We start from the raw sequence: 214,837 nt of genomic DNA, 5'->3' as shown, positions 1-214,837 counted from the left end.
GAGTTACCGCTCATTCTCACGTATGTCCTGGGCACAGAGTTATGATGACAGATACATGGTTACAAATACATAGTTACATTAAATGAACAGAGGGTATACATTATGTATAAAGACATGGCATGCACAGTTAGAGATAATATATATTATGGGCGCATGAAACAGTTACAGACCAGATTAAAATGTGAGACAGCCTTAGTTTGGAAAGAACTTAGACTGCTGGTGGCTGTGAGAGTCTCCGGCAGACTGTTCCAGTTTTGGGGTGCACGGTAAGAGAAGGAGGAGCGGCCGGATACTTTGTTGAACCTTGGGACCATGAACAGTCTTTGGAGTCAGATCTTAGATGATAAGTGCTGCATGGGGTAGGGGTGAGGAGCTTGTTCAGGTAGACGGGTAGCTTGCCCAGAAAGGCGGGTAGCTTGCCCAGAAAGGCGGGTAGCTTGCCAGAAAGTATTTTAAGGCAAGACAAGAAGAATGAATTTGCGCCTAGACTCGAGTGATGACCAATCTAGTTCTTTGAACATTTCGCAGTGATGTGTGTTGTAGTTGCATTGTAGGGCAAAGCGGCATATTGAGTTGTGGAGGGTATCACATTTGCTAAGGTTTGCTAGGGTGAGTTTGGGGTGTTATACCATATACTATGTCCCCATAGTCTATAATTAGCATTAGCATCTGCTGTGCGATGTGATTTCTGACCAACAGACGTAGGGAGGATTTGTTCCTATAAAGTACACCTAGTTTGTCATAGGTTTTGGATGTCAGGGTATCACTGTGCAACCCAAATGTTAGATGGGAGTCAAACCATATGCCCAGGTATTTGAAACTAATGACAGGAGCTAGAACAGTGTTAGATTTGTTTCTGATCTGGAGCTCAGTCACTGGAAGCTTTAGAAATGTAATCTTGGTCCCAAATACCATTGTTACAGTCTTGTCAGTGTTTAAAACAGTTTGTTTTGGGAAATCCCGTTTTCAAGTCTTAAAAAGTCAGACTGAAGTATGTGTTCAAGGTCGGAAAGGCTATGGCTGTGTGCATATAGGATTGTGTCACCTGCATACATGTGTATTGAAGCTTCCTTACAATCTGTGGGAAGATCATTAATTAACACTGAGAAGAGTAGGGGCCCCAGAACAGAGCCTTGCGGGACACCACAGGTGATATCCAAGGGGTTGGAGTTAGAGCCCAAGATAGACAAATGTTGGGATCTACCTTTATATGTGTAGCCGAGTCCCCTACCCTGCCCCGGTCGGACCCCGCACGATCGGGAAGAGGCGGCCATTGCGGAGTTCGGCGCACCTGTGCAGTGGCTGCCGAAGCGGGGGCTGCCGATGCGGTGGCCATCTTGGATTGTCTGAAAGGGGCTTTACAGGACTACAAGTAACAGAAGGACTTGCGAGAAAGCGCACGAGCGGCCATTTTGAATTAAGGATATCTTCTGGGGGACTAACGGAGTATAGGCAGTCTGATGGAGGCATCCAAGGAAGAAGGTAGTGTCCATGGAATAGTAGTTTCCTTGAATAGGCCTAGTCCTTGCCCCGAAGACCAGCGTTTGTCTGCCCCATTGGGTTTTATCAGTTTACTTGGATGCCTCAAGGCATCTGTGGGGCACCCGCCACCTTCCAGAGACTAATCGGAGATATGAATCTCTGTGAGATTCTGGTCTACCTAGATGATATCATAGTCTTCGGACGGACACTAGAAGAACATGAGGGATGCCTTCTGAAGGTCCTGGATGGACTAGGGAAAGAAGTTCTGAAGTTGTCCCTGGACAAATGCAGATTCTGCCGCACTTCAGTTACTTATGTGGGCCACATCGTGTCGGCAGAAGGAGTGGCTACCGACCCAGCCAAGTTCGAAGCAGTAGTAAACTGGCCCAGGCCAGAAAACGTAATGGAAATTCGATCCTTTCTGGGATTTTGCGGATACTACCGTAGATTCATGGAGGGGTACTCCAGAAAGGTCAAAGTTCTCAACAACCTATTGAAGATCTATCCGGAAGATTTTCGGCAAAAAGCAGCAACCCCGCGAACGCCATTCGGGGAGAAGTGGAATTCCGCCTGTGAGAAGGCTTTCATTGAGCTTAAGAAGAGTCTCACTGAAGCTCCTGTCTTGGCCTATGCAGACCCGTAGCAACCATACGCCCTGCACATGGACGCCAGCTTCAATGGGTTGGGAGCGGTATTACACCAGAAATACCCTGCAGGACTTCGACTTGTAGCCTATGTGAGCCGCAGCCTGACGCCAAATGAACAGAACTACCCAGTTCATAAATTGGAATTCTTAGCACCCAAGTGGGCGGTGGTAGATAAATGACACGATTTAATTGTAAGGTGTCTGCAATATAAAATAACACCCCTCCTCCTCTCTTTGTCTTTCTAGAAATGGAGTTTCCCTGAATGGCGATAGTTGCATCAAGGGTTTTAGGAGTTAGCCATGTTTCTGTGATAATGATGGCTTTGGGTTTATGCAAAAGGCACCATGCCCTTAGTTCATCCAGTTTGGGCAACAGGCTACGGATATTTATATGGGCGACAGATAGTCCTTTTTGGAACTTGAAAGGGATATTGTCAGGGGTACTGAACAGAGTTGACAAGGCAGGGCCTGGGTTCAGTTCAATATCCCCTACTAAAGAGAGTAACAGTATAAATAATAATAACAGCATGTTCTTGTATAGCGCTGCCAGTTTTACACAGCGCTTCACAGAGACATTTTGCAGGCACAGGTTCCTGCCCCGTGGAGCTTACAATCTATGTTTTTGGTGCCTGAGGCACAGGGAGATAAAGTGACTTGCCCAAGGTCACAAGAAGCCGACACCTGGAATTGAACCAGGTTCCCGTGCTCCAAACTCAGTGCCAGTCAGTGTCTTTACTTACTCCTTCTCTTTCTCCTGATTAATCACACCTGTCCTACATACACAGACCTGTCCCACAGACTGAAGGGGGCCCATATACACACCGTGTTATAGAGCGAGAACAGTTCATATAGACAGGCCCGTCCTATAAGAACGGGAGGTAATCTATAATGATCGACATACACAGGCTTATTCTATAGGGTGAAGCCCGTACAGAGCTCACCCTGACCCTTGACCTAAGTCTCGCAGGACACAGTGTCACTCAGTGACCATTCACATGAGGTGAGGAACACCCTCCAGAAAGCACTTATAGGTCAGCACTGAGACTCCCAATCACAGCTCACTCTATCCAAACTTACCGGTCGCACAGAGACCCCCAATTACAGCTCACTCGATCCTAACTTACCAGTCAGCACTGAGACCCCTAATCACAGCTTACTCCATCCTAACTTACCGGTCAGCACCAAGACCCCCAATCACAGCTCAGTCCATTCTAACTTACCGGTCAGCACCGAGACCCCAAATCACAGCCCACTTTATCCTAACTTACCGGTCAGCACCGAGACCCCCAATCACAGCTCAGTCCATCCTAACTTACCGGTCAGCACTGAGACCCCCAATCACAGCTCACTCCATCCTAACTTACCGGTCAGCACCGAGACCCACAATCACAGCTCAGTCCATCCTAACTTACCGGTCAGCACCGAGACCCCCAATCACAGCTCAGTCAATACCAGCCACCGCTCTGCAAACAGAAAAGAAAACATTTCATTTGTATGGAAAGTAATTACAAATTGCATTTCCTCAGGGCTTCTCTATGGGGAGCGTTCGTCAATCAAGTGTTTTCTTTCCTCTTCCCCCCCCCCCCCCCCGACTCCCCCCCTTATCAATGAACCAAGAAATATAAGGAGAGGGGAGAAACTGGGGGGGGGGGGGGGTTTTCCCTGCGTAAACTCTTGTTGAACGCACAGTGACATCAGGCAAGAGGGAGCAGCCTGAGCCAATCTCCCCCCTCCCAATGCTCCGCTCATCGTGCTTATATATTAACTTTAATCGGGAAGGAAGGATCCAACGCTCCACGTTTTTAAATAAAGCTAAGTTATTGTGCCACACAATGTTTCGACCAATAGGTCTTTCTCAAGTCACTTGACCGTGCTGATCGTGATGATCGTGGAGCGTTGAATCCTTCCTTCCTGAGTATTGCCTTGGAATATACCTGACAGGTACCTCCTTGAACCAGCAGCACCGGTAATCTGTATGTATTTATCTATTCATTGTGGAGTGCAGCACACCCCTTTTAGTTTATATACGAACTTTAACACGTTGTTTTAGATTTGGGTAAAAAAGCTGTAAATTACCCAGATGTGATCCCCAAACACTGCATTAGTACACTTTTGCCCCATAGGAGGGACTGGCCCCTTAACCCTGTCACTGCCATTAGTACACTTTGGCCCTAGGAGGGACTGACCCCTTAACCCTGTCACTGCCATTAGTACACTTCACCCCATAGGAGGGACTGACCCCTTAACCCCGTCACTGCCATTAGTACACTTCTGCCCCATAGGAGGGACTGACCCCTTAACCCTGTCACTGCCATTAGTACACTTTGCCACTAGAAGGGATTGACCCCTTAACCCTGTCACTGCCATTAGTACACTTTGCCACTAGAAGGGACTGATCCCTTAACCCTGTCACTGCCATTAGTACACTTTGCCACAAGAAGGGATTGACCCCTTAACCCTGTCACTGCCATTAGTACACTTTGCCACTAGAAGGGACTGACCCGTTAAAGAGATGGCATCAGGCTTTAATCTCTCCTAGAACTAATTCCAGTGACAATAAGTATTTTGTAATGATTTGTTAAAGTGACATTTGGGAGGGGTTCATTTCCTCTGGCTGCTCCCTTCTGTGGGATCAGTGAGCACTTGTACAGGCAGAGTCCCCCCTCCTCTTATCTGTATTGGTTCCCTGATAAGGACAGGGGGGGGATTGACAAACACTACCCCATTCTGAAACCCCCCGAGGAAATTCAACTTTCAACTTATTTCCAAAAATATGAAAGCAAGCACAACCTTTGCTATACTGTGCACGCAATGTCTTGTATATAATGTATACCCTGCTCATTTATGTAACTGTATTTATAAACATGTATTTGTCATCATAACTCTGTGCCCAGGACATACTTGAAAACGAGAGGTAACTCTCAATGTATTACTTCCTGGTAAAATATTTTATAAATAAATAAATAAATTAGCCTTGTTAGATGTATTTAGGAAAATTAGGAATTTCCTTTCCCCCAGGCGGGGGAGGAGGGGTTGGGGGAGCTTTCAAGGACACTGACAAAGGGGGGGATTGGGGGAGCTCTCAGGGACACTGACAGGGGGAGCGGGGGGGTTGGGGTCGAGCTCTCAGGGACACTGATGGAGGGGGGTTGGGGGAGCTCTCAGGGACACTGACAGGGGGAGCGAGGGGGTTGGGGTCGAGCTCTTAGGGACACTGACAGAGGGAGGGTGGGGATTGGGGGAGCTCTCAGGGGGTGGGAGCTCTCAGTGACACTGATGGGGGGAACTGTCCAAGGAAGGGGACAACTTTCTAACAACGATTTCCCCATCTGTGCTGATTGAATAGACCCAGTATGTCAGGAACCTGTTCCCCACTCACTCAGGAACCGTTCCCCATTCAGGAACCCGTTCCCCACTCACTCAGGAACCGTTCCCCACTCACTCAGGAAGCCGTTCCCCACTCACTCGGGAACCCGCCCCCCACTCACTTGGGAACCCATCCCCCACTCACTTGGGAACCCATCCCCCACTCACTCGGGAACCCGCCCCCCACTCACTCGGTAACCCATTCCCCACTCACTCAGGAACCCGTCCCCCACTCACTCGGGAACCCGTCCCCCACTCACTCGGGAACCCGTCCCCCACTCACTCGGGAACCTGTCCCCCACTCACTCGGGAACCGTTCCCCACTCAGGAACCCATCCCCCACTCACTCGGGAACCTGTCCCCCACTCACTCGGGAACCTGTCCCCCACTCACTCGGGAACCCGTCCCCCTCTCACTCGGGAACCCGTCCCCCTCTCACTCGGGAACCCGTCCCCCACTCACTCGGGAACCCGTCCCCCACTCACTCGGGAACCCTTCCCCCACTCACTCGGGAACCCTTCCCCCATTCACTTGGGAACCCGTCCCCCACTCACTCAGGAACCCGTTCCCCACTCACACAGGAACTCATTCCCCACTCACTCAACAACTTTGCCATTGGGGCTCAGCTACAGTCCTTAAGACCCCCCAACAGATCAGGTTTTAGGGATATCCCACCTTCAGCACAGGTGGGTCAATCAGTCTTTGCTTCAGCACTGGTGACTCAATCAGTTCCTGCTTCAGCACAGCTGGCTGAGTCGAAGATTGAGCCATTGATTGAGCCACCTGTGGTGAAGCAGAGACTGATTGAGCCACCTGTACTGAAGCAGGGATATCCTTAAAACCTGACCTGTTGGTGGCCCTTGAGGACTGGAGTTAGCCACCCCTGATCTTATCAAAATAATTCAAGACAAAAGTCGTCAGCGCTATAATTAGGAAAAGAATGTAATCATAATAAGTTATTAAAATGGCTAATATTGCTAATAACATGCTAATATGTATTAGCTATACATATAGAGATAGCGTGCGGCAGGTTACTGGACATGGAAGGGATAGGAGGGTTTGCACTGAGCTCAGCCTCTTGTGAATCCGCTGACATGGTGAGTGAGGTCCGACAGCAGCAGGACAGGGGGAAACTAAGAGGCCCTGATACAAATCAAGGGGTAGGGGCGGGAGAGAAGGGAGCTCACGAAAACAGACACGTGACACTGAATCTGACATGTACCTGCAATCAGACTCTTGCGTAAAAGAGCCGGGATATTGCAGGAAGATGTTACCGTGTGACTGCAGGGTACAAGCAATAAGGCACTCAGGGTCTGGTCCCTGTAATAATCTTACAGTGTCACTGCCGAGAGTTTGTGTCGTCGTTACAATTACACATGGTAGAAGATTCACTGACTGAGCAATAAGGCACTCGGGTATTAGGTTGCTGTGATATGCTGTTACAGAATCGCTGAAGGGGCAATAAGGCACCTGAAAATGAGTTTACTGTCACTGCCAGGGCAATATGGCACTTAGGAGCCAGGCTAGTACAGTAATATGTCAATTTATTTTATTTATAAAATGTGTTACCAGGAAGTAATACATTGAGAGTTACCTCTAGTTTACAAGTGTGTCCTGGGCACAGAGTAAAACAAATAATACAGGGTTACAAATACAGTTACATAAGTGAGCAGGGTATACATTATATGCATCAATGTATCGGCAATAAGGCACTCAGGCATTGGGTCACTGCAAGAACATGTTACAGTGTCAGTGTATCGGCAATAAGGCACTTCGGAGTTGGGTTAATACAATGAGCTGACACTTTAGGCGCAATAAGGCACTCAGGAGGTTGGTTACAGAAGTATAAAGTTACACAGTCCTGAACATGTCACTCACAGAGCAATAAGGCACTCAGGAGGTTGGTTACAGAAGTATAAAGTTACACAGTCCTGAACATGTCACTGACAGAGCAATAAGGCACTCAGGAGGTTGGGTTATTGAAGGGGTGAATCTCTCACCTTCCTGAGAGAGGAGTTAGACACAGGTTCTGGTCAGCGCGCTTGACTCCTCAATCCCATCAAACAGTTCCCTGGAAGAGATGAGAGGCAGAGTGAGGGCTGCTGCGGTTGGACTTTGTGGGGTCGGACACCCTGTGTGATCCCCAGTGGCTGGAGGGATCTCTTGTTTGGGAGGTTCTGGCCAGCAGAGGGTCTCTCCCTCACGCTCAGTGGGGTGCTAATGGCCGGACAAGCCAGTGATGTGCTCTCCACTGCAGGAATTCTCTGCTCAGGTTACGGGCAGGATAAATATAGCTGCTGACTCCCTACTCACTATCTCAGATTCCAGCGTCAGGACAATTAACCCCTCGGCTGCCAGACATGCCATGTGTATGTGATCCAAGTGTGAAATGTTGTATACCTCTTCCTAAAATGCACTTTAAAGAGCTTTGCCCCAATGTTAATAATCTGACTAATCATTTGAAATCGGTCACAATACGACGCCGTTTCCTCCATGTACGAGCTGCAAGTAAATCTGGCGCAGAGTGATACATGCCCCACGCGTTTCAATGCACTATATCCCTGATTGGTGTATGCTGTTACAGAGTACCACTGCTTTATTTATGCACATACATCAACCACTACTTTTTAAAGGTCAGTCCCTCCTACCAGCAAAATGAGTCAATAGCAATGGCATGTTTCAAGGGGCAGTGGCATGATTCAGGGGGCAGTGGCATGATTAAAGGGGCAGTGGCAAGATTAAAGGGGCAGTGGCAAGATTAAAGGGGCAGTGGCATGTTTAAAGGGGCAGTGGCATGATTAAAGGGGCAGTGGCATGATTAAAGGGGCAGTGGCAAGATTAAAGGGGCAGTGGCATGTTTAAAGGGGCAGTGGCATGATTAAAGGGGCAGTGGCATGTTTAAAGGGGCAGTGGCATGTTTAAAGGGGCAGTGGCATGTTTAAAGGGGCAGTGGCATGTTTAAAGGGGCAATGACCATTGTAAAGGAGCCATTACATGTTTAAAAGAGCAATGCCATGTTTAATGCGGCATTGACATGTTTAAAGGGGCAGTTCCGCCAAAAAACAAGAGCGCCAATCGGTGCCATCGGCTCCTTGGAAAGATTCAACCTCCCTTAACCCTTTGAGAACCACCGATCTTCCGGATCTCAACCACGCGATCACTTGGAGTAACGATCACCTCGATCTCCCCCTAGGAAATCAGAATTTCTATCATGACATAGCACAGGGGGTGGTCAAATTCCTGTCCTCAAGGTCCACCAACAGGTCAAGTTTTCAAGATATCTCTGCTTCAGCACAGGTGGCTCAGTCTTCGACTGCACCACCTGTGCTGAAGCAGAGATATCCCTAATACCTGGTCTGTTGGTGGCCCTTCAGGACTGGAGCTGCCCACCCCTGACACTAAACCCTGTATGTCATTCAACCCTACAGTGCGGGGCCTACATGACGGTCTGGCTAGAGTATTCAAAGGGTCAAAGCAACTGTTTACTTATTTGTACCTGTCGGTCAAGCAAACGTACTCACCCACCTGCCTGACTCATCCCGGCTCCTAAATTACTTTGCAAACAGAGAACAATTTCCTTGAGTCATTGAAGACTGACAAACAGTTGGATCAAGAAAAACGGTGGTAAATCCTGGCAAAGCTCTTGTTTACCGTGAAAAAAATGTCAATCAATGATTTAGAAGTACTTATATTTGTCCCATGCTTGAAGGATGGGGTCACGTAGCTGCGTTAAACCTGTGGGACACGTCACCCCTATTAGTTCTCTTTGGCCCTAAGAGTATCCTAGAAATGATTTTACGGATGCTCTCGCTTCCTCTGTTCTTACAGCACCGTATTGTTTCAATCCAATCTACAAATAGGCCTACAGCAGGGGTGGCCAACTCCCGTCCTCAAGTGACACCAACAGGTCAGATTGGAAGGGTATCCCTGCTTCAGCACAGGTGGCTCAATCAGTGGTTCAGTCGAAGACTGAGCCACCTGTGCTGAAGCAGGGGTATCCTTAAACCATGAACTGTTGGTGGCCCTTGAGGACTGGAGTTGGCCAGTCGTTGACTGAGCCACCTGTGCTGAAGCAGGGATATCCTGAAAACCTGACCTGTTGGTGGCACTTGAGGACTGGAGTTGGCCAGTCCTGGTATACAGCGTATAATAAATTTACAGAAAAACAAAAATAGAAAGCACAGATGTGCTCTCAAAGTAGTCCGCTTTGTTGCACACCACCAGAGTGGAATAAAATGTAACGTTTATTAATATTAAAGGTGGAGGATTACATAAAACATGTATCACTGTATAAATGTGAACAGTGATTACAAATATATAAAGTGTAAGGACGGCGTTGCTACCAAAACCTCTTACTTTAACTGGTGTAAATAATGGTAGTATAGGAAGCCGCAGATTAAGTGGACGGTAATAGGGTAAATACCATCACAATAAGAGATGGTGTGGCATAGGCGGCCTATATTGATGATAATAGATCAATGGTAATAATATTATATATCGGTCGCATGAGTCCCTAAGGTGATGCACATAGATGAGGTCACCTGATAAAGGGGTCAAGCCACTGACAATGGAATTGTAGAGCAAGCTATGAGGATGAGCCCCATGTATTACAGGGGAACCCACATAAGCATGTATAAATACTCCCAATAAAGTCAGCAGCAATGCCAAAGAGGATCTAGCAGCGTTACCCAGAGAGTAAAGTAACTCTCATATTAGAGTCACTCATAATAAGTGTACCATGTAGCAGATATACGGTATATATTATAACAAAATGCGTTACAATGTAACACAATGGTACACTGATGACTAACAGTGTCCTATGGTACAGAGTAACATGAAAGCTAAACTAGACCTGAGTGAAGAATGCTCAAAAGCGCGCCGTATTACACTAAAACAGACCCATAGCGGTGTCTGATCAGACGCCGGCCGCAATGAGTCTGATCAGACGCCGGCCGCAATGAGTCTGATCAGACGCCGGCCGCAATGAGTCTGATCAGACGCCGGCCGCAATGAGTCTGATCAGACGCCGGCCGCAATGAGTCTGATCAGACGCCGGCCGCAATGGGACTGATCAGACACCGGCCGCAATGGGTCTGGTTTAGTGTAATACGGCGAGCTACTTTCTATGAATGGAGATATTTTTAGGGTTATTCATGAATATTACATTTTATTCCACTGTGGTGGTGTCTCCCACATCTGCTTCATTCAAACCATTCTCATACGGTGGTTAAGCAGCAGACAAGGACTCTGGGTAGTGACATTACACATGAGCACCCATTGGGAGTGTCCCTTCGCTGTCATTAAGCTCTGGGATCATGCTCTCCTGCTGCTACTGACGTCAACATCAACATCTCACGAGTCGTATTTCCAGGGGGAGCGGCTGGACGCGGCAAGGAATTCCCTTGTATAAAGGACAGGTCGCTGGCCGTAGCAGCGCAGTGACGGCACTCGGAGCTTCCAGGCGTAGCCCAGCTAGTCCAAAAACTGACATCAACCCCCCAGCGTAACCCACTTTATTGCAAGACACGCACTCTGTTTGCAAACGGTGTATCCTTGGAAATATAGGATCCTTTACCCCAATACCCAGCGCCACGATGCTAGGGGCGGCCAACTCCGGTCCTCAAGGGCCACCAACAGGTCAGGGTTTCAGGATATCCCTGCTTCAGCTAGGTGGCTGCACCCTTGAGGATCGGAGTTGGCTCCCCCTGTACTATAGGGTACCACTGCTTTTTTTTTTACTGTTCCCCTATCCATTGAAAGAGCAATAGATGTATTTCTCCCCGTTTCTGATATTGTATTATGATGCTAAAATACAGACTTCTGTACAATGTTAAATACATATTTCTTGAAGCCGGGGTCCTGTATCTCGGAGATTTCGAAGCCACTTTGACCACCGCTGACACATACCCTTGGTGCAGCTGTGATATGTGAGTCTGTATAGCACACACACTTGTGTCTCACGGCTGTATTATCTATTGCATGTGTCTCCCGGTTGTGTTATATCTGAGCTGTTTGTCTCTCCTGGTTGTGTTATATCTGAGCTCTGTGTGTGTCTCCTGGTTGTGTTATATATGAGCGGTGTGTGTGTCCTGGTTGTGTTATATCTGAGCTGTGTGTGTGTCCTGGTTGTGTTATATCTGAGCTCTGTGTGTGTCTCCTGGTTGTGTTATATATGAGCGGTGTGTGTGTCCTGGTTGTGTTATATCTGAGCTGTGTGTGTGTCCTGGTTGTGTTATATCTGAGCTCTGTGTGTGTCTCCTGGTTGTGTTATATATGAGCTGTGTGTCTCCTGGTTGTGTTATATATGAGCTGTGTGTTTCCTGGTTGTGTTATATCTGAGCTCTGTGTGTGTCTCCTGGTTGTGTTATATATGAGCTGTGTGTCTCCTGGTTGTGTTATATATGAGCTGTGTGTTTCCTGGTTGTGTTATATCTGAGCTGTGTGTGTCTCCTGGTTGTGATATATCTGGCTGTGTGTCCTGGTTGAGGTGAGGTGTGAAGTCACGTGGTTGACACGCGAAACTCACGTGACTCAGACACTCAAGCTTCTTCCCGGGAACTGTAGAGGAACGCCGCGTATAGTGAGTGACGTCATTCGGGGGTTGCGCTTACCACGAATCCCCGCCCCCCGGGAGCTCCGCCCACCACTGACGCCTTGCTCTGCGGTTGGTTGGTGGGCTTTGTGACGTCACCACTCCGTTTATAATCTATGTTGACAGCAGTGGCAACCGGTGTGCAGGCGCAGAGACACGTGGGCGTGACGTAATGCCTTACGTATATGTATGTACACTCCAACTTGATATATACACATATATGACGTAATTTAAGTGAGGTGTGAGGAAAACATACATGCGTGTATTACATCATGTAACCTTAGTATGATGCTATGTCCACGTGTATGGCATCATGTAACTTTAGTATGATGCTATGTCCATGTGTATGACTTCATGTAACCTTAGTATAATGCTATGTCCATTTGTATGGCATCATGTAACCTTAGTATGATGCTATGTCCATGTGTATGACATCATGTAACCTTAGTATGATGCTATGTCCATGTCCATGACATCATGTAACCTTAGTATGATGCTATGTCCATGTGTGTGGCATCATGTAACCTTAGTATGATGCTATGTCCACGTGTATGGCATCATGTAACTTTAGTATGATGCTATGTCCATGTGTATGACTTCATGTAACCTTAGTATGACGCTATGTCCATGTGTATAACATCGTATAACCTTAGTATGATGCTATGACATTGTGTAACCTTAGTATGATGCTATGTCCGTGTGTATGACATTGTGTAACCTTAGTATGATGCTACAGTATGTCAATGTGTATGACATCATGTAACCTTAATATTATGCTATGTCCATGTGTATGACATAGTGTAACCGTAGTATGATGCTATGTATTGGTGCCCCAGCCCATGGGCGTCCGCAGAAATTTTTTCAGGGGGGGGCATAATTTTAACGGCCAGTGCCCGGCATAAAAGTGGTGGTGAGTGCACCGTGGCGAGCGAGCCCGACCAGCATGAGGTTTTTTTTTCCATCTCTCCCCCCCCTGCATCTCCCATCTCTCTCCCCCCCTCTGCATCTCCCATCTCTCTCCCCCCCTCTGCATCTCCCATCTCTCTCCCCCCCCTCTGCATCTCCCATCTCTCTCCCCCCATGCATCTCCCATCTCTCTCCCCCCCTCTGCATCTCCCATCTCTCTCCCCCCATGCATCTCCCATCTCTCTCCCCCCCCTGCATCTCCCATCTCTCTCCCCCCTCTGCATCTCCCATCTCTCCCCCCCCCTGCATCTCCCATCTCTCTCCCCCCCTCTGCATCTCCCATCTCTCCCCCCTCTGCATCTCCCATCTCTCCCCCCCTGCATCTCCCATCTCTCTCCCCCCTCTGCATCTCCCATCTCTCCCCCCTCTGCATCTCCCATCTCTCCCCCCCTGCATCTCCCATCTCTCTCCCCCCCTGCATCTCCCATCTCTCTCCCCCCCCCTGCATCTCCCATCTCTCTCCCCCCCTGCATCTCCCATCTCTCTCCCCCCCCTGCATCTCCCATCTCTCTCCCCCCCCCTGCATCTCCCATCTCTCTCCCCCCCCCTGCATCTCCCATCTCTCTCCCCCCCCCTGCATCTCCCATCTCTCTCCCCCCCCTGCATCTCCCATCTCTCTCCCCCCCCCTGCATCTCCCATCTCTCTCCCCCCCTGCATCTCCCATCTCTCTCCCCCCCTGCATCTCCCATCTCTCTCCCCCCCTCTGCATCTCCCATCTCTCTCCCCCCCCTCTGCATCTCCCATCTCTCCCCCCCCCTGCATCTCCCATCTCACGGTGAGAGTGATTAGGGGTGCCGGGGTGCAGGAGGGAGGGCCAGAGGGAGAGTCTGGGTGCCGGATGGGGAGTTAAAGCGCGGGAGAGCGGGAGGGCACGTGGCGGCCCCCACCCCTGCCCCCCCAACCTCCCCCCACCCCCAATCTCCCTCCCCAATCTCCTTTACCCGCCCAATCTCCCTCTCTCCCCCCGCATCTCCATCTCTCCTTGGTCCCACGGGTCCCTCCCGTATGCGGCTGCCTACCTCAGGCCGGCGAGCGGCGGCCACGGGTTCAGCAGACGGACGGTGAGGGACCGTGAGGCTGGAACTGCAGATGGTTCGAGGTGCCAGGGTGCAGGATGGGGAGTTAAAGCGCGGGAGAGCGTGGCGGCCCCCACCCCTGCGTGACTGCTGCAGTCCCCGCCCCCGGCCTCCCATCCAATCCTGGGCCGCGGCCCAGCATATTTTATTACGTTAATGCGAGGATCCAGGGAGGGGCAAGCGCCCCCCCTTCTCCCCCCTGCGGACGCCCATGCCCCAGCCGTTGCCAAACCTCTTGCTTCCCTAATTAACTATCCTGTCTGCAGGCCATATCCCTAAGACCTGGAAAACTGCCAGAGTTGTCCCAATCTTCAAAAGTGGGGACAAAAACACTGTCTCAAACTACAGACCAATCTCCCTTTTCCCAATCCTATCCTGTCATGGGAAAATGTGTCCACTCCCAATTAAGCGATTACTATACCAAGACAAATTTCCCTAACCAATTCCAATCTGGCTTCCGCCCCAAACACTCCACGGTAACTACCCTGCTAAAAGTTTGCAATGAAATCCAGTGTGGAATGGAACGGGGACAACTCACTGGTGCAATATTCCTAGATTTTGCAAAGGCTTTTGATACTGTTGATCATGCTATCCTGCTTAACAAACTCCAGAGCTCTGGAATAGGGAAGCATGCTTTAAACTGTTTTCAGTCCTACCTATCAGGTAGATTCCAACATGTGTCCATCTCGGGCTCTAACTCCAACACCCTGGATATCACCTGTGGTGTCCCGCAAGGCTCTCTTCTGGGGCCCCTACTCTTCTCAGTCTTCAACAATGATCTTCCCACAGCTTGTCAGGAAGCTTCAATACACATGTATGCAGATGACACAATCCTATATGCACACAGCCATAGCCTCTCCGACCTTGAATACATACTTCAGTCTGACTTTTTGAGACTCGAAAACTGGATTTCCCAAAACAAACTGTTTTTAAACACTGACAAGACTGTAACAATGGTAATTGGGACAAAGACATTTTTAAAGCTTCCAGTGACTGAGCTCCAGATCAGACCCAATGCTAACACCACCCTAACCCCTGTCACTAGTTTTAAATACCTGGGCATATGGTTTGACTCCCACTTAACATTTGGGATGCACATTGATACTCTGACATCCAAAACCTATGCCAAACTAGGGGTGCTTTACAGGAACAAATCATACCTAAGCCTGCTGGTCAGAAAGCGTATCGCACAGCAGATGCTAATGCCAATTATCGACAAAGGAGACATAGTATATGGCTCAGCACCCCAAACCCACCTTAGCAAACTTGACACCCTCTACAATTCAATATGCAGTTTTGTTCACCAATGCAACTACAACACACATCACTGCGAAATGCTCAAAGAATTAGATTGGCCATCACTTGAGTCTAAGCACAAAGTTCACCTTTCCTGTCTTGTTTTCAAATACTTTTTGGGCAAGCTACCCGTCTATCTGAACAAGCTCCTCACCCCTACCTCATGCAGCACTTATATCTGAGATCTGACCCCAAAAGACTGTTCATGGTCCCAAGGCTCAACAAAGTATCCGGCCGCTCTTCCTCTTACCGTGAACCCCAAAACTGGAACAATCTACCGGAGACTCTCACAACCACCAGTCTAAGTTCTTTCAAAACTAAAGCGGTCTCACATTTTAATCTGGTCTGTAACTTACATATGCCTATAATATATATTTTCTTTTACTGTGCATGCTATGTCTTGTATATAATGTATTTCCTGTTCACATATGTAACTGTATTTGTAACCATGTATTATTTGTCTTAACTCTATACCCAGGACATACAGTACTTGAAAACGAGAGGTAACTCTGAATGTATTACTTCCTGTTAAAACATTTTATGAATAAATAAATGTCCATGTGTATTACATCATGTAACCGTAGTATGATGCTCTGTCCATGTGTATGACATCGTGTAACCTTAGTATGATGCTATGTCCATGTGTATGACATTGTGTAACCGTAGTATGATGCTCTGTCCATGTGTATGACATTGTGTAACCTTAGTATGATGCTATGTCCATCTCCTACGTCATGGCACCCCTGCTGTCCCAGGTGCTGACAGGTGGGTATGTGATGGGACTCCCAAATGGTTAAAGGTTCAACCTGAAGCTCAATTTTTTAGGGAAATACCTTATAGTTACATAGTGACATAGTTACATAGTCACTTAGTTACATAGTAGATGAGGTTGAAAAAAGACGTATGTCCATCAAGTTCAACCTATGCTAAATTTAGACAACAGATACTTTATCCTATATCTATACTGTACTTTCTTATTGAACCAGAGGAAACAAACAAAAAAAACCCAGAGAAATATCATCCAATGATATCTCATAAGGGGAAAATAAATTCCTTCCTGACTCCAAGAATTGGCAATAAGATTACTCCCTGGATCAACATCCCTCCCATGTTTACTTATTTGGTATATCTTTCCTTTCTAAAAAGATATCCAACCTTTTTTTTTAACAAATCTATTGTATCTGCCGTCACAGTCTCCATGGGTAATGAATTCCACATTTTAACTGCCCTTCTGTATCAGTATCTTCTTTAGGAAGATTAATTCGCCCTTAAAGTACAGGTCTTATTTCTCGCTTCTGAGACGCGTTTCTTGTCGGGAACACGGCATCCAATCTCACCAGCTACCTGCGCCAGTCTTTATGATTAATCATGTCACCAGAAGTACCATGTAAACAAAAGAACAAAGCTAAGCCAGCCATGTAACTGACCATACAAGGTCAATTAGTGATAAGATTATGTGCTCACCGTTTATTTACCTTGGGAACGTAGGCGTAAAGATCACTGTAAAATACTTATTAGACTTGGCCCGTTTTTAATAAGCTGCCCACTCTTGGCCTGGCGTTTTGCTGCCACCTGGTGGATGACATGGGGAGACACCCCTCTCCCTGTCCCCTCTGCAGAGGGGGAATGCAGAAATATTAGGAATAAACAGGTGGGGTTCATCCAAGAAGGAAATGCGAGACTTGTTGGGGGAGAAGGTGTGCTCGCCTGCCGGTAACATGGATAGTTCATGTAGTATTATGAACGCACTGTATACTGTCAAATATATACAGCCGTGCGGGAGCTCATGGGAACTATTTTTTAAGGAAACAAGAACCTCTCAATATTGATGATGAAATTAGGTATAAATCTTGGTTGACTTACTGACGGAGAAATGTGTTTTCTCATCTCTTAATGGAAAGCTTTATTATCAGTTGATTAATCCTGTAACGTTTATGAACGTTGCAGACAGAATCGTGTCCACATTGAGTGAATGTAAAATCGCATCATCACTTTAAAGCTGCAGACCCAGCAATATCCTACGTGTGTGTCTTTTACTAAATCAGTTCTGTACCAGGAGAAAATACTGGTAGCATTATTAAAAATTTTTTTTAAACAATGCTGACATTTTTAATGTATTATAATGTAACCAGCATGTTTTGTTTCTATAGCAACCATTTACAAAGTCACAGATACTGAGTCAACACTCCTCTGCAGCCATTTAGTGAACCCCCATTTAGTGAACAATTTGCCTGTATATACAAGATCATGCACACGTTATCTTCATCGCAACAGAAGAGGCTTGTACACACACGTAGTGTGTATTCACGTTACCTCTTGATTACCGCCTGTGTGTGTCTTTGGGGCAATCCGTGGGGCATTATTTCAGACTTGGAGCGCGTGTGTGTGTGTGTGTGTGTGTGTGTGTGTGTGTGTGTGTGTGTGTGTGTGCGCGCGCGCGCTGTACACCCAGCTACATGGTATATACCTGCAAATATACCACAGTCGTTCTGGAGATGAACAAGACATTTATTTGTCACACACGCTTATCAGTCTTTTCACACATAAATATGTAAAGGTTTATCGTCTGTAACAGTCTCCGGCCACGTCACTAACATCTATAAGCTCATCGTAGTGCTGTGCCACACCCCTCCACCAGCCCTGCCCTCATTGTCACCCACGTGCAGCCACCCCTGGGGTGCCAGGCTGGACCGCTGCAGGAGAGTCCAGCGCCCACGTCAAACGGAGAAGCAGTGACCGCGTCACCAGGGTAGTGCAGCGCTCGGCATGTAAACATAAGACTATAACGGTTGTTAAAGGAATGAACCCTTTCATGGCAGGACCACCTGGCCCCAGGGCTGAAGCTGCCGTTCCCATCCTGTTCTGTACCATTGTCCTTGTGGTATTTTCTTTTAATTCCTTTGGCTGCTCCGCGCGGCGTACAGAAAACGTCCTTTTGGTCCAGAAACGGGCTTTTTCATTAAAGCAATACCATGTTTAAAAAACCAGCCGCCCTTAAGATGCGCACGCGGTGCCCCCCCCCCCCCGCCATCCTCCATGAATCCCGCGGGGAGCGCGTCGGAACTCCTAAAGACAAGGTTTCCTGCATTTTAAAGATGGATGCCTTTAGGCGTCGCGAAGCGCTCCACACGAGATTCCCTTATCCAAACGCTGAGACTTGCTTTGTGAAACATTTTATTTTTTTAAGATTAGCTGGTTCTGTCCAATAAAGTGGCGTAGCCGCCCGATTACTCGCGGTTTTGGCCGCCGTGGGAAGGCTTTGGGTTATTGATGCAATTCTCCAAAGGCTGAGCCGGAAGTTGGGAGGTGGCAGGCGGCCATGCTGTTCTCTCCCGGCGATTTAGAAGACCTCCTTTTCTCAGTCTTGGCAGGCTTGCACATTTTAAGGCCTGCCTTACAATGCTCACCGTAAGGCAGGGGCTCTCAAGAACCCCCCCCCCCCTAACAGGGCAGGTTTTAAGGCTATCGCAGCTTCAGCACAGGTGGCTCAATCAGTGGCTCAGTTGAAGACTGAGCCACTGATTGAGCCACCTGTGCTGAAGCTGGGACTGATTGAGCCACCCGTGCTTAAGCAGGGTCTCATTGAGCCACCTGTGCTGAAGCAGGGATATCTGTAAACCCTGACCTGTTGGTGGCCCTTGAGGACTGGAGTTGAGAACCCCTGCCATAAAGCGATGGGGCTTTGCAGCAGTGTTCTGCTAGCCGCGGCAGTGTTGGCGAACGCTGGGTATTTTGCAGGTTTGATTCCTTTCATTGGATCAACGTAAATGTTAGCGAGTCTTGCAGGTCACGAGCTTGCCTAATAAACCGCGATGACATTTGCAATTAAGAAGTGCAGCGATTAGACTGCAAGCCCTTTGGGTCAGGCGGGGGGGAGACACCTTTTCATATCAGCATGTGCAAACTAGGCAATAGTTTGCATGTCATTATCTCCACAGCCGCACTGCAGGATACGTCGCAGCTTTATATATCAATGATAATATTAGCGGTACGTTTAAAATCCTCTGAAATAAGGAGGAAAAGGCTTTTTGTACACAAGGGTCAAAATGTTTTACCCTGTATGAACAGGGAAGAGAAATACAGGTGATTTATTGCTGGGTGGCCAACTCCAGTCCTCAAGGGCCACCAACAGGTCAGGTTTTCAGGATATCCCTGCTTCAGCGCAGGTGGCTCAGTCTGATTGAGCCCCCTGTGCTGAAGCAGGGATATCCTGAAAACCTGACCTGTTGGTGGCTCTTGAGGACTGGAGTTGGCCACTCCTGGGTTATTGAATAAAAGAGTCAATGAACATGTTAGTATATATATATATATATAAAACTAGTGGTACTCGGTACCATCCTGTACTGTTACACTTTGACCAATGCAAAGCAACGTGTGAAGAAGAGATGATGAAGGTGCCTGGAGTTTATCTACGGCAAGGTGTATTAAGGTCTTGCATGTTGGTCCAGTAAAAGGAATGAAAACCTGTCAGGGGAGAGTGTAGAAGACATGCAGGGATACAGGGCCAGGTCCCATCGGGTCTGTGGCAGGGCTGGCTGGGTCGCCCCCCTCACAGGAAGCCCCCGAACTGGAGCAGAGGCAGTGATAGGAGCATGATGAGAGGCCAGGAGGTGCTCATGGTGAGGGTGCTGGCTCCTCCGCATCTCAGCAGCTTATCTGTGTGAGAGACCCAAAGCATGCAACAGTCAGAGCCTGCCCTGTGCACACACCCAGAGATATACAGTACTGTATGCACACATTCATATATGCACACAAACATCCTCACTGACCTTTGTATGTACATTAGGCTAGGATATCAAAGCATGTGTGTGTGTGTGTGTGTGTGTGTGTGTACACACACACACACACACACACACACACACACACACACACGCTTCCCTGTGTACACAGCGACACACTCTGTGATACAGAATTGATAGGGGCGCTAATGTATAGTGCCACTTAAACAGTGATTCCCTGTGGCATATACCTAAAGCATTAAGCAGTGGGGTATTATTATTAATTATTATACAATCAATCAATCAAAGACTTTCAGTTTTGCAGCCGGAGATAAGAGAGCGTCCCAATCCCCCTTGTGCAGAGTATGAGAAAAATACAAATCTCTGGCGCATTATCTGATGTCTGTGACCGGGATATACAATTATATTGAGGCCAAGATCTTCAAAACCAGAACATTTGAATAAAAAAAAGAACAATGCATTACATGATTACAATAAACATAATAAAATACATATATGAGGCACCTGAACCTTACTGCAATTTTTTGCCTATATAGTACTGGCCAGAATACCTTCTAGACCTCGAGTTGTAATCCCAGAGAGGAAAGGGTTTATAAAGAACAGAATCGGGTTCTTTCTGATCCTGCCCGTGTTCCGCAGGTTCAGTCCTAATCCTGAATATGAGCTTTATTCATCACAGATTTCCATGTTGGGTATTGTGAATTTCCAATTTCATATGAAAATTGCTGTGTTGTTATATAGAAAAAACCCACAATGTCCTTGGAAGTGTTTCCACACTGGAATTAACCCTTTGTGATCAGTTGGGGTTATTGTTGGTATTCCTTACAGGTGGATCTATCTATACACGTGTATAAAGAATTCCTCACGAGGGGCACCCCACAGCATGTTGCATACAGTATATATAGCACCTTCAGGGTGGGGGTTAGCAGAGTTTGATATAGGTTAATCTTTTCCTCTCTGGAATAATCTGGATTTACAATTCTAGGTCTAGAAGGTGTTTTGGCACACACATATCCAAGCTTCCTGTGTATACAGACACACTGCTCTGTGTATACACACACACACATATCCAAGCTTCCCCGTGTACACAGACACACTGCTTTTTGTATACACACACATATCCAAGCTACCCTGTGTACACAGACACACTGCTCTTTGTATACACACACATATCCAAGCTTCCTGTGTATACAGACACACTGCTCTGTGTATACACACACACACATATCCAAGCTTCCCCGTGTACACAGACACACTGCTTTTTGTATACACACACATATCCAAGCTACCCTGTGTACACAGACACACTGCTCTTTGTATACACACACATATCCAAGCTACCCTGTGTACACAGACACACTGCTCTTTGTATACACACACATATCCAAGCTTCCCCGTGTATACAGACACACTGCTCTGTGTATACACACACACACACACACACATATCCAAGCTTCCCCGTGTACACAGACACACTGCTCTTTGTATACACACACATATCCAAGCTTCCCTGTGTACACAGACACACTGCTCTGTGTACACACACATATCCAAGCTTCCCCGTGTACATACAGACACACTGCTCTGTGTACACACACACACACACACACATATCCAAGCTTCCCTGTGTACACACAGACACACTGCTCTGATTGGGCACGCTCTGATTGGCCTGCGGCTCGGCAGCAGTGCGAAAATATAATTTTCATTATATTTTCTCCTGTCTGCCGCGCCACCGCTTACGGTCGTGTGCGCACGAGCGTCCCATCTATACAAACGGATGCCAAACACAGCCAACTATGATTGACGCGCGCGCACAGTGGAGGAATCGCGAGCACTATAGAACCAGCCTAAGGTGGTAGCATAGAGAAGACATTGGTTTAAGGATCAGCAACAGAGTTGTGGTAAAGGGAGAACATTCAGAGTAGGGTAAGGTAACCAGTGGAGTGCCTCGGGGATCTGTACTGGGACCGGGGCTCTTTAATACCTCGTATTCGGGACATTACACAGGGTTTGATGGGGAAAGTATGAGTTTTTGCAGATGACACGAAGACCTGTAGCTGGGTTGACACCCACGAGGGATAAACAGAACAACTCCTGATTTAGGTGGATTAGACTCGGAATTGTAACTACAAGTTAATGCCAAAGGGGCACAAATATGCACATGGGTCACAGGAAACCAAGGCTGACAATACAGGATTAATGGCACTATAATGTCACCTACTATAGACTGAAAAGACCTGGAAGTGACATAGTTACATAGTAGACGAGGTTGAAAAAAGACATCCGTCCATCAAGTTTAACCTGTGCTAAATGTAGACGACAGATACTTTATCCTATATCCGTACAGGTAGTCCTCGCTATATCCAACGTTTCACTTTACAACGAATGGCATATCCAACGCTTTACAATGCAACCCTATGGGCCGTTATCCGACGCCTGAATGCGTTATCCAACGCTCACCGCCACTGAGTAACATGGGACTCGCTTTACAACGGTTTCACTATCCAACGCAAATTCCAGCACGGATCCCGTTGGATAACCGAGGATTGCCTGTACTTGCAGTATATTGATCCAGAGGACGACAAAGAAAAACCCCAGTCTCATATCATCCATTGACATCTAATAAGGGGAAAAATTATTTCCTTCCTGACTCCAATAATGGCAATCAGATTACTCCCTGGATCAACATTCTTCCCATGTATACTTATTTGGTATATCCCTGTACAGTCTCTATGGGTAATGAATTCCACACTGTAACTGCCCTTACTGTAAAGAAACCTTTCCTTTGTTGCTGGTGAAATCTCCTTTCCTTCAACTTTAAGGGATGCCCCCGAGTCCTTTGTACTGCCCTTGGGATGAATAGTTCTTTTGAAAGCTCCTTGTGCTGTCCCCGAATATATTTGAATATAGTTATCATATCCCCTCTTAGTGGCCTCTTTTCTAATGTAAATAAATCTAATTTAGCTAGACTCTCCTCATAAGGTAGATTGTCCATCCCCTTTATTAATTGGTGGCTCTTCTCTGCACTGCCTCAATAATTTGTGTCATGTAATTGTCTTTAAGCACCCCAAAAAACCTGTTTCCTTTTGTTGTAACGCTAATCTCATTGCCCCAGACTATGTCTGGATAATTAAAATCCCCCATTATGCAAACATGACCTAGTTTTGATACCTTCTCCATTTACAAAATAAATAAATCTAAATTAGCTATCCTCTCCTCATAAATCAGATTATCCATCCCCTTTATTAATTTGGTGGCTCTTCTCTGCTCTCTCTCTAGTTCCATAATGTCTTTTCTGAGGCGTAGTGCCCCAAATTGTACTCCATATTCAAGGTGTGGTCTTACTACTGCATTATAAAGAGGCATAATTATGTTTACTTCCCTTCCATCCATTGTCCGTTTAATGCAAGATAAGATATTGTTTGCCTTTGCAGCTACTGCATGACTTTGGGCACTATTGCTAAGCCTGCTGTCTACAAGCACTCCTAAATCCTTCTCCATCAAGGATTCCCCCAATTTATCCCCATTTAATTTGTAATTCGCCTTTTTATTCTTGCATCCCAAATGCATAACCTTACATTTATCTGTATTAAACCTCATCTGCCATTTACCTGCCCAAGTTTCCAGTCTCTCCAAGTCCTTCAGGAGAGAAATTACATCCTGCTCTGATTCTACTACTGTACCTTACACAATTTAGTGTCATCAGCAAAGATGGAGACGTTGCTCTCGATGCCAACCTCAAGGTCATTAATAAACAAGTTAAAAGCAGCTTTAAAAGTAGGGAAGCAAAATAACAATGAAATGTGAAAAGATGGGGGGGGGGGAAGGGCGCGGAGGGAGGAGCTTCCCATCACCCCCAGGCACTTTCCAGTCCCCTCCCCACATGGCTTCAGTTCCCTCACCTTTGTGGACGTTGATAGTGGCGGTCTGATTAATGGTCAGGTCGCCCGGGATGGACAGAGCGCAGGTGTACTGCCCCACGTCCGAGGCATTGAAACGTTCCAGGTGCAGCTGGACCAGCCCACGGCCAATCAGGGTGCTGGCCCGGTTATGGTACTTCTCGCTGAAGAGGTTGACGTTCATGGTGCTGAGGATGACCTGCGGCTCCCGCTCACGCTTCACCTTGAACTCGTAGCGCAGCTTGTTGTCGGTGATGTTCTGGTACCGACAGTCCAGCCGCAGCTTCGGACCGGGACCACTCAGGCAGGCTGTCCAACTGGTAATTTTCTGACCAGAGGCTTCCTGCAGCACTAACCAAGTGTAAAGAGAGTGTGGCACTGAGGGAGCGGCTCGTGTGTGTGTGTGTGACACTGACAGACAGAGAGCCCCTCTCCTGTGTGTGTTTGTGTGACACTCACAGACTGAGGGAGCCCCTCCTGTGTGTGTGTGTTACACTGACAGACTGAGGGAGCCACTCTCGTGTGTGTGTGTGTGAACTCGCAGAGTGGGAGCCCCTCTCCTGTGTGTGTGTGGGGGGGGAGACTGACAGACTGAGGGAGCCCCGTGTGTGTGTGTGTGTGTGTGTGTGTGGGGGAGACTGAGGGAGCCCCTCTTGTGTGTGTGTGTGTGTGTGTGTGTGTGTGTGTGTGTGTGTGAGACACACGGACTGACAGACTGAGGGAGACCCTCTCTCGTGTGTGTGTGTGTGTGTGTGTGACACTGACAGACTGAGGGAGACCCTCTCTCCTGTGTGTGTGTGTGTGTGTGTGTGTGTGACACACAGACTGACAGACTGAGGGAGACCCTCTCTCCTGTGTGTGTGTGTGTGTGTGTATGTGACACACAGACTGACAGACTGAGGGAGACCCTCTCTCGTGTGTGTGTGTGTGACACTGACGGGCTAAGGCCAGCCAGGGAGCAAGCGCGCTGGCGCTCGAACACCGGGACGTCATGCACTCTGCTCGGCCGGCAATTTCTGGCCAGCTAGTTGCGCGCGCATGGGGGGGGGGGGGGGGGTCGTGTCAGGAGACGCGGCCTTGACATCACCAAGCTGGTTCGCCCTCATTGGGCGAACCGCTCACGTGACGCATCAGCGAGCAGCCAAAATAAATTTGGTTGTCTCGCTAAGCAGCAAGCACACGTGCACGCACCCTCACCCTGGACAAGGGCATTCAAAGTTATCACTCTGATCGCGCCGAGCGTGAGTGTGCGGTTCGCTCCACCCAAATTATGCAGGACATCCTGCGCTCATGCTTGGAGAGTTGGTGACGTCACCGCTCTCAAGCATGAGCGCGCTCAGCAGCAGCGGGGCCGCAGCCTAAGGCCTCGGCCAAGCTTCCCGCTGGCGTGCTGAGGCGCGCTGAGGCTCAGGGAAAGCGGGTGCTTTCCCTGGCCTTGCAGGTGCTTTCCCTGTGCGCCGTCAGGGGGCGAACCGCTCACGTGACCGGCCCTGCGTGCCGGCAAGCGGGAAAATTTTAAATTTCCCTAAGACCTAGAAGCGTAGGTGAGCCCCTACTAAAGCCACTCTAATTGCGGCTGTAGGGGCTCAGTGATGAGCGGGAGCGCGCGTCAGCAAGCAAGTAACATGGCCGAGGCCTAAGGGAGCCCCTCTCGTTACGGAGCCATGTATGTGTGCGCGTGTGTGTGACATTGACAGACTGATGGAGCCCTGTGTGTGTGTGTGTGTGACACTGACATTATTCCCTGTGTGTGTTTGTGACACTGACATTATTCCGTGTGTGTGTGTGTGTGTGTGTGTGTGTGTGTGTGTGTGTGTGTGTGTGTGTGTGTGTGTGTGTGTGTGTGTGTGTGTGTGTGTGTGTGTGACACTGACATTATTCCCTGTGTTGATACATACCAACCAGAATAGCTGTAAATGACAGTAGGTAATTCATTTTGCTTCTCTTGTATTGGCACCTGGGGGTAAAATGAGAATATAAAGCAGGAAATAACTTCTCTTGTACAATTCATATACAGCAGGAATAGCAGGGCAGGCGGGCATCATTACTAGAGTTACTAGAGTTACATGGAGGGTGCTGGCACCTGAAGTGGGTTCTCCAGTGGCAAACGTATTTCTCTGTGCTTCAGGTACTGTTAATTGGATTCAACAAAACAAACACAGAAGCCCAAAGCTACTTCCAATGTGACAAAAATACACATACACTTTTTCAAGAGATATATAGGTATTGCACTGTGTATTTTTGTCACATTGGAAGTAGCTTTGGGCATCTTTGTCTGTTTTTTGTTGTATACATTTGGCCATGCCCACTAGCACTCCTTTTGACACTTATATACATATATATTATGTGGTAATGGTAGGGGTTTGTCAGAGATTGTTGGGTATCTGTGTGTTTATTAACTGTGTGCAGCTGTTTTCAGCTGCTTTTGGGAGGGGTGGCCCCTCCCCCCCAAGGTTTAAGCACACCCCTCCCCACTTTCCAAGTTGGCAGGTCAGTTTCATTTTGCCAGGTTACGACAGACCCAATGTGATCATTCTTCCTGTAATTATACAGGTTAATAAGAATTTTAACCCAGGGAGTGTTAGGACCTGCTACGGTCATGAATTGAAAGTGGCAACAGGCTTAAGACGCTTTGGCCAAATGGTTAAACTAAATGACCTTTTTTACAAGAGAACATATAGGTATTGCTCTGTGTATTTTTGTCACATTGGAAGTAGCTTTGGGCTTCTTTGTTTGTTTTTTGTTGTATACATTTAGCCACGCCCACTAGCACTCCTTTTGACACTTACTGTATATACGTATATATATTATGTGGTAATGTTTGGGGTTTCTCAGAGATTGTTGGGTATGTAACGGTGTTTCCCCCACCTAAGGGGCCATTACAGGGTGTGTGGTGCATATGCCCGCTGGCAACAGGAGGGCTGAGTCGTCCGCCGATGGTAGTGGGGACACAGGAACAGGCTTCTGGGGTTCATATCCCACATATCTCATTAGAAGTGCAATGCCTCCATCTGCCGTGGACTCTAGAAACTGAAGGTGATCTTCCCCAGTAGAACTATTACCTCTCCCCCCAGTAAGGTCACGCACCGGGCAGGAGGTATATTGCAAACAGGAATGGGTTTATTACTACACTTCTGCAGTAACAGTTACTCAGCACTCTTCTGCCGGATACAGTCAGCTAGCTCAGCTTTCACTGAAGATGGTCCCTGGACCGTCACTACAGGCCAAGGGCACCTGCAGCCATCCTAGCTCTTCCCCATCTCCCTAGCGGAGGCAGAGGTATGGTCCACACTCACTCTCCCCAGAGGGAAGAGCACATGGGAAGGCCCCCAATCTCAGGCTCCCAGTTGTGTGACCTTCCTCAGAGGAAAAGGAACAACTCCTAACTTTTGGGCGGTCCTGCCCTTAAGTATAGAAAGAAGGCGGGCACCTCGTTGTCCCAACTACAACAGGATGTGCCACCCTCTGCTGTCACTCAAGTGCACTACCAAAAGGTCAAGGGGAAAACTCCATACCAACTACTGCCAACCTGATAGTACCAGGGTTTACTGCCAGCCCATTGGGTAGAATAGTAACCATGGGGTACCCCGCTACAATCTCCCTCTGGGGGATTCCCAACGACCTCGGTGGGGTCCTAAATTATAGGTTCCTCCAACATGGAGAACCTTCTCATCAGTAATAGTGCTCAGGATCAGGCTCTCACACCAACGCTCCTGACTCGTCAGTGACTGTGATGGAGAACACCCTCTTAGGATTTCTGAGATGTACTCCACCCTATCCATATACACTGATCGCCCTACCTTCCAAACTTGCAATAGATACGCTATCTTCTCATGTATGTTGTGAAAGGTACTTCTGTTGTGCACGAGCACGTATGCTTTTACAGCTTCCACTAACCACTGTTCCCGATTGGCGTCAATTTCCCGCATCAATGGCTCAGGGACATATGGATACTCGAACCCATGAGAGCTCCGGAACTTCTGTAATATATGCCGCTCCGCACGGCTAATTTTAGTAAGCCGGACGATCTTCAGCTTTACCTGGCAATACCCAGTACAATGGTTCTTGAACTGGAGGTACATCATTTACAGCAACATTACCCGTAGGCTGTATATGACTTGCTATAATGTCTGCTTCTATTCTCCTAATTTCTTGTGCAGCCTTGTCAGGACTAAACACTCCTTCTGCCCACCAGTCATGCATTATAGTTTTGGTTTAGAGTAAGAGCCTTGTGCGGTCCATAAAGGGTACATATCCCTGAAACCCATAATGCCACCATGGTAAGGAACTAGCGGACTTTACTAAAGCAAACCCTGTCTGTGAGGTAGTGTCGGTGGAAGTAGAAATATCAGATGTGACAGACATAGCATAATGACTAAATCCACTATTTACACTGCATACATCTACATCATCGGCAATATTACTATCATCGGTCAACATCGTATTCCCGCAAGACCAGTCCTTCCAGTCTGAAGAGGGAATACGAGTCTTAGAGGCCCGCAGACTCCTCTTTTTCGAGTAACGTTCTCTCACGGCTCTATCAGCTTCCCCAGGCGGTAACCCACCCTGAGACAATCGGGTAGAAAGGGTTACCTGGTCAGAAGAGTGGTAAGAGACCCGAAAACCAGCCATACTGGTCGAGGGCAACGGGGCCTTGATCGTATCCAAGTCCTGGACAGTTACATCCCCAGGACCCGACACTAAAGTTATGCTCAATATTTGTTGAACTATTTCAGACAGTCCAGGAGGAGCATATATGGGAAAAAAGGAAACAAAAACAGTGCAAATTTAAGTGCAGACGTTGAGATTAAGTAATTAGGCTGAATGATGAAATCTTGGCTCTATTGGTCTATCTACTCACAAGATGTTAGTGGTATATGCGCAATTGGCAGATATGGCTGCCACCCCAAGTGGATGCTGTATATTGTGGGATTCCCCCTATCTGCCAATTGCGCATATACCACTAACATCTTGTGAGTAGATAGACCAATAGAGCCAAGATTTCATCATTCAGCCTAATTACTTAATCTCAACGTCTGCACTTAAATTTGCACTGTTTTTGTTTCCTTTTTTCCCATATATGCTCCTCCTGGACTGTCTGAAATATATCATTCTACTTGGGACCCGGGAAACAGGTTCCACCAGAGGGTTTGAGCAGGGATACATTATTTTGAGCACACATTGTATATTGTATATTGCACTATTAACTTGCACTTAAGGACACTTATATTTTAAGTTGTTAGCGCCTTTATTCACTATTATCCACAATACAATATTTGTTGAACAGCAATAGGTTTTGGCCTTGGTGTGGAACTGTGCAAATAGTCGAGGTACTGGGCCAGGGAAGCAGGGGTAGGCACATCCTGACACACCGGAGGTGGACTTCTTTCTTCTGGGCCACTTTCAGGCTAGTAGAGAAGAAGCAGGCACACGGTCTTAATCAGCAACGAATAGGTTTAATGTGCCAAGAAATCTATCCAACGTTTCGGCAGTACAATACTGCCTTTCTCAAGGTTTAGGCCTACACCTTGAGAAAGGCAGTATTGTACTGCCGAAACGTGGGAAGGATTTCTTGGCACATTAAACCTATTCGTTGCTGATTAAGACCGTGTGCCTGCTTCTTCTCTATTGGACTATTTTGGGACGTCAGGAGCTCCCCAGAACCAGCGCACCGGCAGCTAAGTACCCCACTATCACCTGTGTGTCTGAGTGCGTGCACAACCCTCTATCCACTTTCAGGCTAGCCCAGCGTTCACTCATGGAACGAATGAATGCCATCGGAGCAACAGAAGGCATAGCAGTACTCACCGGAGCGGGAATCGGAGTATCCTCATCCGCCCCAGCAGTCGCTGTCAGCAGGACATCATCTCCGGCAAGGGACACAGTATCCAGGTTCTGGTTCAGATCCTTCACCGGAAGCATAGAGGTGGAGTCTTGGTCTTTATTGACTTCCGCCACGTGGACGTCGGCACCGGAAAGCACCTCCATCGGTACCGGAGAATCGCTGACTATACCTCTGGTCACCTCCACTACGGATAGGCTCATCCGCCTCTCAGGTCTCACGGTCGCAGTCATCGTTAAAGGGCTCCGCTCTCGTACAGAGTCGTTGGCACAGTTCAGTCCATATTCTGTCTCGGTCGGCATAGCGGTCAATGGCCAGAATACCGACGAAGACCGACGGCTACTAGTGCAGGAAAAGGGTAGGGACACATCCGCAAGGGAAAGACACCGGATCATTTCCGAGTTCAAAGTGCCAATCAGCAAGGCCGGTCCCGGCTCATGCGCCTCTGAGAACAATGGTGCCTCATCACTCCAGGCGGTCACCTTACCCGACATCTCATGGGCTGGCTGTGGTTCACCGACCGTCTCTGGTTCCTCTGCAAGGACTGGGTCTCGAACTGTCTCAGCTTGCTCTGTGGTTGTCGTCAGGATACTCGAATCCCCTTGGGCCTCATCTCGGGCACACGGGCCCTCCGAAGCCTCCATGGTTGAGACAGATTTTTACATATCGGCAACAGGCTCGACCACCCAAGTATTGGGGTCGGTCACGTCTCTTGGTGAACTCCATAGGCCTCATTAGCGTGGGCCTCAGGAACGGTGCTCCGCAGCGGCCACACTGGGCTCCTCAGACCAGGTCGCCACCTGGAAAGTCGCACTTGGGACAGAGGCATCGCAGGTACTTCTTCCCTTCCACGGCTATCACCAGGAGTCCTCCCGGTAGGTGGTAGTGGGTGAACTCCATGTCGCTGGACATACTCAGTATTTGCTGCACACAAGGGCACAAAAGCAAAGGGTAGCTCACTCCTTTCACTCGCCAGGCTCTGAAGAACTGAGGGTGCTGTCCGCTACATCCAGTACCTCCCTTATTCTCCAAAGTATTCAGGCATTGGCTGTCACCCTGTCCCCTCCCTCTGGTGGAGATTAGAGGAGGGACACTCAGTGACGAAGACGGGGCGTGACTCTGGCTATGGGCTTTCGCGCCAAACCCATGCAGAACTTTGCAGCAAGGCGTACAGTTCTTTTGCATACAGCACGTGCGCTCTCCAGCTTTGGCGAGAGATGCCATTTTAGCTCATGTAACTCACTTGGCGGATTCCTGGGCAAGTGAACCTCCATTTTGGGTGCAGTTCCTTCACAGACCACACCGTGACCGTGATTCCGTCAGGAATCCGTTCCTTGTGGTCCCTCACAGCACATAGATTAGCAGTCTACCAAGAGTAGGTTGTACCCCAGGCTAGCAAAGCTCCATCTCAATACGCTGTACACGATCTTAGTCCATTACAAGCACTCTGTGACTCCCGTAACAGGTACTCAGCAGTCTTCTGCCGGATACAGTCAGTCAGTATTCACTGCATGGTGGTCCCTGGACCGCCACTACAGGCCAAGGGCACCCGCAGCCGTCCTAGCTCTTCCCCACCTCCCTAGTATAGGTAGCGGTATGGTCCACACTCACTCTCCCCCGGAGGGAAGAGCACATGGGAAGGCCCCAATCTCAGGCTCCCAGTCGTGTGACCTACCTTCCTCAGAGGGGAAGGAACAACCACTAACTTTAGGGCGGTCCTGCCCTTAAGTACAGTCAGAAGGCGGCACCCCATTGTCCCAGCTACAACAGGATGTACCACCCACCGCTGTCACTCAAGTGCAGTACCAAAGGTGAGTGGGAAAACCCCATACCAACTACTGGCAAGCCTGTGAATACAAGGGTTTATTACCAGCCCATGGGGCAGAATAGTAGTCAGGGGGTACCCCGCTACAGGTATGTGTGTTTATTAACTGTTAATTGGATTGCAAGCTCTTCATACAACAAAAGACGGGTGCCCTATGCTACATCCAATTGACAAAACATATAGAGCATTAAGTATAAAGCTCAAATACTTCAATAATAATAATAATTACTTGGTTATTTAGTTTAACCCTTTGGCCAAAGCGTTAGAAGCCTGCATACCAAACGTCAAGGTATAACCAAAAATGCAGGTCCTACACTACACTGTGAACCCTTCCTTTTACCTCTGTATGAGGGGAAAGAACCATAGTAGGTCCTCTTCTTGCAGCAAAGTGAAAAGACCTCCCAAGTTAAAAAGGTGAGGAGCTCTTTGCCTGAAAGTTTAATTGGCTACAGGTTATTTGCAGGCCAGGAATGCATCTCCCTGCTTATTATTAAGAACTTCCCGTCCCACGTTCTCTTTAATAAAGAAGTCGGTTATTTATTTACAGGTCTTCCCGCTTCTCTGACTTTAGATCACTTCCAGTCCTCAAGGTCCACCAACAGGTCAGGTTTTCAGGATATCCCTGCTTCAGCAATCGACTGAGCCACCTGTACTGAAGCAGGGACTGATTGAGCTACCAGTCCTAAAGCAGGGACTGATTGAGCCACCTGTGCTGACGCAGGGATATCCTGAAAACCTGACCTGTTGGTGGCCCTTGGGGACTGGAGTATGCCCCCCCCCTGCTTTAGAGCAACTATATTATATAGATTGAATGGGTTAAATCGTATTCACAAACGACAATCAGACCTGTATAAGTATTTCTGATCGTGTCTTGTTTTGATAGTTTGGGGGTTGGGGGAAGAAGTGTGACGGTGAGGGGGTAGCCAGGCTCACAATAAAGGTTTCAGCCCATTTGGTTACCTCTGATCCATGTATTGGGGTTCGGGAGTGTCAGCTCTTGTGACAGTGTGTGTGTGGCGATGTGACACCCTCAGCCTGCACCCCTCTGTGTATGTGTGCAGATATGACACCCCCAGCCGGCACCCCTCTGTGTATGTGTGCAGATGTGACACCCCCAGCCTGCACCCCTCTGTGTGTATGTGTGCAGATGTGACACCCCCAGCCTGCACCCCTCTGTGTGTATGTGTGCAGATGTGACACCCCCAGCCTGCACCCCTCTGTGTGTATGTGTGCAGATGTGACACCCCCACCCTGCACCCCTCTGTGTGTGTGTGTGTGCAGAGATGTGACACCCCACCCTGCACCCCTCTGTGTGTGTGTGTGTGTGTGCAGAGATGTGACACCCCCACCCTGCACCCCTCTGTGTGTGTGTGCAGAGATGTGACACCCCACCCTGCACGTGTGTGTGTGTGTGTGTGTGTGTGTGTGTGTGTGTGTGTGTGTGTGTGTGTGTGTGTGTGTGTGTGTGTGTGTGTGTGTGTGTGTGTGGAGAGATGTGACACCACCAGCCTGCACCCCTCTGTGTGTGCAGATATGTGATACCCAGCCTACACCCCTCTGTGTGTGTGTGTGTGTGTGTGTGTGCAGAGATGTGACACCCCTACCCTGCACCCCTCTGTGTGTGTGTGTGTGTGTGCAGAGATGTGACACCCCCACCCTGCACCCCTCTGTGTGTGTATGTGTGCAGAGATGTGACACCCCCAACCTGCACCCCTCTGTGTGTGAGTGCAGAGATGTGACACCCCCACCCTGCACCCCTCTGTGTGTGTGTGTGTGTGTGTGTGTGTGTGTGTGTGTGTGTGTGTGTGTGTGTGTGTGGAGATGTGACACCCCCACCCTGCACCCCTCTGTGTGTGTATGTGTGCAGAGATGTGACACCCCCAACCTGCACCCCTCTGTGTGTGAGTGCAGAGATGTGACACCCCCACCCTGCACCCCTCTGTTTGTGTGTGCGCAGAGATGTGACACCCCCAGCCTGCACCCCTCTGTGTGTGAGTGCAGAGATGTGACACCCCCACCCTGCACCCCTCTGTGTGTTTCTTTGTGTGTGCGCAGAGATGTGACACCCCCACCCTGCACCCCTCTGTGTGTGTGTGCAGAGATGTGACACCCCCACCCTGCACCCCTCTGTGTGTGAGTGCAGAGATGTGACACCCCCACGCTGCACCCCTCTGTGTGTGTGTGCAGAGATGTGACACCCCACCCTGCACCCCTCTGTGTGTGTGTGCAGAGATGTGACACCCCCACCCTGCACCCCTCTGTGTGTGTGTGTGTGTAGAGATGTGACACGCCCACCCTGCACCCCTCTGTGTGTGTGTGTGTGTGTGTAGAGATGTGACACCCCCCACCCTGCACCCCTCTGTGTGTGTGTGTGTGTGTAGAGATGTGACACCCCCACCCTGCACCCCTCTGTGTGTGTGTGTGTGTGTAGAGATGTGACACCCCCACCCTGCACCCCTCTGTGTGTGTGTGTGTAGAGATGTGACACCCCCACCCTGCACCCCTCTGTGTGTGTGTGTGTGTGTAGAGATGTGACACCCCCACCCTGCACCCCTCTGTGTGTGTGTGTGTGTAGAGATGTGACACGCCCACCCTGCACCCCTCTGTGTGTGTGTGTGTAGAGATGTGACACCCCCCACCCTGCACCCCTCTGTGTGTGTGTGTGTGTGTAGAGATGTGACACCCCCACCCTGCACCCCTCTGTGTGTGTGTGTGTAGAGATGTGACACCCCCACCCTGCACCCCTCTGTGTGTGTGTGTGTGTGTAGAGATGTGACACCCCCAGCCTGCACCCTCCGGTAATGATGTGTTACCTGCTCCCTGAGCCTCTGTCCCCTGCAGTACTGCAGCCGGCTGTCTCTCTCTCTGCCGCAGTGCCCAGCCCGTGCTCAGAGGGGAGGGCGCCGGCTCCTTCCACACAGCATATCCCACTGACTAGCAGTCCCACCTGAGTGGGAGGGACACGCGGAGAGAGGGCGAGAGGGCGAGAGAGGGTCACATGCAGATCTGCCCTTTAACTCTTCCCATGCACACTGACATCATACACATGTAAATCCAGTATGTACACACGTATGTAATGTTACATACACTGTCATCATCCAGATGTAAATCCAGTATGTACACACGTATGTAATGTTACATACACAGACACCATGCAGCACCGCATGTACACACGTATGTAATGTTACATACACTGACACCATGCAGCACCGCACGTATACACACATGTAATGTTACATACACTGACACCATGCAGCACCGCACGTATACACACATGTAATGTTACATACACTGACACCATGCAGCACCGCACGTATACACACATGTAATGTTACATACACTGTCATCATCCAGATGTAAATCCAGTATGTACACACGTATGTAATGTTACATACACAGACACCATGCAGCACCGCATGTACACACGTATGTAATGTTACATACACTGACACCATGCAGCACCGCACGTATACACACATGTAATGTTACATACACTGACACCATGCAGCACCGCACGTATACACACATGTAATGTTACATACACTGACACCATGCAGCACCGCATGTATACACACATGTAATGTTACATACACTGACACCATGCAGCACCGCACGTATACACACATGTAATGTTACATACACTGACACCATGCAGCACCGTACGTATACACACATGTAATGTTACATACACTGACACCATGCAGCACCGCACGTATACACACATGTAATGTTACATACACTGACACCATGCAGCACCGCATGTATACACACATGTAATGTTACATACACTGACACCATGCAGCACCGCACGTATACACACATGTAATGTTACATACACTGACACCATGCAGCACCGCATGTATACACACATGTAATGATACATACACTGACACCATGCAGCACCGCATGTATACATACATGTAATGTTACATACACAGACACCATGCAGCACCGCACGTACACACACATGTAATGTTACATACACTAACACCATGCAGCACCGCACGTATACACACATGTAATGTTACATACACTGACACCATGCAGCACCGCACGTATACACACATGTAATGTTACATACACAGACACCATGCAGCACCGCATGTATACATACATGTAATGATACATACACAGAGACCATGCAGCACCGCATGTATACACACATGTAATGTTACATACACAGACACCATGCAGCACCGCACGTACACACACATGTAATGTTACATACACAGACACCATGCAGCACCGCACGTATACACACATGTAATGTTACATACACTGACACCATGCAGCACCGCATGTATACACACATGTAATGTTACATACACAGACACCATGCAGCACCGCACGTATACACACATGTAATGTTACATACACAGACACCATGCAGCACCGCATGTATACATACATGTAATGTTACATACACAGACACCATGCAGCACCGCATGTATACATACATGTAATGTTACATACACAGACACCATGCAGCACCGCACGTATACACACATGTAATGTTACATGCACAGACACCATGCAGCACCGCACGTATACACACATGTAATGTTACATACACAGACACCATGCAGCACCGCACGTATACACACATGTAATGTTACATACACAGACACCATGCAGCACCGCACGTATACACACATGTAATGTTACATACACTGACACCATGCAGCACCGCACGTATACACACATGTAATGTTACATACACTGACACCATGCAGCACCGCACGTATACACACATGTAATGTTACATACACAGACACCATGCAGCACCGCACGTATACACACATGTAATGTTACATACACTGACACCATGCAGCACCGCATGTATACACACATGTAATGTTACATACACAGACACCATGCAGCACCGCACGTATACACACATGTAATGTTACATACACAGACACCATGCAGCACCGCATGTATACACACATGTAATGTTACATACACCGACACCATGCAGCACCGCATGTATACATACATGTAATGTTACATACACAGACACCATGCAGCACCGCATGTATACATACATGTAATGTTACATACGCAGACACCATGCAGCACCGCACGTACACACACATGTAATGTTACATACACTGACACCATGCAGCACCGCACGTATACACACATGTAATGTTACATACACTGACACCATGCAGCACCGCATGTATACATACATGTAATGATACATACACAGACACCATGCAGCACCGCATGTATACACACATGTAATGTTACATACACAGACACCATGCAGCACCGCACGTATACACACATGTAATGTTACATACACTGACACCATGCAGCACCGCACGTATACACACATGTAATGTTACTTACACTGACACCATGCAGCACCGCATGTATACATACATGTAATGTTACATACACTGACACCATGCAGCACCGCACGTATACACACATGTAATGTTACATACGCAGACACCATGCAGCACCGCATGTATACATACATGTAATGATACATACACTGACACCATGCAGCACCGCACGTACACACACATGTAATGTTACATACACTGACACCATGCAGCACCGCACGTATACACACATGTAATGTTACATACACTGACACCATGCAGCACCGCACGTATACACACATGTAATGTTACATACACTGACACCATGCAGCACCGCACGTATACACACATGTAATGTTACATACACAGACACCATGCAGCACCGCACGTATACACACATGTAATGTTACATACACAGACACCATGCAGCACCGCACGTATACACACATGTAATGTTACATACACTGACACCATGCAGCACCGCATGTATACACACATGTAACGTTACATACACTGACACCATGCAGCACCGCATGTATACACACATGTAATGTTACATACACAGACACCATGCAGCACCGCACGTATACACACATGTAGTGTTACATACACTGACACCATGCAGCACCGCACGTATACACACATGTAATGTTACATACACTGACACCATGCAGCACCGCACGTACACACACATGTAATGTTACATACACTGACACCATGCAGCACCGCATGTATACATACATGTAATGTTACATACACAGACACCATGCAGCACCGCACGTATACACACATGTAATGTTACATACACAGACACCATGCAGCACCGCACGTATACACACATGTAATGTTACATACACAGACACCATGCAGCACCGCACGTACACACACATGTAATGTTACATACACAGACACCATGCAGCACCGTACGTATACACACATGTAATGTTACATACACTGACACCATGCAGCACCGCACGTATACACACATGTAATGTTACATACACTGACACCATGCAGCACCGCATGTATACATACATGTAATGTTACATACACAGACACCATGCAGCACCGCACGTATACACACATGTAATGTTACATACACAGACACCATGCAGCACCGCACGTACACACACATGTAATGTTACATACACTGACACCATGCAGCACCGCACGTATACACACATGTAATGTTACATACACTGACACCATGCAGCACCGCACGTATACACACATGTAATGTTACATACACTGACACCATGCAGCACCGCATGTATACACACATGTAATGTTACATACACTGACACCATGCAGCACCGCACGTATACACACATGTAATGTTACATACACTGACACCATGCAGCACCGCATGTATACACACATGTAATGTTACATACACAGACACCATGCAGCACCGCACGTACACACACATGTAATGTTACATACACTGACACCATGCAGCACCGCACGTATACACACATGTAATGTTACATACACTGACACCATGCAGCACCGCACGTATACACACATGTAATGTTACATACACAGACACCATGCAGCACCGCATGTATACACACATGTAATGTTACATACACAGACACCATGCAGCACCGCACGTATACACACATGTAATGTTACATACACTGACACCATGCAGCACCGCACGTATACATACATGTAATGTTACATACACAGACACCATGCAGCACCGCACGTATACACACATGTAATGTTACATACACAGACACCATGCAGCACCGCACGTATACACACATGTAATGTTACATACACTGACACCATGCAGCACCGCACGTATACACACATGTAATGTTACATACACAGACACCATGCAGCACCGCACGTATACACACATGTAATGATACATACACAGACACCATGCAGCACCGCATGTATACATACATGTAATGTTACATACACAGACACCATGCAGCACCGCACGTACACACACATGTAATGTTACATACACAGACACCATGCAGCACCGCACGTATACACACATGTAATGTTACATACACAGAGACCATGCAGCACCGCACGTATACACACATGTAATGTTACATACACTGACACCATGCAGCACTGCACGTATACACACATGTAATGTTACATACACTGACACCATGCAGCACCGCACGTATACACACATGTAATGTTACATACACAGACACCATGCAGCACCGCACGTATACACACATGTAATGTTACATACACTGACACCATGCAGCACCGCACGTATACACACATGTAATGTTACATACACTGACACCATGCAGCACCGCACGTATACACACATGTAATGTTACATACACTGACACCATGCAGCACCGCACGTATACACACATGTAATGATACATACACAGACACCATGCAGCACCGCATGTATACATACATGTAATGTTACATACACAGACACCATGCAGCACCGCACGTACACACACATGTAATGTTACATACACAGACACCATGCAGCACCGCACGTATACACACATGTAATGTTACATACACAGACACCATGCAGCACCGCACGTACACACACATGTAATGTTACATACACAGAGACCATGCAGCACCGCACGTATACACACATGTAATGTTACATACACAGACACCATGCAGCACCGCATGTATACATACATGTAATGATACATACACAGAGACCATGCAGCACCGCACGTATACACACATGTAATGTTACATACACAGACACCATGCAGCACCGCATGTATACACACATGTAATTTTACATACACAGACACCATGCAGCACCGCACGTATACACACATGTAATGTTACATACACTGACACCATGCAGCACCGCACGTATACACACATGTAATGTTACATACACTGACACCATGCAGCACCGCACGTATACACACATGTAATGATACATACACAGACACCATGCAGCACCGCATGTATACATACATGTAATGATACATACACAGAGACCATGCAGCACCGCACGTATACACACATGTAATGTTACATACACTGACACCATGCAGCACCGCACGTATACACACATGTAATGTTACATACACAGACACCATGCAGCACCGCATGTATACATACATGTAATGATACATACACAGAGACCATGCAGCACCGCACGTATACACACATGTAATGTTACATACACAGACACCATGCAGCACCGCACGTATACACACATGTAATGTTACATACACTGACACCATGCAGCACCGCACGTATACACACATGTAATGTTACATACACTGACACCATGCAGCACCGCACGTACACACACATGTAATGTTACATACACAGACACCATGCAGCACCGCACGTATACACACATGTAATGTTACATACACAGACACCATGCAGCACCGCACGTATACACACATGTAATGTTACATACACTGACACCATGCAGCACCGCACGTATACACACATGTAATGATACATACACAGACACCATGCAGCACCGCATGTATACATACATGTAATGATACATACACAGAGACCATGCAGCACCGCACGTATACACACATGTAATGTTACATACACAGACACCATGCAGCACCGCATGTATACATACATGTAATGATACATACAGAGACCATGCAGCACCGCACGTATACACACATGTAATGTTACATACACAGACACCATGCAGCACCGCACGTATACACACATGTAATGTTACATACACTGACACCATGCAGCACCGCACGTATACACACATGTAATGTTACATACACTGACACCATGCAGCACCGCACGTATACACACATGTAATGATACATACACAGACACCATGCAGCACCGCATGTATACATACATGTAATGATACATACACAGAGACCATGCAGCACCGCACGTATACACACATGTAATGTTACATACACTGACACCATGCAGCACCGCATGTATACACACATGTAATGTTACATACACAGACACCATGCAGCACCGCACGTATACATACATGTAATGATACATACACAGAGACCATGCAGCACCGCACGTATACACACATGTAATGTTACATACACAGACACCATGCAGCACCGCACGTATACACACATGTAATGTTACATACACAGACACCATGCAGCACCGCACGTATACACACATGTAATGTTACATACACTGACACCATGCAGCACCGCATGTATACACACATGTAATGTTACATACACAGACACCATGCAGCACCGCACGTATACACACATGTAATGTTACATACACAGAGACCATGCAGCACCGCACGTATACACACATGTAATGTTACATACACAGACACCATGCAGCACCGCACGTATACACACATGTAATGTTACATACACCGACACCATGCAGCACCGCACGTATACACACATGTAATGTTACATACACTGACACCATGCAGCACCGCATGTATACACACATGTAATGTTACATATACAGACACCATGCAGCACCGCATGTATACACACATGTAACGTTACATACACAGACACCATGCAGCACCGTACGTATACACACATGTAATGTTACATACACAGACACCATGCAGCACCGCATGTATACACACATGTAATTTTACATACACAGACACCATGCAGCACCGCACGTATACACACGTATGTAATGTTACATACACTGACACCATGCAGCACCGCACGTATACACACATGTAATGTTACATACACAGACACCATGCAGCACCGCATGTATACACACATGTAATGTTACATACACAGACACCATGCAGCACCGCACGTATACACACATGTAATGTTACATACACAGACACCATGCAGCACCGCATGTATACACACATGTAATTTTACATACACAGACACCATGCAGCACCGCACGTATACACACATGTAATGTTACATACACTGACACCATGCAGCACCGCACGTATACACACATGTAATGTTACATACACAGACACCATGCAGCACCGCACGTATACATACATGTAATGATACATACACAGAGACCATGCAGCACCGCACGTATACACACATGTAATGTTACATACACAGACACCATGCAGCACCGCACGTATACACACATGTAATGTTACATACACAGACACCATGCAGCACCGCACGTATACACACATGTAATGTTACATACACTGACACCATGCAGCACCGCATGTATACACACATGTAATGTTACATACACAGACACCATGCAGCACCGCACGTATACACACATGTAATGTTACATACACAGAGACCATGCAGCACCGCACGTATACACACATGTAATGTTACATACACAGACACCATGCAGCACCGCACGTATACACACATGTAATGTTACATACACAGACACCATGCAGCACCGCACGTATACACACATGTAATGTTACATACACCGACACCATGCAGCACCGCACGTATACACACATGTAATGTTACATACACTGACACCATGCAGCACCGCATGTATACACACATGTAATGTTACATATACAGACACCATGCAGCACCGCATGTATACACACATGTAACGTTACATACACAGACACCATGCAGCACCGTACGTATACACACATGTAATGTTACATACACAGACACCATGCAGCACCGCATGTATACACACATGTAATTTTACATACACAGACACCATGCAGCACCGCACGTATACACACGTATGTAATGTTACATACACTGACACCATGCAGCACCGCACGTATACACACATGTAATGTTACATACACAGACACCATGCAGCACCGCATGTATACACACATGTAATGTTACATACACAGACACCATGCAGCACCGCACGTATACACACATGTAATGTTACATACACAGACACCATGCAGCACCGCATGTATACACACATGTAATTTTACATACACAGACACCATGCAGCACCGCACGTATACACACATGTAATGTTACATACACTGACACCATGCAGCACCGCACGTATACACACATGTAATGTTACATACACAGACACCATGCAGCACCGCACGTATACACACATGTAATGTTACATACACTGACACCATGCAGCACCGCACGTATACACACATGTAATGTTACATACACTGACATCATACAGATGTAAATCCAGTATGTACACACGTATGTAATGTTACATACACTGACATCATCCAGATGTAAATCCAGCAGGTACACACGTATGTAATGTTACATACACTGACACCATGCAGCACGGCACGTATACACACATGTAATGTTACATACACTGACACCATGCAGCACGGCACGTATACACACATGTAATGTTACATACACAGACACCATGCAGCACCGCACGTATACACACATGTAATGTTACATACACTGACACCATGCAGCACCGCATGTATACATACATTTAATGTTACATACACAGACACCATGCAGCACCGCATGTATACACACATGTAATGTTACATACACTGACACCATGCAGCACCACATGTATACATACATGTAATGTTACATACACAGACACCATGCAGCACCGCACGTATACATACATGTAATGTTACATACACAGACACCATGCAGCACCGCACGTACACACACATGTAATGTTACATACACTGACACCATGCAGCACCGCACGTATACACACATGTAATGTTACATACACTGACACCATGCAGCACCGCACGTATACACACGTATGTAATGTTACATACACTGACACCATGCAGCACCGCATGTATACACACATGTAATGTTACATACACAGACACCATGCAGCACCGCACGTATACACACATGTAATGTTACATACACAGACACCATGCAGCACCGCATGTATACACACATGTAATGTTACATACACTGACACCATGCAGCACCGCACGTATACACACATGTAATGTTACATACACAGACACCATGCAGCACCGCACGTATACACACATGTAATGTTACATACACTGACACCATGCAGCACCGCATGTATACACACATGTAATGTTACATACACAGACACCATGCAGCACCGCACGTACACACACATGTAATGTTACATACACAGACACCATGCAGCACCGCATGTATACACACATGTAATGTTACATACACAGACACCATGCAGCACCGCACGTACACACACATGTAATGTTACATACACTGACACCATGCAGCACCGCACGTACACACACATGTAATGTTACATACACTGACACCATGCAGCACCGCATGTATACACACATGTAATGTTACATACACTGACACCATGCAGCACCGCACGTACACACACATGTAATGTTACATACACAGACACCATGCAGCACCGCACGTATACACACATGTAATGTTACATACACTGACACCATGCAGCACCGCATGTATACACACATGTAATGTTACATACACTGACACCATGCAGCACCGCATGTATACACACATGTAATGTTACATACACTGACACCATGCAGCACCGCACGTACACACACATGTAATGTTACATACACTGACACCATGCAGCACCGCACGTACACACACATGTAATGTTACATACACTGACACCATGCAGCACCGCATGTATACACACATGTAATGTTACATACACAGACACCATGCAGCACCGCACGTATACACACATGTAATGTTACAGACACCATGCAGCACCGCATGTATACACACATGTAATTTTACATACACAGACACCATGCAGCACCGCACGTATACACACATGTAATGTTACATACACTGACACCATGCAGCACCGCACGTATACACACATGTAATGTTACATACACAGACACCATGCAGCACCGCACGTATACATAAATGTAATGATACATACACAGAGACCATGCAGCACCGCACGTATACACACATGTAATGTTACATACACAGACACCATGCAGCACCGCACGTATACACACATGTAATGTTACATACACAGACACCATGCAGCACCGCACGTATACACACATGTAATGTTACATACACTGACACCATGCAGCACCGCATGTATACACACATGTAATGTTACATACACAGACACCATGCAGCACCGCACGTATACACACATGTAATGTTACATACACAGAGACCATGCAGCACCGCACGTATACACACATGTAATGTTACATACACAGACACCATGCAGCACCGCACGTATACACACATGTAATGTTACATACACAGACACCATGCAGCACCGCACGTATACACACATGTAACGTTACATACACAGACACCATGCAGCACCGTACGTATACACACATGTAATGTTACATACACAGACACCATGCAGCACCGCATGTATACACACATGTAATTTTACATACACAGACACCATGCAGCACCGCACGTATACACACGTATGTAATGTTACATACACTGACACCATGCAGCACCGCACGTATACACACATGTAATGTTACATACACAGACACCATGCAGCACCGCATGTATACACACATGTAATGTTACATACACAGACACCATGCAGCACCGCACGTATACACACATGTAATGTTACATACACAGACACCATGCAGCACCGCATGTATACACACATGTAATTTTACATACACAGACACCATGCAGCACCGCACGTATACACACATGTAATGTTACATACACTGACACCATGCAGCACCGCACGTATACACACATGTAATGTTACATACACAGACACCATGCAGCACCGCACGTATACACACATGTAATGTTACATACACTGACACCATGCAGCACCGCACGTATACACACATGTAATGTTACATACACTGACATCATACAGATGTAAATCCAGTATGTACACACGTATGTAATGTTACATACACTGACATCATCCAGATGTAAATCCAGCAGGTACACACGTATGTAATGTTACATACACTGACACCATGCAGCACGGCACGTATACACACATGTAATGTTACATACACTGACACCATGCAGCACGGCACGTATACACACATGTAATGTTACATACACAGACACCATGCAGCACCGCACGTATACACACATGTAATGTTACATACACTGACACCATGCAGCACCGCATGTATACATACATTTAATGTTACATACACAGACACCATGCAGCACCGCATGTATACACACATGTAATGTTACATACACTGACACCATGCAGCACCACATGTATACATACATGTAATGTTACATACACAGACACCATGCAGCACCGCACGTATACATACATGTAATGTTACATACACAGACACCATGCAGCACCGCACGTACACACACATGTAATGTTACATACACTGACACCATGCAGCACCGCACGTATACACACATGTAATGTTACATACACTGACACCATGCAGCACCGCACGTATACACACGTATGTAATGTTACATACACTGACACCATGCAGCACCGCATGTATACACACATGTAATGTTACATACACAGACACCATGCAGCACCGCACGTATACACACATGTAATGTTACATACACAGACACCATGCAGCACCGCATGTATACACACATGTAATGTTACATACACTGACACCATGCAGCACCGCACGTATACACACATGTAATGTTACATACACAGACACCATGCAGCACCGCACGTATACACACATGTAATGTTACATACACTGACACCATGCAGCACCGCATGTATACACACATGTAATGTTACATACACAGACACCATGCAGCACCGCACGTACACACACATGTAATGTTACATACACTGACACCATGCAGCACCGCACGTATACACACATGTAATGTTACATACACAGACACCATGCAGCACCGCATGTATACATACATGTAATGTTACATACACTGACACCATGCAGCACCGCACGTATACACACATGTAATGTTACATACACAGACACCATGCAGCACCGCATGTATACACACATGTAATGTTACATACACAGACACCATGCAGCACCGCACGTACACACACATGTAATGTTACATACACAGACACCATGCAGCACCGCATGTATACACACATGTAATGTTACATACACAGACACCATGCAGCACCGCACGTACACACACATGTAATGTTACATACACTGACACCATGCAGCACCGCACGTACACACACATGTAATGTTACATACACTGACACCATGCAGCACCGCATGTATACACACATGTAATGTTACATACACTGACACCATGCAGCACCGCACGTACACACACATGTAATGTTACATACACAGACACCATGCAGCACCGCACGTATACACACATGTAATGTTACATACACTGACACCATGCAGCACCGCATGTATACACACATGTAATGTTACATACACTGACACCATGCAGCACCGCATGTATACACACATGTAATGTTACATACACTGACACCATGCAGCACCGCACGTACACACACATGTAATGTTACATACACTGACACCATGCAGCACCGCACGTACACACACATGTAATGTTACATACACTGACACCATGCAGCACCGCATGTATACACACATGTAATGTTACATACACAGACACCATGCAGCACCGCACGTACACACACATGTAATGTTACATACACTGACACCATGCAGCACCGCACGTACACACACATGTAATGTTACATACACTGACACCATGCAGCACCGCATGTATACACACATGTAATGTTACATACACTGACACCATGCAGCACCGCATGTATACACACATGTAATGTTACATACACAGACACCATGCAGCACCGCACGTATACACACATGTAATGTTACATACACTGACACCATGCAGCACCGCATGTATACACACATGTAATGTTACATACACAGACACCATGCAGCACCGCCCGTATACACACATGTAATGTTACATACACAGAGACCATGCAGCACCGCACGTATACACACATGTAATGTTACATACACAGACACCATGCAGCACCGCACGTATACACACATGTAATGTTACATACACAGACACCATGCAGCACCGCACGTATACACACATGTAATGTTACATACACCGACACCATGCAGCACCGCACGTATACACACATGTAATGTTACATACACTGACACCATGCAGCACCGCATGTATACACACATGTAATGTTACATATACAGACACCATGCAGCACCGCATGTATACACACATGTAACGTTACATACACAGACACCATGCAGCACCGTACGTATACACACATGTAATGTTACATACACAGACACCATGCAGCACCGCATGTATACACACATGTAATTTTACATACACAGACACCATGCAGCACCGCACGTATACACACGTATGTAATGTTACATACACTGACACCATGCAGCACCGCACGTATACACACATGTAATGTTACATACACAGACACCATGCAGCACCGCATGTATACACACATGTAATGTTACATACACAGACACCATGCAGCACCGCACGTATACACACATGTAATGTTACATACACAGACACCATGCAGCACCGCAAGTATACACACATGTAATTTTACATACACAGACACCATGCAGCACCGCACGTATACACACATGTAATGTTACATACACTGACACCATGCAGCACCGCACGTATACACACATGTAATGTTACATACACAGACACCATGCAGCACCGCACGTATACATACATGTAATGATACATACACAGAGACCATGCAGCACCGCACGTATACACACATGTAATGTTACATACACAGACACCATGCAGCACCGCACGTATACACACATGTAATGTTACATACACAGACACCATGCAGCACCGCACGTATACACACATGTAATGTTACATACACTGACACCATGCAGCACCGCATGTATACACACATGTAATGTTACATACACAGACACCATGCAGCACCGCACGTATACACACATGTAATGTTACATACACAGAGACCATGCAGCACCGCACGTATACACACATGTAATGTTACATACACAGACACCATGCAGCACCGCACGTATACACACATGTAATGTTACATACACAGACACCATGCAGCACCGCACGTATACACACATGTAATGTTACATACACCGACACCATGCAGCACCGCACGTATACACACATGTAATGTTACATACACTGACACCATGCAGCACCGCATGTATACACACATGTAATGTTACATATACAGACACCATGCAGCACCGCATGTATACACACATGTAACGTTACATACACAGACACCATGCAGCACCGTACGTATACACACATGTAATGTTACATACACAGACACCATGCAGCACCGCATGTATACACACATGTAATTTTACATACACAGACACCATGCAGCACCGCACGTATACACACGTATGTAATGTTACATACACTGACACCATGCAGCACCGCACGTATACACACATGTAATGTTACATACACAGACACCATGCAGCACCGCATGTATACACACATGTAATGTTACATACACAGACACCATGCAGCACCGCACGTATACACACATGTAATGTTACATACACAGACACCATGCAGCACCGCATGTATACACACATGTAATTTTACATACACAGACACCATGCAGCACCGCACGTATACACACATGTAATGTTACATACACTGACACCATGCAGCACCGCACGTATACACACATGTAATGTTACATACACAGACACCATGCAGCACCGCACGTATACACACATGTAATGTTACATACACTGACACCATGCAGCACCGCACGTATACACACATGTAATGTTACATACACTGACATCATACAGATGTAAATCCAGTATGTACACACGTATGTAATGTTACATACACTGACATCATCCAGATGTAAATCCAGCAGGTACACACGTATGTAATGTTACATACACTGACACCATGCAGCACGGCACGTATACACACATGTAATGTTACATACACTGACACCATGCAGCACGGCACGTATACACACATGTAATGTTACATACACAGACACCATGCAGCACCGCACGTATACACACATGTAATGTTACATACACTGACACCATGCAGCACCGCATGTATACATACATTTAATGTTACATACACAGACACCATGCAGCACCGCATGTATACACACATGTAATGTTACATACACTGACACCATGCAGCACCACATGTATACATACATGTAATGTTACATACACAGACACCATGCAGCACCGCACGTATACATACATGTAATGTTACATACACAGACACCATGCAGCACCGCACGTACACACACATGTAATGTTACATACACTGACACCATGCAGCACCGCACGTATACACACATGTAATGTTACATACACTGACACCATGCAGCACCGCACGTATACACACGTATGTAATGTTACATACACTGACACCATGCAGCACCGCATGTATACACACATGTAATGTTACATACACAGACACCATGCAGCACCGCACGTATACACACATGTAATGTTACATACACAGACACCATGCAGCACCGCATGTATACACACATGTAATGTTACATACACTGACACCATGCAGCACCGCACGTATACACACATGTAATGTTACATACACAGACACCATGCAGCACCGCACGTATACACACATGTAATGTTACATACACTGACACCATGCAGCACCGCATGTATACACACATGTAATGTTACATACACAGACACCATGCAGCACCGCACGTACACACACATGTAATGTTACATACACTGACACCATGCAGCACCGCACGTATACACACATGTAATGTTACATACACAGACACCATGCAGCACCGCATGTATACATACATGTAATGTTACATACACTGACACCATGCAGCACCGCACGTATACACACATGTAATGTTACATACACAGACACCATGCAGCACCGCATGTATACACACATGTAATGTTACATACACAGACACCATGCAGCACCGCACGTACACACACATGTAATGTTACATACACAGACACCATGCAGCACCGCATGTATACACACATGTAATGTTACATACACAGACACCATGCAGCACCGCACGTACACACACATGTAATGTTACATACACTGACACCATGCAGCACCGCACGTACACACACATGTAATGTTACATACACTGACACCATGCAGCACCGCATGTATACACACATGTAATGTTACATACACTGACACCATGCAGCACCGCACGTACACACACATGTAATGTTACATACACAGACACCATGCAGCACCGCACGTATACACACATGTAATGTTACATACACTGACACCATGCAGCACCGCATGTATACACACATGTAATGTTACATACACTGACACCATGCAGCACCGCATGTATACACACATGTAATGTTACATACACTGACACCATGCAGCACCGCACGTATACACACATGTAATGTTACATACACAGACACCATGCAGCACCGCACGTACACACACATGTAATGTTACATACACTGACACCATGCAGCACCGCACGTATACACACATGTAATGTTACATACACTGACACCATGCAGCACCGCACGTATACACACATGTAATGTTACATACACTGACACCATGCAGCACCGCATGTATACACACATGTAATGTTACATACACAGACACCATGCAGCACCGCACGTATACACACATGTAATGTTACATACACTGACACCATGCAGCACCGCACGTACACACACATGTAATGTTACATACACAGACACCATGCAGCACCGCACGTATACACACATGTAATGTTACATACACTGACACCATGCAGCACCGCATGTATACACACATGTAATGTTACATACACTGACACCATGCAGCACCGCATGTATACACACATGTAATGTTACATACACTGACACCATGCAGCACCGCACGTACACACACATGTAATGTTACATACACTGACACCATGCAGCACCGCACGTACACACACATGTAATGTTACATACACTGACACCATGCAGCACCGCATGTATACACACATGTAATGTTACATACACTGACACCATGCAGCACCGCATGTATACACACATGTAATGTTACATACACAGACACCATGCAGCACCGCACGTACACACACATGTAATGTTACATACACTGACACCATGCAGCACCGCACGTACACACACATGTAATGTTACATACACTGACACCATGCAGCACCGCACGTACACACACATGTAATGTTACATACACTGACACCATGCAGCACCGCACGTATACACACATGTAATGTTACATACACTGACACCATGCAGCACCGCATGTATACACACATGTAATGTTACATACATTGACACCATGCAGCACCGCATGTATGTAACGGGTGTTCCCTCTAGTCTGACCCACCCAATCTCATATTGACCCGTGTGGTCTAACCAGCCCCCATTACATGGTCGTGTCTGGTGGTGCACCTGTAGGCAACAGGACTCCTGAGTCTCCCGCATGATGGTATTCGGGGATTGTCAATCCAGACAGGCAGCTGAGGTAGTGTGTGCGAGTCCTACCTATATCACGTGCAGCGCCTCCACCTCATCAGGGTCTATGCGTCCGCAGGGAGATGGTCCTGATGAAGAACTCCTTCTTGATGGTGCCGTCCACTGGAGAGTAACTTCACACTCACACAGTGGGGGTATCTTTGAACAGGGCATCTTTATTGATCTCGTATGGGCAAGCTGCCCTTCACAGCCAGCTGTCTCAGCCGCACATATTGCTTTGCTGTCCCTTTGATAGGTACGCCCTCCCAATGGAGTGGGATCCCCTCTCCCCATAGGGAGATCACCCCTGTGCCAGGTCCCTGGACACAGTGTGGCTCTTATAAAGTCTGATGTAGAAATGGACCACTAGTTACTGCACTAGTGGATCCTTCCTTCCCAACGCACTCCAACAACTCAGCAACCCTCATCAACAACCTAACTTTGGGCAGTCCTGTGCCTTATATACTTCAGGAACTGTCACAGCTCTGATGTCACTAACTGTGGACTCAGAGCATGTAGCCACTCCCACCCATACATAGGGCACCTCACCAGGGCGTGAGGGCAAACCTCCATGATTACTGCTGGCATTCCTGTAACTTACCAGGTTTACTGCCAGCAGGGGAGACAACTGCAGACCATTTTACATGCATGGCTACATGTATACACACATGTAATGTTACATACACTGACACCATGCAGCACCGCATGTATACACACATGTAACGTTACATACACAGACACCATGCAGCACCGTACGTATACACACATGTAATGTTACATACACTGACACCATGCAGCACCGCATGTGTACACACATGTAATGTTACATACACTGACACCATGCAGCACCGCATGTATACACACATGTAATGTTACATACACAGACACCATGCAGCACCGCACGTATACACACATGTAATGTTACATACACAGACACCATGCAGCACCGCATGTATACACACATGTAATGTTACATACACCGACACCATGCAGCACCGCATGTATACACACATGTAATGTTACATACAGCGACACCATGCAGCACCGCATGTATACACACATGTAATGTTACATACACAGACACCATGCAGCACCGCACGTATACACACATGTAATGTTACATACATCGACACCATGCAGCACCGCATGTATACACACATGTAATGTTACATACATCGACACCATGCAGCACCGCATGTATACACACATGTAATGTTACATACATCGACACCATGCAGCACCACATGTATACATACATGTAATGTTACATACACCGACACCATGCAGCACCGCATGTATACACACATGTAATGTTAACCACCGCCGAAAATCCAGGAAGAAAAGTGTCGCCTAGGAGATCTGGCCCGGATGAGACCAGCGCGGCACAGCATCACCTACCGGTCTCCGTTCTGTATCAGAATGCGCAATGGGCGGGGATTACTGGGTTATCCTATTACATACCATATATATCACTGCTTTATAATGCTCAGTCCCAGGGAGCGGGTCCAAAGAGTTTGTTTTAAGCAATCTGCGTAATGAACTTTCTGACAGAGACTCCGTCCCTCTGAGAGAAAGATACTAAAGGCAGCATATTACCAGCATATACCATCATATCACCAGCATATACCAGCATATCACCAGCATATACCATCATATCACCAGCATATACCATCATATCACCAGCATATACCAGCATATCACCAGCATATCACCAGCATATACCAGCATATCACCAGCATATACCAGCATATCACAGCATATCACCAGCATATACCAGCATATCACCAGCATATACCAGCATATCACCAGCATATCACCAGCATATACCAGCATATCACCAGCATATTCCAGCATATACCAGCATATCACCAGCATATCACCAGCATATACCAGCATATACCATCATATCACCAGCATATACCAGCATATCACCAGCATATACCAGCATATCACCAGCATATACCAGCATATCACCAGCATATCACCAGCATATTACCAGCATATACCAGCATATTACCAGCATATCACCAGCATATCACCAGCATATTACCAGCATATCACCAGCATATCACCAGCATATTACCAGCATATCACCAGCATATTACCAGCATATCACCAGCATATTACCAGCATATCACCAGCATATTACCAGCATATCACCAGCATATTACCAGCATATCACCAGCATATTACCAGCATATCACCAGCATATTACCAGCTGCTGCTTATCTGTCCGATAATGCCGGCTTCAAAGTTACTTTGCCACCACTGCACAGAGAGAACCGTTTTTCTGGGGCTGTGCGGGCTGACACACCGTCTGATCTCCAAAACATATTAGATAAAGATTGTAAAAAAACCACCAAAGCTTTTGTTTAGCGGATAAACTTTATAAGTAATACATATTTCAAATGCAGAATGTCTAATTTTTTTTAAATGTGCCACTCTGCAGTGAACACCCGCTCTCACCCACGCCTCCCTGCCACCCGCTCTCACCCACGCCTCCCTGCCACCCGCTCTCACCCACGCCTCCCTGCCACCCGCTCTCACCCACGCCTCCCTGCCACCCGCTCTCACCCACGCCTCCCTGCCACCCGCTCTCACCCACGCCTCCCTGTCACCCGCTCTCACCCACGCCTCCCTGCCACCCGCTCTCACCCACGCCTCCCTGCCACCCGCTCTCACCCACGCCTCCCTGCCACCCGCTCTCACCCACGCCTCCCTGCCACCCGCTCTCACCCACGCCTCCCTGCCACCCGCTCTCACCCACGCCTCCCTGCCACCCGCTCTCACCCACACCTCCCTACCACGCGCTCTCACCCACGCCTCCCTGCCACCCGCTCTCACCCACGCCTCCCTGCCACCCGCTCTCACCCACGCCTCCCTGCCACCCGCTCTCACCCACACCTCCCTACCACGCGCTCTCACCCACGCCTCCCTGCCACCCGCTCTCACCCACACCTCCCTACCACGCGCTCTCACCCACGCCTCCCTGCCACCCGCTCTCACCCACACCTCCCTACCACGCGCTCTCACCCACGCCTCCCTGCCACCCGCTCTCACCCACACCTCCCTACCACGCGCTCTCACCCACGCCTCCCTGCCACCCGCTCTCACCCACACCTCCCTACCACGCGCTCTCACCCACACCTCCCTGCCATCTCTTCCCCTGTAAATGGTGTTAACCTTCTGATTTAATACTGACCAACCTTAAAACTCGCCCCACAAATCAAGCATCCCAACAGCCTGCACTCATGGCTACTGTCCCATAGTCACTCCTACCCACCCATTGTGGCCAAGCACTGCCATCTACTGCACCTACCCACCATCAAGACCAGGCACAGCCATCTACCGCACTTACCCACCATCAAGGCCAGGCACTGACATCTACTATACTTACCCACCATCAAGACCAGGCACAGCCATCTACCGCACTTACCCACCATCAAGGCCAGGCACTGACATCTACTATACTTACCCACCATCAAGACCAGGCACAGCCATCTACCGCACTTACCCACCATCAAGGCCAGGCACTGACATCTACTATACTTACCCACCATCAAGGCCAGGCACTGCCATCTACTATACTTACCCACCATCAAGGCCAGGGACTGCCATCTACTGCACTTATTCCCTCACCTGCTGTCTCTGTAACACTCCCATCTTACCACTTAGAGTGTAAGCTCTTCGGGGCAGGGATTTCCTTTCCTATTGTCTGACTTTGCTGCGCTTATTGTATTATTATAATTCCCTGTACTGTATTGTGTGTGTGAAGTGCTGAGTGTCACGCTGCGCTCACCACAAACAGGACGGAAGACCGCGGGGCTGAGGTGGGGATAGAAAGACACCGACCCACAACCACGCAGTCCTGTCCGGAATGCGTAGTCCAAGTCGTACTGCGTCGTAGGGTTGGAGAGGTCAGGGTAGTCAGGGTACTTGCCGTGTTTCAGGGTTGGAGAGTCCGGGTAGGTAGAGTTTCGTAGCCAAGGTCCTGGGTAATAGAAGGTAGAGTAGTCGAGTAACGAAGCCGGGGTCAAAGTGCTGGAGAGTGTAGAAATCCAAGTAACAGGCAGGGTCAAACAGGACAGACAAGTTCAAGACAAAACTAGACAGCAGCGGTGAGCACAATGCATAAACAGGAGTTTATGCTCAGCAAGGAATGCCAGACAGGAGCAGGTATATATGCAGGGAGGATCCAATTACCATGCAAGGGTGTGGTCCGGTCCTCCAATGGTGTCCGAGCAGCAGCAATTAGAAACAGCCTGCAGGTCATGCTTTCCTGGTGATTGCCTTGGTTGCCGAGCAACCCGCGCGCGTGCGCGATGCGCGTAGCGGAGCGCTGACGTCACGCGGGTGTACGGCCGAGTTCCCTCCCAGTGGGAGGTGTTGGCAGCTTCTCACTGAGCGTGCGTGTACTGCCCTAGCCGTGCGTGTGCGCATAGGAACGCCGTGTGACGCGTCAGCGAGGCGGTCCGTGACTGGAGTAGCTGCGGATGTGACACTGAGTACACTTTCGGCGCTATATAAATAAAGACATACATACATAACATGGCACTGGATTTATACCATTGTCCCACGGGGTGCCCCGGCCCACAAGCCGTGTGCCGCTTGTACCGATCTGTATGGGTCGACGCATCCTGGCTACATGGCCAGCCAATGAGAAGGCGGGATTCAGGCGAGGCGCTCACTCAGACTGTGTCGCACGGTGTCACCTTTACTTAGTGAGTGGGGAGGAGCTTGCGGATGCGTGGGGGGACGGGGACGCGTGGAGGGGACCAGTCAGTCTGCCTGCTCGGGGGGTGAGGTCTCTATCTGAGCGGGTGTCACTCACTGGAATCAGTGGCACTCAGTTACAGCGAGTGGCACTCAGTTACAGCGAGTGGCACTCAGTTACAGCGAGCGCACTCAGTACAGCGAGCGCACTCAGTTACAGCGAGTGCACTTAGTTACAGGAGCGCACTCAGTTACAGCGAGTCACACTCAGTTACAGTGAGTCGCACTCAGTTACAGCAAGTCACACTCAGTTACAGCGAGTCGCACTCAGTTACAGCGAGCACACTCAGTTACAGCGAGCACACTCAGTTACAGCGAGTCGCACTCAGTGAGAAGGTCCTCGCCCTGCGTACCACAATATCCAGGTGTTATTGTTTGTATCCTTCTCATTCCCTGTGTGACACATTTAATATTATTTAAATTACATTTTATAACTATGTATTTATTCCGCTGCTACATTACCGTATATATACACTTAATAGACGTGTGTGCCTATTTGTAGCTGTGCAATGTTAGGGGGTATGCTGTCCTGATTGATGGGGAGAAATTGACCCCCTGCCTGATTGGTGGGGAGAGTTACGCCCCCTTCCTGATTGGTGGGGAGAGTTACGCCCCCTTCCTGATTGGTGGGGAGAGTTACGCCCTGTTCCAGCTGCTGCAGTGCGGTGTTTGCCAGGCTAGAGCTGGGTGTGATGGTCTTACACTGCCATCTAGGGGCCGCTGCATGGGTCCGCACCCTTATATTTTCAGACCTGTCTGAGACATGCAAATGCCCCACAAGTTTCTTATTTACCCTAATGGTGTAATATCAGGGGAGAGAGGGGGGAGGGTTACCTAGGGGACTGAGCAAACATGCTCACGTATAATCATTTTTCAGATCTGGACTATTTGTACATGTACTATTAGAACGGCTTTAGAATGTGTGTGTGCCCCTGCTGTTATGCAGACTGATCCCTGTACACACACACACACACACACACACACACACACACACACACACACACACACACACACACACACACACACACACACACACACTCCCCTTCTCAGTTACACACACACACAGAGACACACACATGAGAATGGTCCATGTACATGTAGCCAGGTCCCCCAGACTGACCCTCACCTCCGTTGTGGTGAGAGAGTCAGGGAAGGTTGCAGGGAGCGCTCCGGTGCACCGGAGGCTCCGCGGCAGCCCGAGCGTCCAGGGCGCCGCCATGTCTATTCGCGCATGTGCAGTAGTCCCATAGGCGATGGCGACACCAGAGAGCTCGCGCATGCGCAGCAAGTGGTTGCGCGAGCGCGCAAAGCACTGACCAACCAGAGGAGGTTTAGAGTAGGGGACTACAAGTCCCAGGAGCCTCAGCAGGACCAGGTGACGGCCGGGAGCCAATAGGGTGAGGAGACTGAGCAGGGAGAGGTTAGGAGGTTGCGCAGGGGAGCACGTTGGGCAGAGAAGACCGGGAAGGGGAAGAGGTAGGAGCTCAGTGTGTAGAGAGGCAAGTAGCCTCTACACTAGGCCCGAATACCCCCAGGCCCAGATAGGCCCTGAGTCCCAGTCAAGTCTCGTAAATATAGGGACAGGCCGTAGAATAGGAACCTGTCACGTTAGTGTGTGTGGAGCTAGGGACACAGAGACTGTCACAGCTGCATCCCAGAGGTTTGGGACCAGACCTCTCCAGGAGTACCATCAATCGCCGGGTGGGATCGGCCCGGAGGACATCACAGACTGCCCCACGTCGTCAGATCCTTTGTGAAGACCGTTTGTGGGCCCGAGCGCAGGAGCGCTCGGCAGGTAACATCCAATAAAGTGCACCAACTATAACACTGCCCATATTAGTGGCTGTGCAGTCACACACATACATTCACCTTGGGGGTTTATGGTGTGGGGTATTGGACACGGTGTGGGAACACGGTGAAGGGTCGCGTCCTGCGAGACGCGTTAGTTATTGTGTCTCCTTGAAGAGTAATATTAACTGGAATGATATATGCATGGTTATGGGTACCGCTAGTAAAGCTACTGTTTCTTTTATATGCTGTGTGAGTAGTATTGTGTTATTGTCCTGTGAGGAGCAACTCCCGCTCTGCTGGGAGCCATCGCAGGTGGAGGCGCTGCACCTGGTAAGAGATAATCCATACATGTACATTGCCCAGGCTCTCCGTGGCAGAGGCTTAGGCCCTGCGAGCCAACAGGTTAGACAGCATTGGTAGTATACTGTATTCAGAAGGAAACAGGGCTACATACAGTATACACACACACACACACACATGGAAGAGACTGGTCAATGTATACACACACACACACACACACACACACGAGAATGGTCCATGTATACACACACACACACATACACACACACACATGGAAGAGACTGGTCCTTGTACACACACACACACACACACACACACACACAAGAGAATGGTCCATGTATATACACACACACACACACACACACACGGAAGAGACTGGTCCATGTATACACACACACACATACAGAAGAGACTAGTCTATGTACACACACATACGGAAGAGAATGGTCCATGTATACGCACACACACACATACGGAAGAGACTGGTCCATGTATACACACACACATACACACATACGGAAGAGACTAGTCTATGTATACACACACACACACATACGAAAGAGACTGGTCCATGTATACACACACACACACACATGGAAGAGACTGGTCCATGTATACACACACAACCACACACACGTGGAAGAGACTGGTCCGTGTATACACACACACATACAGTTGTGTAAAAAAGAAAGTACACCCTCTTTGAATTCTATGGTTTTACATATCAGGACATAATAACAATCATCTGTTCCTTAGCAGGTCTTAAAATTAGGTAAATACAACCTCAGATGAAGAACAACACATGACACATTACACCGTGTCATGATGTATTTAACAAAAATAAAGCCAAATGGAGAAGCTATGTTTAAAAAACTAAGTATACCCTTACTGCTTTCATAGGAATTAAGATGCTAAGTAGCAGACAGGTGCTGCTAATCAAATGCCCTTGATTAATTGATCATCAGCAAGTGTGACCACATCTATAAAAGCCAAAGTTTTAGCAGATTGCTGTTCTGGAGTATTCAGGTGTGTGTTAACACAATGCCAAGGAGGAAAGACATCAGCAATGATCTTAGAGAAGCAATCGTTGCTGCCCATCAATCTGGGAAGGTTTATAAGGCCATTTTCAAACAATTTAAAGTCCATTATTCTACAGTGAGAAAGATTATTCAAAAGTGGAAAACATTCAAAAAAGTTGCCAAACTTCCCAGGAGTGGATGTCCCAGCAAATTCATCCCAAGGTCAGACCGTGCAATGCTCAGAGAAATTGCAAAAAAACCAAGAGTTACATCTCAGACTCTACAGGCATCAGTGAGCATGTTAAATGTTAAAGTTCATGACCGTACAATTAGAAAAAGACTGAAAAAGTATGGTTTGTTTGGAAGTGTTGCCAGGAGAAAGCATCTTCTCTCTAAAAAGAACATGGCAGCATGGCTTAGGTTTGCAAAGTTGCATCTGAACAAACCACAAGACTTCTGGAACAATGTCCTTTGGACAGACGAGACCAAAGTGGAGATGTTTGGCCATAATGCACAGCGCCACGTTTGGCGAAAAACAAACACAGCATATCAGCACAAACACCTCATACCAACTGTCAAGCACGGTGGTGGAGGGGTGATGGTTTGGCCTTATTTTGCAGCCACAGGACCTGGGAACCTTGCAGTCATTGAGTCGACCATGAACTCCTCTGTATACCAAAGTTTTCTAGAGTCAAATGTGAGGCCATCTGTCCGACAGCTAAAGCGTGGCCGAAATTGGGTCATGCAACAGGACAATAATTCCAAGCACACCAGCAAATCTACAACAGAATGGCTGAAAAAGAAAAGAATCAAGATGTTGCAATGGTCCAGTCAAAGCCCAGACCTCAATCCGATAGAAATGCTGTGGCTGGACCTTAAGAGAGCTGTGCATAAACAAATGTCCACAAACCTCAATGAACTGAAGCAACGTTGTAAAGAAGACTGGGCCAAAATTCCTCCACAATGATGTGAGAGACTGATAAAGTCATACAGAAAACGATTACTTCAAGTTATTGCTGCTAAAGGTGGTTCTGCAAGCTATTGAATCATAAGATATACTTTTTTTTTCACACATGGTTTCTCCATTTTGGCTTTATTTTTGTTAAATAAATCATGACACGGTGTAATATGTCATGTGTTGTTGTTCATCTGAGGTTGTATTTACCTAATTTTAAGACCTGCTAAGGAACAGATGATTGTTATTATGTCCTGATATGTAAAACCATAGAATTCAAAGAGGGTGTACTTTCTTTTTCACCACTATATACGGAAGAGACTGGTCCATGTATACACACACACACACACACACACACACACACACACACACATACATACACACATACACACACACACACACACACACACACACACGGAAGAGACTAGTCTATGTATACTGTGATGCCCACACCACGTTACAGTCTCTTTTATCCCAATTTAAGGCCGGAAACACTGTATTTTCAATGCAGGAGTTTATTTACAGGGATTAAATCATATACCAACAGGCCCATCGTCCCTTTAAGAAAACTAAATAATAAAATTAACTCCTATTCCCTTTAGGGAAAGCTAACTACATTGTAGCTTTCGCCCTCACTAACTGCATGGCCAGCTAAGCTGGTTCCCAAGCCAAAACATGCCCTGGCATATGCAACAATGTAACACAGTCTCTGCATACAATAGTAAGGGTTTTGCTTATCTTAGTACTTATGGAGAAGATGTCTCTGCTTCAGCATGGTCTTGTGTCCTTTCCTTCTTAGAGGAACTTGGCCCCACCTGAGCCCAGAGAAATTCTCCTCTGTAGGTCCTCTTTTACTAGCTTACGCAGCTGGGGAGAACATCTATCCCCCCTTCTCTGGGGAAAACAGTCTCTCTCAGCATATCAACTTCAGTCTGTCTTTTAAACGACTTCCTTGTTCACTCAAGGAGTCTGATTAACTTCATTAGTTAGCAGCTGTTGCTTGCTTCTCTTTGAGGAATTAACTCTCTGTGGACTGGAAAACACACTTACTGCACTGTTCCAGCGTCTAGAAGACAGTGATGGTATCACAATACACACACATACAGAAGAGACTGGTCCATGCATACACACACACAGGGAAGAGACTGGTCCATGTATATACACACACACACACACACACACACACACACACACACACACATGGAAGAGACTGGTCCATGTATACACACACACACACACACACACACACACACTCACATGGAAGAGACTGATCCATGTACACACACACACACACACACACACACACACACACACACACATGGAAGAGACTGGCCTATGTATATATACACACACACACACACACACACATTTACACACAAATGGAAGGGACTGGTCCATGTATACACCCCGCCCCCCCCCCCCCCCACGAGGCATAGAGAGAGGCGGCTATCCCAGGGTCTGTCTCTATCTGTGGAGTGTCCACGACAAATAGATGTGGCCGTTTCACTGCTGGGACAGTTCATTGACGCAGTTAATGTATCCCCTAACTCAGAGGCTCCTACTCCAGTCCTCAAGACCCCCCAACAGAGCCAGTCCTTAAGACCCTTCAGCGGGTCAAATTTTAAGGATATCCCTGCTTCAGCACAGGTGGCTCAATCTGGTTCAGTTTTCGACTGAGCCACTGATTGAGCCACCTGTGCTAAAGCTGCGAAAGCCTTAAAACTTGACCTGTTGCGGGGTCTTGAGGCCTTGGTCTGTTGGGGGGTCTTGAGGACTGGAGTTGAGCCCCCCTGGCCCTTTGTGATAAGACCGCGTGTAGACTGGTGTATATGTGCAGATATATTCTCGTCCCAAACCTTATTTTCCTTATTTGTTATTTCTTGTAAACTAATTATGCCAAACTCATTAGCGACAAAGGAGATGACAACAATGGCCAGATACGGTGAGAATGACATGGGCCTGAAGAAAAGAGAAACTGAGTCATCTTTGCACAGGAAGCAAGTAAAAGCACCATTTATCTATTTCGTGATGGCTGTTTGTGAGCTCCCTTTGCCGCTCTCTGTGCCGTACCTTTGTTCCTGTTGGGAAGATTGCCATAATGATACCAGCGTTTGCCGAGGGGGGTGAGTAGAGATCGGCGATATTCTTCTGTTTGTTTTTCAACTGCTCATAAGAATATAACATTTGCACGTCCGTTTGTCCTGATTCTCTGGGCTGGGAAATTTTTATTATGGATTTGCACCGTTGGAACATAAGCAGCACTGACGAATTTCACCTGGAGAGGGGGTCTCAACTCCAGCTCTCAAGACCCCCCAACAGGTCAGGTTGTAAGGATGCTTCAGCACAGGTGACTCAATCAGTGGCTCAGTCTTCGACTTTGACTTGAGCCACTGATAGAGCCACCTGTGCTGAAGCAGGGCTATCCTGAAAATCTGACCTGGTGGGGGGGGGGGGGGGGGGGGGCTCTGAAAACTGGAGTTACATTTTTAATGGGTTAAATGTAGGTGATTTACCCCCATTTTAATTTTTAAGTCACCTTTTAAATAGAGAATTACGAATCTCCGAAAACCAACACGTTCAGCAAAACAATGGCAAAAACCATGACACAGTGCTGAAATGTGGTTGCTGGGTAATATATTGGCTCTTGCCACGGTTTGCCACCATTGGCCATTTTGGCACATGTATTCGGTTGTATTTGAGAAAGATTTTTTACAACATCTATATAATAGAAAGTGTGTGTGTGTCTCTGTGTGTGTGTCTGTGTGTCGTTTGTGTGTTGTCTGTGTGTCTGTGTTAATGTTTCTAAAATAAATCTCTTTGTCTTTGAAAATGGAGTGGTGCTCAACCATCATATCTTGAACCACAGGGAAAGGTATACACATTTTGTAACATTTCAGTGGCACCTGTTCAGTAAAACGTGGCTAGATCCACCGTTGGCTTTAGCCAGAAAAGGCTGGAGGTTTAGATTAGTCATCCCGGGTTTCACCTGATATGCATGGAGATCTCGAAGGGGGCACAAGCCTGGGGTCATTACGAAATACACCCGACGTGATCAAGTGGATTGGTGGTATAAGAGGGTTTCACTCTTGCCAACAGCTGTTAAAATCATTGCTGATAACAACAAGGCAGGCGGTGTACTCGGCTCTGAATATCATGGAGTTTGTAGGTATCCCTGCCCTATAGATCTTAAACGCCAAGCCACGGATCAAACCGGGTCTGAGGTGTTACAGCGGATAGGATAATGAGCAGATTAGGGGCCGCTGCCGGCAAATGCTGTGTTTCTACGTCTCTCTCTTATTTTTTGGAACCAGAGACCCGATGAAATAAAGGGACTTGCTAAAGGCCCCAGTGATCCGGGATTTGTTCAGCCATATCCCACTTCAGAGATCAGTGACGTAATCATAAGCCTCCTTTTATAAATGAGTTATTTCTGCGGTTGTAAACAACACATATTTGTTCCAATCTGCTCATTTTCCGTGTGTGCTGCTCCCCGTCGGTATGTAGGTGCCCTCACACACGGCTGCCTGTGTCCCGGACCCCAGCATATATTCTGCGGGGACACTGGGAGAGGGACTCGGTGAGTAAAGACACTGACGGGCACTGAGTGTGAGGCAGGGGAGCCTGGTTCAATTCCCGGTGTCGGCTCCTTATGACCTTGGGCAAGTCACTTTATCTCCCTGTGCCTCAGGCACCAAAAACATAGATTGTAAGCTCTATGGGGCAGGGACCTGTGCCTGCAAAATGTCTCTGTAAAGTGATACGTTAAACTAGCAGCGCTATACAAGAACATGCTGTTATTATAATTATTATTTAGGGACGTCTGATCTGCAAATTCCAGGGAAAACAATGGTGTTCTCTCGTTCATTTGAATGGAGCAATGATATTTCTCTGACACGAGTAAGGTCCTTTTACAAGTATGTACTGGAGTCTGCAAAACATGGCCGAAACCAGCGCAGAAGAACGGCACCAGGAAGAATTTCCCCCCTCACTCTGCCCCCTGCATCTCCCCCCTCACTCTGCCCCCTGCATCTCCCCCTCACTCCGCCCCCTGCACATCCCCCTCACTCTGCCCCCTGCATCTCCCCCTCACTCTGCCCCTGCATATCCCCCCTCACTCTGCCCCCTGCATCTCCCCCCTCACTCTGCCCCCTGCATCTCCCCCCTCACTCTGCCCCCTGCATCTCCCCCCTCACTCTGCCCCCTGCATCTCCCCCTCACTCTGCCCCCTGCATCTCCCCCTCACTCTGCCCCCTGCATCTCCCCCTCACTCTGCCCCCTGCATCTCCCCCTCACTCTGCCCCCTGCATCTCCCCCCTCACTCTGCCCCCTGCATCTCCCCCCTCACTCTGCCCCCTGCATCTCCCTCCTCACTCTGCCCCCTGCATCTCCCCCCTCACTCTGCCCCCTGCATCTCCCCCTCACTCTGCCCCCTGCATCTCCCCCCTCACTCTGCCCCCTGCATCTCCCCCTCACTCTTCCCCCTGCATCTCCCCCCTCACTCTGCCCCCTGCATCTCCCCCCTGCATCTCCCCCCTCACTCTGCTGCCTGCATCTCCCCCTCACTCTGCCCCCTGCACCTCCCTCCCCACTCTGCCCCTGCACCTCCCCCTCACTCTGCCTCCTGCATCTCCCCCTCACTCTGCTCCCTGCATCTCCCCCTCACTCTGCCCCCTGCATCTCCCCCTCACTCTGCCCCCTGCATCTCTCCTCTCACTCTGCCCCCTGCATCTCCCCCTCACTCTGCTCCCTGCATATCCCACCTCACTCTCCCCCCTGCATCTCCCCCTCACTCTGCCCCCTGCATCTCCCCCATCACTCTGCCCCCTGCATCTCCCCCCTCACTCTGCCCCCTGCATATCCCCCTTACTCTGCCCCCTGCATCTCCCCCTCACTCTGCCCCCTGCATATCCCCCCTCACTCCGTCCCCTGCATATCCCCCTCACTCTGCCCCCTGCATCTCCCCCCTCACTCTGCCCCCTGCATCTCCCCCTCACTCTGCCCCCTGCATCTCCCCCCTCACTCTGCCCCCTGCATCTCCCCCTCACTCTTCCCCCTGCATCTCCCCCCTCACTCTGCCCCCTGCATCTCCCCCCTGCATCTCCCCCCTCACTCTGCTGCCTGCATCTCCCCCTCACTCTGCCCCCTGCACCTCCCTCCCCACTCTGCCCCTGCACCTCCCCCTCACTCTGCCTCCTGCATCTCCCCCTCACTCTGCTCCCTGCATCTCCCCCTCACTCTGCCCCCTTCATCTCCCCCCTCACTCTGCCCCCTGCATATCCCCCTTACTCTGCCCCCTGCATCTCCCCCTCACTCTGCCCCCTGCATCTCCCCCCTCACTCTGCCCCCTGCATCTCCCCCCTGCACCTCCCCCCTCACTCTGCCCCCTGCATCTCCCCCTCACTCTGCCCCCTACATCTCCCCCCCCACTCTGCCCCCTGCATCTCCCCCTCACTCTGCCCCCTGCATCTCCCCCTCACTCTCCCCCCTGCATCTCCCCCTCACTCTGCTCCCTGCATCTCCCACCTCACTCTGCCCCCTGCATCTCCCCCTCACTCTGCCCCCTGCATCTCCCCCCTCACTCTGCCCCCTGCATCTCCCCCTCACTCTGCCCCCTGCATCTCCCCCTCACTCTGCCCCCTGCATCTCCCCCCTCACTCTGCCCCCTGCATCTCCCTCCTTACTCTGCCCCCTGCATCTCCCCCTCACTCTCCCCCCTGCATCTCCCCCTCACTCTGCCCCCTGCATCTCCCCCTCACTCTGCCCCCTGCATTTCCCCCTCACTCTGCCCCCTGCATCTCCCCCTCACTCTGCCCCCTGCATCTCCCCCTGACTCTCCCCCCTGCATCTCCCCCTCACTCTCCCCCCTCACTCTGCCCCTGCATCTCCCCCTCACTCTGCCCCCTGCATCTCTCCCTCACTCTGCCCCCTGCATCTCCCCCTCACTCTGCCCCCTGCATCTCCCCCTCACTCTGCCCCCTGCATCTCCCCCCTGCATCTCCCCCTCACTCTGCCCCCTGCATCTCCCCCTCACTCTGTCCCCTGCATCTCCCCCTCACTCTGCCCCCTGCATCTCCCCCTCACTCTGCCCCCTGCATCTCCCCCTCACTCTGTCCCCTGCATCTCCCCCTCACTCTGCCCCCTGCATCTACCCCTCACTCTGCCCCCTGCATCTCCCCCCTCACTCTGCCCCCTGCATATCCCCCTTACTCTGCCCCCTGCATCTCCCCCTCACTCTGCCCCCTGCATCTCCCCCTCTCTCTGCCCCTCACTCTGCCCCCTGCACCTCCCCTATCACTCTCCCCCCTCACTCTGCCCCCTGCATCTCCCCCTCACTCTGCCCCCTGCATCTCCCCCTCACTCTGCCCCCTGCATCTCCCCCTCACTCTGCCCCCTGCATTTCCCCCTCACTCTGCCCCCTGCATCTCCCCCTCACTCTGCCCCCTGCATCTCCCCCTGACTCTCCCCCCTGCATCTCCCCCTCACTCTCCCCCCTCACTCTGCCCCTGCATCTCCCCCTCACTCTGCCCCCTGCATCTCTCCCTCACTCTGCCCCCTGCATCTCCCCCTCACTCTGCCCCCTGCATCTCCCCCTCACTCTGCCCCCTGCATCTCCCCCCTGCATCTCCCCCTCACTCTGCCCCCTGCATCTCCCCCTCACTCTGTCCCCTGCATCTCCCCCTCACTCTGCCCCCTGCATCTCCCCCTCACTCTGCCCCCTGCATCTCCCCCTCACTCTGTCCCCTGCATCTCCCCCTCACTCTGCCCCCTGCATCTACCCCTCACTCTGCCCCCTGCATCTCCCCCCTCACTCTGCCCCCTGCATATCCCCCTTACTCTGCCCCCTGCATCTCCCCCTCACTCTGCCCCCTGCATCTCCCCCTCTCTCTGCCCCTCACTCTGCCCCCTGCACCTCCCCTATCACTCTCCCCCCTCACTCTGCCCCCTGCATCTCCCCCTCACTCTGCCCCCTGCATCTCCCCCTCACTCTGCCCCGTGCATTTCCCCCCTGCACCGCTGTCTGCCTCTCTCATCTGCACTCTTCATTGTGCTGTCCCTTCCTTTCCCTTAGTTAATTGGGTATGGCACAGTCACAATTTCGAGCAGTCTGCCTCTTTTAGCGCCTATTTTCTGCATGAGACACTATCCTCTCTCTCTTGTTCTCTCGCTCTCTCTTTCTCTCATGCTCTCTCTCTTTCTCACGCTCTCTTTCTCTCTCGTGCTCTTTCTCTCGTGCTCTCTCTTTCTCTCATGCTCTTTCTCTCACGCTCTCTCTCTTTCTCTCACACTCTCTCTTTCTCTCATGCTCTCTCTCTTTCTCGCATGCTCTCTCTTTTTCTCACGCACTCTCTTTCTCTCTCTTTCTCTCACGCTCGCTCTCTCATGCGCTCTCTTTCTCTCACGCTCGCTCTCACGCTCGCTCTCTCTGTCTCTCTTTCTCTCACACTCGCTCTCTTTCTCACATGCTCTCTTTCTCTCTTGCTCGCTCTCTCACGCTCTCTTTCTCTCACGCTCTCTTTTTCTCTCACACTCGCTCTCTTTCTCACGTGCTCTCTTTCTCTCACGCTCGCTGTTTCTCTCACGCTCTCTCTTTCTCTCACGCTCTCTTTTTCTCTCACGCTCTCTCTGTCTCTCATGCTGTCTCTGTCTCTCATGCTCTCTCTGTCTCTCACGCTCTCTGTTTCTCATGCTCTCTCTGTTTCTCACGCTCTCTGTCTCTCACGCTCTCTCTGTCTCTCACGCTCTCTCTGTCTCTCATGCTCTCTCTGTCTCTCACGCTCTCTCTGTTTCTCATGCTCGCTCTGTCTCTCATGCTCTCTCTCTCACTTTCCATCGTCCCTTCTTCCTCTGTACATATTACAGTATCTGTCCTGCAGTATACACTGGCTGTCTGTGTGCGCTCTACCCCGGCACTATGAATAACACTCTTATCACATCATCTCACATATAATAATCCCCTTTACGTGTTGGCTGCTATCAGTAGCTGATCATGTAACCTGCGTGTGTTCTGCGACAGGAAGCGGCTGGCATGGCTGTGCTTGGACATGTGTTAGAGGTGATAAGACACCCCCTTGTGAGACTGCCAGCTTCATCCAGCCCCGGCCCGGTCATCGGGCACTTAAGACATGGCCCTAATCACGCTGGCTGTGATTAATATGGGGACATGTGACGGGAGGCCCCCATTCAGTATGGGTGAAGCAGGCATCCCCATGCCACAAAAGCCACGAGCAGAATTCATTTGGAGCGGCCTTCACAGTATACTTAGTAGGGGCACGAGACCCCCGACCCGGTCCCCCTGTTTGAACGATTTCAGATCACATCATCTAATATTTTGTGGACTTCACCAACATAAAATGCTAAAACCGTGTAGATATGAAAGTGTTGGGGGTACCCGACCTCATCACTCTACTTCATGGGACTTAAGTGGGAGACCCAAAACATTTTGAGATTGGTACCAATTGGATTACTTTCTCCTCATTGGCAGAAGTTCTGTATGGAAGTAAAAAAAAAACAGAACCATTTTTGCTGCTCCTTTTAAATTGTAGCTTCTTGAAACCTTGATTTACAACTCAACCGCGATCACTGCGCTTTTGGGTCTGGTTCTGCCGTCTGAACCCACGTGTGAATGGGACCCCCGAGGGTTTAACAAAGGGAGTTGATACTGTCCACTATTGTGCTTATTCGAGCCAGGTTTGGGAAGCTATTGAACAACACTCGCAGATCATTAAACAATAACTCATGGTAAAGAAGGAGTGACATGGCTACATCCACTTTAACCCTGGACCCGAAAAGAGGCTTCAGATTCTGCTTCAATACTGTACCTTGTGCTCTAGATCTACTGGCCGAAGGGGTCCTGTCCTGTGTCGGATTGTCTACACTCTATACCAGAGTGGCCAACTCAAGTCATCAATGGCCACCAACACGCAAAATTTTCAGGATATCCCTGTTTCAGCACAGGTCAATGACTGGCTCAGTCAATGACTGGCCAACTCCAGTCCTCAAGGGCCACCAACAAGCAAAGTTTTCAGGATAACCCTGCTTCAGCGCAGGTGGCTCAATCAGTGGCCCAGCCATTGAGTCACCAGCGCTGAAGCAGGGATATCCTTAAAAGCTAACTTGTTGGCGGCCCTTGAGCACTGGAGTTGGCAACGCCTGCTGTATACTATTTAAGTTGACAGAAGGTGGACCTCTGAAAATAATTGAGTAGCCCTGATGTAGACCCTAAATTTAATCACACTCACACATCAGAAAGGTTTTTCAACTCAGGTTAGAACTTCACGTCAGTCCATTCACAGACCCCCCCCAAAAAAGAAAAAGGCAAGCCGGCCACTTGAAGTTCAACCCCCCCCCGCCCCCCAGAACATGACGGGATGGGGTACGAGGCTGTGAGAAGGGGCTGAATGTAAGGTGCGGGGTGGTGGTGGAAACAGTACGGGGTGAGTGGGTTAGGCGTGCGGGGTCCGGCGCAGGAGCGGCATCACACGTACTGCTCTTTCGGACACACATAGGGCGCCCGTGAGCCGGCCGGGGGATAGCAGAAGGTGGATTCTGGTGCCTGCCGGGGAAGGGAATCCTGCAGGAGAAATGACAGGGGCACGTAGCCGGGATGTAACTGGTCCAGATAGTCCTCCTCGTGGGCGCATCGAGCGCTCAGGAACTGGCGGGCTTCAGATATTTCCGGGCAACGTTCTCCAAACATCTGCAGGAGAGAGCAAAAGGGGGTCAGTGGCTCAGGTCCTTCTGTCCGTGTCACAGCCACCCTGCAGTTGGAGGAGCAGAGTCGATCAGTCACGCTACCCTTCTGCTAATGTCCGTGTGTTGTTCTGCGGGGGGAAGGGCAGGCACTTTGAGATACAAGTCCCTTCTTTGTCAATGTCAGGGGTGGCCAACACCAGTCCTCAAGGGCCACCAACAGGTGGCTCGGTCGACGAGTGTTCAACTCCAGTCCTTAAGGGCCACCAACAGTTCAGGGTTTAAGGATATCCCTGCTTCAGCACAGGTGGCTCAATCAGTGGCTCAGTCTTCGACTGAGCCACTGATTGAGCCACCTGTGCTGAAGCAGGGATATCCTTAAACCCTGAACTGTTGGTGACCCTTGAGGACTGAAGTTGGAACTGGTCTACTGTACATCACGGGGTCACTCTGCAGTGGAAAGAGTACCTGCAAACAAGGCCATTTATCTTAGTATAGTCTTTTTATATTCTGCCTTATTTAAAGCCCCGTAACCTCCGCCCTCTTCCCGTCACCCACATGAGCCCCCTGGTGAGGAGCCGAGGCACGGCATAATACCTGCCCCTAGAAAAGCAGTGACAGCCCCCACTTCTAAGCCAACACGGGCAGCAGCTGTGCAGGAACCCTCCACCCGAGACTACCACCCCAATAACACCCCCCCCACCACCATGTGTGACGCCCACATTCCCTTACACATATATCACATGTACAAACATATATCACATGTAGGACACATACTGGCACCTATATTGTACACTCGTGTATGTTACATTTAATTTGAACACGTATATCACGTTGACCAACCACCACGGATGTCGGCATCACTTACTCACATGGATGGGCCACAGATATGACACACATTTCACGTACTCACGTGTCATGCCCCCACTTGTATGGTGCATGCTAATCACAGAGGCATGTAACAGGCATACACGGCTATATCACGGGCACGGCGCATTCACGCACACGCAACATGTGTGTGTGAAAAACCACAGATGCCAATCCCAAATCCTATATCTCACAATGAAATGAATGTATCTCTAACGTGCATGGAATCCACCACACACACACACACACACACACACACACACACACACACACACACACACACACACACACACAATGGAGTTTATTCAATAAAATGTGACTTATGGATTAAACGGGACTTTGCGTGCAGTACTGCCACACTGGTGTTATCACACGCTATTGAATAAGCCCCAACCAACGCCTTGTATTCATGTACGTGCTAACGGACACAGGGCTAATAACAGGGAGAGAGGCGGAGGGAGAAGAGTCATTTGGAGGAGCTGAGGGATGAGTGCATATTACTTCAACGCAAGAGAGTACGTTTTCCAGTCAATTGGTTTATGGCATGTTTACAGCACGCCGGGGTTAATCTGCGCTGGAGGCTCTCACCTACACAACCTTTCTTATTATTTAACAGCACAGATACTTCTGAACAGCTTGTACCATTGCAAATTGTGGATTGTCGTTACTCGGAGCTCAAGCAGAAATGACAAGAGGGTTGAATGCCGGGAGTAATAATACAGCGTTGTGAATCCAGACTTCGAAATTCACATTAGTGGCAATCTTTAATGAATCTGAAAACTATCTCCTAAAATAGATAACTACTGGTACTGGAGGAAGATGATGAAAAAGTGTGTGTTTGTATGTGTGTATATATATATATATCATACACATTTGAAGTTATGGTGGGTGAGAAAGGCGTAAAGAAACCTCCACCATAAAGCATATAGCAAATAAGAATATTACTTGTGAGCACATTCACATGTCTTAGACAGGTCTGCAACCCTGAAAAGGTTGAAAGACAGGGTTGCAGACCTGTCCAAGACATGTGAATGTGTTCACAAGTGATATATATATATATGTATGTGCGTGTGTGTCTGTGTCCAGAATAGCACGGTGGTTGTCGAAGTTGTCGGTGTAATCTTTTATAAGCCATGAAACGTTTCTGTGTTGACAGTGAGACGATAGGTGACTCATTTCTGTCCGGGGTGGCGGAGACCCCTCCGTGATGGTGCGCTGGGAGGTACAACACGAAGCTGAAACCAAATGTCAAAAAATAAGGAAGAGACACTGAAACCAAAAAAACTGGTAACAGGCACCGTAAACAAATAAAAAAAAAGGCAAAAAGTCATCAGAAACTGGTGATCATAGAGATTCCCCAAAGAAAGAAAACAGGAGGGTCGCCAAAACAGTACCGAGGGACTGGGAACAGAAAAGATACTTTCCATATATACTGTAAAACAAAAAAGAGGAAGCGTGTTTTCACTCCGCACATACTCAACCTCGGAACGCTTTGCCACTAGAGGTCTGATCATGGAGAGAAAGTCCATACATGGACGGACACGGCTGGAGGCCTGGGGTGGGCGGGGCTCTATTCTGCGGGAGACAGGATACTGGGCATGATGGACCATTTGGTATTTCTTATGTTGCCCTGGAAACAGAGCCTACAGATGCCTGAGAACCCAGAGGGAAATTCCTTGAATAATTCCCTTAAACAGTGACCATTACGGCCTCTACTCGGGTAGCAGGGAAGTACAGGGGGATGCTTTCATCATCAGAGCAAAGTCTAGTGACAATGGGGGCCAGAGCAGTGACATTAGAGACCCATCATCTTTGTTGGCAGTGGAGGGAAGAGTGGCGACAGGCTGGATAGTTTCGGGGCATCAAGAAAGAGTGGTTGACCACTGTTCAAAAGTTTACTAGTGTGGATCTGTGCTGCAGACCCTCGAAAACAAGGTCTGGACACTCTGGGAAACAGCACCCTACGGTGACTAGGAAGGTACCCGAATGCTGAGACAAAGGATGACTCCAAGTACTAAATGCTGAGGCTGGGTAGAGACTCCCAAATTCCGAGATGAGGAGACACTCCAAAAAAACATTGGTGGAAGAGAGCCAGGGGGATATTCGGAAGCTGGCGGGTTATCAGAGCTCTGGCCAGTGATAAGCGGGTAGTGCAGGGAAGAGGAAGAAGGAAATATTGCATAGGACAAGGGGTGGGTGCTGGGTTCAGTGGGAGGTCACAGGAAGCCAGGACCAGAGGAAAGGGGGTGCAACGCATGCAGAAAGGGGGGTATTCTCTGTAGTTGACCATAAAGAGGGGGATTCACCAAACTTCGGCACAGCGTTAACTGCCACTCGAGTCAATGGCAGTTAACACTGAAGTGGTGGGTGTCATGCCCCCTATCAGTGCTTGCTTGGTGAATCCTGGTGATAGACAGACTCACGTATGCATCTCTATAAGTCCCTCCTGTACTCCCAATTCTCTGACAGACAAATTCCCATCTCTAGGAGTCACCCTCACGTATATCCTCAGATTGACATCTGAAAATATTTGAGAGGCTCATCTCTCAGTCCCTTTTGCTGCTAGGGTTCTCAGATTCGAGAGACACCTTCCCCTCTCTAAAACAGCCTCAACGATGATGTCCTGACATCTTTCAGACAAACGGCCCCTTTTCGGAGCTGGGACCCCTTAACTCTAAGAGATACAGCCTAACCTACTGCGAAACCTCCTTATTTAGTGAGGTGGGAAGGTTTTTTGGGATCCAAGTAACTGCATTGCAGTACAGTAGCTGGACTTCTAGTTTAGGTGGCACTGAGGAGTGGTCCCATGTTCTCAGGCCTTTTATTTCCACATTTCTAACACCCCCTAATAATGATATGAATAGTTACAGCTACTTCATGTAGAGACTGGTGGGGTCTCGGTGGCTCTGATATAGACATACCGTAGTTGGTATTTATTTGCTCAACACAAACAGTAGCAGCAGTACCTGTGAGTGTAACCAGGTACTACTTCTGTAACCTGGACTTAAGACCCTGGAAGGGGCATTTTACAGGAAGGTATTCGTAGATGTGATGCCACAAACGTAACATGGTGTAACACATTATTATTATTATTAGAGGGTGATGCTCTGGGGTGGGCACACTACAGCATGCTATTTCTATAGGTAGTGACCTAGATTTGCCACTCTGTAACGGTATTTCTACGGGTGATACAATTGGTTTGGCAACACTAAAACATGATACTCCTAAAATGGTGCTACAGTACACTGGATTTGCAAAAGGCACAGGTTAGAGCAGGGGGGCTCAAGTCCAGTCTTCAAGACCACCCCAACAGGTCAGCTGTTCAGGATATCCCAGCTTCAGCACAGGTGGCTCAATCAGCCCCAGCTTCAACACTGGTGGCTCAATCAGCCCCAGCGTCAGCACAGGTGGCTCAATCAGTGCCTGCTTCAGCACAGGTGGCTCAATCAGAGGCTCAGTCTCCGACTGAGCCTCTGATTAAGCCACCTGTGCTGAAGCTGGGATCTCCTGAAAACCTGACCTGTTGATGGGGGCTTGAGGACTGGAGTTGAGCCCCCCATGGCTAGAGAAACGCTCTGGGCTTGGCTCCATCTTCATTGGAATTTAAAGGGGTTCCTCAGCATTCTTGCAACCCACTTCCGATGGTACGAGGTGAGCACACGCATACCGCAGAGCGTTACTCAGAGCGTCACGCAGAGCATCACTCCATGCAGAGAGAGCACCATGCATGTTGATGGGAGCATGCAGGACATAACCAGGGAATGTGGGGTCATAACTGGGACCAGGGAGCAGAGTGGTGGCATAACAAGGAGGCACCCCCAAGCTATCATGAGTTGGGGGGCGGAGGGAGCAGAGTACCTTGAGGCCAGGCTGAGGGGAAGGGCCTAGGTTGCATGCGTTAGCGTAAGTGAGGCTGGATTGTTGCATACTCGACAAGGTCTCCGCTGGCGTGGATGGGGCCCCCGATGCCGGGAGGGGACGCCAGGGCTGAGGTGTCCAGCTCAGCGTACTGAACATCTAGGTCCGTGTAACCAGAACTCTGCAGATCAGAGCACCAGAGTGAGAGAGAGATAGGAGGGGGGGGGGGGGGGAAGGGGGAGCAGAGGGAGAAGGTTATACAGAGGGAGGGGAGAAGGTAATACAGAGGGAAGGGAGAAGGGTATACAGAGGGAGGGAGAAAGGTTACACAGAGGGAGGGGAGAAGGTAATACAGAGGGAGGGGAGAAGGTAATGCAGAGGGAGGGAGAAGGGTATACAGAGGGAGGGGAGAAGGGTATACAGAGGGAGGGAGAAGGGTATACAGAGGGAGGGGAGAAGGTTATACAGAGGGAGGGGAGAAGGTTATACAGAGGGAGGGGAGAAGGGTATACAGAGGGAGGGAGAAGGTTATACAGAGGGAGGGAGAAGGGTATACAGAGGAAAGGGAGAAGGTTATACAGAGGGAGGGAGAAGGGTATACAGAGGGAGGGAGAAGGTTATACAGAGGGAGGGAGAAGGTTATACAGAGGGAGGGAGAAGGGTATACAGAGGGCAGGGAGAAGGTTATACAGACGGAGGGAGAAATGTATACAGAGGGAGGGAGAATGTTACACAGAGGGAGGGAGAAGGGTATACAGAGGGAGGGAGAAGGTTATACAGAGGGAGGGAGAAGGTTATACAGAGGGAGAGAAAAAAGAGCACAAAACAAAGGGAAAATAATACAAAAAACACACACACTGAGCTGCTATCAATACTATCATTGTGTGTGTGTGTGTGTGTGTGTGTGTGTGTGTACATTTGTATTGGAGTCTAGGGCCATATTTACTAAGTGTGTGTAAGCTGTTATTGTGTGTGTGTGTGTGTGCGCGTCATAAGTTTTAACACTACTTAGTAAGTGTATGTGTGAGTCTGCTGTGTGTGTATGTGTGTGTGTGTGTGTCAGTGGGACAGTGTGTGTGTGTGTGTGTGTATGTCAGTGGGACAGTGTATGTGTGTGCGTCTGCAGTGTGTGTGTACATGCGTGTATGTCAGTGGGACAGTGTGTGTGCGTGTGTGTGTGTGTATGGCAGTGGGACAGTGTGTGTGTATGTCAGTGGGACAGTGTGTGTGTGTGTGTGTCAGTGGGGCAGTGTGTGTGTGTCTGTGTGTGTGTATATGTCAGTGGGACAGTGTGTGTGTGAGTGTGTGTGTGAGTGTGTGTGTGAGTGTGTGTGTGAGTGTGTGTGTGTGTGTGTGTGTGTGTGTGTGTCAGTGGGACAGTGTGTGTTTGTTAGTGGATGTGAGTGTGCATGTATGTGAGTTTCCTAATGTGTATGAATGTGTCAGTAATGTGTGTGACACAATGTATGGAGGGTGTGTTACATTATATCTACACTATATTTATCACTTCGTGTAACTACTTGTTTGAAAATGTACAATCTTTACCACAGTTCGCAGTGTTCTTTACAGTGTGTATGTATATATTATATATATATATACACACACACACACACACACCCACCTTATCTTCACACTGTGTGTTACAATACACTAAATATACCCAATCTTTAACACTGTGCATGTTTATAATATACTGTAATATACTGTATATACACAATATTTACCACTGTGTGTATGTTACAATATACTGTATATATACAATCTGTAACAATGTGCGTGACAATATACTGTATATATACAATCTGTAACAATGTGCGTGACAATATACTGTATATATACAATCTGTAACAATGTGCGTGACAATATACTGTATATATACAATCTGTAACAATGTGCGTGACAATATACTGTATATATACAATCTGTAACAATGTGCGTGACAATATACTGTATATATACAATCTGTAACAATGTGCGTGACAATATACTGTATATATACAATCTGTAACAATGTGCGTGACAATATACTGTATATATACAATCTGTAACAATGTGCGTGACAATATACTGTATCTTGATCTCTCTGTTTGTGGGAAGTGTGGAGAAATGATTACACGTATGTGAGGGACAGCGTGTGAGAGGAGCAGCAGCGTGGGAGAGGAGCAGCAGCGTGGGAGAGGAGCAGCAGCGTGAGAGAGGAGCAGCAGCAGCGTGGGAGAGGAGCAGCAGCGTGAGAGAGGAGCAGCAGCAGCGTGGGAGAGGAGCAGCAGCGTGAGAGAGGAGCAGCAGCAGCGTGGGAGAGGAGCAGCAGCGTGAGAGAGGAGCAGCAGCAGCGTGGGAGAGGAGCAGCAGCGTGAGAGAGGAGCAGCAGCGTGAGAGAGGAGCAGCAGCAGCGTGGGAGAGGAGCAGCAGCGTGGGAGAGGAGCAGCAGCGTGAGAGAGGAGCAGCAGCAGCGTGAGAGAGGAGCAGCAGCAGCGTGGGAGAGGAGCAGCAGCAGCGTGGGAGAGGAGCAGCAGCAGCGTGGGAGAGGAGCAGCAGCGTGGGAGAGGAGCAGCAGCAGCAGCGTGGGAGAGGAGCAGCAGCAGCAGCGTGGGAGAGGAGCAGCAGCGTGGGAGAGGAGCAGCAGCAGAGGGGCGTGTGAGAAGAGCAGCTGCGTGGGAGATGAGCAGCGTAGGAGAGCTTCAGTATACAGTAGAAAGGTGTGTGTTTGGTCAGTGTGTGAATAAGGTGTGGAAGTGTGTGCTGTTCACACCTCCCCTCCTGTGTTGATGTAATTAGTGATACTGAGGATCGCACAATAAGAGCTATGTCTGCTTAGGTCAGATCTCAACCTGGGACAAAAATATACACACTGACGCACACTAACACAAAGTGTTACACTGCATAACACTCATTTACACACACTGACAAACACACATAGCACAAAGCCACACGCCTAAGCACTGGGACATTAATACATGTTTAGCCTCAATGTTTCACATGCATCTCATTACTCACACATTCCCTTACACAAAGAGTGTGTTGTACAGGTAACACTGAAGAACACAACGTGCATGTTACGTGTGTCTGTATATACAATTATATTTATTTTCTTATATAAGGCTGACAGTGTACACAGCGCTGTATACATATGTATGTGGTGTGGTGAGCATTAAGAGTATGTTGGTAGTGTGTGTAGAAAAAAGAAGTGATGTAGAATAGCGCTAATGATGGAGTGATAGTATGTACACTCTATATAAGAGCAACCCCCATGGGGTCTGAGGCAGCCTGGTGGGACGCTGATAGTACAATCAGAAAAAAACCAGAAACAAAAGAAAAGAGATACCGGCACCTAATTAGTCCAATTAGGAGTTTATCCTGGATATCCAGATGAAATAGTTCAAGTCCCAGTGATGACAACTTGTAATCAAGGCTTGTATTGATGTAGATTCCTCCGTGTGTTGGGGAACATGAAATGAAAAGAACACAGAATTTAGTGCAACACAGCTAACAAAAAATCTTAACAGACATAGACTCACAAACCAGCACAGACAAGACACACAAACGCAAAGCTGAAAAATAAAAATTGTTTAATACAACTATAAAATAATAAAATGTGGAACGATGAGGCACTGATGGAGCCTGTCCGGCGGAGTAAAACTAGAACGCTACTCACAGGACGGCTCTAGAACACAAGCAGTGAGGCCCAACAGTAATGTTGGACGATTTGATGCTGAGAGAACTGAGTGCAGAGAGCTGATCCTTTGGAGCTGAATCAAGAAGAATCTCCGCTTGAAAATCCCGCCGAGAGTCCCGCCTGCCTGTGACGGAGCATCCGGTATTCAGTATCCGGCGACGTCACTTCCGGTTTCGAGGAGCACGGTGTTTGGAGGAAAGTTGCGGCTACTTCAATTTCTCAGCCCAGGGAGGACAGATTACATCGGTCTATTCGGCCTCACTGCTTGTGTTCTAGAGCCGTCCTGTGAGTAGCTTTCTAGTTTTACTCCGCCGGACAGGCTCCATCAGTGCCTCATCGTTCCACATTTTATTATTTTATAGTTGTATTAAACAATTTTTATTTTTCAGCTTTGCGTTTGTGTGTCTTGTCTGTGCTGGTTTGTGAGTCTATGTCTGTTAAGATTTTTTGTTAGCTGTGTTGCACTAAATTCTGTGTTCTTTTCATTTCATGTTCCCCAACACACGGAGGAATCTACATCAATACAACCCTGGATTACAAGTTGTCATCACTGGGACTTGAACTATTTCCTCTGGATATCCAGGATAAACTCCTAATTGGACTAATTACGCCGGTATCTTTTCTTTTGTTTTTGGTAGTGTGTGTAGGTGACTGTATGTATATGAGACTTCTTGAGGAGCGGTAAGTGCATAGTGGGTGTATATAGTGATGCAAAGCAGTGTATAGTGTTTTGGAGTATGTGTATATACATAAACTCATGGACATTGTATGTATGTACATATATATAATGTATATGTGTAATATATATATATATATATATATATATATATATATATATATATATATATAAAATCACTGAAGAGCAGCGTGTACAGTACATTCCTTGTGCACAGCTCCAGGGAGCTGTCGTATGAGGTGTATACAGTATACAGTACATGTCTTGGGATGAGGGTGTTGAGTATATATTGGGTGCCTTACCCTCTGCTCGCAGTAGGGGGCCCTGTCTGACGCTGACATATCATAATACGAAGTCTGTATGGGCAGCGTGATTATCTCTTCCTCTGCTTTCACAGGGTCCAGGTGTACAACCTGGGGAGGCAGTGACACACACACACGCGCACACACACACACACACACACATATATATATATGTGTTACTATAGGACAGGGGGTCAAACTCCTACCATCAGGAGCCACAAACCTACAGGATTTGAGCATACTTAAAGGGGCAATTAAAGTGCTTTGTTATTATATATATATATATATATATATATATATATATATATACACTGGCATGAAGCAGGACGTCTCCGGAGCTGAACCCCATTAATTTCAGCTCCGGGGACCCCCTGCTTCCCGAGATACAGACCTCCGAAGGGGGTGCTGGTATCTCCCACATCACGTAGGCCAATAGGAAGCTGAACCGGATGACATCACGGCTTCCTATTGGTCCGCAGGGCGCGGGAGCTTAGAAACGACGCCATTATTTGAACCCTGGTAGCCGAGCGGAGTGGCGACTGTCACCCCTGACGGAGGTCTGTATCTCCGGAAGCAGGGGGTCCTCAGAACGGAAATTATTGGGGTTCAGCGCCGGAGACCCCCTGCTTCAATCCTACGTTAAAAAAGTAACAACAAAATCGCAAAAACAATCGCCCGCTCGTACTGCGCTTTCAGGGCCAATTACAGTATATTTGGGATGAGATTCCTAAAGCTTTTAGGCTTGGAATAACCGGGCCTGTTCCAGACAATAAATAGTGATTGGGGAGTTCTGGATTTCCTGCAGTATCAGGGTGATTGGGGTGGGATTGGGGATCAGTATCTGGATGTCCTGCAGTATCCGGGTGATTGGGGTGGGATTGGGGATCAGTACCTGGATTTCCTGCAGTATTAGGGTGATTGGGGTGGGATTGAGGATCAGTACCTGGATTTCCTGCAATATCAGGGTGATTGGGGTGGGATTGGGGATCAGTACCTGGATTTCCTGCAGTATTAGGGTGATTGGGGTGAGATTGGGGATCAGTACCTGGATGTCCTGCAGCATCAGGGTGATTGGGGTGGGATTGGGGATCAGTACCTGGATGTCCTGCAGTATTAGGGTGATTGGGGTGGGATTGGGGATCAGTACCTGGATGTCCTGCAGTATTAGGGTGATTGGGGTGGGATTGGGGATCAGTACCTGGCTGTCCTGCAGTATCAGGGTGATTGGGGTGGGATTGGTGATCAGTACCTGGATTTCCTGCAGTATTAGGGTGATTGGGGTGGGATTGGGGATCAGTACCTTGCTGTCCTGCAGTATCACGATGATTGGGGTGGGATTGGGGATCAGTACCTGGATTTCCTGCAGTATTATGGTGATTGGGGTGGGATTGGTGATCAGTACCTGGATTTCCTGCAGTATTAGGGTGATTGGGGTGGGATTGGAGATCAGTACCTGGATTTCCTGCAGTATCACGATGATTGGGGTGGGATTGGGGATCAGTACCTGGATGTCCTGCAGTATCACGATGATTGGGGTGGGATTGGGGATCAGTACCTGGATTTCCTGCAGTATTATGGTGATTGGGGTGGGATTGGGGATCAGTACCTGGATTTCCTGCAGTATCAGGGTGATTGGGGTGGGATTGGGGATCAGTACCTGGCTGTCCTGCAGTTTCCGGGTGATTGGGGTGGGATTGGAGATCAGTACCTGGATTTCCTGCAGTATCAGGGTGATTGGGGTGGGATGGGGATCAGTACCTGGATGTCCTGCAGTATCAGGGGGATTGGGGTGGGATTGGGGATCAGTACCTGGATTTCCTGCAGTATTAGGGTGATTGCGGTGGGATTGGAGATCAGTACCTGGATTTCCTGCAGTATCAGGGTGATTGGGGTGGGATTGGGGATCAGTACCTGGATGTCCTGCAGTATCAGGGGGATTGGGGTGGGATTGGGGATCAGTACCTGGATTTCCTGCAGTATTAGGGTGATTGCGGTGGGATTGGGGATCAGTACCTGGCTGTCCTGCAGTATCAGGGTGATTGGGGTGGGATTGGTGATCAGTACCCGGATTTCCTGCAGTATTATGGTGATTGGGGTGGGATTGGAGATCAGTACCTGGATTTCCTGCAGTATTAGGGTGATTGGGGTGGGATTGGGGATCAGTACCTGGATTTCCTGCAGCATCAGGGTGATTGGGGTGGGATTGGGGATCAGTACCTGGATGTCCTGCAGTATTAGGGTGATTGGGGTGGGATTGGGGATCAGTACCTGGATTTCCTGCAGTATTAGGGTGATTGGGGATTAGTACCTGGATGTCCTGCAGTATCAGGGTGATTGGGGTGGGATTGGGGATCAGTACCTGGATGTCCTGCAGTATCAGGGTGATTGGGGATCAGTACCTGGATGTCCTGCAGTATCAGGGTGACTGGGGTGGGATTGGGTATCAGTACCTGGATGTCCTGCAGTATCAGGGTGATTTGGGTGGGATTGGGGATCAGTACCTGGATGTCCTGCAGTATTAGGGTGATTGGGGTGGGATTGGGGATCAGTACCTGGATGTCCTGCAGTATTAGGGTGATTGGGGTGGGATTGGGGATCAGTACCTGAATTTCCTGCAGTATCAGGGTGATTGGGGTGGGATTGGGGATCAGTACCTGGATGTCCTGCAGTATCAGGGTGATTGGGGTGGGATTGGGGATCAGTACCTGGATGTCCTGCAGTATTAGGGTGATTGGGGTGGGATTGGGGATCAGTACCTGGATTTCCTGCAGTATTAGGGTGATTGGGGTGGGATTGGGGATCAGTACCTGGATTTCCTGCAGTATCAGGGTGATTGGGGTGGGATTGGGGATCAGTACCTGGATGTCCTGCAGTATCAGGGTGATTGGGGTGGGATTGGGGATCAGTACCTGGATTTCCTGCAGTATCAGGGTGATTGGGGTGGGATTGGGGATCAGTACCTGGATGTCCTGCAGTATCAGGGTGATTGGGGTAGGATTGGGGTGGGATTGGGGATCAGTACCTGGATGTCGTGAGCTGTGAGATGGGTCTTCATGTCGGGTTTTTTCTTCGGCGGTGGGACTGGTTTGTGAGCCGGGGGCAGATCCGCCCTAAAGGGAAAGACGGGCATTATATCCGTATGTCTCCGACGCCAAAGGGAATTTTTATTAGGGGCAACAAAAAAAGGCGCCGTTGTTAATTAGTTGTCAGTGACAGTGCTATTAATAGAACGAGATGGTGCAGGTGTGTGTTGGTCTGTAGCTGTGTGTGTTGGTCTGTAGCTGTGTGTGTTGGTGTGTAGCTGTGTCCTTGCGTTGGTATGTAGCTGTGTGTTGGTGTGTTGCTGTGTGCTGGTGTATAGCTGTGTGTTGGTGTGTAGCTGTGCGTTGGTGTGTAGCTGTGCGTTGGTGTGTAGCTGTGTAGCTGTGCGTTGTTGTGTAGCTGTGTGTTGATGTGTAGCTGTGCGTTGGTGTGTAGCTGTGTCTATGTGTTGGTGTGTAGCTGTACGTTGGTGTGTAGCTGTGCGTTGGTGCGTAGGTGTGTAGCGGTGTGTTGGTGTGTAGCTGTGCGTTGGTGTGTATCAGTGTCTGTGTGTTGGTGTGTAGCTGTGTGTTGATGTGTATCTGTGTCTGTGCGTTGGTGTTTAGCAGTGTGTTGGTGTGTAGCTGTGCGTTGGTGTGTATCAGTGTCTGTGTGTTGGTGTGTAGCTGTGTGTTGGTGTGTATCTGTGTCTGTGCGTTGGTGTGTAGCTGTCTGTTGGTGTGTAGCTGTGCGTTGGTGTGTAGCTGTGCCTGTGTGTTGGTGTGTAGCTGTGTGTTGGTGTGTATCTGTGTCTGTGCGTTGGTGTGTAGCTGTCTGTTGGTGTGTAGCTGTGCGTTGGTGTGTAGCTGTGCCTGTGTGTTGGTGTGTAGCTGTGTGTTGGTGTGTAGCTGTGTCTGTACGTTGGTGTGTAGCTGTGCGTTGGTGTGTGTCTGTATGTTGGTGTGTAGCTGTACGTTGGTGTGCAGCGGTGTGTTGGTGTGTAGCGGTGTGTTGGTGTGTAGCTGTGCGTTGGTGTGTAGCTGTGTGTTGGTGTGTATCAGTGTCTGTGCGTTGGTGTGTAGCTGTGTGTTGGTGTGTAGCTGTGCGTTGGTGTGTATCAGTGTCTGTGCGTTGGTGTGTATCTGTGTCTGTGTGTTGGTGTGTAGCTGTGTGTTGGTGTGTAGCTGTGCGTTGGTGTGTATCTGTGCGTTGGTGTGTATCAGTGTCTGTGTGTTGGTGTGTAGCTGTGTGTTGGTGTGTAGCTGTGCGTTGGTGTGTATCAGTGTCTGTGTGTTGGTGTGTAGCTGTGTGTTGGTGTGTAGCTGTGCGTTGGTGTGTATCAGTGTCTGTGTGTTGGTGTGTAGCTGTGTGTTGGTGTGTATCTGTGCGTTGGTGTGTAGCTGTGTGTTGGTGTGTAGCTGTGCGTTGGTGTGTATCAGTGTCTGTGTGTTGGTGTGTAGCTGTGTGTTGGTGTGCAGCTGTGAGTTGGTGTGTAGCTGTGCGTTGGTGTGTATCAGTGTCTGTGTGTTGGTGTGTAGCTGTGTGTTGGTGTGTATCTGTGTCTGTGTGTATCTGTGTGTTGGTGTGTATCTGTGTCTGTGCGTTGGTGTGTAGCTGTGTGTTGGTGTGTAGCTGTGCGTTGGTGCATGTGTGTGAGCAGCTGTGTGAGCTTTGCATTAGTGCCCGCTGTGTTCGCGTGCTGCCACAAACACACTCACATATCACTGTCCGTGTCGGAGCGCTGCTTCTGCTTCCTCCTGCGCACGAGGAACGCGCTCACTACCGCCGTGATAATGAGCAGAGCAGCGACGACACCGCCCAGGATCCCCAACAGGCCCCCGGGGGTCCCCTGGGGCAGCGGCTTGTCTGAAACAAGTAATACAGAGAGAGCATCACTTAGCATCTTACCCCCTTACTGCAACATCGCGGCATCACGCCGCCCTTATAGCGAGGCCACAGGCGGGTTCTGTGATAATCGCGCCTCGGGTCCATGTGTCCGTGCAAAGGAAAGTACGTTAAGATGCACAGATAATGCAATTGGCAAAAATAAAGAGTTTGTTAGGCAACTTGTTTTTAACAGAGATCGTTTCTGACAGAATATTTACAAAAATGACGCAGAAAAGCAGGAATGGCTCCAACTCATATGTTTCTTGTAAATAATCCTATAGCCCTAAACAACCCCTCCTATTACCCCATATACCCCTCCCTATAACTCCTCCTATTACCCCATATAATCTCTCCCTATAACTCCTCCTATTACCCCATATAATCTCTCCCTATAACTCCTCCTATTACCCCATATAACTGCTCCCTATAACTCCTCCTATTACCCCATATAACCGCTCCCTATAACTCCTCCTATTACCCCATATAACCACTCCCTATAACTCCTCCTATTACCCCATATAACCGCTCCCTATAACTCCTCCTATTACTCCATATAACCTCTCCATATAACTCCTCCTATTACCCTATATAACTCCTCCTATTACCCCATATACCCCCTCCCCATAACTCCTCCTATTACCCCATATACCCCCTCCCTTTAACTCCTCCAGGATGGGCTGCAGGTGAGCTCCTGCAGGGGAGCCAGGGTGGCCTTAGACCCAGGGGTTGGTGGCTGTGTGTTGGAGATGGAAGTAGGAGAGGCCGCAGGCTGCAGCAGTGGTGTAGGCCTTGGTGAGGCTGAATGCAAGGTACAGGAGAGTTTGGAGAGAAAGGAAGGGGCAGAACAGAATCTGCTTAAAAAAAGAAGAGAAACGAGCTTTATTGAAGAAGTATAACAGGAAGGTAGAAGAATTGGAAATAGAAAATATTAAGTTAAAGAGATGTCGTGGTCGTGAGGTAGACACGCGCAAGAAGCAAATAAATCATCTGCATGTTGAATTAACCCGGTTGGGGGGTGAGATTGCTAAAATAACAGGGGTTCCAGTCAGACAGAAACGTTCCCTTTTAAAAACTATTGAAATGCTAACCCACAGTGCTGAACAGGGTGCAGAGCAAAGTGCCAAGCAGGGTGCAGAGCGGGACGCAGAGCAAAATGCTGAGCAGGGTGCAGAGCAAAGTGCAGAACAAGGTGCAGATTCATATTGTGGAAACGGTAGCCAAAACCCCATTAAATGCTCACAAGAAAAGATAAGTTTGGAGACGCCTACAAGAAGTGGGAGAGAAACTAGATCCCAGAACAAGTCTGCAAAGTCTAAAGATAAAACAGAGAACTTATCCCAGGAAAATTCTGATTCAGATCCTGACAGTTTAATTCAATCAACTGCCAAGAAAACCCCAAAGGGTAAAGCTGCTAAAAAAAAGAAAGCAAAGGACCGGAAGCTAAAGGTTTCCACAAGAGAAGGTAACAGCCCTGTAATAGGGTCCAAAGACTTCAGGGAAGGGGACTCACCTCAGGGTGTATCAGACTGTGAGCAAGGATCTGTTCCAGAGCTTCCAGCATCCCAGGGGTTAATAGCAGAAGATCTGATTAAAAGACCATTGCATGCAAAGAAAGCAGCAGACACCGGTGATGTTGGGTTATCTCAGACTCCCACGCTGGGAGAAGTTAAAGAAATTACAAAGAAATCTGGAGAGCAGCAAAGCAAGAACCTAGAAACTCTGAGAGGAGTTCAGCTGGAAATGGAGTTTGTGCCTGAGAGCAGTGAGCCAGAGAACCCATGCTCACCTGGACTTACAGAACCACACCCATGCTTATTAGCTGGTCCTGGGATTCAGAACTCTGAGAGATGGTAATTAGCAGCAATGGAGACTGCATTAACCCTGTAGTGCCAGGGAGTGAAGTTAAGGTTGTAGAGACTGAAAGTGCTGCTCCTATCCAAACAGTTCCTGATAGAGTGGCCCAATCAGAAGGTGGGGTAAGGCAAAGTAATTGCATCAAGGTAACCCCAGTTCACACAGCACCCCCTTCAGCCTGGAGTGGGAGATCCCTTTGTGAGCGCTGTGACCAGAAATGCACAACCTTTAAAAAGAAGGAACGTGGTAAAGTTGAGATATAAGGGCGCAGAGGAGATGAAGCCTGACAGGATTTTTGTAGGAAAACATCTATTGAAAGAATCTTTGGGCTTCAGTGCAGATGACATTTATGCCCTTATCCATGTTCCAGGTTCATGCGAATACGATGTCAGCTTTAAGAGACCTCAGGCTCTGGACTATTTCTGGACAAAATATGAGTCTTAAAAATTCAGAATTATGGAAGTCCTTTGCTGCTATTCCTGTGTCCAAACCGGAAACAAAGTCGGTGACAATTCTCTTCCGACACGAATCAGTCCCAATATCAGATATTTTGATATGGCTTGGCAGACAATGTGAAGTACTAGCTCCACCTACTAGGATTATGGACTCGGAAGAAATTTGGGTTGGAGGTTGGAAGGTGCAAGTCAGACTTTGGCGACATGGCAATGTTACAAAGCATTTGCCCAACTCCTTCTTCATAGGAAGAGAAAAAGGAAATTGTTTTTACTATGGGCAGCCAACCTTGTGCCATAGATGTGGTTCAGCCAGACATTTAAGCATGTCTTGTGATGTTCTAAAATGCAATTTGTGCCACTCCTTGGGCCACGAGAGGGCAAGTTGTACAAACATCAGATGTAATTTATGCGATAAATTTGGACATTCATACACGAATTGCGCAGAAGCCTGGCATAATATTTCAAAAGTATGGGAGCAGGATGTGGACTTCGAAGACAATGAAGCACTTTACGACCGGGCCCTGAAAGTTGCAGACAGAATATGTCCGGATCCGCCTGCTGATGGGGTTGGTCTGGTTCAGCCTAGGGATGGCGCTTGCTTAGATCCTCCTGGGGACGGAGCTAGTCCTGGACCACCTGTGGATGCAGTTTGCCCAGATACTCTTACAGAAAAAACAATTATTGTGAGTGTAAACAAGGCCCAGGAAATGTCAGAAGACCCCTTAGAAGGAATCTCCTCAAATCTACTCCCAGCAGGGGAACAATCTGGGGAATCAGATGATCCTACTATGGAAACCCAAGTGAGGGAAAATAATAATAAAGAAAAAGAAAGTGAGCAGCTTTGGGCACAGGGAAAAAAGAAAAGGAAGAAGAGCATGGTGAAAAAACTTGGAGGGACTTTTCGACGTCCTCCTGCAGGTCCCGCTGGTAAAGTTCCTCAGGTAGCTATGAAAAACCGTTTTTCTGCTCTCAGAAAGGATTGGGGGTCAAAAGCTGAGGACTCTGATGATGTACAGGAACTTTCCTTATCCGAAGAGGAACATACTATGGATGTTTCCAGAGAGACAGACTCGGACATGATCCCACCTTCAGTGACCGTCAAGAGGTTTGGGTCATTGGGTGATAATGTGGGGAAAAAGAAAAAGTAATACCGTGTGTTTTTTTTTGGTTTTTTTGGGGGGGGGGGGGCTTAATGTTTGTTCATTAATCCTTTAAAGGTTGCAGCTAATAATATCATAGTTAAGGCTTTTATTTAGTTTAAATTAAAATGTGTATAAAAGGAATGTGAAGTTGCTGTTGAGGAGTAAGGTGGAACAAATGCTGAGTTAATATTTATATAATATAAGTTTGTACATAATGTGCAGGTTTTGTTTTTGTTTGAAATGTTTTTCTATGGAATGTAATGTTGGAATTTTTTTTCAATAAAAAGCGTTCCTCCTATTACCCCATATAATCTCTCCATATAACTCCTCCTATTACCCCATATAACCTCTCCCTATAACTCCTCCTATTACCCCATATAATCTCTCCCTATAACTCCTCCTATTACCCCATATAATCTCTCCCTATAACTGCTCCTATTACCCCATATAATCTCTCCCTATAACTCCTCCTATTACCCCATATAACCCCTCCCTATATAACTCCTCCTATTACCCCATATACCCCCTCCCCATAACTCCTCCTATTACCCCATATACCCCCTCCCTATAACTCCTCCTATTACTCCATATAACCTCTCTCTATAACTCCTCATATTACCCCATATAATCTCTCCATATAACTCCTCCTATTACCCCATACACCTGCTCCCTATAACTCCTCCTATTACCCCATATAACATCTCCATATAACTCCTCATATTACCCCATATAATCTCTCCCTATAACTCCTCCTATTACCCTATACAACCTCTCCATATAACTCCTCCTATTTACACATAGCATGTTAATATAGGTACCTTGGTGCATTAATGAATTGGCCTCTAGCAGTGAAAGGGTTATACAATACTCTGCTCTTCCCTTTTCTCTCACACCTCCCATGCTAATGGAAACACCTGGACTTGCTGCTATTGTGCCTTTATTCCAGGGACAGGTGGCAACCCTTCTGAGCTGGTAAGATACACACCTGCCCGCTCTCTGTGCCCTGTGCATGCAAATGTCTCATCCATATCCTCTGCCTGGCACTGCTGCTGGCTGCGCCCTCTGCTGGACATAATGGGTGAGGCGGAAGAAGTTCAGCAATACGAGGGACACTGAACCCAATTCAAATGTCAACTCTCCTTGTGACCTTGGGCAAGTCAATCCACCCCCCTGTGCCTCAAAAATAGATTGTAAGCTCTTCAGGGCAGGGACTCGGTGCCTGAAATAAATATTTGTGCAGCGTGGCGTACTCTGTAAGAAGCACATTATTATTACTGAAGCAGAATTACCTACTTAGACTCAAATCCTCGGCAGTGACAGGGTTAAGGAGAGGATTCTGGGAAATTGCAACCTTTTCCTGTAAGAATCAGACACATAGAACTATTTTTAAATGATTTGTCATGTGTTACAGTCCGTGTGTAGCCCGGGGAGCCGGAGACTTGTGAGGTTTCATTTCCTCTGTCTGGTATCACTGGCTGTTCTGCGGGAGTTTGCACAGGCAGAGCTTCTGCTCGGTTCTAGCAGGGTGCGGCTGGAAGAGGAGTTCATACTTTATTGACAAGCACGTCTGTCAACAAACCGCCATCCTCCATTCAACGCACCCCCTGTCCCCCATTCAACGCACCCCCTGTCCCCATTCAACGCACCCCCTGTCCCCCATTCAATAACCCCCCGTCAAAATTCAACAAACCCCTGTCCCTCATTCAACGGTTCTGATGAATATAAAGAAACTTCTTAATTTCCCAAAACACCCAAATGTTTAAGTCTGATTCCATCTGTTTTATGGAACTGTTTAAAACCAGGGGTGGGCAACTCCAGTCCTCAACCCCCCCCCCCCCGCCCCCAACAGGTCAGGTTTTCAGGATATCCCTGCTTCAGCACAGGTGAGCCTCTGAGCCACCTGTGCTGAAGCAGGGACTGATTGAGCCACCTATGCTGAAGCAGGGATATCCTGAAAACCTGACCTGTTGTGGGGGGGGGTGGACTGGCAGGGAGTGGGAGGGGGGGGGGGGGGCTGGCGTTGAATCCCCCTGCCATAGCTAATAAAAGGAGTCCCCTCAGAACATGTGTTTATGACAGGCTGCCTTTGGGTAAGAGTGACGGAGCGTGTAACGCAGAACAGGACAGGCGGAGAACGGATTAGGGACCAAGTCAGTCACCGTGCAAACTCCAAACAGACATGCCCAAGATTTAGGACATTCCCTTCTTATAACACCATGGGGATTGATAGAGCCTTTAGATTATAAGTTTTTGGGGGCTTTGCCTCAGGTGGTACTTTACCTGTGGCACCTCTGCCCATTGTTTGTCATGTATTTACCTTGTATTGTCATAAATAACATTATACAAAGAGACTCTGTATAGAGGAGCCTCAGATCAGTGCACTCCCTCCATATAACACCCATGGGGGTTGATATGGTAGTCCCTCTGCATAAAGGGAGCTGTGTGTTGGGCTATATGAAGGCTGCATACCATCATCCAACAGCTGGCACACATCCCACTGTCAGCGTTAGGCCACATGTGGCTGTGGGTCTCCTTCCTAATAGCAGGGTATCTCTGTATAATAAACATGCTGCTAAAGTGAGAGCCTCTTGTTAACCCCCTCTCCTAATAGCATTAGCATTGTTCTCTGGGGGGCTCGTTCAGCGCACAATGTTCCATGCCCTCCTGGCAGAGAAGGGTTACACAGGGAAAGGATACGCAGAATTCATTAGGAATTTTACAGTCATCCGTATAATCGAGTACAGCTGTGCCTGGGGGGGACGGGGAGCCTGGGGGAGGGGGGGGGGGTCTCAGGGCTCTGTGAAGGGTGGGTGTATTCTGTCAGCTTTTATACTTTCAACGGTCCCTTCAAATTTAGTGGGTTCTTCATCACAATCTCTAGCACAAGGGGGAGCTCAACTCCAGTCCTCAAGGGCCATCAACAGGTCAGGTTTTCAGGATATCCCTGCTTCAGCAGAGGTGGCTCAATCAGTCCCTGCTTCAGCACAGGTGGCTCAATCAGAGGCTCAATTTACGACTGAGCCTCTGATTGAGCCATCTGTGCTGAAGCTGAGATATCCTGAAAACCTGACCTGTTGGGTGTGGCTTGAGGACTGTAGTCGAGTCCCCCTGGGCTACGCTAGCCACGTATAAGCCGTGTTGGGAAGGGGGAGGTACCGATGCACATGGGGGCGCTGTTCCGGGTGTCGGTGCGCTCCTGTATCCGGGCAGAGTATGCCCGTGCCACGTGCACTGGGACGGGGTCAGAGTTTGCCTCTCAGTGGGTGCCAGGCGGGGTGCTCTGTACAGCGGCGCCCCCCAGGGATAATTTGACCTTCGCCTCCCTGATTTAGTGCACTTTATCTTCTTCTGCGACACCCTATACCTCGACCTCAGCTGGCATTAGCTGCATCGGCTGCTCTTTTGGGCCATTAGCGGGAACCATGGGCCGGTTATTTCTGCGAGTGGCTGGCGGGGAATAGGCCTCCCCAGCGTGGAAGCAAAATGTGGCTCGTGGCTGTATCAGAGTATCGAGCTCCTTATAATGTTCATTTTATTCCTTAAGTTTATGCAAGATGGTTTAACGCTGCAAAGCACAGGAGAATAAACCGTTTTGTTGCACGGCATAGGAAGAGATTGCTCCTTGCGCGGTGATATAGAAAGTCTTTCCGAACAATCTGCAATACTATAAAGCAGGATCTCCAGTCCTCAAGGGCCACCAACAGGCCAGGTGTTCAGGATATCCCTGCTTCAGCACAGGTGTCTAAATCAGTGGCTCAGAGAGCCTGCTTCAGCATAGGTGGCTCAATCAGTGGCTCAGTCGAGCCACTGATTGAGCCACCTGTGTTGAAGCAGGGATATTCTGAAAACCTGGCCTGTTGGTGGCCCTTGAGGACTGGAGATGGCCGCCCCTGCTTTATAGTATTGCAGATTATTCAGAAAGACTTTCTATATCACCGCGCAAAGAGCGGGGTGCTCAGAGCTATCTCTCGCAGGGATGCAGGCGAGTGACAGGGAACCCTTTGCACTGTATTTGCACTTGTGTGTTAGCAAAGTCAACCACAGTGCAAAAGGAAGCTGTTCTGCAGGCCCTGTTATGTGCGGTATAATGGCCGGAGTTTTAAATCAAAAAGCACTCTCCTAGTCTTTCTAATCAAGCAAGATAGAGGAGACTATAGAAAGAGGAGGGGAAGGTAGGGTGGGGAAGGTAGGAATAGAAGGGGAAGGTAGGGAGGGCAAGGTAGGAAGAGGAAGGTAGGAAGAGAAGGGGAAGGTAGGAAGAGAAGGGGAAGGTAGGAAGAGAAGGGGAAGGTAGGAAGAGAAGGGGAAGGTAGGAAGAGGAGGGGAAGGTAGGGAGAGGAAGGGAAGGTAGGAAGAGGAGGGGAAGGTAGGAAGAGGTGGGGAAGGTAGGAAGAGGAAGGGAAGGTGGGAAGGTAGGAAGAGGAAGGGAAGGTAGGAAGAGGAAGGGAAGGTAGGAAGAGGTGGGGAAGGTAGGAAGAGGAAGGGAAGGTAGGAAGAGGAAGGGAAGGTAGGAAGAGGAGGGGACGGTAGGAAGATGAGGAATGTAGGAAGAGGAGGGGACGGTAGGAAGATGAGGAATGTAGGAAGAGGAAGGGGCGGTAGGAAGAGGAAGGGGAGGTAGGGAGAGGAGGGGAAGGTAGGAAGAGGAGGGGAAGGTAGGGAGAGGAGGGTATGGCAGGAAGAGGAGGGGAAGGTAGGGAGAGGAGGGGAAGGTAGGGAGAGGAGGGGAAGGTAGGGAGAGGAGGGGAAGGTAGGGAGAGGAGGGGAAGGTAGGGAGAGGAGGGGAAGGTAGGAAGAGGAGGGGAAGGTAGGGAGAGGAGGGTATGGCAGGAAGAGGAGGGGAATGTACGGAGAGGAGGGGAAGGTAGGGAGAGGAGGGGAAGGTAGGAAGAGGAGGGGAAGGTAGGAAGAGGAGGGGAAGGTAGGAAGAGCAGGGGAAGGTAGGAAGAAAAGGGGATGGCAGGAAGAGGAGGGGACAGTAAGAAGAGGAGGGGAACGTAGGAAGAGGAGAGGATACAGGTTTTGTGGATCAACCAAAGCGTTTGTTTGTGGCAATGAGATTTGGATCAGTCCATTTGTGCCCCCGTTACATCGCAAAGAACATCCCATAATCCTTAGAGACGCCATTTGTGACCCAATAAGAGACCAAAAAAGGCCTGAGCAATCCATCATTCTTAACCCCTTTGCTGCCAGAGGTTCCTGCAGCGCTGTGTAGCGGGGGTTAAAAGCTTTCCCCCAGCAGGCAGGGGTAGCTAACCTCCTGCCGCCCACTCCCCATAAACTCAGCTCACTTATCCCATGTCACCGGTGTAGGAGGAAGAAGGCAGAGGGTGAATGAGGGACCCCACACTTTCAGGACCATAATTGGCCATTTCCTCTGAATCTTCCAGCTTTGTAGTATGATGTCACGTCTCGTGCAGTTTGCGTGTAATTGTAAGCGTGTACCTGTCTGTCACTCACACACAGTGCTGAGAAGACCGGATTTTCCGGTAGGAATGCGCTGGGTGCTCTCGCGGTCCCGCCGCCATCTTCCTTAATGTGTCTGGAAGTTTCCCCGTGCTTTGAACATCGCGCTAATTACCTGACTTTATTCTGCATTTCTGTTGTGTCTATAAAACAGAAAGGACCTTGCTGCAGCTTTCCTTTAATCCCGGGGAGTTTGTGCGCAGATTACAGACGTCCTGTTATGGAACCGACCCAGGACAGGCTTTTCAAGGAGGGGGGGGGGGGGTGTAGGAGAAGGCGGTAGATCTTAAACCATTGCTTTCAGGGCACTGTACGGGGGGGGGGGGGAGAGGGGGCATGGCACTCTGGTGGGGGGGAGCAGGACACTGGGAGAGAGGGGGGTGGCAGGGCCACTTATGGGAGGGGGGGATAGCAGCAGCTGCTGACATTCACTGGAGGAGATGCAGCTGTTGACATCTGGACCCAACCATTGATGGCAGGGCACTGTAGGGGGGGGGGGGGGGGCACATGGCACACTATGGGGGGCAGGGCACTATGTGGGGGATAGGGGTTAGATGGCACTATGTGGGGGCAGGGCACTGTAAGGGGGGAGAGGAGGCATGGCACTCTATGGGGGGCAGGACACTATGGGGGGAGAGGGGGGGCATGGCACTCTATGTGGGGGCAGGGCACTGTATGGGGGAAGAGGGGGGCATGGTACTCTATGGGGGGAAAGGGGAGTGACAGGGCACCTAACGGGAGGGGGGGATAGCAGCAGCTGCTGACATTCACTGGAGGAGATGCAGCTGTTGACATCTGGGCCCAGACGTGAGAGAGCAGAAAGTCTCCCTCTCCCCCCACTGCAGGGATAGAGGGAGCTTGTAACTGCACAGGGCACCCAGAGCCCCGCTCACCCGTGTATCGTGGGCTAAGGTGGGTGTCACTGCACAGGGCACCCAGAGCCCCGCTCACCCGTGTATCGTGGGTAAGGTGGGGTGTCACTGCACAGGGCAACCCAGAGCCCCGCTCACCCGTGTATCGTGGGTAAGGTGGGTGTCACTGCACAGGGCAACCCAGAGCCCCGCTCACCCGTGTATCGTGGGTAAGGTGGGTGTAACTGCACAGGGCAACCCAGAGCCCCGCTCACCCGTGTATCGTGGGTAAGGTGGGTGTAACTGCACAGGGCACCCAGAGCCCCGCTCACCCGTGTATCGTGGGTAAGGTGGGTGTCACTGCACAGGGCACCCAGAGCCCAGCGCACCCGTGTATCGTGGGTAAGGTGGGTGTAACTGCACAGGGCAACCCAGAGCCCCGCTCACCCGTGTATCGTGGGTAAGGTGGGTGTCACTGCACAGGGCAACCCAGAGCCCCGCTCACCCGTGTATCGTGGGCTAAGGTGGGTGTAACTGCACAGGGCAACCCAGAGCCCCGCTCACCCGTGTATCGTGGGCTAAGGTGGGTGTAACTGCACAGGGCAACCCAGAGCCCCGCTCACCCGTGTATCGTGGGCTAAGGTGGGTGTCACTGCACAGGGCAACCCAGAGCCCCGCTCACCCGTGTATCGTGGGCTAAGGTGGGTGTCACTGCACAGGGCACCCAGAGCCCCGCTCACCCGTGTATCGTGGGTAAGGTGGGGTGTAACTGCACAGGGCAACCCAGAGCCCCGCTCACCCGTGTATCGTGGGTAAGGTGGGTGTAACTGCACAGGGCACCCAGAGCCCCGCTCACCCGTGTATCGTGGGTAAGGTGGGTGTAACTGCACAGGGCACCCAGAGCCCCGCTCACCCGTGTATCGTGGGTAAGGTGGGGTGTAACTGCACAGGGCACACAGAGCCCCGCTCACCCGTGTATCGTGGGTAAGGTGGGTGTAACTGCACAGGGCACCCAGAGCCCCGCTCACCCGTGTATCGTGGGTAAGGTGGGGTGTAACTGCACAGGGCACCCAGAGCCCCGCTCACCCGTGTATCGTGGGTAAGGTGGGTGTCACTGCACAGGGCACCCAGAGCCCCGCTCACCCGTGTATCGTGGGTAAGGTGGGTGTCACTGCACAGGGCACCCAGAGCCCCGCTCACCCGTGTATCGTGGGTAAGGTGGGGTGTAACTGCACAGGGCACCCAGAGCCCCGCTCACCCGTGTATCGTGGGTAAGGTGGGTGTAACTGCACAGGGCACCCAGAGCCCCGCTCACCCGTGTATCGTGGGTAAGGTGGGTGTCACTGCACAGGGCAACCCAGAGCCCCGCTCACCCGTGTATCGTGGGCTAAGGTGGGGTGTAACTGACCCTCTTGACTGTTAAGGTCTCAGAACCCACACAAGTGAGATTTCATGTTCTGATCTCTTAAATAAGCGGCTGTACATCACATGCACACGGACACTGAGCATGTATGTATGGGGCTTACACCGTTTCTAAGCTTCTTTCGAGTTCCTATTCATCTCACCCCCAGTATCTCGGAAGAAACGCTCCATAAAAATAAATGTGATCACTTCTTCTACAAATGTAAGTGAACTTCCTCTCTCATCAGTCATCGGAAACAATCCTAATACACAATGCACACTAATCTGAGATCTGACTCCAAAAGACTGGTCATGGTCCCAAGGCTCAGCAAAGTATCCGGCCGCTCCTCCTTCTCTTACCGTGCCCCCCAAAACTGGAACAGTCTACCGGAGACTCTCACAGCCGCCATCAGTCTAAGGCTGCGGCTACACTGCTGCTGAGCGCGCTCATGCTCGAGAGCGGTGACGTCACCAACTCTATAAGCATGAGCGCGGGCTGGGGGGGGGGGAGGCATGGCCGGGGGTGCCAAGTGCGCTTAGCGGCAACGTGCAAGCATGGCCAGCCAGGGAACTGGCGCTCGTGCGCTGCGCCTTGCTAGGCAGGGCGATTTGTGGCCGGCTAGGTGCGCGCTCGCCGGGGGGCGCGGCCACGACATCACGGAGCTGTTCGCCCTCATTGGGGCGAGCCGCTCACGTGACGCGCTTGCAAGCGGCACATTCAGATTTGCTTGCTCTGAGCGGGCGCAGGCGCTTGCTCACGTTGGCCACACACATTGCCGCAATGTGTTTCATCGCGGCCAGCGTGAGCGCCCCCGACCGCTCAGCGCCACCCTGGACGAGGCCTAAGTTCTTTCTTAACTCAAGCTGTCTCACACTTTAATCTGGTCTGTAACTGTTACATACGCCTATAATATATATTATCTCTAACTGTGCGTGCAATGTGCTGTATATAATGCACCGCGCATTTACTTCTGACTTGTCGTGAGTAGGATTTTGGTTTTAGAATAACCCGGACCAGCTGCCTGCTGTTGTGTTCTCAACTGTATTTTAAAATGACCTGTTGTATTAAAATTAGCTCTTCTATTTAGTCAGCCTTGCCTGTATCTGTCTCTGTTGTTTGTTTAGTGTTTGTACTGTATGTCCCTAATAGTAGCAGTTTGCACTATGTTTTATCTGTTGTTGGTTTAGTGTTTGTACTGTATGTCCCTCTGGGTAGCAGTTTGCACTATGATTTAGTTTTCTGCTTGACTCCACATATCACGTCACATCCGGTCGTGGTCACAACTCTGGAAGCACAAGACTAGAAGTGGATCTGTGTGTCCCGGTCCAATTGGATCCCCGATAGACTATCTTTGGACAATTTTAGGTGCTGGTTTGTATTTGTTTTTTGTGTGTATTATGACTGACTTTGTTCTTGGGTCAGCATCTCTTGGCAGCCTTGCCTTATTATTTTAAGGTATTCAGGTGTTTATATTATTGTACACCAATAAGTATTGTTTAGTTCTTAGCGCTAATATCACCATTTTGTTTCCCCTTTGTGCCACACACTCTGCACAGCTTCCTTTCCCTTTTATCCCGTGGCTCCTTGTGACCTCTCCGGTCGGCGAGCCCTGCGGTGAAATCTGGAGCCGTGCGGCGGCCTGCGTTCCTGGCCGTGACAGCGTTACAACCGAGAGCCCGTGGAGGCTAAACCTGCGTGACAGCCGGCCGGTGAGACGGGACAGACCTGGCCATCGCTCTGCTTTCTAACTACAATGTGTTTGGCCTCATGGGGAGTGACGCTCTGCGGCTGTTACTGCCCGTAATGCTCTGCACAATGTGGCCAACTCCAGTCCCGAAGGGCCCCCAACAGCTCAGGTTTTTAGGATATCCCTGCTTCAGCACAGGGGGTGCAGTCAAAGACTGAGCCACCTGTACTGAAGCAGGGATATTGCGACAACCTGACCTGTTGGCGGCCCTTCAGAACTGGAGTCATCCAGTCGAAGACTGAGCCACCTGTGCTGAAGCAGTGATATACTGGAAACCTGACCTGTTGGTGGCCCTTGAGGACTGGAGAGGGCCGCCCCTGGCACAAGCGAACAGGCAGTAGAAATGAGTTCCACATTTACAGAACTCCTTCCCAAATTATGTGGGTACAAAGGGGGGAGAGGAGAGTGCGTCACCCCCTCATTAACAGAGCTCTGCAATGCAAATGAAAGGGTTCTGGCGTTACGGGGTTACAGAACAGAGCGGAGTCTCCCGCAATTACCAGTAAGCTCATGTCATAGTTACAGTTGCAGCCGCCATTACCGCGTGTTGTAGCGGGACGCACCAGCCTTCATTGTCAAAAGGGTCGGCGGGGAAATGCTGTTGATTCGGAGCCTTTGGGGCAAAACGTTGTTCCCTTCCCAACTTGGAATTGGGTGCTAGGAGAATCGTGTCCCGGGCAGCAGGAGAACGTGGAAGAACGTTGAAGAACGTTCAGGATCACACAAAGATTGGGGATTTGTCTGAGCGGGAGACTGCGGTAACGGGCTCAGTATGGCTGGATATTCCAGCGCAGAATAAAAAAGGTTCCCAGAACTCGGACGCTGGCAAAAATGGTCTAATAAGAAATAGGTGGGGAGAGGGAGGAATAGAGAGAAGAGGGGGAGAGAGGGAGAGATGGGGAGGGATATGAGAAAGAAGGGGGAGAGATGTGTGAAAGAGAATTAGAGATGAGGAGAGATGAGCGATGAAGAGGGAGGAGAGAAGAGGAGGAGAGAATGAAAGAAGGTGAGGGATATGAGTGAGAGAAGCAGGGAGAGAGAAAGAAAGATGGGGGAATATGAGAGAGAAGGGGGGGAAAGAATGAAATGGGGAGGGACATGAGTGAGAAAAGGGGGGATGAGAGAGAGAGAATGGGAGATGGGGAGGAATATGAGGGAGAACGGGAGGGGGAGAGAAAGGGAGAAGGAGGAGATGGGGAGGAGAATGGGAGATGGGGAGGAATATGAGGGAGAATGCGGATAGAGAGAGGGGGAAGAAGGAGATGGGGAGGGATGATAGAGAGAGAAGGGAGGAGAGAATGAGAGGGGGAGAAGGGGGAAAGAATGAGGGATATGAGAGAGAGAGAATGGGGGAGGGAGAATGAGAGATGGGAGGGATAGGATTGAGAGAAGGGGGGATAGGAGGGTGACATGAATTGTTAAAAACAGCAGGGTATAAGGAAGAAATAGGGGAGAGCGTCACAGGAAGTATGTGGGGGGTATATGAGTGAAGGAGAGGGGGAGGGATAGAAGAGAGGGGGTATAAAAGATGTACGTGAGAGCGGGGGTTACAAGACGAGGCGGGGAGAGCAGGTAACATTTGTATAATCAAAATAAAAAGAATATTTTTAGAATTCTTTATTTATAAAAGGTACATCACTTTTTTGCACAGTTGTAGCCATTAAATTTGTACAAGACCAAAATACAACCCTCCCACCCCCCAACTCACACCCCACAGTGGGGCTCCGACTCCCCCAACATAAGAAACATCACAGAGGAACATGAGAAATCAGAAACACAGCGTTCAGGGCGAGGGAGCTGGCTTTTCTTTTACAAAAATGGAAATTACAGCACAAAATTCAGAAGAAGATTCAGTAACTCCTCTGACGCAGGAGACAGAAAGGTAACCCATCCCCTAGGGAGCAGAGAATAAGGCTGCGTAGACGCTAGCACTGAGTGCGCGGCGATTACCGAGTTTACTTATTGGAATCTTAATACTCGTGTCCCCGCTCACAAAAAAAGAGAGTTTGAAGCGCACTCAACATGCCCCCCCCCGCAAAATAGACAGGACTCCCGGCGCTCATGCTTAGAGAATTGGTGACATCACCGCTCTCAAGCATGAGCGCGGTCAGCTCCAGCGGAGATGCAGTCTAAGCCCGAGAGATACTCACGGTCACTGTACAGATATGTATGTAGGGGGTGTCTGCGCACAAACAGACTGTGCTATCTGTACAAACCGTATGGACACACAGATGTATACTGTATGTAGAGCGGTATACACACAGGGCTACGTAATTGGCTAATTGTATCAGTTAAATGTCTATACACCTCCCCTCCCAAAACATTGGCAGGACTGGCGCAGAGAGAGGCATGTGGAGGCGCAGAGAGAGGCATGTGGAGGCACGGAGAGAGGCATGTGGAGGCGCAGAGAGAGGCATGTGGAGGTGCAGAGAGAGAGGCGTGTGGAGGCACAGAGAGAGGCGCGTGGAGGTGCAGAGAGAGGCGTGTGGAAGCACAGAGATGTGTGGAGGTGCAGAGAGGGGCGTGAGGAGGCGCAGAGAGAGGCATGTGGAGGCGCAGAGAGAGAGGTGGATGGAAGCACAGAGACGTGTGGAGGTGCAGAGAGGGGCGTGTGGAGGCGCAGAGAGGCATGTGGAGGCACAGAGAGAGGCGGATGGAAGCACAGAGACGTGTGGAGGTGCAGAGAGGGGCGTGTGGAAGCGCAGAGAGAAGCGTGTGGAGGCACAGAGAGAGGCGGATGGAAGCACAGAGGCGTGTGGAGGTGCAGAGAGAGGCATGTGGAGGCGCAGAGAGAGGCGTATGGAGGGGCGTGTGGAGGCGCAGAGAGAGGCGTGTGGAGGCGCAGAGAGAGAGGTGTGTGGAAGCACAGAGGCGTGTGGAGGTGCAGAGAGGGGCGTGTGGAGGCACAGAGAGGCATGTGGAGGCGCAGAGAGAGGCGTATGGAGGCGCAGAGAGGGGCGTGTGGAGGCGCAGAGAGGGGCATGTGGAGGCGCAGAGAGAGGCGTGTGGAGGCGCAGAGAGAGGCATGTGGAGGCAAAGAGAGGGACGTGTGGAGGCTCAGAGAGAGGCGTGTAGAGGTGCAGAGTGGGGCATGTGGAGGCGCAGAGAGAGGCGTGTGGAGGCGCAGAGAGAGGCGTGTGGAGGCTCAGAGAGAGGCGTGTAGAGGTGCAGAGAGAGGCGTGTGGAGGCACAGAGAGAGGCGTGTGGAGGCGCAGAGAGGCGTGTGGAGGTGCAGAGAGGTGTGTGGAGGCTCAGAGAGGGGCTTGTGGAGGCGCAGAGAGAGGTGTGTGGAGGCGCAGAGAGAGCGCCGTGTGGATGCGCAGAGAGGCGCGTGGAGGCGCAGAGAGGTGTGTGGAGGCGCAGAGAGAGTGGCGTGTGGAGGATCAGAGAGGCGTGTGGAGGATCAGAGAGAGGCGTGTGGAGGCGCAGAGAGAGAGAGGCGTGTGGAGGATCAGAGAGAGAGGCGTGTTGAGGCGCAGAGAGAGAGGCGTGTGGAGGCGCAGAGAGAGAGAGGCGTGTGGAGGATCAGAGAGAGAGGCGTGTGGAGGATCAGAGAGAGAGGCGTGTGGAGGCGCAGAGAGAGAGGCGTGTGGAGGTGCAGAGAGAGCGGCGTGTGGAAGCGCAGAGAGGTGTATGGAGGCGCAGAGAGGCGTGTGGAGTTGTGTATCAAAGAACTTAACTAATCAGATTATGATTTGGGGAGTGTCAATAGGAAAAGTTATAGGGAGCTGTTATATGGGGTAATAGGAGGAGTTATAGGGAGCTGTTATATGGGGTAATAGGAGGAGTTATAGGGAGGGGTTATATGAAAAAATAATTTATAGAGAGGGGTTATATGAAAAAATAGGAAGAGTTATAGAGAGGGGTTATATGGAGAAATAGGTATTATAGGGAGGGGTTACATGGCACAACAGAAAGAGTTAAGGAGCGGTTGGCAAACATTATAATAGAAAGTGCTGCGTTCTGCGCCTGCAACACGCGCCCATGTCTCAGTGCCTGCCAGCTAGGAGTAAAATCTGCGCCAGAAGAAACTTCTTTGCCTTGTTACATAAATCACTGCGACAGTAAATATTTGATTCAGACTGTGCGGTATGATGCACAATTATTGATACTGCGTCCCGCTCATTTGTATCAGCCAGCAATATGGAACAATAGGAGGAGTTAGATGTGTCACTTGGCACAAGCACATTGTAGTGGAATGTATCCCTTTTACACTTCTTGGCATCATTTGTGTCTCCTTTTAAAGGCACCAGCTGTAAGCTTGAGACCTTTACTTAATGTTTCTGCCTACCTGCTACCCACAGTAACACAGAACTATCAATATTCAACATGGATTTCCCACATGTTAGAAACAGTCTGCAAGATACATATCCCCAGGACATATACAGAAAGATATGCAGTTACATGTGTACATAGGGTATGCACATTGCACATTTGTGTGCATTGATGCACGGTACACACACATAGATACACGTGCAGCAGTGCATGATATTCATACACAAGTATACATGCAGCAATGCACGGTGTCTGTACTGATGTGTACATATGGCGTGCAAACAGATATGTGCAGTGATAGATGAATGTGCCGTGCTCAGTACACACAATATGCACACAGATGTATGTGCTGGGAATGTAGGACAAGCTGCATCTCATATATGCAATATCTTGTAAACTGAACGGTTAGATAAAGTGCCTCAGGAATGCGCAATCTCCCGTATACAGCGAGTGCTTATATACAGAGCCCCTTGCAGGAGATACTGCATGTCACCTCTATGTGCGCATGCGCAGTGCTGAGGGAGCACTGGAACTGCATGTCCCCTCTATGTGCTCATGCGCAGTGCTGAGGGAGCCCTGGAACTGCATGTCCCCTCTATGTGCGCATGCGCAGTGCTCAGGGAGCCCTGGAACTGCATGCCACCTCTATGTGCGCATGCGCAGCACTGAGGGAGAGAGCGCTGGAACTGCATGTCCCCTCTATGTGCGCATGCGCAGTGCTGAGGGAGCCCTGGAACTGCATGCCACCTCTATGTGCGCATGCGCAGCACTGAGGGAGAGAGCGCTGGAACTGCATGTCCCCTCTATGTGCGCATGCGCAGTGCTGAGGGAGCCCTGGAACTGCATGCCACCTCTATGTGCGCATGCGCAGCACTGAGGGAGAGAGCGCTGGAATTGCATGCCCCCTCTATGTGCGCATGCGCAGCACTGAGGGAGGGAGCGCTGGAACTGCATGTCCCCTCTATGTGCGCATGCGCAGCGCTGAGGGAGCCCTGGAACTGCATGTCCCCTCTATGTGCGCATGCGCAGCGCTGAGGGAGCCCTGGAACTGCATGTCACCTCTATGTGCGCATGCGCAGTGCTGAGGGAGGGAGCTCTGGAACTGCATGTCCCCTCTATGTGCGCATGGATAATATGTGTGAGCAGCACAGCCAGAGAGGATATGGGATAACAAAATGGCCACAAGCCTCATCTGGCAAGAGTCCGTGTTTTCTCCTCCCAGAGGTTCAGGGCACCAATGTTTTCCATCTCTTTTTGTCATTCAAGATGGCACAAGCGATATTGGACTCCCAGCAGGGGTGTTAAACCGTGGCCAACCCCTCCCCCCCACCCAGGGGAACTGTCCTTTAGATCAGTAGAGAGACCGCAACCTCTCAGGAGTCTATGTATAGGCAGCCAGACCTCGGCAGACAGGACTGCAGACCACAAGGTAGTTACTGGGAGAGGTTGTTCCGGCGGTCAGTCTGGTGATAGTGTGTCCAGAGCTTCTCAAGACCTTAAATGAGCTCAGCTGACCATCCAGTGGTGTCCTGCTGTCAGCTGACCTTGGCAGCATTGTCCCGTGTTATTCGTGCGTTGCAGCGCCAACTGTGCGGTCACTGAAATGCGTGAAACTCTGCCAGCCCATTGGCTCTTGATTTGCTTTCTTGTGACGTATAACATTGCTGGGTCTCCCTGTGGCTGTAAGGCAAGTCCTGTACCCCTCCTTTACAAGGGGGACCTTTGCCACATTGACGGTTTTAAGTGCATTGTCATTTGGAGGGAGGTGGGAACAGGGGACAAAGAGAGCGAGGGGCAGTTCTGTGTCCGTTTCTTCAACGCACAAACCTCGCTCAGAAAAATCCATCGTGTCCCAGACAGAACGAGAGATGCACAATATACAAAAAGACCATAAACCATTAAGAAGCCACCTGCCCCACTGTCAGTGCCTCCCCCCAAATCCTCTGGGATCAGGATGGAGGTGGGGCCGTAGTGGCCGCTTTTATCCCTGGAATGAACCAAAACGCCCCAAAAATACACAGGTTAAAAGGAAAAAAAAACACAAGTACCCAACAATATTCAGAGCAAAAGATTCCAGTGTTTGAGTAAGGGGACGGAGGCAGTGTGTGTGTGTGTGTGTGTGTGTGTAGGAGAAGGAAGAGGTGGTGTGTAGTGTGTATTTGTTGGAGGGAGGCAGTATATGTACGTGTGCCTGCTTTGGCGTTCTGATACAGTGTGTGCCGGAAGCGTGTATTTGTGTATGCCTGTGTGATATTGTTTGTTAATGTTGTGCATACATATTAGTAACGCTGAAGTCACAGTGTCAGCTCACTTAAGTGTGTGTCCATTCTGCTGTCCAAATGTGTGTGTGTGGTGCTTGTCAGTGTGTACTGTGTTGTGCTGATGTGTGGCAGTGTGAACGCCGGCATGCTGCGTTATTGTGTCAGTATGAATTGTGTTGTGTTTTACAATGCCTGCTATAAATATATGTCACAATGACATCATATTTATGGTGTTTTTACGTGTGAACGACATTGTGTGTTGGTCTTCCACGTAGCGTGTTGTGTATCAGTGTGACTGCTGGGTGTGCGTGTGCCTGCGTACACTCTCAGTCACTGCGACCGCGCCGGTGTGCGGCATATAAAAAGTTACATTATGTTTACATATATTCAGAAACGGACAAAGCTCTTATCACATGATCGTCGCTCCCCTCCCAGCTCCGGTCGTTACCCGGCACAGGGGGCGGGTGCCTATGGGTGTGTCCACTAGCGTGTCCAGGTATTCGGCACGCGCCTCTCACACGTACCACTCCTTCTTGGAGATGAAGGACCCGTCGTTTTGGGGCACCAAGTTATCGGGCAGGTCTTCTGGCTCGTACTGGAACCCCAGCGTTCTATCCTCACCGTAGCCGCGACGCTCCCCCTCCTCCACCGTGAAGTAAGGGCGCTTCGACTCGTCGTCATACTTGGGGCCCAGCTTACGTCCGTCGGGTCCCTCCTCCTCCTCCTCGTAGCTGCTGCCCAGCGGGCCCACTTTCTTCTCGTCGTCCGAGTCCTCCGGGTACTGCAGACTCTGCGCCATGGGCGGGTGCTGAGCCACGCCGGCCTTGCTGTACCCGTTCCCGTACACGTGTTTCTTGGTGCTGTAGTCCCCCTTGAACGTGTGATGCCGGCGCCGCAGCACCACAAACAGGATGATGGCCACGGTCAGGACCAGCAGGGCTCCGCCCACAGCGCCGCCGATGATCGCTGCAGAGAATATGGTGGGTGCATTCTTGTCGGACCTCTCGGGTGGAGTCGGGGTGAAAGGGAATTCTGGGTAGGAAAAGACAAGGAGAGGGACACGGTCAGGCTCTGGCTACATGCTAAAACCCAAGAGCAGAGACGCAAACTGCGAGGGCGCTGCCGCTTCCCTCCCAATAACTGTGACCCCATCGGCACTCCATTCCTGCCTCTATTCCTCCCTATGTTGGTCTTACTAGTAGTCATAGTGTTAGGGCAGGAGTGGCCAAATACAGTCATCAAGGGCCACCAACTGGTCAGGTTTTAAGGATATCCCTGCTTCAGCACAGGTGGCTCAATCAGTGGCTCAGTCTTTGACTGAGCCACTGATTGAGCCACCTGTGCTGACGCAGGGATGTCCTGAAAAGCTGACCTGTTGGTGGCCCTTGAGGAATGGAGTTGGCCAGTCGTTGACTAAGCCACCTGTGCTGAAGCAGAGATTTCCTGAAAACCTGACCTGTCAGAGGCCCTTGAGGACTGGATTTGATAACTCCTGTATTAGGGGCTTATTCAGTAATCCATGAAGCGGCAAATCGCATCAAACTCCTAGTCACTTGAATGGGAGTTTTTCAGCCATTCGAGGTGTGAATGGCCACTTCAGAGGTTACTCAGCTACTTAGAGATGTGTAGGCTCCTTGGGGGTTGTGACACACCTTTCCCCAACAAGAAAGTGCTTCATAGATGGTATTGGCTAACGAGACTCTATACAGACCTCTCTTGTTGGGTCCATCACAACCTGCAGCAGATGGACTTGGAAGCCAAACTATGACATCTCTCCTTACGCCTGAACCCCCATCTCCCCTTCCCTCTTTCCTTGGCTGTTTTGTCTTGTTCAGATGCTGGGTGGGTGATAGGCTTACCAGCAGAGATTTCTAATTAAGAACAATAGTGACTCCCCAAAATTTGCCTTGTTCCATGATTCAGAGGAACATTTAAAGACCCAAACTGCTTATTTTATATTGGTATTGCAAGAAATGTTTATTTTTTATTTATTTTTAAATAAATCTGCTGATTCAGGGGTTGGGCTACGGGCCAGTAAATTCACCCTGAGGGTCTGCAATGCTAACCCAACCAACCCGCTGCCTGTTCACACAACGTTATAATTGCCTGTCTAGCCACTGTGGTTGCGTCCCTGCTTGGGTGGAGGAGGTGGGAGAGGGAAGAGGAGGGAAAAAATGTGGGGTGAGGGGAGGGGGAGAAGGTAGATAGAGGGGTCCATCCGAATTTCTGAGACCACTGGTCAGAGAATGATAGCAAACCAATTGGAAGCTGGGAAGCAGCCCCTTCCACCAATCAGAGGGAAGAAGCTAGATAGATACCCGCCAACCAGCAGGTAGTTGGCAATCCTTCCGAAAGAGAAACAGGCTTAAACTAATCAGAAGGGATTTGCAATCATCAGGCAATCGTCAAATCACGCAAACCAATCAGAAAGGAGAACTCCAGATCCCAGCCAATCCAAGTGGAAGGAGGTAGGCAGCCCTTCACCAATTAGCAGTCAGTAAGAAAAACAGTGCTAAGCCAATCAGCAGGAAGAAACTAGCCAAGCCAAGTCCAATCAGCAAGCCACCCCAAGCCAATAAAAGATGAGAAAACCCAACCAATGAAGCCCAGACCACCGAAACCAGAACCAATCACCAAGAGAGCCACAACCAAGAGCAGAAAAAAGCCCAACGAATCACAGAGCAGGATCCCCAGTATGTTGACCAATTAGGTGTCAGTTCCCTGAGTCTTTTCCTTATTGAGTGCCGCGCGTGTCCGTGAGACCCTCACTGCACACGCTCCCCAAAGTCATGAGAGATGACGTGTACCTATTCCTCCCAAACCTTTCCCCCCGAGGCCATGCGCCCACCTCTATTATGGGCACAAGTGGTTATATTCACTCTTATATCACTGTCCCCCAAGTGCACCGTGACAGAGATTCCTATGCCAACTTAACCCCTTAGCTGCCAGCGGGGCCAGTAACGCATTGCAAAACTACGCCCCTCTGCCAGCGAAGGGTGGGAAGTGGCTTTTCCATGGCGGGGACACCCCTCTTTCACCGCCTCCTTTCCCACCTGTGCGCTTGCCTTTGTATAAAAGTATATTGTCCTTTATCCCAGCACTAACTATTGTGACTGTATGTAATGAGGAACATGTACAGCACACACATGTAACATGCAACTCACATACAGAGCATGCAGTGATCCGCTGACATTCTACGAGTACTATTTTCAACCTGCCCCCTCTGTCTTCTAATAGATGCAGCAAAAAAACGTGTCCCAAAAACTGGTTACAAGATTATTGCTAAAAATGCACCGTTTTTAATGGCATTTCCATCAGTGATACACGTATACTGCACACAACACCTCGCACATACAAAGCATGTACATGTGCAATGCTCACGGAGCCGCTTAAACACAGGGGAGCGCTGACTCTCTTCCAGACTCCCCTGGGGGGGTCACACTGATGACAGGCGGCCCCTCCCCGCCATGCAGGTTCTTTTACAAAGCGCTTTGTGTTGGACATGTGCGGGCTTGAAGCTGCGAGTGCTGCCCGGCTCAGCCTGTTCTGTCTGTATGTCCTGGGACAGGCCCCGTAATCGCCCTCGGGGGACAGAGATAAGCGATCCTATTGTTCTTCCCAACTGCAGAAGTGTGAGGCTGCTGTGACACCGCCATGTGCAGGCAACACACGCTAACAGCTGTACCGTGCACACAAACACAAAGCAACACACACACACACACACACTAGCACAAACTAACAACTTCCCAACACAAACTCACAAGTTCCCAACACACAGACACAAAGCAACACAAAAGGGTCTATGTATGAAGCGCTGCACATGGAATTGGAGATGTTAAATTGATGTAAGAAAACCACAAAATATATTGTGCGTGAACATCTGTGTACTAACATTTATACAGCTGTTCTGCTCCGTAAGGGCCAAAAATGTTTTTAGCCAGGTATATCGGCGTCAACAAGTGTGATGGGAGGGAGGTGGGTGTGAATGGTACAGAATATGTACGAAAACAATTGTATATGTGCGACAATAAATGGTTGAAACCGTCAAAATCGTACAACAAGTTGTGTAAATAATAAAATGTCTATTTATATTTTTAGACAACAAATTGTGCGTCATATGTAAGAAGGCACATAATGATCTCCCCACCGTGTGTCACATGTAAGAAGTCACATAATGACCTCCCCACCGTGTGTCACATGTAAGAAGTCACATAATGACCTCCCCACCGTGTGTCACATGTAAGAAGTCACATAACGATCTCCGCACCGTGTGTCATATGTAAGAAGTCGCATAACGATCTCCCCCCTGTGTGTCATATGTAAGAAGTCACATCACGATCTCCCCCCTGTGTGTCATACTGTATGTAAGAAGTCACATCACGATCTCACCCCTGTGTGTCATAGAAGACATGTAAGACCTTGAGAACTTTTCTTAGGACTACAATTTTGACTGAGTAAAACTATTTCTAAGATCTTGTTCATACAGACGCCAAAAACTAACACCTTCCCAACACACAGACACACAGCAACACAAACTAACACCTTCCCAAAACACAGACACACAGCAACACAAACTAACACCTTCCCAACACACAGACACACAGCAACACCATCTAACACCTTCCCAACACACAGCAACACAAACTAACACCGTCCCAAAACACAGACTCACAGCAACACAAACTAACTCCTTCCCAACACACAGAAACCCACAGCAACACAAACTAACACCTTCCCAATACACAGACACACAGCAACACAAACTAACAGCTTCCCGACACACAGCAACACAAGCTAACACCTTCCCAACACACAGACACACAGCAACACAAACTAACACCTTCCCAACACAGAGACATACAGCAACACAAACTAACACCTTCCCAACACACAGACACACAGCAACACAAACTAACACCTTCCCAACACACAGGCACACAGCAACACAAACTAACACCTTCCCAACACACAGACACACAGCAACACAAACTAACACCTTCCCAACACACACACAGCAACACAAACTAACACCTTCCCAAAACACAGACTCACAGCAACACAAACTAACTCCTTCCTAACACACAGAAACCCACAGCAACACAAATTAACACCTTCCCAATACACAGACACACAGCAACACAAACTAACACCTTCCCAACACACAGACTCACAGCAACACAAACTAACAGCTTCCTGACACACAGCAACACAAGCTAACACCTATCCAACATACGGACACACAGCAACACAAACCAACACCTTCCCAACACAGACATACAGCAACACAAACTAACACCTGCCCAACACATAGACACACAAACTAACACCTTCCCAACACACAGACACACAGCAACACAAACTAACACCTTCCCAACACACAGCAACACAAACTAACACCGTCCCAAAACACAGACTCACAGCAACACAAACTAACTCCTTCCCAACACACAGAAACCCACAGCAACACAAACTAACACCTTCCCAATAGACAGACACACAGCAACACAAACTAACAGCTTCCCGACACACAGCAACACAAGAAAACACCTTCCCAACACACAGACACACAGCAACACAAACTAACACCTTCCCAACACAGAGACATACAGCAACACACACTAACACCTTCCCAACACACAGACACACAGCAACACAAACTAACACCTTCCCAACACACAGGCACACAGCAACACAAACTAACACCTTCCCAAAACACAGACACACAGCAACACAAACTAACACCTTCCCAACACACAGACACACAGCAACACCAACTAACACCTTCCCAACACACAGCAACACAAACTAACACCGTCCCAAAACACAGACTCACAGCAACACAAACTAACTCCTTCCCAACACACAGAAACCCACAGCAACACAAACTAACACCTTCCCAATACACAGACACACAGCAACACAAACTAACAGCTTCCCGACACACAGCAACACAAACTAACACCTTCCCAACACACAGACACACAGCAACACAAACTAACACCTTCCCAACACACAGGCACACAGCAACACAAACTAACACCTTCCCAACACACAGACACACAGCAACACAAACTAATACCTTCCCAACACACACACAAAGCAACACAAACTAACACCTTCCCAAAACACAGACACACAGCAACACAAACTAACACCTTCCCAACACACAGACTCACAGCAACACAAACTAACAGCTTCCCGACACACAGCAACACAAGCTAACACCTTCCCAACATACGGACACACAGCAACACAAACCAACACCTTCCCAACACAGACATACAGCAACACAAACTAACACCTGCCCAACACACAGACACACAAACTAACACCTTCCCAACACACAGGCACACAGCAACACAAACTAATACCTTCCCAACACACAGGCACACAGCAACACAAACTAACACTGTCCCAACACACAGACACAGCAACACAAACTAACACCTTCCCAAAACACAGACACATAGCAACACAAACTAACACCTTCCCAACACACAGACACACAGCAATACAAACTAATACCTTCCCAACACACAGGCACACAGCAACACAAACTAACACTGTCCCAACACACAGACACAGCAACACAAACTAACACCTTCCCAAAACACAGACACATAGCAACACAAACTAACACCTTCCCAACACACAGACACACAGCAATACAAACTAACACCTTCCCAACACTGAGACACACAGCAACACAAACTAACACCTTCCCAACACACAGACACACAAATTAACACCTTCCCAACACACAGGCACACAGCAACACAAACTAATACCTTCCCAACACACAGACACAGCAACACAAACTAACACTGTCCCAACACACAGACACAGCAACACAAACTAACACCTTCCCAAAACACAGGCACACAGCAACACAAACTAATACCTTCCAAACACACAGGCACACAGCGACACAAACTAACACTGTCCCAACATACAGACAGAGCAACACAAACTAACACCTTCCCAACATACAGACGCACAGCAACACAAACTAACACCTTCCCAACACATAGACACACAGCAACACACATTCACACCTTTCCAACACACATACACACAGCAACACAAACTAACACCTTCCCAACACACATACACACAGCAACACAAACTAACACCTTCCCAACACACATACACAGCAACACAAACTAACAACTTCCCAGCACACAGACACACAGCAACACAAACTAACTCCTTCCCAACACACAGACACACAGCAACACAAACTAACAGCTTCCCAATACACAGACACACAGCAACACAAACTAACACCTTCCCAACACACAGACACAAAGTAACATAAGTGTATCCCCGCACCACTGCATGAGCCTCAGACTCTGTACGTCTCACTCTTATTCTGTGTCTTTCCCACTCCAATGTCTCTCTTCCTCTCCCCATACCTCACTGCTGTCTCTTCCTCTCCCCATATCTCACTGCTGTCTCTTCCTCTCCCCATATCTCACTGCTGTCTCTTCCTCTCCCCATATCTCACTGCTGTCTCTTCCTCTCCCCATATCTCACTGCTGTCTCTTCCTCTCCCCATATATCACTGCTGTCTCTTCCTCTCCCCATATCTCACTGCTGTCTCTTCCTCTCCCCATATCTCACTGCTGTCTCTTCCTCTCCCCATATCTCACTGCTGTCTCTTCCTCTCCCCATATCTCACTGCTGTCTCTTCCTCTCCCCATATCTCACTGCTGTCTCTTCCTCTCCCCATATCTCACTGCTGTCTCTTCCTCTCCCCATACCTCACTGCTGTCTCTTCCTCTCCCCATGTGTCTCTTTCCTACTCCACTCCTCCCCCATATCTCACTGCTGTCTCTCGCTCTCTCCGTGTCTCTCGCTCTCTCCCTGTGTGTGTGTCTCTCTCTCTCCCTGTGTGTCTCTCTCTCTATCTCTCCCTGTGTGTGTGTGTGTGTCTCTCTCTCTCTCCCTGTGTCTCTCTCTCTCTCTCCCTGTGTGTCCCTCTCTGTTCCTGTGTGTGTCTCTCTCTCTCCCTGTGTGTGTCTCTCTCTCCCTGTGTGTCTCTCTCTCCCTGTGTCTCTCTCTCTCTCCCTGTGTGTCTCTCTCTCTCCCTGTGTGTCTCTCTCTCTCTCCCTGTGTCTCTCTCTCTCTCCCTGTGTGTCTCTCTCTCTCCCTGTGTGTCTCTCTCTCTCCCTGTGTGTCTCTCTCTCCCTGTGTTTGTCTCTCTCTCCCTGTGTGTCTATCTCTCTCCCTGTGTGTCTATCTCTCTCCCTGTGTGTCTCTCTCTCTCTGTCCCTGTGTCTCTCTCTCTCTCTGTCCCTGTGTGTCTCTCTCTCTGTCCCTGTGTGTCTCTCTCTCTGTCCCTGTGTGTCTCTCTCTCTGTCCCTGTGTGTCTCTCTCTCTGTCCCTGTGTGTCTCTCTCTCTGTCCCTGTGTGTCTCTCTCTCTGTCCCTGTGTGTCTCTCTCTCTGTCCCTGTGTGTGTGTGTCTCTCTCTCTCTCTCTCTCTCTCTCTCTCTCTCTCTCTCTCTCTCTCTCTCTCTCTCTGTCCCTGTGTGTCTCTCTCTCTGTCCCTGTGTGTCTCTCTCTCTGTCCCTGTGTGTCTCTCTCTCTGTCCCTGTGTGTCTCTCTCTCTGTCCCTGTGTGTCTCTCTCTCTGTCCCTGTGTGTCTCTCTCTCTCTAACTGTGTGTCTCTCTCTGTCTCGCTCTCTCCGTGTCTCTCTCTCTCCCTGTGTGTGTGTCTCTCTCCCCCCTGTCTCTCTCTCTCCCTGTGTCTCTCTCTCTCTCTCTCTCTCTCTCTCTCTCTCTCGCAGAGCAGCAAACATTGGGGGGTCAGAGACGGTGTGGGAAGTGGTGACCCCCTGCCATGAGTGGACGCTGGTCGCTTCCTACCTGTCACATTCACCTCCACCTGACTGGTGCGGCTGCCGACAGCGTTTTTGGCCTCACAGATGTAAGTCCCGGAGAGGCTGTAAGTGACCGGTCCCCGGAACAGCAGAGTGTTGTTATTCACCTCTGCGCCGTCTGGGAGCGACCCGTTCACCCTGTGATAATACGGGGGGAGAGAGTTACTACATGGTGGAATTTGGGGAGCGGAGAAATATCTAGCATCGAATCAGGAGTGCTTTAATGGGGTAAAAGCTCAATATTACCGTGCAGTCACAAAGTGATCACGGGGGACTCTCATCTTACATTGCCCAACCAAAAGTGGCTCGGCTCTGCAACTGGAGCAATTGTTAACAGTCCCTCCTAGGGGCAAAGGGTACTAATGGCAGTGACAGGGTTAAGGGGTCAGTCTCTCCTAGAGGCAAAGGGTACTAATGGCAGTGACAGGGTTAAGGGGTCAGTCTCCTAGGGAGAAAAGTGTACTAATGGCAGTGACAGGGTTAAGGGGTCAGTCTCTCCTAGGGGCAAAGTGTACTAATGGCAGTGACAGGGTTAAGGGGTCAGTCTCTCCTAGGGGCAAAGGGTACTAATGGCAGTGACGGGGTTAAGGGGTCAGTCTCTCCTAGGAGCAAAGTGTACTAATGGCAGTGACAGGGTTAAGGGGTCAGTCTCTCCTAGGGGCAAAGGGTACTAATGGCAGTGACAGGGTTAAGGGGTCAGTCTCTCCTAGGGGCAAAGTGTACTAATGGCAGTGACAGGGTTAAGGGGTCTGTCTCTCCTAGGGGCAAAGTGTACTAATGGCAGTGACATGGTTAAGGGGTCAAAAAGTAATGCAATTTGTAATTACTTTACAAAATAATGAAAGCAGCCAGGTATTTGCTATTAACATGGTTAGAGTTCTTTAAGGAAGCCAAAGACACTGTTCGATTTTTTACAAAAGGTGGTGTTCTGGTTATGTGGGATTACCAGGGGGTTATGTATCCCCCAGTGTCCTGCACTTACATCCGCCACTGGTACGAGGACGGAGAAGGGTTAGCATCTGCTTTGCAAGTCAGCTTCACGTCCGTCCGCTTCACGTACCAGTTCCCATCAAACCCTTCAATGGAGACCTGAGGCTCATCTGCGGGGAGAAGGAACGAGGCACACGGGTGGCAGAGGGGGCAGGAGAAAAAGTGGCACAGAGGGGACAGGGGAGAAGGGAAGAGTCACAGAGGAGGCAGAGGGAGCAAGGGAGAAGGAAAATAAAGGCAGGGGGAGGCACAGGGGCCAGGGGAGAAAGAAGAAGATGAAGAGAAGAGGTGAAGGGGGCAGGAGATAAAAGAAGAATAAGGAAGGTGTCTATCTATTAAATGTATAACACAGACATTGAGGATACATCCCACTCAAACAATTCCAGCCCTGTCTCTATACTGTGCTCCAGGCTTCTCCTGCAACGTTATATACTACTCTGCTCTCCTATTCCCCCTGCCATGTTCTGTCTTACACTGCCCGCTCACATACCTGTGTCCCTTACACTGCCCGCTCACATACAGTACCTGTGTCCCTTACACTGCCCGCTCACATACCTGTGTCCCTTACACTGCCCACTCACATACCTGTGTCCCTTACACTGCCCACTCACATACCTGTGTCCCTTACACTGCCCACTCACATACCTGTGTCCCTTACACTGCCCGCTCACATACCTGTGTCCCTTACACTGCCCACTCACATACCTGTGTCCCTTACACTGCCCACTCACATACCTGTGTCCCTTACACTGCCCGCTCACATACCTGTGTCCCTTACACTGCCCACTCACATACCTGTGTCCCTTACACTGCCCACTCACATACCTGTGTCCCTTACACTGCCCACTCACATACCTGTGTCCCTTACACTGCCCACTCGCATACCTGTGTCCCTTACACTGCCCACTCACATACCTGTGTCCCTTACACTGCCCGCTCACATACCTGTGTCCCTTACACTGCCCGCTCACATACCTGTGTCCCTTACACTGCCCGCTCACATACCTGTGTCCCTTACACTGCCCACTCACATACCTGTGTCCCTTACACTGCCCACTCACATACCTGTGTCCCTTACACTGCCCACTCACATACCTGTGTCCCTTACACTGCCCGCTCACATACCTGTGTCCCTTACACTGCCCACTCATATACCTGTGTCCCTTACACTGCCCGCTCACATACCTGTGTCCCTTACACTGCCCACTCACATACCTGTGTCCCTTACATTGCCCACTCACATACCTGTGTCCCTTACACTGCCCGCTCACATACCTGTGTCCCTTACACTGCTCGCTCACATACCTGTGTCCCTTACACTGCCCGCTCACATACCTGTGTCCCTTACACTGCCCACTCACATACCTGTGTCCCTTACACTGCCCGCTCACATACCTGTGTCCCTTACACTGCCCGCTCACATACCTGTGTCCCTTACACTGCCCGCTCACATACCTGTGTCCCTTACACTGCCCGCTCACATACCCATGTCCCTTACACTGCCCACTCACATACCTGTGTCCCTTACACTGCCCACTCACATACCTGTGTCACTTACACTGCCCACTCACATACCTGTGTCCCTTACACTGCCCACTCACATACCTGTGTCCCTTACACTGCCCACTCACATACCTGTGTCCCTTACACTGCCCTCTCACATACCTGTGTCCCTTATACTGCACACTCACATACCTGTGTCCATTACACTGCACACTCACATACCTGTGTCCATTACACTGCACACACATACCTGTGTACACCGCACACTCACATACCTGTGACCCTTACACTGCACACTCACGTGGCTGTGTCCCCTCACAGCTCATAGAGTGAGGGGACATACTTTTTGCTCATCGCAGTGCATTCTAAACTGCACATTATCCCTTGGCCTCTCGCACACTCAGCACATTGTTCCAGGGCCTCTCACATACTCAGCACATTGTTCCAGGGCCTCTCACATACTCAGTACGTTGTCCCAGCGCCCCTTCCACACTCCGCATGTTGCACCTGGGTTTCTCGCACACTGAGCACTTTGCCCCTGGGTTCCTAGCACACTTAGCACATTGCCCCTGGGTTCCTCACACACTCAGCACGTTGCCCCTGGGTTCCTCGCACACTTAGCATGTTGCCCCTGGGTTCCTCGTACATATAGCACATGGCCCCTGGGTTCCTTGCACACTTAGCATGTTGCCCCTGGGTTCTTTGCACACTTAGCATGTTGCCCCTGGGTTCCTCGCACACTTTGCACACTGCCCCTGGTTTCTTCGCACACTCAGCACGTTGCCCCTGGGTTTCTCGCATACTCAGCACGTTGCCCCTGGTTTCTTTGCACACACAGCACGTTGCCCCTGGTTTCTTTGCACACTCAGCACGTTGCCCCTGGTTTCTTTGCACACTCAGCACGTTGCCCCTGGGCCTCTCGCACACTCCAGCTTACACTGTACGTTGAGCGTGGTGGTTTCCGTGTGTCTCTCCGTCTGGTAGTTGATGACACAGGTAAGCGTCTCTCGGTGTGCCTCACGGTTTGGGACCAGGCGGTAACGGCTAATAACGGTCACTGTCCCGTTATCGTTCTTTATCTCCTGGAACTCCGCCTCCCCCTTCAGCTTGGTCTCCCAGCTGACGCTGCTCGGGGGCTTCCCATTGGCTGACGTGCAAGTTGCCACAACGACTTTGCTGGTCGACCCGATAACTGCCACCAGCTGCTTTACTGGACCGTCCATCTGATTGCTCGGTTTGGCTACAGAGTGGGATTAATTACTATTAATAATAGGAAATTAACATGTAGCACACAAATTATAATGTAAATACATGTACACAGTGCAACACACACACACGCGCGCGCACGCACACGCACACACGAAAGAAGCAGACATTCACTCATTCTTGTATACATAAAAATAAATATATATATATATATACATACATATATGCACATACATATAAATATATATATATATATATATATATATATATATATATATATATATATAGACATGTGAATGTGCTCACAAGTAATATTTTTATATGCTATACGGTGGAGGGTTTTTAGATACCTTTTCACCCACCATAACTTAAATAATATATATATATATATATATATATATATATATATATATATATGTAGTGGGGGTACCCCCGCAGTGACTGTCCAGGGACTATCTCCGGTGATACCGGAGAGAAGAGACTGATCTGGCAGGTGACTGCTGAGTATCTGTATCTTACTGCACTAAGAGTAGTAATAAACCCATTCCTGTTTTGCAATATACCTGCTGCCTGGTATGTGATCTAACTGGGGGGGAAGAGTTACAGTTCTACCGTGGGAGATCGCCTCCATATCCCTGGAGCCTACGGCAGATGGAGGCGCGGCACTGCTAAGTATTACGTGGGGTTCCTGAGTCCCAAAGTAACCGCGGATAACTCGGCCCTCCTGTTGCCAGCAGGTATGCACCACAAACACCAAGTAATGGCCCCGATCTGCGATTGGGCGGGGGGGAGGGCGGGGGGGAAAACACCGTTACATTTGGAGGCGCTGCTGAGATTGAGACAATAATGGAACAGGCTTACAGTGAAACAATACATAATACTGCGCTCCTCCCTATAGAAGTTTGCTGCAGGTAAAAATATAGGCCTTACATATAGAAAAACAAAAAGAAGGATTCCCTGGTGTAAATATAATACAACTTACGCATATACATCTCTCTGTCAGCCTTACAGCACTGTAAGGCTGACAGAGAGATGTATATGTGTAAGTTGTATTATATTTACACCAGGGAATTTGTGCACCCTGTTTACCTTTATAGCAAAGGTAAGTATGATACTGGCTTTAGCCAGATTTTAATTGCACTACTCACATAAGCTCATGCTTTATTTAACCCCTTCAGGGCTTTATCACTTTTTTCACAAGTCCATGGGACAATCATTACATGTATATACAGTATAGTGTAGGTACCTGCATTAAACGGGTTGCCTTGACGTGGCATGCAGGCTTACAAATGCTTTGGCCAAAGGGTTTAACAAAATACCCTTTTTCATGAGAATATTATTTTATCTTAGCCTAACTGGTAGGAGCGCAGGAATCGTTCTTTTTGTTTTACAGTGAAACAAAGATGGAAGTGATGAGATACGCTTCCAGAACAAGTACTAATTGAAAGAGGGAGCTAGGTGCAGTCAGGAGGAACAGAAACCTCGCAAAGCATGACCTACACGGCCCTAAAGGGTGAATAGATTTGGAGACTATTGGCTATTGTTGTTCTAAGTCGCCCTGAAGAGGGTCCGTGAGGTCGGCAGCCATCAGGGCAGCGTGAGAGTACCAAAAAGGGAAGGACCCAGAGTACTACTAGCCAAAGATGGAGGCTTCGGGGGGCCCGTGCGACCTCGCTGAGGCCTAAGGGGATTCGAGTATCCCGAGGGCCACAGAGAACGCTGAGACGGTTCCAGACCTGGTCCCCGCAGAGGAATCAGAGACGGTCGATGAATCGGAGCTAGCCCAAAAGATGTCGGGTAAGGTGACTGCCCTGGGTGAGGAGGCACCGTTGTTCTCAGAGGCATATGAGCCGGGACCGGCCTTGCAGATTGCCGCTGATAACTCGGAAATGATCCGGTGCCTTTCCCCTGCGGACGTGTCCCTACCTTCTTCCTGCACCAGCAGCTGCCGCTCTTTGGTGGTGTTTCGGCCACTGATGATTCTGCCAGCCGAGACGAGATGAGCCGAGTGGTGCCAGCGACTTTACACAGCAGTGGAGTCCAGTACCGATGACTGTAACCGTGAAACCCGAGAGGCGGATGAGCCTACCACTCGTAGAGGTGTTCCAAGGCCTATCCAGGGATTCTGCCGATGGAGGTGTCTTCCGGTGTCGCTGTCCACGTGGCGGATATCGATCAAGACAAAGTACCCACCTCTACGCAACACCCGGAATGTCGTTCAGTGGTTGCTGTAAATCCTGTAAGTCAGGCCGTACTCAGACCACCATAATAGGATAATTTCCAGTGACAGTGTCCGGTGGTACAGCATATTAGTTAGCTATAAGAACCGGAGCACTAATAATATAACAAGGTGCTCCAGGTTAGGAGGAACCTATGTTTCACAGGGTAGTCATTTAGATGCCTTGTAAATGAACTATAATGTACTGTTTTCACTAACAATGTATATCATGCATATTAATGTGATATTCATGTGAAATGCTATTTTGTTGTTCAGGTTACATCAGAGATGGAACCCGAAAATTTAGAACCCCAAGCAGGGTCGTTGGTATTTCCACCAGAGGGAGAGTATAGCGGGGTACCTCCTGGCTACCAAATCTACCCTATAGGCTGGCATTAAACCCCGGTGTTCACAGGTTTGCCAGTAGTTATCATGGGGTTTTTCCCCTTCATCTTTGGTGCTGCACTTGAATGACAGCAGGGGGTGGCATATCCTGTTGTGGCTGGGCCAACGGGATGCCCGCCCACTGGCTGTACTTAAGGGCAGGACCGCCATAAAGTTAGTGGTTGTTCCTTCCCCATGAGGAACGCAGGTCACGTCTGGGAGCCTGAGATTGGAGCCTTCCCATGTGCTCTTCCCCTCGGGGAGGAGTAGAGTGATTATACCTCTGCCTGAGCAAGGGAGGTTGGGAAGAGCTAGGATGGCTGCGGGTGCCCTAGGCCCATAGTGACTGTCCAGGGACTATCTCCGGTGATACCTGAGAGAAGAAACTGTGATCCGGCAAGTGACTGCTGAGTACCTGTATCTTACTGCAGTAAGAGTAGTAATAAACCCGTTCCTGTTTGCAATATACCTCCGGCCTGGTGTGTGATCCTAATGGGGGGAGAGTACAAGTTCTACCATGGGAGATCGCCTGGAGCCTATGGCAGATGGAGGCGCTGCACTGCTAAGTATTATCTGGGGTATGGACCCCAGAAGCTTGTTCCTGAGTCCCAAAGTTACCGCGGACGACTCGGCCCTCCTGTTGCCAGCAGGTATGCACCACAAACACCCAGTAATGGCCCCGATCTGTGATTGGGGGTGGGGGGTGGGGGGGGAGAGAACACAGTTACATATATATGTATATAAATATATATATATATATATATATATATATATATATAGGCAATACGATACCGTGTAGAGCCGAATATCAGAGGCAGCACTCCAGAAAGTAATCAAAAGAAAATTTGTAATTCACCTTGAGAAAGGTCCCGCACGAAGGACCGAAACGTTGGATATGATGTCTTGTTAAATACAAATTTTCTTTTGACTACATTCTGGAGTGCTGCCTCTGATATTCGTCTCTACACGGTATCGTATTGCCTACTTGTTCTATACAGGATTTGCACCCACCATATTGATTTACCCGACAGAGTGCCTTTTGTTCTCATCTATTATATATATATATATATATATATATATATATATATATATATATATATATATATATATGTATATATAACATACAAAAACCCATCCCTCCTCCCACACTGACTGGTAATTAGTGACATTTCTAGTAACAAAGGAGCCATGTAGTTGCATCTTTGGATTCCTGCTGCAGTTACCTGCACTAAAGGCTGATTATTTCTTATTGTCCTGTGGGCTAAACATTGTGAAATATGTGAAATTGTCTAAAGGGTTTAAATGAATGAATCATTTATATTATATGCGATTCAGTGCAATTTAAACTGACCCAAAAAGCAGTAATAAAAGTCCGTTAGCATTACAAAAAAATAACAAATAATAATCATCATAAATATATACACACACACACGAGAAGTGTGTGTATGTTTCTCACAGACGCGCATCACCTTCTCCTGTAGTGAGTGAACTTCAGACTACCACATTCTGTTTTGTGTATAGCTGTATGTATTGGATGTGTAAAGTAGTTGCTTGGTGGTGCACTGCAGCAAAATCAGAACTGGACTGCCGGTGTTATGAACACAAAGTTTAACTGTGCATATACAGGCAAACGAAATGACCCACTCTAACGCGTTTCACACTGTGAGGAAGCGCTTTGTCAAAGAGTATGGGTAGTAAAGAGTATTATTTTCATTCATCATGGCCGCGCACGACTCGGGGGTGATATAAACCTGTGCTGGTTATTTGAGCCCATACGCGTTGACAACGGTCGGAGCACGCCGACATAGTCACGTGGACCGTCAACGGACTGAGTAATACGGCCTTTTTCATGCAATTGTACACTCTTATGGACTATCTTTATCCGCGATAATGTTAAACGGGAGTCACATTTTCATATACTCCCTGGTATAAGTGACAGACGTCAGTGTCAATAGGGGAGTTTACCTTATTCCCGAAGTAATAATAATAATAATAGCATGTTCTTGTATAGCGCTGCTAGTTTTACGTAGCGCTTTACAGAGACATTTTGCAGGCACAGGGCCCTGCCCCGTGGAGCTTACAATCTAGGTTTTGTGCCTGAAGCACAGGGAGATAAAGTGACTTGTACAAGGTCACAAGAAGCCGACACCGGGAATTGAACCAGGTTCCCCTGCTCCAAACTCGGTGCCAGTCAGTGTCTTTATTCACTGAGCCGCTCCTTCTCCCAATATATACATTCATACATAGTACACATATTGGACCAGGATGCATGACAATTATCGATGCCTGTTCCTCTGAAAGATGCTGGCAGTTATACGCTGAGTTCTCAAGGACTCATCCGCAGGAATTTTCCTCTCAGTACGGACACTTGGATACTCTTTATCAGCATTCACAGGGCAGATACATTGTAATATATTCTATATCGTCGACATTTTTTGAAAAGCAACATTTTGAATATCTTTTCTTAACCTGTTTGTCTTGGTGCATTGTTGTGGAGATTTTCTCCAACATTTTTTGTTTACTGTGTGTATGTATATATGTATATATGTACACACATATGCACACGCCTCACAAACAGAACACATGCAGTATAAGCAGGCTGGCACACACACACACCTCACGAACGTCTGTGGCTAACGAAATGCTTTTATTTGTGCGAGCTTTTGAGATACACTGATCTCTTCTTTGGTGATGGTACATTGAATAAAGCAGGCACGGTTAAACTTACAAACAGTGCATATACTGTAGGAATGTTATCTGTGACTGAAACCTACCCCCCCCTCCACTGTGTAGTATGCCCTGTGTTGATGCGATTTATGACTTGAGGTGTTAAATAGTCCCTGAATGTTAGTGATGTAAGAGTGTGTGTGTGTGTGTGTGTGTGTGTGTGTGTGTGTGTGTGTCTGTGCTGGAGGAACAGGTGGACCTTCCTCTGATTTTGATGGCCATACTCAAAGGTAATCTTAGAACACTGAAAGAGAGACGGTTGCATGAATACAAATTTATGCAACTGTTCGGGACACTTAGAGATGGCCTAAACCAAGACCGAAGTTTTATGAGTCACTACTGACATGAGAGAACTCTCTTCCCATGAGTGCTAAAGGCCATGTCCATACATACTGTGTTATATGTATATATGCACACACAGCTGCCTCTTACACATACAAATACTCTATGCAATTCCATCCCTATATACCAAAAGGGACTACATAGTATCTACACACACTCTTAGTAATGCTACAGCCTCTTACATTTCCACACCTACCCACACCATTGATATACACTCCCACTCCACACACACCTTTTGTATAGCGCTGTATACACTGTGGGCTCTTTACCAATTTTTATTTACGTACATACACACTCACACTCACATATATATATATATATATATATATATATATATATATATATATACACTAGTCCCATGCTGTGCTTAAAAGCTGTGTGAACGGCGATGCATTTGCTTAAATGGACTCCATGTGAATGGATATTCCATGCAAAAGGTGACACATTGTGTGCTCATTTGCATGTTGTTTCCCAGAATCCCTTGCTGCAGTGGGAGCACTGTAGGCCAGGTGATAATGGCAGGGTTGCAGACCTGTCTAAGACATGTGAATGTGCTCAGTGATATTCTTTATTGGCTATATGCTAACGGTGGAGGTTTTTTGTTGCCCTTTTGACGCACCATAAATATAAATATATATATATATATATATATATATATATATATATATATATTTTAACAGGACAGGCACTCCAAGATCCAACCTTTACATTTATTTCATTTCTCAATGTTTCGGCTTCCAGCGGAGCTGTTATCAAAACCGCTCTTTATGAAGGCCACATTAAGAGCCGAAACGTTGAGGAATACATTTCACCTTTGGATCTTGGAGTGCCTGTCCTGTTATATATATTATATATATCTTTAATGATCACCAAGGTGATCCCAATCCCAGCGCAGCACAGGGTCTGGGGAGCGAGACATCGGGACGTGTCTGCATGACGGACGGAATAAACACCTGCCCTTCTGTTATTCCCAGTGCTGTGCTGGGATTGTCATCACCTCGGTGATCATTACCGGCTTCTATTATTCACCTTTACATGGCACCAGCTACCCCTCTGCTGAAGCACCCTACCGAGTGCGTTTTGTTTACTATACACACACACACGCATATATATATATATATATATACACACACACACACACACACACACACACACACACACACACACACACACACACACACACACACACACACATATATATAGAAAACACATATAACACACACACACACACATACACACAACACACACATACATAACACACACATACATAACACACACACACACACACACACACACATATAACACACACAATGTTACCTTGATATACCTCCCTGTATTTCACAGCGTCCCTTACCCAGCACTGTCATTATATAACATAACACACACACATAACACACACACACATATAACACACACACATAACACACACACACACACACACACAACGTTCCCTTGATATACCTCCCTGTATTTCACAGCGTCCCTTACCCAGCACTATCAGTATATAACATAACACACACACACATAACACACACACATAACACACACACACATATAACACACACACACATATAACACACACACATAACACACACACATACACACACGTTCCCTTGAGATACCTCCCTGTATTGCACAGCGTCCCTTACCCAGCACTATCAGTATATAACATAACACACACACACATAACACACACACATAACACACACACATACACACACGTTCCCTTGAGATACCTCCCTGTATTGCACAGCGTCCCTTACCCAGCACTATCAGTATATAACATAACATACACACACACACATAACACACACACACACATAACACACACACACACACACACATAACACACACACATAACACACACACATACACACACACATACACACACGTTCCCTTGAGATACCTCCCTGTATTTCACAGCGTCCCTTACCCAGCACTGTCAGTATATAGCATAACACACACACACATAACACACACACATAACACACACACACACACACACATAACACACACACACACACAACGTTCCCTTGAGATACCTCCCTGTATTGCACAGCGTCCCTTACCCAGCACGGTCAGGTTGAGCTGGCTCTCTCGGTTGCCCGTGGGGAAAGTAGCGAACTCACAGATGTACGCTCCCTCGTCCTCCAGCTGCAGGCGGGTCAGCTGGATGGTGCCGTCCCGAAACGAGGGGTTCTGGAAGACCACCCGTTCCTTGTAGGGGGGAAGGATGGACACCCCCATGGAAGGGTTATATATAGCCACATTCTGCTTGGAGCCATTGGTAGATTTCTGCCACGTGACCTGTGTGATCTTCACGCTGGGGAGGGGGTTCACAAAGCTGCAGTGCAGGGTGACGTCTGTGCCAATGTACCCCGAAATTGTGTCATTCACCAGCACCGTCTGAGGAAGCACCCCTAAAAGAGAGAACACAACAGTGTCAGACTGCACCCCTAAATATACAGAGATATAACAGCACTGTGTCAGACTGCACCCCTAAATATACAGAGATATAACAGCACTGTGTCAGACTGCACCCCTAAATATACAGAGATATAACAGCACTGTGTCAGACTGCACCCCTAAATATACAGAGATATAACAGCACTGTGTCAGACTGCACCCCTAAATATACAGAGATATAACAGCACTGTGTCAGACTGCACCCCTAAATATACAGAGATATAACAGCACTGTGTCAGACTGCACCCCTAAATATACAGAGAGATAACACAGCACTGTGTCAGACTGCACCGCTAAATATACAGAGAGATAACACAGCACTGTGTCAGACTGCACCCCTAAATATACAGAGAGATAACACAGCACTGTGTCAGACTGCACCCCTAAATATACAGAGATATAACAGCACTGTGTCAGACTGCACCCCTAAATATACAGAGAGATAACACAGCACTGTCAGACTGCACCCCTAAATATACAGAGATATAACAGCACTGTGTGAGACTGCACCCCTAAATATACAGAGAGATAACACAGCACTGTGTCAGACTGCACCCCTAAATATACAGAGATATAACAGCACTGTGTGAGACTGCACCCCTAAATATACAGAGAGATAACACAGCACTGTGTGAGACTGCACCCCTATATATACAGAGAGATAACACAGCACTGTGTGAGACTGCACCCCTATATATACAGAGATATAACAGCACTTTGTGAGACTGCACCCCTAAATATACAGAGAGATAATACAGCACTGTGTGAGACTGCACCCCTAAATATACAGAGATAACACAGCACTGTGTGAGACTGCACCCCTATATATATACAGAGATAACACAGCACTGTGTCAGACTGCACCCCTAAATATACAGAGATAACACAGCACTATGTCAGACTGCACCCCTAAATATACAGAGATATAACACAGCACTGTGTCAGATTGCACCCCTAAATATACAGAGATATAACAGCACTGTGTCAGACTGCACCCCTATATATATATATACAGAGATATAACAGCACTGTGTCAGACTGCACCCCTAAATATACAGAGAGATAACACAGCACTGTGTCAGACTGCACCCCTAAATATATACAGAGATAACACAGCACTGTGTGAGACTGCACCCCTAAATATACAGATATAACACAGCGCTGTGTGAGACTGCACCCCTAAATATACAGAGATAACAGTACTGTGTGAGACTGCACCCCTATATATATAAAGAGAGAGATAACAGCACTGTTTGAGACTGAACCCCTAAATATACAGATAACACAGCGCTATGTGAGATTGCACCCCTAAATATACAGAGATATAACACAGCGCTGTGTGAGATTGCACCCCTAAATATACAGAGATATAACACAGCACTGTGTGAGACTGCACCCCTAAATATACAGAGATAACACAGCGCTGTGTGAGACTGCACCCCTATATATACAGAGATATAACACAGCACTGTGTGAGACTGCACCCCTATATATATACAGAGATAACAGTACTGTGTGAGACTGCACCCCTATATATATATACAGAGAGAGATAACAGCACTGTGTGAGACTGAACCCCTAAATATACAGATAACACAGCACTGTGTGAGACTGCACCCCTAAATATACAGAAATAACACAGCGCTGTGTGAGACTGCACCCTTAAATATACAGAGATAACACAGCGCTGTGTGAGACTGCACCCCTAAATATACAGAGATAACACAGCACTGTGTGAGACTGCACCCCTAATATATACTGTACAGAGATAACACAGCACTGTGTGAGACTGCACCCCTAAATATACAGAGAGATAACACAGCACTGTGTGAGACTGCACCCCTAAATATACAGATAACACAGCACTGTGTGAGACTGCACCCCTAAATATACAGAGATATAACACAGCACTGTGTGAGACTGCACCCCTAAATATACAGGGATATAACACAGCACTGTGTGAGACTGCATCCCTAATATATACTGTACAGAGATAACACAGCACTGTGTGAGACTGCACCCCTAAATATACAGAGAGATAACAGCACTGTGTGGGTCTGCACCCCTAAAACCCCTAAAGTGACAGCTCCATCTAGTGGCAGAGTTACTGAAACAATATATTGAAACCTCTATGAGGGGTTGGGGGGAGGGGCAGTTTGTATAAAAGGGAGGGTGGCAGCCGGGGTTAGGGGTGAGTCTTTGGGTGTTTCAGTATTCTGTGTTTACAGATCACACAAAATTATTCACCGTTTCATTTATGTTTTAAATATCGTTAAACAAAAGAAGACTGGAAAAGCCAGTTCTGTCTCCGAAGGCAAAACCGAGAGGTTGGGGGAGGGGGGGAGAGAAATGGAGGGGGGAGAGAAATGGAGGGGGGAGAGAAATGGAGACGGAGAGAAATGGAGACGGAGAGAAATGGAGGGGGAGATAAATGGAGGGGGGAGATAAATGGAGGGGGGAGAGAAATGGAGGAGGGAGATAAATGGAGGGGGAGAGAAATGGAGGCGGAGAAAAATGGAGGAGGAGAGAAATGGAGGGGAGAGAAATGGAGGGGAGAGAAATGGAGGGGGAGAGAAATGGAGGGGGAGAGAAATGGAGGAGAGAAATGGAGGGGGGAGAGAAATGGAGGTGGAGAGAAATGGAGGGGGGAGAGAAATGGAGGGGGGAGAGAAATGGAGGAGAGAAATTGGGAGGGGGGAGAGAAATGGAGGGGGAGAGAAATGGAGGGGGAGAGAAATGGAGGGGGAGAGAAATGGAGGGGGAGAGAAATGGAGGGGGAGAGAAATGGAGGAGAGAAATGGGGGGGAGAGAAATGGAGGAGGAGATGTGGTGCTCAGAGGAATCTGTGCAGTATCCTACATGTGTGTTTGTTTAAATAAATCAGTTCTTTAGTATTAGATTATAATTACTACCTATTTTTAATTTTAAAATTCAACTCTTAATGGCATTTGTTAATGAGTTGTAATACCCTGAGCATCCTCTGATTTCTATAGCAGGCTTTAGCCCACCTCCCCAGCAGTGCAAGATCTTTGTAACACTTTCCTGTTTGTGATAATTTGTTGCCAATATTCCCAGCAGTTTGAGCTGCAAACTGTAACAATAAATAATGTTACCTTCATAATATAAGAATACATTGTAGCTGCTGAGTTACACTGACTGAAGGATTGATTTGAAACTGAAAGCCAGCCATTTAATGCCCTTTGGAAAGCAGGATTTTGCTGATCGATTTATTTATTTATTTATAAAATGTGTTACCAGGAAGTAATACATTGAGAGTTACCTCTCGTTTTCAAGTATGTCCTGGGCACAGAGTTAGGACAAATAATACATGGTTACAAATACAGTTACATAAATGAACAGGGTATACATTATATACAAGACATTGCGTGCACAGTTAAAGAAAATATATATTATGGGCGAATGAAACAGTTACAGACCAGATTAAAGTGTGAGACAGCCTTAGTTTTGAAAGAACTTAAACTGGTGGTGGATGTGAGAGTCTCTGGTAGACTGTTCCAGTTTTGGGGTGCACGGTAAGAGAAGGAGGAGCGGCCGGATACTTTGTTGTGCCTTGGGACCATGAACAGTCTTTCGATCGCAGTAGAATTAATTGATAAGCAGATTAGGTAATTATTTTTCAATAAAAGGCAATCAAAGGCTGCATATATTAAAACCAAAAACAAGATTTAAGAAAAAACAATGTAAACTGTTTGGATTATCTCTATAATAGGATGTCCCGTGTGTCTACTATCTATGCTGTCTGTACTATCTATCTGTGCAATCTGTACTATCTGTCTGTGCTATCTGTACTATCTGTCTGTGCTATCTGTACTACCTGTCTGTGCTATATGTACTATCTATCTATGCTGTCTCTACTATCTGTGCAATCTGTACTATCTGTCTGTGCTATCTGTACTATATGTCTGTGCTATATGTGCTATCTGTACTATCTGTCTGTGCTATCTGTACTATCTGTCTGTGCTATCTGTATTATCTGTCTGTGCTATCTGTACTATCTGTCTGTACTATCTATCTATGCTGTCTCTACTATCTGTGCAATCTGTACTATCTGTCTGTGCAATCTGTACTATCTGTCTGTGCAATCTGTACTATCTGTCTGTGCTATCTGTACTATCTGTCTGTGCCATCTGTACTATCTGTCTGTGCCATCTGTACTATCTGTCTGTGCTATCTGTACTATCTGTCTGTGGTGCTATCTGTGCTATCTATGCTGTCTGTGCTATCTGTCTGTACTACCTGTCCTATCTGTCTGTGCTATCTGTACTATCTGTCTGTGCAATCTGTCTGTACTATCTGTACTATCTGTCTGTGCTATCTGTACTATCTGTCTGTGCAATCTGTACTATCTGTCTGTGCAATCTGTACTATCTGTCTGTGCAATCTGTACTATCTGTCTGTGCTATCTGTACTATCTGTCTGTGCTATGTGTACTATCTGTCTGTGCTATCTGTACTATCTGTCTGTGCTATCTGTACTATCTGTCAGTGCTATCTGTACTGTCTGTGCTATCTGTACTATCTGTCTGTGCTATCTGTACTATCTGTCTGTACTATCTATCTATGCCTGTCTCTACTATCTGTGCAATCTGTACTATCTGTCTGTGCTATCTGTACTATCTGTCTGTGCTATCTGTACTATCTGTCTGTGCTATCTGTACTATCTATCTGTGCTATCTGTCTGTACTATCTGTACTATCTGTCTGTGCTATCTGTACTATCTGTCTGTGCAATCTGTACTATCTGTCTGTGCAATCTGTACTATCTGTCTGTGCAATCTGTACTATCTGTCTGTGCTATGTGTACTATCTGTCTGTGCTATGTGTACTATCTGTCTGTGCTATCTGTACTATCTGTCTGTGCTATCTGTACTATCTGTCAGTGCTATCTGTACTGTCTGTGCTATCTGTACTATCTGTCTGTGCTATCTGTACTATCTGTCTGTACTATCTATCTATGCTGTCTCTACTATCTGTGCAATCTGTACTATCTGTCTGTGCTATCTGTACTATCTGTCTGTGCAATCTGTACTATCTGTCTGTGCTATGTGTACTATCTGTCTGTGCTATCTGTACTATCTGTCTGTGCTATCTGTACTATCTATCTGTGCTATCTGTCTGTGCTATGTGTACTATCTGTCTGTGCTATCTGTACTATCTGTCTGTGCAATCTGTACTATCTGTCTGTGCAATCTGTACTATCTGTCTGTGCAATCTGTACTATCTGTCTGTGCTATCTGTCTGTGCTATGTATACTATCTGTCTGTGCTATCTGTACTATCTGTCTGTGCTATCTGTACTATCTGTCAGTGCTATCTGTACTGTCTGTGCTATCTGTACGATCTGTCTGTGCTATCTGTACTATCTGTCTGTGCTATCTGTACTATCTGTCTGTACTATCTATCTATGCTGTCTCTACTATCTGTGCTATCTGTACTATCTATCTGTGCTATCTGTCTGTGCTATCTGTACTATCTGTCTGTGCTATCTGTACTATCTGTCTGTGCTATCTGTACTATCTGTCTGTGCTATCTGTACTATCTGTCTGTGCTATCTGGGCTATCTATGCTGTCTGTACTATCTGTCTGTGCTGCCTGTACTATCTGTCTCTACTATCTGTACTATCTGTCTGTGCTATCTGGGCTATCTATGCTGTCTGTACTATCTGTCTGTGCTGCCTGTACTATCTGTCTCTACTATCTGTGCTATCTGTCTGTGCTATCTATCTATGTTGTCTGTACTATCTGTCTGTGCTGCCTGTGCAATCTGTCCTATCTGTCTCTACTATCTGTGCAATCTGTCCTATCTGTCTACTATATGTGCAATCTGTCCTATCTGTCTGTACTGTCTCTCTATGCTGTCTGTTCTATCTGTCTGGACTATCTGTGCTGTCTGTACTATCTGTACTATCTATCTGTACTATCTGTACTAACTGTCTGTGCTGTCTGTGCTATCTGTACTAGTAGACACGAAATCCAGGGGGAGCATAGGGAGAAACACAAATAAAACAGATCTAAGTGCAGTGGAACTGGGAATATGAAAAATGAGTGTCCAAAATCTTGGCTCCTGTAGAATGGCTACTTACAAGATGTAAGAGTCAACATGGCAGTGTTGACAGTCAGTGGTGGATGTAAGTGCAGCAATCATCAGGGTGGTTTAGGTACTCAGGAAGGTATACCCAGGTAAAAGAGAGAGAACAAACTTGCATAGCGCTATCTGTGCCATCTGTACTGTGCTATCTGTCTGTGCTCTGTCTGTACTGTGCTATCTGTCTGTACTGTGCTATCTGTCTGTGCTCTGTCTGTACTGTGCTATCTGTCTGTACTGTGCTATCTGTGCTATCTGTCTGTACTGTGCTATCTGTGCTATCTGTCTGTACTGTGCTATCTGTCTGTACTGTGCTATTTGTGCTATCTGTCTGTACTGTGCTATCTGTGCTATCTGTCTGTACTGTGCTATCTGTGCTATCTGTCTGTACTGTGCTATCTGTCTGTGCTATCTGTCTGTACTGTGCTATCTGTGCTATCTGTCTGCACTGTGCTATCTGTCTGTACTGTGCTATCTGTCTGTACTGTGCTATCTGTCTGTACTGTGCTATCTGTGCAATCTGTCTGTACTGTGCTATCTGTCTGTGCTATCTGTGCTATCTGTCTGTACTGTGCTATCTGTCTGTGCTATTTGTGCTATCTGTCTGTGCTATCTGTCTGTGCTATCTGTCTGTACTGTGCTATCTGTGCGATCTGTCTGTACTGTGCTATCTGTCTGTACTGTGCTATCTGTCTGTACTGTGCTATCTGTCTGTACTGTGCTATCTGTCTGTACTGTGCTATCTGTGCTATCTGTCTGTACTGTGCTATCTGTGCTATCTGTCTGTACAGTGCTATCTGTCTATACTGTGCTATGTGTCTGTACTGTGCTATCTGTCTGTACTGTGCTATCTGTCTGTACTGTGCTATCTGTCTGTACTGTGCTATCTGTGCAATCTGTCTGTGCTATCTGTGCTATCTGTCTGTACTGCGCTATCTGTCTGTACTGCGCTATCTGTCTGTACTGCGCTATCTGTCTGTACTGCGCTATCTGTCTGTACTGCGCTGTCTGTACTGTGCTATCTGTGCTATCTGTCTGTACTGTGCTATCTGTCTGTACTGTGCTATCTGTCTGTGCTATCTGTGCTATCTGTACTATCTGTCTGTACTGTGCTATCTGTCTGTACTGTGCTATCTGTCTATACTGTGCTATCTGTCTGTGCTATCTGTACTGTGCTATCTATCTGTCTGTACTGTGCTATCTGTCTGTACTGTACTGTCTGTGCTATCTGTCTGTACTGTGCTATCTGTCTGTACTGTATTGTCTGTGCTATCTGTCTGTACTGTGCTATCTGTCTGTGCTATCAGTGCTATCTGTCTGTGCTATCTGTCTGTATTGTGCTATCTGTCTGTGCTATCTGTGCTATCTTTCTGTACTGTGCTATCTGTCTGTGCTATCTGTGCTATCTGTCTGTACTGTGCTATCTGTCTGTACTGTGCTATCTGTCTGTACTGTGCTATCTGTCTGTCTGTACTGTGCTATCTGTGCTATCTGTCTGTACTGTGCTATCTGTCTGTACTGTACTGTCTGTGCTATCTGTCTGTACTGTGCTATCTGTCTGTACTGTGCTATCTGTCTGTGCTATCTGTGCTGTCTGTCTGTGCTATCTGTCTGTACTGTGCTATCTGTCTGTACTGTACTGTCTGTGCTATCTGTCTGTACTGTGCTATCTGTCTGTGCTATCTGTCTGTACTGTGCTATCTGTCTGTGCTATCTGTGCTATCTTTCTGTACTGTGCTATCTGTCTGTGCTATCTGTGCTATCTGTCTGTACTGTGCTATCTGTGCTGTCTGTCTGTGCTATCTGTCTGTACTGTGCTATCTGTCTGTACTGTGCTATCTGTGCTGTCTGTCTGTACTGTGCTATCTGTGCTATCTGTCTGTCTGTGCTATCTGTGCTATCTGTCTGTACTGTGCTATCTGTCTGTACTGTGCTATCTGTGCTGTCTGTCTGTACTGTGCTATCTGTCTGTCTGTGCTATCTGTCTGTACTGTGCTATCTGTGCTGTCTGTCTGTACTGTGCTATCTGTCTGTACTGTGCTATCTGTCTGTACTGTGCTATCTGTCTGTCTGTGCTATCTGTGCTGTCTGTACTGTGCTATCTGTCTGTATTGTGCTATCTGTGCTGTCTGTCTGTACTGTGCTATCTGTCTGTACTGTGCTATCTGTCTGTACTGTGCTATCTGTGCTCTCTTTCTGTACTGTGCTATCTGTCTGTGCTATCTGTGCTATCTGTCTGTACTGTGCTATCTGTGCTGTCTGTCTGTGCTATCTGTCTGTACTGTGCTATCTGTCTGTACTGTGCTATCTGTGCTGTCTGTCTGTGCTATCTGTCTGTACTGTGCTTTCTGTGCTTTCTGTCTGTGCTATCTGTCTGTACTGTGCTATCTGTCTGTACTGTGCTATCTGTGCTGTCTGTCTGTCTGTACTGTGCTATCTGTGCTATCTGTCTGTCTGTGCTATCTGTCTGTACTGTGCTATGTCTGTACTGTGCTATCTGTGCTGTCTGTCTGTCTGTGCTATCTGTCTGTACTGTGCTATCTGTGCTGTCTGTCTGTGCTATCTGTCTGTACTGTGCTATCTGTCTGTACTGTGCTATCAGTCTGTACTGTGCTATCTGTCTGTACTGTGCTGTCTGTCTGTGCTATCTGTCTGTACTGTGCTATCTGTCTGTACTGTGCTATCTGTCTGTCTGTGCTATCTGTCTGTACTGTGCTATGTCTGTACTGTGCTATCTGTGCTGTCTGTCTGTCTGTGCTATCTGTCTGTACTGTGCTATCTGTGCTGTCTGTCTGTGCTATCTGTCTGTACTGTGCTATCTGTGCTGTCTGTCTGTGCTATCTGTCTGTACTGTGCTATCTGTCTGTACTGTGCTATCTGTCTGTACTGTGCTATCTGTGCTGTGTCTGTACTGTGCTATCTGTCTGTACTGTGCTATCTGTGCTTTGTCTGTACTGTGCTATCTGTGCTATCTGTCTGTACTGTGCTATCTGTCTGTACTGTGCTATCTGTGCTGTCTGTCTGTACTGTGCTATCTGTCTGTGCTATCTGTCTGTACTGTGCTATCTGTGCTGTCTGTCTGTACTGTGCTATCTGTGCTATCTGTCTGTCTGTGCTATCTCCAATCTCTGCCACACCTTACAGCAGGGATGGTCAACTCCAGTCCTCCATGGCCACCAACAGGTCAGGTTTTCAAGATATAACTGCTCTAGCACAGGTGACTCAATCTGGTCCTGCTTCAGCACAGGTGGCTCAATCAGTCCCTGCTTCTTCGACTGACCAACTGATTGACCCACCTGTGCTGAAGCAGGGATATCCTGAAAAGCTGACCTGTTGGTGGCCACTCCTGGCTACAGCGACGGTGATGGCGTGCCGCCGCAAAGCAACTCAATGTAGTCCGTAGCGACCGCCCTTAGAGGGCGCGACATCGACGTGTGACGTCACAGCGACCAAAATCGCTGAAGTCAAAAGAATGAGATTTTGAGATTTCCAGAGAGAGCCGCACCACGTGACTGGCAGCAGCCAATCACATCGCCTCTTGCCACCAGCGACAGCGCACACCAGAGTGCAGGTTCACAATAGCGACGTGACATCACGGGTCGCCGTCGCCAGTCCTATAAGCGTAGCCTTACAGCGCGCCTGCCAGCTATGTCCCACGTGTCGATGTATCACGGGAAACATGGTATAATTCGTGGGCAAAAACTGTGCATTTTGTATATCCAAGTGCCAAATACAGCAATGGGTTTCATTCCTTAGCACCGCCTTTTCCTTAATACAAGGGCGTTAAAGCGGCAGTTCCAGCAATATCCTACATGTGTGTTTTTAATAAATCAGCTTTGTACTATGAGAAAATACGTAGCATTAAAAAAATGTATTCTAATGTAACTAGCATTTTTGTTTCTATAGCAACCATTTACAAAGTCACATCCCCTTCCTCTTCTGAGACAGGCTCTGGCTCTTGAGCCCTGCCATTTTAGGCTTGGTTCCCACTGGCTACCGGGCGCTTTGGGGACAAGAGCCTCCCCTCAATGGGGCCGTGCACGCCGCGAGGGGCGGCCGCCACGCTGTGCAATGCGTTTTTCAGACTCACATTAAAATTGTGATTTGACCTAGCGACGGAGCGCTAGGCCACGCCCCTCGGCGGTTCAGCCAATGAGGGCGAACCTGCCGGGTGACGTCATGGTCGCGCCCCGTCACTCCCCCCACCCACCCACCCCCCTGTCTTTCTCCCTGCAGCTCACTGCAGCCTTGCAGGCGCGCGTGCAGCGCAGGCACTGGGACCGTAGCCTAAAGCAGTGCACCAATTGTATCTAGTGCCTGCCTGGTCACATGATCTTCCACACACAACTTTGCATCCTGGGTAATCTTCTGCAGCCCTAACAGTGAGTTAAAGAACCCCGAGCCGAATCTTCAGTGATTACAAGAGAATGGATCGATCGGCAATATAGCTAGTCACTCATCAGTGTGCAAATTGTATTAATGCACATATTGAATGGAATTCATTTATCTATTTGTTTTAAATGGCAGCTTGATCTGCAGCTTTAATCTCTGGACAATTTGGTACAGGCCTGATTTGAGGTTCTGCGTTTCTACGCACAGTACAAACGCACACCTCTGGAATGCCCTTCCCCTCAATACCCGACTAGCACCATCTCTATCCACCTTAAGACCCACCTGCTTAATGAAGCATATGAGTAGCTCTGCGGCTGACACTATACACCTCATACATAAAGCTTGGCCCCCTGCAGACACACTTCCCAGAACGCCCTCCTACTGTCTCTGTACGTTCTCCCTACCTACCAATTAGATTGTAAGCTCTTCGGAGCAGGGACTCCTCTTCCTAAATGTCACTTTTATGTCTGAAGCACTTATTCCCATGTACTGTGCTATTTGTGCTATCTGTCTGTACTGTGCTATCTGTGCTATCTGTCTGTACTGTGCTATCTGTGCTATCTGTCTGTACTGTGCTATCTGTCTGTGCTATCTGTCTGTACTGTGCTATCTGTGCTATCTGTCTGCACTGTGCTATCTGTCTGTACTGTGCTATCTGTCTGTACTGTGCTATCTGTCTGTACTGTGCTATCTGTGCAATCTGTCTGTACTGTGCTATCTGTCTGTGCTATCTGTGCTATCTGTCTGTACTGTGCTATCTGTCTGTGCTATTTGTGCTATCTGTCTGTGCTATCTGTCTGTGCTATCTGTCTGTACTGTGCTATCTGTGCGATCTGTCTGTACTGTGCTATCTGTCTGTACTGTGCTATCTGTCTGTACTGTGCTATCTGTCTGTACTGTGCTATCTGTCTGTACTGTGCTATCTGTGCTATCTGTCTGTACTGTGCTATCTGTGCTATCTGTCTGTACAGTGCTATCTGTCTATACTGTGCTATGTGTCTGTACTGTGCTATCTGTCTGTACTGTGCTATCTGTCTGTACTGTGCTATCTGTCTGTACTGTGCTATCTGTGCAATCTGTCTGTGCTATCTGTGCTATCTGTCTGTACTGCGCTATCTGTCTGTACTGCGCTATCTGTCTGTACTGCGCTATCTGTCTGTACTGCGCTATCTGTCTGTACTGCGCTATCTGTCTGTACTGCGCTGTCTGTACTGTGCTATCTGTGCTATCTGTCTGTACTGTGCTATCTGTCTGTACTGTGCTATCTGTCTGTGCTATCTGTGCTATCTGTACTATCTGTCTGTACTGTGCTATCTGTCTGTACTGTGCTATCTGTCTATACTGTGCTATCTGTCTGTGCTATCTGTACTGTGCTATCTATCTGTCTGTACTGTGCTATCTGTCTGTACTGTACTGTCTGTGCTATCTGTCTGTACTGTGCTATCTGTCTGTACTGTATTGTCTGTGCTATCTGTCTGTACTGTGCTATCTGTCTGTGCTATCAGTGCTATCTGTCTGTGCTATCTGTCTGTATTGTGCTATCTGTCTGTGCTATCTGTGCTATCTTTCTGTACTGTGCTATCTGTCTGTGCTATCTGTGCTATCTGTCTGTACTGTGCTATCTGTCTGTACTGTGCTATCTGTCTGTACTGTGCTATCTGTCTGTCTGTACTGTGCTATCTGTGCTATCTGTCTGTACTGTGCTATCTGTCTGTACTGTACTGTCTGTGCTATCTGTCTGTACTGTGCTATCTGTCTGTACTGTGCTATCTGTCTGTGCTATCTGTGCTGTCTGTCTGTGCTATCTGTCTGTACTGTACTGTCTGTACTGTGCTATCTGTCTGTACTGTGCTATCTGTCTGTACTGTACTGTCTGTGCTATCTGTCTGTACTGTGCTATCTGTCTGTGCTATCTGTCTGTACTGTGCTATCTGTCTGTGCTATCTGTGCTATCTTTCTGTACTGTGCTATCTGTCTGTGCTATCTGTGCTATCTGTCTGTACTGTGCTATCTGTGCTGTCTGTCTGTGCTATCTGTCTGTACTGTGCTATCTGTCTGTACTGTGCTATCTGTGCTGTCTGTCTGTACTGTGCTATCTGTGCTATCTGTCTGTCTGTGCTATCTGTGCTATCTGTCTGTACTGTGCTATCTGTCTGTACTGTGCTATCTGTGCTGTCTGTCTGTACTGTGCTATCTGTCTGTCTGTGCTATCTGTCTGTACTGTGCTATCTGTGCTGTCTGTCTGTACTGTGCTATCTGTCTGTACTGTGCTATCTGTCTGTACTGTGCTATCTGTCTGTCTGTGCTATCTGTGCTGTCTGTACTGTGCTATCTGTCTGTATTGTGCTATCTGTGCTGTCTGTCTGTACTGTGCTATCTGTCTGTACTGTGCTATCTGTCTGTACTGTGCTATCTGTGCTCTCTTTCTGTACTGTGCTATCTGTCTGTGCTATCTGTGCTATCTGTCTGTACTGTGCTATCTGTGCTGTCTGTCTGTGCTATCTGTCTGTACTGTGCTATCTGTCTGTACTGTGCTATCTGTGCTGTCTGTCTGTGCTATCTGTCTGTACTGTGCTTTCTGTGCTTTCTGTCTGTGCTATCTGTCTGTACTGTGCTATCTGTCTGTACTGTGCTATCTGTGCTGTCTGTCTGTCTGTACTGTGCTATCTGTGCTATCTGTCTGTCTGTGCTATCTGTCTGTACTGTGCTATGTCTGTACTGTGCTATCTGTGCTGTCTGTCTGTCTGTGCTATCTGTCTGTACTGTGCTATCTGTGCTGTCTGTCTGTGCTATCTGTCTGTACTGTGCTATCTGTCTGTACTGTGCTATCAGTCTGTACTGTGCTATCTGTCTGTACTGTGCTGTCTGTCTGTGCTATCTGTCTGTACTGTGCTATCTGTCTGTACTGTGCTATCTGTCTGTCTGTGCTATCTGTCTGTACTGTGCTATGTCTGTACTGTGCTATCTGTGCTGTCTGTCTGTCTGTGCTATCTGTCTGTACTGTGCTATCTGTGCTGTCTGTCTGTGCTATCTGTCTGTACTGTGCTATCTGTGCTGTCTGTCTGTGCTATCTGTCTGTACTGTGCTATCTGTCTGTACTGTGCTATCTGTCTGTACTGTGCTATCTGTGCTGTGTCTGTACTGTGCTATCTGTCTGTACTGTGCTATCTGTGCTTTGTCTGTACTGTGCTATCTGTGCTATCTGTCTGTACTGTGCTATCTGTCTGTACTGTGCTATCTGTCTGTACTGTGCTATCTGTGCTGTCTGTCTGTACTGTGCTATCTGTGCTATCTGTCTGTCTGTGCTATCTCCAATCTCTGCCACACCTTACAGCAGGGATGGTCAACTCCAGTCCTCCATGGCCACCAACAGGTCAGGTTTTCAAGATATAACTGCTCTAGCACAGGTGACTCAATCTGGTCCTGCTTCAGCACAGGTGGCTCAATCAGTCCCTGCTTCTTCGACTGACCAACTGATTGACCCACCTGTGCTGAAGCAGGGATATCCTGAAAAGCTGACCTGTTGGTGGCCACTCCTGGCTACAGCGACGGTGATGGCGTGCCGCCGCAAAGCAACTCAATGTAGTCCGTAGCGACCGCCCTTAGAGGGCGCGACATCGACGTGTGACGTCACAGCGACCAAAATCGCTGAAGTCAAAAGAATGAGATTTTGAGATTTCCAGAGAGAGCCGCACCACGTGACTGGCAGCAGCCAATCACATCGCCTCTTGCCACCAGCGACAGCGCACACCAGAGTGCAGGTTCACAATAGCGACGTGACATCACGGGTCGCCGTCGCCAGTCCTATAAGCGTAGCCTTACAGCGCGCCTGCCAGCTATGTCCCACGTGTCGATGTATCACGGGAAACATGGTATAATTCGTGGGCAAAAACTGTGCATTTTGTATATCCAAGTGCCAAATACAGCAATGGGTTTCATTCCTTAGCACCGCCTTTTCCTTAATACAAGGGCGTTAAAGCGGCAGTTCCAGCAATATCCTACATGTGTGTTTTTAATAAATCAGCTTTGTACTATGAGAAAATACGTAGCATTAAAAAAATGTATTCTAATGTAACTAGCATTTTTGTTTCTATAGCAACCATTTACAAAGTCACATCCCCTTCCTCTTCTGAGACAGGCTCTGGCTCTTGAGCCCTGCCATTTTAGGCTTGGTTCCCACTGGCTACCGGGCGCTTTGGGGACAAGAGCCTCCCCTCAATGGGGCCGTGCACGCCGCGAGGGGCGGCCGCCACGCTGTGCAATGCGTTTTTCAGACTCACATTAAAATTGTGATTAGACCTAGCGACGGAGCGCTAGGCCACGCCCCTCGGCGGCTCAGCCAATGAGGGCGAACCTGCCGGGTGACGTCATGGCCGCGCCCCGTCACTCCTCCCACCCACCCACCCCCCTGTCTTTCTCCCTGCAGCTCACTGCAGCCTTGCAGGCGCGCGTGCAGCGCAGGCACTGGGACCGTAGCCTAAAGCAGTGCACCAATTGTATCTAGTGCCTGCCTGGTCACATGATCTTCCACACACAACTTTGCATCCTGGGTAATCTTCTGCAGCCCTAACAGTGAGTTAAAGAACCCCGAGCCGAATCTTCAGTGATTACAAGAGAATGGATCGATCGGCAATATAGCTAGTCACTCATCAGTGTGCAAATTGTATTAATGCACATATTGAATGGAATTCATTTATCTATTTGTTTTAAATGGCAGCTTGATCTGCAGCTTTAATCTCTGGACAATTTGGTCCAGGCCTGATTTGAGGTTCTGCGTTTCTACGCACAGTACAAACGCACACCTCTGGAATACCCTTCCCCTCAATACCCGACTAGCACCCTCTCTATCCACCTTTAAGACCCACCTGCTTAAAGAAGCATATGAGTAGCTCTGCGGCTGATACTATACACCTCATACATAAACCTTGTCCCCTTGCAGACACACTTCCCAGAACGCCCTCCTACTGTCTCTGTACGTTCTGCCTACCTACCAATTAGATTGTAAGCTCTTCGGAGCAGGGACTCCTCTTCCTAAATGTTACTTTTATGTCTGAAGCACTTATTCCCATGTCCTGTTATTTGTATTATTTGTTATTTATATGGTTGTCGCGTGTGTTACTGCTGTGAAGCGCTATGTACATTAATGGCGCTATATAAATAAAGACATACATAGATACATACATACACACATACACTTACATAGATACATAGATACATACACACACACACACACACACACACACACACACACACACACACACACACACACACACACACACACACACACACATAGATAAATACATACACACATACACATACATAGATACATACATACACACATACACAGATACATACATGCATACACACATACACATACATAGATACATACATACACACATACACAGATACATAGATACACACATACACATACATAGATACATACATACACACATACATATACATAGATACATACATACAGGGAGAAGGAGTGGCTCAGTGAGTAAAGACACTGATTGACACTGAGATTGTTGCAGGGGAGCCTGGTTCAATTCCCGGTGTCGGCTCCTTGTGACCTTGGGCAAGTCACTTTATCTCCCTGCACCTCAGGCATCAAAAAAAACATAGATTGTAAGCTCTACGGGGCAGGGACCTGTGCCTGCAAAATGTCTCTGTTAAGCGCTGCGTATAACTAGCAGCGCTATACAAGAACAAGCTATTATTATTATTATACACACAGATACATAGACACACATAGATACATACATACATACACATACATACATAGATACATACACACATAGATACACACATACACACACACACATATAGATACATACATACACACATACACATACATAGATACATACATACATACACACATACACATACATAGATACATACATAAAACGGCTGCAAATTGCACAATAATAAAGGATGTCGGTTTACATTACAGACGGGACAGAACTAGTCAATCTAGGACCATTCGCCATGGCCAATCACAGTCTGCCGCCACTACAACTCCCCGCCAGGCAGGTCGCCGCTGTACAATTCGACGCACTTCGGCCGCCCGCTGCTCCTAGTCCCGTGACCGCCCCCTGCTCCTAGTTCAATGTGCGCCGCACGCGCTGTCGGAGGGGCGGCCAGGGGACTAGGATCAGCGTGCGCCAAAGGCTTCGTCCATGGTAAAGCAGACCACGCGGACGCATCCGCACGCTGAGCGAACAGACTGCCTTAAGCAGTGTTCGCGTACATGTGGCGTGCGGGCGCGTGCGCACAGAGGCAGGAGGCCGCATGCACTGGGTGTGATGGAGAGAAGGGACTCTCAGGCGTGAGATGGGACAGATGTGAAGGCTCAGGGGAAACTCTCAGTCTAATGCATAAGTCATCATTAGGGTCAGTGTCCCAAGGCGCTTACAATGTAATTGGTGTATTGGGAGAATAAGGAGTACATGAAAGTGTTAATTTTATAGGGCTAGGTCATGGTCTGTGGGTCATTTGGTTATATGTTAGTGCTATGGAAATACTTTGTTGTAAAGGTGACATGTGCAAATTGTACCTGAAATATATACTCACGCTATGCACATCCCTGTGGGGGGTATCGGTGCAATGGAAGCCCACCCATGGGGGGGGGGGTATAGACTGATGCCTCCGGGGCTGAGAGAGAAGAGCAGGGAACGCTTGCAAAGTGAGGGCAGGGCGCGGGGCGAGTTGCAGCGTGTCTGGAGAAGTTGATGTGCACACACACACAGTGCTGCGGTATGTGCTCCTCACACAGGTCTCCCACCACTGAGATGTGTGATTCACCTCGTCTCATATCCGGCCTGAGGAGGGGCTGTGTGTGCTTCTGGAATTTAGTTTCTTTTAACTACACATAGGTTACCTAACACAAAGTATCATTCGTACCCAAAAATGTACTGTACCCAAAAATCCTACTGGGGAAGGGGGGTGTCACTCACACTTTTGTGTGTGTGTCACTCACTCTGCTGTGTGTGTGTGTCACTCACTCTGCTGTGTGTGTGTGTCACTCACTCTGCTGTGTGTGTGTGTCACTCACTCTGCTGTGTGTGTGTCACTCACTCTTCTGTGTGTGTCTCTTACTCTTCCGTGTGTGTGTGTCTCTTACTCTTCTGTGTGTGTGTCACTCACTCTTCTGTGTGTGTGTCACTCACTCTTCTCTGTGTGTGTGTGTGTCACTCACACTTCTCTGTGTGTGTGTGTGTGTGTACCTCACTCTTCTGTGTGTGTGTGTCACTCACTCTTCTGTGTGTCTCTTACTCTTCCGTGTGTGTGTGTCACTCACACTTCTGTGTTTGTGTCACTCACACTTCTGTACGTGTGTGTCACTCACACTTCTGTCAGTCTCTTGTAGTGGGGGGTGATTGGCCACTTGCCATCTTTGGGTTCCATTGTGTCCACTTAATAACACAAACAGTCACAGCACTCCTCAATTAGTACATTTGAGACATTATAGCGTTATACCGCCGTTAATAACGCGCCCACCTGCGCTCTGCGGAGCGGTGTTAAAGCTCCGCGCCTAGGTATGTTACTAAGGATAGCTTTAATATGTGTCATTTTTCTAAGATAAATGTAATAAAGAAGTATAATGTTTAACATCTAATAATTGAGGGGTGCTGTGACAGCTGGGGATCCTAAAATGGCCCTAGATATATTACGGGAACACGCCAATGGCGATGAGGGGATTCCTTTTCTTTAATAAATACAGAGCTAATTCTTGCGATTATCACGCTTGTCAATAGATTGGTATGACTAAGCAATATTATATTGGGGTCTATATATAGGTTATAGATATAAATGAAATATTCCCAGTATTAAGTTGAAGAAAATCAGTATATTTCTGTACATTTGGTGCAAGAGTAAAATTCTTCACACGGCGTCAAGTGGCGAATTGCATCATCGTGATTCATATCCCCCTGCGCATATCCGAAGCGCGTTTCTGCTCGTATTTTCCCACAGACTTTCCAGTTATTTCACAGATCAACCCCCTCATTAGAAGATTATTATCTACCCCCCCCCCCCCCACACACCTCATTAGTGAACTAAGCAGCTGGGACCCCACCCCTCCATGTAACACACACTGAACACATACACCCGGAAGAATTTGGTATTTAAAAGGGTTTACCGAGTTATATTTCCAAACATCTACTTTGCCATCAAAGGTTTCATTTCTAATGGGTAAAAACGCTGAGCTGGCACAAAACGTGTGAGTCACCCGGTGACAATGCGCTGGGCAGCTACTGTCTGCTGAATGTAAACCAATGGCAAAGGGGGACAGATTCCGCAGCCAGAGCCCTGCTCCCCCCCTCCTCCCCCCCCCCCAGGGGTCACCCTGCAATGTCTCTCCAACATCAAAGGCCACCCACATGCCAGCAGCAGGAGACCTGCCGCCATAGTGCAGTAGATTCAGGAATCAAGGAACTTACTACTCAACTAGAATAATGGATCATATTTGCTTTGGGGGTAAGAAAGATGTGGGATGGATCCAGGGGTTTAACTGCCTGCTAACCCACTGCTAACTAGCTACTGTACACAGTGGCAACATACCAACAGGGTGCCTCAGATAGAAGTGAGAACAGGGTAGGAGGGCGAAGAGACTGCAGTAGGAAGAGAAAGAGAGGGGTGTCCTAGTGGAAAGAGAGATGGAGTAAGAGCGGACTACTTGTTGCCCCCTTCCCTGAGTTGCACATAGTGTACATCCAGTGTGCCACCTGGAGATGTCCATGTACATGTGCAGTCGCTGGGGCCCCTTTCTGTGTGATATGCCAGAAAATAACTAAACAATCAGGGATCTGTCACCCAGACTTCCCCTCCCCCCTCTCCCTCAGACTTCTGCAACTCTCCCTGTTCCAACCTGTCCACAGGAACCTGTCCACCCGGGGGGAGGGAGGTTACACAGCCAGAGTCAACAGAGGGAGGAACGGGAATGAGCCTGAACCTGTGAGAAAGGTAAACTCTAGCAGTGTCAGGGAGTACTCTGATCATCTATCCCTCAACTCCAAAATCAGGCAGGACTCCGAGCATCCCATCATCCCTCTGTCAGAACTCAGAGCATCCCATCATCCCTCTGTCAGAACTCCGAGCATCCCATCATCCCTCTATCAGAACTCAGAGCATCCCATCATCCCTCTGTCAGAACTCCGAGCATCCCATCATCCCTCTATCAGAACTCAGAGCATCCCATCATCCCTCTGTCAGAACTCAGAGCATCCCATCATCCCTCTGTCAGAACTCAGAGCATCCCATCATCCCTCTGTCCGAACTCCGAGCATCCCATCATCCCTCTGTCAGAACTCAGAGCATCTAACTACTTATCTACTAGAGGACCCAGAGCTTCACCTATCTTACAGTATCACTCCAGCGGTCAGACTGGACCCAGAGCCTCCATCCACCTATCTTACAGTATCACTCCAGCGGTCAGACTGGACCCAGAGCCTCCATCCACCTATCTTACAGTATCACTCCAGCGGTCAGGCAGGACCCAGAACCTCCATCCACCTATCTTACAGTATCACTCCAGCGGTCAGACAGGTCTCAGAGCCTCCATCCACTTATCTTACAGTATCACTCCAGCGGTCAGGCACGACCCAGAACCTCCATCCACCTATCTTAAAGTATCACTCCAGCGGTCAGGCAGGTCCCAGAACATCTATCGGGATTAGAGATGGGCAATCTACCGTTTGCTGTGTAAAACCCGCATACGGATTTGGTCGGTTTCAATCCACGGGGATTTATCACAAGCTGCCATTGGATACAACCATAAGAATACAAATCCGCCCGTGGGGTGCATTGGTAATAATAATAAAAAATCCGCAAAACGCGAATCGCCCTTTTTGACATTGATGCGCTGAAATCCGCGGAACAAAGGAACAGGACGATCCGCTGCGGATCAAAATCTGATTAAAAAAAAATTGTGCCCGTCTCTAATCTCTATTTTATGTCAGCAGAAGGTTAGAGCGTTCTCTGATCCCAGCATGACAGGGTTAACTTCTTCTGCCTGCAGCTTCCAGGTGCAACCAATGAACCAGCGCTGCAAGGTTTAAAAACAGGTTGAGACGCAACAATTGATCTCACGCCCACCCTCCCCTTTGTCAAAAAATGATACTTTCTGTTGGAGGCTGAACGACTCACTTTTGAACCAGCCGGAAATAGAGGACAGGGTCAGGCAGGCTCGGAGAGAATGTTTCTATATTAACAAGGACTCCGTTTCCTCCCCGGCGAGGCTTTGGGAAGCCCATAAGGCCCCAGACAGGGGTGATTTTATTTCCATTGCATCCCATAGGAAAAACGCTAAGATAGAAATATACAAGGAACTAACCGGAATTAGTTTTAATCTGGAACAATTACATAAAAACTAATCCAACCACCTATAGAAATTGAATCAACGCTCTCCTGTTATAACAAGTAGTGAACTCGGGTGCAGTGGGGTGAATACATATATATGAGACACAAGTTAAACTTAAGTTAACGCTAGAACCCCAATGCCTGCACTCAACGTATGATGTAGATAACCGTAGTGGTTGGGGTGTACAATAATCCACTATGGGAGTTAATGGATCTCCTCAAATCGACACATCAAGGTGAGTATTGTTCTCACAGATACACTAAAATAACAACATTTTATTTCAATAATTCACAACAACGTTTAAAAATATATACATATAAATGGTTAAAATTCCCCAGGTAGGCGGTTAGTGATGGGTATAGCGATGCTGGATAAAAGGCCCAGTCTATGCTATAACGCTAACTCAAAATATATTACTTTCAACAGTATCACTCTGTTCTTAATACTGCAATAGTGAGAAGAACCTCTTAGGTCTGGGTGTGATATGGAGTAATATACATATCTTGAGTAGCACCCCATCAGATAAATGCTGCTGTAAATGGTAGCACTGTTCATTAATTCAGCTTGTAATAGCTAAAAGCACACCAAGGTATTTATAATGCTCACTCTAGATAGCAACCTCATAGTTCAAGCCACATAAAATGAATGGCACTACGGAAGTGTAGCAGGACACAGTATTGGTAGTGTAAAGCCGTGTGGTGGTTAGGGAAACAGTAAATAAAGCATTCAATGTGACAGATGTAATCACCCTTGTGCCACATGCTACAATGTAGCAGAGCATATAACAACATAGATATAGTGTAGTCCTATTGCTAGTGCCATGTGTAGCAATAGAGGATTAGCATAACATATTCTAGTGTTGGTGACAAGGTAACCCGAAATTACAGCTTCTTATGCAATCCTAACCCTGCACTGCTTTATCACATACATTAGCCAGTATAAGGCTGCGTCTATACTCAGGCAGACCGAGCGGAGGGGAGGCGCACACACGCTGCAATACTCTTGCTAAAGCCGGAGCTTTTCATGGCTTTGCAGGGTATGCAGCGGGCGCGATTTGGGGGCGTGGCAATGAAAATTTGGAGGCGTGTCAATGACGTTCCGGCGGGGACGTCACTTTCCTACTGTACCTCACATCCCGATGCCATCGCGCAAAAAATCACTTGTCTCTGTCTTCTTGAATTTCACGCCGTTGTGAGCTCCGTCTGATGTGCGCGCTGGCGCCATCTATAGGCATCCTCAAAGAGGACAATAGAGGTGATCGCGCAGCGTGGGTGCACCTCCGTTCTGCTCCGTCTGAGTAAGTATAGACGCAGCCTTAGATGTATACCTGTGTGACCAAGGAGATCCATTAACTCCTATAGTGGGTTTTTGTGGGTTATTGTACACCCCAACCACTATGGTTATCTACCTCATACATTGAGTGCAAACACTGGGGTTCTTGCGTTAACTTAAGGTTAACTTTTGTCTCATATATAAAACTAATCCAACAAAGAAACTGTACATATCCCCGATGGTGGCTAGACCAGAACTAAGGCAAATTCAACAAGAGGACGTTGAGAAAGCCCTGAAATGGACCAATCAGCGATACTATGAGAAAGGAAACAAGGCTGACAAACTATTAGCTAATAAGCTGAGGGGGGTTCGGGTGAGATCACAAATAATGGCAATTAAAGATAAAAAGGGCAATATTGTATACGATGAGAAGAGAATCGTGCAAGAATTTACCAAATTCTATACTAAATTATATAACTTGAATTCTGCTAGAGGAACTTCACAGCCCCAAAACTCAGAGGCCATAACCAAGTACTTAGAAGACTGTAATCTCCCCCAACTGACCGAAGACGAATCGAAAGCTTTAAATGGAAAGATTACTCAAACCGAATTAGCTAAAGCGGTTAGAGCACGAAACATATCTAAGTCCCCTGGCCCTGATGGATTCACCAACGTCTACTATAAAAAAAATTCTAGCTATAGTCTCTCCATTCCTACTGGAGATGTATAACTCATTCTTAGAATGGAAACCAATCCCCTCAACCATGTCAACTGCGAATCTGGCCATTATTCACAAACAGGGTAAAGACCCTATGCAATGCTCTAGCTATAACCCGAACGCTCTTCTAAACAACGATCTGAAACTATACAGCAAAACCCTGGCGAACAGGCTAAATCCTATTTTGCCGAGATTGATCCACATAGATCAGGTGGGATTTGTGTCGGGTAAACAGGCTTCAGATAAATCTCGGAAAATAATAAAAATAGTGGACCATGTCCATCTCACTGGAACCAGAGCTATCCGTCTGAGCCTAGACACAGAGAAGGCGTTTCGATAGAATAGACTGGGTATTCTTAGATAAAACATTGCAGAAATTTGAATTTAAAGAAGCGTTCCTAGAAGGAATACGAGCATTATACCAAAACCCGACAGCTTGAGTTAAGTTATCAGGGAATGGGTTGGACCCAATAAAAATGAAGAATGGCACAAGACAGGGATGCCCATTGTTCCCTCTTCTATTCGCCCTAAGGATTGAACCCGTAACCGCTAATATACGAGCAAATGAAAATATACGGGGTATAGTAATTGGAAAAACAAATTACAACGTTTCTCTATTTGCAGATAATATTATTTTAACACTAACGAGTCCCCAGACTTCTCTACCCAATCTCCAAAAAATCTTGTCGGATTTTGGGAAAATCTCAGGGTATAAAATCAATAATGATAAGTCAGAGGCCCTAAACTTGAATCCCCCAGACCCTGAGGTTAAACTGTTAAAAATACATTTCAACTACAGATGGAGTTCCTCTCATATTAAATGTTTGGGAGTAAATATGACTAGGTACTACCACTCTCTATATCAAAGCAACTACCCACCCCTATTCAATAAGATCAAAAAAGACTTTGCAAGCTGGGAAGGTTTCCAGGTGTTGTGGATCAGGAGAATAATAGCAGTCAAAATGAATACTCCCAAGGTTATTATATCACTTCCAGACCCTCCCCGTCCGGAAACCTGGATCTGAATGAAAAAAACTTACAACATAAAACATTCCACTATATTTGGCAGGGAAAAGGCCCAGGACAGCCAGATCAGTTACACTCATGTCAAAAATAAGAGGGGACATGGGCGTTCTGGATGTCCCAAAGTAATACCAGGCGGCCCAATTACGGCAAGTGGTGGTCTGGTATTCCGACCCAGCCCAATATTGCTGGTTAGCCATTGAATCTCAGTACGCCAGAATGTCCTCTCTGCCGATGTCCTTATGGATCCTGGAAAAAAAGGAGCTACAGGTGAAACAGTTTGAGCTGGGACCGATGAGATGTACATGGGAGGTATGGTCCAAGTCTAAGAGCAAATTTAAACTTATATCACCCACCTCACAACTTATTCCACTTTTTAACAACCCAAATTTCCCCCCAGGATGTGATACCGAACTATTCGATCAATTCAAAGCTAAAAATATTAGGACAATTACCGACTTCTTACATAACGGGAAATTCCTTCGTTTTCAGGAGCTACGAACCGGATATGAGACCCCAGACCTCTCTATGTTTAAATATTTACAGATTCTGCACTTTCTGTAAAAAAATTCCCCAAAATTAGAATTTCCCCCTGTCTCAAATTTTGAACTATTATGTAGAAAAGGTACTTACCAACCTGATCACAAAAATATATGCAGGTGCGGAGGCCGCGGGGGACACCCCTAATCACAACCATATGCTCAAATGGGCGGCCGATCTAAATCTGGAAATTGACAGGACTGGGAAGATATTTGGGGGTTCGCCGCAAAGACCTCTATTTGTACAACTACCAAAGAAAATATTTACAAAATTCTATATCACTGGTATCTCACCCCAAGTTGTCTGAAGCAGATCTGCCCAGCAACATCAGACCTGTGCTGGAGGGGGGGTGGACAAAGCTGTGACATGGTCCACATTTGGTGGTCATGTCCAACGATCCAGAAGTACTGGTCCACTATCCAAACTATTATTAAAGATGTAACAGATCTTTCGATTCCCATAGACACATTGACTTTTCTCCTGGCAGAACCAGTTGAAGATATAAGCCGGCCTATGAGGAGGCTGGTATTCATACTGACGGCAGCTAGATGCGCCATGGCGGCTTCCTGGAAGAAGTTCGCCCCCTTTCCCCCCCCCCTCTAGGCGGACTGTAGAAAATAGAATAACCGAGGTGATGCGTATGGAAAAAATGACAGCGCTCCTAAAACATTCTACAGGCGAATTTGATAAAACATGGGATCCTTGGCTGGGGTGCTAAATGTAATACAAAATGTAATATAAAGCAGTCAAACAGAAAATCGAAACGGGCGTGGGGGGGAGGAGGAGGTCTCCACTACCCCCCTCTCTCCTTCCACCTCCTCCCTCCCACCCCCATCCTTTTTGGTTTTCCTCTCTCTTCTTTCCCTCTGTGTTCTTCCTCTTTGTTCTCATTACCCCGCAATATAGTATATAAATCACCTTGTTAGAACCGGGCCTCCATCAGTATCCATATTAAAGTGGACTTAATGTCTAATCATCTGCAATTTAAGCATAACAAGAATATAAGTAAAGAGCTAAGGGTGTTTGTATGATTATTCTATAGTATTTCATTTATATTATTCCCACTCATTGTATAAGAACATTCGCTCGGGAGTAGTGTTGGAGCTCTGATGCCTGTGATTTGTACTATGCGGAAAACTAATATAACTATTTGAAATAAAAACAGGTTGAAAATACAGCCTGTGTGTCACACAGAGGCTGAGAGAAGGCTGTCACCCTGAGAATACAGCCTGTGTCTCACACACAGAGGCTGAGAGAAGGCTGTCACCCTGAGAATACAGCATGTGTCTCACACGGAGGCTGAGAGAAGGCTGTCACCCTGAGAATACAGCCTGTGTCTCACACAGAGGCCGAGAGAAGGCTGTCACCCTGAGAATACAGCCAGTGTCTCACACAGAGGCTGAGAGAAGGCTGTCACTCTGAGAATACAGCCAGTGTCTCACACACAGGCTGAGAGAAGGCTGTCACCCGGAGAATACAGCCTGTGTCTCACACAGAGGCTGAGAGAAGGCTGTCACCCTGAGAATACAGCCAGTGTCTCACACAGAGGCCGAGAGAAGGCTGTCACCCCGAGAATACAGCCTGTGTCTCACACAGAGGCTGAGAGAAGGCTGTCACCCTGAGAATACAGCATGTGTCTCACACGGAGGCTGAGAGAAGGCTGTCACCCTGAGAATACAGCCAGTGTCTCACACAGAGGCCGAGAGAAGGCTGTCAGCCTGAGAATACAGCCAGTGTCTCACACAGAGGCCGAGAGAAGGCTGTCACCCTGAGAATACAGCCTGTGTCTCACACAGAGGCTGAGAGAAGGCTGTCACCCTGAGAATACAGCCTGTGTCTCACACAGAGGCCGAGAGAAGGCTGTCACCCAGAGAAAACAGCCTGTGTCTCACACAGAGGCCGAGAGAAGGCTGTCACCCTGAGAATACAGCCAGTGTCTCACACGGAGGCCGAGAGAAGGCTGTCAGCCTGAGAATACAGCCAGTGTCTCACACAGAGGCCGAGAGAAGGCTGTCAGCCTGAGAATACAGCCAGTGTCTCACACAGAGGCCGAGAGAAGGCTGTCAGCCTGAGAATACAGCCAGTGTCTCACACAGAGGCCGAGAGAAGGCTGTCAGCCTGAGAATACAGCCAGTGTCTCACACAGAGGCCGAGAGAAGGCTGTCAGCCTGAGAATACAGCCAGTGTCTCACACACAGAGGCTGAGAGAAGGCTGTCACCCTGAGAATACAGCCAGTGTCTCACACAGAGGCCGAGAGAAGGCTGTCACCCAGAGAAAACAGCCTGTGTCTCACACAGAGGCTGAGAGAAGGCTGTCACCCTGAGAATACAGCCAGTGTCTCACACAGAGGCCGAGAGAAGGCTGTCACCCTGAGAATACAGCCAGTGTCTCACACAGAGGCTGAGAGAAGGCTGTCAGTATGAGAGTACAGCCAGTGTCTCACACAGAGGCCGAGAGAAGGCTGTCACCCTGAGAATACAGCCAGTGTCTCACACAGAGGCTGAGAGAAGGCTGTCACTCTGAGAATACAGCCTGTGTCTCACACAGAGGCCGAGAGAAGGCTGTCACTCTGAGAATACAGCCTGTGTCTCACACAGAGGCTGAGAGAAGGCTGTCACCCGGAGAATACAGCCTGTGTCTCACACAGAGGCTGAGAGAAGGCTGTCACTCTGAGAATACAGCCTGTGTCTCACACAGAGGCCGAGAGAAGGCTGTCACCCTGAGAATACAGCCTGTGTCTCACACAGAGCGCTGAGAGAAGGCTGTCACTCTGAGAATACAGCCAGTGTCTCACACAGAGCGCTGAGAGAAGGCTGTCACCCCGAGAATACAGCCTGTGTCTCACACAGAGGCCGAGAGAAGGCTGTCACCCCGAGAATACAGCCAGTGTCTCACACAGAGGCTGAGAGAAGGCTGTCACCCTGAGAATACAGCCTGTGTCTCACACAGAGGCTGAGAGAAGGCTGTCACCCCGAGAATACAGCCTGTGTGTCACACAGAGGCTGAGAGAAGGCTGTCACCCCGAGAATACAGCCAGTGTCTCACACAGAGGCTGAGAGAAGGCTTCCATGTAAAAATGGACCTGTCAGTCACTGCCACAGCCGGTCTCCGTGCGCCGATCCTTCTTTAATATTGCGATGTGACTGGCTGAGGCAGTGACTAACAGGTCACTCAGCTCTACACCGTAACACAGGCGCCAGGGACATTATATATACACTGTATATCCAACCCTGCCTTTCACCATTATCACCTAGCATACAGTGCTTCCACTGCAGCAAGGGATTCTGGGAAATTACATGCAAATGGACACACAGTGCCACTTTTTCCCTGAAATCCATTTTTAGATGTAACGCTTATAAGCAAATGCTCTGCTGTACACTTCCCTGAAGAGGGCCCCTCTTGGAGGACCGAAACATTGGGTCTCTGTGCGCAATTTTTATCTAATATACATGTTTGGATTACAACAGAGTACTGTCTCTTAATCTCCCATGAGATTTCTTTCTAGTACATGATTATGGGACAAGTTACACCAACTATCGGAGTGCCAACTGCTGCTATAATATATATATATATATGTATATATATATATATATATATATATATATATATATATATATATATATATACACATACACACACACACACACACACACACATATATACACACACACAGAGCTAGGTCTTCTCAATACTACAGGATGAATCCAGAACCCTAAACGAAAAAAAAGAAAAAAAAATGTATAACTAAACAACAATTAATAACCATAGGTTAAAAAAAAGTTATATAAAAGGCACGTTTCTTCTTCTTCTGTAGGAACTCAGATATATGTCAGATATGTACACACACACACAGGATGATTCAGATAGATATAAAGAGATTAGATAGATGATGGATAGATATATAGACAGGCAAGCAGGCATTCAAACATTTTCCATAAAATAATTACCAGCAGTATTAGATCATCTCACACCAACATACTGTATGCGTATCTGTCACTCCCTGTGCACAGCGTGTGCACAGCGTGTGCACCACATACACATGGACGTACAGACTCTGTAATGTGCTTTGTGTAGTTAAAGGGTCAGTCCCTTGTAGGAGCAAAGTCAAATAATAGCAGTGACGTATAGAAAGTTCCATATAGGTGACCGGCACCTCTTCTAAATAAATGTACAAAAGTTTAGCTATTGTGAATTTAAAAAAAGTCTTTAATGCCTCTGCTTGGGAAGGTTTTTACATTATCCACCTAATCTCATTGGTAATCTGTATTCTTCTACTAATTTATTAAACTGCCATCATTAACGAAGAGAGATAAGGGGAGCATATCAATGACCAGATAATGTTACAATCCGCAAAAAGAAGAAATGGAAACAAATAAGTTTAAAAAAATGCCTGGAAAAGGAATTACATTGAGAAAGCCAGTTCCATTCCATTAATACACACGTGCTGCCTGTCGCAGGTATATAGCAGTGCATGTTGCGACTAAGAAACAGTTTGTGCTAATCTATAGGCAGTGATGCACCCCTTAATTGTTTATTTTTTACCACTTGCTACACAAGGATTTCTCCGCACAGACCCAAAGTTTTCATTGAAACATTGCAGAGAAATAATTGTTTTCTGCCATTAATCTTGTATATGAGACTTTTACCGGAGACTCTCACATCCACCACCAGTTTAAGTTCTTTCAAATCTAAGGCTGTCTCACATTTTAACCTGGTCTGTAACTGTTTCATACGCTCATAATATATATTTTCTTTAACTGTGCATGCAATGTCTTGTATATACTGTATACCCTGTTCATTTATGTAACTGTATTTGTAACCATGTATTATTTGTTTTACTCTGTGCCCAGGACATACTTGAAAACGAGAGGTAACTCTCAATGTATTACTTCCTGGTAAAATATTTTATAAATAAATAAAATTCCTCGGTCATTCCAGTAAGTGTATACTGCATACATTTACCATTTGTGCCCCTTTTTCTGTGTACTTGTGTTGATTCTCACTGACGGGGAGACCTTTGTTTTTCCTATGCATGGGCAGCACTGAGATAATGGTGAGCAGGTACATCTCACCTGCCCCATGGATTTGGGTGGGGTGTCAGGCGCACCTCCCTTCCCTCTCCCAGCAGCTGTACAAGGTACAATTTGGCTGAGCTGGCTCTCAGCCATAGGGCTGGTGTAGGATATCTCTGTGTCACTTCAAAAGGGATTCCCAGAATCCCCCTGTGGGAAAACAGCTCTGATTAGCCCCATTAATCACAGCAGCAACATCTATCAGCATGGAGGCATCTTCAGATCAGCACACGCTCTCAGCATAACACTGGAGGGATTGATCAAGTCCCTCTCTATAAAGCAGCTTTAGATCAGGACAGTGTCTCTATATAACCTCATGGGGATTGCTAAAGTTCCCTGTATAAAGCACCCTCAGATATCCCTCCATATAACATCTGGGGGTTGTAGCAGCCCCTCTGTATAAAGTGTGCCATGGTCTTGCAGCTGCTACAAGTGAGGTCACCTGCGGCTTCGGTGAAAGGCGCTCAAAGGTCATGTGCGGAGGTCAAAAGGGCAATGACGTAAACTTCTTCAAAGGCAAAGCTCCTTCGGAAATATATATATTGGTACTTTTAAATCCCTGTTATTTTCATCACATTTCCCTGTGGGAAATCTTCTAATTGTCTTCCAACAAACAGTTATTGATTGGACCCCTCAACGTGTGCCAAGGCGACGGTATAAATGCTGCTTTATACTTACGGCCGGAGCACAGGTTTGCAGCGGCTGCTACATACAGTACCTCATTTAAGTATGTCTAGCGCCTAACAGCATGTGCTTTATATAGCGTTATATCTGTTATTAATTACTATGTAAATTAGGCTTTCTAGGCAAATTGTGCAGACTAAATAACCGCATTATAAATTGTGAAACAATCATTGAAATAGATCCAAAGCTGTTACATGGCGATGAGCCTCACTGCACTGCAACTTCTGTGTGCGGCTTTTTAGGGGGGCCCGGTGTCCAGTACGGTACCGGACTGTCCTGTATTTGGACACTCGTTCAGTAAAAAATTAGAGGTAATACTGGACATGTGTGTGTGGCGGTATTACCTCTCTGGGCGTGTATGTGTATACCGGTATTACCTCTCTGGGCGTGTACGTGTATACCGGTATTACCTCTCTGGGTGTGTATGTGTATACCGGTATTACCTCTCTGGGCGTGTACGTGTATACCGGTATTACCTCTCTGGGTGTGTATGTGTATACCGGTATTACCTCTCTGGGCGTGTATGTGTATACCGGTATTACCTCTCTGGGCGTGTACGTGTATACCGGTATTACCTCTCTGGGTGTGTATGTGTATACCGGTATTACCTCTCTGGGTGTGTATGTTTATACCGGTATTACCTCTCTGGGTGTGTATGTTTATACCGGTATTACCTCTCTGGGTGTGTATGTTTATACCGGTATTACCTCTCTGGGTGTGTATGTTTATACCGGTATTACCTCTCTGGGTGTGTATGTTTATACCGGTATTACCTCTCTGGGCGTGTATGTGTCTACCGGTATTTCCTCTCTGGGCGTGTATGTGTATACCGGTATTACCTCTCTGGGCGTGTATGTGTATACCGGTATTACCTTTCTGGGCGTGTATGTGTATACCGGTATTACCTCTCTGGGCGTGTATGTGTAGAACGGTATTACCTCTCTGGGCGTGTATGTGTATACCGGTATTACCTCTCTGGGTGTGTATGTTTATACCGGTATTACCTCTCTGGGTGTGTGTGTGTATACTGGTATTATCTCTCTGGGTGTGTGTGTGTATACCGGTATTACCTCTCTGGGCGTGTATGTGTATACCGGTATTACCTCTCTGGGCGTGTATGTGTATACCGGTATTACCTCTCTGGGCGTGTATGTGTATACCGGTATTACCTCTCTGGGCGTGTATGTGTATACCGGTATTACCTCTCTGGGTGTGTGTATACCGGTATTACCTCTCTGGGTGTGCGTGTATACTGGTATTACCTCTCTGTGCGTGTATGTGTAGAACGGTATTACCTCTCTGGGTGTGTATGTGTATACCGGTATTACCTCTATGGGTGTGTATGTGTATACCGGTATTACCTCTCTGGGCGCGTATGTGTATACCGGTATTACCTCTCTGGGCGCGTATGTATATACCGGTATTCCCTCTCTGGGCGTGTATGTGTATACTGGTATTACCTCTCTGGGCGTGTCTGTGTATACCGGTATTACCTCTCTGGGCGCGTATGTATATACCGGTATTACCTCTCTGGGCGTGTATGTGTATACCGGTATTTCCTCTCTGGGCGTGTATGTGTATACCGGTATTACCTCTCTGGGCGTGTATGTGTATACCGGTATTACCTTTCTGGGCGTGTATGTGTATACCGGTATTACCTCTCTGGGCGTGTATGTGTAGAACGGTATTACCTCTCTGGGCGTGTATGTGTATACCGGTATTACCTCTCTGGGTGTGTATGTTTATACCGGTATTACCTCTCTGGGTGTGTGTGTGTATACTGGTATTACCTCTCTGGGTGTGTGTGTGTATACCGGTATTACCTCTCTGGGCGTGTATGTGTATACCGGTATTACCTCTCTGGGCGTGTATGTGTATACCGGTATTACCTCTCTGGGCGTGTATGTGTATACCGGTATTATCTCTCTGGGCGTGTATGTGTATACCGGTATTACCTCTCTGGGCGTGTATGTGTATACCGGTATTATCTCTCTGGGCGTGTATGTGTATACCGGTATTACCTCTCTGGGCGTGTATGTGTATACCGGTATTACCTCTCTGGGCGTGTATGTGTATACCGGTATTACCTCTCTGGGTGTGCGTGTATACTGGTATTACCTCTCTGTGCGTGTATGTGTAGAACGGTATTACCTCTCTTGGAGTGTATGTGTATACCGGTATTACCTCTCTGGGTGTGTATGTGTATACCGGTATTACCTCTCTGGGCGCGTATGTGTATACCGGTATTACCTCTCTGGGCGCGTATGTATATACCGGTATTACCTCTCTGGGCGTGTATGTGTATACTGGTATTACCTCTCTGGGCGCGTATGTGTATACCGGTATTACCTCTCTGGGCGTGTATGTATATACCGGTATTACCTCTCTGGGCGTGTATGTGTAATACCGGTATTACCTCTCTGGGCGTGTATGTATATACCGGTATTACCTCTCTGGGCGTGTATGTGTATATCGGTATTACGTCTCTGGGCTTGTATGTGTATACCGGTATTACCTCTCTGGGCGCTTATGTGTATACCGGTATTACCTCTCTGGGCGTGTATGTGTATACCGGTATTACCTTCTCTGGGCTTGTACGTGTATACCGGTATTACCTCTCTGGGCGTGTATGTGTATACCGGTATTACCTTCTCTGGGCGTGTACGTGTATACCGGTATTACCTCTCTGGGTGTGTATGTGTATATCGGTATTACCTCTCTGGGCGTGTATGTGTATACCGGTATTACCTCTCTGGGAGTGTATGTATATACCGGTATTACCTCTCTGGGCGTGTATGTGTATACCGGTATTACCTCTCTGGGCATGTATGTGTATACCGGTATTACCTCTCTGGGCGTGTATGTGTATACCGGTATTACCTTCTCTGGGCGTGTACGTGTATACCGGTATTACCTCTCTGGGCGTGTATGTGTATACCGGTATTACCTTCTCTGGGCGTGTACGTGTATACCGGTATTACCTCTCTGGGTGTGTATGTGTATATCGGTATTACCTCTCTGGGTGTGTATGTGAATACCGGTATTACCTCTCTGGGAGTGTATGTATATACCGGTATTACCTCTCTGGGCGTGTATGTGTATACCGGTATTACCTCTCTGGGCATGTATGTGTATACCGGTATTACCTCTCTGGACGTGTATGTATATACCGGTATTACCTCTCTGGGAGTGTATGTGTATACCGGTATTACCTCTCTGGGCGTGTACGTGTATACCGGTATTACCTCTCTGGGCATGTATATATATACCGGTATTACCTCTCTGGGCGTGTATGTGTAACCGGTATTACCTCTCTGGGCGTGTATGTGTATAACGGTATTACCTCTCTGGGCGTGTATGTGTATACCGGTATTACCTCTCTGGGCGTGTATGTGTATACCGGTATTACCTCTCTGGGTGTGTACTGTATGTGTATACCGGTATTACCTCTCTGGGCGTGTATGTGTATACCGGTATTACCCCTCTGGGTGTGTATGTGTATACCGGTATTACCTCTCTGGGCGTGTATGTGTATACCGGTATTACCTCTCTGGGCGTGTATGTGTATACCGGTATTACCTCTCTGGGCGTGTATGTGTATACCGGTATTACCTCTCTGGGCGTGTATGTGTATACCGGTATTACCTCTCTGGGTGTGTATGTGTATACCGGTATTACCTCTCTGGGCGTGTATGTGTATACCGGTATTACCCCTCTGGGCGTGTATGTGTATACCAGTATTACCCCTCTGGGTGTGTATGTGTATACCGGTATTACATCTCTGGGCGTGTATGTGTATACCGGTATTACCTCTCTGGGCGTGTATGTGTATACCGGTATTACCTCTCTGGGCGTGTATGTGTATACCGGTATTACCTCTCTGGGTGTGTATGTGTATACCGGTATTACCTGTCTGGGCGTGTATGTGTATACCGGTATTACCTCTCTGGGCGTGTATGTATATACCGGTATTATCTCTCTGGGCGTGTATGTGTAATACCGGTATTACCTCTCTGGGCGTGTATGTATATACCGGTATTACCTCTCTGGGCGTGTATGTGTATATCGGTATTACGTCTCTGGGCTTGTATGTGTATACCGGTATTACCTCTCTGGGCGTGTATGTCTATACCGGTATTACCTCTCTGGGCGTGTATGTGTATACCGGTATTACCTCTCTGGGCGTGTATGTGTATACCGGTATTACCTCTCTGGGCGTGTATGTGTATACCGGTATTACCTCTCTGGGCGTGTATGTGTATACCGGTATTACCTCTCTGGGCGTGTATGTGTATACCGGTATTACCTCTCTGGGCGTGTATGTGTATACCGGTATTACCTCTCTGGGCGTGTATGTGTATACCGGTATTACCTCTCTGGGCGTGTATGTGTATAACGGTATTACCTCTCTGGGCGTGTATGTGTATACCGGTATTACCTCTCTGGGCGTGTGCGTGTATACCGGTATTACCTCTCTGGGCGTGTATGTGTATACCGGTATTACCTCTCTGGGCGTGTATGTGTATAACGGTATTACCTCTCTGGGCGTGTATGTATATACCGGTATTACCTCTCTGGGCGTGTATGTATATACCGGTATTACCTCTCTGGGCGTGTGCGTGTATACCGGTATTACCTCTCTGGACATAGTGACCTGGGTGCCCGCGGGATTTCCCCGAGCAGGGAGAGAGCATGGCTGCTGCTAGGGGGCTGGGAAACTTCCTCCATCCTGATTGGCTGCTGCTGGGTAATGCAGCCAATCAAGAGGTGTCAGGAGCCTGGGGGTGGGGCCAAGGAGAGGAGGAAACAGCTTGGAGCAGAGAGAGAGGTGTGTGTGTCTTGAACACGTGTTTGTGTCCTGAGTGCATCGCACCTTTCACCATTGTGTCCAGTATTTTTGGAGAAGCCGCCTGGTAACCCTACTTGCTTAGTTGGGCTGACTGCAACTCTGAGGGGGGTTGTGTTTTAAATTGCCTTTGTAGGGGTTAGGACTGAGCTAGAACGCAGAGTACGGCACCCGGTAAAAGTTGGACGAAGAGCTTCTTCAGACAAATTGCTTTGTTTTCAGCTTCTCCGTGAGATTTGGACTCGGGTTCCAGGTGGAGGACATCTGCAGCAGGACCAAGAGGTATTGGAAGAGTGGCCATGCAGTCCGATAACCCGGGCAGTGCTCAATAGCTGTGTAAGGCCGCGATTACAGTTGCGGCGTGCGCGCGGCTGAGCGCGTAACGTCAGGAGTGCGCACCAAACATGCACTAGGCTGGAAGGCGACAGGGAGGCGTGGCCGTGACATCACGTGAGCGGTTCGCCCTCATTGGCTGAGTTTGGCTGCGACATTTTGACATAAGTGCTGCATTATGAGTGATGCAGTGTTGAGCAATGGAGAGCTCAGAGATTTTCCCAGAGCGAGGATAGGGCGGATGTGTCTCGGCTATTAACAGAAAGAGACGGTATGAAGTCGGGTGCTGGATGTGATTCATCTGAATCAATGATGAAACGCCAACGGTTGTCTCTGAGCAGGTCTTCCGACTCTGTACTTCCTTGTCCCAGGATTAGCTGTGTGAGTGCCTACTGCTGCAGGCAAAAGCTTTAGAACAGGGGTAGACAACTCCAGTCCTCATGGGCTACCAACAGGTCATCGTGATATCCCTGCTTCAGCACAGGTGGCTCAATCAGCGGCCCAGTCTTCGTATTAGGATACCCCTGCTTCGACAGATTGAGCCCTGTGCTGAAGCAGGGATATCCTGAAAACCTGACCTGTTCGTAGCCCTTGAGGACTGGAGTTTTGCCGGCCCTACTTTAGGGAATCCATGACACTGTAATATCGAGTCAAGTGGGTGACAATGAGTACAACGCCCTGTAAAAGCCACGAGATTCTGCCGCCTGCCATGTGCATCTCCCGAGGGGGACCTTTTATCTTCACGCTCCGCTTACTGCCGAGGAGAAGGAACCTCTTATGAAAATAAAGGGTGTTACGGTGGATTAAGTACGCAAAACATTGCCAGGGAAATGAAGCGTGTGGCTGTAGGGAAGATGGAAGTGAAGCATTCTGGTAACTTTGTAGCACTTGAGCGTCTCGCACGGACCAGGTTACAATGGGCTGAGATGGGCGACTCTCCTGAAGCTTAAGCGCTGTTTTATGCGTACAGAATGGCTGCGTCTCGCGCTCGGTTCTGCGATTTATTTAAATCTCATGTTGTAAACCAGTCACAAGCGTCGCCTGCGCTGCGTTGTGCTTTTAATCGCAGTTGTTTTTGTTATCTCTTTGCATTTATGTCTGCTTGGGACTCCGCAGCTTGTGTGTTTAATTAACATGAACGAGACTCTGAAGTCTTGTAGGACTTCTCTGGCAATCCCTCCGTCTCCGGGATCCGGACAGGAATGTGCACTATTCATGCTCTTAACTTACTGGTGAAGTTAATTCTTCCACAAAAATAGCGATCTTTATAAACATTGTGTGTTTGTGTGTGTGTGTGTGTGTGTGTGTGTGTGTGTGTGTGTTGCATCGCCTCGCTATGGAGATTTAACATACTGTCCTTAACAACAATGCCAGAGTACAGTTCCGCAGGTTCGGATATCCACGACTTTGGGGCCTATGCAGAGAGCAGCGCTATTTCGAAATTCGCCATTTTTTGGAGAAAATCGCGCAGAAAACAGCAGAAAATGGCGAGTTCCGAAAAACGCGCCAATTTTTCTTTTCTATTTCTAAAACTCGCCTCGCGGCTGGCGAGAACCTCAATCTCGCCAGTTTTAAAAATATCCTAATGCAGAGAGGCGCGAACGGCATCTAGCGGCTGTTCGCGCCAATAAAATGGCGCGATTGTCTCCTTTTTGCCTCGCCAGAAAAAATTGGCAAGAAGCTGCCGCTCGCGGCCATTGCAAAGGGAAAAAAAAGGCGCAATTTTTTTTTTACACATTTCTGAAGCGCGCATCTCGCCAATTTAAACTCGCCAGACGCATTCATGTTAAACATAGCAGAATTCGCACATTTCTGCATATGGAGAATAAAACTCTCCAAAAAAGCTACTTTTTAATAAATTCGCCAATTTTAAAATTCGCTGCTCTCTGCATAGGCCCCAAAGTTTGTCTGGTTTTCTGGTTTTCTTTTTCAGTTCTAGCTATTGAATACCTCGTTGTGAAATATGTTCCACGTACATTTGCCCCAATGTTGATTCAATCAGACACAGTACCGCTGCTTTTTCAGGCCACTTCCACCAATGAAGAGAAGGGATCCCTGTTAGTAGATTCTCGCACTTTGGGAACACACGTGCGTGTCTCCGTGGCTCTCGCACTGCTACACAAGAGCAATGGAAGAAGTGTAATTGCGCAGAAATAACATTGTATTGAACGGAGGCAAAGCGGGGGTTTATTTTTTTCTTTCCGGGTTTGTTTTCTCTGCTTTGAATGACAAAGAGGCCTGTGGACTAATTGTTATTCCATCCCCAGCATAGAAGAGCCAGGGGAGGGGAGGTTTGCAACGCCAGCGTGAAACTCCTCTCCCCGGGGAGGAGAGAGGTGAGGAGTCAGGCTGGAGCGAGGCTGCCCATTCCCACGGCCGAGACCTGCGACATGGCGCATGCTGGGAGCGCCTAATGAAATCATCCCCACAGATGACATTTTCTGAAACCTAATAATAATAACACATTGTAACCCACGGGGTGCCACAAAGCCAGGCAAATCTGGGCCGCTGCGATTTCAACCGCGGACTACAACGAGTAGCACTGGAATATTCCCAGCAGCAGGATTTGGGCTGAATCTGGCCAGAATCCTTTGCGTGGAAACGACGCCTCGACGCGGATGAAGGAAATGCCGGCGTTGTGTGACCGGTAGAAGGAAGGAGGAAGCAAAGGACGTGGTCGAGATCCCAGTGTGAAGATGAAGGGGTCACTTGCTGACCCTGCGGTTTCTTGGCGTAATCTGGTTGCCGTTACACCACAATCCTGCCGGCAGAGAACCTCGTGAATGTCCCACAATCTGCTTCATGTAAACCCCCTTATCCCGTAGTGTTACTGGTGGTAACATGTAGCAGTGACGTGCCAATTAGCACAATGGGGGTAATTCATTAATGCACAAGAGTGCTGATTCGTCAAAGCTCGTTAACCAAGTCCTTTTAGCGCCGTGCTGTTTTACCTGGAGATCTGAGCCAACGCAAACCTGGCGGAGATGTCTGCAGCAAATGAAGAACTGTCCCAAATCCCAATATAGTATGTGCCCTATTATATAGTATGTGCCCTATTATATAGTATGTGCCCTATTATATAGTATGTGCCCTATTATATAGTATGTGCCCTATTATATAGTATGTGCCCTATTATATAGTATGTGCCCTATTATATAGTATGTGCCCTATTATATAGTATGTGCCCTATTATATAGTATGTGCCCTATTATATAGTATGTGCCCTATTATATAGTATGTGCCCTATTATATAGTATGTGCCCTATTATATAGTGTGTGCCCTATTATATAGTGTGTGCCCTATTATATAGTGTGTGCCCTATTATATAGTGTGTGCCCTATTATATAGTATGTGCCCTATTATATAGTATGTGCCCTATTATATAGTGTGTGCCCTATTATATAGTGTGTGCCCTATTATATAGTGTGTGCCCTATTATATAGTATGTGCCCTATTATATAGTATGTGCCCTATTATATAGTATGTGCCCTATTATATAGTATGTGCCCTATTATATAGTATGTGCCCTATTATATAGTATGTGCCCTATTATATAGTATGTGCCCTATTATATAGTATGTGCCCTATTATATAGTATGTGCCCTATTATATAGTATGTGCCCTATTATATAGTATGTGCCCTATTATATAGTATTTGCCCTATTATATAGTATGTGCCCTATTATATAGTATGTGCCCTATTATATAGTGTTACCAGGTGACTTCTCCGAAAATACTGGGCGCAAGGGATGAAAGGTGCCAAGCGCTCAAAGTTTCACCCCCCCCCATCCTAATCCTCTCTCGCTCACCTCCCCATCCTAATCCTCTCTCACTCACACCCCCATCCAAATCCTCTCTCATCTCCCCATCCTAATCCTCTCTCACTCATCCCCCATCCAAATCCTCTCTCACTCATCCCCATCCAAATCCTCTTACTCACCCCCCATCCTAATCCTCTCACTCACCCCCCCATCCAAATCCCCTCTCTCACCCCCATCCTAATCCTCTCTCACCCCCCACCCTAATCCTATCACCCACCCATCCTTAACCTCTCTCACCCCCCTCATCCAAATCCTCTCACTCACCCCCATCCAAATCCTCTCACCTCCCCATCCTAATCCTCTCTCACCCCCACCCTAATCCTATCACCCACCCATCCTAAACCTCTCTCACCCCCCCATCCAAATTCTCTCACTCACCCCCCCATCCAAATCCTCACTCACCCCCCATCCTAATCCTCACTCACCCCCCCATCCTCACTCACCTCCCCATCCTAATCCTCTCTCACCCCCACCCTAATCCTATCACCCACCCACCCTAAACCTCTCTCACCCCTCCATCCAAATTCTCTCACTCACCCCCCAATCCAAATCTTCTCACTCACCCCCCCATCTAAATCCTCACTCACCCCCCCATCCTAAACCTCTCTCACCCCCCCATCCAAATTCTCTCACTCACCCCCCCATCCAAATCCTCACTCACCCCCCATCCAAATCCTCACTCACCCCCCATCCTAATCCTCACTCACCCCCCCATCCTAATCCTCACTCACCCCCCCATCCTAATCCTCACTCACCCCCCATCCTAATCCTCACTCACCCCCCATCCTAATCCTCACTCACCCCACCATCCTAATCCTCACTCACCCCCCCATCCTAATGCTCACTCCCCCCCATGTCCTGTGGAGGCCCTACTAGCAGTGGCACCGGAAATTGTATATTCCGGTTACCGGCTCGGCCCCGCCACCCCCTGCTGCAGGCGTCACGCCGCCATCTTTCTCCACTCTACTAGGCAGCTGAGCCTGCTGCTCACGGCCACGGCAGACCTCAACTCGTGCCACCGCCGTTACCATCTGCCGGCCCGCTCCCTGCCCCAAGCCAGGCAGGTCTGTCAGAGAGGTAATACCGGTATACACGTACACGCCCAGAGAGGTAATACCGGTATACACATACACGCCCAGAGAAGGTAATACCGGTATACACATACACGCCCAGAGAGGTAATACCGGTATACACATACACACCCAGAGAGGTAATACCGGTATACACGTACACGCCCAGAGAGGTAATACCGGTATACACATACACGCCCAGAGAAGGTAATACCGGTATACACATACACTGGCGACACATTTAATTGCACTGCGGCCAGATCCGCAAGCCGGGAGATTTCCCGGCTTGCTAGTGGCCGCCCCTCGGCGTGCCGCGCGTCATAGACGCGCGGTCACGCGTCTTCGGGAGCGTGCGCCCCCTGCACGCGCGTCCAGGGGCTCCCCGAGGGAGCCCTGGTGTCCCGCGATCGCGGGACAGCGGCAGGGGGTTCCGGGGGACCCGGCGGACCCGGCAGCGGGAGGGAGAGCGCCCCGATCGGAGGGCGCTCTTCCACTGCTTCGGCGCGCGCCCGTCACACTCGGGCGCGCGCCAGGCTACTGCTGCGGCACAGAACGGGCAAATGCTCTAATAAACTGTGCCGCAGCAGTACACACCCAGAGAAGGTAATACCGGTATACACATACATGCCCAGAGAGGTAATACCAGTTGTAGCCCCGGTCTTATTTTGCCTCCAGAGACCCCCTCTGTAGCGTGCCGAGCGATCGCGGGTGCCGCCGGAGGCAGCGACGGACCCGCCGGCACAACGCAAAGGTGGAGGCCGGAGCAGGGAGTGCTCCGCGTCCCCGGAGTCTCTACGGCGTACCCGGCTAGCGGGGGCCGCCATGACAGGTTGCGCGAGCGTGCGCATTGGTCGTGCAGGCGCAGTAAGGGTAGCGCACGCGGTCCCAATGCTAAAGAGGTCCTGAGTGGACTACATTCCCAGCAGCCTCTGGGGATTGCCTTTCACCCACATCAGGTGCAGCCAGCCAGCAAATAGGGTTTTGCAGCTTCTCCTGTGGAGGACGGCTACAATGTTGCGGGGACCACGTTTGGCAGTTGAAGCTGGGAGCAGGAAGGGGGAGGAAGGGTGTAGGGAGCAAGTGGCTCCTACACCAGGTAAGGTAGTTCCCCAGATCCCAGGCAGGCCCCAATCCCCAACAGGGTAGGGGGTAGGTACTGAGGGAGGGCCCATAGGTTAGGGTCTCTGCCCTTAGGTGTGTGAGTGTGCAGTCTTGTCGGTGTCACGGCTGGTAGTGCTGTGAGCGCTGACAAGTAGGCACAGTGTGCGGTGCAGTGGGTTGCTGCAGGTTGAGTGTGTGTGCAGTGTGTTTGCTGCAAAGGTTAGGGAGAAGTTAGCCAGAGGGGACCGGGTGGGTACGGGAGAGGTAGTGTGGGTGCAGGGGGTCAGTGACCCACCTGCATAGGATAGGCTACCCCGCAGGCCCTAGGAGTTTCCCCTAAAGCCATCCAAGGTTGCTGTGCTGTAGGGACGCCTATAGTACAGCGGTTCACGGAGTCAGATAGGGACTCCATTGACGCTGCGCACACGTGCAGAAGGTTGGGCGCTGCTCTTCGTTGCGGCTGCAGAGGCCATCTTGGTGGGGTCTCCCCGGACGGTGGATCCTGGATGTCGGGCCGGAACTCGACGGATCCTTTGTGAAGCGGTTGCAGATCCGAGCACTCCAGGTACTATATCATCAAGTGCACCAACACCGGTCATCAGGCGCTGATCCCGCCTTAGGCTAAACCTTTGTAGGAACACTGAGCGAGTGGTTACAAGACTGAGCCTATACCATATAGTATCATACATGGACACGGTGTGTGGGGCACGCGGTGAGGGGACGGACACGTTACTCCTGATGAGTGGCTGGGCCACTAAGGTTACCTGTTGTATTATAGAGTGATAAGGTTTCTCTGCATTATCGTTAATACAGTAAAGTTGTTTGCATTACATGTGTGTGTATGTATTTCTTGCCCAGGGGAATCTCACATCACGGGGATCCTGGGTAAGTGGAGGAGTGTTACCCCAGGCTCCCAGCTAGCGGAGGCTCAGATCTCCTGGAGCCGCAGGTGTTGTACAGCGACCAGTAGTTCCTTTGGGAGGGTTCAGAAAAAGGGCTACAATAGTATACAAGTACACGCCCAGAGAATGAATACCGGTATACACACACACATACACACCCAGAGATGTAATACCGGTATACACACACACATACACACCCAGAGATGTAATACCGGTATACACACACACACACACACACCCAGAGAGGTAATACCGGTATACACGTACACGCCCAGAGAGGTAATACCGGTATACACGTACACGCCCAGAGATGTAATACCGGTATACACATACATACCGTACACGCCCAGAGAGGTAATACCGGTATACACACACATACACGCCCAGAGAGGTAATACCGGTATACACATACACGCACAGAGAGGTAATAACAGTATACACATACATGTCCAGTATTAAACCTCTCAATTTTTACTGGAGAGAGTGGCCAAATAGCGGTCAATCCCGGTTTAATACTGACCACCCTGGTCCTATAACTGCGATAACTGACCCCAACCACAAGCAGACACAGGGAGGGGTACACGTATCACCGGGTACATGTGGATTGATACACTTACACACAGGGAGACACGTATGTTCAAATGACCCCATAGAGCAGACGTGGGCCAGCTCCAGACCTCAAGGGCCACCAACAGGTCAGGTTGTCAAGATATCCCTGCTTCAGCACAGGTGCAGTCTCCAATTGAACCACTGATTAAGCAGGAATATCCTTAAAACCTGACTTGCTGGTGGCCCTTGAGGACGGGAGCTGGTCATCCCTGTCCCAGAGAGACTGGAAGAGAGAAACAGAAAACCACTGAAGCTGAAATGTGGGAGAGAAAGGAGAGAATGGGGGGGGAGAGGGGGAAGGGGGAGAAGAAGCGGGAGGGGGAAGAGGGAGGGAGAAGAGCGAAGGGGAGGGAGGAGAATGAGGAAGGGGCAGAAAGAGGAATGGGCAGAAAGGGAGGGGGAAGAGCAAAGGGGAGGGAGGAGAAAGAGGAAGGGGCAGAAAGAGGGAAGTGAAACGGGAGAGAGAAAAATAAAGAGAGAAAATGAAAGCAAGGAAACAGTGTGTGTCTGTGAGAGAGACAGGCAGAGATAGCGAGCAGGGCAGGAAACAGTGTGTGTCTGTGAGAGAGACAGGCAGAGATAGTGAGCAGGGCAGGAAACAGTGTGTGTCTGTGAGAGACAGGCAAAGATAGTGAGCAGGGCAGGAAACAGTGTGTGTCTGTGAGAGAGACAGGCAGAGATAGCGAGCAGGGCAGGAAACAGTGTGTGTCTGTGAGAGACAGGCAGAGATAGTGAGCATGGCAGGAAACAGTGTGTGTCTGTGAGAGAGACAGGCAGAGATAGCGAGCAGGGCAGGAAACAGTGTGTGTCTGTGAGAGACAGGCAGAGATAGCTAGCAGGGCAGGAAACAGTGTGTGTCTGTGAGAGAGACAGGCAGAGATAGTGAGCAGGGCAGGAAACAGTGTGTGTCTGTGAGAGACAGGCAGAGATAGTGAGCAGGGCAGGAAACAGTGTGTGTCTGTGAGAGAGACAGGCAGAGATAGTGAACAGGGCAGGAAACAGTGTGTGTCTGTGAGAGACAGGCAGAGATAGTGAGCAGGGCAGGAAACAGTGTGTGTCTGTGAGAGAGACAGGCAGAGATAGCTAGCAGGGCAGGAAACAGTGTGTCTGTGAGAGAGACAGGCAGAGATAGCGAGCAGGGCAGGAAACAGTGTGTGTCTGTGAGAGACAGGCAGAGATAGCTAGCAGGGCAGGAAACAGTGTGTGTCTGTGAGAGAGACAGGCAGAGATAGTGAGCAGGGCAGGAAACAGTGTGTGTCTGTGAGAGACAGGCAGAGATAGTGAACAGGGCAGGAAACAGTGTGTGTCTGTGAGAGACAGGCAGAGATAGTGAGCAGGGCAGGAAACAGTGTGTGTCTGTGAGAGAGACAGGCAGAGATAGTGAGCAGGGCAGGAAACAGTGTGTGTCTGTGAGAGAGACAGGCAGAGATAGCGAGCAGGGCAGGAAACAGTGTGTGTCTGTGAGAGACAGGCAGAGATAGCGAGCAGGGCAGGAAACAGTGTGTGTCTGTGAGAGAGACAGGCAGAGATAGCGAGCAGGGCAGGAAACAGTGTGTCTGTGAGAGACAGGCAGAGATAGCGAGCAGGGCAGGAAACAGTGTGTGTCTGTGAGAGACAGGCAGAGATAGCGAGCAGGGCAGGAAACAGTGTGTGTCTGTGAGAGAGACAGGCAGAGATAGCGAGCAGGGCAGGAAACAGTGTGTGTCTGTGAGAGACAGGCAGAGATAGCGAGCAGGGCAGGAAACAGTGTGTGTCTGTGAGAGAGACCGGCAGAGATAGTTAGCAGGGCAGGAAACAGTGTGTGTCTGTGAGAGAGACAGGCAGAGATAGTGAGCAGGGCAGGAAACAGTGTGTGTCTGTGAGAGAGACAGGCAGAGATAGTGAGCAGGGCAGGAAACAGTGTGTGTCTGTGAGAGACAGGCAGATATAGTGAGCAGGGCAGGAAACAGTGTGTGTCTGTGAGAGAGACAGGCAGAGATAGTGAGCAGGGCAGGAAACAGTGTGTGTCTGTGAGAGAGACAGGCAGAGATAGTGAGCAGGGCAGGAAACAGTGTGTGTCTGTGAGAGAGACAGGCAGAGATAGTGAGCAGGGCAGGAAACATCAGCCCAACAGCTGGACTCTGAGCTGGGATTATCCCACCTCCAATAGCGTAATACAGAGGCAGTGAGAGAGGAGACAGCCCCATACCCCAGCACCCAGGCCATGCAAGGGAGGGGAACAGGGGGAGAGAGAGACAGCAAGTGGGGAGGGGGGGAGAGGGAGAGAGCAAATGGTGAAGGGGGGAGAGACAGAAAGTGGGGAGAGAGAGAGACAGCAAGTGGGGAGAGAGAGACAGCAAGTGGGGAGAGAGAGACAGCAAGTAGGGAGGGAGAGACAGCATTTAGGGAGAGAGAGACAGCACGTGGGGAGAGAGAGAGACAGCAAGTGGGGAGAGAGAGACAGCAAGTGGGGAGAGAGAGACACAGCAAGTGGGGAGAGAGAGACAGCACGTGGGGAGAGAGAGACAGCAAGTGGGGAGAGAGAGACAGCAAGTGGGGGGAGAGACAGCAAGTGGGGAGAGAGAGACAGCAAGTGGGAAGAGAGAGTGACAGTGACACAGCAAGTGGGGAGAGAGTGAGAGAGTGACAGCAAGTAGTGGGGAGGGGTGTGAATGACAGCAAGTAGTGGGGGGGGATGTAAATGACAGCAAGTAGTGGGGGTGAGAGAGAGAAGGAGAAGAGAAAAATACAGATCTGCTGATATTTTTGTACAATGTTTGCAGCCTGTGATAAATAGACTCAAAGAGACAGACACATGGAAGAGACAGACACATGGAAGAGACAGACGGAAGGGCGATGAGACTGTCGCTCAGAGCTCAGTAAGGGAGTAATCTATCTGTCCTTTGTGGCTCCATCAGGTCACCGTCCTCAGAAGCGGCTACATTCATTTGTCAGGAACTGTGGCACAGTGTGACGTAACCAATAGTGTGAGGGGGCGTACAGGTGTGAGGGGGCGTACAGGTGTGAGGGAGCGTACAGGTGTGAGGGAGCGTACAGGTGTGAGGGAGCGTACAGGTGTGAGGGAGCGTACAGGTGTGAGGGGGCGTACAGGTGTGAGGGGGCGTACAGGTGTGAGGGAGCGTACAGGTGTGAGGGAGCGTACTGGTGCGAGGGAGCGTACAGGTGTGCCAGCGCGGAGACAATGCAGAACACATCCAACGCACGCACCTCTGTGTGCCCTGATCTCACACCTGTGTGCCCTTATCTTACACTCACACCTCTGTGTGCCCTGATCTTACACTCACACCTCTGTGTGCCCTGATCTTACACTCACACCTCTGTGTGCCCTGATCTTACACTCACACCTCTGTGTGCCCTGATCTCACACTCACACCTCTGTGTGCCCTGATCTTACACTCACACCTCTGTGTGCCCTGATCTTACACTCACACCTCTGTGAGGTGTGAGGGGGCGTACAGGTGTGAGGGAGCGTACAGGTGTGAGGGAGCGTACTGGTGCGAGGGAGCGTACAGGTGTGCCAGCGTGGAGACAATGCAGAACACATCCAACGCACGCACCTCTGTGTGCACTGGTCTCACACCTGTGTGCCCTTATCTTACACTCACACCTCTGTGTGCCCTGGTCTCGCACTCACACCTCAGTGTGCACTGATCTCACTCACACTTCTGTGTGCCCTGATCTCACACTCACACCTATGTGTGCCCTGATCTCACACTCACACCTCTGTGTTCTGGTCTCACACTCACACCTATGTGTGCTCTCCAAGAGATATGTGTTTTCATTCCTATATAGTCTGTGGAAACATGGAGGTATAACGTGTGAGTGCACAGTTCAGCTTTGCTCACACTCTAGTTATTAAGGTTTTTATACAGGGTGGGGGAGGGGTCAGAAGGCTGTATATGGGCAGGGCGCACACAATTTGTATTCTGTACCCCAAACCCAATGGAAAGACTGCACTGATGCACATTGTACTACCGATCGATAACCAATTTGATTGCTGCACTGATAACATCTGATAACATCTCCCATGTACAGTCTAATAGCAGAAACGGCCTTAAGCAAATAGCCGGTAACCTGCGTCTCCTCCTGCTGCTGCTGCTGAGCACACAGTTCTATACATGCATATCTCCCCCTCGTTCCTGTGTAATCCCTCCGGGGGATCCTGTGGGCGGCTTGCACCTCAGGGCTCTGTTTTTGTCCCTTCTCACTGTGGGTAACCGCATTAATACCTCTGCTTCCAATACCACCTCAATGTGACCTCCAAATCTTCCCATCAAACCCTCATTAATCACCTGCAGTGCCTGAGTCACTGATCTAAATGGGAACCCCACTGCATCCAACCCACTGCGATCTACTATCCCACTGCATCCAACCCACTGGGATCTATTATCCAACTGCATCCAACTCACTGGGATCTATTATCCCACTGCATCCAACCCACTGCGATCTACTATCCCACTGCATCCAACCCACTGGGATCTATTATCCCACTGCATCCAACTCACTGGGATCTACTATCCCACTGCATCCAACCCACTGGGATCTATTATCCCACTGCATCCAACTCACTGGGATCTATTATCCCACTGCATCCAACCCACTGGGATCTATTATCCCTGCTTCCAACTCACTGGGATCTATTATACCACTGCATCCAACCCACTAGGATCTATTATCCCAATGCTTCCAACTCAGTGGGATCTATTATCCCACTGCAGCCAACCCACTGCAATCTATTATCCCACTGCATCCAACCCACTGGGATCTATTATCCCACTGCATCCAACTCACTGGGATCTATTATCCCACTGCATCCAACTCACTGGGATCTATTATCCCACTGCATCTAACCCACTGGGATCTATTATCCCTGTTTCCAACTCACTGGGATCTATTATCCCTCTGCATCCAACCCACTGGGATCTATTATCCCACTGCATCCAACTCACTGGGATCTATTATCCCACTGCATCCAACCCACTGGGATCTATTATCCCTGTTTCCAACTCACTGGGATCTATTATCCCACTGCATCCAACCCACTGCGATCTATTATCCCACTGCATCCAACTCACTGGGATCTATTATCCCACTGCATCCAACCCACTGGGATCTATTATCCCTGTTTCCAACTCACTGGGATCTATTATCCCACTGCATCCAACCCACTGGGATCTATTATCCCAATGCTTCCAACTCCCTGGGATCTATTATCCCACTGCACCCAACTCAGTGGGATCTATTATCTCACTGCACCCAACTCAGTGGGATCTATTATCCCACTGCAGCCAACCCACTGCGATCTATTAACCCACTGCATCCAACCCACTGCAATCTATTATCCCACTGCATCCAACCCACTGGGATCTATTATCCCACTGCTTCCAACTCACTGGGATCTATTATCCCACTGCTTCCAACGCACTGGGATCTATTATCCCTGCTTCCAACTCACTGGGATCTTTTATCCCACTGCACCCAACTCACTGGGATCTATTATCCCACTGCTTCCAACTCACTGGGATCTATTATCCCACTGCTTCCAACTCACTGGGATCTATTATCCCACTGCATCCAACCCACTGGGATCTATTATCCCACTGCTTCCAACTCACTGGGATCTATTATCCCACTGCACCCAACTCACTGGGATCTATTATCCCACTGCTTCTAACTCACTGGGATCTATTATCCCACTGCACCCAACCAACAGGGATCTATTATCCCACTGCACCCAACCCACTGGGATCTATTATCCCACTGCTTCCAACTCACTGGGATCTATTATCCCACTGCTTCTAACTCACTGGGATCTATTATCCCACTGCATCCAACTCACTGGGATCTATTATCCCACTGCATCCAACTCACTGGGATCTATTATCCCACTGCTTCCAGCTCACTGGGATCTGTTATCCCACTGCACCCAACCCACTGGGATCTATTATCCCTCTGCTTCCAGCTCACTGGGATCTATTATCCCACTGCATCCAACCCACTGGGATCTATTATCCCACTGCACCCAACCCACTGGGATCTGTTATCCCACTGCTTCCAGCTCACTGGGATCTATTATCCCACTGCATCCAACCCACTGGGATCTATTATCCCACTGCATCCAACCCACTGGGATCTATTATCCCTGCTTCCAACCCACTGGGATCTATTATCCCTGCATCCAACCCACTGGGATCTATTATCCATGCATCCAACCCACTGGGATCTATTTGATCCCCTCCACATCTCAATATGCTGTTTTGTTCTCCAATGCAAATACAACACACATCACTGCGAAATGCTCAGAGAACTAGATTGGTCATCACTCGAGTCTAGGCGCAAAGTTCATTCTTCTTGTCTTGCCTTAAAATACTTTCTGGGGAAGTTACCCGCCTTTCTGAACAAGCTCCTCACCCCTACCACATGCAGCACTTATCATCTGAGATCTGACTCCAAAAGACTGTTCATGGTCCCAAGATTCAACAAAGTATCCGGCCGCTCCTCCTTCTCTTACCGTGCACCCCAAAACTGGAACAGTCTGCCGGAGACTCTCACTGCGACCACCAGCCTAAATTCTTTCCAAACTAAGGCTGTCTCACATTTTAATCTGTCTGTAACTGTTACATACGCCTATAACATATATTATCTCTTACTGTGCATGCAATGTCCTGTATATAATGTATAACCCTTTTCACTCATTGTAACTATTTATTTGTCATAATAACTCTGTGCCCAGGGCATACGTGAATTCCCTGAAGAAGTAGTTATTACTACGAAACGCGTTGGAAGAACCTTATCTATGATCTATGTGCTTTAGAGCATTGACTTTATTATCTACATCACTGTGTGGAACTTTTATCCTGAGAAAGACTGTTTACATTATTGCCGACGGATCGAAGGGGCGCGGACAGAGTGACGTCATCACGTGGCGTCTCGGTACGAAGCAGCACTGTGTCGAGCCGCGGTGAAGCCTGCAACAAACAGACTTCATTATTTGTGTGGCGGTTTCGAATAGGGAGCCCCAACAGCCACTTGTGGACATTACCAAACCCCTAGGGGTACCTCCGGGGGCTACCACCAGGAACGGAGCCTAGCTGTCTTGAAGGGCGAATCCCTATGGAGATGACGTCAGCATGAGAGGGAGATCCTAGCAGAGTCCTGGTATACAGCTGCTGCTGAGAGTGCCCGCTGAGAGGATATACTACACCAATTCCACACCAGCAACATCGAGTGGTAACCAGTGTGAATACACACTCAATGCTTACTTAATCATACTTGATGTACGCAGTTTATATATAATTTTATTCATTATACACTTGTATTACCTACTTCACTATTTGCGTTGTGCGCTGTTTTTTGTTTCCATTTATATAATGTATAACCCTTTTCACTCATTGTAACTATTTATTTGTCATAATAACTCTGTGCCCAGGGCATACGTGAAAATGAGAGGTAACTCTCAATGTGTCACTTCCTGGTAAAATATTTGATACATAAATAAAAATAAACTGTCTGCGTGATGATTTAACCCAATTGGAAGGTGAGATTGCACTCAGACCCCATACACTAACCCCCCTCACTCACACCCCATACACTCTCACCCCATACACTCACACCCCATACACTCACCCCCCATACACTCACCCCCCATACACTCACCCCCCGCACTCTCACCCCATACACTCACACCCCATACACTCACCCCCATACACTCACCCCCCTATGCACTCACACCCCATACACTCACACCCCATACACTCACACCCCATACACTCACACCCTATGCACTCACACCCCATACACTCACACCCCATACACTCACACCCCATACACTCTCACCCCATACACTCTCACCCCATACATTCTCACCCCCGCACTCACACCCCATACACTCACACCTCGCACTCACACCCCATGCACTCACTCCCCTCGCACTCACTCCCTCCGCCCTCACCCCCTATACACTCACACCCCATGCACTCACACCCCCCACACTCACACCCTCCACACTCACACCCCCACACTCACACCCTCCACACTCACACCCTCCACACTCATGCCCTCCGCCCTCACGCCCTCCGCCCTCACACCCTCCGCCCTCTGCCCTCACACCCTCCGCCCTCACACCCCATACACTCACCCCCCATGCAACCACACCCCATACACTCACACCCCATACGAGAGCAGCTTCTCATAATGCAAAATGACATCACAATGTGCAAGACATCATCTCAGCCAATGCTGTACTCACTGTAGTGTATGTGTCTGTATATATTTAGGCGTGTGTGTTTGTATACAGGGTGTGTGTGTGTGTGTGTGTGTGTGTGTAGGAGTGTGTGAATAAGTCTGTGTATATAGGGGTGTGTGTGTAGATGTATATAGGATTGTGTGTACAAATCTGTGTATATGGGGGGGTGTAGGTGTATATAGGACTGTGTATGTGTATATAGGAGGGAGCATGTGCAGGGGTGTACTAGGAGTGTAGGTGTATAGGCATGTGTGTAGGTGTGTATACGAGGGAGCATGTGTAGGGGTGTATATAGGAGTGTGTGTGTGTGTGTGTGTGTGTGTGTATATAGGTCGGAAGGAGTGTGTGTAGGGGTGTATACAGGAATGTGTGTAGCTGTATGTAGCAGTATAGGTGTGTGTATATAGAAGTGTGTGTGTATAGAAGTGTGTGTATCAGCAGGTGAGTAAAAGTCACAAGCAGGCACGTGATAAACAAATAATCTTTATCGAAAACATGCAATGAACACACAGTGCAGTCCCCCTGCTGCAGTGTAACGCAGAACCTCGCAGGGCCTGCAATTCATTGCTCTGCGTGTTATTATATCTCGCTGCGTGTTATTATATCTCTCTGCGTGTTATTATATCTCTCTGCGTGTTATTATATCTCTGCGTGTTATTATATCTCTGCGAGTTATTATATCTCTCTGCATGTTATTATATCTCTACGTGTTATTATATCTCTCTGCGTGTTATTATATCTCTCTGCATGTTATTATATCGCTCTGCGTGTTATTATATCTCTGCGTGTTATTATATCTCTCTGCGTGTTATTATATCTCTCTACGTGTTATTATATCTCTCTGCGTGTTATTATATCTCTACGTGTTATTATATCTCTCTGCGTGTTATTACATCTGTCTGTGTGTTATTATATCTCTCTGTGTGTTATTATATCTCTACGTGTTATTACATCTCTCTGCGTGTTATTACATCTGTGTGTTATTATATATCTCTACATGTTATTATATCTCTCTGCATGTTATTATATCTCTACGTGTTATTATATCTCTCTGCGTGTTATTATATCTCTGCGTGTTATTATATCTCTCTGCGTGTTATTATATCTCTGCGTGTTATTATATCTCTCTGCGTGTTATTATATCTCTCTGCGTGTTATTATATCTCTGCGTGTTATTATATATCTCTGCGTGTTATTATATCTCTCAGCGTGTTATTATATCTCTCTGCGTGTTATTATATCTCTCTGCGTGTTATTATATCTCTCTGCGTGTTATATCCCTCTGCGTGTTATTATATCTCTCTGCGTGTTATTATATCTCTCTGTGTTATTATATCTCCCTGCGTGTTATTATATCGCTCTGCGTGTTATATCTCTCTGCGTGTTATTATATCTCTCTGCGTGTTATTATATCTCTCTGCGTGTTATTATATCTCTCTGCGTGTTATTATATCTCTCTGCGTGTTATTATATCTCTCTGCGTGTTATATCCCTCTGCGTGTTATTATATCTCTCTGCGTGTTATTATATCTCTCTGTGTTATTATATCTCCCTGCGTGTTATTATATCGCTCTGCGTGTTATATCTCTCTGCGTGTTATTATATCTCTCTGCGTGTTATTATATCTCTCTGCGTGTTATTATATCGCTCTGCGTGTTATATCTCTCTGCGTGTTATTATATCTCTCTGCGTGTTATATCTCTGCGTGTTATTATATCGCTCTGCGTGTTATTATATCGCTGTGTTATTATATCGCTCTGCGTGTTATATCTCTCTGAGTGTTATTATATCTCTCTGTGTTATTATATCTCTCTGTGTTATTATATCTCTCTGTGTGTTATTATATCTCTCTGTGTTATTATATCGCTCTGCATGTTATATCTCTCTGCGTGTTATTATATCTCTCTGTGTTATTATATCGCTCTGCGTGTTATATCTCTCTGCATGTTATTAGATCTCTCTGTGTTATTATATCGCTCTGCGTGTTATATCTCTCTGCGTGTTATTATATCTCTCTGTGTTATTATATCGCTCTGCGTGTTATATCTCTCTGCATGTTATTATATCGCTCTGTGTTATTATATTTCTCTGCGTGTTATATATCTCTGCGTGTTATTATATCTCTCTGCGTGTTTTTATATCTCTGCGTGTTATTATATCTCTCAGCGTGTTATTATATCGCTCTGCGTGTTATATCTCTATGCGTGTTATTATATCTCTCTGCGTGTTATATCTCTCTGCGTGTTATTATATCGCTCTGCGTGTTATTATATCTCTGTGTTATTATATATCGCTCTGCGTGTTATATCTCTCTGTGTGTTATATCTCTGCGTGTTATATATCTCTGCGTATTATTATATCTCTCTGCGTGTTATTATATCTCTCTGCGTGTTATTATATCTCTGCGTATTATTATATCTCTGCGTGTTATTATATCTGCGTGTTATTATATCTCTGCGTGTTATTATATCTCTCTGCGTGTTATTATATCTCTCTGCGTGTTATAATATATCTCTGCGTGTTATTATATCTCTGCGCGTTATTATATCTCTGCGTGTTATTATATCTCTGCATGTTATTATATCTCTCTGCGTGTTATTATATCTCTGCGTATTATTATATCTCTCTGCGTGTTATTATATCGCTGCATCATATTATATCTCTGCGTGTTATTATATCTCTCTGCGTGTTATTATATCTCTGCATGTTATTATATCTCTGCGTGTTATTATATCTCTGCGTATTATTATATCTCTGCGTGTTATTATATCTCTGCGTATTATTATATCTCTCTGCGTGTTATTATATCTCTGCGTATTATTATATCTCTCTGCGTGTTATTATATCGCTGCATCATATTATATCTCTGCGTGTTATTATATCTCTCTGCGTGTTATTATATCTCTGCATGTTATTATATCTCTGCGTGTTATTATATCTCTGCGTATTATTATATCTCTCTGCGTATTATTATATCTCTCTGCGTGTTATTATATCGCTGCATCATATTATATCGCTCTGGGTGTTATTATATCTGCATGTTATTACATCTCTCTCCGTGTTATACAGTATCTCTGCATGTTATTATATCTCTGCATGTTATTATATTTCTGTGTGTTATATCTCTGCGTGTTATGGTTAATATGACTTCTATAATTCGGTTTCTTCTTGGAATTTGTGCCTGGCTTGATATTTGTTCCTAGAATATGAGTGCGGCCTCCTCGAATAAACAGAATGAGGCCGCACGATTACTGCGCACCTGGAGAAAGAAAGGGTTAAGTATTGGTAATAAGTGCTTTCATTTGACAGTGTTATTACGCCTGTAAAATAAATGAGCGGGGAACTGAAGGCCTAATTCCCACCCACTGAGGTGTGTGTTTAATACTCTGCACAAGCCAATGAGCTGGAATAAAGCCGTCTCAGCAGGGACACGGGACAAACACCCGTGAGAGGCCCTCTCTGGGAGCCAGGCGGTTACATGGGCAGGCAGGCCTAGGACCAAAGAAACTAACGGCAGTGCCATGTTTATTATTAATAATAATAATACTGGTGATAATAATAATACATATTTATATATTAAATGTATTAATAATAATACTGATAATAATAATAATACATATTTATATATTAAATGTATTAATAATAATAATACTGGTAATAATAATACTGGCAATAATAATAATACATATTTATATATTAAATGTATTAATAATAATATTAATACTGGTAATAATAATAATACATATTTATATATTAAATGAAAGGGTATTAGCACTATTTTGTGCAAGTATTTAAAATATATTTTTCAGCTTTTAATGCCTCCGTAGAAACCAAATACTTCAGATGGTTTTTACCATCTTCACTTACTATCTATTTTATGATAAGACTGTTTGTAATCTCACAGGTAAAGAGTGTTGATCTGCTCTTTTACTTTTGCTGTTTTGTGTTTGCTAATTACGCTGCGATCATTGTGCCAACGAGATAATGGGGCAGGACAGAAAGTACGGAATAGGATTCAAATTACTCCGCCCTAAAGAAAATAGAAACCTATTCATTTTTTTTAAAGCAGGAAGAAAATAGGTGAAATGTTACTTTAAGGGTAATTAAATATTACTACGGAAAAAGTGAGTGCGCATATTCACTCTAATTAAATGCACAAAAGTTTTTTTTAAATTGCAAGTCCAGACAATCAAAAAGGCAGTTTCACTATATATATGTAGATAGATAGATATGTAGATAGATCTATAGATAGATATGTGCAAGTATGTATATATATATATATATATATATATATATATATATATATATATAATATATATATGTGTATATAAATATTATTTTTTTTATATATATATATATATATATTATATTATCCCGAGTGGTTCCAGGTGTGTTATTGAAAGGAGGACATTTTGGGTCACCAATGTGGACCCTTTATCAGCAAACAGACACCAATTACACAGATAGTTTGAATTTGTTTAAAACTTCTTTTTGGGCTGCCACGTGGGACTGCCCCTTTAAGACTCAGTCCTATGCATTCTGGGACTTGTAGTCCTGTTTCCCTGAGTTACCTGCTGCACATTACTGTACTGGCCAAGCAGCAGTACCTCGTGTTAGAAGGCTATATACAGGTAGTCCTCGCTATCCAACGTTTCACTTTGCAACGAGTGGCATATCCAACGCTTCACAATGCCTCCGTACGGGTTGCTTTTCAACGCCGGAATATGTTATCCAGCGCTCACGGCCACTGATTAACATGGGGTCCCGTGGGATAACGAGGACTGACTGCCTGTGCAGTATTTATGCCGTGAAAATAGAAAGGGGGAGCGGCTTTCTAAAATCCAAGAGAAAGTGGGACCCTAAGTGTGTAAAGGAAAAGTATTGGTACCCCAGGTGTGCAAATAAAGTATTGTTTCTCCAAGCGTGCAAATAAAGTATTGTTACTCCAGGCGTGCAATTAAAGTATTGGTACTGTTGGTTTGCAATTAAACTATTAGTACTGCGGGTTTGCACATAAAAAAGGTTTGGTGCTGATCGGTACCTCCCTACTTCCTAGTACCTCCCTACTTCCTAGTACCTCCCTACTTCCTAGTACCTCCCTACTTCCTAGTACCTCCCTACTTCCTAGTACCTCCCTACTTCCTAGTACCTTCATACTTCCTAGTACCTCCCTACTTCCTAGTACCTCCCTACTTCCTAGTACCTCCCTACTTCCTAGTACCTCCCTACTTCCTAGTACCTTCATACTTCCTAGTACCTTCATACTTCCTAGTACCTCCCTACTTCCTAGTACCTCCCTACTTCCTAGTACCTCCCTATTTCCTAGTACCTTCATACTTCTATCACTGGAAATATTTTTATTTATTTTTTACTAAAAAAATACACCTTTAATGAACCATGTTTGTTTTGTTAACGCACCCAAAAGATATCAGCCCCCACAAATCCACGAGCCCCAGACAGACAGACAGAAAACCCTGGCGCTGGTTTGCAGTTATACTGATCCCCTTGTTTACAAAGGCAGCAGCTTTCATCATCGTCAGCTGTGAATGCAGGAGAGCGCAGGAGAATGCAAGACAACGCAGGAGAGTGCAGCAGAACGCAAGAGAGCACAGGAGAACGCAAGAGAGCATAGGAGAACGCAAGACAACGCAGGAGAGTGCAGCAGAACGCAAGAGAGCGCAGCAGAACGTAAGAGCATAGGAGAACGTAAGACAACGCAGGAGAGTGCAGCAGAAAGCAAGAGAACGCAAGAGAGCATAGGAGAATGCAAGACAACGCAGGAGAGTGCAGCAGAACGCAAGAGAGCACAGGAGAACGCAAGAGAGCATAGGAGAATGCAAGACAACGCAGGAGAGTGCAGCAGAAAGCAAGAGAGCGCAGGAGAACGCAAGAGAGCATAGGAGAATGCAAGACAACGCAGGAGAGTGCAGCAGAACACAGGAGAATGCAAGAGTGCGCAGGAGCATGGTTCCACGCAGATAGTGCATTTACAGGCTGCCTACCATGGGCCAATGATTGCATGTTTAAACATCCGCCTGCCTATAAAGGGAGCCTCTTGATGATTTGCGCTAAACACATGGCTTTGGCTTTGCTAACAGGGCGCTCTCCCTGTTTGCTGTGTAGAAAGTGTGACACCCATCCCTCACTATCGCTGCTTACACAGCAGGCTGTGTTTGTTTGCCTCCAACAATTACATTAATTACATCCCTACAAGATAAGACACAGAGTCTCCGGGACAATACCCCGCCACATACGTGGGCTGAAGAAGCAGCGAAGCAACGCAATATAGTAACATGCAGGGCCACGCGTGGCAGGGGCTAAGTGGGCTGCCCTCTCACCGATCGGTAAATGTCTCTTATCGCTTCAGCGATATATATATTTCATTGTAGTCTTTGGAGGGTTTATGGCCTCTCCGTGTTCCCGTTGCACCGTTCTAACACATGCTTACACCGTTTATTCATTGAGTGCGGCCCGATTATTTTATGTGGTTGATATATAAATGATGTCCGGTGCGATTGCGTTCATATTGTTTTATTTCTAATGAGAATTGGAAAGAAACAAACGTGAACGTTGTGTGATTTTTTAGGAACGCGAATCCAGCTCCCATTACCGACATATATTAGAACTGTAATTAAGGGGTCAGTCCCTCCTAGGGGCAAAGTGTACTAATGGCAGTGATAGGGTTAAGGGGTCACATGTGGGTGATTGACACCTTTTTCCTACAGTATATTCCATTTCATATCCTTTTTTAAGTCAGTTTGTAACCACAGTGAGCTGAGACTTGGGAGGGGCTTCAGTTCCTCTACCCGATGTCACTGGGGGAACATGTGCAAGGTCAAAGTCCCCTCCACCCCCCTCCCCTTATCTTTATTGGTTCCCTGATAAAGGGACAGGCTGGGACACTGAGGGACAAACACTTCCCCATTCAGCGGCCCCGAATCAATGCAGTGTGTCATTTTCAGAGAAAAAAAGGTAAAAGTAAATATTTACTGTAAGTATGGCCTCATTTCTTTACAGGAGCCAATTACATCATTTGGCGCCTTCGCCCGTAAGGAGGCGTGCGTGGCCATGACGTCACCCGCATGAAGCGGGTGCGTTTTTCAGCCATTGTCCGTGGGCGTGTTTAGGGGTGACGTCACGAAGCTGGTTCGCCCTCGTTGGGCGAACAACTCGCGTGACCGTCCTGTCGCGCCAAGAAATCAGTTTGAACTGATTTCTTGCGCAACGCGCGCCCCCTCCCACTTCCGCGCACACTCGCGCCGCATGCCGCATGGAGGCGATCACTGCCTTAAGGCAGCCTGATCGCTCAGCGTGTGGACGCGCCCGAACGGTCTGCGGCACCATGGCCCCCGCCTTACAGGGGTTACACCTTTAAACAAGAACCCCCAGCAATATAACACATTCCCTGCCACTTGGGACTGCCTTCCCGGGGCTGCTACCTTTTGAAACGAGGACTGAAAGCCAATAATAATAATACGTAATAATAAAAGTAATATTTGGAGGCGCGGCTCAGTGAGTGAAGACACTGACTGGCACTGAGTTCAATTCCCGGTGTCGGCTCCTTATGACCTTGGGTCACTTTATCTCCCTGTGTCTCAGGCACCAAAAACATAGATTGTAAGCTCCACGGGGCAGGGACCTGTGCCTGCAAAATGTCTCTGTAAAGCGCTACGTAAAACTAGCAGCGCTATACAAGAATATGCTATTATTATTATTATTTATATTGCATGTTCCTGGCCTGAACACTTTACAATCTAAAAAAAACATGTTTATGTCCGAGGCACAGGGAGATAAATTGACTTCCCAAAATCACAAGGAGCTGACCCTGGGATTCCAGCTGGGTTCACCCATGCAAAAACACTGACCTTGCGCCTGACCTTGGCCCTGCACTACAATGGCATATCAGAGACTGTAGCACATGTGCTAACGCAGACAGCATGCCAACGCCCCGGTGATTACAGAAAGTGGCTGTGTTAAAGGGCTCCCACAAACCGTGTTATTACAGCATATAAAGTGCAAATACAATGACAGCAAAGCAAATGTGTTTAATAAAAAGGTTGGCTGCGCATTTGATGCAAACGTCCCCTCTACCCAATTCAAAATATTCTTGTTAGTGATGCAACGGCTGAATAATCCTTTTCTTTTGCTGCTTTCTACTGTGATTCTTAACTTCAGCGTGTCGCAGCCACCGAGTTCTCTGCTTCAGGGGAAACCGCCCCTTCTATGGTGCACATGAATCCCAGTCACTGTGTGGGGGGGAGGGGAGATTCGTGCCGGGACTGGCCCCACTCCCTGGGGTCCTTGCGGTGAATACCTTGCCGTGCATTCCAGCTGTGGCTCCCAAGCACTGGGCTTCTCTATTAGGGTGAGGAGGAAGCAGGCTCCTCTGGGTAATAATCGAGGTGCGGTGATGTGATATGTACGGGCTGGTAGTAGTGTCTGAGGTTATAAACTGCTCCTGCAGTAGTTTCACCAAAGGCCAAACCAGTGACGGCACAGCTAGGACCACAGGCCACGGGGATCTTTAATGGGGGGGCTACGGGGGGGGCTCGTGCAGGGCGTTTATCTCAATGTTCCTTTCTTTTACTTTCCAAAAAAGGTGAACTCCATTTACACCTGTTCCCCGAGTGTAAAAAGGAAGACCATTTGGGGGGAGAGGTCAGGATAAGGGAAAGATAAGTGTGGCACTTCCGGTTACAAACATTTCAAGGGGTTTTTATCTCCCCCGTCATGCAATCCGTTACTGGCACTTCAGGCACTCGAGGGATTAAGGCATCAATCATTATCATTATTACCGGCCGCATTTATTTATAAGGTGCACACATATTGTGCCGCGCGTTACAATGGGAGAACAATGGTTACATAAACAGAATGACGTACAAAATAAGAACAGACTACCACAGACTGATACAACAGGGAAAGGGGGGTCAATGCCAGTCCTCAAGGGCCACCAACAGGTCAGGTTTTCAGGAAATCCCAGCTTCAGCACAGGGGGCTCAGTCTTCGACTGAAGATATCCCAGCTTCAGCACAGGTGGCTCAATCAGTGGCTTAGTCTTCGACTGTGCCACCTGTGGTGAAGCAGGGGTATCCTGAAAACCTGACCTGTTGGTGGCCCTTGAGGACTGGAGTTGCCCCCCCCCCCGTGATCGGTACTGAGGGTCCCGATGAGAAGAGCTTACAATCTAGAAACACAATCATCTGTTTTTTGGCTACTAAACGCGCCACTTTCATTAGTTCTGATTAATTCCGAACGTACATTATTCCCCCAGTATAATGTGTTTGAGAAATGACGTCTCCCTGCTTCTCCTGCTCGGCGCTGTGCCAGATTGTGCGACTTTGTGCCGTTGGATTGTGCTTTGCTGCATTCAGACTTAGTCCCACTGCTTTCTTTTAGTGGCGCTTTGGTCACTGAACCCCTGGGCATAACGCCAGGTGTGTGTGTGTGTGTGTGTATTGTGACAGTGGGAGATCTCTTTGTGAGCACAGATAGCAGAGTCCTGGCACAAAATACATGTCGGCACATTATCTGTGTGACGATGTATACACAGTGCTGCGTACAGGGGTGCAGGGGATAAGTGGGCACGTATCACGCGGTGGGGAGGGGTGTGATGCGCCGCCTAATCCCCAGCGTCTATTCACTAACATCATCCAGACTCCATCTGCCTAATCCTGGCATCTGTTTCAGTCAGTGTGTCTGTGTGTGCCCTGCGTGCTGTGTGTGTGTGTACCCTGTGTGCTGTGTGTGTGTGCTCTGCGTGCTGTGTGTGTACCCTGCGTGCTGTGTGTGTGTACCCTGCGTGCTGTGTGTGTGTGTACCCTGTGTGCTGTGTGTGTGTGCTCTGCGTGCTGTATGTGTACCCTGCGTGCTGTGTGTGTGTGTACCCTTCGTGCTGTGTGTGTACCCTGCGTGCTGTGTGTGTGTGCCCTGCGTGCTGTGTGTGTGTGCCCTGCGTGCTGTGTGTGTACCCTGCGTGCTGTGTGTGTGTGCCCTGCGTGCTGTGTGTGTGCCCTGCGTCCTGTGTGTGTGCCCTCAGCGCTGTGTGTGTGCCCTGCGTGCTGCGTGTGTGTTCCTTGCATGCTGTGTGTATGTACCGTGTGTGTCTGTGTGTATACCTTGCGTGCTGTGTGTGTACCCTGCATGCTGTGTGCATGTACCCTGCATGCTGTGTGTGTAACCTGCATGCTGTGTGTATAGCCTGCGTGCTGTGTGTGTGTGCCCTGCGTGCTGTGTGTGTGCATGTACCCTGCGTGCTGTGTGTGCCTTGCGTGCTGTGTGTTTGTACCTTGTGTGTGTCTTTGTGCATGTACCCTGCATGCTGTGTGTGTACCCTGCGTGCTGTGTGTGTATATGTACCCTGCTGTGTGTGTGCCCTGCGTGCTGTGTGTACCTTGCTTGCTGTGTGTTTGTACCTTGTGTGTGTCTGTGTGCATGTACCCTGCGTGCTGTGTGTATTTGCCCTGCATGTTGTGTGTATGTACCCTGTGTGTGTATGCTACGGGGAGCTGCGGGTTGCTGAAGGGAGGTGCAAGGTGCTGCAGGGTTCTGCAGAGAGCTGCGGGGAGGTGCAGGATGCTGCAGAATGCTTCGGAAGCTGCGGATTGCTGAAGGGTGCTGCAGGGAGTTTCAGAGAGGTGCAGGGAGCGACGTGCTGAGCTTGTCTGGGGAATAAAATGAGGGAGTTCTCCAACCAGTACGGACAAGTTTGTGATGCCAGCTGCAGAAGTGCCAGCAGCCCCGGGTCCTGACCAATGCCCACATCTAACGTACACGCGTGTTCTTGTGTGCCAGCAGCAGCAGCATGACACACGTATACATGTTTATCATATTTCTACCATTTTATTTAAACGCGCCAGCTACATAACCAGCGCATTGCAGAGATAATCTGTAACACGGGGCACAGGGAAGTATGATAGAAATAAGTACCTGAAACATCAAAGCCAAGAGTCCCTGCCCCGAAGAGCTCACACTCTACGTGGTGCAAGATCCCCGCTAGTCTGCTGGGTGAACCAACAGCCACGGATGAAAGCTCTGTCTATTGCTGCCATGCCCTGCACTTTCCTGATACCTTCAGCAGGGTGGGACTGGAACGCATCGGAAAAGAAAATAATTCAACACAGGGGGGGCCAACACCAGTCATCAGAGGCCACCAACAGGCCAGGTTTGCAGGATATCCCTGCTTCAGCACAGGTGGCTCAATCAGAGGCTCAGTTTTTGACCGAGCCACTGATTGAGCCACCTGTGCTGAAGCAGGGATATCATGAGAACCTGACATGTTGGTGGCCCTGCAGGACTGGAGATGTCTCCCCCTGATTAACACATTGTAACAATAAATAATCTCTAGGATAAATGCCCGAATGTTGTGTACCCGCACACATACACCGTGTATAAGAAACAAAACGCTGTATACAGTCTGCTCCTCTCCCCTAGGTGTCACTCTGCTCCGTTGTATTAACTACGTGCGTCACGCTGTCCTTTATCCTGCTGTCCCCCCATGTCTCACGGACCCCACTGTGCCCCTAAAGACCCCGCTTTGCACCAAGTCACGGAGGGTAGAAGCTGGGTGCCAGGAGTACCCAAATAAACAGAAAAAGGTGTCCCGGGCTCCCAAAGTCAGCAGTGAATGACCCGTATATAAGCATGTGTGGGTCTGTGTACGTGTTCACATGCAAATCTGTGTATACCACGGTATACACCAGTGTCTGTGTGTGTCTGTGTGTCCGTGTGTGTTAGCACATTTGTGCAGTGTGATGAAAGAGCAGCAGGTGTTGGCATTACTGGGTCAGCAGCGCTGAATGATTCCACGGGCCAGATACTTCAGTACCAGCAGGCGAGGTTCTGCAGCTAGCTGGCTGTCATATTAAACACGGGCATGCCAAGAGACAACCAATGGGGAGCTGGGCCTCCCATGGCTTTTATTTGGGCTCCCAACTCTATTGCACTCTGTATCTCAACATCCATCATATTAACCCCTTCTGTGCCACTCAGACTCCGGCTAAATGGGGCTGCCACTTCTCACTGCAGAGCAGAGGCAGGCTAGAGGTGATCTGTGCCATAGGGGAAGGGGGTAATGGGATAGCATGCTGTGCCCCCCCAAAAATTATAACACTGTAGTATGGCCTTTGGTATTGTCTACAGCAGGGCCGCCCAACAACTCCAGTCTTCAAGGGCCACCAACAGGTTTTCAGAATATCCCTGCTTCAGCACAGGTGGCTCAATCAGTGGCTCAGTCGAAGAATATATATATATATATATATATATAGACACACACACATATACATATGTACATATATATATATATATATATATACACACATACACAGTACATATATCTCGGGCACTGGCCCTCCCACTCCCCGCAGTAGGGTCCCTGTCACTCCTCTTTAATGGAAGCTCTCTCTTTCATCTAGTCGCTTTGTTCTCCTCTCCCTAGGGTGGAACTAAGTTTGCTGCGAGGTTGCAGATCAAAGCGTCTCCGAGGTGCGCCACTGGGCCACGGCGGCGTACGCCTCATTCGGCTTTCGCCCTTGAGCTACTTTGCTGCGACCCCTCAGAAAAAAGCGGTGCTCTGCTGCTGCCTCCTGCCCCCAGCACCTCCCAGCGTTACCCCTTTATATGTTGATATTATTGGGGTGAGGGAGGGCTTCAGTCATTCTCCCCATTGGCTGGCAGTGCCTACAGTGCCCTCCTACCCGCTCTGGGATCAGCTCACATTTTGCTTTCAGATATATTTTCCAGCCCACTTAGCAGCAGCAAAATAATGTGCCGCTCCCCTGCCCCCGTACCCCAGTCTTTTGTTACTTCTCTCCCCTCCCATCAGAGTGAAACTGCCCGGTGCAACAGGCTACATCACATAGTGCACACAGTCTGGTGCAAACAGGGGGGGGGGGGTGCCACCATCTCTAGGACGCACACGGATCCATTCCCCTTACACAGGGACCTGTTGCCCAATTTGTTTTTTTTAATGGAGAAATGATGCCGAGAAGTTGAGTGACCAACAGGTGTCACGCCACCCATCCCTGCAGGGGACAGTCACATACACAGAGCCACCAGCGCTATGGCTGAAACGATTCTTCTGCACATATGACCCCATACTCTCCAACTGGATCTGTTTACCAGGGATACTACACGTTTTGGGCACTGCAAGGGCATCGGTACCTATTAAACAAAGTTGTGTGTGTGGTAATCTGCAATGGCTGGGAGATTGGATCCTCCATCAAGAGAACAGGAACTACAGTTGTATCTGTTTTTAGGTGCAACATGTTGTGGGGTCCCTCCGTGGGGTAGTTTGTATGGGGTAGTTTGTAAATCGGCTCTCTAACCCTCCCCCCTTCTGTCTTCATACAGTATACCTCTAACTCCCCTGTCTGTTTCATATCAGAATAAATACTCGATTCCTCTCCATGATATAGTAGTTTAGGTTGGAAACAAGTCGTATTTCCACATGGTTGCACCTTTCCCTTGAGCTCATTCCCCTCGCGATGCGCCGCTGGCCAGCAGAATATTGGGCGATGGATGGAAAGTATTTGATATTGATGCTGTTGATGTCTCATCCCTGATCGCTCTATCTTTTCTATACGACCCTGAGCTTCTCTCCACGGAAGATAACCCCGGGCAGGCTGCTCTGAATCACTGTTCCCCTACGGAAGTTCCAGTCTCGGAGGACCTTGTTACATGTAACTGCCCCCTGATACAGCAACAACTCAGAGCAGAAGCAACTTCTCTTATAAAGCAACCCCCCACCCTTCTACAGCACCCATATCAAATGGGTGGGAAGACCCCCCTCACCGAGAAGGCCATTCTCACCTGGGAAGAGGGAAACCATCAGGATGATTTTCAGAGGCCATCGTAAACAGCAGGAGCAGCAGAGTCCTCTCCGGCACTGAGCCATAATCCACAGGATAAGCATCAAATCCACGTATCTGCCACAGGGAACCTGGGAAGCAACTCGAGAGACCCCCCCCCTAAGGGACAAGTCGCAGAGTCACCCCCCGTCCTCTAAGGGACAAGTCGCAGAGACTCCCCCCTTCCTCTGGGACAAGTCGCAGAGCCTCCCCCCTTCCTCTGGGACAAGTGGCAAAATCTCAGAGATTCCCGGGCAGGGGCAGGAACAGCAAAATCCCAGAGAACCCCCACCCCCGCCCCCAGCTAGGTGCTGAATTTCAGGGTGCGAATCACCGCCACCCACTCCCTGCGTCCCCGGATACTCTGCAGCAGCACAATCTGCTGGATATCTCCGGGTATATCGGGGGGCTCGCTCCCCTCTCCCAGTCTGCGTTGGGGGATCCCTTAGTGGCGGGATGCGGGGTCCTGGTCTCTGCGGAGATGCCGCGGTCTCTTTTTTGCAGAGCTGCTGGCTTTCTCAGACACTTTGGACTCTCTTCCCATTCAGCCGCTCCCGCCGCTGCTGCTGCTGCCTGGCTGTCCCTCTGTGTCTCTGAGTCTCCTCTCCCTCCCCCTCTCTCGCTGTATGATGTCAGTGCATGGAAAGCAGGAGGGCAGGGCTTGCAGACTCCCAAACTCTCGTCTCTTTAACTCTTTCCTTGGGTGCAGGGACACGCAGGTGGCCGTCACCGACCCCGCCGACTGGGAGCAGTGCCACCCCGCTGACCCTGTACCTCCCCCCCTGCAGCTAGCACGGACAGTCACAGAAACCCCCCGAGGATGTCTGCGTGTTCTAAGCGTGTGGCAGTGGAGGGGTTAACACACGCAGCACTCCCCGTACATGTCCCATGGAACAATAGCTAGGAATATTTGCCCTGTTGGGACTTGTCGTCTCAGGGCAGCTCCAGACACGACTTTCCGAATCTCTTTCTTATCTGCCCGTGTCCTGCGTGTTCCCAGGCCAGGGATACAGGTTTCAGGGGGCGCCTGAGTTTCATTCCTGGTCTCAGTAGCCTAAATGTTCCTTGGATCCAGTGTCCGAAATGTCAACTGTACAGGTCACACGGTGCTTTCGTTCCATTGAACTTAACGCACATCCCCATATTGCATCTGGCTGTACAGAACTGTGTACACCATCAGTATCCCAATCAATGCCTTCTAACCTGTTGCTGCATTCAGATCTCCTCACATGCACCAAGTGTATTGGGTGCAGCCCCCGGGACAGGCTTCCTGGCACCCTGACCAGCTCTACTAACCCGGGTGGTCCTCGGTGTGTAGTGCGAATAAAGCCCCCACCCCCTCCAGCAAGATTAAACCTTTCACCTCCGGGGGTTCAATTATAATCCACATGATTCACAATTACAATCACAGGCTTTTCTAAGCTGGTTAAGAATCACGTGCATGCAATTCCAGTCACACGGGCCGGAGGTCAGAACCCTGGCAAAGCTGCGGAGATCCAGTCACACGGGCCGGCGGTCAGATCCCTGGCAAAGCTGCGGAGATCCCCACACGGGCCGGCGGTCAGATCCCTGGCAAAGCTGCGGAGATCCCCACACGGGCCGGCGGTCAGAACCCTGGCAAAGCTGCGGAGATCCAGTCACACGGGCCGGCGGTCAGAACCGTCGCAAAGCTGCGGAGATCCAGTCACACGGGCCGGCGGTCAGAACCGTCGCAAAGCTGCAGAGATCCAGTCACGGACCGGCGGTCAGAACCCAGCAAAGCTGCGGAGATCCAGACACACGGGCCGGCGGTCAGAACCCTGGCAAAGCAGCGGAGATCCACACACGGGCCGGCGGTCAGAACCCAGCAAAGCTGCGGAGATCCAGACACACGGGCCGGCGGTCAGAACCCTGGCAAAGCAGCGGAGATCCAGACATGGACCGGCGGTCAGAACCCTGGCAAAGCTGCGGAGATCCCCACACGGGCCGGCGGTCAGAACCCTGGCAAAGCTGCGGAGATCCAGTCACACGGGCCGGCGGTCAGAACCCTGGCAAAGCTGCGGAGATCCAGTCACACGGGCCGGCGGTCAGAACCGTCGCAAAGCTGCGGAGATCCAGTCACACGGGCCGGCGGTCAGAACCCAGCAAAGCTGCGGAGATCCAGTCACACGGGCCGGCGGTCAGAACCGTCGCAAAGCTGCGGAGATCCAGTCACACGGGCCGGCGGTCAGAACCCAGCAAAGCTGCGGAGATCCAGTCACACGGGCCGGCGGTCAGAACCCAGCAAAGCTGCGGAGATCCAGTCACACGGGCCGGCGGTCAGAACCCTGGTAAAGCTGCGGAGATCCAGACATGGGCCGGCGGTCAGAACCCTGGCAAAGCAGCGGAGATCCAGACATGGACCGGTGGTCAGAACCCTGGCAAAGCAGCGGAGATCCAGACATGGACCGGTGGTCAGAACCCTGGCAAAGCTGCGGAGATCCAGACATGGACCGGTGGTCAGAACCCTGGCAAAGCTGCAGAGATTAACACACGGGCCGGCGGTCAGAACCCTGGCAAAGCTGCGGAGATCCAGACATGGACCGGCGGTCAGAACCTGTGGAGCATCGGACACTTTGTACCCAAAACAATACTATGCCCATTGTAAAGATACACTACACGTATTGTAACATAGTATATACATATGAAATGAAGGTATTGTATACAGTACTGAAGCACTGATTATACACACACGGTAATTATGCGCGGTGCATACAGATATAGGATCTGTTATTACGGTCTGGGACATTTGCTTGCAGTCGAAGACTGAGCCACTGATTGAGCCACCTGTGCTGAAGCAGGGACTGATTGTGCCACCTGTGCTGAAGCAGGGACTGATTGTGGCACCTGTGCTGAAGCTGGGACTGATTGAGTCACCTGTGCTGAAGCTGGGACTGATTGAGCCACCTGTTCTGAAGATGGGACTGGTTAAGCCACCTGTGCTGAAGCAGGAATATCCATAAAACCTGGCCCTTGAGGACTGAGTTTGAGACCCCTCTTCTAACCCACTAGTGCATAAAATATATTATACATCAAATATTGTATATCTGACCAGTATTCCAACTTCCGCTGTGTGCATTCATTCTCCTCCTGTGTACACACATATACAGGACAGTATGTAAAGTATACCACGCACACATACAGTGCTCACACTTATTATACAGACCTGTGGTGTGGTACTCTATGTATATCAGTGATATATCATTTCTGACTGAACCAAGAGTCCCACTTAATGCACAGAGGGGAGGGGGGGAGGGGGAGACATGCAGCCCAGGGGGCGGAGGGCACCCCCAGTGCTACAGGACACCCCACGTGTTACAGGGCACCCCCAGTGTTACAGTGCACCCCCAGTGTTACAGGGCACCCCCAGTGTTACAGGGCACCCCCAGTGTTACAGGGCACCCCCAGTGCTATCATGTCCTTCGTTTGGGCTCGCAGGAAATGGGGACACACGCTCAGCCCCACCTAGTGTCTGACACCTTCCGCTGCAGCAACTGATGTGGAGTCAGTCCCACTGATTTGGAGTCAGTCGCACTGATTTCGATTCACTCACACTGATTTCGAGTCAGTCCCACTGATTTGGAGTCAGTCCCACTGATTTGGAATCAGTCCCACTGATTTCGAGTCAGGCACACTGATTTGGAGTCAGTCGCACTGATTTGGAGGCAGTGCCACTGATTTGGAGTCAGTCCCACTGATTTGGAATCAGTCCCACTGATTTCGGGTTAGTAGTAATAATATTATTTGTCTTATATAGAGTTAACAGTGTATGTAGCACCCTTCAGGCAGGGGTTCTCAACTCCAGTACTTACACCCCCCAACAGGTTTTCAGGCTATCCCAGGTTCAGCACAGGTGGCTCAATCAGAGGCGCAGTCAAAGACTGAGCCTCTGATTGAGCCACCTGTGCTGAAACAGGGACTCATTGAGCCACCTGTGCTGATGCAGGGATATCCTGAAGACCTGACCTTTGGGGGGGGGGGGCTTGAGGACTGGAGTTGAACTCTCCTACGTTAAGGATCAGACTTCTCATGGTGCATTAAACTCAGACCTCACTAACCCATTTTTTATTTGCTTAAAACATTACTCCGTGCCGCCAGAGATGTCAGCATTATTACCGCACAGCAATATAATGATCTATTTATTATGCACCCCAGAATATCTGCTCTCTTCCATCTCCTAAAAGTTCATAAAATCTTATTGCTCACCCGGAAATGCCAATTATATCTGGAGCCAATTCAATGACTGCGAACCTATCTCAATACGTTGATTTCTTACCCTTTCACCTTTATTTTGTAAATTACCATCATATTTTTTTTTAAACATGGACAGCGCAATGCATGTCGCACAAATGTTTTTCATTTAGGATAGTATACGATTTAGTTTGGAGCACAATTGTTTTATTTTTGACAGCTCTTCTTATAGACAGGTTCGCAGTACTCCTATAGGCACTTGATTTGCCCCAGTATATTGTGGTGGTCATTGGGAGATGCAGTTTAAATGGGATAATAATCCATTTGGACAATATGTTAAATACTGGTGCCGATTCATTGATGACATCTCATTGATGTGGTCAGAAGATAAGGTCTTTTGTAACGTCTCTCAATTCAAATAATAGAAATATAACATCGGCGTGGGAAGAAAACAAGTGCTAGTCCTTTTTTTAGATTTGATAGAAAATAACTGTAATAGGAGTAGTACTTTCTTTGAACGGGTAGATGTTAAAGCTTACCTGGATTATTCCAGTAATCACCCAAAATAATGGGTTTAACAAAATAACCCTGGGCCATTTTTCCAAGAATATAAAGAAACTGCTCCAACACTAAATAATGTTTAGAACAGAGTAACGAGAGATTCCTGATAAAAGGATGTATAGAGTATTCGAGGAAACCCTTAGTTAGAGCAAATACATATACTCAGGTTTAGTATTGGTCCTAAAAAGTGAAAACGACAATAAAAGAATATTTAAAAAATAGATAAAATAAGCTCTCTGGTAGGGAGGAAAAAATGTGCACATTTTTAGCACTTTTAATCAGTCGGATTTTAAAATGAAATCTACTGTACAAAAAGCATTGGGCCTATTAAAAACGGGCCCGGTATATTATTGGTACAATCTCAATTTATACCTTGGAAAGAAAAACAAAAAACAAAATATTAAGCCATTAAAAAGTTGACCAATTGAGAAATAACAACAGAAAAACGTTTTTAAAAAAAAACCCCCATAATGTGCCAGTATATAACCAAATAACAAATAGTGAAATCACCCAGTACAATTCAGACATTTACAGTTAGAGATTACATTATTGTAATTGTAAATGTGTTGTATATGTGGCAAATAGTCCGTGTGGACAACAATTGTTAGGTACAACTAAAAGGTTCGGGGGACATGTAAATGAAATATGGAATGTGTGAAAATGAACAGCATTGCGTGAAACGAATCCCAGTTCTACATGCAGTTTGAGAAGCACACGCAGGCAATCCACCAGGTTTTACATGTAGGGGTTTGGAGGATATTTCCAAATCAGTGAGGAGAGGAGATTGAGATAATCTCCTTTAACAATGAGAATAGTACTAGATCTTCACTCTTCAGACAAGGATGCCATCAGGCCATAATAACCCATTCCTGAACGTTTAAATGGATGATTATATCTTGCTGATATTGTAAAGTGCAATTCTTGCTTTAGTAGTCTATTCATTTTAAAGAGCTTGGAAATGTAATTAAAACATTTTTTCTTTTTATCATTTAGGGCAGGGGTAGCAAACTCCAGTTCTCAAAGGCCACCAACAGGTCAGGTTTTAAGGATATCCCTGCTTCAGCACAGGTGGCTCAATCAGTGGCCCAGTCAAAGATTGAGCCACTGATTGAGCCACTTGTGCTGAAGCAGGAATAGCCTGAAAACCTGACCTGTTGGTGGCCCTTGAGGACTGGAGTTGGCCACCTCTGATTTAGGGTATATGGATGAATTCACTCTGGTATGTTTAAAGGGGTCGATCAGTATTATTCAATGACACCAAATAATAATGACAGTAATAGAATTATTGTATGTATGAATACAGTACATACTGAATAGGTCAGCTTGAATTCATCTTGTTTTGAACGTTATTAACATGAATTGCCCCAATGTATTCGTGATTGTATTTATTCACATACATTTGTATTTGAGTATATATTTTTATTTAGATTTATTGGTAAAACTATTTTTGCAAATGTTGTATGTTTAAAATGTAATGGGGGGGTTGCTTGATAGGACAATGTAAATGCCCATGTGACCCCCGCTCGCCGAGCCCATGAGGGTGTGGATGTTAGGGGGTGTTAGTGTGGATATTGGTCCAGCCACACAGCTAGGGTTGGAGGGAGGAGGGGGGTTGGAGGGGGGAGTTGGATATTAGGCGGATGCCAGATAGGCTTCCTTGAAAATGAGATTTTTCAGGGAGTTGTTAAATGTCTGTAAGCTGGGGGAGAATCTGATGGTGCGTGGTAGGGAAATCCAGAGAGGGGCGGCAGCACGGGAGAAGTCTTAGGCCTCAATTTTACCAGAAACTGCAGAGCTGCAGAGCGATCCGGTGATGTCATCGTAGCGACGCTACATACGCACATGCTGAAGCGATTTGTAGCACTGCTGCAGGGAGACTTGACCAGTTCATCACTTCCTGGTTTGTTTAAGATGCACTATGATTGGCCGTGCCAATCACGTGACGCGGCCGTCGCCTGTGAAAAACAAAATCTGAAATCTCTCCATGAGACAGAAGCTTTGCGGCACGTGGCGGCGCTACCGTCGCGATTGGTATGTGCGCGTTCATTGCATTTGATTGTTTTGTTTTGAAGTTGCGCAGCGTCGCATGCGATTTCTAGTATAATCACGGCCTTACAGGCGGGAGTGAGCGGAGGTAATAAGGCAGGAGGAGAGGCGGATATCGCAGAACGTTTGGTGATATATTTGAGAATGAGGGCTGAGATGTAAGGGGGGGGGGTCGGCGTTGGGAGCTTTGTAAGTCAGAGCTATTTGATTGTAGAGGATATGGGAAGCCAGTGTAGGGATTTGCAAGGTGGAGCGGTGAGTGAGGTGAGTCTGGCAGCAGCGTTTTGGGACAGGCGGAGAAGGGGAATGGATGGGAGTTGGGACAGGCGGAGAAGGGGAATGGATTAGAGTTGGGACAGGCGGACATTGGGAATGGATTAGAGTTGGGACAGGCGGACATTGGGAATGGATTGGAGTTGGGACAGGCGGGGAAGGGGAATGGATTGGCGTTGGGACAGGCGGGGAAGGGGAATGGATTGGAGTTGGGACAGGCGGGGAAGGGGAATGGATTAGAGTTGGGACAGGCGGAGAAGGTGAATGGATTGGAGTTGGGACAGGCGGGGAAGGGGAATGGATTGGAGTTGGGACAGGCGGAGAAGGGGAATGGATTGGAGTTGGGACAGGCGGGGAAGGGGAATGGATTAGAGTTGGGACAGGCGGAGAAGGTGAATGGATTGGAGTTGGACAGGCGGAGAAGGGGAATGGATTAGAGTTGGGACAGGCGGAGAAGGGGAATGGATTGGAGTTGGGACAGGCGGAGAAGGGGAATGGATTGGAGTTGGGACAGGCGGAGAAGGGGAATGGATTGGAGTTGGGACAGGCGGAGAAGGGGAATGGATTAGAGTTGGGACAGGCGGAGAAGGGGAATGGATTGGAGTTGGGACAGGCGGAGAAGGGGAATGGATTGGAGTTGGGACAGGCGGAGAAGGGGAATGGATTGGAGTTGGGACAGGCGGGGAAGGGGAATGGATTGGAGTTGGGACAGGCGGGGAAGGGGAATGGATTGGAGTTGGGACAGGCGGAGAAGGGGAATGCCAACTGAGAAGATTGCAGTAATCGAGGTGGGACAGGATAAGAGTTCATTAGGATTTTTGTTGCATCGTGAGTGAGAACAGGGCGTATCCTGGTGATATTTTGGAGGGGGAAATGCCAAGAATTGGTCAGGGGCTGAATGTGAGGAATGAAGGAGAAATCATAGACAAAGATGACCCCTAGGTAGCGGGCTTGGTGTGTTGATGAGATTGTGGTATTATTGATATTGATGGAGAGTTTGGGTGTAGGGGTGGTGGTGAAAGGGGGAAAGAGTATTAGTTCTGTTTTGGACATGTTTAGCTTCAGTTAACAGTGGGACATCCAGGAGGAGATTGCATAGAGACAGTTGGTGACACAGGACAACAGAGAGTGGGAGAGGTCAGGGGAGGAGATGTAAATGTGTGTGTCATTGACATAGAGATGCTACTGTAAGCTAAAAGATTGTATTAGTTCACAAAGAGAAGAGGTGTGAAGGGAGAAGAGCAGAGGGCCAAGGACAGAGCGTTGTTGGACCCCAACAGAAAGAGGGAGTGAAGAGGAGGAAACACCTGAGAAGGAAACACTGAAGGAGCAGTTGAAGAGGATGATCAACAGTGCTGAAGGCAGCAGAGAGATCAAGGAGAATTAATAGCAAGAAGCGACCATTAGACTTAGCTGTGAGTAGTCCTGTCTCAGTGGAGTGTAGATGACAAAAAACAGATTGTAAAGAGTCCATCAGGGAGTTGGAGGAGAGAAAGTGAGTCAAGCGGTTGTCTACAAGTTGCTCAAGTAGCATGGAGGCAAAAGAGAGAAGAGAGATGGGGCGGTAGTTAGAGGGGGAGGGTGGGTCAAGTCAGGGTTTCTTTAGAATGGGCGTGATGATGAGTGCATGTTTGAAAGAAGATGGGAAGGTGCCAGAGGTGAGAGAGAGAGAGGTTAAAAAGGTGAGTTAGGGTGGGGCTTACAGAGAGAGAGTGGAGAAGATGTGAGGGAATAGGATCAAGGTTGTATGGGGAGGTACTGGGAGGAACATGGAGACCTCATCCTCAGTCACAAGGGAAAATGAGTATACTGTATGAGTAGCTCCATGGCTGATATTTTACACCTCATACATAAACCTTGGCGCCTTGCAGACACACTTTTCCTAAATGTTACTTTTATATCTGAAGCACTCCTTCCCTTTATGTGTTATTTGTATTATTTGTTATTTATATGATTGTCACATGTATTACTGTTGTGCATGTGCGGGTCCTGGAGCTTATCACTTAGAGTTTGAGCTCCGCAACATCAGGGACTTAAAAGCTATTAAAATAAGATCTACATAACCAAATTTGGTCGCAACCATTGGGAATCATCCCCACAACCTTCCAGGTTGGCCCTTAAACCACCAGCTCAAAAGAAAAATGTCTGCAGCGACTTGGGCACATACTTCCAGAAACGGGGATTCACGCGTGGCGCGGGCCCCGGAGCCTAGACCTAATGGTGGCTCAGATAATGAGCAGAAGTCCCGGGAAATGCTGTAGCTCCCAAACTACACCCAAGCAAGCTTTCCTAGCTCTATACGGGAACCTCTGAGCCCTCTTGAAAAATGAGATTGGTGAGGTGAGGAAAGAGGTTTCTTCATTGGGCGAGCGGACGACATCTTGGAAAGGAAACTGGATGACTTGATCAGGAGCCAGGAAGAGATGACAAAGGCGATGGAGAACCTGCGAGCCCAAGTAGTGGATCTGATTTACCAACATGAAGACATGGAGAACAGGGATCGGCAGAACAACTTGAGAGTGTAGGGCTTACCGGAGTCTGAGTTGGAGCCTTCATCTCAAGATGGCTGACAGCCATGCTGCCGGAGACAGAGGACCGTTGCCACCGGGTGCTCAGTCCCCGGTCGGACCGACGGAACCCCCAAGGGACGTCATCATCCGCTTCCATTATTTTAAAGTGAAGGAAGCCTTCCATGCAGTGGCGAGAGGATCCGGGAATCTTACTTTCGAAAACATTCCACTCCAGGTTTTCTAGGACCTATCCCCGTCCACCCTGGCTAGGAGGAGAGCCCTGAAGCCGGTGACGATGATCCTGAGGGGCCGCGGGATCAGGTACATGTACTCATTCCCCTTACATCTATTGGTGATAAAGGGGGGCAAGGCTCACACTCTGAAAGATCTGGCGGGGGGTACTGCCTTCTTGGAGGGCTTGGGCTTGTCCTCTGAGGCCGTGGAGGGGAGGTGAGCCCAGCTAGATGTCCCCACCCGGTCTTGGAGATCGTGGGTTCCACAAGAGCCCAACAGAAGAAGGCCCGGGCCTATGTGAGTACTTTGAATCCCCTGTTCCAGTTCGACCAGACCCTTGCTTTGACTTTGACCCTGCCTGAGGGTTAGGGCCCTTAAAACTCTCTCTTGTGCTGCCCTGCGACCCATCAGCCCTGCTCTCCCACTGTTAGACTCACCAGACAGCTCCGGGACCCCCGTGGAAACTCAGGGCCGATGAGAACAAGGTCCCTGGCATAGGTCCACTAGGAAGCCGGGATGGAGGCAGCGGAGAGGCCTACATAACACTGGTCCACAAGTGGTGGCCAACAATGGCCCAATGGACATTATTTGTGAGAGTGGCGGGGTCAACGAGCCCAAAGAGAGTGATCCACAAACGGTGGGAAGACCCTGCTGAGAGAAAGTAGTCCCCTGGGAAATTGATCTGGGAAGCTGATGTAGGAGTAGCGGGCTGGAGTTGCTTAGTCCACAAATAGGCTTTTTCCACCCCCACCCACCCCCTGTCCCTGACCCGGTCCTCCCCATATCCCCCCGAAGGGGAAAAGTTTGTCAAGTTTCAGCAACCACATCACGTGTCCAGTTGGATGGGCCTGGTCTCCGCATCCGATCGGAAGGGTCCAGATGAGGCAGTCCTTTTCCCTTCCAATGTCACTGAACATTCTATCCCATAATGTTACGGGTTTTAACAACCCATGCAAAAGACGCATGGCCATGACGGCTTACAAGAGGTTAAAAGTAGACATTGTATTACTCCAGGAGACGCACTTCAGACGAGGCAGGGCTCCCTCCTACTTTGATAGACGGTATAAACAGGTATTCCATGCTGCAGCTCAGGGGAAAAAAAGGAGTCTCCATTTTGATAAAAAAATAACATTCCGTTTAAGGTCACGACGGTAAGAGCAGATAGGGACGGTAGGTCCCTGGTTGTGGTGGGTTCTCTCCATGGCCAGGAGCTGTCACTCGCGAATGTACATGCGCCCAATGAGGCCAGCGCCAAATTTATGTCTACATTCTTCAATATACAGTACTGAGAAAGGTGGCGGTAGGACAGGTATTCTTAGGAGGCGAATTCAACTTGACGGTTAGCTGTGAGATGGATAAACAGGCCCCCAAATGAGCCGCAGGAAGGACACACGAGCCCTACTCAAGGGGCTAAGAATCTTGCAGCTATGTGATATATGGAGAGAACTATTCCCACTGGTTTAGGAATATACTGTACGTTTTTCTCTCCTCCACACGGCACATACTCCCGCATCAATCATATCTTTGCACCAACAAAATTGCTCCCTAGAGTTACGCACGCCAAGATTCGTGCTGTTTCATGGTCGGACCATGCCCCAGTAGAAGTTTGCTGCTCAGGTTTAAACACTTGTCCACTAAATTCACAGTAAAGATTGAATGAATCTCTACTAAAGGTCCCAGAGATTAGGGATCTTCTGGAAGAGGACTTGACCTCTTACTCCAAATCCAACATAGCCAGCGTGTCATCCTCATTTACCTTGTGGGAAGCACACAAGGCTACCATGAGAGGAAGGCGTATTAGCCTGGCCTCGGGCAGGAAAAGAGAAAGGGAGGCCAAGATTAGGGCTTCTAAATGTAGAATTGCAGACTTCACCAGAACCCACCAGAGAGATGGTGGTGGTTCGACCTTAACAAGCCCGAATGAGGCAAGAATGGATATGAACCTGCTCCTCAGACCCAGGTTGAAAATTCCCTTCATTGGACCAAAAGTAGGTTCTACTGTATGAGAAGTCCAATAAATCTGGAGCAATGCTGGCAGCTAAATTGGGAAAAAAGCAAGCAAGCCAATCTATTCTGGCCATAAGACAAGAGTCGGGCCTCCTCACTTCTAACCCCCCATTAATTGGTAAAGAATTCAAGTCATATTATTCCACTCTCTACGACGGCAACAACGCGTCTCACAATGCGTCTCACAATGCTAGAACAACTAAACCAATGGGGGACTTCCTCAAGGAAGCAGAACTCGCTACAATCTCTAGAACAGACAACATTAAATTGGGTCAAAAAATAGAGATGGAGGAATTATTATTAGTTATTAAAAATTTGAAACCCTCGAAAGCTCCAGGCCCAGATGTCTTCTCCAATTTATGTTTTTTTTTGTTTTTTTATATGTATTTGTTTTATTATACGTTTCACATTTTCATTCCGGGACATTGTTGTGTCTTTTCTCTGGTTCAATTTGGAGTCAGTACTGTATTTGTAAATATTTTATATTTAATCTTTTCATTTATCCCAATGAGCAACATGCTATAATAAAAACAGCGGGGGACACAGCCAAAAGGGACTGGGAGAGGACGTTAACTATTCAGGCGCTGGAAGGGTAACCATTTACCCGACAGCTAAGGGGTTCAGTGAACGATAAAAGCAAATTGCGGTGTTCCCAATGAAATAAACAAAACTGTATTTTTCACTCCGAAGGCAATTAGATACAGTGCCTTTCTTATTTATGTAAATCACTCAAATATCGGTATCCCCTCTGCAAAGTGGGACTACCCGCAGAAGCTGTGCAACTGTAATATGAAAGATTGTCTGTGCTATTAAAAGAATCAATTATAGTGTTGTAATTATTTCCTTTAGACAATTACAGAATGTTTTTTTTTTTCCTTCTCTGTGTCATAGATATTCTTCTGTACCATTGTCATATCCATCTCCTGTCTCCAGCTGGGAGGTTTCCTAACCCTCTACTAACCTGTACTAGCAAATCCCGGGATTTGATGGTTAATATAGATCATTCAGAACATGCTTAGTGCTGAGGGATGGTAACACTTGTATCATTTCATTTCTCCATCCAACCAATACAATGAAATATCAGACGCTTGCGATAGGTTCAAGCTTTAGTGCTTTCAATTTAATTTCTAACCTTTGCGATCTGTTTCCATTGAACTCTCCGACACCTTTTGATGACATTTGCATTCCGAGTTTTAATTAGTTTGTATTTTTAGTGGCCAGGTTTTCCTGTAACAGCCGTTGAGCACAAAGACCATATCAGACCTGTGGTAGGACGGCTCATATTCGGCAAGGGTTTTACCAAAGAGGGGGCTCAACTCCCGTCCTCAAGACCCCCAGTAGGTCAGGTTTTCAGGATATCCCAGCTTCAGCACAGGTGGCTCAATCAGAGGCTCAGTCGAAGACTCAGCTACTGATTGAGCCACTTGTGCTGAAGCAGGGATCTCACTAATACGTGGCTTTGTGATGGCCCTTGAGGACTGGAGTTGGCCACTCCTGTATTATTTATTTATTTATAAAATATTTTACCAGGAAGTAATACATTGAGAGTTCCCTCTCGTTTTCACGTATGTCCTGGGCATAGAGTTAAGACAAATAATACAGGGTTACAAATACAGTTACATAAGTGAACAGGGTATACATTATATACAAGACATTGCATGCACAGTTAGAGATAATATATATAATAGGCTTATGTAACAGTTACAGACCAGATTAGAATGTGAGACAGCCTTAGTTTTGAAAGAACTTAGACTGGGGGTGGCTGTGAGAGTCTCCGGTAGGTTGTTCCAGTTTTGGGGGGCACGGTAAGAGAAGGAGGAGCGGCCGGATACTTTGCTGAACCTTGGGACCATGAACAGTCTTTTGGAGTCAGATCTCAGAGGATAAGTGCTGCATGGGGTAGGGGTGAGGAGCTTGTTCAGATAGACGGGTAGCTTGTCCAGAAAGTATTTGAAGCACCAACTGTTTAATGGAACATCCCAGTAGGCCAGGAGTGGGCAACTCCAGTCCTCAAGGGCCATCAACAGGCCAGGAATTAGTGATATCCCAGCATTATCTTCGACTGAGCCACTGATTGAGCCACCTGTGCTGAAGCAGGGATATCCTGAAAATCGGATGTGGTGGTGGCCCTTGATGACTGGAGTTGCCCGCCCCCTGGAGTAAGTGGTATGATACATTGTATTGTACCAACAAGTAGTTATCAGGAATGGCAGATATACGGAAATAGAATATTATATGCAGTGTGTATGAGGGATCTTGGGTTGCGTTGGATGCCGAGAGGAATATTAAGATAAGGTGGATGCTGGCACACTAGTGAGAAAATTACCAGTGGAGGCAGAAAAGGCTATTCTCTATAGAAATCTAATAGCGAGATAGACAATCATGAGTGGGGAAGTGGAATTGGCCAGGACATTGTATGTGTGTTATATATATATAGATATAGATATTGTGTACCAGGAGATTATGTATTTATACACACGTATACACATACAGTACATATGCACACACACACACATATATATATACACCCGCACACACACACACATATATATATATATATATACACATATATATACACACATACATACAGTACACACACACACATATATATATATATATATACACACACACACACAGTATACATACAGTATATATACATACATATACACATACAGTATATACCGTAAAATATATATATACACATACAGTATATACCTTACAATATATATATATATATATATATATATATATATATATATATACACATATGCTTCATTGTCTATTTCTTCTTTCCTTCCCCTCCTCCCTCTATCATTATACTTTTCTTTCTCTCATCACACACTCTCTCTCTCTTTCTCTCTCCTTCTCTTGCATTCGCTCGCTCGCTCGCTCGCTCGCTCTCTGCCTCACCATTTCTCTCTCTCTCTCTCTCTCTCTCTCTCTCTCTCTTACCATCCCTTTCCCTCTCTGTCTCTCTCTCCCTCTCCCGTTACCGCTCTCTCTCTCTCTCTCTCTCCCTTACCATCTCTTTCCCTCTCTTTCTCCCATCTCAATCTAATTTTCCATCTCAGCATTCTTCATTAAACTGCAATAGTGCCGATCCAGCGAGAGTTTGAGTGTGATAGTACATCTCTCTCTCTCTCCCACCTGTCTCTCCCTCCCTCACTGCCATCTCTCCCTATTAAATATTTCATCAGGCTTTTCTTCCCCACTTTTTCCCACTGAGCTGAGCGCACCTCGGCGCTCAGAGACCTGAGTCACTAAATCATTTTATAAGCATTTTGTCGTGGCGAGTTTTGGAGTCTGCGGAGATAAAGCTCCCTGCCCCTTACCCTGCCCCTCTCATGGGGGGGGTGGGGGGGGGGGGTGAGACGGGGACGCTGCAGCTCCCTTAATTATATGTCTTGGGAGACGAGGGTGTCTCTGCTCCTGAAATGCGCGAGGCCATTAAATGCCTGCTGCTGACATACCCTGGCCCCTTTGAAGTAGTAACAAATGATTAATGTTAGTGTTTAACTTCACAGACTCACAAACATTTTGCCACAGGCCAGAGAGAGGCGGAGGGGTGAGCCTGTATACGTGGGCTCTGCATTTACATGTGTAAGGGATTAGATCCCTCGTCACCGTGGAAATGAAGGATTATCACAGGGGCTGATCATTATCACCCGAAGAACCCACCCTGTCATCTACATTTGTTGTCACACGCAGTACTCAAATGCCACCAACAGGTCAGTTGTTAAGGATATCCCTGCTTCAGCACAGGTGGCGCAATCAGTGGCTCAGTCAAAGACTTGACTCCAGTCGTCAGGGGCCAGCAACAGGTCAGGTGTTAAGGATATCCCTGCTTCAGCACAGGTGGCTTAATCAGTGGCTCAGTCGAAGACAACTCATTGGGCTAAAATAATAAGTGTATAAGAGCGCTAGTGCAATAATAATAATAAAAAGACAGGGGGAACAAAACCTGAGATACAGTCCTAGGGTGTAGGTAGTCCTGGAGCTGCCGTAGAGGGTTAATCTGGGATCTTCCGACCAGATTTAGAAGATTTGTGTGGAAAAACCTCTTGTGGCGCTGAGGGTAAGTGGATGGAACAAAAGTCTTGTGCTGAGGTTTCTTCTTTAAGGAATGGCTCAGAGAGGGAAACAAGAGAAATACAAAAACCACAATAGTGTATTACCCTTTAGACAATATAAGACATAATGATTGAAAATGGAGCATTTAATAGTTAAAACAATTGTAACTACAATTGAACTGTAAAATAAACAGTGAATGGTCTTCTGTTGGTTAAAGGAAATAGGGGCTTCCCAGCGCTTGTGCCAAATGAAGCCTTGCTGCTCCACCAATGGTAAAACTGAAATCCTACTCACCGTCCTGGAGTAGGACATGTGCAGTGCTCAAGGGCCACTGATTGAGCCAACTGTGCTGAAGCAGGGATATCCTTCACAGCTGACCCGTAGGTGTGCCAGCGTTATATATATACTTTGCAGAGGTGTGCCAGCATTATATATATATATATAAAAAAAAAATATATATATATATATGTACTTTGCGGAGGTGTGCCAGCGTTATATATATATATGTGTACTTTGCGGAGGTGTGCCAGCGTTATATATATATATGTGTACTTTGCGGAGGTGTGCCAGCGCCAACACTAAACTATTGCTGCCATACCGCCGATACTGTTTCTATTTCCTCTGACCTCACAACTTCTCAAAATACGCGCTTCTTTCTACGAGCCTCAGTATGTCTCTAACTCATATATCAATATATAATTCATATATCTCCATCTCTCCTTCCTTCGCCACTTCTCAGGTCACATGAACTCCTTTCTTGTTCTGCGGCCAGGCCAGCGCTGTGATGTCATGTGCTCTGCTTGGCCGTGCGATTCCTGGCCAGCTAGTTGCGTGCGTGGGAGTGTCGGGGGGCGCGGCCATGACGTCACGGAGCTGGTTCGCCCTCATTGGGCGACCCGCACACGTGACGCGCCAGCGAGCGGCAGAAACACATTTACTTGTCTTTACAAGCAGCTGAATGCTGTGCGCTCATGGGCACGCACAGGCGCCCGCTCACGCTGGCCACACACATTGTAGTAATGTGTTTCATCGTGGCGAGCGTCCTCTCAGCGTCACCCTGACCGCAGCCTTACCCGCGCCCTCTGACACTACACAGCTATACCCCCTGCACTAAAACACACCCCTATAAATCATCCTCACACATCCTCTTTCTTTCCATGCTTCTGGGGATATCTCTCCCACACCTGGTCCCTGTCTTATTTCTACATGCTCTCATTCTGATCTCCCACATGCAGGGCCACCGACTGGGGGGGGGGTGGCAGCTGGGACTGCTGCCCCGGGCCGGTGAGTCCCCCGCCAGTCCACGTGTCAGAACACAAAGTGTAGCCTGCTTAGGAGAGCCAATCCGAGGGCGGGGCCTTCCTCATGGCTGGGGCCTTTCTGATGGGCGGGGCCTTCCTCGTGGGTGGGGCCTGGCAGATATAAGCAACTGCACAGGCGGGAAAAATATGTTTGAATCTTCCTTACTGTGCAGCTGCTTATACAGGATCAGTGTGTGTGTATCTCTGTCTGTGTGTGTGTGTGTGTGTATATCTCTGTCTCTGTTTGTGTGTGTGTCTCTCTGTCTCTGTGTGTGTATGTGTGTGTCTATAAGGGATCTGTCCGAATACCTAAGATGGCTGCCACAGGTTGTGACCTCTCACCTTCACTGAAGCTACAGTGGCCATCTTGCTTATTGTCAATACCTGCTCCTCACTTCCTGACAGGAAGTCAGCCTCTCTCTGGCCCTCATTGCCAGCAGCTGCTTCTGGCCTTTAAAACAGCAGGCAGTTGCTCACTGTCAGTGCTCGTGCAAAGTACTTGTTTCCTTGTACTGTCTGAGTTCTGCCTTGCCTTTGTCTTGCATGCTGCCTATCTCAACCTCGGAACCGGACCTGACTACCCTTTGCCTGCCTCGACCTTGGAACCGGACCTGACTACCCTTTGCCTGCCGCCTGCCTCGACCCCAGAACCGTACCTGACTATCTCTGCATCTCAGGCCTCTGATCCCAGGCCAAGGTCGGTGTATTACTCCCTACCTCTGCCCTGCGGGTCCGTATCCTGTTTTGCAGTCAGCAACATTACACGTTGCACAAGCCACACAATGGACCCTGCAGAGGTAGAGAACATTGTGACCCATCAGGCTCAGCTCCTGGGAGCCCATACAACTCGCCTGGCTAATAGTGATCAAAGACTTGACTGACTCTATGCTACAAACCGTGTGCAGTCACCTCAGTCCTCCCAGGGAAGCTCCGTCTCTGTCGTAGTCTTCTGATGGTCAAGTCGCGCCAGTACCTGTGGTCTTAAAGGAACCCCGTATCCCTAGTCCCAGCCGCTATGGAGGCCTTCCCTCATCTTGCATAGGATTCCTGAACCAGTGCCAGGTTCAGTTTGACACGCAACCATAATCCTTCCCACCGCTCTCGGGTGGCATACATCTTCTCCCTCCTCACAGATGAAGTTAGCCTGGGTCCCCCCTTTATGTTAAAGGCTCCCCCCTGTTGGATGACTCTGGTGCCTTCATGCAGACCTTCCAGACGATCTTCGATTCTCCCAGTCGTGCGACTTCTGCCGAATCTGCACTCCTGCAGATTACACAAGGCTCACACACCATGGGACAATATACAATTGAGTTTAGGACCCTGGCAGCGGAGACCGATTGGAACGAGGGGGCCCTAAAGTCTGCTTTCCATCAAGGCATTGAGGAGAGACTGAAGGATGAATTAACTTACAGGGACATTCCCACTGATCTAGAAGGCATGATCGCCTTTGCATTTCCCTCAATCTTCGGATGTGGGAGAGAAGTCAGGAGCAGGGCCGTTATCACAGGGTCTGGTCTGTTCCATTGGTTCCAACTCTTGAGGTTCCTCCTAATGATGCCTCCAAAGAATGGCAGAGCCCATGCAGTTGGGCAATATGCGTCTCACTGAAAGGGAGAAGCAGCACCGTCGCTCCGTGGGATTGTGCTTCTACTGTGGCGAGAAAGGCCATATGGTACGGACCTGTCCTAAGAAATCGGGAGACGGTCAGTGCCCAGCACAAACAGGGAAGTTGCCTCTGGGCATTTGCGCCATATCCCCATCTCCCAGACGCCTGATGATCACCATCTGTTTATTTTGGCAGAACCATTCGGTTACTACCAAGGCCTTCGTGGATTCTGGAGCCACCGGTATGTTTGGGGATAAAGCCTTCACTCAGTGAGTCAATATTCCTCTCCAGAGAAAGGACATGCCCTTCGGTATCTCCTCTATTGATAGTAGACCATTGGGATCTGGGGTCGTTTCGCAAGAGCTCAAAGTCACGGTCGGTGGTTTGCACCACGAGGTTCTTCAGCTGGATGTGATCCATTCCCCAACCACCAATGTTATTCTGGGGCTTCCTTGGCTACACATTCATAACCCCAGATTGACTGGACCTCAGGACAGGTACTAACTTGGGGGTCTGCCTACAATGGGAAATTCATTCCACCCTTTCATCCAGTCGGGGTGTCCTATCGCCCAGGATCCAAGAAGGTGAAGGCTAATGCCCTATCCTGCCAGTTGTCCACAGACGACATAGACACTACGGATAAGGTTCCCATCTTTCCTCCATTTAAGATCGTGTCCGCCATTACCATGCTCCAACATGTCCAGAAAGCCCAGGCCAAGTTGCCCACCTCTCCCTCCTCCTCTCCGACGTCCCCCAGCCACAGCCTCCCCAGTCCTAGTTACAGCCCGAACAGTCCCAGTTACCCGTCCCACCAGTTCCAGTTAAAATCCTACCAGTCCCAGTTACAGTCCGACAAGTCCCAGTTACTCCCCGACCTCCCCCAGTCACAGCCCCACCAGTCTTAGTTACAGCCCGACTAGTCCAAGTAACTCCCTAACCTGCCCCATCAGTCTCAGTCACAGCCCGATCAGTCCCAGTTACTCCCTGAACCCCGCATCCACAGTCCCACCAGTCCCAGTTACAGTCCGAGCACGCAAAGTTATTCCCTGACCTGCCCTAGATACATCCCAGCCAGCCCCAGTTCCCCAAAGTACACCTCAATCTTCCCCAAGTACTCGATCAGATACACCCGACCTCCCCCACTGTGGATGTCCTGATAAACCAGGATCTGGTCACCCTGGAGTCGACTCTTAACCGGGGGATACTATAAGGGATCTGTCCGAATACCTAAGATGGCTGCCAACAGGAAGGAGAAAAGCTGTGTGGTGCTCTAAACATAGACCCAACAACTTGTCAGATTAATCTTAAATGCCATTAATTGTATCCTCGAAGTATCCCATAATTGTAAGGGTAACCACCTATATGATAACACACCTCATTCCACTAGATATCAATAAACTGGGGGAGTACCACCTCTTGGATGGTGAGTACTCACACTAGCTAGTGTCCAGCCAAAGCATTGAATAGGAAATTTATGGTGCAAGATTGAGTAGTATAACTCACTTGTTTGTAGGTGGTCCTCAAGGGATTGAATCTTCGTAGGTGTGTGCTACCGGTACTCCGCAGCAGTAGACAGGTTTCACGAAGGAGAGTTGGTGCACTACCACAGAAAAATAATTGCCAGAGAGCGTGTCCCAAAATTAAAGGTTTAATAGGTCAGAGCATGGTTACAAGAAAAAATAGGCCCTCAGGCCCCCACCAACATGTTTTGAGCTTCCGCTCTTTCTACACCTTTTTGTACACCTTGAGAAAGAGCGGAAGCTCGAAACATGTTGGTGGGGGCCTGAGGGCCTATTTTTTCTTGTAACCATGCTCTGACCTATTAAACCTTTAATTTTGGGACACGCTCTCTGGCAATTATTTTTCTGTGGTAGTGCACCAACTCTCCTTCGTGAAACCTGCCAACAGGAAGGGACCTCTCACCCTCATTGTATCTACCGTAGCCATCTTGCTTCCTGGCAATTCCTGCTCCTCACTTCCTGACAGGAAGTCAGCCTCTCTCTGGCCCTCATTGCCAGTAGCTGCTTCTGGCCTTTAAATAGCAGGCAGTTGCTCCCTGTCAGCGTTCGTGCAAAGTACTTGTTTCTTTGTACTGCCTGAGTTCTGCCTTGCCTTTGTTTTGCCTTCGGCCTGCCTCGACCTCAAAACCGGACCTGACTATCCCTGCATCTCAGGCCTCTGATCCCAGGCCAAGGTCGGTGTATTACTCCCTACCTCTGCCCTGTGGGTCCGTATCCTGTTCTACAGTAAGCAGCGTTAGTGTCTTTGTCTCTGTGTGTGTCTCTGCCTGTGTGTGTGTCTCTGCCTATGTGTGTGTGTCTCGGTCTGTGTGTCTCAGTCCCAAAAGTACCTGCCATCATCGTCCCCCCCCCCACACTGACTGTCTAAAGGCCTCTCTGTGGGCCGTCAGCAGCTCTTCCAAGGCCCCCCATGTGCTTTGTGAAGGCCCTTCTGTGGCTGTCTGTCCTTGAACCTCCAGACTCCAGCCCTCAAGGTAATCTCCCCATGGCTCCTAGTCCTATACACCTTGCACTCCTTCCCCCCCCCCGGCCCATACCTTTCCCCCCTCCCCCCCAGGCCCATACCTTCCCCCCCTCCGGCTCATGCCTTTCAAGCCCCCCCTCCCCAGGCCCATACATTTCAAGCCACCCCCACCTGGCCCATACCTTTCAACCCCCCTCCCCCCCGTGCCCATAACTTTACCCCCCCAGACCCATACCTTTCGACCTCTCTGTGGGGGTACTCCAGGGTTCTGTCCTGGGACCTCTTCGCTTTTCTCTGTACACACTCTCTCTAGGTAACCTAATCACATCCCTTGGGTTTAAATATCACCTCTATGCTGACGACACAAACATTTATTTTTCTACCCCTGACATTACACCTGCTGTACAGACCAAAGTTTCTGAATGCCTCTCTGCGACATCATCCTGGATGGCCCTATGCGCCTTAAACTTAACATATCAAAAACAGAGCTCCTCATACTTCCTCCCAAACCCGGCCCTACTACCTCCTTCCACATTACTGTTGGAAGTACCATCATTCACCCAGTAGCACAAGCACGCTGTCTAGGGGTCACACTGGACTCCTCTCTCATTTTCCTCTCAAATTTAAAAGGTAGCTAAAACCTGTCGCTTTTTCCTCCGCAATATTACAGATACGCCCTTTCCTCTGTTACTCGACTGCTAAAACTCTGACACAGACCCTCATTCTCTCCCATTTCAATTACCAGGGCCGCCAACAGAAATCATGGGGCCCAGGACAAATGAAAGGAGCAGGAACCCCCCCCCCCACACCCCACAGCGCACCTACCACGAAAAATTTTTTTTTTTAGCGCGCAACTTTTACTTAACTGTTTTCTTCTTATTGTAATATGGAAAAAAAAAATAACAATGCAATCTGTTTATTACACCACCACAATACATATAAAAATACACCCCCACCCCCCCCCCAATACATATAGAGGTCCAACCTCACACATCAATAAGATAATGAATAACATTTGGCAAACACTTCACTACAAGAAAATAACAGCTTACCTTAACGACTGGGGCCGGGGCAGGAGGCTGGCACAGAGGGAGCTGGGATGGCGGGCGCGTGCTCGCCACGGCGCTTCGCCTCCGTCACATGTTGGACGCCACTCATCTCACCCCTGCAGGTCAGACATCCTGCGCAAGCGCTCCGAGACCTCTGCGTATGTGCAGTGCTTGACTGTGTGCGTGTGTGTGTGTGTTGGATGAACTCACTAATCTAGAAAAAAAACCCAGATGTGAATGACTAATTTCCTGAACCCCTTAACCAGTGTCTGGATGCCCCCGATGCACATTTTTCAAAGGCAGCAATCCCGCCTGTGATCTTACCTGATCCGTTGTCCCTAAATGTCCAGGTATCCTCATGATATATACTGCAGGGGAGGTGTTCCCTACCTGTCTTCTGGGTTAGGGGGGATTCCGCTGTCTCCCGTGTGAAGCTTGAGAGTCAGATATGGAAGAAAGCAGTATAGGTTAATTCGGTGTAGGTATAGGGCAGTTAAGATATATAGGGTAAATAAGATATCCAGATCCAGAGTGTGAGACAAAGAGAGGGAGGCAGGGTGACCGAGAGAGGGAGCGCCAGCGCAAAGTGCCAGCCAATCAGGTTGGGGGGGTGGGTGGGGGTTTCCGGCAGGGTAATTGTAGGGATCGTCAGTGGGTACAATCTGGTTGCCAGGGGCGACTGGAAAGCCGGATTTGTCAGCACTGCGCACGGGGATTTTTTTTTATTTTTTGGAGACTGCATTTTTTATTTTTTAGACGGGCACGGCCGTGCAGGGGGCCCGGGCGGCCGGTCCCCCCTGACTCACGGGGCCAGGGACGACAGTGCCTTCTGTCCCCCCCCTGTTGGCGCCCCTGTCGATTACTGTAACCTCCTGCTGTCCGGCCTTCCTGCCTCTCACCTGTCTCCCCTACAATCTATTCTAAACGCTGCTGCCCGAATCACTCTACTCTTTCCTAAATCTGCCTCAGCGTCTCCCCTCCTGAAATCCCTCTCCTGGCTTCCTATTAAATCCCAATTCTCCTCCTCCCTTTTAAAGTTTTACACTCTTCTGCCCCTCCTTACATCTCAGCCCTAATTTCTCGCTATGCACCATCCCGACTCTTGCGTTCTGCTCAAGGATGTCTTCTCTCTACCCCCTTTGTATCTAAAGCCCTCTCCCGCCTTAAACCTCTCTCACTGACTGCCCCACACCTCTGGAATGCCCTTCCCCTCAATACCCGACCAGCACCCTCTCTATCCACCTTTAAGATCCACCTTAATACACACCTGCTTAATGAAGCATATGAGTTGCTCCATGGCTGATACTTTACACCTGATACATAAAGCTTGGCCCCCTGCAGACGCACTTACCAGAGCGCCCTCCTACTGTCTCTGTACGTCCTTCCTACCTACCAATTAGATTGTGAGCTCTTCGGAGCAGGGACTCCTTTTCCTAAATGTTACTTTTATGTCTGAAGCACTTATTCCCATTCATTATGTGTTATTTGTATTATTTGTTATTTATATGACTGTCGCGTGTATTACTGCTGTGACGCGCTGTGTACATTAATGGCGCTACATAAATAAAGACATACATACATACTTTGCGGAGGTGTGCCAGCGTTATATATATGTACTTTGCCGAGGTGTGCCAGCGTTATATATATGTATTTTGCAGAGGTGGCTGCTATCTATCTATATCTATTTGGGCGAAAACAGAAAGTGCGCAAGCAATATCTCTGCTTGAAGACACAGAGAGGTCTGCAGCCGCCCCTCACATATTCCTGCCAGGGAGGCCGCGCTCACACTGAGTGACACTCGCCGCGATGGGAAACGGTTTGCGGATCGGAGACTCACCTTCCCATCTGCCAGGCAGTCTCGTTAACATGAAAGCAGGAAAATATTGTCACTTCCAGCAGACAAAACCTCCCACTGCCTGGTGGCAGCGTACAGAGCCCAAACACAGTCTCCTTAACCCCTGCACTGCCTGGTGGCAGCGTACAGAGCCCAGACGCAGTCTCCTTAACCCCTGCACTGCCTGGTGGCAGCGTACAGAGCCCAGACACAGTCTCCTTAACCCCTGCACTGCCTGGTGGCAGCGTACAGAGCCCAAACGCAGTCTCCTTAACCCCTGCACTGCCTGGTGGCAGCGTACAGAGCCCAGACG

General features: G+C 48.2%; 2 protein-coding genes across 6 annotated transcripts; both read right to left on the bottom strand.

Annotated features, from left to right (window-relative positions):
• Positions 1-19,658: 19,658 nt before the first annotated feature.
• Positions 19,659-34,671, bottom strand: THY1 (Thy-1 cell surface antigen). The gene is made up of 4 exons (XM_075603157.1): positions 34,547-34,671; positions 25,965-26,023; positions 24,070-24,417; positions 19,659-20,081 (listed from the first exon to the last, which is right to left on the bottom strand). The coding sequence occupies exons 2-4, from the start codon at positions 25,999-26,001 to the stop codon at positions 19,975-19,977; spliced, it is 492 nt and encodes a 163-aa protein (XP_075459272.1). The 5' UTR covers positions 26,002-26,023; positions 34,547-34,671; the 3' UTR covers positions 19,659-19,974.
• Positions 34,672-70,461: 35,790 nt separating this feature from the next.
• NECTIN1 (nectin cell adhesion molecule 1) lies at positions 70,462-191,079 on the bottom strand. Of its 5 annotated transcripts, none has more exons than XM_075604142.1 (10): positions 190,302-191,079; positions 125,006-125,356; positions 116,997-117,299; positions 114,549-114,666; positions 113,553-113,704; positions 85,062-85,209; positions 83,345-83,432; positions 80,323-80,433; positions 75,740-75,849; positions 70,765-70,950 (listed from the first exon to the last, which is right to left on the bottom strand). In XM_075604142.1, the coding sequence occupies exons 1-10, from the start codon at positions 190,402-190,404 to the stop codon at positions 70,902-70,904; spliced, it is 1,533 nt and encodes a 510-aa protein (XP_075460257.1). In that variant the 5' UTR covers positions 190,405-191,079; the 3' UTR covers positions 70,765-70,901. The 5 variants fall into 5 exon arrangements, with proteins under 5 accessions (XP_075460255.1, XP_075460259.1, XP_075460257.1 ...); XM_075604143.1 differs by having other exon boundaries at positions 70,812-70,950; positions 75,669-75,849; positions 190,302-191,076; XM_075604140.1 differs by lacking the exon at positions 75,740-75,849 and having other exon boundaries at positions 70,462-70,950.
• Positions 191,080-214,837: the final 23,758 nt, after the last annotated feature.

This window comes from Ascaphus truei, chromosome 6 (genome assembly GCF_040206685.1).
Source record: "Ascaphus truei isolate aAscTru1 chromosome 6, aAscTru1.hap1, whole genome shotgun sequence".
Taxonomy (NCBI): Eukaryota; Metazoa; Chordata; class Amphibia; order Anura; family Ascaphidae; genus Ascaphus; species Ascaphus truei.
Note: the sequence above shows the minus strand (reverse complement) of the source record. Positions and strands in the feature narration are given on the sequence as shown.

Coding starts and splice junctions, on each gene's coding strand:
- THY1 (XM_075603157.1), bottom strand. CDS start 26,001: ATGAATTACCTACTGTCATTTACAGCTATTCTGGTTG. Junction 24,418..25,964: donor ATTTACAGCTATTCTGGTTG/GTATGTATCAAC, acceptor ACACTTGGTTAG/TGCTGCAGGAAGCCTCTGGT. Junction 20,082..24,069: donor CACTATCAACGTCCACAAAG/GTGAGGGAACTG, acceptor TCTCTCACACAG/ATAAGCTGCTGAGATGCGGA.
- NECTIN1 (XM_075604140.1), bottom strand. CDS start 190,404: ATGCTTATCCTGTGGATTATGGCTCAGTGCCGGAGAGGACTCTGCTGC. Junction 125,357..190,301: donor GATGGTTTCCCTCTTCCCAG/GTGAGAATGGCC, acceptor TCTCTCTTTTAG/GGGTGCTTCCTCAGACGGTG. Junction 114,667..116,996: donor CACCACGCTCAACGTACAGT/GTAAGCTGGAGT, acceptor TTCTCCCCGCAG/ATGAGCCTCAGGTCTCCATT.